The following is a 255,333-nucleotide window of genomic DNA, read 5'->3' on the forward strand; positions in this document are numbered from 1 at the left end:
ACACCTACACTGACCTACATCACACCAGTACAGACCTACATCACACCTACACAGACCTATAACACACCAGTACAGACCTACATACATTGCACCAATACAGACCTACATACATCACACCACTACAGACCTACATCACACCTACAGTGACCTACATCACACCAGTACAGACCTACATCACACCTACACAGACCTATATCACACCAGTACAGACCGACATTCACACCAATAATGACCTGTGGGCTGAATGGCCTGTTTCGGTCCTGCAAAGTCTGTGCAATTCTAGGTGAACTCCAGCAGGAATTTGGGCTCTAGGTGGGTGATCTTGATGGGATAATCTGCTGTACGTTACTTCGACTTCTTCTCACACAGTAGGAAATCTGGGCTTAAAGTCTCTTTTTTCCATACGTACCATCTGTTCCAAAATAACCCTTCAAATATTTGGATCAAATGTCCCAAATTAACTCTGAGAAACAGCGATTTAGATGCCTATATTTATCATACATTATTAGAATGTTCTTTTTATAGTATGTATTTATTTTTCTCCCTGTTAACCTCTTCTACCAACTTTGGACTCTTTACTCTGTCTCTGGTGGGGAGGACAGTTAGTTAACCTCTGGGCCTTTGCCAAGGGTTATAAGGAGACTTGAAGATAAGGTGACGTTATTCCTACTCTGAGTTTCTACCCCTTTATACAAATCTGGCATTCTATTTGAGACAGCACAGTAGGCTGCCATTCACCCATTGCTCCTGTATCATGTTTGAATGAGTTATCTGCTTATTCCGCTGTCTGTTTCCCATAGCCTGGCAAAACCTTCTCTTTTGAAGTAGAGATCCAGTTCCTTTTTCAAAGTTACGATTGAATCTGCTTCCATCGCCCTTTCAGGCAGCGAGCACCAGATCACAATAACCTGTGTAAGAAAAATCTTCACATTCCCTCATGTTCTTTTGGCAATTACCTTTAAATCAGTGTCTTTTGGTTACTGCGCAGCTCCAGCACCCCCCACTCCCTGCCACTGTAAACAGTTTCTCCGTAATTATTTTATTGAAACCTCTCCTAATTTTAAACAATTTATCAAACATTGCTGGCAGAGGCTACAGGATGAGTCATTTCCCTGAACTTTCTCGGCTGGAGAATGGTGCACGATAATGAGATGACAAATGTTTTTTTTAAATAAACCAAAATGTATGTAACAAACATATACCTTATACAATCTCTCAAACAACAAGTGATATCTGAAGGGTTATAACCTGGGGTAGGTCGATTTTGGAAATTGGATATAAGATGAAATGAAATGAAAATCGCTTATTGTCCCAAGTAGGCTTGAAATGAAGTTACTGTGAAAAGCCCCTAGTTGCCACATTCCACCGTCTGTTCGGGAAGGCTGGTACGGGAATATAGACGTTTAGAAGATATAGAAGATATAGAAGATATACGTTTTCGGGGCGGTGCAGTGATTAGCACTGCTGCCTCACAGTGCTGAGGACTCGGGTTCGATCCCGGCCCCGGGTCACTGTCCGTGTGGAGTTTGCACATTCTCCCCGTGTCTGCATGGGTCTCACCCCACAACCCAAAAATGTGCAGGGTAGGTGGATTGGCCACGCTAAATTGCCCCTTAATTTTGTTTTTAAATGATAGAAATTTTCTTTTAAGTTATTATAATCCAGATTAATCCCACCCTTACACAACCACTTTGTCAGATGACAAAATAACTTTTAATTTGAATTAACAGGCTGGATTCTTCCGCCCCGCCTGCCGCAAATCGACATGGGCAGGACGCGGACCATGTATAGGTCCATTGACTTTGGGCAGGAATTTCTAATTTCCAGCATCTGCTGTATTTTGCTTTTATTTGATGGATATAATCAGATTGAGTCCTTTTGCTGTGTTGGATGGGGCAAGGGGGGGGGGGGGGGGGTGAGAGGAAGTGGGTGAGGGGGAACAAGTCCAGTTGACCGACCTGAAGGAAGGCAGTATAATTTAGACCATGAGAAACATCTGTGAATTGAAAGAAAATAATCATCGCAATCTCAGGTAACGTAATTGTTTTTCCAAAGATTCCTACATCTCATCTTCTGTGAGAAATATAGGTATAAACAACTTTCAAAATGATTTGACACTCTGCAACTCCCAATCTTGAAATGAAATCCGATTGTGACACAAACAAATAGAATTTAAATAAATAGCTCTGATAAGAACCTGCCAATGTTTTTTTTTGGTTGGCGATATTATGAAATCTCAGGACCCATGCTTCCAGTCTGCACGTACTTTGATTTCCATGCTGGCTACCTGCCAAGGCCAATAACTCCACGTAAGAAATGGTTCAGACATGCATTTATTTCTTTTTTAAAGGTACATTGCACCCATACAGAAAGCTGAAATTGCAGAATGGCAGAGCAATTACAATGTTGGTAAATTTCCTTCTCCCTGACCATAAGTGAGTTATTTAAGGAGTCTACGGTTGAATCATTTTGGCCAAGAAGGTGACAGTTTTGTCCCTGTTCTGCATTCTGTTGTTTGTCACACTCCAGATGGCCGGGGGGGGGGGGGGGGGGGGGGGGGTGAAGGTGGGATTGAGAAATAAACCAGAGTTATTTAGCAACAATTGCAGTCACTGTACTGTGTGTTTACAGATGTGTGAGGTGGACAGGGTAGAGTTTGGCTGTATGTGTGCGTTTTGATGGATGCCCCGGATCCAAGCTTTAGTAAAAGCGAGGGGCGTCTGTCGAGTTTCTTAAAAGTCTTTTACTTCTGCAAACACCATTACCTACATAAGACCCGGTAACCCTCACCGGGACCTTTCTGGTCAGCTCCACACTGGCTGAACCTTGATATCAGTGCTCACAAACTATCCCCCATAGTGGGGGAGTTTGCAGCACCAATGAGCACAGGGAAACAATCATCCCCAGCTGGACGTGTCCCACACAAGTTATAACACAAACCCAGCATTTCTATCTTTTTTCTTCATTCTTGGGAGCATCGCTGGCTCGGCCGGCATTTATTGCCCATCCCTAATGGTCCTTGAGAAGGTACTGATGAGCCAACTTCTTGAACCGCTGCAGTCCGTGTGATGTAGGTGTAGGGAATTTGAGGATATTGACCCAGTGACAGGCAATGTATTCCCACATCAGGATGGTCAGTGGCTTGGACGGGAACTTCCAGGTGGTAGGGTTCCCATGTATTTGCTGCCCTTGTCTTTCTAGATGATAGAGGTCATGGGCTTGGGAGATGCTGTCGATGGAGGGATGAGTTGCTGCAATGTATCCTGTGTAGATGGTACACACGGCTGTCACTGTGCATCAGTGTTGGAGACTGGGAAGGTTGAAGGTAGCCGATGGGACACTGATCATGAGAGCTGCTTTGTCCTGGATGGTGTTGAGTGTCTCGCGTGTCTTTGGGAGCTGCACTCATTCAGGCAAATGGAGAGTATTCTATCTCACTCTGGACTTGTGCCTTGCGGAGATGGTGGACGTGCTCCGGTGAATCAGAAGGTGAGTTACTTACTGCGGAATTCCCAGCCTTTGACCATTCCACTTTTTCTCCCCTTTTCACTTTCTTTTCTCTTATCCATCATCGGTCCCACTCCCTTGCTATCACACCTCCCATAATTTCTCTCCTTGCAAGCAGTCTGCTCCACCCAACCTCTTCCCAACCTTAAGGCACTACTTGTCACACTCCTGTCCAATTTCTTCCAGCTAAATATTGGGCAAACCAAAGTCACCACAAACTCTGCTCCCTCGCTACTGACTCTACTGACTCTGTCCCATTCCCTGGCCGCCGTCTAAGGCTGGACCAGACTGTTTGATGTCTTGCTTTCATATTTGAGGTGGGTTTCCGACCATGTGTCACACCCCCCTCTGCCTCAGCTCCTCTACGTCCCTGTCACCTCGAGTTTTGACTGTTCCAACATACTGACCTCCCATCTTCCACCCTGAGTACATCCAAAGCACTCATCCCCCTGCACTCAGAGGCTCTCAATTAAGCAAAAACACTCAGTTGTGTTTAATTGAAAAAAAGTCAAACTATCATCTAGAAGGACATGGGAACCACCACCTGGAGGTTCCCCTCCAAGTCACTCATTATCCTGTCTTGGAAGTATATTGGCCGTTCCTTCACAGTCGCTTGGGCAAACTCCTGGAACTCCCTCCCTAAAAGCACTGTGGGTGATCCTACACCACATGGACTTCAGCGGTTTAAGAAGGAAGCTCACCACCACTTTCTCAAGAGCAATAAATGCTGGCCTAGCCAGGGACATCCACATTCTGCAAAAGAAATAACATGGCTGATTTTCACTGTGAGCCTCAGGCAGGTCGAGCTGGGGGGAGGGAGGGGGTTCGGGGAGAGTGAGGGGTTGGGTGGGGAGATTCATGAGGCTCAGTGAAGTAGCACAGGTCCATTTTGCATGGAACAGGGTTCAAAGAGATTGTAGAGTGCCAGTCAGCATGGTAAAGATCGGGCAGCTTTTAGTCCTATACTGGTTCTCTGGTCACCTCTTTCTCCTGGCTGGTGAAGATTAACTGCTCAAATTGTACATTCATGTGATTAAGCCAGATAGTCAGGACTAATTGAGTGTATTTCTGTGAAGCCTCCTTCATATTTGTGAATCGGGCATTGAGTGATTGTGCATTATGCTTGTTCTGGGTGACTATGGTCACATACGGAAGGGTTTTGGGGTTTCCAGACATTTGGGCACCAGTTTGTATGTTTAGCACAGGGCTAAATCGCTGGCTTTGAAAGCAGAACAAGGCAGGCCAGCAACACGGTTCAATTCCCGTAACAGCCTCCCCGAACAGGCACCGGAATGTGGCGACTAGGAGCTTTTCACAGTAACTTCATTTGAAGCCTACTTGTGACAATAAGTGATTTTCATTTCATTTCATTTTTGTCAGTAAACTTGGAAGCTTAAAGTCAGGGGGCAGAGGTGTTTGTAATTTCTTGTGGACTGTATTTGGCATTTAAAGTTGCATTGTCAAAGGTTAAGCTCATGTATCAAAAGGGTTTGTGTGACCTCAGAGTGTGCTGAGAAATGCCATTGAGGTTCTGGTGGATGGGGAGATTAGGGGATTCATGAAAGCAGATTTTGGGGGTCTCTTGTGAAGCACGAGGTGAGAGACACAACTCTCCTGGATTGAAATTTCATGGCCCCACCGCAGCGTCCCACCTATCGATGACATCGCCAGCTTTCCTCAGGGAGATAGTAAGAAGTCTTACAACACCAGGTTAAAGTCAGGGAGATAGGGAGGGGTGGGACTATAGCGGTATTTGAACACAACAACAAGAATTTTAAATGTGAGGAGTTACTGGATTGGAAGCCAATGAGCACAGGACTTATTGGATTAACAGTTTGTAAATGAAATGAAATGAAAATCGCTTATTGTCACGAGTAGGCTTCAAATGAAATTACTGTGAAAAGCCCCTAGTCGCCACATTCCGGTGCCTGTTCGGGGAGGCTGTTACGGGAATTGAACCGTGCTGATTGGTCTGCTTGCAAAGCCAGCGGTTAAGGCCAGTGAGCTAAACAGCCCCTGATTATATTGGTCACAGATTGAATATTGGAGTGTTACACCTATTACAACCAGTTACATGTAGACAATCAGTGAGTTTTCAAGTTTTGATTGGAAACATTTTTGAGTGTTATCTGTATTAATATGATTTATTGGTGCAGTTTCAGTGAACGGGATGCAAGTTCTTCTCATCTATGACTCCCTCCCCATCTGAATCCGCTCCCCACCTGCAGATTCTCCTTTGCCCCACCCTCTGTTTTCCCGTCTCAGGAATAGTCTATTCATCCAGTCTATACTCTTTATTGTCACAAGTAGGCTTACACTAACACTTGAATGAAGTTACTGTGAAAATCCCCTAGTTGCCACACTCTGGTGCCTGTTCAGGTCCATAGAGGGAGAATTCAGAATGTCCAATTCACCTAACAAGCACGTCTTTCGGGATGAAACCGAAGCACCCGGAGGAAACCCACGCAGACACAGGGAGAATGTGCAGACTCCGCACAGTGAGTCAAGCTGGGAATCGAACCTGGGACCTTGGCGCTGTGAAGTAACAGTGCTAACCACTATGCTACCGTGCCGGAAGGGAAAGAGTCATTACTCTTTCAGAGGGTATCCATTCGGACCACTGAGTCCGTGCTACCTCTATAGAGAAATCCAATCAGTCCCATTCCTCTGCTCTATGCCTGTAAAAACCAGCACCTACCCTGCCTAGGCAGCCTCGAACCGCCAACGTTTTAGAGTTATTTACAGCACGGAAGGAGGCCATTCGGCCCATTGTGTCTATTGTGGTGAATGTAATTCACACTCTATTGTATTGTGTCCTTATGGGCTCTGTATTCACACTGTATTGTATTGTGTACTTGTGGGCTCTGTCTGTGAGCCGTTGCGCGGCTCTGCCCACAGGGGGAGATGAGGAGCTTGTACAGGGCTCCACCCTCGGCTCCACCCATGGCCCCTCCCACTACCAGAAGTATAAAGTGCTGCAGCTGTGTGAGCCTGCCCTCAGTTCTTCTGGTCGCAGGCAGGCCTAGTTGTAAGTCTATTAAAACCACAGTTTACTTCCAAACGTGTTCCGAGTGAATTGATGGTCTCATCAATTTAATAGACTTAAGAAAACTACTATGGAATCAGCCCTCCAACCTGATCGACTAGAACTCGACCCGCAGGCTGCAGAGGCGAAGGAAATTTTTCTACACTGGCTTCGGTGTTTCAAGGCCTACCTGGCTGCATCGACCACCTCCGAGACTACAGAGGAGCAGAAACTCAGCCTACTGCATGCACGGGTGAGCCATCGCATCTCTACGCAACTCAATTGTACCGACTCCTATACTGAGGCCCTCGCTATGCTCGACCGATTGTACGTGCGGCTGGTAAATGAGGTCTACACGCGGCACATTTTCATTACCCGCCGCCAGCGCCCCGCAGAGTCGCTAGAGGACTTCCTGCGCGACTTAAAAGCCCTTGCTTGGGAATGCAACTTTCAGGCTGTAACTGCCTCCCAGCCTATGGAACTCGCTGTTCGTGATGTGTACGTTGCGGGGCTCCGGTCTAACTATGTGTGCCAGCGGCTACTCAAGAAAGGCGCCCAGAACTTGGAGAACACGGTAGAGCTAGCAACTACTATGGAGGTCGCGTTCCGCAGTCTAAACTCATTCCCCGCGGACCAAGTGACCCCATCATGGACCCCCGACCAGCGACTGCCCCAGGCCTGTGCCGCGCGGCCACCCACTCACTCTGGAGCGCCAGCGTGCTATTTTTGTGGCCAGCCCCAACACCCACGGCAGCACTGCCCGGCCCGCAATGCGACCTGCAGCAGCTGCGGTCGCAAAGGACATTATACCAGAGTATGCCTGGCGAAATCGAAACCCTCTAACTCCCCCGCAGTCCAGAGCAATCGCTCCCCCAATTCGCAGGCCCGCAGGCCCTGCAACGTTGCAGTGTGTCTGCCGACTCCGCCCGACATGTGCGACTCATGGGGGCCGCCACCTTAGCAATCCTCCCCACGCGGACGACCATGTGCGAGTCATGGGGGCCGCCATCTTGGACACCATCTTCCTCGCCGCCCGCCACATACGATCCACGGGGCAGCCATCTTGGACACCATCTTCTTCACCACCCGCCACGTGCGATCAACAGGGGCCGCCATCTTGGCCATCACCTGATGTTCACCTCGACGACTACGACCTCCGCGGACAGTCATCACGGGGCCACTCCAGCACTGCTGATCGAGCCGCCGACTACCCGCAACTCAACGCAGTCACGTTGGACCAGTCGTGTCCGAAGCATCTCCAGAGCTTGATGATGTCAGTGCAAATCAATGGATACAAGACACCTTGCCTCTTCGACTCCGGGAGCACCGAGAGCTTCGTACATCCTGACCTGGGGCACTACCACGGGGGCTTCGCTCCCATCTTGGTTGAGGACACTGGGCCCGGTTCTCCTCCGGAAGCACACCCGGACACAAAGCGGACCCACTAGTAGAGAGGGTACTACTGCTTCACTCGAACCCCCACTATGCCTTTATTGAATACCCCGACGGCCGTCAGGACACCGTTTCCCTCCGGGACCTGGCACCTGCAGGATCCACCACCACCGCCGAGGTACCCCTCACACTACACCCCACCCAACCCCTCACGCCCTGCGCCCCCACGCCTATAGTTTTCCTGCGCCCCCCTGCGCCCGTCACACCGGTCAGGAACGGAGCTCGGACCGAAACACCCCCAGAGTCCACCCCCATATCCACACCGACCGTCACCACCCAGCCACCCGAAGAGGCTGCAACCCCGGTGCTCCGCCGATCCCAAAGGACGACTCGGCCACTGGACCTGCTCAACCTGTAGACCCGTCACTTCCGCCGTACTTCATTTATTTACAGGGGGTGAATGTAATTCACACTGTATTGTATTGTGTCCTGTGGGCGTGCCCCCCCCCCCCCGGCCCCGGCCCCCCCCGGCCCCAAGGGCGCCGAAGTTCAGCTTGCCCGGGGCGCCAGCAACCCTAGGGCCGGCGCTGTGCCTCTCCTTGGAGTATTCTGGTCAGTCCCACTGCTCCACTTGATCTCCATGAACCCTGAGCATTTTGCCTTTTAAAAAACATTTCTTTTGACAACAGCAAGCCAATTCCAATTTCCAACAAGAAATCTATTTTAACACTGCACATATTCGGACATCCAGCACACAAACAGTAAACTTGACACCCGCTGGACACGTGTTTGAAACAATACTGCAGGGTTGGGAACTCCAGTCCCAGCACTGGAGCAAAGTCCACGTGCGCTGCTCACACGCGGAAGGTATGCTGTCAGGAGAATGACGTGTTACGCCGGAGTGGGCGGGGTTGAGACGTGACGCGCTCCGGGCGCCTGCGCAGAGGGCGAGCGGCTGAATGAGGGTCTCCTGTGAGTGAAGCTGTGGCTGGTGGTCCGGACCTCATAAGGTAATGAACGGGCAAAACCTGTCGCCGTCCTGATTTGAGGGATTCGCGCGTCGGCAGGTATTCTTTTTAGTCTTTCCGTCTCTCGCTGCGAGCCTGTTCGTGGGCGGCAGGAAGATCCTGGGCAAAGGTGCAATGGCAGGGGGTAAAGTACAGGATCCTGTGCAATGGCAGCAATGCAGACAGGGCTGGGGGAAAGTACAGGATCCTGTGCAATGGCAGCAATGCAGAAAGGGCTGGGGGAAAGCACAGGATCCTGTGCAATGGCAGCAATGCAGACTGGGTTGGGGGGGGGGAGGAGAATAGGATCCTGTGCAATGGCAGCAATGCAGACATGGCAGGGGGGAAAAGTACAGGATCCTGTGCAATGGCAGCAATGCAGACATGGCAGGGGGGAAAGTACAGGATCCTGTGCAATGGCAGCAATGCAGACAGGACTGGGGGAAAGTACAGGATCCTGTGCAATGGCAGCAATGCAGACTGGGTTGGGAGGGGAGGGGGGGGGGGGAGAATAGGATCCTGTGCAATGGCAGCAATGCAGACATGGCAGGGGGGAAAGTACAGGATCCTGTGCAATGGCAGCAATGCAGACATGGCAGGGGGGAAAGTACAGGATCCTGTGCAATGGCACAAATAATGCAAACATGGCAAGGAGAAAAGTACAGGATCCTGTGAAATGGCAGCAATAATGCAGACAGGGCTGCGGATGTGTGCAGGATCCTGTGCAATAGCAGCAATTCAGACGGCTGGGAGAAAGTGCAGGTCCTGTGCAATGGCAGCAATAATGCAGATAGGGCTGTGCGAAAGTGCAGAATCCTGTGCAATGGCAACAAAAATGCAGATAGGGCTGTGCGAAAGTGCAGAATCCTGTGCAATGGCAGCAATGCAGCCAGGGGGTGGGTGGGTATGTGCAGGATTCTGTGCAATTGCAGCAATAATGCAGACAGGACTGGGGGGGAAGTGCAGGATCCTCTGCAATGGATGCAATGCAAACAAGGATTGGGTGAAAGTGCAAGATCCTGTGCAATGACAGTAATGCAGACAGCTGGGGGGAAAGTTCAGGATACTTTCCAATGTCAGCAATGCAGACAGGGCTGGGGGGGGGGGGGGGGAGAGGAGTGCAGGATCCTGTGCAATGGTAGCAATGCAGACAGGGCTGGGGAGAAAATGCAGGTTCCTATGCAATGGCAACAATGCAGTCAGGGCAGGGTGGGGGAGAAGTGGAGGATCTGGTGCAATGGTAATATTATGGCAGAACTTAAGACAAAATGCAGGAACAGGTTTGCTGGGCAAAACTGGAGGCGTGCAAGGTCTGCACTCTGACCATAGTCAGATGGAGCTTGGGGAAAGTGCCTGTGTCCATGGAGATGGTGGGGAGTGAGTCATGATCTTGTTAGTTAGGTATGTTCAGAAAATCAAACCTTCCTGCAAGGGAGCGCTGGCCAGGTGGCTCTCGCTGGTTTGATAATGTCATACTCCATTGGGTTTGTATAATCAGTCCTGTGCTGGATGGCATAAGTGTCTAAGAATACATATGAACCATCTCTTGTTTATTAATACTTTTGAATGTTGCCCCTGAGGGCACAACAGAGAGAGAGCAACAACTATTTTTACTGAGTTCATTTTATTCATATTTAAATATTACTGAAAAGAGACGCGTTGTTGAAGCTTTTCATCTTGCACTCATAAGGATAAACACAAGAAATCAAATGTCAAACAATCATAACAATTTATCACAACACAAGAAAAAGGTGCAGATTGGTTTGAAATCTGGCCAAAGCAACAGCTCCTCAAGCTCCAGGATAGCTCAAAAAAAAGGGTGGCAGGCTTGAATGTGTTCATTTTGCAAAGAACAAATCCCTGTGTTTGAATGTATGCCACTTCTAGCAACCCATGTTATGAGTTCAACTTGCTATCTTAATTTGGTTGTTGGTGTAGCTATTGCCTATTGTGGCTGTTGGCTATATATTTTTTTTAAATTTGGAGTACCCAATTATTTTTTTCCAATTAAGGGGCAGTATAGTGTGGCCAATCCACCTACCCCGCACATCTTTGGGTTGTGGGGGCGAAACCCACGCAAACATGGGGAGAATGTGCAAACTGCACACAGACAGTGACCCAGAGCCGGGATCGAACCTGGGACCTCAGCGCCGTGAGGCAGCAGTGTTAGCCACTGCGCCACCGTGCTGCCCCTGTTGGCTATATATTTAAATAGTGATATGCCACTGGAAAGAAATATTTTTAAAAATCTGTCTATCTGCTGTTAATGTATAATCCCTTCAGCACAGTGAAATTAATCCAATCTAATTGCTGCTCAGAGTAAGTACAATACTTTGTTCACCTTGAATTTATCACTTGCCTGCATTGACAAACCGGCAGAGAAAAATGTAAACAGCTGATAAAGAAATTGTCAATGTCTGTGTTTATATTACAAAGAACACAGAATGTGTTGGGAATCAGCAACACACACACACTGGGTTGAGATGAAGATAAACTATCTGCTCTTTGATGTGTTACCTCCTTGCATTGCAGTAAGTCTGTCCTCTCAGTTTCTTAACCAAACAAAATATTAGTCAGTCTTCTCGCTGTTAATGTTGTGGAGCACTATGTGATAGATTCCATTGACTTCAGGTTTGTCATTCCAACAGATCCTGAGGGGTTATTGCAAAAAGTTTTCTTTTTAAAGTGTTAGGACTCACCGGCTGCATGTTTGTGTGTATTGACAATTTTACATATTTTGTTAGGACGGCACAGTGGTTAGCACTGCAGGTTAGGTGGATTGGCCGTGCTAAAATTGCCCCTTAGTGTCGAGAGATACAACCATAGAATTTTTACAGTGTAGATTGAGGCCATTCGGCCCATCGAGTCTGCACCAACCCTCTGAAAGAGCACCCTACATAAACCACTCCCTCACAATCCCATAACCCCACCTAGCCTGTACATCTTTGGACTGTGGGAGGAAACCGGAGCACCCGGAGGAAACCATGCAGACATGGGGAGAAAGTGCAAACTCCCCACAGGCAGGTACCCAAGGCCAGAATTGAACCCAGGTCCCTGGCGCTGGGAGGCAGCAGTGCCAACCGTTGTGCCACCGCGCCGCCCATGTGCAAGTTAGGTGGAGTGGGCCTAGATAGGGTGCACTTACCGACGGCCGGTGCAGACCCGATGGGCTGAATGGCCTCCTACACTAGAGAATCAGTGGATTGGATGATTGTGTTTCTTGTTCTATTTGTTCATGGAATGGGGGTGATGCTGAAATTTATTGCACATCTTGAATTGCTCTTGAGAAGTTAGTGGTGGAATTGCCTTCTTGAACTGCTGCACTTTGTGTGGTGCTTATTTTGTCATTTGGTACAACTGAATGGCTTGCGAGGCCATTTCAATGGGCAGTTAAATATCCAGTCACATTACTCAGTCTGGAGTCATATGTCAGACCGAGTAAATGCAGCAGATTTCCTCCCTTCCCTAAAGGGCATTAGTAGACTTGATAGTTTCTGTATGACAATCAAGTCGTTTATTGCCGACAAAGCAGTGTTCTAATTAAATGACAGTTGTGGCTTCTTGAGGGGTTGAATTGCCTCCACCTGGTCCTCCGTTCTATGCACAAAATGGTTTGCATTGTGATATAATAATAATCTTTATTATTGTCACAAGTAGGCTCACATTAACACTGCAATGAAGTTACTGTGAAAAGCCCCTAGTCGCCACACTCCGGCGCCTGTTTGGGTACACAGAGGGAGAATTCAGAATATCCAATCCACCTAACTTGCACATCTTTGAATTGTGGGAGGAAACTGGAGCGCCTGGAGGAAACCCACACAGACACGGGGAGAACGTGTAGACTCCGCACAGACAATGAACTAAGGCCGGAAATCGAACCTGGGACCCTGGTGCTGTGAAACAACAGTGCTACCCACTGTGCTACCATGCTGGCCTTACCTGATGGGTAATCATTTGGCAGTAACTTTGGTACTTTTAAAATTTAGAGAACCCAATTATTTTTTTTCCAATTAAGGGGCAATTGAGCATGGCCAATCCACCTACCCTGCACATCTTTGGGTTGTGGGGGTGAGACTCACGGACAGTGACCCTGGTCCGGGATCTAACCCAGATCCTTGGCACCGTGAGGCAGCAGTGCCAACCACTGCGCCACCGTGATGCCCCTCATGGTCATCATTACTCATATAAATTTTTAGTCCAGATTTATTTAACTATCTGAATTTAAATTGCCCAGCTGCTGTGACAGAATTGAACTCATGTCTCCGGATTGATGGTTTTTAAAAATGTTGTCTCTTGTGAAGCTTGCAGTGATGGGAAGAATTTGAAAGCTGCTGGCCACAATCAAATGTTTTCCTGTGAAGTAGTGGTACAGGATTCTGCTTTCAGTGTGTGGGGGAACTCCTTGATTGGTACATTCTTACCTCTGCGTTTGTTCAAGCCACATTCTGGGAGATCACATTTCCGTGTCGTACCCAGGGTGTGCTGCATTGCTGCAGGCGTTGTGCTCCAGCTGAGCTGTGAAACTGATTTTTCAACATTCCCATGACACTCCTCAGAAAGGAGAAGGAAGTTTTTCGAATCATCTCAACCAATATTGTTGTGGGTCAAAATGCTGAAACTTCCTCCCTAGCAGCACTGCGGGAGCACCCGTACACAGACTGCAGCAGTTAAAGAAAGTGTCTCATTGCCGACTTCTCAAGGGCACTTTGGGGTGCGTGATAAAAGCTGGCCTTGCCAGAAATGCCGATGTCCCTTAAATATATATATTTTAAAAAAGCAACAAAAAGTGATTCGCTTCAACTGCTGTTTTTGGGCGCACATGGGTTGCTTAGTAAATGGTGGTTGCACAGAAAAACGCACGTCATTGGCTTGTGCGATACCTTGAACATATTTTTAGCTGATGATAAAGCACAATATCAGTGCAAGTTGTTTCATTTGAGTAAGTCGACAAATGTACCACACACAACCTGTGAGACACCGTTGGAAGTGTGTGTTATGTCTGGCCCAAGACCAATGCAACCTTGCAGATCTCCTGGGCGTCATTCTGAAAAGTATTGAGATACTAAAGTTTGAAACTTTTAGTTTTGGTACAGCGCAGATTATTGAAAAATTTAAGTGATTTATTTTGTTTGATATTTTCTTTCCCCTCATAATCTTTTCTTTCAGGAGCTATGGGAATTGCAGTGTAGTGCAGTTTAGCAGTTTATGAAAGTTAGTCAAATTTAAAAAAAAATAAAAAATTTTATTCAAATTTTCCAACAACAAATTTTATCACAACAAAGAAAAACAGTAACCCCTCCCCTCCAATACAAAAGCAATAAATTAACAACAAGAAAAATAAATAAGAGTAAAACCATGAGAACAAACCCATAGCCCCCCCCCCCCCCTTTCCTGGTCCAGTCCGTCCACCGGCAGATAGGTGCAGCAGATGTGTTCCCACACTGGGAAGAGTCCAACCAGCGCCGCTATGGGCCCTTAAAAGAGCCCAAAAGACCGAAAATAGCGGGAGCCACTGAACGTGCGGCTTAGCTCCGCATCACCGCAACCGGAAGCGAAAGTTAGTCAAATTAATCAGTCAAACAAAGTTATGAAATGTCCCATCACGGTGTCCTGACCAATATTTATCCCTCAACCAACACCTATGAACAGATTATCTGGTCATTATCACCTTACTGTTTATGGGATCTTGCTGCACACAAATTTCCGACACTAGAAAAGTGACTCCACATCATTACCTATCAGATGCTTTGAGAGGGAGTGAAAGGTGCTGGTGAAATGCAAATCTGTCTTTCCCGTTACTGGTTCACTGAATCAAAATCACCCAGAGGGGATTCTCACAGTAACTTAATTGCAGTGTTACTGTAAGCCTACTTGTGACAATAATTAAGATTATTAAAATCCTGGCACTCCTTCCCTAACAGCACAGTGGGTGTACCTACACGGCAGGGCCTACAGCTGTTCAAGAAGGCAACTCACCAAGGATGAGCGTGATAGAGTTTAAGGTGGTGCACAGGGTGAATATGACCCGGGTGAGAATGAGTGGGTTCTTCCAGGGGGTAGTGTGAGAGGTGTGGGTGGGGGCCAGCGAATCACGCGCACATGTTTTGAGGTTGCGAAAAATTGGTAAGGTTTTGGGCAGGAGTGTTTGCGGTCTTAGCTAGGATAGCGGAGGAGGAGGTGGACCTGGACCCTTTGCTGGCGATATTTGCCGTTTCAGAGACGCTGAAGCTCCTGGAGAGGAGGAAGGCCAATGTCGTGGCCTTTGCCTCTGATTGCATGGTGGCTAATTTTACTGGAGTGGTGGTTTGCATCGCCGTCGGGGGTAGCGGCTTGGTTGGGTGGCCTGTACGACTTCCTGCGGTTGGAGAAGATAAAGTATGAGTTAAGGGGCTCTTGCAGAGGGGTCTGTGAAAAGGTGGGGGATGTTTGTGACCGCGTTTGAGGAGCTGTTTGTCGCGGGTGTTGGAGGAGGGGGGAGGGTGAAGAAAGGGAAAAACGTTTGTACAGACTGTATAGTTGATTGTTGGGAAGTATGTTTATGTGCTGTAACCTGTTTTGACACATGGTTGTAATAAAATATATTTTTAAAAAAAAAGGCAGCTCACTACCACCTTCTGAAAGATAATTAGGGATGGGCTGAGCACAGTGGTTAGCACAGCTGCCTCACGGCACTAAGATAGATTCCAGGTTCGATCCCGGCCCCGGGCCACTGTCCATGTGGAGTTTGCACATTCGCCTAGAGTCTGCGTCGGTCTCACCCCCACAACCCAAAGATGTGCAGGGTAGGTGGATTGGCCACGCTAAATTGCCCTTTAATTGGAAAACAAAATTGGCTATTCCAAATTTAAAAAAAAAGGGATGGGCCAAGCCCATTTTAAAATCGACACAAATTTCTACTTGGGAGAAATGCTTAAACAGCTGTTCTCAGTAAAATGGTAATTCTGGAATACAATTTAAATATGTTGTTTAATGGAAGTGAGAGGTTATTCTGAGGTTATTCATCTATATATAAATGATTTGGAGGAAAATGTAACTGGTCTGATCAGTAAGTTTGCAGACACAAAGGTAGGTGGAATTGCGGATAGCGATGAGGACTGTCAGAGGATACAGTAGGTTTTAGATCGTTTGGAGACTTGGGCGGCGAGATGGCAGATGGAGTTTAATCCGGACAAATATGAGGTAATGCATTTTGGAAGGTCTAATACAGGTAGGGAATATATAGTGAATGGTAGAACCCTCAAGAGTATTGACAGTCAGAGAGATCTTGGTGTAAAGGTCCACAGGTCACTGAAAGGGGCAACACAGGTGGAGAAGGTAGTCAAGAAGGCATACGGCATGCTTGCCTTCATTGGCCGGGGCATTGAGTGTAAAAATTGGCAAGTCATGTTGCAGCTGTATAGAACCTTGGTTAGGCCACACTTGGAGTATAGTATTCAATTCTGGTCGCCACACTACCAGAAGGATGTGGAGGCTTTAGAGAGGGTGCAGAAGAGATTTACCAAGATGTTGCCTGGTATGGAGGGCATTAGCTATGAGGAGAGGTTGAATAAACTCGGTTTGTTCTCACTGGAATGAAGGAGGTTGAGGGGCGACCTGATAGAGGTCTACAAAATTATGAGGGGCATAATCAGAGTGGATAGTCAGAGGCTTTTTCCCAGGGTAGAGGGGTCAATTACTAGGGGGCATAGGTTTAAGGTGCGAGGGGCAAGTTTTAGAGGAGATGTACGAGGTAAGGTTTTTTACACAGAGGGTAGTGGGTGCCTGGAACTCGCTGCCGGAGGAGATGGTGGAAGCAGGGACGATAGTGAATTTTAAGGGGCAGCTTGACAAATACATGAACAGGATGGGAATAGAGGGATACGGACCCCGGAAGTGTAGAAGATTTTAGTTTAGACGGGCAGCATGGTCGGTGCAGGCTTGGAGGGCGGAAGGGATTGTTCCTGTGCTGTACTGTTCTTTATTCTATTCTGTTCAGATATGTGGAGTGCTGTTGTCATATCAGCTGTTGTCATATCGGCAACGGCGGTCATTCCTTTCGAGATAGGGTTGGAAGAATGCACTGAAACCAGAGCTGGGCATGTGTGATTACACCAAAACCTTAGATCCCATAACCACAAAAGAGTAAGGGGGAAGAGGGAGGGAGAGAAGAGTCAGGCTGTGTCCAAACTTCTCCTTTCCCCCTCCCAAAAACTTGGAACGTTTACCCTTAGCTTTCAGTAAGTACACTGGTGAGATTAATTTCCTGCTTACGGCTAAACTCTCAGGGTGCAAACTTTACCAGTCCTCCAGCCCCAGTAAGTTTGGAAAGTTGAGGGTAAACACTGAAGCTATAGGCAGAGGTTCTGTAAAGCAGATTAAAGCTACTTGCAGCCAGGATTTGACTTGATGGATTGTTGGGAAGTGCGGTGTTGCAATGTTGCACACTCCTATTGCAAGCCATGTTTGGTATTTTACTGCGACCGTTCTTAATACATTTTAATGTATGAATGAACAAAGTAAATCAGCTGCATTCCTGATTCCATTAAATATTTTATATTCGGGGGTTAGCTTGGGGAAAAGAAAATAATGGAACTTCAGTACGGAGATAATTTTAGAGAATAATTAACTTAAAACTCTTCGGGATTGGAAATGGTTGTTTAAATTATAACTTTTAAATTTTTTAGATGTTTAGTGAGATACACTATTCACTATGTTAACTTTCTGGAGAATCATAGAATCCCTACAGAAGGAAGCCACTCAAGTCTGCACTGACCCTCTGTAAAGTTTAAATTCTCTTCAAATTGTGGATTAATCAGTGTAGTTTTAAAAAAAAATAATTTTTATTGGAATTTTTTACAGAAAATATAAAAATATACCCCAAAGATCGCGAGTCCCCACCCTGGCTTGACCCTGGATCCCACCACCCTTGACACCGTCCTCGCCACCCCCTTCCAGAACTCCTCCAATGCCGGGCATGCCCAGAACATATGGGCATGGTTCGCTGGACTCCCCGAGCACCTGACACACCTGTCTTCACCCCCAAAGAACCTACTCATCCTCGTCCCAGTCATGTGGGCCCTATGCAGCACCTTGAATTGAATGAGGCTAAGCCGCGCACACAAGGAGGAAGAATTTACCCTCTCCAGGGCATCAGCCCATGTTTAATCAGTGTAGTTGTGTAAGTAAGTTATGCTTTAGATCGTATTTGAGGTTTGGTGCATATTCCGTTCCTAATTGATAAATTTGGGTGCCAGTATGAAAGAGAGAGGCAGATATTTATTAGGCTTCCCTTGAGGCTAGAAGATTAAGGGGTGATTGTAATTGAAGTCTGTTCATTGAATAAGTAGAAAAGGTATTACATGGAATTCTATAGGATTTACAGCACAGAAACAAACCATTTGGCCCACCTGGTCTATTCCAGTGTTTTATGCCCCAAGCAAGTTTCTTCCCACCTTTTTCATTCCACTGTATCAGCATTCTATTCCTTTCTCCCTCATGTACTTATCTTGTTTCACCTTAAACAGGCATCTATGGTTTCACCACAGGTACTCTTTAAGTGGTAGCAGGTTCCACATTCTAACCATTCTCTGGGTTTCTCCTGAATTCCCTGTTCGATTTATTGAGGATTATTTTAGGTTGATGGTCCTGGTCATTCATAGAATTAGAATCATAGAATTTTAGCAGTGCAGAAGGAGGCCATTTATTTGGCCCATCGAGTCTGCATCGGCCCTTGGAAAGAGCACCCCACCGAAGCCCACACCTCCACCCTCTCCCAGTAACCCAACCTATCCTTTTTGGACACTGAGGGCAATTTAGCATGGCCAATCCACCTAACCTGCACATTCAGCCTGTTCTGTGCTGTACTGTTCTAAATCTAAATCTTTGAATTGTGGGAGGAAACCGGAGCACCCGGAGGAAACCCAAGCAGACACGGGGAGAAAGTGTAGACTCCGCACAAGCCAGGAATCGAAACTGGGACCCTGGAGCTGTGAAGCAATTGTGCTAACCACTGTGCTACCGAGCCGCCCATGGTTTCATGGTTTCATCCATAAGTGCAAATATCCTCGCTGTGCCTACTGTATCAAACCCCTTTATAATCTTAAAGACCTCTTAAAGGCCACTCAATCCTCACCTTTCCAGAGAAAAAAGATGCAGCCAGTTCAATCTTTCCTAACGGGTTTAACCATTTCGGATCCATTTTCGGATCATTCTAGTAAATCTATTTTACACCTTTCCATTGCCTCTATATCCTTGCTATAATATACAGAAATGTTCATAGTACTCCCAAGTGTGGCCTACGTAAGGCCCTACACAGGTTTGACTTAACTAGTGTGGCCTAAGCGATATTCTATACAAGTTGACTTAACTATTGTGGTCCAAGGTTCTGTACAAGTTTAACATAAACGTGGATGTTCCATTGCAGTTAGTTAATTGGGATGTCTTGTTAGAGGTCGCACTGACAGGATTGCACACATTCCCAAACCAAGATCAAAGATCTATATGCGTAGCAAGTTGTACGCTTACACCACTTTCTGCATAAAGAAGCTTTGTGAATTCCTCCCTGGATTTCTTAGTGACTCAGGCTCCCCGGCCAGTGGAGACATCTTCTCTGCTGGATTGGGCACATGATCTTGTGCATAAATCACATTCAATTCCTGCAAGTGTTTTGTGGTTCCAGTAACCACTGTACAAAGTTTCTCCCCAGTGAAAGCCCGGAACAAAGTGACAGAACCTCAAAATTCGAGTGGTGCTGATGCCAGGAAGCACGCCACACGCAGGACAGCGGGCACCTATATCTCCATTCAGCCGGTGAGACCGAGAGTCAGTTGAAAATGTCAAAACTGGGATTAACAGATTTAACCACTTAACAGTTGCAAAGAAAGTTCATGTTTGACTCAAAACTTAGACCAGCATTTGAGCTCCCTCACTGGCGGTTTTTTGAGCGGGGGGAAGGGGGAAACATGAATTTGGCGGAAAGGGATTGCCACTGAGTTCCTGCCCTAGCTATTCAGTGATTTGAATCTTGGATGGGGAAGGCCTTGGGATAGGAAGCTTGCTCTTGACCCAACTGGGGTCCTTAAGTGGCCACTTAAGGGCTGTCTCCTTCCCAGCTTCAATTTTGAGGCTGGCAGGAGGATTTACCTGGCAAGGGGGAATTCTGAAAAAGATTGGGCCTAGATTGGGTGGCACAGTGGTTAGCACTGCTGCCTCACAGCTGATGACACTACCGTAGTGGGTCGGTTCTCAAAACATGAGAAGACAGAGTACAGGAATGAGATAGAGAATCTGGTGAACTGGTGCAATGACAATAATCTCTCCCTCAATATCAACAAAACGAAGGAGATTGTCATCGACTCAACAAAACGAAGGAGATTGTCATCAACTTCAAGAAGCGTAGTGGAGAACATGCCCCTGTCTACATCAATGGTACCATAAGAAAGGGTCGAGAGCTTCAAGTTTTTAGGTGTCCAGATCAACAACCTGTCCTGGTCCCCCATGCCCACACTATAGTTAAGAAAGCCCACCAACGACTCTACTTTCTCAGAAGACTAAGGAAATTTGGCATGTCAGCTACGACTCTCACCAACTTTTACAGATGCACCATTGAAAGCATTCTTACTGATTGTATCACAGCTTGGTATGGAGCCTGCTCTACCCAAGACCGCAGGAAACTACAAAAGATTGTGAATTAGCTCAATCCATCACACAAACCAGCCTCCCATCCTTCGACTTTTGTCTACAATTCCCGCTGCCTCGGAAAGGCAGCCAGCATAATTGCGGACCCCACGCACCCCGGACATACTCTCTTCCAACTCCTTCCGTCAGGAGAAAAATACAAAGGTTTCAGGTCACGTACCAACCGACTCAAGAACAGCTTCTTCCCTGCTGCCATCAGACTTTTGAATGGACCTACCTCGTATTAAGTTGATCTTTTCTCTACACCTTGCTATAACTGTAACATTATATTCTGCAGTCTCTCCTTCCTTCCCTACATCTTCAAGCACGTCCTCTTCTGTCCACTGCATCACTTGTCGCCGATTGGCTGGCAGCTCTCCAAGGCGGGGCCTTGTCCTGAATGAGGGGAGGAGGTCCCCGCTCACTCTTCAGATGGCGAGAAAGGATGCCATCCAAAAAATTCAGGACATTAGCTCTGTTTCTATCTCTACAGATGTTGCCAGACCTGCTGAATGTTTTCTGTTTTTATTTACAGATTCTTGTCAGGCAAAGGGTATTGAGGGTTATGAAACTGAGGTGGGTGGATGGAGTCAGAGGTACACATCAGCCATGATCTCAGTGGATGATGGAGCAGGTTCATGGGGTTGAATGATCCCTATGTTCTATGTACATGTGAAAGTGCTGTTTGTAATAATATCTGTTTAGTGCTTTGTACAATATCTTGATGAATGGAAAGAGGATGATAAATAATCAAGTTGCCCAATGAGATGTCACTGATTTGGCAGCATTTTGCCACTTTTCCCCGTATTCTGCCTCCCTGTCCTTAATTTTAGTCATGATATGTTTACTGATGATACTAGCTTACTATTCATGACTTCTGCCACTTATGAGCCGAAGACTGGATGTTGTCCAGGTCTTGTTGCTGTGGGTGTGGGCTGCTTCATTAATTGAGGAATTGCATATAGAACTGAACACAGGCAGCACGGTGGCGTAGTGGCTAGCACTGCTGCCTCACGGCACCGAGGTCCCAGGTTCGATCCCGGCTCTGGGTCACTGTCCGTGTGGAGTTTGCACATTATCCCCGTGTTTGCGTGGGTTTTGCCTCCACAACCCAAAGATGTGCAGGGAAGGTGGAGTGGCCACGCTAAATTGCCCCTTAATTGGAAAAAATTAATTGGGTACTCTAAATTTAAATAAAAAAAGAATTGAACACTGGGAACCCTAGCAGAACGTGATAGCTTGATGTATGACCACATGGCAATACCTGCCTTTTGATTTGTATTGTATTGTATTGTATTGGATTTGTTGTCACGTGTACTGAGGTACAGTGAAAAGTATTTTTCTGTGAGCAGCTCAACAGATCATTAAGTACATGGGAAGAAAAGGGAATAAAAGAAAATACATAATAGGGCAACACAAGGTATACAATGTAACTACATAAGCACTGGCATTGGATGAAGCAAGTTAATGAGGTCAGTCCATAAGAGGGTCATTTAGGAGTCTGGTAACAGCGGGGAAGAAGCTGTTTTTGAGTCTGTTCGTGCGTGTTCTCAGACTTCTGTATCTCCTGCCCGATGGAAGAAGTTGGGAGAGTGAGTAAGCCGGGTGGGAGGGGTCTTTGATTATGCTGCCTGCTTTCCCCTGGCAGCGGGAGGTGTAAATGGAGTCAATGGGTGGGAGGCAGGTTTGTGTGATGGACTGGGCGGTGTTCACGACTCTCTGAAGTTTCTTGCGGTCCAGGGCTGAGTAGTTGCTATACCAGGCTGTGATGCAGCCAGATAGGATGCTTTCTATGGTGCATCCGTGAAAGTTGGTAAGGGTTAATGTGGACAGTAAGGGTTAATGTGTTATTGACGATAGTTTCAAATTATCAGAACCATTTTTGTTCAGATTTTAACTCTACTGTTGACTCATTTCCATCTTAGCCACTTGACCATCAAAAGTATTGTCATTAGAAATACCTAGTTTCGCGTAACAACTGTTTGGAGAATCAGGGCAGTAATTCTGTCACAAAAGTCGTTTGACACAAATCGTTAGTTAAATACCCAAGTCTTCCAATTCAGTGGCCAGTTTGTAATGTGTGGAATTAGTGTGGCAGACGACAACTATTGTGCTTCATCCCATGCTCTTGTCCAAGCAATTGTCTTCAAGGAAATAAAAAGGAGATCTCGCAATCTTTTAAAAAATATATTTTTATTCAAATTTCTGACATTTTAAACACACATCATACAGAAAAATACAACACAAACCCCCCCAAACGTAACCTCAGCCAAACATCCCACTTTGCCCCCCACCGCCTTACGGCTGATGGTAACCAGCTCAAGGCAAATTTCACCTTTTCCAGATACAAAAATTCCATTAGAACCCCTAGCCACAGTGAGGCAGAGAGTGGAGCAACTGTTCTCTACCCCAACAGGACCCGGCTGCGAGCGATCAGCGAGGCGAAGGCTAAAACATCGGCCCCTACTCCTGTTTGTAGCTGTGGCAAGTCCGACACCCGAATATGGCCCCCAGGGGACTGGGCTCCAAATCCAGTAACAATTGCCGAGTATTCTGCTTTCCTCACCCCGGCCAATATTGCCTTCCCCATAACATAATTCACCCAGCCCTTCCGAAGGCTCACCTGGTCCTTCACTCTCAGATGGGTCTCTCGCAGCCGCACCACGTCAGCTTTCAAATGCAAGGAAACTCTCATTGTTTCACCAGTCCTTCCAGCTCTTGCACTTTCCATGTTACCAAACGGACCGGGGATGTCACCCCTCCTCACTGCTCCACCTATCAGTCATAACTATTACTCCTGGCCCCACCCAGCAGTGGGAGGCAGCCTTGCCCCAGGTCACCGTCAGCCACCTACACCCCCTCCCTTTCCCAGAACCCCCCACCTCAGCCATTTCCTCTTAAAAAAAACAACTCACTGTATCGCGCCCCCCCCCCCCCCCCCCCCCCCCAAACCCACACACGCGCACGCACACACACACACCATTCGCACTTCCCTGGCCCATCGAAACCTATCCATACAGGTTTCAATGACTGTGGCCACTTGCCTCCACCTCTCCTTTGCTATCGTGGTGCCCCCGGCCAGAACCCTTCCCCCCACATGCCAATATCAAAAAGAAAACCAGCACAAAGACCCCCCCCCCCCCGGCCACACCCAGACCTTCCAAACCCCAAACACAATAATCCCTCAAACCAAGAAGAACCAAATCCCAACAAATTACCCCAAAGTCCCAACACCATCCCCCTCTCAAACACACCCTGAAAGAAGAATGAAAGATTAAAAACAAAGTCCAAATTCAATTCAGTCCCTCCAGCTCTCACAAACACCTCTGCCCCCTCCACCGTCTCAAAGTAGTGGTTTTTGGAGTTTATGTGTGACCCTAAGCATCACCGGGTAGACCTCCCCAAACCTCACGTTGCTTTTATACAATGCCGCCTTCGCCCGAACAAAGGCCACCCCCGTTCTAGCAAGCTCCACCGTGAGATCCTGGTATTTACAAATACCAACGCCTTCCCACCTCACCTCGATTCAGCTTTGCCCATCTCAACACCTTCTCCTTCATCTGGTACCTTTGGAAGCAGACTATCACAGCCCTCGGTGGCTCATTTGCCTTTGATTTCATCCGGAGCAACCAGTGAGCCCTGTCAGCTTGTAGAGGGAGGGGTACTCTTCCTCCCCCAAAAACATGGCAAACATCTTCGCATGGTACTTGGTCGGCCTTCGACCCTCTAGCCCCTCAGGGCCCCTCCAGTCCACGATCCTCAGATTCTGCCTTTGATCTCCTGGTCTTCCATTTTGGCTCTCAGCCCATTGTTACTCTTCACCACCCTCCACAGCTCCATATGCATCGAGGTGAACTGGTTGCTGTGCTACAACAGTGCCTCCTCCACCCTTCAACACCTCTCCTTGCTCCCACACCTCCATCAACATCTTGGCCTAAGCCCCCTTTATCAGGGCAAGTGTCTCATCCACCCACTCCTTGATCAAGGCCATCATCTCCTTTTGATGCCTGTCGAAGTGCTTGCAAAACAACTGCTCAAACTCCCCCACCATCACTTTGTCCACTGTTTTGGGCGCAGCCCCACCCAGCAAGCTTGCTCCTGTCATCTTTCCTCCCACTGAAGTTCCCACTGAGCTTGTCGGCGGACTATCGCTCGCACCCTTTCTTCCCACATTAATTTTCTGGCATTTTGACATCCTTTGATTGCGGCAACTTTTCTAATAACTAATCATATAAAATTCTCCTCAAAATCTGGGTGAAAAGGGCCAAAATATGAGCTCTTACAGGAGCTACCCAACATGTGATCACCACCTACATGTTGCCACTGGAAGTTGATATCTCGCAATCTTGGAAGTAGAATTATTATTGGAAGGAATTGAGAGCTTGTTATGTCTTGTTGCCACAGTGTATACTCAACAGTATTTCTTCTACAGCCCCATTAAAACACAGGCTTTAAATACTGAGCATTTTCCACATGACGTCCTGCAACAGGCCTGTAAATGTCTTCTCACCTGGCAAGCTTTTAATTCCAACTATGAGGTGTCACATTGCAAGTTTCACATCCTACACTCGGTTTGTTGAGGTACTATAGTGGTGCTGATCTTGTTAATCCATGGGCGGAATTTAATGTTCCCCCGCGGGGTCCCGCTCACTAGATGGGGAATGGGTGGGAAACCCACATTACATAGAACAGTACAGCACAGAACAGGCCCTTTGGCCCTCGATGTTGTGCCGAGCAATGATCACCCCACTCAAACCCACGTATCCACCCTATACCGTAACCCAACAGCCCCTCCCCCCCCTTAACCTTACTTTTTAGGACACTACGGGCAATTTAGCATGGCCAAACCACCTAACCCGCACATCTTTGGACTGTGGGAGGAAACCGGAGCACCCGGAGGAAACCCACGCACACACACTGGGAGGACGTGCAGACTCCGCACAGACAGTGACCCAACCGGGAATCGAACCTGGGACCCTGGAGCTGTGAAGCATTTATGCTAACCACCATGCTACCGTGCTGACCATTAAGAACAAAGAAAAGCACAGGATCAGGCCCTTCGGCCCTCCAAGCCTGTGCCGACCATACTGCCTGACTAAACTACAATCTTCGACATTTTCTGGGTCTGTATCCCCCTATTCCCATCCTATTCATATATTTGTCAAGATGCCCCTTAAATGTCACTATCGTCACCATTGTTTCTGTGGGGGATGCTTGACCAAATTTGAGTTGGGCAGCGCTGGCCCTTCCTTGGGATTTAGGACCCCAGGGTGGAAATCCTGCCTACCCGAAGCCGCTGGGCTGTCTTCACCAGGGTTCATCGGTGGATTCCTTGACTTGGGTGGGTGAGTGAGGGCTTGTGGGGGAGGGGTGAGGTCACTGCGGTCACCCACTTTCCTGATGCTGGATCCCTTTGGAAGAAGGACCCCCACCTCCCCAAAGGACACAGACAAACTCAATAGGGTTCATCTGGCAGCCCTCGGGAGGCACAGGAACTCAGTGGCACTCTTGTTTGATCCTTGAGCCACCACCAAATTCTGGTGGGCTCAGGGATAATTGGTGTCAATTGACTCCATAATGAGCCTAATTGACATCCCGTTGCCTGTTACAGCTCCTGCCTCCAACTTAATTGCAGAAGAGTTTCCTGCCATTGACAGGCTCACGTGCGGCCTCTCCCACAATTCAGTGGGCTTGCTCGCCATGTTTCCCGCTGCCTCACGCTGCATTGAATCCAGTAACGTGTGACATTCTCTTAGTGAGAGTCATATAACGTTTATGACACAGAAAGAGACCACTCGGCCCATCATGTCTGCACTGGACAAACAACAAGCCACCCAGCCTGATCCAGTGTTTGGTCTGTAGCCCTGCAGGTTACTGTACTTGAGGCGCTTATCCAGACACCTTTTAAATGAGTTAGAGTTTCTGCGTCTTTTCCCTTCGCAGACCCCCACAATTCTCTAGGTGAAAACATTTTTCCCCATCTCCCCTCTACTCTTTCTACCAATCACTTTAACTCAGTGCCCCCTCGTCACTGAACTCTCTGCTAAAGTAAATGGGCCCTTTCTACCACATCCAGGCCCCTCACAATTTTGTACATCTCAATCAAATCTCCCCTCAGCTGCCTCGGTTCCTAGGAGAATGCCCCAGCCTATTTTCCAGCCCTGGCTGCATCATCGTAAATCTCCTCTGTACCCTCTCTTTTTTTTGTTTAATAAATTTAGAGTACCCAATTCACTTTTTCCAATTAAGGGGCAATTTAGCATGGCCAATCCACCTACCCTGCACATCTTTGGATTGTGGGGGTGAAACCCACAAAAATACGGGGAGAATGTGCAAACTCCACACGGACAGTGACCCAGAGCCGGGATCGAACCTGGGACCTCGGCGCCGTGAGGCAGCAGTGCTAACCACTGCATCACTCTGTACCCTCTCTAACGCAATTACATCCTTTCTCTAATGAGGTGACCAGAACTGCACACAGTACTCGAGTTGTGGCCTAACTAGTGTTTTGCGTAGTTCCAGCATAACCTCCACGCTCTTATATTCTGTGCCTCGGCTAGTAAGTCCATATACCTTCTTGCACACCTTATCGACCTCTCCTGCTACCTTCAGTGTGGTCATTCATTCCAAGTTTCCTCACTTCCTCCACACCTCTCTGTATCTTCTCAATTTATTGTGTAATCCTTTGCCTTACTTGATCTACCCAAATGCATCACCTTGTATTTGCCACCTTTTGGCCCACCTGACCAGTCCTAGTTCTGCCCTAATGCAAGAATTATCTTCGTGTTGGAGCATTAAAATAACTTGTTAACTTTATTCTAATGAAAACATTTTAATGCTTGTATATTTTAGGTGATCTGTTTTGTCCATTGGGCATGTCAACGATGATGAAAAACCCCTACGCTGACCTGTTGGAGCCCCTTGATCCTAATTGGAAGGAAAAGAAGTTCTATAATCTGACCAAATTGGAAGATGACAGATATGGTGAGGAAAGCTCGTTGATTGTTCCGCAAAGGTGTATCGCAATTTATCCATTAGGAACATGTATTCAAGTTGACTGTTCGCTCAGTGGCTTGTACCAATCTTGGTGAATCCCGCAATTTCCAATTGGATTGTCAGTGGGTGTGCAAAAGCTGCACTTTAGGAATGAATGGTGCAAACCTCTCTCAAGGCTTCACTTCCTTAAATGTTAGTGTCTTGACATCCGAGAAATTATGATGATTCTGCTGTGAGTTTTGGCAGTCTGTCACAAGCTGTAATGAAAATGAACCGGCAGTGTTATCCTTTCAAATCGAAATGTTCTTCGATGTTGATAGTCGGGTCCTTTGGCATTTCTCCGAAGATCAAGAAGCGTAAATTACTAACGGCGGGGGTGGGGGGCAATTGTGGTTCTATTTCAGAAAAACAGGCAGTAAAAGATGGAAGTTGGAATCCAGTCCCTACACACATTATGAGCTTTTATTTACGGAGATGCATATTACGAACATGTATCTCCAAACCAGTTACAGTTTGCTTGTTTATGTAGGAGCACAAGTGAATCCATAGATTTAAAAAAATTATTTAGTGTACCCAATTCATTTTTTCCAATTTAGGGGCAATTTAGCCTAGCCAATCCACCTACCCTGCACATCGTTGGGTTGTGGGGGTGAAACCCACGCGAACACGGGGAGAATGTATAAACTCCACATGGACAGTGACCCAGAGCCGGGATCGAACCTGGGGCCTCGTGCCGTGAGGCAGCAATGCTAACCACTGCACCACCGTGCTGCCTAGTGAATCCTCAGATAATGTCCACAGCCTGAATACAATTAAATCCTCAACCACTAGACAGTTAACAATATTTTGTTATGATCAGATTTATTTTCAGTTGTACTTTGCTCTGTGCAAATGTCAGGGCTGAATTCATCAGAAATTAGATATCGATATTTGATTTTTTTTTGTTGCCATACAAAAAAATGACAGCAAAATCTAAAACTGGAAAACAAATAATGATGCATTGTGGTACAAGGTAGCAAAATTGATTTCTTAAAAAAAGCATTCATAATTTAAAATATATAACTTCAGAATCACAAGTTACATCGATGGCAAATACAGGAGGAGCTGTTGATTTGGCTGCAAAGAAATAAGCCCCCAGACTTGAGGATATAGTGAATCAGAAAAGGTATTCCTGCATCTGCTGGTTGGTAGTCTGGTGGGAAGATGACAATCTCATGGATGGAGACATATTTTTGATGAAACTCTATGCTAACATTAACTGTTAGTATATGATGAAGGAATAATACAGCACCTTGTCTTTTACCTTCAGCAAGTTTATTCTGCGTTCACCTCAGCAGAGATACAAACTCCTTATTTTCCCACCTCAACTTGTTCCGTTTATACTGTATTGGAGGTTGAGCCAATAACCATCACCTTTCTTTAATGAAGCAATTTGCTTAACGGTGTAATTGCCAAAGCATGCACTGGTTGATGCATCGACATATTGACACTCTAACCTTCCGTTCATCCCCCTTACATCTCTCACCCGTTCAATACGCCTTCAGCTGACCCGGTCCTCAGCTCTGGAATTCCCTCCCTAAAGCTTTCTGTATCCACACCCCTCTCTTTTCCTTTAAGACGCAGTGAAAACGTACCTTTTTGAGCATCCCTTTGGTTTTGGTTATGCATCCTATCTCCTCTGTTAAAGTTTGTTTCCTGGGACACGAGATGGACACAAGAACTGAAGAAGACATTTACCCCTGGAATCTTGGGATCTTTTATTAGGGTAAAGGTGCTTGATGAATGCATGCTTCTGACGGTCCACTCTCACCCATACCACTTTTTCTTGAACAATTCTGCTGCTACTTGCCGAACCCAAAATTTATTCTCCTGCTTGTGCAACTTTTAGCCTGTGATAAATTATTTGAAGATGACATTTCATCCCTCTTGCTCTCAATAGAGCGTTTGCCATTCTCCATTCGAGTACTCCTGGAAGCAGCAATCCGAAACTGCGACTGTTTCCTTGTGAAGAAAGATGACGTTGAAAATATATTGAACTGGAAGGTGACGCAGCACCAAAGTGTTGAAGTGCCCTTTAAACCTGCCCGTGTCATCTTGCAGGACTTCACGTAAGTATAGCTTCAACGTAAAACAAACCGCCGCTGAAGTATACAAATGTTGTTTTTAAAAGGTAAAACGGGTCGAGCATTAAATCCAATTAGATTTTAAATAATTTTAAATAAAGATGTTAAGTGCTGGAAAAACACAGCTGCCCTGTGGTAGTATCTGTGGAGAGAGGAACAGTTAACGTTTCGAATCAGATCTGAAGTGCACTGTAACTTTACACTGATAACCCACAGATTATATTTGAAAAGAATGATGAAAGAGAAAGTTGTTTAAATCTAGGAGTGACAGAAATCCTATTCCATGTACCTTTCCCCATATCTAATCAATCCTTTCTGCGTAACCGCTTCCTAATGTAACAAGGCCTTGCCCTAATTCTTGGTGTTGAAATTCATTGATGTATGTTATGTTTCTGTCAAGTTGGCTTGTTTATTGTGGTTTCTCGATGGTATGTGTACGCTGGACAGTGTATAGCACAAGACTAGTTTTTGTTTCCAGCATGAATTTAAATAATTCACAGTTATATTTTCTGCATCCAATACTAGAGGTTGGGGTGGGTGGGGGGAGGGAGAGGGAGGGAGAGTATTCTATACGATCAATATCTCCTAAGTGTCTACTTTCCTCTCAGATATACTGATTTGAGGTTCTACATTATGTGGGTGCGTAAGAATAGGCCATAATGAGAGCTAGTGCTAAACCCAAGTGGGAGGCCTGGTGAAATTGAATTATTTTGCCATCGATGCTCTGAATTTCAGTATCCATAGAATCCTTTCAGTGCAGAAGGAGGCCATTCAGCCTATCGAGTCTGCGCCGACCCTCTGAAAGAGCACCCTACCTCGGCCCACTTCCCCGCCCTATCCCCGTTACCCCACCTAACCTGCACATCTTTGGACTGTGGGGGGAAACCAGAGGAAACCCACTGAGAGAATGTACAAACTCTACACAGACAGTGACCCAAGCTGGGATTCAAACCCAGGTCCTCGGCACTGAGAGGCAGCAATGCTAACTACTGCGCCACAATACTGCCCTAATGAAGTCTTCAATTTGGATGCAGTCATTCAGGATGAGATTCTGGACACATAATCTGCAAGTTTGAAAGAAAGCAGACCATTTACCAGGCTAAGTGGAAGGGGGTAGGCCACTGGATACTCGTCTGGATTTCAAACCCGATGGGGGTATTTGTGACTTGGGGCTTGTCTGAGGCTGAGGGATCCATACCGACTAGGCTTGAGCACTGGAATCTGAGCTTCCAAATGCTGATGACCCGAGCCCTGTGAGATAATTGAGAGCATAACAGCTGGTATTTGCAGATAAATCATGTGCAAACTGAGATAAAGTAATTCTTTCAGCCTGGGTTAGATTTGTTCCAGAAGTTAAAATAGTTTTGTTTAATTCTTCTGTCCATCTAACATTGCAGCAATGAGGTTGTTAGCTTCTGCTAGGAAAAGACACCAGTGAGTTCTGATAATAAACAGCACTCTTGCAATTCTCTATTTCCTCTATGCCCTGTGATCTTCATGAAGATCTCTTTTGCAGAAGCTGTATCCTAAAAGCAGGCCCTGAACTCTGGGCCTTGGAGACATTCTGAATTCTTACGATTTTATTTCCCAGTTTTGAAGAGAATGGAAAGATTGGGATAGTTAAGATTGTGAGAAGTAGCAATAGATCATTCAACCGTCCAAGCCTCCTCTGCTCTTCAGTATCAGAGTTGATCATCTACCTTTCTGCACTGTCTCCATAGCTGATCTCTGACTTGAATGCATCCACAGCTCTCTGCTGTACAGAATTCCCAAGGTTCACAACCCTTTGAGCAACAAGCAAGTTCTGGGAAAATGATCTGACCCCTGTGATTATTCACTTTGTCTGCAGTGGTGTGCCGGCTGTGGTAGACTTTGCCGCGATGCGAGATGCTGTGAAAAAACTGGGGGGAGATCCGGAGAAGATCAATCCAATTTGTCCTGCAGACCTAGTTATAGATCACTCCATCCAAGTGGATTTCAATAGGGGGTAAGTTGCAATGATAAAATTCTCTTATCACCTGTTCCAGAGTGTTCCCGGTTTATAAAGGATTTTGAATTAACCTTTAAAAAGCAAGACAGGTTTTGTAATTTAATGCTGCCAAGTGGGTGAACGTGATTTTAATTGTCTAATTTTATCTGGTTTGTTACGATTTTGATTAAAAGCACCATACATTGGTGTTAATATGATTCATTTGATTACATAGAACAACATCGAACATAGAAGTACAGCACAGTAAAGGCCCTTCAGCCCACAATGTAGTGCCGACCACGTATCCTAATCTGAGATCAACCTAACCTACACCCTTTCAATTTACAGCTGTCCTATTACCATAAATATTGGCAACAAATATGAAGTGTGATTTTTTTTTTTTTCTTTTTGTCGAACTCTTTCTGATAAGGGCACATAAATGTTTTGAACTGCGCGTTGTTATGGTACCAGACCAGACCCCCATTTATATTAGGAAACCAGACGAGAAACACTAACAATTCTTCAATTTGTAAAACTGTGGGGAAAGGATACTTTGATCCGAGAGTGATTCCACTGACAAATATGGGTTTTGTTATGTTAAAAAAACTTCATTATTAACACAGGATTTAACACAGTAGCATCACACCCCCCCCCCCCCCCCCCAAATAGCACTGGACTCTCTAGAAGTTGTCTAACCCAACTTGCATTCTGGGGAAGTGAATTCAACAGACCAAGAACTCTTTGATGTTAAGATCCCGGACCAGGCCCCAACATTTGCTAAGATGCCGGACAGGAATCCCAATCACTTGTTTTTTTAATTTGGAAAACTATGAGGAATGGATATTTCACTCCAGGAGTGATTTGATGCACAAATAGGCAGATGGTATATTAAAAACAAACTTTATTATCAGCACAGAATTGAACTGCCTGAACATCATAGAAATAAAACTTACAATTACCAATTTGATGATGCTTAACAATAAAAGGGAACACTTGAACTTCTAACTGATACCGTCTCTATCTCTAATCAAGCAAAACCCATCACAGGTCAAAAAACACTTTTAAATAAAGTTAGCAAACACAGGATTACATGACGTTCTACAGATGAAAATTATTTGAACAATTACTTGAAGAGGGAGGGAGATCGTTTCAGTAACCAGCCTGCAAATCCTTGTCTGTCAGATTAATGCTGAATCTGACAGCTTTCTGCAAAAGTTGGTGTTCAGCTCACAGTTTCCAGAAACTAAACTAAAAACTGCCTGTTACAGACCTGGCTCCTTCCACTACTTGCATAATCTTTATTCCACTCAAATCCCAAGGCCTACTTAATTAGAGACAATTGTGTTTAATCGTATCTAGTCCCCAGGGAATCCCCAGAAATCATAACAAAATCCCATTAGGCCTGTCTTTGTAAACATAAGCATAGCTTGAAAGAATGATGGTATCACTTTTACAACATCTTAATGGCACCCTCTTCTGCCACAAAGCCTGTCTAATGCAGCTATATCCTTATTCATTTGTAAATTATTCTCGCAGGTTGGCTTCCCAGGGCATTTCTGACACAATGATATTTTTTCAAAACGTAGACCAGGATTTTCTGGCCCTGCCGTGAGGGTTGTGGCAGGCCAGACATTGATTTTCGGCAAGACTGGATAATCCTGGTGAACAGTTGTGGCCGGGAAATTACACCTGTAATCATTTCCAAGTGCTCTGCTATTAAATCTTTTATGACGGACTCTTAAAATTTTCCCCACTACTGACGTCAGGCTGACAAGTCTATAATTCCCTGTTTACTCTTTACCTCCCTTTTTAAAGAGTGGGGTTGCATTAGCGACCCTCCTACCCATAGGAACCATTCCATAGTCTATAGAATCTTGGAAGATGACCACCATTGCATCTACAATATCCAGAACCACTTCCTTCAGTAGTCTGGGATGTATCAGGCCCTGGAGACTTTTTGGCCTTCAATCACATTAATTTCCCCAACACCATTTCCCTACTAATACTGATTTCCTTCAGTGCCTCCCTCTCACTAAACACTGTGTTCCCCAACATTTCTAAAGCAGTGGAGAATGCCTTTTTAAAAATAAATTTAGTGTACCCAATTTATTTTTTCCAATTAAGGGGCAATTTAGCATGTTCAATCCACCTACCCTGCACATCTTGTGGGGGCGAAACTCACGCAAACACGGGGAAAATGTGCAAACTCCACACAGACAGTGACCCAGAGCCGGGATCGAACCTGGGACCTCGGCGCCGTGAGACTGCAGGGTTACCACTGCACCACTGTGCTGCCCTGAGAATGCCTTTCTAAACTGATGGTGCTGCTCACTGAAGGTGCTTTTAGGGAGTCTAACCAAGGTGATCATTCTTGGGTTTGGAAACAGTGACCAGAAAGTGAAATGTTGAGACGGGATGGGTGGATGGAATGAGAGAGAGTGTAAAATCTTATTATTTTGTATTGCATGTAACAGGGTAGAGAGCAAGGGTAAGGTTGATGAATTCCAAACTGAGGGACAAATATATTAAATTTTAATGTAAAATGAGAAACTGCCCTGAAGAAATGGCCAAAACGTACGGCAGATGAAAACCCAAAGCGATGGTTGCAGGCTCTGCAAATTTGGCAAGTGGGCCTCCCCAAGTGTGTTCACAGACTGAGTATGAGCCACGCACCAGCTCGGCTTTGTGGTTAGGCCATGACAAGTTTAAATATGAATGTGGACATTGGGAATTATATTGACAGGAAATAAGTTTTTGCGTGACAACAGGAAGCCAAGCTGTGCACAGTGTGACCAGGTTCAAGATTTTTAAATGATCTAGTCTACCTGAGGGTTTAACGGGGTAGAGACTTGGAGAGGCCTGGAGAGTCGAGAACCGGGATTCATCGTCTCGGGGTAAGGGGGTGACCATTTAGAACTGAGATTAGAAATTTCTTCACGGGGGGTTCCTAATCTATGGAATTTTCTACCCCGGGGGGATGTTCACTCGCTGAGTGTATTCAAGATAGAGATCGACAGATTCTTGGGCACTCGGGGAATCGAGAAATAATGGGATAGAACAGGAAGATGAAGTTGATGTAGAAGCACAGCCATGATATGAATGGCGGAATGGTCTTGAGGGGAAATTGCTTACACCAGCTCCTATTTCTGATGTACTGCACTAATATTACTTGAACCCATATTTATTGAAGTCATGGTGATGAGTCAACAAACAGTTAAATCTAATTCAAACAGGCAGTGTTCTGATCTTTTTGAAAATGGTTCTTGTTACCAAGGTGATACGTGGATGCTCTTGTCGAGCATGTCTCCACTCCTTTCTTCTTCCTTGATGCTGTTACAAGTTGTACTTTGCGTGTCCTGAATGCATAGAGCAGGATTCCGCTGTAGATGTGAAATGATGAAAGGCCAGTGGAAAATGATTATTTGATTCCGGTTTGAGATGAGCTTTTAAAATTTCTGAAATAGTGTTGTATTTTAAGTTATTTAATAAATGACAGCAAATATATAATGGTTTTGTAATTCAATTGTACATCGACTCAATTGCATACAAAATACCTGCTTACATTGAATTGAAATCTAGGCGTCCTGCTTAGGAATTGGCATAGGAAACAACTGTTGAATACTTTCAAGGCATGTAATGTGTTATGACATTACATCTTGCATCAATTAATCAACTTAAATTTACTGTGTGTAACATTAGTTTCTGACTGAGTGTTGCAGATTTGCATAAGAAGGTCCAGAAGCAGTGAAAATGCAATTTTCTGAGGAGCAGCTAATTATTTGCTGCACTTACAACCCATGCAAGAAATATCTTTTGATTCTTGAGGCACTTTTGCTCAAGTTGTGTGTGGATCTGACACGGTTCTGTACTGGCGGTCACCAGAGAGTTTGCGCCTGTTTCTAAAAGTAGTCCAGTGCGTTACCTCTTTATTGAAGATTAATTGAGTGCTTGTCCTCTTCTAACCGTGCTGTTTGTTTTCTTTATTTTCAAAAAAGGCCATCTGTTTTGTGTTCATGTAAATGTGGCTAGTTTCCTAAAACCATTAATCTATTTATAGTGGTTTTAGTTTGGAGTTGCGTGACTTGTTTTGCTTTTTTAAATTTGGACTTGATCTATGCACTTGCTAGCTTTTCTTTCAGATAACGGGCTCACTTCGATGTCTGGAAGTACAAATGGCTTCTTAGGGAAGTGGAAAAATAGGATAATGCATATAATTAATTACAGAATGCTACTGATAGGCTAAATTGAACACAGCTAGTCTATATTTATGATCATGTCAGAGAGCTTGTTTGAATAGATTTATGTTGCATATTTCTGAAATCAAAGTTTTCTTTCTCTGATATTTGAAATACGTTAGCGTTTGCATGTAGTGTTCAGGCGGTTTGGGGACCTATTGAAGGACCAATTCTTGTGATGTGGTAGTTATGCAGATTCTTTTGAATCCTAGATTTTGATGTGCTAATACGAACTGCTAAACACTGTTTTAAAAACCTCATAAAATGGGCTTGTGGACAAAGGTCTTTTTCTGTTTACATCCACATGCTGTGTTCTGTGAAGGATCAAAGGCCGTTGCATGCAACAAAAGAGGATGGAATTATGTTTGAAGATAAACCATCAAAGCTGGCAATAGTTTAGCTGCACCATTCCGCATCCCGACAGTACACGTGCAGCTCAGGTTTAGCGCCACAAGTCCTAGATCATCAAATAAGGTTCCCACTTATGATAGAGATTTCACAGTGAGACTGAACCAGATCAGCAGGAACCGAGAAAATATAATCTTTATTATTGTCACCAGTAGGCTTATATCAACACTGTAATGAAGTTACTGTGAAAATCCTCTAGTCGCCACATTCCAGCGTCTGTTCTGGTACACGGAGGGAGAATTCAGAATGTCCAATTCATCTAACAGCACGTCTTTCGGGACTTGTGGGAGGAAACCGGAGCACCCGGAGGAAACCCACGCAGACACGGGAAAAGTGTGCAGACTCCGCACAGACAGTGACCCAAGCCGGGAATCGAACCTGGGACCCATGCGCTGTGAAGCAACAGTGTTAACCACTGCTACAGTGCCGTCCATATCAGACGAGGGGAAATAAACTTGATTTTTATTTTAGTACTTGGTTCTTCTCACACTAAATTATACCCATAAAAACATATATCGCAGTACTTTTAGAAATGGAGATGGTCTGCAATTTAAGCAAAGTTGGTTCCGTACACTTAGTATACTTGCATCGTTGCATGAGTTAGCATTGCGTATATAAGCTAGTGGACCTACTCACTGGTTTGTTTATTCGGAGGGCTGGAGGAGGGAGCAGGTAATCTGACATCATGTTTCAAGGCTCACAAAAATCTGTTTTTCCAAAACCATTGGTTCTGTGGAGATCAAGTGATTTTGTGAATGGCATTTAATTTTGGGAGTGCTCCTTTCCAGTCATCTGCATGTTCCCTCGAGGTGCAAGTTGCAGGAGAGGCATGCAGTAACCTATGAAATTTATTTTCTGATAACCAGCACTTCTTCTAGTGAGTTGTGCACATTTCTACCGCATTACATTTCTGTAGCTTCAGTTGATCATTTAAGAACAGGAGGAGGTCATTCAACTCCTCGAGTTTGTCCTGCCAATCAGTCAGTTATGATATGGTCTCTTGGTTTAACTTCTATTTACGTTCCTTCGTCCTGAAACCCGTAGGACCCATAAGTGGCAATAATCTTACCAATCTCCGTTTTGAAATTTTCAATTGCCCTCCGGCCTCAGAAGGTTTTTGGAGGAAAAGAGTTCCAGATTTCCATGACCCTTTGTACAAGTAAGTGCTTCTCCTATTGCAAATAAATGGTCAGGCTCTGTTTTTAAGGTCATGCTCTCGTGTTCTGGACAATCCCCACCAGAGGAAATAGTGGGCTGGATTCTTAGCGGCGTGCCACTCGCTGGTGGCAGGATTCAGTTCTCCTGCCAGTTATCAATGGGATTTCCCATTGAAGTCACCCCACGCTGCCGGGATCCCGTGGGCGGGGATATGCTGCCTACGGAAAAAGTGAATCGCAACAGCTGCAGAAGTCCGGCCAATTTCTCTCTGCCCGATCGAGCCTATCAAATCCTTTAATCATAAAGCTCAATCTTCTGCATTCAAAGAATACAGGCCTAATCTAGCAATTTGTCCTGATAATTTAACCTTTTAAGCTTTTATAATTTTAATTTGTAAATGACCATAGGCTGTTTTCCCCTTTTGAGGGGGAGAGCTGACCGGTGGTGATTTAACCTGAGGGTCACCACACCTCGGGCGAGGGGCAAGTTTGAGAATCACCTCAACCGAGACAGGAATTGAACGCACGCTGCTGGCCTTTGCTTTGCATCATGAACTGGCTTTCTAGCCAACTGAGCTAAACCGGCCCCAATAAGTTTAGTACATTATGAACTGATCCACATGGTGACACAGATTTGTTAAAACCCCAGCAGATTGTTGCTGGAAGTTCATGGTGTAAAACTGCACAACAGATTGGACTTTAATAACCTGCATTGTTTGGAATGTCACAATACTGTTTACTCTCTATATGCTTCCGTTGAATAAGGAATAAAAAAATATATCGAGGCTCTCCGAATTGAGTGTTTTAGATTGTGCTGCACTTGGGCTGAGTGCTCTGGATGGAATCGATCTTTCATCTTCATTCTTGTGCTAGAAAAGCCAGATAGAAGGCAATCTTCCAGCAATGAATGGTGACCATTTCTCGCCCCCTTCAAACTATTGCAGTAAATGCTTTCCCCCCCCGCCACTTTGGCAATGTTATTGGATAGATTTGGGTGCTGTGCTCATTCTAAATTTATGTGACGAATGATTTGTTGCTGAACCTCATCTAGTTCTGATTTTGTTCCCCCCCTCCCTCCTCACCCCCCTCTCCAGGCCGGGCAGCTTGCAAAAAAACCAAGAGATTGAATTTGAAAGAAACAAAGAAAGATTTGAATTTTTGAAGGTATGATATTTTGTGTGTGGCTCCGTCAACTTCCACAATAAATTACACATTTACGGTTTGATGTGCTGGGGAAGAAGGATCCAGTGAGTTACGGTCTTGACCTTATGAACTGAAATATAAAGATTTCCCACAAAGGGGAGGGGAGAGAACTGGAATCCTGAAACTCTTCCAGTTCCACCCACGTGGGAGGGGAGGGTGAGCATAAATAACACACAATCTCATGAACTGTGCTTAAGTGTGTTTACATCAGAATGTAAAAGCTTGGGAAAAGACCACCGTAGAAATTTTTGATAATCTCCAGATTACTAGATATTAGAATTTCCTTCCTGCTTCCCAGCATTTGAGTTAGATGGTCAATACTGATATTTGATAAAGTCGTATTACAATATACTGTCATGTCCACACAGTAGCTTGACCGGCGACACGTAGTTGAACTTTACAAGCCAGGAAGTGCCCGAGTCAGTTCCTAGTCTTTTAATTTGGCTAATCTCAGCCAATTTAATATCCAAGAGGCTAAAATTGCCTTGGGCTGCCACTGTGCTGGGAGTGCGGGAGAGAAAATCTGATGCAATTCATTGAATAGAACCCCTACAGTGCAGAAGGAGGCCATTCGGCCCATCGAGTCTGCACCGATTGTTGGAAAGAACACCATACCTGGACCCACGCTCCCACACGATCCCCATAACTCCACTTAATCTTTTAGATACTAAGGGGCAATTTATCATGGCCAGTCTGCCTAACCTGCACATCTTTGGACTGTGGGAGGAAACCCACACAGACACGCGGAGAAAGTGCAAACTCCACACACAATCAGCTGTGGCCGGAATTGAACCTGGGTCCCTGGCTCTGTGAGGCAGCAGTGAGGAACTCTGTGAGGAACCACTGCTCTTTCTTGCTATCCAACAGCTTCCGTTGGGAATGCATGTATGGTTTTCACCAAGAAAGGAATTGGGTGCAGCTGTGATGCTTTTGCAGTCAAATGGCTTGCCCAAGCTGTGTCAATGCTCTTAAGGACAGGCATGTGTATCAGTGAGCCCGAGCAGGAGATGATAACTACAGAAGGGACATCACCAGTAAAACAATACTTGAGTAAATAGTGATTTGAATTTCGAACGCATACCGTACCCAACATAGAATCTACAGTGCAGAAGGAGGCCATTAGGCCCATCAAGTCTGCACCGGCCCTTGGAAAGAGAACCCCACTCAAGCACACACCTCCTTCACCCCCATCCCCTTAACCCAGTAACCCCAATTAACCTTTTTTTGGACACGAAGGGCAATTTAGCATGGCCAATCCACCTAACCCGCACATCTCTGGACCGTGGGAGGAAACCGGAGCACCCGGAGGAAACCCACGCAGGCACGGAGAGAATGCGCAGACCCTGCACAGACAGCGACCCAAGCCGGGAACAGGAGAATTTAAGAGCAGAAGTGAATTTAAAGGGATAAAGATTGTAAGCATATATTTAGCTCTTATGCATATTGCTGAGTTAAATATAAAAACTTTTTTTGCATTTTGTTCCCCTCTAAAGTGGGGCTCTAAAGCTTTTCAAAATATGAGGATTATTCCTCCTGGCTCGGGAATCATCCACCAGGTGAATTTGGAATATTTAGCACGAGTGGTGTTTGATCAGGATGGATACTACTACCCCGACAGTCTTGTGGGTACGGATTCTCACACAACAATGATCGATGGCCTTGGCGTGCTTGGCTGGGGTAAGAAACCTGCTGGACATTTGCCTCATTGAAGGATTATTATTGGGATTCAACTTTATTGTTCTTCCAGGAAAGTCTCCATGTTCGTCTAACAGCTGATCAGATTTAGTGTTGGTTAAAAAGTAAGTTTAAAATTTTCACCAAATCTAAATATTGGAGTATTTTAAACAACGTTCATCAGTCACTGTTCGAAACCATTTACATGAAATGTCTTGAAGTAGTTTTACAGAGAATAATCCCGAAGAATGTTGAGCAATCCTGTCATCTGATGGCTGGCCCAGACATGATGTGCCAAAGGGCATCTTTCTATGCTGTAAAACTCTGTGACTCGATCTTTTAGGATTTATGAATGTTCGTTCATGGGAGGATCCAGGTGTATGTAGTTACTTAAAAGTGCTACTATTAAGTTAAATATAGCTCTCGAGGGTTAAATTTACAGAATAGGAGAGCTGGAAAATTTAGATTAGGATCCAGACAATGCATTTGAGCTCGGGTTTGGTTAGATGTTGCAATGAGCATTCACGCTTGGGGGTGACCTGTTCATTGGGATGTCTTCTGACACATTCAGATTAGGGAGGTAGCCAGTTTATTGACGGCCCTACAACTTTACGTGGGAACAAAAAGAGAAGGATGAAAGGGGACATATTGGCCTGCAAGCAGCTTTGAAAGAGCTGGAGTTGGAAGCAAAGGTGCTGTTCAGTTCTTGCTGGGAGCAGTTATCCAGAAAGAGCGAGAATATAAGAACTAGGAGCAGGATTAGGCAATTCAGCCCCTTGAGCCTGCAGCACTATTCAATACGATCATGGCTGATCTCATCTCGGCCTCAACTCCACTTTCCCGCACGTTCACCATAACCCTTCAACCCATTACTAATTTAAAATCTGTCTATCTCCACCTTAAATTTATTCTGTCTCAGCATCCACCGCACTCTGGGGTAGCGAATCCACAAATTCATGACCCTTTGAGAGAAATAATTTTTCCTCCGCTCTGTTTTAAACCTGTTACCCCTTGTCCTAAAACTATGACCTCTGGTTCTAGATTGCCCCACAAGAAGAAACATCCGCTCTACGTCTACTTGGCCAATAACGTTTATCATCTTATAGATCTCAATTAGATCTCTCATTCTTCTAAACTCTAGAGAGTATAGGACTAAACTGCTCAATCTCTGTTCATATGACAAACCCCTCATCTCTGGAATCAATCTAGTGACCCTCCTCTGAACTGCCTCCAACTACATCCCTCAGATAAGGGCACCAAAACTACACCAAATAAGCAGGTGACTGAATGAGTACGCGGTTTATTAACATCTTCGCATCTATCAAGGAAATAACTGAAATTTGAGGAAAGTAAAACCAGTTTGTTTGCAGCTGTTCATGCACCTCGTGTTTGTAAACTAAAGCAACTTAAAATGTGCCACTTCACTAAGGCAAGTATGAGAAATATCACACCAATTCAGGTCACAGGTGGGGGTACTAATGTTGCATTTGTAGGTTATTCCTGATTTTCTTCAACCCATTATTGGCATCCGTGCCTTCAGTCCCTCAGCTTTGGAATTTCTTCCCTAAACTTCTCTGCATCTCTACCGCTAACTCGTGCTTTAAGATGCTCCTTAAAAACCTACCTCCTTCACCTATCCTAGCAGCTCTTCATGCGGCTCCGTCACAAATTTTGTTTGATGACACTTCTGTCAACTTGGGCGTCACTATGTTAAAGCTGCCATGTAAATGCCGATTCTTGAAAAGAATAGCATCGATGCATTGATGGGGAAGCTTGATACATGTATGTGGGAGCGAGACATAGATAAAGTGATGTTAGAAGAGGTTTGTGTGGCGCATTGACGCCAGCACTGTCTCGTTGGGCCAAATGGTCTGTTCCTGTGCTGTAAAATTTCAAGTTTAAAAAAAAAAGTTAATACTCAATCAGGTACACACCTGAATAAAAGAGGTGTAGACAGCTTATGAGGCGAGTAAACCTAAAACTTATGACAATGAAACCTCCATGTGCAAGCATACAAATGTCATGGCAAGGCAACTAGCATAATTAAGGACCCCACGCACCCCGGACATACTCTCTTCCACCTTCTTCCGTCAGGAAAAAGATACCAAAGTTTAAGGTCACGTACCAACCGACTCAAGAACAGCTTCTTCCCTATTGCCATCAGACTTTTGAATGGACCTACCTCGCATTAAGTTGATCTTTTCTCTACACCTTGCTATAACTGTAACATTATATTCTGCAGTCTCTCCTTCCTTCCCTATGTACGGTATGCATTGTTTGTACAGCATGCAAGAAACAATACTTTTCACTGTATACTAATACACATGACAATAAATCAAATCAAAAGTTTAAAAAAAAAATTTAGAGTACCCAATTCATTTTTCCAATTAAGGGGCAATTTAGTGTGGCCAATCCACCTAAACTGCACATCTTTGGGTTGTGGGGGTGAAACCCACACAACACGGAGAGAATGTGCAAAGCCCACACGGACAGTGACCCAGAGCCGGGATCGAATCTGGGATCCATGCGCCGTGAGGCAGCAGTGCTAACCACAGCGCCACCATGCTGCCCATGACAAGGTTTTTACACGAGCTTAAAGAGTATACCGTATGCTTGATTGCCAGTGTTGTATTCAGTTTCGATGTACGAGCATGTGTTATTTGATTAAAATCTCAAGTCCTGGGCAGCACGGTGGCGCAGTGCGTCAGCACTACTGCCTCACGGCGCCGAGGTCCCAGGTTCGATCCCGGCTCTGGGTCACTGTCCGTGTGGAGTTTGCACATTCTCCCTGTGTTTGCGTGGTTTCACCCCCACAACCCAAAGATGTGCAGGGTAGGTGGATTGCCCCTTAATTGGAAAAAATGAATTGGGTACTCTAAATTTATAAAACAAATCCATCTCAAGTCCTTCGGTCAGTTCCTTGGTACCAAAATGCAGCCGCCGTTGAAGAGTTGCCGATTTGTTTGTGCATAGGTTTTTGGAACTGTGCGTAACTACCAATCATCCTGTAGAATAAAGCGATGAGCCTGTACGTGGTGTTATGGACCAGGGTTTAATAAACTCCAAAGTATATTGTGGAGTTCACCTGGGCCGGGATTCTCCCCTACCTGGCGGGGCGGGGAGGTCCAGGCATGTCAGAGTGGCGTGAACCACTCTGGCGTCGGGCCGCCCCAAAAGGTGCGGAGAATTCCGCACCTTTAGGGGCCAAGCCCTCACATTGAGGGGCTAGGCCCACACCGGAGTGGTTGGCACTCCGCTTGCTGGCGTGAACGGCCTTTGGCGCCACGCCAGCCGGGGCCGAAAGGACTTCGCCGGCTGGCGTAAGTCTGCGCATGCGCCGGAGCATCAGAGACTGCTGACGTCATACCGGCGCATGCGCAGGGGAGGGGGTCTCTTCCGCCTCCGCCATGGCGGGGGGGTGGCGGAGAATTCAAGACACGGCGGGGGGGGGGGGGGGGGTCGGCGAATTCCGCCCCTGGCCTATAGCTGTTTGGTGAATTTGACTGAGATGAACACAAGAGCCTTCCTTTCAGATGTTATTCAAGGACTTCTTGGGTGTTTAAATAGAAACAAAAGCTTTATTCTAATGATTTAGTTAACATTTATATAAACACACATCAAGAACTTATATCAATTACAAACACAAAGAACCCACACACCTACAGTAATATATCTATAACCGTTAATGAATTCCCCCTTAACTGTTCCAATTCAATGACAAAATCCAAGTAAAACCAGAAACCCCTTTTCAAAGGCATGGCCCAGAGACACTGCATTCTCACTGGTATAAGACGTGTTATTGATACTCTGTTCCCGTTTTTAAACAGCAGATTTGAATTCCTTCCAGAAAGCAAATATCTCTTTTAAGTTATCATGTAGTCTGGAAACAGCTTTTAAAATGACGATAGAGAAACACTTCTTTCAACCTGTGCAGTTCAAACCAGTCCAAAAAACTCAAAAGCGAAAGTAAAATCTCCCAGAGCCACAGCCCAGCTCCACCCACACAATGACATCACTGAAGCCATGTGCTAGGACGAAACCTTTCTTAAAGGGACAGTCCCATGACAGTGGCCATGAAAAATAGTTTTCACTTACTCTGAGGGTCCTTGCCTGCTGGGGTCATATCAGGATATCGTGTGCCGTGACGCACCCTTTTCTGCGCATTCATTTTACTGGGCAGAACACCGTGGTTGCATACCAATGCCTTTCTATCATGTGCTCCTGGGGGTCTGAGTGTCTATTCTACTTCTGATTGCCCGCTTTCAAGTCTTGTCATTCTAAATCACTTTGTTTTGTTAACCGCCCTGATCTAACCTTCCTAATTTTATTGCGCACTCTGGAAATATTTCTGACGGGCACACCCCCAATCCAAGGCCAGTTAATTTGGTTGACTTGATAGCTACCGCATGGTTCAGAATAGCGGCAACGGTTCAATTCCCGTTCCGACAGAGGTAGACGTGAGGCCTGCCTCCTCGCTCTGTCCCTGAAAGTGGAAGACAATGGCAAACTACCACTGACAAAAAAAACATTGCTAAGGAAACGGCTGTTCTTAAATATCATAGAATTTACAGTGCAGAAGGAGGCCATTCGACCCATCGAGTCTGACCCACCCCTTGGAAAGAGCACCCTACTTAGCCAAGCTTCCACCCTATCCCAGTAACCCTATCTAACCTTTTGGACATTAAAGGGCAATTTAATAAAAGCAAATTACTGTGAATGCTGGAATCTGAAATTAAAGAGAAAATGCTGGAAAATCTCAGCAGTCTGGCAGCATCTGTAGGGAGAGAAAAGAGCTAACGTTTCGAGTCCAATGACTCTTTGTCAAAGCTAATGGACAGAGAAAGTGGGAAATATTTATACTGTGGAGTGAGAATGAATTATAGCCACAGAAACCCAGGGAAACTGGGTGCTAATAGCCACAGAGACCAAGGGGAAAGAGTGCTAATGGCAGTCCCCAGAGAGAACAAAAGGTGTGAGAGGCCAAACAGCAGAAAAACTAACATCAGAGGCTAAACTGTGACAGATGGAGAAGTGGGGGAGGGGAAGGGGGAAGCAAAGGGGAGGAGGGGTAAGGAAAGGTGGATAAGGTGGGACGGGAGGTTAAATATATATTAAGAAGGACAAGAAAGAAAGAAATGGTAAGAGACTGTTGAAATGAAATGGGATGAAAACAAATGGGTCAAGGTGGGGTAGAGCTGATCATCTGAAGTTGTTGAATTCGATGTTGAGACCGGAAGGCTGCAGCGTGCCGAACCGGAAGATGAGATGTTGTCCCTCCAGTTTGCGTTGAGCTTCACTGGAAAATTGCAGCAGGCCATGGACAGACATGTGGACATGGGAGCAGGGTCTTTTGTTAAAATGGCAAGCAACGGGAAGGTCAGGGTCCTGAATGCGCACAGACCGAAGATGCTCAGCAAAGCGATCACCCAGTCTGCGTTTGGTCTCTCCGATATAGAGGAGATCACATTGGGAGCAGTGAAGGCAGTAGACCAAATTGGAAGAGATGCAAGTGAAATGCTGCTTAACCTGGAATGAGTGTTTTCGGCCTCGGATGTTAAGCAATTTAACATGGCCAATCCACCTAACCTGCATATTTTTGGACTGTTGGAGGAAACGGGGGCATCCGGAAGAAACCCACGCAGACACGAGGGGGAAGTGCAAACTCCACAAAGACAGTCACCCAAGGCCAGAATTGAACCCGTGAACCTGGAACTATGAGGCAGCAGTGCTAGCCGATGTGCCACCGTGCTGCCCCGTTGTTTTGTGCATTGTTACTTTTACCCTATAATTTATGTCACTGCCTTGATTTCTGTTGTGTTGTAGTTGAGACTTAGAGGTCAAACCCAGTTGTTAAACAGTTGTTTGAGCTTTGCACCAAACATTCTGAAGACATTCTTCCTCAACTCAACCAAGTTGGGGGAGTGGTCAATGCTTGTATGTTTGGATAGTTATGCTTCTTTTAATCTTAAAGGCTTACATTGTTTAGTGGCATGAAATGAAATGAAAATGAAAATCGCTTATTGTCACAAGTAGGCTTCAAATGAAGTTACTGTGAAAAGCCCTTAGTCGCCACATTCCGGCGCCTGTTCGGGGAGGCTGGTACGGGAATGTAAATCTAGATTAAAAAAAAACAGAAAAGCTAGAGGAGTGCACAGCAGCAGCCCCATTTTCGTCTTTCTCGGGGTGGGGGAAAGAGAAAATCCCACACTATCCAACCTTTTAAGCAGGATCCTCGCTTCAAGAACAGGTTATCAACCTCAATGAATCCGAAGATGGAAATTACTTGGACAAGCCACGTGTGTTCTTCAGTGGCCCCAATGATAGTACAAGCAGCTGGAACTTTGGATTAGTGTGGGGAAACCCCACAATTTCTCAGAACGCAAGATATTCTTTTGTAGGTTTTGCTTAAGGGCTAACTATTGAGCTGGGCAAGAGGGTGATCTCCTCTGCTGCTCTTCAAAATAGGGCCACGGGGAATCTGGTGTCCCCCTGAGATGACAAATGGTGCCTCAGTTTAATGTCTTACCTGAAAGATGACAAGTCTGACAGTGCAGCACCCTGTTGGTTCTGTACTGGGAATATAAGCCTGGATTTTTGTGTTGTTTTCTGAAGTGGAGCTTGAACCCACGACCTCTGAGACATCATTGACGGTGTAAATGCTTCTTCCTTTGCAGGTGTGGGTGGCATTGAGGCTGAGGCAGTGATGTTGGGTCAGCCCATCAGCATGGTTCTTCCAGAGGTAGTCGGCTATAAGTTGGTAGGAACCCCAAACTCCTTGGTAACATCAACAGATATAGTCCTCACAATCACTAAAGTAAGTACACAGCTTCCTGTTTTGCTGAGTGTCCTCAAATTGCTGTTTTGGTATATAAAATGTTTTGAACTAATGTCAGAATTCAACTAGCTTGCATTATATTTTATAAAATCAATTGAGAGTTTTTATATATATTTTTTTAACCTCTATAAATTCTTAATCGAATTCTTCACTTCAATTTGAGAGGCATTAAGAAATTGTTAACGAAGCTTATTTAATGAAACAAGTTTTGTTTCCTTTGAAGCATCTTCGCCAGGTTGGGGTTGTGGGAAAATTTGTTGAATTCTTCGGCCCAGGCGTGGTGCAACTGTCCATCGCTGATCGCGCAACCATTTCCAACATGTGTCCTGAGTACGGGGCAACAGCAGCTTTCTTTCCTGTTGATAAGATAAGCATGAAGTACCTGGAACAAACTGGTATGAATGTGGAAACTAATTTTAAAATGCTCTGCAGTAATCTGGATATATTTCCACCCACGTACTAGCCTTACTTTAATACAGAAGGTAGCCCTGCCGTTGATGATTACCAATCCATAGAATGTGCAGAGGGAGGCCATTGAGTCCATCGTGCCTGTGCTTGCCTAATCTTTTCCAAGATGGCGCTGGAGTGAGGCGACTTCTTGCAAGCTGTGCCTAGCATACCTTCTAATTCTATCTTTTACTCTCGTTCTATGCTTCTAAAACTTCATTCTAACTGTTTTAAACTCTCTAACAATGTTAAATTTGGCATATCAGCTACGACTCTCACCAACTTTTACGGATGCACCATTGAAAGCATTCTTTCTGGTTGTATCACAGCTTGGTATGGAGCCTGCTTTGCCCAAGACCTCAGGAGGAAACTACAAAAAGTCGTGAATGTAGCCCAGTCCATCACGCAAACCAGCCCCCCATCCATTGATTCTATCTATAATTCCCGCTGCCTTGGAAAGGCAGCCAGCATAATTAAGGACCCCACGCACCTTGGACATACCCTCTTCCACCTTCCGTCAGGAAAAAGATACAAAGGTTTGAGGTCACGTACCAACTGACTCAGGAACAGCTTCTTCCCTACTGCCATCAGACTTTTGAATGGACCTACCTCGTATTAAGTTAATCTTTTCTCCACATCCCAGTTATGACTGTAACATTACATTCTGCAGTCACTCCTTCCTTCCCTATGTACAGTATGCGTTGTCTGTATAACATACAAGAAACAACACTTTTCACTGTGTACTAATACATGTGACAATAATAAATCCAGTCAAATCTTTGAAAGAACTGTCTAAATCAGGGTTGGGCAAACTTTTCCGTGCAAGGGCCACATTCAGAAATTCACAATTTTAAAGGGCCGCATAGTATATTAAGTAAAATAATTAATATTTAAAATAGCCAAAATAAAAGGTTTTTAAAGAAAAAAAAGCAATTAATTTTTATTAATTAATATTTAAAAGTAGAAACTTCACATGAAACACATGTTGTGCCGAGCAATGATAACCCTACGCAAGTCAATGTATCCACCCTATACCAGTAACCCAACAGCTCCCCCCCATTAACCTTAAAATTAAAAAAAAAATTAAAAAAAAAATTTTTTTTTTTTTTTTTAATGACTTGATCTTGGTGGGCCGCATAAAAACCTTTGGCGGGCCGCATGCGGCCCGCGGGCCGTAGTTTGCCCATCCCTGGTCTAAATAGTCCCATAGGCCCAATCCTTTCCCTACAGCGCCTGTGAATTTTCTCCTCTTCAAGCATTTATTTCATTCCCTTTTGAATGTTATCTACTGCACCTGCTTCCAACACTCTTTCCAGGCAGCACATTCCGATCATAGTGTTCTCCCGATCGCACTCATCTATTTTGGGAGGAGTTCTATTTTTCACATTAATGGAACATTTGTGCAAGCTTTGAGTCTGTAATTTGCACACTTCATGAAAATTTACCTGGAGGTAGAGGGGAGACCAGCCCATTGATAATTTCCCGGGAAATGTAACCAGTGAGGAACTAGTGGAGTAGGAAATACAAATGCCAATAGAGCGGGTTTCTGTGGCCTCATGAGCCAACTACCTGAGCCTCTACGTTCCGATGGCTCGTGGACTGTAGCTTGAGCTCTCCAGATTTATAAAGTTCTGTTCTGGAGCTCTGTTTCAAAACAAAAAGCATGGATTGTGGGAAAACAAGGGACATAAAGTTTTTATTGCACTTTTCACAATCTCTCGATGCCCTGAAGCACCTTACAGGCAAGGAAGTGCTTTGGAAGTTTGGTCACCATGGTAAATCTAAGGAAACTGGGCTACCCATTTGTGTACAGCAAGCTCCCACAAACTGCAGTGAGAGAAATGGAAAAACAATCTGTTTTCAGAACCTCGTTAGAGGGATGGATATTGCCCCAGAGCACTTTACAGATATCTCCTGTGGCGTGCTGTCGGAAATATATTTCAGATGCCCGTAATTGAAGATTAAAACACCTTGGGCTGAATTTCCTGGTCCTTCCACCAGTGGGTTCTAGCGCGGAACCCCCCCCCATGGCGGGGTTGACTGTGGAACCAACCCATGGCAGGGTTGACCGCGGTGTGGCTGGCGAAAAACGCCGCAGACTTCGGCGTGATTGGAAAACCTCACCGCCAGCCAATGGCCGGCTGCCTCTGCTGCCGGGAAGCACGGGGGTGGGTTGTCCTGCCCCTTGTCATGGTGGAGGTCTAGTGCACCATTGGTTGAGTTAGAAGATGGCAAATTTAATTTTACACAGCAGAATAATTCCATCTTTCCTTCACTTCTTGACTCCCGTTCGGGTCATTGGATGGGATCATTGTGTTCCGATGTTTGCGTCCCTTGGTAGCTTTGTCGCAGAGGCTTGGGAACAAGTTAGCTGGAAGCCCTGCAGTCACAAGAAAGGTTTGTGGCTCAGTGCAGCCTGATTGTGGGCAAGTTGCAATCTCATTTTTTTTTTTCAAGTTCAAAAATGTAGATGGCCATGGGGAAACCTTAAGTGACCATGCATTAGTGAAGGTATTTAACCACAGACATGTCAACTGCAATGGGAGTATTTGACAGTTTGTCTTTACACTTGCAGGCTATCTACATATAGATTTTGGTTGCAGAACTTGTTTGTTTACTAAAGCCACAGTCATCTTTTGTGTTTTGATACCAACATTTCTTTTAATCGATGAAAGATATTCTCTGTTTCAAGAAAACAACAGCCGTTTACCGTGCTCTTGCTGTTCCTTGTTTAAGGCCGAGAGGAAAATAAGCTGAACTACATTGAAAGATATCTCACCGCTGTTGGAATGTACAGAAATTACAGTGATCCGTCGCAGGATCCCGAGTTTACTCAGGTGAGATGATACCTGTGTGTCCAGGTAAAACCTCGGCCTGTTGGGAGACCTTGTAATGCCAAACTAAATTGTTTTTTAATAAAGTAAAGGACAGTAGGTCTAAGTATTTGAGTCTATGTTTACAACATTGCCACCTAATTCAAGTTGATGCCTGAATTGGGTGGGCGAGATGGAGTTGGAGTTGAGGTGATGCAGGCTTTGGAAATAAGCTACAGGTTTGGAAAGAAGGAACTTACTTTTATACGGTGCGTGTCATGACTTCCAATGTGCCTCAAAGTGCTTCACAGTTAGTGAAGTACTTTTGAGAATGAGGAGACTATAGGGATGAGGGTGGAGGAGAGAATGTCTTAGCTACTGGAAACAATCTGCTGCTCCTCAAAGCAGCGACACTTGCTGACGAACAGATCCATAAAAACAGAAAATCCTGGGAAAATGCAGCAGGTCTGGGCAGCATCTTTTTTACTATTCATTCAAGCGATGTGGGCTTTGCTGGCTAGGCCAGCATTCATTGCCCATCCCTAATTGACCTTGAGAAGGTGGCAGTGGTGAGCCGCCTTCTTGAACCGCTGCAGTCCATGTGGTGTAGGTACACCCACTGTGCTGTCAGGGAGGGAGTTCTGGGATATTGACCCAGCGACAGTGAAGCAACTGCGATATCCTTCAAGTCAGGATGGTGATCTGTGGAGAGAGAAACAGAGTTAACCGTTCTAGTCCGTATGACTCTTCCATGGGCAGCACTGACATAAGCAGTGCTTCTTATGTTCAAGTCCAGGCAGAATTAGCAAACTTGTCAGGGGTTGGATGCTATAGAATGTGCCTTACCTTTCACAGCCTCTTCATTCTGTCAGTAGCAGGGGCAAGGTAGAGAGTGATCAGGAGTGGGTGCCTTGGCCTCCACCTAAACTCCCAATTATAATGAGATCAACCAGAAGCATAGACTTTACTGATATCAGTTCAGTATCTTGCAATGAAATTATCCTCTTTGGGGGAAGTTCTACTTCAGGACCATGGGATGTGTTTTTAAAAAAATCTGCTTCTGTGAGAGCTTTAATGTTTGGACATAAAATAGAAAATGTTCCTTTCCACAGTAACAATGCACAAAATTCACAGTAAAGCAGCATTCTAAAAATTGACTGACAGGTTATAATTCTCTTTAGCCTTCATCTGAAATAAATGGTCTATGAAAGGATTCCTTTGCTCGGAGGCGCAGTGGGTTAGCCCTGCTGCCTCACAGCGCCGAGGTCCCAGGTTCGATCCCGGCTCTGGGTCACTGTCCGTGTGGAGTTTGCACATTCTCCCTGTGTCTGTGTGGGTTTCGCCCCCACAGCCCAAAAGATGTGCTGGCGAGGTAGATTGGCCAAGTTAAATTGCCCCTTAATTAAACAAAAAAACAGAAATATGTTGATTTCACTAAATATTTGTATATACCATCACCGATACATTGAGAAGTAAATAGATTCCTTTAGTTATGCTGCTGTGTGTACTTAAAAGAGCACAGAATATTGGTAAATGTGAAAAAGCTTTTCCAATGTTGGAATATTTAAATTTGCTTTCCACCGCCCAGCTAATATTTTAAAAGAATAAATGTTTTCAGTTCAGATATGCTTATTTTATGCAGTATATTATGTATTTGTGTTTTCTCAAAACTGAAATCTTTTGTTTGGTGTAGGTGGTGGAACTGGATCTCAGCACTGTGGTATCATGCTGCAGCGGTCCCAAGCGACCTCAGGACAAAGTGGCCGTGTCCAATATGAAGCAAGACTTTGAAAGTTGTTTGAGTACAAAGGTGAGCTTACATATCTGCTGTCTGCTACTGGGAATGCAAAAAGGCGAAAGTTTTACGTTGGCATCTTGTTTGAGGAGTTTAAAAAAAATGTATTTTATTACAAACGTGTGTAAATAAAAACAATAACATATACATGATGTGGAGATACCGGCGTTGGACTGGGGTGAGCACAGTAAGAAGTCTTACAACACCAGGTTAAAGTCCAACAGGTTTGTTTCGAATAACTAGCTTGCGGAGCACAGCACCTACCAGCTGTCCTGGCTTGAGATAATTCATACCTCTTTAACCTGTGATCATCCCTCTCTCCAGTTGCTCTGTCTGGACCTGTAAAGACGTAATTACCTGCAAAGACTCGCATTCAAAGTATCGTCTTGCATCTTTGACTATGTCTATATATGTGCTTCTGGAACCTACCTCTTCATTCACCTGAGGAAGGAGCAGTGCTCCGAAAACTAGTGATTCGAAACAAACCTGTTGGACTTTAACCTGGAATAACATATCCAACAACAACCTACAGTTTTAGTAGGGGGAGAGCAGGTAGGAGTGTAGGGGGTGGGGGGGGTGTAGGGTGTAGTAGAGGGTTTCCTACTCTCCTCGCCCTTGGATCCTGCGAACCTGCCTGGATCTCCGGTGCTGCGACTTGGTCCATAGTCTTCGGTGTCCTTCTGCATTTCTTCTGCGCACCACTGCAGCGTTGTTGTGACAGGGACTGTAGAGATCGTCTGGCAGCTCACTAAAGTGGGACTTCCTCCTGAGTGAGGGGTGGCAGGCCCACCTGCAGCCACTCTGCAGTCATCCTCGTGTGAAATGGCTGCAGGGTGCTCAAGTTGGCGGGAATCTCTTCAGACAATGAGAGGCGAGTCCGTACCATCCAAAACACTCTGGCCTCTGAATAATTGTATTTATGTGGCTAGATTTAAAAAGGAAATGGGTTGCCAATTTCAGTCAAATCTTTACATGCCGCTTAGAAAGTATTGTGAAGATTCCTAAACCCTATTTGTTAATTAAGCCCCATCCTAAAATAACCATTCTCCCTTATTTTAATATTTATGCGGGGCCCATGCTAAATTTTTTTGGTTGTGGTAGGTGCACATTAGTACCTGGATGGCAATCTATCATACTTTTAGGAGAATCAGTGGAATGCCTCCTTGTAGAATGGGAGGAACCAAAGTGAAGGATCAAAGCAGTGAGAGGAATGAAGGTTATATCCAAGAAAGATCTCCATTGGTTTCCTTGAAGCACTTTCAGACTAACGAGGACGGACACAACGAGGAGGGCTTTATATTGCAAATGCTTTCTCTATGCCTCCCAAAGTTTAACCAGTGGAATTTTAATAAATGTTAGATAATCAAAGAATGTGGATTAAATATTGAAAGCAAATTTCCAATGTCTGAAGATTTCTCTCTCTCTCTCTCTCTCTCACTTTGCCACTTTTAGCAAGGATTTAAAGGATTTCAGATTCCGTCAGTTCGTCAAGATGACAGAGTGAAGTTTAAATACAATGAGCAGGATTATGAGCTGTGCCACGGTTCAGTGGTAATTGCTGCCATCACCAGCTGTACAAACACCAGCAATCCATCTGTGATGTTAGGTGCAGGTACGTTACTGACTGTCGCACTCGGCTACCTCCCTACAAGTGCCTGAAATTTGGTTTCTCGTGTTGAGTTTTGATCGTGAAAATGTTGGTAGGATTTCCTGTGTCCTTGTTCAAAGAAACGTTGTCATTTTATAAGGACAGGTTGATTGTGCCATGGCTTGTGTGTTATTCATATGCCAAATTGTTTCAAGGTGGCAGAAAGTCTAATATGCTGTGAATAGGACAGTCTCAGGCCGATTACAGCCCAGTTTGTGCTGTTGAGAACGTTAGAGGTTGTGTGTGAATTCTTGACGTAAAGCCAGATGACATTAGTGGGGAGTGACTTCTGTGTGTATACCTCCTTCTTCAGTTCATCCAAGTCATACAACCTTGATGAATTATGGTCAGGCTTGCAAATGGAGATAACTTACTTTGCTGGTGTCTAACCACGCCTGTGTCTTTTTTAAATCTCTTGTTTGTTGGGATAAGTGGTAGAATGCAAGTTTGCACCATTGTTCTTCACAAGCCAAGTCACCAATCTTGACTACTAGGCAGTGCTAAAAAGACTGGAGACAGTTTCTCACTGAAAGGTAGAGGAAATCGGATGAGCACCCGTAGACTGGGCTGCTCAATAATAATCTTTATTATCGTCACAAGTAGGCTTACATTAACACTGCAATAAAGTTACCGTGAAAATCCCCAAGCCGCCACACGCCGGCGCCTGTTCGGGTACACTGAGGGAGAATTCAGAATGTCCAATTCGCCTAACAAGCACGTCTTTTGGGACTTGTGGGAGGAAACCGAAGCACCCGGAGGAAACCCACGCAGACACGGGGACAACGTGCAGACTCCGCACACAGTGACCCAAGCCGGGAATCGAACCTGGGACCCTGGTGCTGTGAAGCGATAGTGCTATGACTACTGTGCCGCTCAGGACCTTGGACCAGGCCACTTGCCCCACCTTCATTTAAGTGGATGCCCTGAGCTCCAAGGGTTCAATTCAAATGACCCTTTCTTCTATCCCCGTTAACTTATTTTACAGTTTCCCTGTAATATAAATCAAGCAAAATACTGCAGAGACTGGAAATCTGAAGTAAAAACAGAAAATGCTCGTCGGGTCAGGTAGCGTCTCTGGAGAGAGAGAGAGAGAGAGAGAGAGAGAGAAGAACAATAAATCTTTCCGGTCAGCACTGATAAATGTTCCAGATGCAAAATATTTTTAGTAAGTACAGAGGCTGGAAAGGAAAGATGGAGGGTCTTTGATAGCTTGGTGGTTGCAGTGGTTAAATTACAAAAGGTGGTGAGATGCAGACAAACGGGGGCGGGGGGGGGGGTAAATGATAATGGAGAAAGTAAAGGAACATTAAATGTGTTTAGAGGAGCAGAAGCATTACCAGTGCCTGTTGTACAAACTAATGGGGGCAGCGGTTATGCATTTTACATCATGCATTTTTGGTCGGAAAAATGGGATGGCAACTTATCTAAATGGGGAGTCTTTGGGATGCTCCAGTGTAGAGGGTTCTGGGGGTCCTCGTTCATGAGTCACAGAAAACTAGCATACAGGTACAGCAAAGAGAGCATTTCTAGGTAAAGGAATAGAGTAGAAAGGTAAGGAAGAGTTGCAACGATATACGGCATTGATGAGACCAGACCTGGAGTATTGTACAGTTTTGATCCCCTTATTTGAGGAAGGATGTAGTGACATTGGAGGCAGTTCAGACAAGTTCACTAGGTTGATTCCGGAGATGAGGGGTTTGTCGTATGAGGGAAATGAAGAAGTTTAGGTCAGTTTAGGAGAATGAGGGGAGATCAAATTGAGGTAAACAAGATTATAAAAGGTGTGGATAAAGTAGACATGGAGCAGATGCTTCCTCTTGTGGGCATTCTAGAACAAGAGAGAGGGGTCATAGTCTTAGGATAAGAGGTAGCAAATTTAAAATGGAATTGAGGAGAAACTACTTCTCCCAAAAGGTTGTGAATCTGTGGAATTTGTTACTCGAGAGTGCGGTGGATGCTGGGACAGTGAGTAAATTTAAGGAGGAGTTTTTAATTAAGGACAGATTTTGAATTGGTAATGGGTTAAAGGGTTATGGTGAACAGGCAGGTTAGTGGAGTTAAGGCCAGGATGAGATCAGCCATGATCGAACGGCGGAGCGGCTCCCATATCTTATGAACTTATGAAATGATTGAACTGTAATATAAATGAGCCATAAAGCATTGATATCATCTGCAGAAGCACTCTGGGCTGTATAAACCCGGGTGGACTTCTGTATCATGTACATGGCGACTTGGATACGCATACAAACGATCATTACTTCGCTGAAACATCTCCGTTCTTTCCTCCCTGCAGTAGTGTAAGATGCCAGACACGTTTGTGCTCTATATTGGTCACTTGTTAGTATTCTCAGGCATGCATGCCAGTGGAAAGACTTTGCAGTTGAGAAAACCAAAAAGCATTGAAACCCATTCTAGACCAACTATTGTTCTGGGTTTTTAAAAGAAAAAGTCACATATCGATTCGGAAATTCTAGTCATACATTGAAGATTTTCTGAGCTACAGTTTTCTGGGGTCTATTTGATACTGCCTTGCCAGAAATTTGCTGCAAAACTGTGGATATGTTGTGTTGCAGGTGTGTGTATAAGAATTATTTATGATGTGGAGATACCGTCGTTGGACTGGGGTGAGCACAGTAAGAAGTCTGACAACACCAGGTTAAAGTCCAACAGGTTTGTTTCAAATCACTAGCTTTCGGAGCACTGTTCCTCCGGTGAACCTGAGGATGGAGCAGTGCTCCGAAAGCTGGTGATTTGAAACAAACATGTTGGACTTTAACCTGGTGTTGTCAGAATAATTTATGTTAAGGAGCTGATGCATCTTTTGGATATTGTGTCTGCTACATTCATCTGAAAAGGATCCATCAAATCATCCACGAGTTGAAAGTACTTTATGATGAGACAATTGTGTTTAATCAAAATCCCAAGTTGTGCACTTTCTCTGCTTATAACCTCCTGATAAGTGTGGCGGTATTTCGCAACAAAATAAAATTGCTTTATCCAGCTGTCCTTTATAGACATATTAAAAATTGGCAAGGTAAGTGTCTTAGGCTTCCCAGGCTACTTTATTTGGCAAAGCCCATTTTCATTTATTTGCATTTGATGGTGATCAATATGATTTCAATCGGAGAGGGCAACCTTCAATTCTGTTTTATACACCTATATGAATCATGGATTCTTACAGCACAGAAGAGGCCATTCAGCCCATCCTGCTGGTGCCTGCTTTCTCAAAGAGCTGTCCATTTTAATCCTCTAGCCCACCTTTTTACCCATAACCCTGAAAATGAATCCTCCACAAATGCATGTCCTGTTGCCTTGTAAAAGTTCTCATGGAATCTGATTCCACCACATTGATGGTGTAAACATGGTGTCGCGGTTTTGGTCTGTCGAAAACCCTCAGCATTTTGGATACCTCTGGTAATAGAAGTGACAACTAGTAAAAGGAATTTTGAGAAGCCACCTATTGCTTTGTACTTGGCTAACATGGAGCTTCATTCAGGAAAAAAAAATGTAATATCTTTCTCTTCTGTACTTTGCAGGGTTGTTGGCGAAGAAAGCAGTCGAAGCCGGCCTCGATGTTAAACCCTACATCAAAACTAGTTTATCTCCAGGAAGTGGTGTAGTTACCTACTACTTAAAAGAGAGTGGAGTCATGCCCTATCTCGTCAAGCTAGGGTAAGTCCAGAACTTTTCAATAGTTTATGTTGGCAGCCTTGCTCTGTACTGGAGTTCTGTACAGAGACTTGATTTTCTCATTAGTACTGTACACAAAGTAGTCGTCTTTCCACTTTCTTTAATACTTGTTTAAAACTCTATGTCCCTGTGGAGTACAGTTATAATACAGTTCGGGGCAGCACAGTAGCACAAGAGGATAGCACTGTGGCTTCACAGCGCCAGAGTCCCAGGTTCGATTCCCCGCTAGGTCACTGTCTGTGTGGAGTCTGCACGTTCTCCCCGTGTTTGCGTGGGTTTCCTCCGGGTGCTTCGGTTTCCTCCCACAGTCCAAAGATGTGCAGGTTAGGTGGATTGATCATGTTAAAATTGCCCTTAGTGTCCAAAAAGGTTAGGTGGGGTTATTGGGTTATGGTTATAGGGTGGAAGTAATGGTTTAAGTGGGTCGGTGCAGACTCGATGGGCCGAATAGCCTCCTTCTGCAGTGTATGTTCTATGTCTATAATGTGAAAGAGTGAAATAATGCATTTCCTGGCTTCATTTGTGGTTGTCACTGTATGTAGGTAGCTTATATTTGAAACAAGAAACTGCAGTTCCAGATCTCTGCAGCTTATTTTAAACCACATGTTGGAAGGTTTGTTGTATTCTGGTTTCAATCTGTGGGAAGGAGCTAAGCCAACTTTAAACAAACACAGGCGAGGATATTTGTTCAGTTAAATGTATGTGGAATGTTTCTAATTCTGAAAAATCTAAACATAACAATAAAATGGATTTAAGTGGCTGGATATAGTGGTTGGGTTGAGTTGAAGAAGGTGGTTGATTTGTGTGGAGGATGCACAGGAATGTATAATCCAGACCATGTAACTTCCCCCAAGTCAGAAAGCTTGAGACAAATGCAAGTTCAAGTTGCCATGTTTTACTTCCATACTGGAAGATGCAGGCAGAGTAGGACTTGCACATTTCTAGTTATTGGAGATTTTAATAGTTCTGTTTCTGTCTACTGCAGGTTTGATGTTGTTGGCTATGGGTGCATGACGTGTATTGGTAACAGTGGTCCTCTCCCGGAGTCTGTGGTGGAAGCCATTACTGAGGTAAAGTGCTATTAATATCCCATTAAGTTTGAACTGTCCTTTCTTGGTGGTGTACGCATTTTATGGTGGAATTATTCAAAATGAAGAGCCGAGCTGCCCTTTGCAAAACTTTGTCTCCATTGTTGCTGCCAAAGTATTTGCGAGTGTTATGGTCCTTTTGAAGGAAGAAACCGTGATGAGTTACCATCTACAAGATACATTGCGGCAACTCACCAAGGCTCCTTAAACAGCACCTTCCAAACTCTCAATCTCTACCACCTAGAAGAACAAGGGCAGCAGGCACGTGCAAGGTGCCCTTAAGCCACACCGCACCCTGACCTGGAAATATAGCCCTGTTCCTTTACCATGACTGCGTCGATATCCTGGGATTCAATCCCTAACAGCACTGTGGCTGCACTTAGACATCTGGACTGCGGCGGTGCAAGAAGGCGACTCACCCCCACCTTCTCAAGGGCAGAGAGGGATGGGCAATAAATGCTGGTCTAGCCAGTGATGCCCACTTCCCATGAATCAATTTTTAAAAGATGTGAAGCACACACGTGATTAGGCAGCTGGTTTGAATGGTTTCCCAAGGTCTGCTATTGCAGACTGGAGGAAGATAGCGTGCAATCATTGTCAGGGAGCTGAAAATCTAACAAAACATTCTCGGTCATGATCTACGTACTTCTCCAAAGGACAAGTTGAATGAAAACAGTTTAATGCTTTCCAGCGTCACTTGTACAGGCAATTTTAAGTTATGTAATCCTTGTTTGTTCAGAGTGACCTTGTTGCTGTTGGAGTATTGTCTGGGAATAGAAACTTTGAAGGTCGTGTACATCCCAACACACGCGCTAACTACTTGGCTTCACCACCGCTGGTTATTGCATATGCCATCGCTGGGACTATCAGAATCAGCTTCGAAGTGGAACCATTGGGTAAGCAGCTTCTCCATGGCGTTTCAGCTTTGAACTGCCAACGAAGGATTTCCAGAACAAACAGTACAAGGCGACGATTTAATTTTAGTTTATTCTGAGGACTGGTTGAATATTTATGTTCTATGCGGCAATAGAGGACTGGTTTATGGCTTGAAGACTCTGGACCTTCCACTGCCATTGTTCCTTTGACCCTCACTTTGTTTTTATTGTGTTTTACAAGAGCTTCAAGTATTACAATCATTGGGGGAAGGGCGGGGGGGGGGGGGGGACTGAGAACACTACCACTGAGCCATGACTGTCACAAAAACAGCAGCACTGCAAAGGAGAAGGGCAGATACCTGCCTAGTAATTAGACACTTTTAATCATTCGTGAAAAGTATAAATCAAGTTTGCACATGAATAACCTGAATTTTATTTTATTTATTTTTTCAAATAATTTTTATTCAAAATTTTCATAAATTATCAACAAAAAGAATTTTTTTTTTTTTTGCAAAGAACAGAAAAAACAGTAACACCGCCCCCCCCCCCCGCATACATAAAGGAAGAGGTAAATGAACACCCGCCATTCGTACAAAACATGCGCCCGCCCCTTCGACAAGCCCCCCCCCCCCCCGTGTATACGTAGAGAAATAAATAAATCAACGCCCGCCCCTCCGGTCCAAAACAACCCCCCCCCCCCCCCCCCCCCCCCCCCGGGCTGCTGCTGCTGCTGCTGGTGGCCTTTTCCTATCGTTCTGCCAGGAAATCCAGGAATGGCTGCCACCTCCTGAAAAGCCCTGCACTGATCCCCTTAGGGCAAATTTCACCTTCTCTAGTTTAAGAAACCCCGCCATATCATTGACCCAGGCCTCCACGCTTGGGGGCCTCGCATCCTTCCACTGAAGAAGAATCCTCCGCCGGGCTACTCTGAATTTTATTTTTTAATAAATGTTCATTTTAAGAGCATGCTACCTGAGTATAACCAAGTTGTGATTCGTTTTTTTCCTCTCCAAAATGTTGCACCATTTCATATTCAGCTGGGCGGTACTGCTTCTTCCTTTTCAGGTGTTACTGCGGAAGGAAAGGAAATCTTTCTGAGAGACATTTGGCCGACCAGGGAAGAACTGCAAGACATCGAGAGAAAATTTGTTATTCCTGCCATGTTCAAGGAGGTTTATCAGAAGATTGAGGTAAACTAGGTGGACTTTACTTGTGGAAATTCAAAGCTTTGCTGATTTTAAACCCCGGCTAGTGAGTGGGCCATAGGAGAGTCCCTCCTTCATCTCAATGGGCCTCAAGATTGCAATCGGGCTTGTTCTCTAATCAGGACTCCCATGAATAAGATTAAATACATTTAACACACATTGGGGTAGCACGGTAGCACAAGTGGATAGCACTGTGGCTTCCCAGCGCCAGGGTCCCAGGTTCAATTCCCCGCTGGTCACTGTGTGTAGTCTGCACGTTCTCCCCGTGTCTGCGTGGGTTTCTTCTGGGTGCTCCGGTTTCCTCCCACAGTCCAAAGACGTGCAGGTTGGGTGGATTGGCCATGATAAATTGCCCAAGTGACAAAAAAAAGGTTAGGAAGGATTATTGGGTTACGGGATAGGGTCGAAGTGAGGGCTTAAGTGGGTCGGTGCAGACTCGATGGGCCGAATGGCCTGCTTCTGCACTGTATGTTCTATGGTTATTTCATAACGAGTTATAGAAAATGCTTAATCATTCATATATTAATAGAGCTGTCATCCACATAAAATGGTAAAAACAAAATAAATATTAACATTTTAGATGCAGAGGGAACGCACGGCCCTCACAGTCAGTGTTGTGAGCAATCAGTATGTACCTCACTTCACTTGCCCTCATTTTACGTGCATCTTGCTTCAGTCATACCGGTAGGAAGGACACTATGCAGATGGAAACTAGCGGAATCTGGCAAACCTGCGTGTGGGCAGCGGTCTTGCGGGCCACACTCAGAACCCTGATGGGTCACACTCAGAACCCTGATGGGCCACGTGCAGGCCGCAGGTTGCCCACTGTTTTAAACTGTTGCAACAGTGTCTGTGAGAAACTGAGTAACGGTGAATAAAAATATTTGTAACCAATATTTAACTACGGCATTTTGAGCCACTGTCAAACTTTTGGTTAAATCATGTCTGCTAAGAAGACATGTGGTCTGTTGTATATAGTATTCAATGCAAATATTCATACAATAACTGCGGTGCCCTTCAGTAGTTAGAAGTTATAGTCGAGAGGGATAGTATCATTTCTTTTTCATTTATGTTTTCTCACAGAAAGGAAATGAATGCTGGAATTCTTTGAATGCTCCTAGTGACAAACTCTACACTTGGAATCCCAAGTCAACGTATATCAAGTCTCCGCCATTTTTTGAGACCCTGGTATGTGAGCGTGGTGGCGCTTTCAATGTCTTGATCACTCTGCTATTTTCCTCATAGTGGGAGAGAATTCTAATATTTGTTGATGCAGTCTACCTCTGATGTTTAGACCAATAATCTTCAAAGTGTGGTAGAAATTGACAGGAATTCCATGTGCTCAAAACAGAGTGATAGGCACTCTGATGAAAGGAAAGTACTTGCATTTCTGTAGCTCCTTCCATGATCTTAAAATGACGAGGCACTTTGCAGCCAATGAAGAGATTTTGAAGACTAGTCACTGTTGTAGCCAATTCACACTGAATAAAGGCCCTCGAGCAGCAATGTGATAACCAGACACTGTTTTTTAGTGATGTTGGTTGAGGGATAAATATTGGCCAGAAATCCAGGGAGAGCTCCCCTGCTCTTCAAGGTTGTCCTGTGGGAGTATTTGCATGCCCCTGAGAGGACAGGCGGGGCCCTCATTTAACATCTCATCGACAAGTCTGACAGTGCGGGAGTGTCAACCTAGACATTTGGCTTCAGATCTCTGGAGTGAGGCTTCAACTCACTGCTTTCTGCCTCACAGGTGAGCGTGCGACCCATTGAGTCATGGCTGGCATTATTAATGGTTCAGTTGGCATGGCTGAGCTTTAGCATTAGCCTGCCAACTTTGAACACTTCCCTGGCCTGTGTTTGCACTTCAGATTACCAGTTATCAAGATCAGATTCTGATCAATTAAACCTATTCGTGGCTTATTTATATGCCGCAGTATTTTGTGTACTGTAATTTTCTTTTCATCCCATCCTTAAAGTTAAAAAGCCAATGTGCAGAGTGGACAGGACAAACCCGTAATCCATCTCATTGCTTGATCCAAAAAAAAAAATTCAAGTTCAAATTGAAGCTAATTCATGGTCTCCACAAGAGAGACGTACAAGATCCAAGCTGGAAGCCACTGTTACGGCAGGGCACTTAGAAAAGTTAACAGAATTTTTAGGTAGAAAGAGGGCTGAAATCTTGCATCAAAAATTCAGGGAATTAGGTAGTAGACTAAAAAGCAGGACTTCTTTGGTTGTAATCTCGGGATTAATCCCAGTTCCACGCGCTAGCGAGTACAGAAATAGGAGAAAAACGCCGGTGAAGGCGTGGCTTAAGAGTTCTTGCAGGAGAGAGGGTTTTAGATTTTAGTATTGTTTCTTGCATGGTGTACAAACAATGCATACCGTACATAGGGAAGGAAGGAGAGACTGCAGAATATATTACAGTTATAGCAAGGTGTAGAGAAAAGATCAACTTAATACGAGGTAGGTCCGTTCAAAAGTCTGATGCAAGTAGGGAAGAAGCTGCTCTTGAGTCGGTTGGTACGTGACCTCAAATTTTGGTATCTTTTTCCTGACGGAAGAAGGTGGAACAGAGTATGTCCGGGGTGCGTGGGGTCCTTACTTATGCTGGCTGCCTTTCCGAGGCAGCGTGAATTGTAGACAGAGTCGAAGGATGGGAGGTTGGTTTGTATGATAGACTGGGCTACATTCATGACCTTTTGTAATTTCCTGTGGTCTTGGGCAGAGCAGGATCCATACCAAGCTGTGATACAACCAGAAAGAATGCTTTCTATGGTGCATCTCTAGAAGTTGGTGAGAGTCGTAGGTGACATGCCCAATTTCCTTAGTCTTCTGAGAAAGTAGAGTCGTTGGTGGGCTTTCTTAACTATAGTGTCGGCATGGGGGGACCAGGACAGGTTGTTGGTGATGTGGACACCTAAAACCTGAAGCTCTCGACCCTTTCTACTGTTCCCATTGATGTAGACAGGGGCATGTTCTCCACTACGCTTCCTGAAGTCGATGACAATCTCCTTCGTATTGTTGACATTGAGGGAGAGATTATTGTCGTTGCACCAGTTCACCAGATTCTCTATCTCATTTCTCTAGGGTAAAGGTTCCCTCTAGGGTAATAGGAAGGAGTAACAAGCCCAGAGAACCATGGATGACCAGTGACATTCAGGATACAATGAGAAAGGAAAAAAGAGGCTTTTAGAAGTACAAGGGGAGCAAATCAACGGAGGCATTAGTGGAGCACAGAAAGTGCAGGATGGAGTTTATGAAAGCAATTGGGAGAGAAAAGAGTGGATATGAGAAAGCGCTGGCTGGTGAAAGTAGGGAAAATCTCAAGATATTCTTTAAGTATATTAATGAGAAGAGGATCACCAGGGAAAAAGGCCCATTAGGGACCAACAGGGAAATCTGACGGTGGAGCCAGAGGACATTGATAGGATGTTTTAGGATGTTGAACAAATACTTCGGGCGCGATTCTCCGAGCCGCGCGGCGGGCCGGAGAATTGTCGCAACCGCGCCACGCCGCCCCGATGCCGGTGCCCGATTCTCCAAGGTGCAGAGAATCGGTGCTACTTGCGCCGGTGCGTTCGGCGCAGCGCCGGTCGCTGTCCGCAGCCGGGCCGCAGATTCTCCGGCCCGGAGGCAACAGCAGAGTCCCGCCGGCGTCGTTCACCCCTGGTCGCTGCCAGCGGGAACTCTGCGCGAAGGGTCCGGGGGGGGGGGGGGGGGGGGGGGGGGTAAATGAGATCTGGCCCGTGATTGCGGCTTACCGATCGGCAGCCCCCACCGGCCTACATTGTGGTGCGGCCGGCCTCTGGACTGAAGCCATGTTGCGTAGGGGCCGGCGCGCTGAAGAAGTCCCCCGCGCATGCGCGGGTTGGTGCGGCGCTCATTTGGCGCCGGGAAGGGAGGCTGGAGCGGCGTGAACCATTCCAGCGCCGTGCTGGCCCCCTATGGGGGCCAGAATCGGTTGCCCCGCGTCCGTTTTGCGCCGTCGTGAAACGCAACGCCGTTCATGATGCCGCAAACACTTAGTCTCCATTTTGGAGAATCGCGCCCTTCATATCTGTCTTCACCCAAGAGAACGAGGAGGTAGATATAGAACTCTGGGAGAGAGACTGTGATGTTTTTGAGCAAAATCTACACAGTCACCCAAGGTCAGAATTGAACCCAGGTCCCTGGTGTTTTGAGCCAGCAGGGCTAACCACTGTGCTGCTGTGCCGCCCAAAAACAAATTAACATAATTTGTGGAAACCTAAAGAAGCCTTTGTGGAATATAAAGACTGGCATGCAAAGGTTGGGCTGTGAGGCCTGCTCCCGTGCTGTGTATCCTGTGCAAGTCATCTGACTAACCATTATCCCTGACAGTCACTTCGTGTGAAATACCTTTTTTTTTTTAAATTTAGATTAGCCAATTATTTTTTCCAATTAAGGGGCAATTTAGCGTGGCCAATCCACCTACTCTGCACATTTTTGGGTTGCGGGGGCGAAACCCACGCAGACACGGGGAGAATGTGCAAACTCCACACGGACAGTGACCCAGAGCCGGGATCGAACCTGGGACCTCAGCGCTGTGAGGGGGTTGTGCTAACCACTAGGCCAGCGTGCTGCCCTGTGAAATACCTTTTTGATACATTAAAGGATCTCTATTATTACAAGTTGGTGTAGTTACAGTTTATGAAGAGCAATCATTGGGAATGAGGCAGCAAAGCACTGCTGATCATTCAGCCCACCAAAGAATGAGTTGATCCCTTTCAGGACAGGATTGCAATGATCACAAGATCATAGCACGGTAGCACAGTGGTTAGCACGGTTACTTCACAACTCCAGGGTCCTAGGTTCGAATCCGGCTTGGGTCGCTGTCTGTGTGGAGTCTGCACGTTCTCCCTGTGCGCGTTTTCTCCGGGTGCTACGGTTTCCTTCCACAAGTCCCGAAAGATGTGCTGTTAGGTAGTTTGGACATTCAGAATTCTCCCTCTGTGTATCCGAACAGGTGCCGGAATGTGGCGACTAGGGGCATTTCATGTGTTTGTTAGGTGAATTGGACATTCGGATTTCTCCCTCTCTGTACCCGAACAGGTGTTGGGAGTGTGGCCACCAGGGGATTTTCACAGTAAGTTCATTGCAGTGTCAATGTGAGCCTACTTGTGATAATAATAAAGATTATTATAATAAGGTGACAGGACAGGACAGGTGGAGAGAGCTATTAGTGAAGAGTACAGTATCCTGGGATTTATTAAAAGAGGCATAGAGTACAAGAGCAAGGAGGTTATAGAACATAGAAAAATACAGCACAGAACAGGCCCTTCGGCCCACGATGTTCTGCTGAACTTTTGTCCTAGATTAAGAACAAATTAATCTACACCCCATCGTTCTACCGTAATCCATGTACCTATCCAATAGCCGCTTGAGGGTCCCTAATGTTTCCGACTCAACTACTTCCACAGGCAGTGCATTCCATGCCCCCACTACTCTCTGGGTAAAGAACCTACCTCTGACATCCCCCCTTATATCTTCCACCATTCACCTTTACTTTTGTCCCCTTGTAATGATTTGTTCCACCCGGGGGAAAACGTCTTTGACTGTCTACTCTATCTATTCCCCTGATCATCTTATAAACCTCTATCAAGTCGCCCCTCATCCTTCTCTGTTCTAATGACACTGAGGGAGAATTCAGAATATTTGTTGAACTTATAGTTAGATCTCAACTGGAGTATTGTGTGCTGTTCGGGGTGCTTCACTATAGGAAGGATGTGAATGCATTGGAGAGAGTGCACTAGAAGTTTGCAAGAATAGTTCCAGGGATGAGAAACTATGAGGACAGATTGGAGAGGTTTGGATTGGTCACCTTGGAGAAAATAATAATATAATAATAATAATCGCTTATTGTCACAGGTAGGCTTCAATGAAGTTACAGCGAAAAGCCCCTAGTCGCCACATTCCGGCGCCTGTTCGGGGATGCCGGTACAGGAATTGAACCCGCGCTGCTGGACTTGTTCTGCATTACAAGCCAGCTGCTTAGCGCACTGTGCTAAACCAGCCCAGAAGAAGGCTAAAAGAAGATTGGATAGAGATGTGTGAAGTTTTCACATTCTTGTCTGCATAGGTTTCCTCCGGTTGCTCCGATTTCCTCAGATAGTCCCAAGATGTGTCGGTTAGGTGGGGTTATTTTGGGTGGGGAGGTGCTTTTGGTAGGTTCGGTGTTGACTCAATGGGCCGAATGGCCCTTCTGGCTGATGGGATTCCATGAATTCTATAAAATCTAGGCTCAAAATCATGAGGGGTCTGGGCAGAGTAGATGCGGATTAACTGTTCCCTCTCGTAAAATGATTGAGAACGAGGGCACAGGTTTAAAGCGAGTTGCAAAAGAAGCAAATGTGATGCGAGAAAAAAATAATTTCACACAGTGAATGGTTTGGATCCGGAATGCACTGCCTGGAAATGTGCTGGAGGCAGGTTCAATCGAGGCATGTTCAATCGAGGCATTCAAGAAGATGTTCGATGGTTATTGTGCAGGTGTATGGGTAAAAGGAGGGGAACGGCACTAAGGCATAATGCTCGTTTGGAGAATGGGTGCAGATATGATGAGTCGAATGGCCTATTTCTGCGTCGTAACAATTCTATGATCTGTTTATGGTCACTACAGTATTCGTCAACTTGGAGGGTGATTACCACATTGTACATTAAAGTGTATACTTGATTTTAAACACTTTTTTTTGGTGCAGACTCTAGATCTTCAAGCTCCTAAATCTATCGACAATGCCTTTGTCCTTTTGAACTTGGGTGATTCGGTGACAACTGATCATATCTCTCCAGCAGGAAATATTGCAAGAAACAGCCCAGCTGCACGGTATTTAACCGATCGAGGGTGAGTACAAGCCTTCATAATTTTATTCATGTCCAAATTGACACCATGTCCTGGTGCAGACTTACTGCAAATAGTTTGTAATGGAACACTGATAACCAACTTGTCATCTCTGGAAATAACTATTGCATTTTCAGCAAGAAATAAAGCCTGTTTATCTAAAGTTTGACTTTGGCTTCCTTACCTAAGGAAGGATGTAGTTTGGAAGTGGGTGTAATGAAGGCTTACTCCTTCCTGGGATGAAAGGGTTAATCTTAAAAAGAGAGATTAGAAAGTTCAGAGACGGCTTGGCAGGGTCGGTGCTGAGAGGCTGCTTGGTCTGGCTGGAGAACCTAATTTTCGGGCAGGGGTTCCCAAACTGGGGTCTGTGAAGCTGGCGGCCTCCACATGACCGACAAAGGCCGGTACGAATGCGGCATGTTTTAAAATAGTTAGATAAATCAACTAGGCCGATCAGAGCAAGGCCTCTTGGAGCACTGAATGCTGATAGGCTGACGAGATGCTCTTGGGTAGTCCCAGCGTTTACATAGAACAGTACAGCACAGAATAGGCCCTTCGGCCCTCGATGTTGTGCTGAGCATTGTCCGAAACCAAGATCCAGCTATCTCACTCCGGGTCATTCTGGTGTGTTCCATATGCCTATCTAATAACCGCTTGAAAGTTCCTAAAGTGTCCAACTCCACTATCTGTGGCTGGAAAAGATTGGGTCACCCTGGTTTTAGGGGGTCATACTCTGAGGAAGAAATATCAGCCATTCAGGACTGATGGGCAAAAAAATATTTTCACATATAAAGCTGAGGGTCTTTGGAATTCTCCACCCCAGAGAGCTGTAGATAAGTATATTCATTTTTGAGATTTTTGGACACTGAAAAAAATCAAGGTTTATGGGGATAGACAGGAAAGTGAGTTGACGTGGATGTTCTTTTTGAAAATGAAAATCACTTATTGTCACAAGTAGGCTTCAAATGAAGCCCCTAGTCGCCACATTCTGGCGCCTGTTCGGGGAGGCTGGTATGGGAATGGAACCGTACTGCTGGCCTGTCTTGGTCTGCTTTAAAAGCCAGCTCTTTAGCCCTGTGCTAAACCAGCACCTAATATAATAATCACTTATTGTGCTAATCACTATGCTACTGTGCTGCCCACTTGTCACAAGTAGGCTTCAATGAAGTTACCGTGAAAAGCCCCTAGTTGCCACATTCTGGCACCTTTTCGGGGAACCCACGCTGCTGGCCTTGTTCTGTTTTACAAGCCAGCTGTTTAGCCCACAGTGCTGAACTAGCCCGTATGGTGAATGGTGAAGTAAGCTTACAGAGCCATTTGGCCTACCTCTGTTCCTGTTTTTTATGGTGTGGTTTTATATGGATAGATTTGAATCTGGGCGAAGATGGTGACATAGTGGTAATATCACTGGACTGGTAATCCAGAGGCCTAGCTAATGGTAGGGTTCAAATCCTACCAAAATCTGGAATTGAAAGTTAGTCCCAGTAATGGCGACCACAAAACAATTGTCAATTGTCATAAAAATGTCCATTAGGGAAGGAAATCTGTCGTCCTTACCTGGTCTGATGTCCTTGTGACTCCAGATTTATGTCAAAGTGGTTGGCTCTGAACTTTCCTCTGAAATGGCCGAGCAAAACATCCAGTTCAGGGGAAGGTGGCACCCAAAACCCATCAAAGAATATGGGTGAGATCTTCTGGCTGTTCTTGCTGGAGGGGTCTTCCAGCCGCGCCGACGGCACACACTCGCTGCCGCGGCTTTCCCCACCAGTGTGGGGTGAATTCAGTGGGAAATCCCATTGACGGCGGCGGACGGGAAGATCCTGCCGCCGGCCAACGACGGGCCACCGAGAAACACGGCATGGGAAGGCCAGAGAAGCTCGCCCTAAATTTAAAAATCAAGGGAAACATTGCACAATGAGCCAAAGAAGGGGTAATGGGAGAGGCAGTTAAAAGAGATGAAAGAGTTGGGTCTTAAAGATGGTCTTGAAGAGGAGGGAGGGGCATTCTGGTTCAGAAAGGAACTACAGGACCCTAAGGTTTGTTGGAAGAAGGGTGGTGGAGGGGTTTACAAAATGCTGAAGTCAAATTTGTGAGGAAGTATAATGCAGAAGGATTTTTGCGATATCGGGTTGTGGAAGAGTTTAAACATTAGAATGAGAATTTTACATTTCTGATGTTATGGGACCAGGAGTCTATCATCGAGGACAAAGGTGATAGTGAGCAGTACCTAATGTGGGATAGGATACAGGCAGGAGAGGTTTGCATGAGGTGAAGCACATGGAATATAAGAGCTGGGCAGAATATTGGCAGAATCATACTTGGATGGCCAGACATTGAGTGTATGGCAAGATGGCATCATTCTTTCCAGTTATTTAACTGGTTCATGAGCCACGATGAAGAGGGAGAGTTGGGTGTTATCAGCATATATGTAGAAGTCTAGAAATGATATTGGCAAGATGCAGTCTGTGATAAGGAAGCGGAAGAGACGGAGGGTAGATATATGTTGGCCTCTGAGCTTGTGCAGAATGGAGTGAGAGGCTACTGGAATGCTTCTAATAAATAACAGTGGGACTAATTTGTACGGTAGAGGAGAGAGGTATTGAAAAAGGATTATTTGGTCAGCTACATCAAAGGGTGTAAAGAGGACCAAGAGATATTATGTATCATATTGTTGTCACAAAGATTCAAATTTGTAATTAGAGCAATTTTGATCCAATGAGATGTGCAGCAAACCTGATTCGGAGGTCTCAGTGGGGAGAGAAATGTGCACAGATCTGGGAGGCAATAAAACATTCAAATAATTGACAGACATCAGGGAGTTGGAAATGGGGCAAGAGTTTGCAAGGATAGCGATGCCGTGTGTGTGTGTTTTATGGGGGTGGTGGTGGTGATGGATTTGAAAGGAAAGGGAACAGTTCCTGAGTGGAGTGAACCATTTGTAATGGCAGGTAGCACGGAGACCAGACAGGGAAGTTTAGTGAGAATTGGGTCAAGGGAGGAGAAGGTGGATCTCCGTGACAGGATTGGCTTGGAGAGAACATTGGAGGCAATAGGAAAGAAACTTCTAGAACGATGGGAGGTCAGGGCTGGGGTAAGAGGGCTTTTGGAGGAGGAATGGTTGGGTGCGAAAGGGGAAGAACCGCAGAGGCAATTACCTTGGTGAGGAGAGAAGTTTGAGTTTCTTGTACTTGGAATTGGAGATAAGGATGGAGCTGGCAGGGGAAGGGATTTAAATAGGCAGGTGTAGGAGGAGGGAAAAAATGATCATGGCCGACTTTGGCAGAGGAGAATTAGTGACAATCGGTGACTAAACCAGTTGTACCCTGCCTATATTAATTTAAAAACATTTCCTTTTTAGTTTAACTCCTCGACAATTCAACTCCTATGGATCCCGTCGGGGAAATGATGCAGTAATGGCAAGAGGGACATTTGCAAACATCCGATTGTTCAATAAATTCCTCAACAAGCAGGGACCGCAGACTACCCACTTCCCCAGTGCAGAAACAGTAAGTGAAAAATCAGATGCTGCTTTTCACCAAGCCTGACCCCCGATGAGTTGGCACACACTAGGATAAGGCATCAATCATCCTATGATCCTCTATGTGCTGAATTACTGTTTTCAACCAGGCTCTTGTGGAATGTCGAGCGTAAGTGTTCTGTTCTTTTATTAAATAAGAAAATAAACACAAAGACTGTTGCCTTGGTGGCGGTAAATGGCACTGGCTGCCATTTTCATTCATCCCATTGAACTCTCTTCTGCTTTTGCATTTGAACAGTAATAAAGTTATCTTTTGTAAGATGGCACTCTGGCCCCGTAACAATCCGAATGAAGTGGCATGTATTTGGGAGAAAAAGATAACCTCTTCCCCCTCAGTGTGTTGTTATTCTGCCACATTTGGGCAGACGTGAAAAAAGCAATTTGTTTTTATTCAGTAACCATAGAGATAGCATGAGAGCATGTTGAATTCAATGTAATTTGTTCCAGTTCCAAGTATTAGCTTTAAAAGAAATTCTAAAGTGCATTTGCGTTTCTCCATTGTTGGCAGCTTGATGTGTACGATGCCGCAGAATGCTATCAACGACAAAATCATCCCCTGATTATTCTGGCTGGTAAGGAGTATGGATCGGGCAGCTCCAGAGACTGGGCAGCCAAGGGTCCTTATTTACAGGTGAGTTGTTTGCACAGGGCAGAATATATATACAAGCCCTGATTTTCAGCCATGGCGGAAGAATAATTAATTTATGATGGCATAGAATCATGGAACGATGCAGCACATAAAGAGGCCATTCAGTCCATCCTATACAATTAGAACATAGAACAGTACAGCACAGAACAGGCCCTTCGGCCCTCAATGTTGTGCCGAGCCATGATCACCCTACTCAAACCCACGTATCCACCCTATACCCGTAACCCAACAACCCCCCCCCCTAACCTTACTTTTATTAGGACACTACGGGCAATTTAGCATGGCCAATCCACCTAACCCGCACGTCTTTTGGACTGTGGGAGGAAACCAGAGCACCCGGAGGAAACCCACGCACACAGGGGGAGGATGTGCAGACTCCACACAGACAGTGACCCAGCCGGGATTCGAACCTGGGACCCTGGAGCTGTGAAGCATTTATGCTAACCACCATGCTACCCTGCTGCCAATTAGTTACACTTGCACCTGCTCTTTCTCCATAGTCCTTAATTTTTTCTTTTCTTTTCGAGTATGTATCCAATTCCCTTTCGAAAGTTACAACCGGGTCTGCTTCCACTGCCCTTCCAGGCAACGTGTTTCAGATTAACCTCTGTCGCATGCACAATCCATTAGGATTCTTGTCATGGCAGGATCAACCTGCAGCAGATTGTGGGGTGGTAATGAGAATGCGGGAAACGCTCGTCAGTTCAGTCAGCCTCGGTGGAGAGAGAAGCAGAGTTCATGTTTTGAGCTGGTGGCCTTTACAGTGGAATCTCTAGAGGAGCACAGTGATCTTGGGAGGGCTAAGCGAGGTTATGGTGATGGGGTGGGACAAGGCCACGCAGGGATTTGAAAACCAGGATGAGAATTTAGAAACGGGGAAACAACCTGTACCGTTTGAAATTTTGAGTATTGGAGCTTGGCAGCTAAAGATCAACAGCAGCTGGAAGTCCTAACCCTCAGTGACTGGAACAGAGCTGAATACTGAGTTAACTCGTAGGTTTTCTTCAACTGAGTTCCTTTGGGAAGCTATAGGCAAACAGCAAAGGTGGACAAATGTGTGAGCAGCTGACTGCATTGTTGTTCGCTTTGGCCAGAAAGGACACAGTCAACATCTTACATGAAGGAATCAAATGACCCATTGAAGATACAGGGTCTGATGTATTTTTGACACTAACAAACTGTAATGGTACTTACAGGGTTGAAAAGGATCCAGAATGGAAGTGGTCTGAATTGGGACAACGGATTGTACATTATGTCACACCAATAAAATGATGGTTACACAAAAAAGTGACCACCACTTAAATTTCAACAAATATCTGGGGAGATCATATTTGAACGGTGCAAGAACATCATTTTAAATTAGTTGCTGATCCACCCACAAAACATTAATGCAACATAGGGGCAGCACGGTGGTTAGTACTGGTATCTCTCAGCGCCAGGATCCGGATTTGATTCCGACCTTGGGTCACTGTATGGGGTTTGCATGTTATCCCCGTGTCTGGGTGGGTTTCTTCTGGGTGCTCCAGTTTTTCCTCTCAGTCCAAAGATGTGTAGGTTAGCTGGACTCCCCTTGATAAAATTGCCCCATAATGTTCAGGGATATGGAGTGGGCCGAAGATGGGTACTTTTTAGATGGTCAATGCAGAATCCATGGCCTCCTTCTGCACAGTAGGAATTTTAATTCTATATGAAGGAGGGAGGTTAGGGGTTTAAAGCAGGTCTAGAAATTATATTTTTCTAGCAAATGACAAGAGAACACCTCATAAAAGCTGGACAGAGAGCAGCACGGTGACGTAGTGGGTTAGCACTGCTGTCTCACGGCGCTGAGGTCCCAGGTTCGATCCCGGCTCTGGGTCGCTGTCAGTGTGGAGTTTGAACATTCTCCCCGTGTCTGCGTGGGTTTCGCCCCCACAATCCAAAGATGTGTAGGGTAGGTGGATTGGCCACGCTAAATTGCCCCTTAATTGGAAAAAATGAATTGGGCACTCTAAATTTTTTTTAAAAAATAAGAAATAAAATAAAATAAAAGCTGGACAGGAAATGTAAAATATTTCCGTTATGTGCCAAATCTGCCAAAACCACATTTTATAAGAACATAGGAAATTGGCCATTTAACCCCCTTGAGTCTGCTCTGCCACTTAATAAGGTCATGGGTGATTTGATTGGACCTAACTACACGTTCCTGCATGTCCTGATCTATTAATGGTGATGCCCCAGGGCATCTGGCATAAATTGTGTTCCCACAATCTTTTTGCATTGGATTTAGAAAAATTATAACTTAAAACTGGCTCTGCATATCCACCATGATCAGAAAACCAGTCATGTACACGGATCACATTAATGAAGATGGCGTGTTTCTGGTGTTTGTGATGTTTGAGGAATATCTTCAGATTGACTTGTTTTTAAGGGGCAAATGCATTATAGAATCATAGAACCCCAACAGTGCAGAAGGAGGCCATTTGGCCCATCAAGTCTGCACTGACCCTCTGAAAGAGCACCCTATCCAAGCCCACACCCCCGGCCCTATCTGAATAACCCCTTCACCTAACCTACACATCTTTGGACACAAAGGTGCAATTTAGCATGACCAGTCCACCTAACCTGCATACTTTTGGACTGTGGGAGGAAACCGGAGCACCCAGAGGAAACCCACGCAGACACGGGGAGAACGTGCAGACTCCGCATCGTCATCCGTGGCTGGAATTGAACCCAGGATGGTGGTTCTGTGAGGCAGCAGTGCTAATCACTTTGCCACCGTGCCGCTCTTTACTAAACACCTTTTTCAAAGTTCTAAAATACTAAAAATTAAATTTACTAAGGAATTGACATCAATGTAGCTAATAAAAGATTCAGTATTGTGTCTTAAAATTTGAGTTACAATCGGGTTACTCCCAGATGGTGAGGCTAAATAGTTCTTAAAATACTTACTGTTTTCTCTAATAAATCCATTTTGATCTGCACCCATAGAAGTGTGTCCAATTTCACTGGGTCAGAAAATATTTGCAGTTTGCTAATAACCAAATATATGTGAGCAAGTATTTGAGCCATAGCTTCACTTTGAGAAAACTAGTGCAATTTGTGCCCTGATAACTGCTGGTGCCCGATGTGGAAACTCTGCCGCAATTTGCTCCTGAGTGGGTTCTAATGATCATCTTTTATTACATTCTGTGCAACCCTGCGTATGGCAACTCAGCTGACAGTGTCCTCAAGTCATGTTTTGGTTGCTTTTAAAAGAGTTAAAATCGAAGGAATTGACTAACCCAATCTTCTTACCAGGGTATCAGAGCTGTCCTTGCTGAGAGCTATGAACGCATTCACCGCAGCAATCTCGTAGGGATGGGGATAATTCCTTTGGAGTATCTGCCAGGACAGACTGCAGACAGCTTGGGACTTACAGGTCGCGAGCGCTATACCGTCTCCATTCCAGAGGTGCTGAAGCCCAGGATGGATGTGGAGATAAAGGTGAATTCTTAATTTTTATTACGATGAACACACTGTTAATTTTTTAAACTTCATTTATTAGATGTGAGTCTCGCTGGCTAGGTGATTTCCATCCCTAATTGCCCTTGAGAAGGTGGTGGTGAGCTGCCTTCTTGAACCGCTGCAGTCCCTCAGGTGTGATGTTGCAAATGTTGTGACAATTGTGTGTGCTCCAGTTAGGATTATAAATGGCTGATTCTAAATGGGAGAAGGTTAGGGCACATGTATAAAAGAGCAAGTTTCCATCTGTGTGGGGGAGAATGTGCAGAAGGGAAAATTGAGTCCACATATCAGTCCTCGTTTACAGCTCTATTCCTGTGGCTTTTCTCCTCTTCATTGGGAACTGAATGAATAATTGAAACTTACTACTGAATCTGCAACCACCATCCTTTTAGAAAATGAGTGCATCCAGATTACAACTTGCTGCGTTAAAACGTTTTCTCATAATTGCTTGTTTATGGGTGCCATGTGGCACAGTGGTTAGCACTGCTGCCTACGGCGCTGAGGACTGGGTCCGAATGGTATTTGCACATTCTCTCCGTTTCTGCATGGGTTTCACCCCCACAACCCAAAGATGTGCAGGTTTGGTGGATTAGCCAGGCTAAATTGCCCCTTAATTGGAAAATCAAAATAATTGGGTTCTCTAAATTTATTTTATTTAAATTGCATTTGTTTCATTTAATTAGCAGTCGTGCAGTTATACAGAATGGTGCGTCATCTTATCCACTTTTTAGTGATGTAATTTATAGTTTGTAAAGTCCTTGGGATTGACGGCATTCACCATACACAAAGCATTTTCATTTTCCCAGTAACGTAGAAAAATATGACTCAGACAACAAGGGGGGGGAGAGAATGTCTATTTGGGCAGCAATCAAACCATTTCCCATCTCCGTAAGTGTTTTGTGTGTGTGAATATACGTACAAATATTCAACAGAGTTTATTTTTTTTAATCTCCTAGCTCGACTCTGGCAAGTCCTTCCAAGCCACCATGAGATTCGATACAGATGTAGAACTCGCCTATTTCCATCATGGTGGTATTCTAAACTATATGATCCGAAAGATGATATCAAATTAGCTGGACGTTATTTTTAGTTTGGAGATGGTGAAGATGAGCGATCATGTCAGAAAACGCACAGATTTAAAGAAGTAATTATCAAAAGTGAATTTTGATATAATCCTGTTTTCTTCCCCGTTTAGTTGGAGCAGTGAAATGATTCTGACTGGGTTTTTATAATAGGTAAAAGATTTATCAGTGTCTTTGTAATAGCAATTTTCAAACTAATTTTTAACTTCAATTCCTTGAAATTACTTTGCAAAATGTTTGCCAGCTGAATTATCCAGCTATAATAATGAAATCTATTTTTGAAAGCTACACAACTTTGCAATACCATTAAACGTGACATATGTGAAAACCTGTCAGCATTTGCTTCTACAAAAATCATCTGGTTTAATTATTTTTCCAATTTGGTGTCTTAGCTTTGCATTTACTATAAGTTTTGAATGATATAAAATAAGAAATTCTATTAACTGACAACTTATTTTGGCAAGGAGAAAAGTTTGGAGATTGGCCGTTGAGCACTTTTTCTTAAGCTTTGTGTTGCGGTTCTGATTGTGGACTTGTGATGCCCTTTGATGCAAACTAAGATGTTGATTTGTTTTCTTTCCAAATAGGCACCTTTTAAACCCAGTTTATAATAGTCTTGTGTACAAAGTGTAGGTGTCAATATTTCCTGGGTAACGCTCTGAGTAAAGAAGTCTGCAGGTTTTGCAAGTTTGTGTGCGACAAGTATCTTAATGTTTTGTGACTGTTACCAGCAAGTTACCTGGAGCATCAAACCACTCGAAGCAGATGGTTGTGCTGGGATACGCAACAATGCCACAAGTTATCCTGTAGGTAATGGAATCCTCTGGAACCCCTTGTTTGAAAAGTGATGGCCAACTCTGGATTTGAACTTCTGATAAGGGACACAATGCCACCCTCTGGAGGTTGGAGAGTTCCATTAGAGGGTAAAGCACTGTATGAAAATTAATTGCTGCTATTCCCTTAACCGGATTGATGATTGTCGGTTTTGCATTTGCCTCTGTCGTTGGCACAAACAAGGAGGTGACAGCAACACTCCAGAAATGTGCTGACCTCAGAGTTTAATGACTGGATTGTACTGGTTCAAGGGGTACGAGATGACCATTCTCTGCAACCCTGTCAGATACAGCTATAATCCCACTCCCTATGAAAATGGTAAATATGGATTAAGCATAAGGGTAATTTCATAAATCCAGTTTTAATTATTTAATGAATGTACAGTAATCATGATTGCAAACGGTATTTAAAGCTTGAAGCACTGAACCACTCTACATAGAATACATTGCACAGAAATAGGCTCGACAGGTCCGTGTTGACATTGATGGGGCACCTCTCTCCAACACCAACTCCCTTCAAAAAAAACTTCCTCTCAAAATATCAGAATAATCATCTATTCCGTTAGTCTTCTTGTGTTTATCCAGCTTGATGGCTTCTATTTTATTTGCCATTGTGGTGGCAATTTTCCACATTCTAATCATGCTCTAGGAGAGTTATTGGATTTATTAATGACTACCGTTTGTTTTTATGACCCCAGAATTATTGAACAGTATCCTCATAACCGCACATCAATACTGCATTTTTCTGGAAAAGGAGTGATTCTGAAAGAAAAATTACTATTGGTGAAAGCATTCAACTAAAATAGAAGCAATAATGAGGGTGGGTCCTGGTTCTGATGAAGGTGCTATGTAGTTTCAGGATTTTCTGCTTCTGTTGTAGAATGTCTTTAATTAAGGAAATTGATATTAATGGGATTTTTTCCCCCACCATTATTCATTGGCAACTTCTGCACCATCAAACAATTGAATAAAAAATGGGACATTCTTCCATTTCCCCCCAGGGGTTTGAACAGATGTTGCCACATTCACAAGAATAAAGCTGTCTATTTTAATAACCGGGATATCATTAAACACCTTGTAGTTTGCAGTGATTCCCCAATCATGGTTACATTCTTTGCAATGCAATTTTTGCCTTTTTTGTATATTGTTGAAGACTATTGGCTTCTTGTGAGGTCGGGTTGAATATCGTTCCTTGAAGGAGTTGTCGATAACAGTGTGGTGACAATCCTGAAAGGTAGGTGGAGAGTTTTCAGCTAGTGGTCTACCAAATTATACCATAGTATTAAGTAACTCTGCAGTATTGATACATTCCCTGCTCATTGTAGTAAACATGGGCATCTTAGACAATATTTATCCCTCAACGAACATCAGTAAAATGGACTGTGGGAATATAACAGTGATGGCTGTTCAAAAGGTACTTGATTACCTGCCAAATACTTTGGGACATCCTGGGCGTGATTCTCCGCTCCCCACGACGGGTGGGAGAATCGCCGGAGGGCCGGGTGAATCACGACACGCCGCCCTGGCACCCCCCGTGATTTCCCCCCCCACCCACAAAATGGCGTGACGCCGCTCAGAGAATCGCCGCCCCGAATGGGCTGAGCGGCCTGACGAACCCTAACCGGTTCACGCCAGCGCCAACCACACCTGGTCGCTGCCGGCGTGAACAGCGCGCGACAGGTAAGTGTGGGGCCTGTTGGGGGGGTGGAGGGAGGATCGAGCACCACGGGCGTGCTCATGAGGTGACTGGCCCGCGATCGGTGCCCACTGATCGTCGGGCCGGTGTCTCTCAGAGACGCACTCTTTTCCCTCCGCTGCCCCGCACGATCAAGCCGCTATGTCTTTTGGGGCAACGGAGGGGAAGACGGCAACCGCGCATGCACGGCTGATGTCACTTAGGCACCGCTGGCCACGTCATTTTCGGCGCGCCGCTTTGACGCAAGCGTCAAGGCCCGGCGTCCGAGATTCGTGCACAGCCGCTCCTAGCCCCCCCCCAGGGGGTGGGGAGAAAGAATAGGGGGCGAGGAGCGGCCTCCGATGCCGGAGTGAAATACTCTGGGTTTCACTCCGGCGTCGGCTGTTTCGGAGAATCGTGCCCCCTGATTGGGAATTCAACCAGATTGGTTTGATTATCGGATATCCACACGGTTCCTCTGTGAAATGTCTTCAGATATGTCATTAGAATAAAGTTGGCAATTTCATTCAGAAATTACAAAAGAGAGGGGTGGCACGGTGGTGCAGTGGCTAGCACTGCTGTATCATTGGGGCCGAGGACCCGGATTCGATCCCGGCCTCGGGTTACTGTCCGTGTGGATTTTGCAGATTCTCCCGTGTCTGGGTTGTGGGGGTGAGACCCATGCAGAGATGTGCCGGGTAGGTGGATTGGCCACGCTAAATTGCGCCTTAATTTTGGGGGGGGGGGGGGGGGGGGGGAGAAGAGAGAGAGCATTAGTAAAAAATAAATTACAAAATAGCTGGTGTGGACAATAATGATTTGGTTAATTTGTTCTACCTGACCCCAGGGGTTTTGAACCCAGTAAATCAGGTTAAAATTCTCCTCCACAATGTTCATGGGTACTGTACTTTGCAGTCTCCCAGAAAGAGCATTCTGGTACCCACACCATGGTATTAGGGAGCAGTGTCTCTTTATGAAGCACTATATAACACATCAACTTATCTTGCCATCTATTTGCAGCTATAATATTCATTGTACATACAAACACCTGGGCTCAGTTTTCCCAATCATTGGAGATGAGATCTCTTTTTTCTTTCATTTTTCCAATTAAGGGGCAATTCAGTGTGGCCAATCCACCTACGCTGCCCATCTGTGGGTTGTAGGGGTGAGTGCTGGACTGTAGTTTGGCAAATGAGGTAAAATTGTCTCCTTATATTTTTAGATAGCACCACTGAATCCGTGCTAATACACTTGCATTTTTTGAGAATTATGACTAAGATCCAGATGATGGAGGATTGAGTATTGAATTACAGATTCTGTAAATATGCTGCACTTCATTTTTCTTCATACTAGGCTCAAATAATTATCCAACTAGATATAATGAACAATTTCAGTATGTTAATGTGGTAGATTACTGAATTTAGGACTTACCTCTATGACTCTTATGTCACCCGAGTTACAAGCATAAAGTTTGCATTTCCCACAAAGCAACTGGTAACTGACATCTGGTTTGTCAGTGCTTGAAGTCCTGACTATCCATTCCCTCATCTTCTTGTCATCAACTTGAATGGTGTTAATCTTGGAGAAGAGAATTGTGCGTTTTAAGATAAGTTGTACTTGTTGCCTTGTCGGCAACCTTCAAATACATTACTGCTGAAACACCCACATTTCAACATTTTAAAAAACAATATGGTAAACTATGTTAACTATTTGCAGCCAAATAGGAAAGTAAAAATGGGTGTGGTTGTGACATGTGCACAGAGCCAAATCGCATCTCACAATTTTCCAAAATGGTTATACAATTGGAAACTCAAAATAGAAGCCCGTGAACATGAGAAACAGGAGGTGGAACCCGGCAGCTTTCCAAGCTTGTTCAGTCACTCAATAAGATCATGGCATCAAATCCTCTTCCCCACCCTCCCTGGATTCCCACAGCGTCCAAAGAAATCTAGCTCCGTCTTTAAACTACTCAACGACTGAGCGTTCCAGCTCTGGGGTAGAGAACTACATATTGTCAACCATCTGAGTGACAAAATTTCTCCTCACCATGAGGCCTAAGTGGCCAACCCCCTTAGCCTGCGAATATCACCCCTAATTCTAGAGGCTCCGGCCCGAAAAAACCCCTTGTAGAATTATATTTGTTTCAATGCGGTCACTTCTGACTCTTCCAAAAACTGGAGAACATAGACCCATTAATTCTATTCAAACACTAGTAAAGGCACAGCCTTCTGCTCCCAAACGTGGAAAAAAAAAATTAGCTGCACTATTTTTAACTAATTCTAATATTCCATTAGGAAAATTAAACCTTGTACATAGTTGGGACTCTGCTGTAGAAAGTAATTTAACATCCCCTCTCGGCCTTTTGGCTAAGATCAATTGTGGAAAGCAATTTGCATTTTTTTAATAAGTCTTAAAACCTTGAACATAAGAACGGGAGAAGACCATTGAGTCCCTCGAGCCTGTTGTGCTGTTCAGCTAGATTCTGGCTGATCTGTGTCTTTAACTCCATCAACTCCCTTGATTCCGTAACCCGTTGTCAACCACTCTTATCAGTTAATCTTAATTTTCCATTGACCCTAGCCTCAAGTGTTTTTTAATGAAGACGACAAACAGAGTCCCAAATTTTCACTCCCCTTGTCTTAAAGCGGACACCACTCCTGATTAGAAAGTAAAAGGTGCAGGGGGACCCAGGTAGTAAAACAAATGCAGTTTGACCAAGAAATAGATTAGGAAACCGGTAAGCATATCATCCGTTTGTCCACTATCACCTTCTCAAGCAGGACTGCCTTGTCCAACTGTTGCACTCTATGAATAGCCTCGTACATCATCTTCTCTTGTAAAAAGTTGAGCTTCTCTTTCTCAACCTGCTCTTTCTTGCTGGTAATAAGGATGCACTTGCTATCTTGTGCTCTGCCACGCCCTGTAACAACAAATCAATTACACTTAACAGGAGTGAACAGAAACGCCATTTCAGAATCACCACAAAACAAACTTGGCACCTCAACGTTATTCAGGGAAGACCAAAGCCAAGTATGTGGACTGCTATTTGTGCAAAACATTTAATACACCACGTGCATACTGTGAATAGTAATATAGATATCAATAGAGGTTGGTGGGTTATCAGACCATTTTACCAGTCTTTCATATCCTATTGATAAACTACTTTTATAAAATGAAATGACATACTGCTCAACTGCATGGAAGAAATTAGCAGCATCTCTTCATTCTTTCCATAGAATGTTAAATTCCACAAGTACACTTGATCCAGTAAGTGCATCACCCAGCTCTTCATTGCCATAGATAGAATTTACCACACAGAAGAGGGCCACTGGGTCCAGCTGGTCTATATTAGTTTTTTTATGTTCTATCTGTTCATCAGCTGACACTACCAGTGTATCCTGTTCCTTTCTCCCTCATTTAGCAACACTTTACACATGCTGTGTATTGAAAGTAAAGTAAACAGAATGTGCAAACCAATGGTCAGTACTAACTGAAGTTCTTGAAGGTGGACGTTCTAGAAGGCAGCACAGTGGTTGGCACTGTCACTTCACAGCTCCAGGGTCCCAGGTTTGATTCTCGGCATGGGTCACTCTCTGTGGAGTCTGCACGTTCTCCTCGTATCTGTGGGTTTCCTCGGGGAGCTCTTGTTTTTCTTCCCACAGTCCAAAGATGTGGAGGTTAGGTGGATTGGCCAATTGCCTTAGTGTCCAATGGGGTTGTGGGGAGCTGTTTTCAAGGGCTGCTGCAGACTCATTGGGCCGAATGGCCTCCTTCTGCACTGTAAATTCTATGTCTATTTCTATCCAGCTCCCCCTTAAATCCACCCTCTGATAATGAGTTCTACATTCTCACCACTCTGGGTTTTTCTTGAATCCCTTATATTTATGGCCCCTAAAAAACAGAATTATTCGGGCGCAGGACCTAGGTACAGCTGCCCCTTACTAGTTGCAGAATCAAGTGCTCTGCATTGGCCGATGACATTGCACTCAACAGTTCCCATGCTGGAGAACAAGCTTTCTGTGACAGTATGGCACTTGTGATTAATGCATTGAAGACCAAGGGCTTCATACGTAAAGGTAAGACCTACCTGTATAACGTCATGGAAAACTGGAACCCCTATCGTGTACACACCACCTGGAGATACGGAAAAACATGGAAGGGAGAATTGACCTCTAGGCTGAGGGGCAGAGGTCATTCAGCCCATCGTGTCTGCACCAGCACCTCCAAACGGGCATCATGACTTTGTGCCATTCCCCTGCCTTTTCCCCCCGTACCCCCTGTATACTGTCTGTTCGGATAATCTAATGCCCTCTTGAATGCCTTGATTGAACCTGCCTCCACCACACATCTAGGTAGACCATTCCAGACCCCAACCATCCGTGTGAAATGTTTTCTCACAGCACATTTGATTCTTTTGCAAATCAATTTTAATCTGTGCCCTTTCATTCTTGACCATTTGGCAAGGGGGAACAGTCAATCGCTATGTGCTCTGTGCTGCTCCTCATGATTTTGAGCATCTCTATCAAATCTCTTCGCCTGCGTCCCCAAGCAGAATATCCCAACCTCTTCAATCTATCCTCAGAAGTGACATTTCTTATCCCTGGAACCATTCTTGCAAACCATTTTGCACTCAATGTGTTCACATCCTTACTATAGTGTGGCACCCAGAACTGTACACAGTTCGCCAGCTGGATTCTAAGTGTCTTGTATAAGTTCAACATCAGCTTGTTCTTGTACTTTATGCTCCATTAATAAACCTCAGCATACTATATGCTTTATTAACTGATCCCTTCATGTTTCTTGCTACCAACATTTATGATGCACATAGACATCCAGATCCTTCTGTTCCTGCACCATTTAAGAATTGTACCCCTAATTTTACATTGTCTGCCCATGTTCTTCATAGCAAAATGCATCACTTCTCACTTCTCTGCATTGAACTTCATCTGCCACCTAGCTGCCCGCTCCACCAACTTGTCTATGTCCTTTTGAAGTTCCACACTATCCTCCTCCACAGTTTACAATGCTTCCAAGTTTCATGTCGTCTGTAAACTTTGAAACTGTGCCCTGCACACCAAGATCCAGATCAATAATATATAATCAGGAAAAGCAAGACTCCCAATCCTGGGGAACTCCACTACCAACCCTCCTCCAGCCCGAAACCTAGCCATTGACCATTACTTTTGGTTTCCCATTAATTAGTCAATTTTCTATCCATGTTGTTACTGTCCCTTTTATTCCATGAGCAATACGTTTTCTCACAAGTCTGTTGTGGGGCACCGTATTGAATGCCTTTAGAAAGTTCACGTACACCACAAAGACAAAGACACCACAGCATTACCTTTATCCACACCACACCAGCTCTTCCTAATCACCCCACATTTTTCCACGTGACTATTAATTCTATCCCAAATAATTGTTTCTGGAAGCTTACCTGCCACTGACGTTAAACTGACTGGTCTGTAATTGCTGGGCTTACCCTGAAAACTTTTTTTGAACAAGGGCGTAATGAGTCTAGGGAATACGGTAAGATCGTGGCCAGTGTCCCTGGAATATCTACGCTTGCTTCCTGGGTAAAGACAGCCTGTCCTAAGAACCAATCCCAGGGCAGCGCGGTGGTTAGCACTGCTGCCTCACAGCGTCGAGGACCCAGGTTTGAATCCGGCCCTGGGTCACTGTCTGTGGCGTTTGCGCATTCTCCCTGTGTCTGCGTGGGTCTCATCCCGACAATCCAAAGATGTGCAGGGTAGGTGGATTGGCCACGCTAAATTGCCCCTTAATTGGGGATTTTAAAAAAAGAATTGGATACTCTAAATTTATTTTTAAAAATAAAAACCTTTTTTAAAAGAAGAACCAATCCCGTTGGAAGGAGATTTCATTGGAAAATCATGGTACTCCCCATGAGGAACTCTCGCCCATACATTAAACAGCATTTCCCTTTGCCCTACCAGTAATTCAACACTGATTTCATCTATGCCAGTAAGAATTATTTAAAACAAACTCAACTTGTTAGATAGGCTCGGTTTAGTGTCCGTCTGGTGCAAATGTTGTCTATCCCAGGCAGGCAACAAGATCGGCTCAAACTTGTCTGAATTTGACAACCCAGTTAAGAATCTTGTTCAGTTGAAGAGTAAGATTTATCGGTAGGGAGGGGATTAAATTTCAATCCTCACCACCACAAATGGAACAGATCACAGCCCGTCATGAGAACCAGCGCTGGGCAACACGGTGGCACAAGTGGTTAGCACGGTTGCCTCACGGCGCCACGGTCGCAGGTTCGATCCCAGCTCTGAGTCACTGGAGTTTGCACACTCTCCCCACGTTTGCTTGGGATTCGTTCCCACAACCCAGAAGATGTGCAGGATAGGTGGATTGGCCACGCTAAATTGCCCCTTAATTAGAAAAAATGATTTGGATACTCTAAATTTAAAAAAAATAAAAAATAAGAACCAGCGCCATTTTCAAAGCATTAATTTCAGTGCTATTGAAGAACCTCAAACCACTTTGCATTCAGCCACTTGTTAACCAGAGCTAATCTTGATTTGAGCGACATGTTGTTTGTTATGAAATAACAGGACACATGGAGGGGGATCGATAAGTTAATCATTTCTTACTACATCAATGACCTTACCTCTTGTTTGGATCATCTTTATAACATTACCCACATATTCATACAACAGTACAAGGTTACACTGGGCAATGTCGATTCCTTCGTCAGCAACAGACGTTGCTACAAGGATTTTGCTTCCAAATTCATCTTTAAATGAAGTCAGTACTTTTTTCTGTGAGGGCAAAGTCATTCCTGTAAAACACAATACATGCATTGCTAAAGTAATTATGTTTAATAACGCTCCATCAATACCGTTGCAATCTCCTCCAGCCCCAGATCTGCATTTCTCCAATTCCATCTTCTTGCCAGTCCCTAATTTTCACTGCTCCAGCAATGACGGTCATGCTTTCAGCTGCCCGGGCCTTAAGTTCTGAATTTCCTCTTTAAGCCTCACTGTCTCTATACTCCATCTCCTTTAAGGCGTTCCATAAAACCAACCTCATTGAACAAGCCTTTGGTCAAAGGGAATAGAATATAAAAATAGGGAGGTCTTGCTAAAACTATACAAGGCACTAGTTAGATCTCACCTGGAAGACTGAACAGTTTTGGTCCCCTTATCTAAGGAACGATATACTTCCAAAGAAGATTCACTATATTGATTCCGGGTATGGAGGGATTTTCATATGAGGAGGTGTTGAGTAGGTAGGGCCTGTACTCATTGCAGTTTAGAAGAATGAGCGGTGACATTATTGACTATCAGGTTCTCGGGTGGCTTGACAGAGTAGATTCTGAGAGGTTGTTTCCCCTTGTGGGAGAGTCTAGGCCCAGGAGCATAATCTCAGAGCGAGGGGTTGCCCATTTAAGGCAGAAATGAGGAGGAATTTCTTCTCTCAGTGAGTAGTGAATCTGTGGAATCCTTTACCTCAGAGAGCAGAAGCTGAGTTAAGTATGTTCAAGGCTGCGTTAGACCGATTTTTAAATCGGTAAGGGAATCAAGGGTTATGGGGTTAAGGCAGGACAGTGGGCATGAGGATTATATCAGATGATCTCATTGAATGGTGCAGCAGCCTTGATGGGCCGAGGAGCCTACTCCTACGGTTATGGTCTGTCCTAATCCCATGGTGTGGCTTGATGTTAAATTTTGTTTGAGAACACTCCTCATTGGACATTTCGCTATGTTATCGGCTCTACTTAAACAAGTTATTCCACACTTGCTTAGATTAAGTCAACTTTTCTAACCCACAATGGACACTTGAAATGAAAATTGCTTATTGTCACAAGTAGGCTTCAAATGATGTTACTGTGAAAAGCCCTTAGTCGCCACATTCTGGCGCCTGTTCGGGGAGGCTGGTATGGGAATTGAGCCCGCGCTTCTGACCTGCCTTGGTCTGCTTTAAAAGCCAGCGATTTAGCCCTGTGCTAAACCAGCCCCTGCATTGAATGGGAAACAAAATACGGGCTATGGTAAAAGAATTAAGCAGTGGAACGAATTGGATAGCCCGTACTGAAGAGCTGGCACAAGCTCAATGGACTGAATGGTCTCTTTCAGTGTTTCAGCATTCGGTGATAAATGTTCCCCTTGAATCAGTACATTAGGCAGGTGAGAAGAATGACAGGCTGCATCCCTCTTGCTTCCAGCTCTTGCTAAACGTCCACCTGTCCGCACATGGACTATGCTGCAGAAAAAGCAAAGCAACATTCTGAAAATGCCACAACAGTAGTTGTAAATCTGTTTGGCAGCCAAGTTTATTTTTGTAAAATTGTATCTGCTGCTTTTTCAGCCCTGGTTGCAGTTCCAGTGCGATAGAGGGAAACTGACAGCATCTGAATAGTGAGGTTCCACATTTCATAGAAAATAGGAGCAAAAGGAGGCCATTGACCTACAAGTCTGCTCTGCCATTCAATATGATTGTGGCTGATCCTCTATCTCAACGCCACGCTCTCCCCATACCCGTTTAGAGTCTAGAAACCTATCTGTTTCCTTCTTAACTATATTCAGTGATTTGGCCTCCACAGGTTCACCACCCTCAGTGAAAAAACTTCTAATCTAAATGGCGCATCCAGTATCCTGAGACTGTGACCCCTTGGTCTAGACCCTCCAGCCAGAGGATACAACATCCCTGCATCCAGTGTTGCCGGTCCTGTCAGAATTTTTAACGTTTTAGTTAAATCACCTATCATTCTTCTAAATTCCAGTGAATACAGACCCAGTCAACACAATCTCTCCTCATACGATGACCCTGCCATCCCAGGAATCAGTCTGGTGAACATTCGCTGCGCTCCCTATATGGCAAGTATATCCTTTCCCAGGTAAAAAATATGCCAAGGAAATATTACATTTGATTCCCTCATCCAAATCATCGATGTACATTGTGAATAGCTAGGCCCATGGGCGGCACGGTGGATAGCACTGCTGTCTCGCAGTGCCGAAGTCCCAGGTTTGATCCCGGCTCTGGGGGTCACTGTCCGTGTGGAGTTTGCACATTCTCCCCATCTTTGCGTGAGTTTCGCCCCCACAACCCAAAGATGTACAGGGTAGGTGGATTGGCCACGCTAAATTAGCTCTTAATTGGAAAAAATTAATTGGGTACTCTAAATTTATAAAAAAAAGTGAATACCTGGGCCCAAGTACTGACCCCCGAGGGTCCCCACTAGTCACCATCGGCCACTTCGAAAAAGATCCATTTATTCTTATGCTCTATTTCCTGTCTGCTAACTAGTTCTCAATCCATGCCAATATATTAACCTCAATCCCATGAAAAATGAAATGAAACGTGCTTTAATTATACACAACCTATATTGTGGGGCTTTATCAAAAGCATTCTGAAATTCCAAATACACCACATCCACTGGCATTTATTCGCCTAGTTATGCCCTCAAAACTCCAGTAAGTTGGTTAAACATAGCGGCACGGTGGCGCGGTGGTTAGCACTGCTGCCTCACGGCGCCAAGGACCTGTGTTATATCCCAGCCTTGGGTCACTGTCGGGTTTACACATTCTTCCCGTGTCTGCATGGATCTCACCCCCACAACTCAAAGATGTGCAGTTAGGTGGATTGGCCACACTAAAAATTGCCCCTTAATTAGCAAAAAATAATTGGGCACTCTAAATTTATATTAAACAAAGTTTGTTAAAAATGATTTCCCTTCCATGTTGACGTTTTCTAATCCTGTTGATATATTTTTTTCTAAACTTAAGAGTATCCAATTCATTTTTTCCAATTAAGGGGAAATTTAGCGTGGCCAGTCACATCTTCACATCTTCACAGCCTTCACATCTTTTGGGTTGTAGGGGCGAAACCCACCAGATTTGGGGAGAATGTGCAAACCCCACAAACTATGACCCAGGGCCGGGATCGAACCCGGGTCCTCGGCGCCGTGAGGTAGCAGTGCCTGTTGAAATTTTCTAAGTGTCCACTTAACATCTTCCCTTCTACTGATGTTGGGCTAACTGATCTGTCATTCCCTGCTGCCTCCCTCCTTTTTTAAATAGCGGGGTTACATTTGCCACTCCAATCTGCCGAGAGTGTTCCGGGATCTACAGAATTTTGGAAGGTGACAACCAACTTGTCAACTATTTCTATGGCCCGATTCCTTCAGTAGCCCGGGTTGTAGATTATCAGGCCCTGAGGATTTATTGGCTTCCAGTCCCATTCGGTTCTCCAGCGCTATTTTTTTCAGTGATACCAATTTCCTTTAATGCCTCTTTCTCACTAGACCCGTGATTCCCTAGTATTTCTAGGAAGTTACAAAGAACAAAGAAAAGTACAGCACAGGAACAGGCCCTTCGGCCCTCCAAGCCCATGCTGCCTGACTAAACTACAATCTTCTACACTTCCTGGTATCCCTCTATTCCCATCCTATTTGTCAAGATGCCCCTTAAATGTCACTATTGTCCCTGCTTCCGGCAGCGAGTTCCAGGCACCCTCTACCCTGTGTAAAAAAAACTTGCTTCGTACATCTACTCTAAACTTTGCCCCTTGCACCTTAAACCTATGCCCCCTAGTAATTGACCCCTCTACCCTGAGAAAAAGCCTCTGACTATCCACTCTGTCTATGCCCCTCATAATTTTGTAGACCTCTATCACGTCACCCCTCAACCTCCATCTTTCCAGTGAGAACAAACTGAGTTGATTCAACCACTCCTCATAGCTAATGCCCTCCATACCAGGCAACATCCTGGTAAATCTCTTCTGCACCCTCTCTAAAGCCTCCACATCCTTCTGGTAGTGTGGTGACCAGAATTGAACACTATACTCCAAGTATGGCCTAACTAAGGTTCTATACAGCTGCAACATGACTTGCCAATTCTTATACTCAATGCCCCGGCCAATGAAGACAAGCATGCCATATGCCTTCTTGACTACCTTCTCCACCTGTGTTGCCCCTTTCAGTGACCTGTGGACCTGTACACCTAGATCTCTCTGACTTTCAATACTCTTGAGGGTTGTACTATTCACTGTCTATTTCCTACCTGCATTAGACCTTCCAAAATGCATTACCTCATTTATTTGTGTCTTCCTCTATGAAGACAGAACTAAAGTAGTTGTTAAATTGCTCCACCATGCCATTGTTCTCTATTATAAATTCTCCTGTTTTGGACTGTGAGGGCCCTACATTTGTCTTCACAAATCTTTTTTTTTAATAGACCTATAGAGGCTTTTACTGTCTGCTTTTCTGTCACTTGCAAGTTTGGTCTCATACTTTAATCTTCCCCTCTTAATCGATCTCTTAATCTTCCTTTGCTGAATAAATTGGCAGCCATATTTCTTGCATCACAGCAGCGAGTTCACTTAAAAATACTTCATTGACTGTAAAGCACTTTGGGATACAGGGACGCTGTGAAAAGTGTGATTATAAATGAAAGTCTTTCTGTCACCAAATGACAGAACATGCTCCTGGCGTGTGAATTGCCTACCCCTGTCCCTATATCCAAAACGGGCGTGAAGTAAAATACCAAGAGGTATTTTGGCCCTTGACCCTTGCGTTATTTACCATCTTTAAACTGCTGGGTGAAGATTCAAAATGTTTCTTTTGTGCAGCAACCAAATGTGTTTCATTTCAACAAACATAGTGGCGAGTACTCAGTGACCATACACTAGACAGCAGGCATAGAGGCCATTTAGTCCATCTTGTCTGAGCCAGCACTATCCAATTACTCTCCACTTCCCTGTCCTTTCCCAATCGCCCTATACATTTCTCCTGAACAAATATTTATCCTATTCTATTTTGGAAGGAACTGCTCAATCTGCATCCACCCGCCTTTCTGTCAGCATATTCCAGTTCACATCCACTCGTTGTAAACAAAATTCTCCTCTGGTTCTTTTCCTAAACTATCCTAAATCTGTGTCCGCTGGATCATGGCTTCCTGCCAGTGGAAAGCATTTTTACTTATTTATTCTTGTCAAAATCCGTTCTTAATTTTTTTACTCATTAAGTCTAGTAGCATCTGTGGAGAGAGAAACACACAGAGTTGTTTTTTTATATATAAATTTAGAGTACTCAATTCATTTTTTCCAATTAAAGGGCAATTTAGCGTGGCCAATCCACCTATCCTGCACATCTTTGGGTTGTGGGGGTGAAACCCACGCAAACACGGGGAGAATGTGTAAACTCCACATGGACAGTGACCCAGAGCCGGGATCGAACCTGAAACCTTGGCGCCGTGAGGCATCAGGGCTAACCTACTGCTCCACCGTGCTGCCCATCCTTTCTTAATTTTAACATCTCATATTTAAAAAAAAACATCTTTGTCTGGAGTATCGTTTTATCATGTTCAAGGCTATAATAGTCACACTTATGATATTACCAGTGTTCTTTGATCTTCCCAACAGCATTTCAGGTTGTAAGAATGTCAACGCCTGACAATCGTGTAGCCACTTCCTCAAAGCCTGTATATATTTAAAAATAGGAAAATAATGTAAACTATTAAATTCATATAAATTTGCCTCACAAGACTATCTTACCCTAATATCAGATCCAAATTTTGATAAGACTTCACATTTTGTTGTACCTGATTTCAAGTAAGATTTTTTAAAAATTCAGACATTTAAGAAAACACAGGAAGACCGGAGGAGATCATTCAGATCACTGAGCCTTTCCCACTATTTAATTTTAATTAAAAAAAATTAAATTTAGAGTACCCAATTCATTTTTTCCTATTACGGGGCGATTTAGCGTGGCCAATCCACCTACCCTGCACATCTTTGGGTTGTGGGGGTGAGACCCACGCAGACACGGGGAGAATGTGCAAACTCCACACGGTCAGTGACCCAGGGCCGGGATCGAACCTGGGACCTCGGCGCCGTGAGGCAGCAGTGCTAACCATTGCGCCACCCTGCTGTCCTTTCCCACTATTTAATTAAAGCGTGGCTGATCTGTAGGTTAACTCCCATTTATCCACCTTGGTGTCATTACTTTGCCTAACTAAAATAATATTTTTTTTTATTATCCGTTCATGGGATGTGGGTGTCGCTGGCTGGACCAGCATTTATTGTCCATCCCGGAGGAAATTTCAGATTCAACCACATTGCTGTGTGTCTGAAAGCACAATGTAGGCCAGACCAGGTAAGGATGGCAGATTTCCTTCCCTTAAGGGCATTTGTGAACCAGATGGGTTTTAACGACAGACAATGGTTTCATGGTCACCATTAGGATTTATAAAATTACAGCTGCGGGATTCTCTGTCGGCAGGGTCCTCCACTTCGCCACAGCGCACCCACACCCGCGGGTTTCCCGACGGCGTGGGGTGGCCACAATGGAAAACCCCATTGGCCGGCTGCAGCAACAGAGAATCCCAATCCAGATTTTTATTAAATTCAAAGTTCATCAACTGATATGGTGGGATTCGAACCGGGTTTCTAGATTACTAGTATACAACCACCATCCCACATGAGGAGGGGGTTTGTCCCTTTAGTTCCCCCTTTGTTGTTACTTCACCAACAGCCCCCTTTCAATTCCTCTGCCACCTTTGACAACATCAGGGTGGGGGGGGGGGGGTTATAATGTGCCAAGAGACCACTCTCACCATCATGAAACATTCAAATCAAGGGAAACTGTTTATGAGGGCTGATGGTTCGCTAACCAGAGAGCATGGATTAATGGTAAAATAATCAAAGGTTCTTTTAATGCAAATGAGCGGTTGGGATCTGGCCTACACTGCCCGATAGGGTGGGTGAAACAGATTCAGTAGTAACTTACAAAAGGGTATTGGGCAAATATTTGAAGGAGGACGACTTGCAATGATATGGGGCAAAAGCCAGGGAGTGGGTTGCTTTCAAAAGAGACGACACAGACCCGATGGGTGGAATGGCCTCTGATTCCATTCCCTATTGCCCGGAATGCTGAGAGGGAGGAAAGACGTTTGTGTTAGCCAGGAGCCTTTGCAAGATCAATATATTCCTTGTAAGAAACAGTGTGAGCAGAGATAAGGAAGCAAGCTCTACAAACTGGTCAGATTCTTTAAGATTTGATAATTAAACAGGTATTGGGAAGGAAACCACAGCTTATTCGACACGGGTTTTCAGGAGAACCACAACTGTGGAACTTGTTCTGGACAAACTAGTTCTTTGTGTTGAATAATAAATGCTGCACACAGTAACAGCACGTTGTAGAAGTCAACTGTTTCCTAACACACCTAATAGGTAAAAGATAGCTAGTATAAATATTAAGCTCCAGTTTGACCCATTTTAAATTAAGGATTTCAACACTCTCAACACCTCAGATCATCTCAAAACACAACAGCTTACAAAACAGCACAATTCACTTTACTACACTAAAGAACCTGATACATGCAAAGACAGTAGAGATTTAAAAAAAATTAACTGAACTAACAAATACATTTTTCAAGACAGTGTCCAAGGACAGGGCAGGCTGTATAGCAACAGCATAGCAACGATAGTAACATGAAGGCTCTATTGTTATAACAGCTAAGTCAGCAAAAGATCAGTTCAAACTGGCCTTGATAACAGCACAATATCGCATTCTTTAACATACACAAGTATGCAGATATGAAACAATTAGAACTAATGTTGCATATTAAATATGGACAGCTTGCCATCAAATCAGATGTGTTTGAGTCTAATCCAAACCAATGAAGATTATATTGGGGTGAAGACAGATATGAAACAGTATAGCTGTAAAGTTTCGTTCGGCCATTTTTAGCTGGAGCTGGGCTGGATCATTAGCTGGATTTTTCTCTCTTTTTCATGAATCATCTATACTTTGATTTGAACTATTCACTGTCTCCCGGTATTCATATTTCATACTTTGACTTTTAAAGTTATTGCAAGCTGTTCGTTTAAGCAAGAAGATCATTTCTGTGATTCTTTAAAAGCTTCAAATTGTCTACGATTTGTCTTTTAAATGACTTTCAAATTGTAATCAATAGAACACAAATAAAACAATTCCTATTTACACCGGAGAAGTGTTAACTTAAATTTCTACTGAGTTCCAGTAATCGCAAAGTGCTGCTGAAACCGAATGGTAGATCTATCACACGTGTCCCAACCAGAATGCATATAGCCGATGGGACAAATTGTAAGTGATTGGGGTTGCATTCCCTCACATACCGTGCACTGTGTAACTATCCTCCACTAAGTGCATTGCTGATGGAGAAATAATCCTGCTTGTATCAGGAGACTTTCCTGTACTTTTGGTCATGAGCTTTGTTTGCTGTGGTGTCAACAGGCTTATTTAAGTAGACTCTGTTGCTGCTAACACTCGCTCCGTCAATGAATGCATCCTTATTAACGTGACTAAACAGGCAGCTTACATCTGCAAGTGCCCTAGTTTGGACAAACAGGATAGTTTTGGTCTTTGGGTTGTTCTCGTACTCTTCTTTCAGAATGCTCTTCACTTCAGAAAGCTTGGGATTTTCATTTGCCGGATCAGCATCGATTTGCTCCAGTTGCTCCTCCTTATCTAATGGAACCAAACGCAAAAAGTGGGATTCAGCGGATGTAGCAAAAAAATAAATAAATCTGGACGACAGGCAGTGCACATTTATCAAGCATAAATAAAATTTCTTCAGCAATGCGCATTTACAAAACACCTTTAACATGGTAGGAGCTTCACAGGAGTGCTATCAAACACACGTTGACATTGAGACATTTTAAGAGGAGTGTTATGGGCCAGGGTTTAGAGAACCCCAAAGTGTATCATGGAGGTCACCTGACCCACAACTTTTACTAGATTGTGGTATGGGGAGCACACAGCCCACTCTACAGGTACAGCAGAAATGGAAAAGTATTTTTTAAAGCAAAACAATGTTTATTCTATGAACTCAAGTTAACCTTTTTAAAAATTACAGTGAACATCTTAGCAACCATTAATTCAAATACAACCCCCAAAGACTACAACACTAAGTAAACCGTTAAGCTTTCCTTTTTAACATCCATACGACTGAAAAACAAAATCTTTATCAGAAGCACATCAGGTTAAAGTCACTGCTGGAAACATTTATAATTCTAAATTCACCAAATGATCAAGAGATGGTCTTTTGATGGCAGAGAGAACAGCAGCACACCTGCTTGGTCTGGCTTCAGCTCCAACACTGAAAACAAAACTAAACCACACCCTGCAGCCTGGTCAAAAACAAATGTAAAAAGCTGACAGACAGCCCAGCTCCACCCACTCTCTGACATCACTGCAGTAGTAAACACCTATTTCTTAAAGGTACTCTCACTACAGATATGTATATACACACCCATTTATAAACACCCATTTCTTAAAGGTACTCTCACATGACAGGAGACATTCGGACAAATGACCAAACATTTTATCGAACAGTTATGTTTTAAGGGGTATTTTAAAAGAAGTGAGGTTTGGGGAGGGAACCGCAGGGCTTCGGCTCAGCCGCCAGTGATCACAGAATCCCTACTGTACAGGAGGCTATTCGGCCCATCGAGTCTGCACCAACTCTCTGAAAGCGAACCCCACCCAAGACACTTCCCCTACCCTATTCCCATAACCGCACCCAACCTACACATCATTGGACTCTAGGAGCAATTTAGCACAGCCAATCCCCCTAACCTGCACATCGTTGGACTGTGGGAGGAAACCCACGCAGACATGGGGAGAATGTGCAACCTCCACATAGAAAGTGACCCAAGGTGCTTTGATCCTGGGTCCAGGGCGCTGTGATGAAAATCAGGGATCATTAAGACACCATGATTGGAGCAGTGCAGGGATCTTGGAGGGATGGTGGAAGTTGCAGGGATACGTAGAGGAAAGGCCTTGGATAGATTTGAAAACGGAGATAAGAATCTGAAAACGGAGAATGGTTTTAGGTTAATACCATCATAATCAGGGCGGCACGGTGACGCAGTGGTTAGCACTACTGTCTAGGTCGCTGAGGACCCGGGTTCGCTCCCAGCCCCGGGTCACTATCTGTTTGGAATTTTCACATTCTCCCCGTATTTTTTAAAAAAATAAACTGGCTTTGTAAACAGTTACAGACATCAACAGAAAGAAAGCAAAAAAGGCAAAAATGTGCAAACATCCACGTACATTTAATACTTCAATCGTAACATACTGCACAAGCCCGCTCCTCTCCCACCGGTACTACCTGCCATTTTATCCCTCCTACTCTACTCTACCCCCCCCCCCCCCCCCCCCCGCTGACGCTCACTCTCCCGCAAAGAAGTCAATAAATGGTTGCCACCTCCGGGTGAACCCCTGTACAGATCCCCTCAAGGCAAACTTAATTTTATCCATACGCAGGAAACTCGACATGGCCGCAAGCCACAATTCAGTCTTCGGGGGCTTTGAGTCCCTTCACGCCAATAGTATTCGTCACCGGGCTATCGGGGAAGCAAAGGCCAACACATCGGCCTCTTTCTCCCCCTGGACTCCCGGGTCTTCCGAAACCCCAAAAATTGCCACCCCTGGACCCATCACCACCCTTGTTTTTAGCACCCGGGACATGATGTCCGCAAATCCCTCCCAGTACCCCCTAAGCTTAGGGCATGCCCAAAACATGTGAACGTGGTTCGCTGGTCCTCCCGCGCACCTAGCGTATTTGTCCTCTATCCCAAAGAATTTGCTCATTCGAGCCACCATCATGTGGGCCCGGTGAACGACCTTAAATTGAATCAGCCCGAGCCTGGCACATGTCGCGGTTGAATTTACCCTACTCAGGGCCTCTGCCCACAGCCCGTCCTCCATTTCCCCGCCTAGCTCCTCCTCCCATTTAATTTTCAGTTCCTCTGTCTGGGACCCTTCCTCCCTCATGAGCACCTTATAAATACCCGAGACTCTACCCTCCCCTTCTTCCCCCTAGAGACTATTCTGTCTAGGATCCCCATTGGCGGGAGGCGCGGGAAAGGTGGGACCTGTCTACGAACAAAGTCCCGCAACTGTAGGTACCTAAAATAATTTCCCCTCATCAGCCCAAATTTCTCCTCCAAGCTCCTCAAACACGCAAAGCTCCCTTTCCAGGAACATATCGCCCACCCTTCCCACCCCCCGCCATGCTCGAAACCCCCCCATCCATACTCCCGGGGGCAAACCGATGGTTGTCGCAGATTGGCGCCCAAACCGACGCCCCCGCCTCCCCTACATGCCTCCTCCACTGGCCCCATATCCGCAGGGTCGCCACCACTACCGGGCTGGTGGAGTACCTGGCCGGCGGCAGCGGTCGAGGAGCCGTGACCAGGGCTGCCAGGCTGGAGCCCCTGCACAAAGCCGCCTCCACCCGCTCCCAGATAAACCCCGTACCCACCATCCACTTCCTTATCATAGCGATGTTGGCCGCCCAGTAATAATTAATCAGACTCGGCAAAGCCAGCCCTCCCTCGCTGCGGTTCCTCTCCAGCATCGCCTTCTTCACCCGCGGGGATTTTCCCGCCCAGACAAAGCTCATGATCGTCCTGTTAACTCTTTTGAAGAAGGACTGTGGGACAAAGATCGGGAGGCACCGAAAAACAAACAGAAATCTAGGGAGGATTGTCATCTTTACAGTCTGCACCCTCCCTGCCAGCGACAGCGGGAGTGCATCCCATCTCCGAAACTCTCCCTTCATTTGCTCCACCACCCTGGCTAAATTTAACTTGTGCAGCCTGCCCCTGTCTCGTGCCACCTGGATTCCCAAATACTGGAAATTTTCCTCAACCAGCCTAAACGGTAGCCCTCTCAATCTGTTCTCCTGGCCCCTTGCCTGTACCACAAACATTTCACTCTTGGCCGTATTTAATTTGTATCCTGAAAACTGGCCGAACTTCCTCAACATTCCCAGTATATTTCCCATCCCGGCAACTGGGTCCGACACGTACAGGAGCAGGTCGTCTGCGTAAAGAGAGACCCTATGTTCTACCATGTCCTTCACCATCCCCTTCCAACCCTCTGCGGCTCTCAGCGCAATCGCCAGCGGCTCTATGGCCAGCGCAAACAGCAGCGGGGAGAGCGGGCAGCCCTGTCTGGTCCCTCGGTACATCCTAAAGTACTCCGACACTTCTCTGTTAGTCCTGACGCTGGCCTTCGGGGCCTGATATAATCATTTGATCCATTCCACCAGTCTGTCCCCGAACCCAAACCGTCCGAGCACCTCCCATAGATAGTCCCAACCCACCCGGTCAAAGACCTTCTCGGCGTCCATCGCCACCACTACCTCCACCTCCCTGCCCTACGGGGGCATCATTATCACATTAAGTAATCTTCTCAGGTTGGCCGCCAGCTGCCTACCTTTCACGAACCCAGTTTGGTCCTCCCCACTCAAGTCCGGTACGCAGTCCTCCATTCTAACCACCAGTACCTTTGCCAGGAGCTTGGCGTCAACATTAATCAGGGAGATTGGCCTGTAGGACCCGCACGCCTCCAGGTCTTTACCCCGCTTCAATATCAGTGATATAGTGGCTTGTGACATTGTCGGCGGCAGGGTCCCTCTGTCCCTTGCCTCATTGAAAACCCTCGCCAAGACCGGGCCCACCAGCTCAGAAAACTTCCTATTGAACTCTACTGGGTATCCATCCGGCCCCGGGGACTTCCCCGACTGCATGGCCTTTAGGCCCCCCAATACCTCCTCCACTCTAATCGAGGCCCACAGCTCATCCACTCGCCTCCCACCTACTGTTGGGAATGTTAACCCGTCCAGAAACCTTTTCATCTCCTCCGGTTCTTCCGGCGGCTCTGAAGTATACAGCTTGTGATAGAAGTCCCGGAATACCTTATTCAATCCTGCCGGGTCCTCCACTTTGTGCCCCTCCCCATCCATCACTCTACCTATTTCCCTGGTCGCCTCCCTCCTCCTGAGTTGCTGCGCTAACAGTCTGCTAGCCTTTTCCCCATGCTCGTACACCACTCCCCTCACCTTCCTAAGCTGTTCCACGGCCCTGCTCGTGGATAGCGCCCCCAGTTCTGCCTGTAGTCTCTGCCTCTCCCTGAGTAAAACCTCCCCCGGGTACTCCGCTCTCCATCTATCCGACCCATTTCCGTGACCAATCTATCCATCTCTGCCCTGTCTGCCTTGGCTCTGTGGGCCCCAATTGAAATCAGCTCCCCCCGCACTACTGCCTTTAGCGCCTCCCACAGGGTCGCCGCTGAGATCTCCTCCGTGTCATTCACCTGTAGGTAATATTGCATACACCTCCGAAGCCTCTCACAGATCCCCTCCTCCGACAGCAGTCCCACGTCTAGCCTCCATTGCGGGCGTTGGTAGCTCGCACCCCCGGTCTGCAGGTCTACCCAGTGCGGGGCATGGTCTGAGATAGTAATTGCCGAATATTCCGTGTTCTTTACCTCCCCTATACAATCCCTGCTTAGTACGAAGATACTTTATGGACGTGCGAGTAAAACGAGTAGCCCCTTCCTGTCAGCTGTCTGGCTCTCCAGGGGTCCACTGCCCCCATTTGCTCCATAAACCCTTTCAGCTCCCTTGCCATTGCTGGGAGTCTACCCGTTCTGGGACACGACCAATCCAAAGCCGGGTCAAGGACCATGTTAAAGTCCCCCCCTCATTATTAGCCTGCGAGAGTCCAGGTCCGGGATCTTCCCCAGCACTCTTTTAATGAAGTCCACGTCATCCCAGTTCGGGGCATATATATTCATCCACTCCCCGGCGCCCCATCCCCCTCTCCAACCCACTGGAGCAAACTCACTGGCACAGGAAGGCATGGACATCAACAAAACAAAAAAAAAACCCCAACCCACGTCCTTGGCCCCCCCTTGCTGACCGGCCCCCCTTCGTTACCGTGCCGGCTCCAGTGTCCTCCACAAGCTGCACAAAAAGTACAAATCCGCCCAAAAAGGAAAAAACAGAAAAAAGAGGAAATAACAAAAACATAAGAGAAAAAAAAGACAAAAAAAAAACCCCAAACTAATGTCCATGAACAAAGGAAAGAGCCCCAAATGTTCCGCTTGGCACCTTTGACCCAGCAAACCGTTGAACAGTAATTCAGGCTCATTCGGCGTACCTTCCTACGGTAGTCCTTGGGCCCTAATTCGCGTCCGTGGGGCCTCTTTTCGGGACCAGCCCCTGATCTCTCGCAAAGTCCATCGCTTCTTCAGGCTCGGAGAAGTAGTGGTGTTGACCCTAGTGCGTGACCCATAAACGAGCCGGGAACAGCAGACCAAACTTCACGTGCTTCTTGAACAGCACCTCCTTGACATTCTTAAAGGCTGCTCGCCGCCTCCTGGCTTAGGCCCTGGTAAATGCGGAGAACACTTGTTCCACGTGCTGCTCCTGGCGCTCTTTGCCCACTGCAGCACCCGCTCCTTGTCCACGAACCTGTGGAACCTAATCACCAATGGGCGGGGGGGGGGCCACCCGGCCGCCCCTGCCTCGCCTGCACTCTGTGTGCCCCCTCCAGCTCCGCCGGTCGCGGAAAGGCTTCGGCCCCCATCAGCTGCATCAATAGGTCTGCTACAAACGCTGCAGCATCAGCTCCCTCAGCCCCCTCCGGGAGGCCAACCATCCTCAGATTGTTCCTGCGGACTCTATTCTCCAGCTCCTCCACTCTGTCCAGCAGTCTTCTCTGCCGCTCCTTCAGCCCATCAACTTCTAGTGCCGCAACCGTCTGCGCATCCGCCTGCTCCTCCACCGCCTCTCCCAGCTCCTTAACTTTAACATCTTGCGCATCCAGCCTCTGGTTCAGCTGATCCACCGCTTTCTGGATTGGGTCCAAGCTGTCCTTCTTCAGCGCTTCAAAACTGGACTTCATTACCTGGAGCATGTTATCCAGCACCTGCTGGATTGCTGAGGCCAGGGTCCATGTGTCCGCCATCTTAGGTTCCAGGTACGTTTCTTCAGGTCCTTGTCTCTGTCCCTTTTTCTTTCTTTTCTTCTGCCTCCTGGACTCCCGCTGTTCCATGTGCTGCAGCCCGCTCCTCAGCACCTTCGCTGCCGCCTTCCTTCAGGTCCGTGGTCCCGCTATCGCGGGGAATCAGCCACTAAACGCCCGCCGGAGTGAGAGCCCGCCGAATGTGCGGCTCACTCGGACATCGCTGCCACTGGAAGTCCCATTCTCCCTGTGTTTACGTGGGTTTTGCCCCCACAACCCAAAGATGTGCAGGGTAGGTGGATTGGCCACGCTAAATTGCCCCTTAATTGAAAAAAAAATTATTGGGTACTCTCAATGTATATTTTTTTTAAATAATCAGAAAGCCCACCTTCCAGAGCCAGAACATAAAAAGATAACATTTCTCTTAAAGTATTATGAACATGAGTAATAAAAAGCTTGATTAAAACTCAAGCATAACAAGACTAACTTAATCATTGTAAGAAACAATGTGAACGATTACAGAGACAAGAAATAAGCTTCAGAAACTGGCAAGAGCTTCTTACCTTTAAATAACGCAGCAAGCATTTGTTCCGTCTTATCATATCCACCTCTCTTCACATTATCAAAAAATTCTTTCAGATAATCTACTGCATCTTTGGTGCGGGCGTCAGCATTGATAATCAGAGCATCGTTGAATTTCTAAGGATAAAGAGAAGTTACAATTAAACCGATAGAGAAACAATAGTTAATAACATACAATAAAATTACAAAAAAGTTAATTGGGTGACCATCAAGATTAAGCCAGGGCAGTGTTTCTGAAATTGTCCAACAAAGAATAGATTCTAAGATATAAACAATAACAAACTGCATTTCTGCAGTGCTTGTAATGTAATAAAACACCTCATGGTGTTTCATAGGAGCAGTTTGGCAAAACCTGACGCTTGAGATTATTGAGAGATGACAAAAAGTTGCAGTTCCGAAAAAGTCCCTAAGACACAGGAGCAGACTTGGGCCATTCGGTCCATCGAGTCTGCTACGCCATTCAATCATGGCTGTTATGACATATCGGACTTGAAACAAAAGAACAAAGAAAATTACAGCACAGGAACAGGCCCTAAAACATTAACCCTCTGTTTCTCTCTCTCCACATACTAGCAGACCTACTGAGTATTTCCAGCATCTTCTGTTGTTATTTTGGATGTCCAGCACCTGCAGTATCTTTCTTTTTCGACATGATCAAAAGCTTGTTTAAAAGAGGTCGTTTTTTTAAGGAGTGGCTCATAGCAGGAGAGGGAGGGGGTGAGTTACAGGGAGGGTATTCCAGAGCACAGGGCATCAACAGCTGACAGCAGAGGACGGAACAGTCAGTAGTGGAATGTAAAATAATCAGGGCTGATACAATGAACAGACGTGAACCATACATCCAAACATTTCAGTGCGTTTTAGATGTTTAGCTAAAACTTTTAATTCAGAAGAAAGTATTGTACTGTACAGTAAAGCATTTTGGCCTTGAGTTAAAGATCGGTGAATAGTTTGAGTTTAAAATGAAACTAACTGAAAACTAATCATGTGGACACACCCTGAACCCTATTGATGGCCAGGCCTGTGACAGCAGTATAAACAAGCTCCCCTCACCCGCAAGTACTCAGTGTAAGTGAAAAGTGCCCGGCAGACCATCCTCTCTTGTTCCACGTCAGGCATCTGGAGAACTTTGCACTTTTTCTGCACTTCAATAATCCACTGCTCGTACCTTTGCGTTCCATAACTTCCGTTCAGGTTTTCTGAAAGAACATCTGCAGGGACGAAATAAACACTGAGAGACTCCATCGACTGTGAGCAATGACCCAAGCACATTTACAATTGCACTACAATTAATAAGGAAAATGGAAATCTTTAATCCCGAACACCAACGACTCGGTGCTAATCGGCCAGATCAACTACTCTTTTGGAAATATAAAAATATCTGTTGTCATTTACCAATATTGTAAATGCTCTTGGCCTTTGCCTCTACTTCAGCCATCATTGCAGAGATAATGTCCCCAAATGGATCCTTTGTACGTTTCCCCGTTTCTCGAATATCTGTCAAGAAATAACATGAAAAAAAGAGCTCAGCAATACATCTCAGGGTGATAACAGTTGAGATCAAACTTCAGTGACTTCCGGTGGCAGTCCTGGAGTGAGCGGTCGCACATTCGGTGGCTCCTGCTCAAGGCGGACTTTTTTGGGTCTTTTCCCCGCCCAAATTATTTGAGAGCAAGAGGCGCAGGAGTGCCTGGGGAAGGTTATGCTCCTCTAGTGTGGCTGGTGGATGGATCCACGGATTAGGAGTGCTGCAAGAAGGAAAGAGCTGCTGTGGGCCTGGAGTCACGTGTAGGCCAGACCGGGTAAGGACGGCAGATTTCCTTCCCTAAAGGACATTAGTGAACCAGATGGGTCTTTACAACAATGGACAATGGCTTTCATGGTCATCGTTAGGCCTTTAATTCCTGATTTATATTTAATTCAAATTTCACCGGATCGTGGTGGCATTTGAACCCGGGTCTTGAACTCCAAATTGGATTTATTAGTGACCAACAATTAGGGACGTGCTGCTGGGGGACAAACAGGCTGTAAAAACAGTCCCTTTAAGATGTGTGCACGCACAGCCACTTCTTAAATCTGAAAGGACAGCAAAGAGCATCAAACAAATTGCTGAGAGAGAAAGCAAATTAGAGGGAATGTTGTTCATTGTTATCCTATATCCATGGCTCCTAGTCATGGACCCCTCACAAATAGAAACAACATCTTCACATTTATATTATTAAGCCCTTTTAATACCGTTGAAGAACTTTCCATAATCTTAAAAACCTAATGGGCGAATGGTAAGAACCAATCCATTTCCAGCAGTTATACGATCACTGGGCAGAAACTCCCAATGCTACCCTTTCAAGCTGCTAAGATATTGATGCAGTTTGAAGTCTTACGTTTTGCTGAAACAAAGACATATTTTTCCAGTTCCTCCGCATACTTTTGCACCGTTGATATGGCTTCGGCATTAAGATTGGCGCAAATTTGGACAATATAATTCATTGCTTCATTGACCGAGCAGGCATCGCCAACTCCAAGCGACGCTGTCAACCCAACAATCTATTGGGAAACAAAAAGAAAAGGGAAATCTTTCATTTTGCAGAGAGGTGCGCGCAGAAGCAAATCTCATATCTCCTTTCCTTCACCTTCAAAACATTTTGCGCTTGATTTTTTCTCTCCTTCCGCGCGAGCCATTCCCGGTTATCAGGCTCAGAGTTACTGCGAGGAGGTGATTCAGTACGTTAGGGATTCGGTATAATGGACAGAAAGCATTCTGATATGAACTGGCTGATGGTCTTGGGTCTGCTGTGGGTTTTCTAGCAGCTACCTCGGAGATAGCGTTGTGTGCAAGCACTGAGCACATCAAATCTTTTCACTCAACACCAGCTTCCCAAGATAACAGACGCCACCAGGCTCAATGTAGTCTGACACTCAACATCAGTGAGGAATCTCTGGCAAGTGGAGAAAGGGAGATATTGAACTCAGCTGTGTGTTAATTGAATGGGCCGAATGGTCTACTTCTGCTCCTACATCTTATAGGTCTTGTGGTACAATCAAATCATGCACTAAAAATTATATATCACTGAAGGTCTCCTAGCCCATCTCACTGATGGTTAAACAAGCTCTTCACGCCTTTGTTCTTTTCCCCCATTGCCCTACCAATGTTCCTCCCCTCTCGCTATCCAACTCCCCTTTGACAATTCCTATTGAATCTCCTTCCATGCTCTCTCAGCGAACACCAGATTACAACAACCCGCTACACTTTCTTTCCATTCATGTCGCCTCCGATTCTTTTGCCAACTTCTCCTTGTTTGATCGATTCATCCTTCAAGACTTTGAGCACCTAAATCAAATTTCCCTTAACCGTCTCTGCTCTAAGGAAATACGCCGTAGCTTCTCTCTCATGAAGGTTCTGCCATTCTCGTGAAGATTCTCTGCACCTTTGGTGGCCTTTCTAAAGTGCGGTGCTCAGAATTGGACACCATACCCCAGACGAGGCCTAACCAGCATTTTATTCCAGGTTCTGTTTAACTTCCTCACTTCTGTATTCTACGCCTCTATCAATAAAGCCAAGGTCCCCTGACAGAAATCAGAAGTAAAAACAAAATTGCCAGAAGTTTAACCTGAGGTAAAATGTTTGTCCTTGTGCCCAGTTTGATGTCCAAGTACTTCTTCATTAAAACATTGTACGGATGATTCTTAGTCGTCTTGTGGCATTCATCAAAAATCAGCAGGGTAAAGAGAGAGAAGGATACAATCCGTCCATCTTTGAGGCAGTTCAGCAGAATCTGTGGTGTCAGGACGATGATATCATTTGCCTCGACCAACATCTCCACTGGAGAACTGTCCACTTGATCACCACAAAAACCACACACCTTGAAGCTGGAAGGTGAAAAGGCAGATGGGAAATTAATTTGGCACCAGAATTAATCTGTGTCAGCCCCTCTCAGCTATAAACGTGGACATTTATATAACGTCACCCAAGTAAAATAAGGCTCGCATGTATACAGCACCCTTCAGAACCTCAACGTTCGAGAAGATTTTACAGCCAATTAAGTTCTTTTTGAAGTATAGTCACTGTTGTAATGTCATAAATGCGGCAGCCAATTTGCTCACAGCAAGCTCCCAATCTGTTTTTACTAATGTTGGTTTAGGGATAAATGTCAGCCAGAACATAAAAGAGAACTCCTTTGAAACAGTGCGATCCGTGGGATCTTTCATCTGCCTGACGGGCAGATAGGGTCTTCGCTTAAAGTCTAATTCGAAAGGCGGCACCACTGACAGTGCAGCACAACCTCAGTACTGCACTGGGAGCATTAGCCTGGGATATTTGTGCTCAAGTCTCTGGAATGGAGGGGCAGCACGGTGGCGCAGTGGTTAGCACTGCTGCCTCATGCGGCCGAGGTGCCAGCTTCAATCCCAGCTCTGGGTCACTGTCCGTGTGGGGTTTGCACATTCTCCCCGCGTCTGCGTGGGTTTTGCCCCCACGACCCAAAGATGGGCAAGGTGGGTGGATTGGCCATGCTAAATTGCCCCTTAATTGGAAAAATTGAATTGGGTACGCTAAATTTTTTTTAAAAGGGCTCTGGAATGGGACTTGAACCTTCTGAGTTGGGCTCAGCAGGAGTTGATTACCTACCCACTGAGCAAATCCTTATTCATTTCTCTGCAATCTAGATTTTAATTCCTGATTCCTTCGGAGTGAGCATGATCTCACTCCGCAGGCACGCTGAATGATTCAAATATGATGCTTGTGGGAGCCTGACCAACCAAAACCCTGTGATTCTCAGCAAACAGAGTCAGGGAGAAGTTAGCAAGGAAAATAAAACTGGAAGAAAATATTAACGGTCTAAAGTTAGATCCAAATTCAGTTAAAAGAATAAATTTTAAGAAAAAATATTGGGTGTAGTGAAGTTATTTTAAACTTGTATCAGGCCTGGTTAGGCCATACAGAGTAGTGTGTGCAGTTATAGTCTTTGTGCGACAGAAATGACACAGAAGCATTTAGATGAGCACTTGAAAGGCCATAGCGGACAAGGCGAGAGACCAAATGCTGGAAAACGGGATTGGGATAGGTGCTTGTTGGCTGGCGCAGACACGATGGGCCAAAGGGCCTCTGGCTGTGCTGTAAAACCCATGACTCAAATGCAAAGAATATTCACAAGACGGTGCCAGAACTGAGAGATTGCAGTCATCGAAAAGGATTGAAGAGTTTGGGACTTAGTCTGGTAGAAAAGGAATGGTTCAAAGAGATGACTCAATTCGAAACCTGAACAAAGAAACTCGGTTTCTTTCTCCGCAAATATTGCCAGACTTGCTGAGTTTCTGTTTTTATTTGAGATCTCCAGCTCCGGAGTATTTTTGATGGTTTATAGGTGGCCTGTTTGAGGTTTATAAAATTATGAACGGGTTATCCTGAAGGTTTTGGGCTGATCAGAGAGACAGCGCGGATTTGTGCAAGGGGAGGTCACCATCTGATGAACCCGATTGAACATTAAGAAGAGGTGACTCACCCAGTGGAGAGGGGAATGTCTATGGAAGCCATTCCAGAGGTACTTGAGAACGTCCCTCAGAAGGGATTGTTTGCTAAAGCTGAACACCAAGGACTTGGTTTGGAAACCGCTGGACGGCAGGTGACAGAGTGTAAGGATAATGGGGACGCACTCTAATCGGCAAGATGTGACTAATGGTGTATCACAAAGATCAGTGTTAGGGCCTCAGCTAGTCACAGTTTCTGAACAACTTAAAAGTTGGGGTAGAAAGCCAAATATTCAAACTTGCAAACAATGAAGATGGGCAGTAATTGTAGATGAAAGCATAAAGTTACAGGGATATTAGTAGATCAGGTAAACGGACAAAACTGAGGCAAATGGATTTCACTGTGGATAAATCCTCAGAGGGACAGAGCAGGGTATTTTCAGAAGAATAAAAGACAAAATACCGTGGATGCTGGAAATCTGAAATAAAAACAGAAAATGCTGGAAAACGCAGCAAGTTTGGCAGCGTCTGTGGAGAGAGAAACAGAGTTAACGTTTTGACTCCAATATGACTTCTTCAGGGCTCTCAAAACAGACTTGAAACGCTATCCCAGTACCTCTCTCCCACAGATGCTGGCAGATCTGCTGAGTTCGTGCCAGCATTTCTTTGTTTTCCCTTTCAGCAGGAATCAGGAATTAACATTCTAGATGGCCCGAGAAATGAATAAAGGATTTGTTCAGGAGTTTGGTAATGGACTGTTGAGCCTGACTTAAGGGTTCGTGGATTCACGGCCCACTCTAGAGACTTGAGCAGAATGGTGAAAAGCTGGACGTAGTGGAGATCCGAAGAGATTCAGGGAACCCTATGCATAATGTCATGTGAGGGTACCTTTAAGAAATTAGTGTTTATAAATGGATGTGTATATAAATATCTGTAGCGAGAGTACCTTTAAGAAATGGGTGTTTCAGAAATGTACCTTTGAGAAATGGGTGTTTATCAGTGATGTCAGAGTGTGGATTGAGCTGGGCTGTCTGGTCAGCTTCTTACTTTCGTTTTAGGCTGTTTGCTGCAGGGTGTGTTTTAGTTTCATTTTTAGAGTTGGATAGCTGCAGTCACAGCCAGAAGGTGTACAAGTCCCTCTCTCTGTAATCTAAAAACTGTAAATCGATCCTTTGGTGATTTAAAACTAATAACTGCTCTCAGTAGTGACTTTAACCTGATGTGCTTCTGTCCAAAGGTTTTTAAAAAGTCTTCTGGATGTTAAAAGGACAGCTTAAGGATTACGTAGTGTTGTATTCTTTGGGGGTTGTATTTGAATTAATGGTTGCTAAGATGTTCACTGTTTTAAAAAGGTTAACTTGAGTTAATAGAATAAACATTGTTTTGCTTGAAAAAATACTTCTCAATTTCTGCTGTACCACACCTGTAGAGTGGGCCGTATGCTCCCCATACCACAATCTATTAAAAGTTGTGGGTCAGATGAACTCCATGATATACTTTGGGGTTCTCTAAACCCTGGCCCATAACAAATAATCATTAAAATATAACAAACTGACAAAGAAAATAATCAAAGAAGCTAATGGCCTTTATACCTAGAGTACTGGAATACAAAGGGATTGGAAGCTCCAGCTACTATAGTCCCCACTATAGAAGGCCCTGGTTAGGCCACACCTGGAGTTACTGGGAGTAGTTCTGGGCACCACAATTCAAGAAAGATCTATTGGCCTTGGAGGGAGCATGGTGTAGATTTACTAGAATGATCTAAGGACTCCCAGAGTTAAGCTAGGGGAAGAGATGACACAAACTAGGATTGTGCTTCCTGCAACTTAAAAGATTAAGGAGTAAAGCAGGGGCAGCACGGTAGCATAGTGGTTAGCATCAATGCTTCACAGCTCCAGGGTCCCAGGTTCGGTTCCCGGCTGGGTCACTGTCTGTGTGGAGTCTGCACGTCCTCCCCGTGTGTGCGTGGGTTTCCTCCGGGTGCTCCGGTTTCCTCCCACAGTCCAAAGATGTGCGGGTTAGGTGGATTGGCCATGCTAAATTGCCCGTAGTGTTCTAATAAGTAAGGTTAAGGGGGAGTTGTTGGGTTACGGGTATAGGGTGGATACGTGAGATTGAGAAGGGTGATCATTGCTCGGCACAACATCGAGGGCCGAAGGGCCTGTTCTGTGCTGTACTGTTCTAATTCTAATTCTAAAGCGATGGCATTTTACAAGTTATTTTTAAAGGGGAATGGATTGGATGAGGTAACACGGTATAAAAATTCGAGGCAAACCTTTCAGGAATGAAATTAGGAAACACTTCTACATGCACTTCGACACATACGCGAGTGTTGATAATGAACAAAGACGGGGAGAATTCTTTACTCTGAGAACGGCGAGGATGCGGGACCTGATACCACAGGAAGTGGTTGAGGTTAAACGACCGGGATACTTTCAAAACGAAACCGGATGAGCAGGAGAGAAAATGGAATGGAAAGAGACGCTGAAGGGCTGAGCTGAGGTAGCTGTAAGGAGAAGAGACCCGTGTGGAATATAAACATCGGCACAGGCTTCCCTGAAGCAACCGCTTTCTCTCCCTGGCCCGCTGACTATTTCCAGCATTTTCCGAATTCACTTCAGCTTCACGGCATTTTGTATCACAGACTGACTGGGCTGAGTGGCCTGTTTCTGCATTGTACACTCTGCGCAATTCATCGTCAATGTGAGACCGACCACTTTGGAACACATTTCTCAAGTAAAAAAAAACTATAGGAATGATCAATGTAACTGGAGGATGAACCACTGCCAAAATAAATAAAGCTGAAACAATGAGATCCTGCAGCTCACGGTGTTCCTATAAAGGACTGAGGTGTCGCTATTTCTGAGTGCACCTGGTTTTCTTGAAGTGTTTCACGAACAAGTCGTATTGCTGTTCGTAGACAGGAACTGTGGTGGCCATGAAGACAACTTTCCGTTTCTCCCCCTCGGGGGCTTCCTTAAGGTGACTCTCGGTGATGTGGAGGGCGACGATGGTTTTTCCGCATCCTAAGTTTGACATTTTGGGACAGAATTGGGAAAAGACGCTCATTGAACATTCTTGTCAGCGTGGCCCAGCCCAACCTCATTGCATTAATCTTTTATTTGTTTTTACAGCTTACCCTGTAGGTCATGGTTGGTTGTCATTGGTATAGTGTGCTGCCGTTCTAATGACAAATTAGATCACTGGGACAATGCCAGTGATTCTGTCATGACCAATAAGCTACGAGAAGGCAGGAGAATGGGGATGAGAAAAATATCAGCCATGATTGAACGGCAGGACGGACTTGGATGGGCCGAGTGGCCTAATTCTGCTCCTAGGTCTTGTGGTCCTCGAGGCAGGTCATTCCTCACAATAACTGGCAAAGCAGGAAAGCAATGCCACATGAATCTAGCGGTGCAATGCTTAAGCTATTTCACTGGTAACCTGGGGGCATGGAGCAACATTTTTCTGAGAATTTAAGTTCAAATCCCACCATGACAGTTTGAGAATTTGAGATAAACATCTGGAAATGAGAAGGTGTAGTGGCGTGATCCAGGACTGCCTTAAACAATCCAACTGGTTCACAAGCAATCCCATTGCTGTTTGAGCGAGTATGGTGATTGTCCCTTTAAGGGCAACATAGCAAAGTGTCACCTGGTCTGGGGGGCCAATTAGGAGTCAGTGAATCAGCCTAGGGGGTGGAGCTCTCTCAGGCAGGTGACATATTGGGAGCCAGCTGCTGCCATGTGATTGCTGCGCAACTCTTCTGATGAATAAATCCTTTGATGTCCTTATCCATTTTGGTCAAGACTTGAATCGAGTACCACATCAACGTGGCTGATTCTGAAAAGGCCAAACAAGTCACTCAGTTACACCGCCACTAGGCAATTAGAGATGGGCAATAAATTCCAATGATGCCAACTTCCCCAGGATTTTCTAAACAAACTTATGGATTGGGAACGATTGGCAAGGGTTTCGGAATGGTTCATCAGCCTATCCCGTGGTCACGAATGCCTCGTCACAACACAGAGAAAATAATCCATTTTGAGAACCGTACAACCTTTCTTTACAGACACGAAGCTGAGTGCAAGCGTGTTTTCAACATACACGACCACCATCAGCTTTGCATAAAATAACCTCCATCTTTCGAAAGGGAGAAGATTGTGGAGAAGGATGGGGTGTCCATGGAGGGGGTCTAAGGCGAAGTGGGAGGAAGAGTTGGGGGCGGGGCCAGAGGGGGGATTGTGGCACGAGGCGCTGCGGAGGGTAAACGCCTCAACCTCGTGCGCGAGGCTGGGGCTTATACAGCTGAAGGTGGTGTACAGGGCGCACCTGACAAAGTCCAGGATGAGCCGGCTGTTCGAGGGGGTGGGGGGTGTCGGTGAGCAATGAGGGAGGGGCCCCGCGAACCATATACATGTGTTTTGGTCCTGCCCGAAGCTGGAAAAGTTTTGGAGGACGGTGTTCAGCACCATCTCGGAGGTTCCACATGTGAATGTGACGCCTAGTCCCTTAGAAGGGGTGTCGTACCAGCCAGAGCTGCAGGCGGGTGTGGGGCAGATGTTTCAGCCTTCGCCTCACTGATTGCTTGTAGGCGGGTCTTGTTGGGATGGAGGTCAGCGTCTCCACCCAATGCCTCGGGTGTGGGGGTGCGGGGGGGACCTAATGGTGTTCTTAGTCCTGGAAAAAGTGAAATTCGTTCCAAGGGGGGCGATCGTTGGGTTCTACAATAGCTGGGGTTTGTTCATTTTGCAATTTGGGGAATTGGTTACCGTTGACTGCTGAGGGAAGAGTTGTGGGGGGGGGGGGGGGGGGGGGGGGGGGGGTAATGGTTTGGAGAGTTTGTGGGTTTGCTGCAAATTGTGAAAACTTTGAAAATTTGTGGAATAAAAATACTTCTTCAAAAATGCTTTAAAAAGGGAGTTAAAAAACATGCAGCAAGGTAGCACAAGTGGATAGCACTGTGGCTTCACAGTGCCAGGGTCCCAGGTTTGATTCCCCGCTGGGTCACTGTCTGTGTGGAGCCTGCACGTTCTCCCCGTGTCTGCGTGGGTTTCCTCCGGGTGCTCCGGTTTCCTCCCACAGTCCACAGACGTGCAGGTTAGGTGGGTTGGCCATGCTAAATTGCCCGTAGTGTCCAAAAAGGTTAGAGGGGTTATTGGGTTACGGGGATAGAGTGGAAGTGAGGGCTTAAGTGGGTCAGTGCAGACTCGATGGGCTGAATGGCCTTCTTCTGCACTGTATGTTCTATGTTCTGATGGGTGATTGGCTTGAAATATCAACCCTGTTTCTCTCAGATGCTGCCCGATCTGCTGTGTTTTTCCAGCATTTTCTGTTTTCATTTCAGATTTCCAACATCTGAAAAAGTTTGTTTTCATAAGGTTCCAAATTGTTGCAAAACATTTCAAAAAAACGGCCGGCGATGGCAAAAATGTCACCCTGCTTTTACATATCCTCTTGTAATGTGGTGAAACAGCCCAAGATGGGGGGTGGCGATCCTGGTGGGGAAGAGGGTGTCATTTGAGGCGTCGAGTGTGGTGGCAGACCGCGGCGGGAGGTACGTGATGGTGAGCGGCTAGCTGCAAGGGGAGCGGGTGGTGCTGGTCAATGTATATGCCCCGAATTGGGATGATGCGGGTTTCATGCGGTGCATGTTGGGCCGGATTCCAGATTCAGAGATGAGGGGCCTGATAATGGGGGGGAGATTTCAACACGGTGCTGGATCCGCCACTGGATCAATCCAGTTCCAGGACAGGTAGGAGGCCTGCGGCGGCTAAGGTGCTGAGGGGGTTTATGGACCAGATGGGAGGGGTGGATCCTTGGAGGTTCGCGAGGCCGAGGGCCAGGGAATTTTCATACTTCTCCCATGTGCATAAGGCCTACTCCCGGATCGATTTTTTCGTTTTGAGTAGGGCGCTGATTGCGGGGGTAGTAGACGCTGAGTACTCGGCGATAGCCATTTCTGACCATGCCCCGCATTAGGTGGACCTCGAGCTGGGGGAGGAGAGGGACCAGCGCCCGTTGTTTCGCTTGGAGGTGCGGCTGCTGGCGGACGAGGATGTGAGGGGGCGGGTTCGAGGATGCATCGAGAGGTATCTGGAGGCCAACGATAATGGGGAGGTCTGAGTGGGGACGGTCTGGGAGGCGCTGAAGGCGGTGGTTCGGGGGGAGTTGATCTCCATTCGGGCCCACAGGGAGAGAGGGGAGCAGAGAGACAGGGAGAGATTGGTGGGGGAAGATGGTGAGGGTGGACAGGAAGTAGCGGAGGCCCCGGAGGAGGGATTGCTGAGGGAGCGGCGCAGCCTTCAGGCTGAGTTTGACTTGTTGACCACCAGAAAAGCAGAGGCTCAATGGAGAAAGGCTCAGGATGCGGTGTACGAATATGGGGAGAGGCGAACAGGATGCTGGCACACCAGCTCCGTAAGCGTGATGCGGCTAGGGAGATTGGTGGAGTTAAGGACCGGGGAGGAAATGTGGTGCGGAGGGGGGTAGACATTAATGGGGTCTTCAGGGACTTTTATGAGAGACTATATCGGTCCAAACCTCCAGCGGAGGAGGGGGGGGGAATGGGGCGCTTTTTGCACCGGCTGAGATTCCCAAGGGTGGAGGAGGGACGGGTGGAGGGTCTGGGGGCACCAGTTGAGCTTGAGTAGCTGGTTAAAGGGATAGGGAACATGCAGTCGGGGAATGCGCCGGGGCCGGATGGGTTCCCGGTTGAATTTTACAAGGCGTATGCAGAACTGCTGGGCTCCCTGTTGGTTAGGACCTTCAACGAGGCGAGGGAGGGGGGGCTTTGCCCCTGACGATGTCTCGGGCGCTGATCTCCTTGATCCTTAAGCGAGACAAGGATCCCCTGCAGTGTGGGTCATACAGGCCGATCTCACTCCTGAATGTGGATGCCAAGTTGTTGGCAAAGATCTTAGCCATGAGGATGGAAGATTGTGTGCCGCAGGTTATCGACGAGGATCAAACGGGGTTTGTGAAGGGGAGGCAGCTGAACACTAATATACGGAGGCTCTTGAGCGTTATTATGATGCCGGCGGTGGAAGGGGAGGCGGAGATAGTGGTGGCGCTAGATAAGGAGAAGGCCTTTGATAGGGTTGAGTGGGGGTACTTGTGGGAGGTGCTGGAAAGGTTTGGGTTTGGGGAGGGGTTTGTCAGTTGGGCGAGGCTGTTGTATGAGGCCCCGATGGCGTGTGGCCACGAATAAGAGGAGGTCGGAGTATTTTCGACTATGCCGAGGGACGAGGCAAGGGTGTCCCCTGTCCCCCCTACTTTTTGTGCTGGCAATTGAACCCCTGGCTATGGCGCTGAGGGAGTCGGGGGATTGGAGGGGGCTGGTCCGGGGTGGGAAGGAGCACCGAGTGTCGCTCTATGCAGACGACCTATTGTTGTATGTGGCGGACCCGGTGGGGGGAATACCGGTGGTGATGGGGATTCTCCGGGAATTTGGGGATTTCTCAGGGTATAAGCTTAACTTTGGGAAAAACGAGCTGTTTGTGGTACACCCGGGGGACCAGGAGGGGGGGATTGGGAGGATCCCACTGAAAAGGGCAGAGAGGAGCTTCAGGTACTTGGGGGTTCAGGTGGCCAGGAGTTGGGGGGCCTTGCATAAGCTAAACCTCACAAGGCTGGTGGAGCAAATGGAGGAGGAGTTTAAGAGGTGGGACATGCTGCTGCTGTCTTTGGCGGGTAGGGTGCAGTCAGACAAGATGACGGTGCTTCCGAGGTTTCTGTTCCTGTTCCAGTGCCTCCCCATCCTTATCCCGAAGGCATTTTTCAGGCGGGTTAACAGGAGCATTATGGAGTTTGTGTGGGCACACGGGGACTCCAAGGGTGAGACGGGTGTTCTTGGAACGGGGCAGGGATTGGGGGGGGGGGGGGGGGGGGGGGCTGGCGTTGCCCAACCTCTGTGGGTATTATTGGGCTGCCAACGCAGCAATGGTGCATAAATGGGTAATGACGGGGAGGGGCCAGCATGGAAGAGGATGGAGATGGCATCCTGTGTGGGCACGAGCCAGGAAGCGCTGGTAACGGCGCCGCTACCGTTCCCTCCAACGAGGTATACCACAAGCCCGGTGGTGGCAGCTACCCTCAAGATTTGGGGGCAATGGAGGCGGCACAGGGGGGAGGTGGGGGCCTCAATGGGGTCCCCGATACGGGGGAACCACCGGTTTGTTCCGGGGAGAATTGATGGCGGGTTCCTGAGTTGACACAGGGCAGGTGTTAGGAGGTTGAGGGACCTGTTTGTAGATGGGAAGTTTGCGAGCCTGGGTGAGCTGGAGGGGAAGTTTGGGCTCCCCCCGGGAGCACCTTTAGGTACATGCAAGTAAGGGCGTTTGTCAAGCGGCAGGTGGCGGGGTTCCCTCTGCTGCCGCTGCGTGGGGTTCAGGACAGGGTGCTCTCGGGGGTGTGGGTTGGAGAGGGGAGGATCTCGGAAGTGAACCAGGTGATGCAGGAGGTAGAAGAGGCCTCAGTGGAGGAGCTGAAATGTAAATGGCAGGAGGAGCTGGGTGAGGAGATTGAGGAGGGGACGTGGGCGGATGCCCTGGAAAGGGTGAACTCCTCTTAGTGTGTGAGGCTTAGCCTCATACAGTTTAAGGTGCTGCATAGGGCTCATATGCCGGGACAAGGATGAGCCGGTTTTTTGGGACCGAGGACAGGTGTATTAGGTGCTCAGGGAGCCCAGCAAACCATGTCCACATGTTCTGGGCATGCCCAGCGCTGGGGGAGTTTTGGAAGGGTGTAGCAAGGACGGTATCGAGGGTGGTAGGATCCAGGGTCAATCCAGGCTGGGGACTCGCAATATTTGGGGTTGCAGTGAAGCCGGGAGTGCAGGAGGCGAAAGAGGCCAGTGTTCTGGCCTTTGCGTCCCTAGTAGCCCGGCGGAGGATTCTTCTTCAGTGGAAGGATGCGAGGCCCCCAAACGTGGAGGCCTGGGTCAACGATATGGCGGGGTTTAGTAAATTGGAGAGGGTGACATTTGCCCTAAGGGAGTCAGTGCAGGGGTTTTTCGGGAGATGGTAACCATTCCTAGATCTCCTGGCAGAACTGTAAAAATAAAAGGTCAGCAGCAGCAGCAGCAACCGGGGGAGGGGGGTGTCTCTTTGTTTTTGTTTCGGGTTGAATATCTTTTTTTGCCAAACGACGGGCGTTAATTAATTGTTTCTCTTTTGTATTGGGGGGGGGGGGGGGGATTCTGTTCTTTTTGTTCTTAGAATTTTCTGTTATTGTTTTCTTTTTTGTGAAAATTTGAATAAAAATTATTTTAAAAAAAGAAACAGCCCAAGATGCTTCACCAAAGGAAACCCGACACTAAGCTCCATCAGGTGGGAATGGGACAGGGGGCCAAAATTATGGTCAAGGAGGTGGATTTTAACAAGTGTCTTAAAGGAAGAGAGAGGTGTGGGGAAGGAATTCCTGAGTTTAGTGCTGAAGGCACGGCCCCCAGTGTTGCAGCCAAGAAAATACTGGAAGCACAAGATACCAGACAAACAGAAAATGGTCACTCGTTTCTTAGCCGTACCTGTCGGAGCGCAAATGAGCGTGTTGTCACCTGCGAGAACAGGTTCTGCCAGCTCAATCTGATAGTTCCTCAATTGAAGATTCTCGACAGCATCTGAGTTTTGTTGGAACTTCTCTATGAAAATGAAACATAAAAAGCAGTCATTGATCTGAATCAATAGTTTTGGAGATCGTCATTTACTAAACTGCGCTGTTTCATTTGAGAATATTGCTCAAATCTCCAACGAAGACATCAATCAGGCTATTGATACTAGATCCATAATCCAATTACAGGTAACATTAATCAGGATCAGAGCTGCCTCCTGGGTGAGCTAAAGAGCCAACGAAGACTAATTTACCACATTATTTTCTCCTAATTATTCTGGATTTTTAAAATCTGGTCTCTTATGGCTATCTTGGAAGATCTCAGAATGGTGACAGCACAGAAGGGGGCCATTCTGCCCATCGGCCAAAATGATCTGGCCCCTCCCGCCAGCAGGATTGCCCAGTCCCGAATGGCTTGCTGCATCCGCTGTGGGGGAATCCACCACGGCGGGGTGGGAACGTTCCAGCTGTTGTGTTTCTTCCAGCTCTCTACTTGAGCAACGCGGCTAGTCCACCTCCCCCACCCTTTCCCTGTGGCCCTGTAGATTATCTCGCTTCAGATAGATTAACGCAATTCCCTTCCGCAAATGGTGATTATACTAAACAGGCTTGTATTGCCTGGAATTTAGAAGGTTTAAGGCGCAATTTGATCACAGTCTTCAAGTTAGTAAGGGGACTAGGTAGAGAGTTTCTACTAGTTGGGGTGTGCAGGGCAAAGCAACTGGACTAAGAATTAGAGCCGGACCTTTCAGCAGTGAAATTAGGAAACACATCTACACAGAAAAGGGTGGCAGAAATTTGTAACTCTCTTCCGCAAATGGCAATTAGTGCTAAATTCATTGTTAACTTTAAAACTGAGATGGATAGATTTTTGTTAGCCAAAGTTTTTAAATGGACACGGGGGGGGGGAAAGGTGGGAAATACATGAAGTTAGGTCACAGGTCAGCCACGATCTCACTGTGTGATGAAACAGACAGGAGGGGCTGAATGGTCTCCTCCTGTTCCTATCTATGTTCTTAAGCAGCATTACACAGATGATACAGTGAGGTTAATCGCATATAGCCAAATAGTTAGCTACCACCTCATTACAGGTTTGTCGCTAAATCAATCATTGAGAAAGTAAAACCAGTGAAAGCAAAGTAAGTCACAGCCATGTGTCTGTGATACTATAAAGTGTACAATTTACTTCATTTACCAAACAGTCTCCGGAATTGACTTTTGTTGGGAGAAACAGGAAAAAGCCATTTCATTAAACAAATCTGCATCTTTCTGACTGAATTCAACCGCATATTCCTGTCCTTATCAATAATCTTTACCACTTGCCAAGCATGTCGGACTGATAAATTAACAATGACATTGATACAATGATATTGCTCAATGCATGTGGGATCCTTCATATCGCTTCAATTGTCTAGAGGCCCAGGGAGCTCAGTCATAAAGCTGAGAAGGACATTCATCCCATCCTGCCAGTACTAGCTCTTTGAAAAATCTGTCCAATTTAGTCCCCCTCCTTCCTGCTCTTTCCCCAGTGCCTTGCAAATGCTTTACCCAGCAAGTATTTATTCAATTCCCTTTTGAAAGCTGTGATTGAATCTGCTTCCACCGCCCGTTCAGGCAACTCTACCCGGATCAGTACAACTCATCATGTAAGAAAAAACTCTCTACTCGCCACTGGTTATTTTGCCAGTTACCAGAAAAGCTCAAGTCCTGTTTGCAATAATAAACAGGAGGCTCCAGTAGGCCCAGAATAGACCAACACAGGGCAGCACGGTGGCCTAGTGGTTAGCACAACTGCCTCACGGCCCTGAGGTCCCAGGTTCGATCCCGGCTCTGGGTCACTGTCCGTGGGGAGTTTGCACATTCTCCCCGTGTCTGCGTGGGTTTCGCCCCCACAACCCAAAAATGTGCAGAGTAGGTGGATTGGCCACACTAAATTGCCCCCTTAATTGGAAAAAATAATTGGGTAATCTAAATTTAAAAAATTAAATTAAATTAAAAAAAGAATAGACCAAAACATCTTTTCATTATACTGGCTAAAAATCCCTTATCTGAAATGCTTGGGGCTGAACATGTATCGGATTTTGGAATTTATCGGATTTTGGGATATACTGCACACGTTGGGAATTGTGCATGTGCGGAATGTTGGGAAATGCACATATGCAAAACATTGGGAAATGCGCATGTGCGGCATGCTCGAGAAAAAGTGCGGATTTTGGAATTTTTTTGGTTTTCGGAATTTCGGATTCTCAACCTGGATCCCCAATTGTTTTTTTTCCTGATGTTAGATTGAATTTTTGTGGAAAAGCCCATTCTCTTCTCGCAGTGGTGGTCAGCTGGAACTATAAGAGGGCGTGCTTTCTGTGCTTGTGGGAGTGGGGAGAGGGAGTGGTGGCATTGAGCAAACTTTACTGGAAAGTGCTTGACAGCAACTAAAGTGTCAGTGTAGCCACCGCAGTTGGAGTTAATACTTACTTGTATTGTCGACTGCTGCACTACAAGTATCCATTCTTTCCGGCTCCTCGGAATAATGCATTTCCACACCCTGGCTCATTGAGCTGCTGCTGTTCTCCCAATTTGTCTCAACATCACCTACGGAAAAAATGTACGACGCACAATTGTATTACAGTTACAGTGCAATTCAACACCTAGTTCCTGAGCAAAGCTCCCCATCTGGATATACACATTAGGCACAGTGGTGATTATATGGCCCATGTTAGCATTTACACCTGGTCATTCCTCGTACACATCTGGTACTTTCTCCTCTTTAGGTATCTCGGGCGCGATTTAACCAAAACATTTCTAAGTGGCATTTTGGACAGGTTTGGCAGGGTGTTTCTTGCTGGCTTTTTGGGGTGAGATCCACACTGGTATTTACTCACACTATTGGACCTTGGGGAGTTTCTCCCCGGTCTAGCCCACTCTTCGAATTATTTTCACTACTGGGGAGCTGAACTCACCAGTGAGACTGGCTCCTCCGAGATCTGTCCGACATTTTGAAAAGGTCTAACCCCAGTCCCTCAAGTCCAAGAGGTACAGAATTGAACGCATATACTGCATAACCAATTTAACCATTTGACAACAGATCTTGATGAACACATCGGGTGTTGATGGGCCTCACACTCTCTGCCAAAGCTTCCATCACTCCAACATCATTGAGAACCATGGTAACCCTGGCTTCTTTTCCTCCATACCAACCTCGCCCTTCTCCTTAAAACTCATCTCTTCAACCAATTTGTTGCCAAACTATCTTAATACCTCTCCCTTCAGCTCAGTGCTAATGCTTTCTTTGTGCCTTTTATGAAGGGGTATTCCTTTCTACAGGAAAGGAGAAATGAGATTAACATGGACAAATTAATTTGCATTCATAGGATGTGGGCGTCGCTGGCTAGGCCAGCATGTTGTTGCCCATCCCTAATTTTCCTGGAGAGGGTGGTGGAGATATTGGATATATTGGAGTGGTTTGCTAAATAATTTCAGAAGGCAGTTAAGAGTGAACCATGTTGCTGAGTCACATAGGTAGGCCAGACTGGGTAAGGGTGGCAGATTTCCTTCCCTAAAGGACATGAGTGAACCAGTTGGGTTTTTACAAGAATTCAGTCGTCGCTTTATAATTCTAGGTTTAAAAAAAATATATTAATTGAATTTAAATTCCCTGACTGCTAGGGAAATATACTATTTAAGGTAACCCCCTCCCTACTTCTTCTTTTCCCTCCAGGTTTGTTCATGCTGTGTTATTGGCCGAGCTGGGCAGTGAATTTTGAAATTGTCAGTAGCTTTACTTGCAATGCTACGCCCATATTAACACTCAGACGAATTCTCACTGGCGATCCCACCCTGCTTACTACCAGCGTGGGAATCCGTTCCAAAGAATTTATGGATAAGTTGGGAAATGCAGTTTGTGTATGGAAGTGCTGTCTGTAAATTACTCTGAATACGTTTTGAACCGAATGAGGCAGATGGGGACAGGAGTCAGCCATTCTGTTTCATCATTCCAGAATATCACAACTTAACGCGCATCTTAACTCTGTCGACCCACCTTGGTTGTCTGGGGGCATTGCTCATCGAGGCTCAGGCCATGATTTCACGATAGGGCAAGTTGAGGAGGAAGGCCTAAAGAGCGGGCAAGGGGATTGAACCCCAGCTGTCGGGTGTTATTCCGCGGCACAGAAAAAGTGATCCGGATTTCCTTCCGGAAATAAGTTCTCCCTGGCAACATCCCTGAAAGGCCTGGCTCTAATGTTAAGGTTCTGTCCCCTTGTTCTGGACCAGAGAAAATAGTTTCACTCTATCTCCCCAATCAACTTATTTTAACCATCTTCAGCATCTCAGTTAGGCCACCACATAATCTAATGTGCTTGAAGAAATTTGTATTCGAACGTTTACATTCCACGATTGTACACTATTTGTATGAGAATGATTTATAACGTGTCAGCTACCTTTGCTCTCACCGGAGTCCGAAGTTAACAGGCTGGTCACTGCGTTGCAGTTGCATTCCTCCAAAGCCAGTTTAAATTCCTTGAAAAAGTTTTCTTTGTCTGAGCTCTGTAAACATTCGAGTAGCTTCATTGCTCCAGCTGTGGAACCTTTGTGTTCTGTAACCTGTGCAAACGTTTGAGAAAGCGAGTATTTACCCTTTCTGTCTGGTCGCTTGGATTAGATGTAGGGTACGAGGGAGATGGTTGAGGGAGGCGGGGAGGCGAGCGAGGCCATTTGCTTTTTAAAAAAATGACCTTCTTTATTGTTGCTGCCACCACTTTTTAAAAAAAAACTTGTTTTTATTCAAAATTTTTACAAATCTACTACTAAAAGAAGGCAACAAACACAAAAAACAAATTAACAACTTAACAAAACAAGGTGGGATAACTACAAGGTGGGATAACTATCATTTACAAGAAAAATCTATCCACAACCCATACAGTTCCCACCCCCCCCGGTTTGCTGCTGCTGCTGACCTCCTCACTTAACGTTCCGCGGGAAAGTCAAGGAGCGGTTGCCACCGCCTGGAGAACCCCAGCAAGGACCCTCTCAAGGCAAACTTTATCCTCTCCAAACTTAGAAACCCAGCCATGTCACTGACCCAAGTCTCCACACTTGGGGGTTTCGCATCCCTCCACATTAACAAGATCCGTCTCCGGGCTACAAAGGGTGCAATGGCCAGGACCCCGGCCTCTTTCGGCTCCTGCACTCCCGGATCTTCTGACACCCCAAATATCGCTATCCCCAGACTCGGCTTTACCCGAGTGTCCAAGACCTTTGGACATAGCCTTTGCAAAGCCTCGCCAGAATTCTTTAAGCGCCGGACATGCCCAAAACATATGGACATGGTTGGCTGGGCTCCCTGAACACCTCAAACACCTGTCCTCCACCCCAAAGAACTTGCTCATTCTTGCCACGGTTATGTGCGCCCAGTGTACCACCTTAAACTGAATCAAGCTAAGCCTGGCGCAAGGTGAGGAGGAATTGACCCTGCCCAGGGCGTCCGCCCACAGGCCCTCATCCAGCTCCTCACCCAGCTCCTCCTCCCACTTGCCTTTCAGCTCTGCCTACGAGGCCTCCTCCACCTCCTGCAGCTCCTGGTATATGTCTGATACCTTTCCGTCTCCTACCCACATGCCGAGACCACCCTGTCCTGTATACTGCGGGTAGGCAGCAGCGGAAATTCCACCATCTGCTTCTTCAAGAAAGCGCGGACTTGCAGGTACCTAAAGGTATTCCCCTGGGGGGCAACCTGAATTTCTCCTCCAGCGCCTTCAGGCTGGCAAAAGTCCCATCTATAAACAAGTCCCCCATCCCTTTGATACCCGCTCTGTGCCAGCTTAGGAACCCTCAGTCTATTCTACCAGGGACTAACCTGTGGTTGTTTTGTATCGGGGTCCAGACTGAGGCCCCTACCTCCCCCCTGTGCCTTCTCCATTGACCTCAGATCCTCAATGCCACCATCACCACCGGGCTCGTGGTGTACCGTGCCGGCGGGTGTGGCAGCGGTGTCGTTATCAGTGAAGACGCCGCCTCTAGCCGTTTCCATGCCGCCCCTCCTTCCTCTACTACCCATTTCCGAATCATGGATATGTTCGCTGTCCAATAACAGCTACAGACGTTCGGTAGCCCCCCCCCCCGACTGCGCTCTAAGAACAGTCTATTTCAGGGGTGGGCAAACTACGGCCCGACAAAGGTTTTTATGCGGCCCGCCAATGAGGTGCCCGGAATCATAACCGGCATTTTTGAAAAGCCGCCGGGGAAAAGCCGCTGAAGTAAATGCGCTTATTCAATAAGCGCATTTACTTCAGCGGCTTTCCCCCGTCGGCTTTTCAAAAATGCCGGTTATGATTCCGGGCACCTCATTGGCGGGCCGCATAAAAACGCGCGTAGTGGGGTGGATGAGTGGGGCTGTCTCATTGGTCGGTTTAGTTGGGTGTGCGACCAATAGGAGTCCAGGTTACAAACAATAAGCCTCCACCGGATCTGAAAAATACAGGAGCAGGTCATCCGTGTACAGTGAAACACGATGCTCCTCCCCTCCCCGAACCAGCCCCCTGCAGTTTCTAGACATCCTCAGCGCCATGGCCAACGGTTCGATTGCCGGGGCAAACACCAGGGGGGACAGGGGGCACCCCTGCCTCGTTCTTCGATGCAGCCTAAAGTACTCCGACCGCAGTCGGTTCGTGGACACACTCGCTATGGGGGCCTGATACAGTAATTTGACCCACCCTATGAATTCCTTGCCAAATCCAAATCTGCCTCACACTTCCCACAGGTACTCCCACTGTTTCCGCATCCATTGCCGCCACCACTTCTGCATCCGCTCCTTTCGAAGGCATCATGATCACGTTCAGGAGCCTCCACACAATCGTGTTCAGCTGCCTGCCCTTGACGAGCCCCGTCTGGTCTTCATTAATCAGCCCCGGGACACAGTCCTCAATTCTGGTGGCCAGGATCTTGGCCAACAGTTTGGCATCTATATTAAGGAGCAATATCGGCCTGTAGGAGCCACATTGCAATGGGTCCTTATCTCGTTTAAGGATGAGCGAAATCAAGGCCCGCGACATCGTTGGGGGAAGGGTTCCCCTTTCCTTAGCCTCGTTGAAGGTTCTCAACAATAGTGGGCTCGACAGCTCTGAGAATTTCCTATAGAATTCTACGGGATATCCGTCCAGTCCCGGGGCCTTGCCCGACTGCATACCCTCCAAACCTTTAACCAATTCCTCCAACTAAATCGGGGCCTCAATCGCTCTACCAGCTCCTCCTCCACCTTCGGAAACCTCAGTTGGTCCAAGAATTGCTTCATCCCTTCCCTCCCCTCCGGGGGTTCTGACTCATACAATTTACCATAAAAATCCTTGAAGACCTCGTTGATCCTTTCCGAGCTCAGGACCGTGTTACCCCCACTGTCCCCAAATTTCCCTGGCCGCCTCTCTCTTCTGTAGTTGGTGTGCCAGCATCTACTTGCCTTCTCCCCGTACTCGTACACCGCTCCTTGTAACTTCCTCAACTGAGCCTCTGCCTTCCCTGTGGTAAGCAAGTCAGACTCCGCCTGCAGGCTCCGGCGCTCCTTTCGCAGCCCCTCTTCGGGGGACTCCGCATACCTCCTGTCCACCCCAAGTATCTCCCCCATCAGCCTCTTCCTCTCCATCCTGTCCCTCTTCTCTCTGTGGGCTGCCACCACTTTTAATGACTTCTAAATCTGAACAGCCATGTCCCTCTGTTTCATTTAAAGTTGATTTCCTTCAGACATTAAGATTTTAGTTTAGACGGGCAGCATGGTCGGCACAGGCTTGGAGGGCCGAAGGGCCTATTCCTGTGCTGTACCTTTCTTGTTCTTCTATTACTATTGACTGTGGGCCACATAAGGAGGTATTAGGGCAAGTGGCCAAAGAATTGGATATTGAGGAGAATTCTGAAGGAGAGTCAGTGATGTTGAGGGAGTTCATCCCAGGGATTAGGCCTAGACAGCGCAAGGCGGGACTAGCATCAGAATCGTACGTGCTCATAAGATATAAAAGAAAATGTGAACTTTTTTTTTAATACCCCTCTGATTTTCCACTCTTATATTGCCCACTGCAATCTCCAGGAGATTGTCATTAATTGCTGGAGGCTCCAGCTCAATCCTACTTGCTTCCCCACGTCTCTCAATCCTTAAGAAGTACCTGTCTAATCTCTTCACGTTGCCTATCCAGGAGACACGTTGGCATATGTATCATAACTTCACAGGGATTGATGTTGGAAACAATTGTCGGTGAAATGCGGTCCAGGAGCGTTTTAAACTTTGTCAGTTTCTCAATGTAGGTGAAGTCGGCAGTTTCGATGGCCGTCTTCAGGCCGGTGTAACCTGCAAACAGAACAGGCAGCACATTCACAGGAAACAGTTTACACAGCATATAACCAATGAGTTGCCAACTCTGGTTGGCTGTATAGCTGGAGGTTTCACCCCATGACCCCCCCCCCTCCCTCCAACTGCCTCCTCCAGTCAAATAGCATCCCACACCCATTAACTCACCCACCTTCACCAATATTTTACTATGTTAAAAGATGCAATGTGAATGCAAGTTGACTAGGTGCTCCACTCTTATCCTCTGGAAATGCTGTCATAACCCATAAGGATGTTCCTGCGAAAGTGTGTGGTCCATTTCGTCAATATTTTTTCTTGCCTCTGGATACCTTCCCTGAATGCTCAATTATCTCAGGGATTAAGCTTGCGATCTACATAAGGAATTTGAAATCAGCGGAGGTCCTCAAGCCTGTTTTGCCATCCAATAAGATCATGGCTGATTTTCTACCTCAAACCAACTATTCCCCCCCCCCCCCCCCCCCCCCCCAACCCATATCCCTCCATTCCCTCAGACTCCAAAAGTCTCATCAGTCTGGGTCTCGAAACATACTCTTTTTAAAAAATATATATTTATTCAAGTTTTCAGTCGATTTTCAACAAACCCCCCCCTACAGAAAAAGGAAACAAGAAGCACGGTAGCATAGTGGTTAGCATAAATGCTTCACAGCTTCAGGGTCCCAGGTTCGATTCCCGGCTGGGTCACTGTCTGTGCGGAGTCTCCCCACGTCCTCCCCGTGTGTGCGTGGGTTTCCTCCGGGTGCTCCGGTTTCCTCCCACAGTCCAAAGATGTGCAGGTTAGGTGGATTGGCCATGCTAAATTGCCCGTAGTGTCCTAAAAAGTAAGGTTAAGGGGGGGTTTCGGTTACGGGTATAGAGTGGATACGTGGGTTTGAGTAGGGTGATCATTGCTCGGCACAACATCGAGGGCCGAAGGGCCTGTTCTGTGCTGTACTGTTCTATGTCTATGTCTAACACAAAGCGCAAGAATTATACATAGGGATTTCCCCAAAATACAATAGCCCCTCATATAACAATAAGAACACAGATCGGGAAACATCGCAGCCTAACCCCAACGCCACCCCAAGAGGAAACCCCCCCCGGGTTGCTGCTAACCTCCTCCTAACGCTCTGCGAGAAAGTCTAGGAACGGTTGCCACTGCCTGAAGAACCCCTGCACAGACCCTCGCAAGGCAATCTTTATCCTCTCCAACTTGATGAACCCAGATATGTCATTAATCCAAGCTTCCACTCTAGGGGGCTTCGCATCCTTCCACAGCAGCAAAATCCTCCGTCGGGCTACCAGGGACGCAAAGGCCAGAATACCGGCCTTTTTCGCCTCCTGCACTCCAGACTCGTCCGATACCCCAAAGAATGCTACCCCCCCCCCCAAAGCTCGGCTTGACCCGGGTGTTCACCACCTTGGACATAGTCCTCGCAAAGCCCCTCCAGAACCTCTCCAGCACCGGGCCGTCCAGAACATATGGACATGATTTGCTGGACTCCCAGAGCACCTCACACACCTGTCCTCCATCCCAAAAAACCTACTCATCCTCGCCCCTGTCATATGCGCCCTATGAACAACTTTAAACTGTATCAGGCTGAGCCTGGCGCAAGAGGAGGAAGAACTAACCCTGCTCAGGGCATCAGCCCACAACCCCTCATCGATCTCCTCCCCGAGCTCCTCCCCCCACTTGCCCTTCAGCTCCTCCATCGAAGCCTCCTCCTCCTCTTGCAGCTCCTGGTAAATCGCCGAGACCTTACCCTCTCCAACCCATACCCCCGAGATCACCCTGTCCTGAATCCTGCGTGCTGGAATCAGCGGGAATTCACTCACCTGTCGTTTCACAAACGCCCTCACCTGCATATACCTGAAAGCGTTCCCCGGGGGTAGCCCAAATTTCTCCTTCAACGCCCCTAGGCTCGCAAACGGCCCATCAATGAACAGGTCCCCCATTCTTTTGATCCCTGCCCGATGCCAGCTGAGAAACCCCCCATCCATCCTTCCCGGAGCAAACCGATGGTTCTCTCGAATCGAGGACCAAATCGAGGCTCCCATCTCGCCCATGTGTCGCCCCCACTGCCCCCAGATCTTCAGAGTTGCTGCTACCACCGGACTCGTGGTGTACCTTGTCAGCGGGAGTGGCAGCGGTGCCGTCACCAATGCCCTCAGACCCATGCCCACACAGGACGCCATCTCTAGCCTCTTCCACGCTGCCCCCTCTCCCGCCATTACCCACTTACGAATCATCGCCACATTGGCTGCCCATAGGTTCTGCAATGCCAGCCCGCCTCTGTTCCTACTACGCTCCAAAACACCCTCTTCACCCTCAGGGTCTTATTCGCCAGTATGAATCCCATGATGCTCCTGCTTACCCGTTCGAAAAAGGCCTTAGGGATCAAAATGGGAAAGCACTGGAACACAAAGAGAAACCTCGGAAGGACCGTCATTTTAATCGACTGCACCCTACCCGCTAGTGAGAGTGGCAACATATCCCATCTTTTAAAATCCTCCTCCATCTGCTCCACTAGCCGCGTCAAATTGAGCTTATGCAGGGCCCCCCAACTCCTAGCTACCTGGATCCCCAGATACCGAAAGCTCCTTTCCGCCATCTTCAGCGGACGCTTATCTATCCCCCTTTCGTGGTCCCCTGGATGCACCACAAAGAGCTCACTCTTCCCCACGTTGAGTTTATACCCCGAAAAGTCCCCAAACTCCCCAAGGATCCGCATGACATCCGCCATAAACCTCCGCCATCCCCTCCACTGGGTCTACAACATATAACAACAGGTCATCTGCATTCAACGACACCCAGTGTTCTCTCCCCCCCCCCCCCCCCCCTCCCACCCACCCCACCAATCCCCTCCAGTTCCTGGACTCCCTCAGTGTCATGGCTAATGGCTCGATTGCCAGTGCAAACAAGGGGGATAAGGGACACCCTTGCCTCGTCCCCCGGTACAACCTAAAGTACTCCAACCTCCGCCGGTTCGTAGCCACACGCACCACAGGGGCTTTGTATAGTAGCCTGACCCAACTTATGAACCCTTCCCTGAATCCAAACCTCTGCAGCACTTCCCAGAGATACTCCCACTCCACACGATCGAAGGCCTTCTCCGCGTCCATGGCCGCCACTACCTCTGCTTCCCCCTCCACCGAGGGCATCATAATCACATTGAGGAGCCTCCGCACATTGGTATTCAGTTGCCTACCCTTCACAAATCCCGTCTGGTCCTCATGAATCACCCCCGGGACACAGCCCTCAATTCTCATGGCCAAAACCTTCACCAGCAACTTAGCATTAACATTGAGGAGCGAGATCGGTCTATATGACCCACATTGCAATGGGTTCTTGTCCCGCTTCAAAATCAAAGAAATCAGCGCCCGGGACATTGTCGGGGGCAGGATCCCCTCCTCTCTCACCTCATTAAAAGTTCTCACCAGCAAAGGGTTCAGCAGGTCCACGTACTTCCTGTAAAATTCAACCGGGAACCCATCCGGCCCCGGGGCCTTCACCGCTTGCATGCTCCCCAATCCTTTAACCAGCTTCTCCAGGCCAATCGGTGCCCCAGCCCAACCACCTTCTCCTCCTCCACCCTCGGGACCCTCAGCTGATCTAGGAATCATTGCCTCCCCTCTCCCCTCTGGGGGCTCGGACCTATACAGATCCCCATAGAATTCCCTAAATACTTTGTTTATTTCCACCGCACTCCGCACAGTGTTCCCCCTTTATCCCTAACTCCATCAACCTCCCTCGGTGCCTCCCTCTTACGAAGCTGATGTGCCAGCATCCGACTCGCCTTCTCCCCATACTCATATGCCGCCCCTTGTGCTTTTCTCCACTGCGCTTCTGCTTTCCCCGTAGTCAGTAAGTCGAATTCCGTTTGGAGGTTCCGTCGCTCCCTAAGCAGCCCCTCCTCGGGGGCCTCTGCATAGCTCCTGTCCCCCCCCTAATATCTCCCCCATCAGTCTCTCCTCTCTCTTCTCCCTATGGGCCCTAATGGAAATAGCTCTCCCCTAACCACCGCCTTCAACGCCTCCCAGACTACCCCCACCTGCACCTCCCCATTGTCATTGGCCTCTTAAGTATCTTTCGATACACCCCCGAACCCGCCCACACATCTCCTCATCCGCCAACAGTCCCATATCAAGGCGCCACAACGGGCACTGGTCCCTCTCCTTCCGCAGCTCCAGCTCCAGCCAATGCGGGGCATGGTCCAAGAGGCTATGGCCGAATATTCCGTTCCCTCCACTTTCGGGATTAGCATCCTACTCATGATGGAAAAATCTATCCGGCAGTAGGCTTTATGAACGTGGGAAAAAAAGGAAAATTCTCTGGCCACCGGCCTAGCAAACCTCCATGGATCCACTCCCCCCATCTGGTCCATAAACCCCCTAAGCACCTTGGCCGCAGCCGGCCTCCTACCCGTCCTGGACCTAGAATGGTCCAGTGCTGGGTCCAGCACCGTATTGAAATCCCTCTCCATTATCAAGCTTCCTAGCTCCAGATCCGGAATCCGACCCAACATGCGTTTCATAAATCCGGCATCATCCCAGTTCGGGGCATATTTGTTCACCAGCACCACCCGCATCCCCTGCAACATACCCTCACCATCACATACCCACCTCCATTATCTGCCACGATGTTCAGCGCCTCAAACGACACTCACTTCCCCACCAGAATCGCCACCCCTCTATTCTTAGCATCTAACCCCAAGTGAAAGACCTTCCCAACCCACCCCCTTCTCAGCCTAACCTGATCTGCCACCTTCAGATGCGTCTCCTGGAGCATAACCACGTCTGCCTTCAGTCCCTTTAAGTGCGCGAACACCCGGGCCCTCTTGACCGGCCCGTTCAGGACCCCCCCCCCCCGCCGGCCGACATGCAGGTTAGGTGGATTGGCCATGATAAATTGCCCTTAGTGTCCAAAAAGATTAGGAGAGATTATTGGGATACGGGGATAGGGTGGAAGTGAGGGTTTAAGTAGGTCAGTGCAGACTCGATGGGCTGAATGGCCTCCTTCTGCACCATATGTTCTATCTTCATTTACATTCTTTATTAATTGCTTCCAACCAGATTTTTGTCTCTGCCCATCCCACCACTCTCTATTGGAACCGTAAACTGCAAAGGTCCAAATAATGTCCGTCTCCCTAGCTAACAAAATGTCCTTGTCCATTAAATGCTGAGAACTCTTGGTTCTTTGATTAGCAACTTAGTACACCTATTCTGAGGCACTGCCCACCTAATAAGCAGTAAAGTTAATGGCAAATTTACCAAGAATCTTACTCAACTAAATGGTGAGGATGCACCACAGAAATGAATTTGCATGAGACCAAAACCTATGAAGTATAGAATTGTGGCTTCCTTGCAACATCCGCTCACTCACCTCTTGCTCCTAGTTCATCTAAAAATGCTTGATACCATCCTTCTTCATCCAATGTCAGCAAAATATCAAGAAAGTGCTCAGCAGACTTTATGACTGATTTGCTTTCCAACGATTCAATCTGCTGAATATCAACTGGGGAGAAAGATTATAGCAAGTCTTAAACAAAATGAAGTAAATAAATTTGCAACGCGAGTACCACATAGGATGAAAAGTACAGATCAGGAAGAAAAATGCTAATTTAGATGGATTGCCATCTTTGGTTGGACATGCTTCTAGAGATTCCGGCGTCACACTGGTTAGCACTGCTGCCTCACAGCGCCAGCTGCCCCCCCCCCCCCCCCCCACCCCCAAGAGTTCAATTCCGGCTTCAGGTGACTGTGTGGAGTTTGCACTACGCGCCTCCGTGGGTTTCCTCCGGATGCTCTGGTATCCTCTCTCAGTCCAAAGAAGTGCAGATTAGGTGGTTTGGCCAAGCTAAATTGCCCCTTGGTGTCCAAAGGTTTAGCACACTGGGCTAAATTGCTGGCTTTTAAAGCAGACCAAGGCAGGCCAGCAGCACAGTTCAATTCCTGTACCAGCCTCCCCGAACAGGCGCCTGAATGTGGTGACTAGGGGCTTTTCACAGTAACTTCATTGAAGCCTACTCGTGACAATAAGCGATTTTCATTTCTTTTTTTTCAAAGATGTGCAGGTTAGGTAAGGTTGAGGGCAGTGGGCTGGATAGGGTACTCTTTCATGAGGGTCGATGCGACTCAATGGGCCAAATGGCCTCCTTCTGCACTGTAGGTATTGCGGTTCTAATTCTACACAGCCTCACACCTTTTCCATTGGTTTCCTGCCTCCCGACACAACTGGTCACCCGACATGTCAATCTCCATGACTGAAAATGAGTGTAGACTCCATTACCTTGGCTGTCAGTCAAACAATATTTCATTCCTGTCGAGTGTCCAGTATTTTTATAATTTGTAAAAGTGTTCAAAGAAATTCTATTAAAAACATTTTAAAAAAAAAGTTTAGAGCACCTAATTATTTTTTTTTCCAATTCAGGGGCAAATTTAGCATGGCCAATCCACCTACCTGCAGTTAAAAAACTTATTTTAATGCCCTTATTATTTTTCTCCTCGGTTGCTTGCATCAGTGTCCGAGAGAGATGTCATTAACGCCTGGAGTGTGTGTGACAAGAGGTGAGTGCACAAGAGAAAGGTGAGAGGGCAAGAGAGAGGCGAGAGTGTATGTTGAGGGACATCTTTTTAGGACCGGAACTCTTGTGCTTTTTCTCTCTATTATTCTTTTGTTTTTGTTGCGGTGGGGTATAAAGAATCAGTCATTGGTTCCTGCCGGGGTACTGGCGGGTCTGGTATCCATGGGGAGGCGGTTAGAGGTGCTTTATTGGTGCTGCTGAGGTTGAGGAAGATGTGTACTGGTGTATGGCCAAACATAGCACAAAAGATATATCCTGAACTCTTGTGGTTGTTGCAAGGAAGCTGCATGGGAAGGTGCACCATTTGACCATGTTTTCATGACCTAATCTCATTTCTCCCTTCTTCTCTGGTGGTGCGCTTAAGAGCACCAAGTTAGTCTAATGAATGTATTGAACCAGTTCTCTTGCTGTTCTCCCGTCCCCCTCTGTACTCATGTACATCAACACGGTTTCTTCTTGATGAGCTGTACCATTGCTGGTTTTGTTAGTTATTTGTAAAAATGTAAAACTTCATATAGTTTTCAAAAATGACAAAAAGGTAAGACTCAAGTACTATTTATGCAAGAAAAACTTTTTAATTAGGATAAATGTCCATACATAAGGCAAAATAAGTCTATAAATTGGGTTTTTGTGGTTTGTGGAGGAGAAGGTGATAGTGAAGGTGATAAATCGGAAGTGGGGATTGAGCTTCGGGGGCCTGGACTGAAATAATGCACCGGATCAATTCAATCTCATTCTGTGCTAGGATGAGGCTGATAAAGTTCAAGGTGGCGCATAGAGCTCATATGCCTCGGGCCCGTAGGACTGGGTTTTTCACGGAGGTGGGGAATGTATGCGAGAGATGTGGGAGGGGGCCCGTGAACCACGCTCAGATACTCTGGGGGTGCATAAAGTTGGGGGGTTTCAGGGCAGTGGTTTTTGAGACCCTGTCAGAGAGTGTGGGAGCGAGGGTATCGACGTGCCCTTTGGTGATGATTTTGGAGGTTTCGGATTTGCCAGAGCTGCTGGAGGAGAAGGGGGCCGATGTCGTGGCCTGCGCTTCTCTGAATTGCCCAGCGGCGTATCTGGGTGAACTGGAGGTCGGCAGCACTGCCGGGGTCTCGGCGTAGTTGTGGGGGGGGGGGGGGGGGGGGGTTTGTATGAATTTTTCAGACTGGAAAAGATCAAGTTCGCTCTCAGGGGGTCAGAAGAGGGTGTCCGGTGGAGGATCTTTCTGTCCTTATTTGTCGGCAGCGGGAAGGGGGGGGGGGGGGGGTTGGGATAATTTAGGGGAGAAAAAGGGGGAAATTGATAAACTGTTTGAATCAGCTTTTTTTGGTTGTTGTATGTTACTGATTGTGTTTGCAATAAAATATATATTTTTTAAATTGGATTTTTGTATGTTCGAACTATTGCACAAAAACAGTAACATTTGTGCTTTAGCTCTTCAACACAATAAGCATGTTTGTCAGGAGGTTCCCTCGGTTCTGTTGGGAGGTCAAAGGAGTTCCATGGGCCTGAAATGTTTGGGAAACCCTGGGAGAGAAAGAGAGTTCCAGACTGGAAAGAATAAAAAGTATATATTTTTATTCGAGGCATTTTGATATATACAAACAACCAAAGAATTCAATAAACAGCCACCATTCCTCCCCTGATGCCAGCCCCTCCTCACATCCCACCTTCCCCATTTTAACCTCCCCTCCTCTTGCTGATCTCTCAATCCTCCTGAAAGAAATTAATAAACGGCTTCCACCTCCTGGTGACCCCATCCGCCGACCCCCTCAAGACGAACCCCTCTCCAGTCTCAGGAATTCCGCCAGGTCGCTCACCCACACCCCCGCTTTCGGGGGCTCCGAATACTGCCACCCGAGCAAAATCCATCCCCGGCTACCAGGGAGGCAAAGGCCAAGACATCAGCCTCTGTCACGCCCTGGGCTCCTGGGTCTTCCGACACCCCGAATATCGCCACCTCTGGACACAGGGATCACCTACCAGGGCCCCCTACCATTCCATCAACTCCTTATAGACATCTGACACCTCCCCCTCCCCTATTTCGTCCCTCGACAGCACCTTGTCCCCAGGGAAGGCAGCCCAGGAAAGGACAGCACCTCTCTCCTTACAAAGTCCCGGGCCTGCAGGTACCTAAAGCCATTCCCCCCTGGGCAACTCGCACTCTTCCTCCATGTCCTCCTCCTCCATGTCCTCCAACTTCGCAAATTTTCCCCCTATAAACAGATCGCCAAAGCACTCAATCCATGCCTGACGCCACCCCCGAAACCTCAGGTCCAGCCCTGCTGGTGCAAACCTATGGATAATAATTTATTAATAATAATAATAATAATAATAATAATAATCACTTATTGTCACGAGTAGGCTTCAATGAAGTTACTGAAAATGAAATGAAAATGAAAATCGCTTATTGTCACGAGTAGGCTTCAATGAAGTTACTGTGAAAAGCCCCTAGTCGCCACATTCCGGCATCTGTTCGTGGAGGCTGGTAGAGGAATTGAACCCGTGCTGCTGCCTTGTTCTGCTTTACAAGCCAGCTATAACAGATCGTTGCCCACACCGAGGCACCCTCCAGCCCCTGATGCTGCCGCCACTGCCCCCACACCCTTCGGGCTGACACCATCACTGGACTCATGGAGTACCTGGCCGGAGAAAACGGTAAAGGTGCCAACAACAAACCCTTTAAACGCATACCCTCACAAGATGCCACCTCCATCCATCCCCATGCCGACCACTCCCCCACGGCCCACTTCCTAACCATAGCAATATTCGCCGACCAGGAGCAATTCATCATATTCGGCAACACGATCCCCCTTCGCCCCAAGAAAGCCCTCCTAACCCGAGGGGTCTTCCCTGCTCACACAAATCCAGAGATCAGCCCATTAACCCTCCTAAAAAACGACTTGGGGACGAAGTTTGGGAGGTTCGGAAACACAAACAGAAACCTTGGCAGCTCCGGCATTTTAATATCTGCTCCCGCCCTGCCAGCAACAGAGGCGGCACATCCCATCTCTTAAATTCCGCCCTCACCTGCGCTACCAAACGAGTCAGATTCAGTTTGTGCAACTGCGCCCAACCCCGAGTCACCTGGATGCCCAAATATCTAAAACTCGCCCCCACCACCCTAAACGGCAAATTCCTCTAGTCCCCTTTCCTGCTCTCTAGCCTCAATCGGGAACACCTCGTTTTTTCCAATATTCAATTTGTATTGTATCTCGAGAACTGGCCAAACCCCCCCAGGATCCCCATGATGCCTCCGATGCTACCCATCGGGTCCAAAATATACAGTAGCAGGTCGTCCACATACATGGAGACCCTGTGCTCAACGCACCCCCCCCCCATTCCCCGCTCAATCCCACAACGCCCTAAGTGCCACTGCCAGCGGCTCTATCGCCAAGGCGAAGAGCAATGGGGAGAGCGGGAACCCCACGATGCAGCCCGAAGTACCCCGAACTCACTCAGTTCGTCTGCAAACTCGCAACCGGTGCCTTTTTACAGCAGCTGGACCCAATTTACAAACCCACTTCCGAAACCCACCCCTCCCTCCAAGCACCTCCAACAGATACGCCCACTCCACCCGGTCAATCGCCTTCTCCACATCCATTGCCACCACTACTTCCATCTCCTGCCCCTCCGAAGGCATCATGATGACATTGAGTGGCTTTTCACAACTGCCTCCCCTTCACAAAACCCGTTTGATCTTCGCCTATCACCCCCGGGACACAGTCCTCAATTCGCGATGCCAGCACCTTCGCCAACAACTTGGCGTCCACATTCAATACTGATATCAGGCGGTATGAGCACACTAAACTCTTCAAAGTTCAATGTCCTCACACTCCTCCCAGTCCATTGGCCTCATAAATTCGACTGATTCATCTGGCATGTCGAAATAAAACTCTTGCTTCTGGAAAGTGACCAATAGGTGGGCCGGGTACAATACCCCTTTATCCGGCTGAACCTGGCACCCTCTTCGCCAACTCTGCTGCCAGGTCCTGGAACACCCTCAGCTCGTTCCCTCCCAGGTACATTTCTTGGTCTGCCTCACCCTCCAAAGGATCTTCTCCTCGTCCATGAAGCGGTGCAGTCGTACCACCATCGCCCTTGGCGTCTCACACGCTTGCCTTAGTGCCCTGTGCGCTCGGTCGCCCTCCAGGGGCCAAAGGCCCCCTCCCCCATCAATTTCTCCAGCATCCTTGCCACACACACCGCGGCCTCCGCACCTTCAGGCACCCTGACAATCCTGAGGGTTTGCCATCTGGAGCAATTCTCCAGATCCTCCACCTTCTCCCTCAGCCTCTTCTGACTTTCCCGCATCATTCTCATCTCAGCCACCAACGAGGCCAACTGCTCCTCGTGCTCCCCACCACCTCCTCCGCTGTCTGGATCGCCAGGCCCTGGGACTCCAGCCTCTGCTCCACTCGCTCGATCCCAGATCTCAGCGGTTCCACCGCCGTGGCTAGATCTTCCAGGGCCTCTTCCCTCTGCTGTTGAAACTTATTGTTCAAGAACTCCCCGAGCTGCTCTATCAACCACTGGGCAGGCAGCACAGGTCCCTTGCCCTCCGCCATCTTTTCCTATGGTGCACCACGGAGACTCTCCTGCTCCAGTAGCTCTTTCTTCCTAGCACCACTCCTTGTCTGTAGATCCAGCCACTCCAGAGGAATAGAACCTTCCCCAGGCACTCCTGTACATTTTGTGCTCAAATACTTTGCCCTCCCGGCGGGGAAAAGACCAAAAAAAATCTGCCTTGAGCGGGAGCCACCAAATGCGTGACCGCTCACTCCATGGCCGCCATCGGAAGTCCCAGACTGGAAAGAAATTGAACATGTTTTTATTTCTTGAGGCATTTTTTATTTCAATTCAATCCAAACAACTACTATTTTGCACTTCTTAAAAAATATACTTTTTTATTCTCCTTTTTCACATTTCTCCCAAATTTACACCCACCAATAAACAATAAGCAGTAACGAATACAATGTCAATCCCCATATCAACAACAACAATCCCATCAAACCCCCAAACAGCAGCCCGCATGAAATTGAACATGTTTCAAGCAAGTACAGAGACAGGGAAAAGATTGGGGAGGAAAGAACAAAGGACATTTCTGTGATATGGTAGAAAGCAGGAGTGGTTAAATGCCCAAAACAGATTATACTGCAAAGCAAAAGGAGCTGGTCATGGGCTGAGTAAAAAAAACCAAAGAGATTCTAGAAGAGGTTGAAATGGGAATAGCAGGATCATCACCAGAAGTTGAAAAAATGGCTGCTGTTTGCTGCCAACACCATGCAGGCATCTTTTTATGCTGATGGTAGGCCCAGATGGCTGCCATCTTTATTGGGGGCAATGTGCAGCAGGGTGAAAGTGTGGCTGCCATCTTTATTGGGGGCAATGTGCAGCAGGGTGAAAGTGTGGCTGCCATCTTTATTGGGGGCAATGTGCAGCAGGATGCAAGCACAGCTGCCATCTTTATTCGGGGCAACGTGCAGCAGGACTCACAGACTGGACCTGGCAGTAGGATGAATGTTGTGAATTTCTATCCTGGAATGACAGCGATGGATTTTGGAAGCGCCTTTAATAGGGGTTTGGAAGGAAAGGATTTGCAGTCGGGAAAGTAAAATCTTTTCCTTGTGGGATATTTTACTTCCGTCATATTGATCAGTGTTTCTAAACTCTGCCTCATCATCCCAGGAATGTCGGTGGATTGTAGGTTTCTGTGAGTGTTAGGCTATATTGCTTCTCCACATTCCTCCCCCTACTGCCACTCAGTGCCAGGCTGCAGGCTCCAGCAGTGACATTGTTTGATTTCTGCGCAGGAAGGGACCAGTGCACATGGACAGATGAGTATCGATGGCCAAACTGTGCGGCCATACTGTGTCGGCAGGAGACACGGGGTGGAAGACGCATGGGAGAAGTGGTTACGATCTAAAATTGTCAAATTCAATGTTGAGGCTGGATGGCTGTAAAATGAAAAGATGAGGTGCTGTGCCTTGAGCTGCATTGGGGCAGTACAGGAGGCAGAGGACAGAAAGGCCAGGGTGAGAGTGGGACGGAGAATTAAAATGGCAAGGACCGGGCAGTTCAGGGTCATGCTTGTGGATTGAATGGATGTGTTCAGTCAAAGAATCCCTACAGCGCAGAAGGAGGCCATTCGGCCCATTGAGTCTGCACCGGCCCACTGACTGAGCACCCTGAACCAGGGGCGGGTTTTACATAATTGAGCGGGGCCGGGATGTTCTGGCCTAGCTACTGACAACACGGTTTCCTGTTGTACGCACCCCCCCACCAGGAAACCCGCGGTGGAGATTCGCCATCGGCGGGACAGGAAGATCCCAAGGAACAAATCAAAAACCTTTCCAGTTTAATGAGGGACAATTTTTTTTTATACAAGTTTAGAGTACCCAATTTTTTTTTCCAATTAAGGGGCAATTTAGGGTGGCCAATCCACCTAACCTGCACATCTTTGGGTTGTGGGGGTAAAACCCACGCAGACATGGGGAGATGTGAAAACTCCACACAGACAGTGACCCAGGGCCAGGATGGAACCCGGGTCCTCAGCACCCTAGGCTGCAGTGCTAACCACTGGCCCAAATGCTGCCTAATGAGGGCCAATTTGATAATTGATCAAAGAACACTTGGCAGGTAAAGACATGTTTTTCTTTAAATGGAGCCTCTTGGGAGTCTCTGCAAAAGAGCAATTCAGTTGTCGAGATGAAAGCAAAATACTGCAGATGCTGAAAATCTGAATTACAAACTGAAAATGCTGGAAAAAAACTCAGCAGGTGTGGCAGCGTCTGTGGAGAGAAAAACAGAGTTAGCGTTTCCAGCCCGTGTGGCCCAACAACATTTCTACTTCCTACAGAAGCTAAAGAAATTTGACTTCTACAGATGTGCGATAGAGAGCATCGTATCCAGCTGCATCACAGTCTGGTATGGCAACTGCTCAGCCCAAGATCGCAAGAAACTGCAGTGTGTGGTGAACTCAGCCCAACGCATCACACAAGCTTGCCACTCCCAGATTGATTCTGTTTACGCCTCTCGCTGCCTCAGGAAGGCAGACAGCATTATCAGAGACCCCGACCACCCAGGCATTGCCTTCTTCCAGACCCTTCCATCAGGCAGAAGGTACAGAAGTCTCGCACATCCAGACATAGGAACAGCTTCTTCCCCACAGCTACTAGACTCCTCAACGACTCCCCCCTCAGACTGATCTGTTCCCTGTAAGAACACTATTCACGACGACCTATGCTGCTCTTGCTCATGTATTTGCTTTGTCTGGCCCCTTGTTCCGCACTTTTGTCGATGTACCATTTGTCAATTTTCTCTGCTGATTATTCTTTTTGCCTATTGTGTACGTAACCTTGGCCGCAGAACAATACTTTTCACTGTATTTCGGTACATGTGACAATAAATCAAATCAAAATCTTCTTCAGAACTGAATAGTTGCCTAAAGAGCCTTCTGCCCGAATCTCCTGCAGGTAATCTCCACAAGTGGCAAAATTCAGCCCAATGTGTTTTTATTTGGACAACGAGAGGCTCAGAGTTCAGGAATCTCACCCAAAGCAGACTCTGTGCAGCCTGAATCTAGCTCCTGTAGCAGATATACAAATGAAATAAAATATACTTTATTGACTGAAATCCAGCGTCCATGACCTTTGGCAGTTTCTGAGATTCAGCCCTGGCTGCACCTCATTCCAGCACAGTCTAGCTGGATCGTAGGAGCGATGCGAGCCGAGCAGCGCGCCCAGTTTGCGGGTTAAAATCGCGCCCAGCGGAGGAGGGGAAACCAGAAGGCGGCAGCCGAGAAAAGAAACGCAACGGACTGTACCTGGCGTCAAGAAGCTCGCGAGGAATCCATGGATGTAGGTTGGGCGGAGGATGTGGGTTATGTATAGTTTATACGCTCTCAGGTTGTGCTTGTCCGCCTCGCTCATTTTGAGCCGTGTTTGGGTTGGCAAGCGGCGCCGCCAGCTGACTGCGATGTTGCAGAATCTCCTCCTCCTCCAGCTCAATAAATAGCAGCCCGGGGACTCCGCCCATCACAGAGCAATTTCCAGGAAGTCATGTGGCCCAGCCTGGCGATCAGCTCCCTGAAACAGAAAGTTAACATTTATTACACACCGCTACCCATTTCAGTTGCAAATAAACTTTGACAAACTGCCGCAGTAACTTTCTATGCCTGTGTAATTCACCAGCCTGTCATCGCCAGCACAACTTCGTTCAGCTTATTCCCTCCGCAATAAGTATCGGTTTCGATTTCTTCCCTAATGAAATGCTGATGTCACGAGCCTGTCTCTGAAACCTGACAACATTTGCCACCTCCCAACACCGTGGTTAGCACTGTTGCCTCACAGCACCAGGGTCCCGGGTTCGATTCCCGGCTTGGGTCACTGGCTGTGCCGCGTCTGCACGTTCTCCTCGTGTCCGCGTGGGTTTCCTCCGACAAGTCCCGAAAGACGTTAGGTGAACTGGACATTCTGAATTCTCCCTCAGTGTACCCAAACAGGCGCTGGAATGTGGTGACTAGGGGCTTTTCACAGTAACTTCATTGTAGTGCTAATGTGAGCCTACCTGTGACACTAATAAAGATGATTATAACTCTGCTCTTGAGCTCAATGACATTGCAAAGCGAAGTCTGCCCGCTGACCCACCAACTCAGTGCATGCTCTGTCTAATTCCTTCCCTGTCCCCCGCTTTTGATGCTCAAATCTTGATCCTTGCCATTCGCTCATCATCCTGTGTCCACTGACCAACACTGATTCCCTGTCCGGCCTCAGCCTCCATGTTTAAAAAACACTCACCCACATTTTCAAATCTTTCCTTGGCCCCGCCACTCCCTTCCTCGCTGTAGTCCCACAATCCTCTGATATCTACACCTCTAATTCTGATCTCTACAGTATCCTTGATTTTAATGGCTCCACCACTGGTGGCTGTGCCTTCAGCTACCTGGGTTACAAACTCTGGAATTCCCTCCTTAAACATCTCCCTCTCTACCTCACTTTCCTCTTTGATCGAGCTTCAGCATCACAGTGAAGCAGTCTGGGAATGGTGTCCTCGCAGTCAGCGTCACAGTGAAGCAGTCTGGGAATGGTGTCCTCGCAGTCAGCGTCACAGTGAAGCAGTCTGGGAACAGTGTCCTCGTAGTCAGTGTCACAGTGAAGCAGTCTGGGAACAGTGTCCTCGTAGTCAGTGTCACAGTGAAGCAGTCTGGGAACAGTGTGCTCGCAGTCAGCGTCACAGTGAAGCAGTCTGGGAACGGTGTCCTCGCAGTCAGCGTCACAGTGAAGCAGTCTGGGAACGGTGTCCTCGCAGTCAGCGTCACAGTGAAGCAGTCTGGGAATGGTGTCCTCACAGTCAGTGTCACAGTGAAGCAGTCTGGGAATGGTGTCCTCGCAGTCAGTGTCACAGTGAAGCAGTCTGGGAATGGTGTCCTCGCAGTCAGCGTCACAGTGAAGCAGTCTGGGAACGGTGTCCTCGCAGTCAGTGTCACAGTGAAGCAGTCTGGGAATGGTGTCCTCGCAGTCAGCGTCACAGTGAAGCAGTCTGGGAATGGTGTCCTCGCAGTCAGCGTCACAGTGAAGCAGTCTGGGAATGGTGTCCTCGCAGTCAGTGTCACAGTGAAGCAGTCTGGGAATTGTGTCCTCACAGTCAGCGTCACAGTGAAGCAGTCTGGGGAGTGTCCTGCAGTCAGTTCTAATTGAAAAAATTAACTGAGCAACACTCGGGATGAGTAAACCCCAGAGCCAGCATAATAAAGTGGTGGTAAGTAATTATAATAAGTAATACAAGGATAAGTAGGCTGAAGTAGAATTAGATAAGGAGACTAAGTTAAGGTAAGAGGAGTGCATTTAAGTTCAAGACGTGGCAGGTGAGATCAGCACAGTTGAATGTGTGACCGGTCAGATGTGGAAAGGAATGGACTTTACTGGCATCCTAGATGACCACATGTGCAGAAAATGCTCCCAACTGTAGAAACTTCTACTCCGGGTTTCAGAGCTCGAGTGGCAGCTGGAAACACCGTGGCGCATCCACTAGGCTGAGAATTAGGTGGACAGCACATTTAGCGAGGTGGTCACACTGCAGCTCATGGCACTGGTGAAAAGGAGAGTGACCATCAGGCAGTCTAAGAGAAAGCAGTAGGTCGTGCAGGAGTCCCCTGGGGTCCTGTTCTCAAGTCCATTTTGGAAGCTGATGAGGGCACTGGTTTGTCAAGGGAATGTAGTCAGAGCCAAGCTTCTGGCTTCACAAGCGGCCTGACTACAGGAGGGGAGGAAGGAAGAGCAATAGCGATAGAGGATTTATTCGTTAAGGGAACAGACAGGCGTTTCTGCAGCCGCAGACGTGACTCCAGGATGGGGCCAGGGTCAGGGATGTCTCTGAACGGTTGCAGGGCATTCTAAAGGGGGAGGGTGATAAGTCAGAGGTCGTGGTACATGTTGGTACCAACGATATGGGTAGAATGAAGGATGAGACCCTGCCTCAATAATTAAGGGAGCGAGGCAGCAGATTAAAAATAGGACTTCAAAGGTTGTAATCTCTGGATTACTCCTGCTGCCACGTGCTGGCAAGTACAGAAATGAGAGAATAAGGCAGATGATTGTGTAGCTCAAGAGTTGGTGCAGGAGGGAGAGTTTTAGATTCTTGGATCACTGGGATTGTTTCTAGGGAAGGTGGGACATGTAGAAACGGGACGGTCTGCACCTGAACCGGAGATGGACCAACATCCTTGTGGGTGGGTTTGCTGGTGCTGTTGGGAGGAGTTTAAACTAGTTTAGCAGGGAGAGGGGACAGAGCATTAGTACAATAGGGACACAGCATACTATAGTCAAGGGAACCAAGACAGAGGGAGTTTAGCCATGTTGAGTTACAAGGGAGTAAGGCGAGGCTGGATGGACCCTACTTTAGGAGTATTTTGTCTTATCCTTAATGCTAGGAGGAGCAAAGGGTTTAGAGGGGGCGGATTTAGAATCATAGAATCCCTACAGTGCAGAAGGAGGCCATTCAGCCCATTGATTCTGTACTGACCCTCTGAAAGAGCACCCTAACTAGGCCTAAAGCCCACACTATCCTCATAACCCTAACCTAGGGCCAATTTAGCATAGCCAATCCACCTAACCTGCACATCTTTGGACTGTGGGAGGAAACCAGAGCACCCGGAGGAAACCCATGCAGACACGGGGAGAAAGCGCAAACTCCACCCAGACAGTCACACAATGTCACGATCCTGGCGCTGTGAGGCAGCAGTGTGACCACTGAATACTTAAAGTATTCAGGTGAACCTTTTATGTCAATATGTAGAAGGTCCGAAAAGGGACGGCGATGTGCTCGATCTAATTCTGGGGAACAAAACCAGACAGGTATTCAAGGTGGCAGTGGGGAGCATTTTAGTGATAGCGACCACAACACAGTACAATTTAATTTTGATATGGAAAAGAAAAAAGGTGGTCTTCAAAAAACAGTTTTGGATTGGGGTAAGGCAGATTTTATTAGAATAAGACAAGATCTGGCCAGAGTAGACTGGGAACAGCTTCTAGTGGGAAAATCTACAGAAGAGCAATGTGGGTGGTGGGGGGGCTTTCAAAAGAGGATAGTACAGGCCCAACATGTGCCTTTTAGGGTGATATGGAGGAGCAACAAGCCCAGAGAACCTGGGTGCTTGGGAATAATCAGGATTGGATAAGAAGGAAAGGCAGGGACAAAGGGAGCAAATCAGCAGAGGTCTTAGTGGGGTATAGAAATTGCAAGGGGGGGGGGACCCTAAAGCAATTAGGAGAGTAGAGAGCGGGTATGAAAAAGCACTGGCAGGTATAATTAGGGAGAATCCCAAGATATTCTATAAGTATATTAAGAGAAAGAGGGTAACCAGGGAATGTGTAGGGCCCATTAGGGACCAAGGGGGGAAATCAGTGCAGGGAGCCAGAGGATATTAATAGGGTGTTAAACCAGTCTTCACTTGGGAGCAGGAAGCTGTAGGTACAGAATTCGGAGAGACAGACTGTGAGGTTCTTGAACACTTTGACATGGGAGCGAAGAGGTATTGGAGTATTTGGTGGGATTAAAAGTGGGAAAATCACCGGGTCTGGATGAATTTTATCCCAGGCTGCTGTGTGAGGCAAGAGAGGAAATTACAGGGGCTATAATACTAATTTTTAATTCCTCCGTGGCCTCAGATGAGGTGCCAGAGGATTGTAGGACGACTAATGAGGTTCCAATTTTCAAATGGATGGTAGAGATAAGCCAGGGAATTACAGATCAGTGAGTCTCACATCAGTGGTAGGGAAACAATTGGGAGAAAGTTCTGAAGGAGAAAATTGATCTCCATTTGGAAAGACAAGGTTTGATCAGGGATAGTAAACATGGCTTTGTCAGAGGGAAGTCATTCATGCATCATGAATTTGATTGAATTTTTCAAGGTGATCAGGCATGTAGATGAGGGTAGTGCAGTTGATGGAGTTCATATGGATTTCAAAAAAGACTTTGACTAATTCCCACATGGGCGGGCGGTACGGCGGCGCAGTGGTTAGCACTGCTGCCTCACGGCGTTGAGGGTCCGGGTTCGATCCTGGCCCTCGGTCACTGTCCGTGTGAAGTTTGCACATTTTCCCCCGTGTCTGCGTGGGTCTCACCCCTCAACCCAAAGATGTGCAGGGTAGGTGAATTGGCCATGTTAAATTGCCCCTTAATTAAAAAAAAAGGTCCCAAATGGGAGACTGATATAGAAGGTAAAAGCACATGGGGTCCAGAGTAACTTGGCAAGCTGGATCCAAAACTGGCTTCATGGTCGATGGTAGAAGGCTGCTTCTGGAGGCCGCTGTTCAGTGGCGCACCACAGCGATCAGTGCTAGGTCCCTTATTTTCAATTAGAGATATAAGTGATAGAGGGAGAATGGGGGGGGGGGGGGGGGATGTAAATGATAAGTTAATTTGTGGTTGATATGAAGATTAGCAGTGGTTAAGTGAAGAAGATGGTCTTAGATTTCAGGAATATATAGACGGGTTGGTCAGATGAGCAGATTGTGACAGGCCATTAATAGGCTAGTTAAGAAGGCATATGAAACACTTGCCTTTATCAGTCGTGGCGTAGATCATAAGAGCAGGGAAGTTATGTTGGAGCTGTACAGGACTTTGGTTAGGCCACAGCTGGAGTGCTGTCCGCAGTTCTGGTTGTCTTACTTTGGAAGGGTGCGATTGCATTAGAAAGGGTGAAAAAGAGATTCACCAGGATGCTGCCAGCGATGGGCCATTTGAGCTATGAAGAGAGGCTGAATAGGCTCAGGTTGTTTTTCTTCAGAGCATAGAAGGCTGAAGGGGGACCTGATAGACGCGTACAACATTACTCCGCCTTCTCAACCTTGCCCCTCACCTGAGGTGCGGTGATCCTCAGGTTCACTCACCACCAGTCAGCTCTCAAGATTTTAACAAGGAAAGACAAACTATTGTCTTTCAAACTAGATTTTCAACCTAGGGGTCATAGTCTAAACATTAGGGCTTAACCATTCAGGAGAGATGTTAGGAAGAATGTCTTCACCCAAAGGTGGTAAAGGTTTGAAACTCTCTCCCACAAACAGCAGTTGGAGCTAACTCAGTTGTTATTTGTTTTCATTTTTCCAATTAAGGGACAATTTAGCGTGGCCAATCCACCTACCCTGCGCATCTTTTGGGTTGTTGGGGGTGAGACTCAGGCAGACACAGGGAGAAAGTGCAAACTCCACACGGACAGTGTCCCAGGGCTGGGACTGAACCCGGGTCCTTGGCGCCGTGAGGCAGCAGCGCTAACCACTGCGTCACGGTGCATCCCGCAGTTGTTAATTTTAAACCTCAGATAGATAGATTTTTGTTAAGCAAAGATTTTAAGGGATCTGGGCCAAAGGTATGTGTATGAAGTCAGGTCACAGATCAGCCACCATCTCATTAAATGGTGGGACAGGCACAAGGGACTGAATGGCCTTCACCTGTTCCCATGTTTCTCCCCCTCAAAGGGGATGGCAAAGGGCAGGAATTAGGAGGATGGGGGATCTATTTTTAGACGGGAGCTTCCCCAGCTTGAAAGCCTTGGAGGATCAATTTTAATTGGCAGCAGGGCATGGGTTTAGGTATCTGCAGGTACGAGACTTTTTGAGAAGGCAGGTTCCGGCCTTCCCGCTGCTGCTGCCACGGGGGATACAGGACAGAGTAGTCTCCAGTACCTGGGTGGGAGAGGGAAAGGTATCGGATATTTACCAGGAGCTTTCGGAGGCGGAGGAAACTCCGGTGGAGGAGCTTAAGGGCAAGAGGGCGGACGAGTTAGGAGGAGAGAGAGAGGCGGGTCTGTGGGCGGATGCCCTAAGCAGGGTTAATACCTCATCATGTGCCAGGCTTAGCCTGATACAATTCAAGGTAGTCCACCGGGCACACATGATGGTAGCCCGAATTAGCAAGTTTTTTGGGGTAGAGGACAGGTGTGCGAGGTGCACGAGAAGCCCAGCAAATCATGTCCACATGTTTTGGGCTTGCCTGAAGCTTAGAGGGTTTTGGCAGCGTTTCGCTGAGGCAATGTCCACGGTGCTAAAAACACGGGTGGTGCCGAGTCTGGAGGTGGCAATCTTTGGAGTGTCGTAAGAGCCGGGAGTTCAGGGGGCGAAAGAGTCTGACGTCTCGGCCTTTGCTTCCCTGGTAGCCCGGAGACGGATCTTATTAATGTGGAGGGACTCAAAGCCCCCAGAGTGTAAAGATTTGGGTTAATGACATGGCTGGGTTTCTCAGTCTCGAGAAAATAATAAGAAGTCTCACAACACCAGGTTAAAGTCCAACAGGTTTGTTTCAAACACGAGCTTTCGGAGCACAGCTCCTTCCTCAGGTGAATGGCAGTGCTCTGAAAGCGAATGATTGAAACAAACCTGTTGGACTTTAACCTGGTGTTGTAAGGCTTCTTACTGTGCTCACCCCAGTCCAACGCCAGCATCTCCACATCATGGCTACCATCGAGAAAATAAAGTTTGCCTTAAGAGGGTCAATGGTTGGGTTCATGGCAGCCGTTCATCGACTTTCTCGGGGAAAATTCAATTGTCAGCAGATGCAGAATTCCGGGGGGGGGGGGGGGGGGGGGGGGGGGCGAGAGAGGGACGGATTGTTGTTTTATGTTTGGGATGTGAGAAGATTGTGATGGGGGTGGAAATGTTTGTTGTACCATGTTTATATGTGTGCGTGGGTTTCCTCCGGGTGCTCCGGTTTCCTCCCACAGTCCAAAGATGTGCGGGTTAGGTGGATTGGCCATGCTAAATTGCCCGTAGTGTCCTAACAAGTAAGGTTAAGGTGGGGTTGTTGGGTTACGGGTATAGGGTGGATACGTGGGTTTGAGTAGGGTGATCATTGCTCGGCATAACATCGAGGGCCGAAGGGCCTGTTCTGTGCTGTACTGTTCTATGTTCTATGTTGCTGTATTGTTATTATAAAAACTTGCAAATACTTTAATAAAAATGCCTCTACTTAATAGAGGCATACAACTTAATAGAGGCATACAAAATGATCAGAGGGTTAGATAGGGTGGACAGCGAGAGCCTTCTCCCGCGGATGGAGGTGGCTAGCACGAGGGGACATAGCCTTAAATTGAGGGGTAATAGATATAGGACAGAGGTCAGAGGTGGGTTTTTTACGCAAAGAGTGGTGAGACCGTGGAATGCCCTACCTGCAACAGTAGTGAACTCGCCAACATTGAGGGCATTTAAAAATTTATTGGATAAGCATATGGATGATAAGGGCATAGTGTAGGTTAGATGGCCTTTAGTTTTTTTTTCCATGTCGGTGCAACATCGAGGGCCGAAGGGCCTGTACTGCGCTGTATCGTTCTATGTTCTAATGCAAGATGTTCCTTGGTTTGATGCCCATCGGTTCCTCAGTTCTACTTTGCTGACCCAACTGCCTGTTCCCCACATCCGAATACCTCCCAGCTCACCTGTTCATTGTTACCCAGCTCATTCGGGGATTTATTCAGGGATCCTGTGCTCCAGGTCCTGCAGCTTTCTTGGCCTCTGCTTTGGGGCTGATCTGTCAAGAGTTCAAATGGACCTGCTGAGGAATGAGAGCAAGAGCTCGACCTGTTTCTGATTGGGGGTGGACAGCACTATGTACAAGAGGCAGGTACTGTATAAAACAAATGAGGGCCAGAGCGGCCTAACATGGGCTCATTGAATCCTGCAGTACAGAAGGAGACCATTCGGGCCATCATGTCTGTGCTGGCTCTTAGAAAGAACTATTCAGTTCACCTCGCTCCTTCTGCTCTACGATAACCATGCCTCTTTCTCCCTTTCTTCTTACTCATTTCTCTGCTGAATGGTAATATTTGCTTCCACTGACCTTTTAGGCAATGCATTCTAGATCAACAACCACGACTTCTATTCATGTAGTACATTTATGATTACAAATTGTAATAAAAAGGGCTGTGGGGCTGGAGGAGATGACAGAGATTTGGACGAGCTAGGCCATGGAGAGATCTTAAAACAAGGATGAGAATTTTAAAATCAAGGCATTGCTTGACCTAGAGCCAGTGTGGGTCAATGGACACAGAGGGTGAAATGTGACGGATTTTATACTGTTTAATAGGGGGTGGAGTAGGTGGGGCAAAGTAGAAGGTCAGGGGTAGGTGGGAGCAGGGGAAATTGAGCAAATATGTTTTAGGAACAAGATGGTACTTTTAAGGACCGACAGTGGTGCTGATAGGGACGAGTTTTGGTAAATATCTTGTCAAACACCAGGGGGCAAATGAAAAGCAATGAAGATTAACATGGCAAAATAGACAAATGGAAATCCTGTCAGAGAGAAGTACTTCTTCAAGGTAGGCTTTCCTGGGTGGGAAGAGAAGTGGCAGTGAATTAAACATGCAAACAAAAGCACAATACTGCGGGTGCTGGAGTCTCGTTCAACCTCAGGTAGTTGCCCAGGAGAGGAACGGAGTCAGCAGCCAGGGATCAGAATTGTGCAGCAGATTGAAGACAACGGCTTCAGTCTTCTCATACGTTTATCATAGAATTTACAGTGCAGAAGGTGGTTATTTGGCCCATCGAGTCTACGCCGGCCCTTGAAAGAGCACCCGACTTAAGCCCACGCCTCCACCCTATCCCCGTAACCCCATCTAACCTTTGGACACTAAGGGTCAATTTAGTTTAGCCAGTCCACCTACCCTGCATTTCTTTGGGTTGTGGGGGTGAAACTCACACAGACGCGGGAAGAATGTACAAACTCCACACAGACAGTGACCCGAGGCCGGTACTGAACCCGGGTCCCTGGAGGGCTGTGAGGCAGCAGTGCTAAACCACTGTGCCGCTCATAAGTTTAGGTGGAGAAAAGTTCCTGCATCAGTCAAACAAGCTGCATGTTAATTTAGAACAAATGGAGGAGACAGAGGTAGGAGTCGGTTGCTGTCAGCGTACACATGAAGAGCGAATGGTGCCAAAAGGCAACGTGTAAACGCAAAATAGGAGTTTGTGTCGTCATATACAGTTTCTTACGTAAAGTGATTATTGCATAATGACCCAAGCTGTTCTAATTTGTACTATTGCTACCTGAGTGTATTTCCAAATCATTCTGCATCTCTGAATGCTCAGCATCAGTCATGAAAAACCTCTGCAATACTCTATTTGTTGCCCGCTGTTATGCAATCAATGTAAATAGGTTATTAGTCACAATGTGTATATAGGGACAACTTCAGCATTTGTTACTGATCTGCAATAAAACTGGAAATAATTTCCCTTCTCCCACTTGATTAAATATCTCCATTTAATCTTGAAATATTTTGGGTAAATTTTCAGGCTTCATACACTTTTCACCTCGTGTTCTGGGACTCAGGAGAAACCTTTTATACTCTGCCCCATCAAGATGTTTAATCCCAGATTCTATCACACCATGATTTATTTTCTGTTTCCCACAGGTTACCCGTGGGGATTTGAATTCATAGAAACACAGATGTTTTCAGCCCAAAAGGAGGTCATTTGGCCCATCACTTCCACGCTGAAAACCAATGCAAAAGTCACCCATTGCTCTTTACTGGAATCTTCCGCTGCTTCAAATATTTATCCAGCTTCCCCTCAGAGAAGTCAATGGATCTACTCCAACCTGTGGCAAAGCATTGACGTCTCATCAGAAATAGGAACAGAGATAGGCCGTAAGATCCCTCAAGTCTGCCATTCAATAAGACCATGGCTGATCCTTGACCTCATTAACACTTTCCAACCTTCATCCCTACATCCTAATTTCCTTGGAGTTCAATAATCTACCTACCTATCTATCTCAGCCTTGAATATAATTGAACACATGATATTTAATCTTCCTCCATTCCATAGCTGAATCAAAATTTAAAGTGGTCATATGCATTATGTGCAGGTAAACCCTCGATTAGTGTTTCTAACCACGGAAGTTATTTTTGAAATCGTCATTTGGTGGTGCAAAACTTGAATATTGCTGAAAAAAAGAGATATGCTGTTGATGCTTTTTGTGTTGCACTCATCAGGGTAGAATTGCAAGAATACCAAATTTCAAAGGGAACAACAAATTTTGAACACCTGAGAAAAGAAGGCTGCCGATTGGTTGGGAAGTGACGTCTTGATTGATTGATTGATCTGGTTGCAAAGTGAACAAAGTGGTTGCAGACTCTGTCCTAATGAGGGAAAGTTGAAGAGCTTCCATTGCATGTCTCTTTTTCCCTGCAATGCTCAGGGATTTTTTTCTTTATAGGAATGTGGGTGCCCGCATTTGTTGTTCATCCCTAATTGCCTTTGCGGTGATCTGATTGAAGGGCATAACTGACTCAAGGGTTGAATGGTCCCTTGCTCCTCTATTTCTCTTCCAAACTTCACCCAATAATTGGGAATTTTGACTCCTTGAACAAGCTCCAAAATATCTTTCCATTGTTTGCGTATGGTTGTTCAGCCAATTGTAGTCTTTGATTAAATGGCAGAACAGGATTGGGGGGGGGGGGGGGGCTTCCTGGACTATTAAAATCAACTATACATTGAAAGAAAAAACACACACGATATCCTAAGGCATCTACAGCCCAACTATTATTGTTATTGCTAAGACATGATATGGCAGCAGACAACGCAGTTAGTCACATTGCAGTGAAGAGAAGTCTTGATGGCTGAGCTGAATCTAGTTGGCACACATATGAAAAGCTTGTTCATGGGTGCCATGGAAAGGTTCTAAAGGCAATTTAGTGTGCAAAAGATCCGCAGGGGACTTTATTAGTGGCTGGGGGCGCTGTGGGCAGAGGGGTTGACCAGGGCGCTGCTCCGGGGCGCGCCAGCCAGTCAAAGGTGGGGGGGGTATTATTTTACGGGCCGGGTCCGTGAGCTGCCAGCTCCATGTAGCAAGGTGCGGCCGCTGCAGGCTGCCACCGTGTGCATGCACAGACACGGACCCGGCAATTCTCCTGGCCGTATCGGCAGCTAGAGCCGGGTGCTCTACGCTGCTGGCATGCTAGCCCCATCAAAACGGGGAATCAGTGGCCGATTTGCGCCATTTTTTCTGGCGTAAAAGTGGCACTCGCAATGGCGAGTAAAAAAAATGGCTATTCAACGCTACTCGTGTTCAATAAGGGGCCTGAATGGAGAACACACAGCCGAGGCCACACATAGCCCTGTTTTTTACAACAGGGAGCTCTGCTCGCTGGAACTCCCCATTGTAGCCCGAGATCGGGACGCCATTTCCAAGGCCCACAAATAAAATCACATCCCCCAGCCCGAACGCAACATGGGAGGGTCCCCCAGCCCACTCCAACACCCACGGTAGGCAACCCAATCACGCATGCGCAGAAAATGCCGGCTCAGCAGTACCCCTGCCAGTGCCACCAGGGATGGCAGCCAGGTTGGAGGCCCCCTTGAGTACTGGCCCGTCTGCTCCCCGTTTGTGGGGACCAGTACCAAACGGCGCTCACCCAAGTTCTCCGAAGCGAAGGGATTGAATTCCAAATCCTCGGGAATCTGCACATCAGAATAAGGCTTACTGCCTCGCGCTAATATGCAGATTTGCCAAAGAGTGATCCCGCCCACTGTGGGCAGGATTCTCCTTACAACGTCTCGCGAGATTGCGTTGAATCTCGAGAGGCGTTGCGAGCTGGGGAGTCCCAGCATTCACCAGCCATGCTACACCACTTCTGGCACAGCATGGCCGCAAGACCGCGCCCAGTATTTCAAATCCCACTTAACGTCAAGCTTGATCATTCTGCAATCATGATCTCCTACAACTGGCCAACTTCCTTAACACAGCCTGTGAAACAGTGGTGATTTGTTAGCATGGCTGGGTACCTGTTGATTGTGTGGAAGCTTGAATACACATGGCGATCCAGGGCAGAGAAACACTGAAAGGACAGGTTCCATCCTGGAATCTGACTGGTCTAGTGGCAATATCAACTCGGATCATAACAGGTTGGCAAGTTCAAGTCCCACTCAAGGAATTCATAGAACGGTTACAACACAGGAGGCCATTCGGCCAGTTGTGCTTGTGCTGGTTCTCCTCAAGAGCAACTCAGCTAATCCTATTCTCCCACCCTTTTCCCAATTGCCCCGCAAGTTTTCCTCTTCAGATAATTATCGAATCCCCTATTGAAAGCCGCAAATGACTCTTCCTCTAACACACTGGAGGGGGATGTGATAGCATGATGGCAATGTCACTGGACGAGAAATCTAGAGGTCCAGGCGGAAGCCCTCGGGGGGGAGGGGTATAGCTTAAAATTCAACCACAGTAGCTCATGGAATTTGAACTCAGTTAATAAAACTTGGAATGTAAAAACAAGAACATAAGAACTAGGAGCAGGAGTAGGCCATCTGGCCCCTCGAGCCTGCTCCGCCATCCAATGAGATCATGGCTGATCTTTTGTGGACTCAGCTCCACTTTCTGGCCTGAACACCATAACCCTTAATCCCTTTATTCTTCAAATAGCTAGTCTATTGGTCGGAAAAATTAATCTGGTTCACGTCTGTCTTTTTGGGAAGGAAATTTGCCGTCCTTACCTGGCCAGGCCTACATGTGACTCCAGATCCGAGCAATGTGGTTGACTCTCAACTGCACTCTGAAATGGCCAAGCAACATGGGCAAATAGGGATGGACAATAAATGCTGGCCTTACCCCAAAGCCTATGAAAGAATAAAGCAATAAACTCTCAGGCTGTTGCAAAGAAACAAAGAGATTGTAATATTTTTCTGTTGATATCATTGTCATATTTCTCGAACTGTTGAAGGTTTGACAATATGGTAATTGGAGTAAGTCAGGGTGACTGATCATCGAAACGAACAATAAATGGTTGCTATGGCAATGAACCTAGAGGGCCTTATCATAGATAGAATTTACAGAGAAGGAGGCCATTCGGCCCATCGAGTCTGCACTGGCTCTTGGAAAGAGCACCCTACCCAAGGTCAACACCTCCACCCTATCCCAACAACCCAGTAACCCCACCCAACACGAAGGGCAATTTTGGACACTAAGGGCAATTTATCATGGCCAATCCACCTAACCTGCACATCTTTGGACTGTGGGAGGAAACCGGAGCACCCGGAGGAAACCCACGCACACACGGGGAGGATGTGCAGACTCCACACAGACAGTGACCCAAGCAGGAATCGAACCTGGGACCCTGGAGCTGTGAAGCCATTGTGCTATCCACAATGCTACCGTGCTGAAGAGAACAGATTTTTACATAATGCAGTAACAGTAGTAGATTTGAATAGATTGTTTAGGTTCAATGGAGTATACAGGTTATTTAAAAAGGTTTAAAGAAATAATGCAAGGCTAGCACAAGTCACTTTTCTTTTAAATCCCAAGACCTAGGTTTGATCCCGGCTCTGGGTCACTGTCCGTGTGGAGTTTGCACATTCTCCCCGTGTCTGTGTGGGTCTCACCTCCACAACCCAAAAGATGTGCAGGGTCGGTGAATTGGCCACGCTAAATTGCCCCTTAAATTTGAAAAATTAATTGGTACTCTAAATTTAAAAACATTCTAAAAGCTGAAGGAATCAACTCTGGGAGAAAGCATTCCTAGAACTGGGTCAGACAATGGAGACATCAACAGGAATTAATGTATTTAAAGAGACACTGAAGCCCAAGAGGGGTTGGGGGCTAGCTGTTTAGATCTTACAGCAGAAACAGCTGGTCAGAACACCCAGAAAGCAGCGTGAGCCAAGCCAGATCTTGTTTTTTAAAAAAACTTGTTTTTATTCAAAATTTGACAGAATTTTTACAAAACCACCACTAAAAGAAGGAAAAAAAAAAGAATTAACTTAACAAAACAAGGTGGGATAACTACCATTTACAAGAAAAATCTATCCACAACCCATACAGTTCCCACCCCCCCAGTTTGCTGCTGCTGCTGACCTCCTCACTTAACGTTCCGCGTGAAAGTCAAGGAGTGGTTGCCACCGCCTGGAGAACCCCAGCAAGGACCCTCTCAAGGCAAACTTTATCCTCTCCAAACTTAGAAACCCAGCCATGTCACTGACCCAAGTCTCCACACTTGGGGGTTTCGCATCCCTCCACATTAACAAGATCCGTCTCCGGGCTACCAAGGAGGCAAAGGCCAGGACCCCGGCCTCTTTCGGCTCCTGCACTCCCGGATCTTCTGACACCCCAAATATCGCTATCCCCAGCTCGGCTTTACCCGAGTGTCCAAGACCTTGGACATAGCCTATGCAAAGCCTCGCCAGAATTCTTTAAGCGCCGGACATGCCCAAAACATATGGACATGGTTGGCTGGGCTCCCTGAACACCTCACACACCTGTCCTCCACCCGAAAGAACTTGCTCATTCTTGCCACGGTTATGTGCACCCAGTGTACCACCTTAAACTGAATCAGGCTAAGCCTGGCGCAAGACGAGGAGGAATTGACCCTGCCCAGGGCGTCCGCCCACAAGCCCTCACCCAGCTCCTCCTCCCACTTGCCCTTCAGCACCTCCGCCGAGGCCTCCCCCGCCTCCTGCAGCTCCTGGTATATGTCTGATACCTTTCCGTCTCCTACCCACATGCCGAGACCACCCTGTCCTGTATCCTGCGGGTAAGCAGCAGCGGAAATTCCACCACCTGCTTCTTCAAGAAAGCGCGGACTTGCAGGTACCTAAAGGTATTCCCTGGGGGCAACCTGAATTTCTCCTCCAGCGCCTTCAGGCTGGCAAAAGTCTCATCTATAAACAAGTATATACATATATTTTGATACCCGCTATGTGCCAGCTTAGAAACACTCCATCTATTCTGCCCGGGATGAACCTGTGGTTGTTTCGTATCGGGGTCCAGACTAAGGCCCCTACCTCCCCCCTGTGCCTTCTCCACTGACCCCAGATCCTCAGTGCTGCCATCACCACCGGGCTCGTGGTGTACTGTGCCGGCAGGAGCGGCGCCGTTATCAGTGCCCCCAAGCTAGTATCCCTGCAAGACGCCGCCTCCAGCCGTTTCCACCCCTCCCTCTACTACCCATTTCCGAATCATGGCTATGTTTGCTGCCCCCCGGACTGCGCTCTAAGAACAGTCTCTTAACTCGGGGGGTCTTGTTTGCCCACACAAATCCCGTGATAATCCTGTTCACCCGCTTGAAGGAGGACTTGGGGATGAGGATGGGAAGGCACTGGAAGACAAACAAGAACCTGGGGAGGACTGTCATCTTCATGGACTGCACCCTGCCCGCCAGGGAAAACGGCAGCATGTCCCACCTCTTAAAGTCCCCCTCCATCTGATCCACAAGCCGCGTTAGGTTGAGCTTGTGCAGGGCATCCCAAATCTTAGCCACCTATATGCCCAAGTAGCGAAAGCTCCTCTCCACCTTCTTGAGCGGGAGCTTTTCCTGGCCCCTCGCATGGATCACAAAAAGCTTGCTTTTCCCGACATTCAACTTATACCCCTATAAATCCCCAAAATCTTTTAGGATCTGCATGACCTCCCCCATCCCCTCCACCGGATCTGAAATATACAGGAGCAGGTCATCCGCGTACAGTGAAACACGATGCTCCTCCCCTCCCCAAACCAGTTTCTAGACATCCTCAGCACCATGGCCAACGGTTCGATTGCCAGGGCAAACAGCAGGTGGCACCCTGCCTCGTTCTTCGATGCAGCCTAAAGTACTCCGACCGCAGTCGGTTCGTGCACACACTCGCTACGGGGGCCTGATACAGTAATTTGACCCACCCTATGAATTCCTCGCCAAATCCAAATCTGCCCAACACTTCCCATAGGTACTCCCACTCCACCCGATTGAAGGCTTTTTCCGCATCCATTGCAGCCACCACTTCTGCATCCCCTCCTTTCGAAGGCATCATGATCATGTTCAGGAGCCTCCGCACAATCGTGTTCAGCTGCCTGCCCTTGACAAGCCCCGTCTGGTCCTCATTAATCAGCCCTGGGACACAGTCCTCAATTCTGGTGGCCAGGATCTTAGCCAACAGTTTGGCGTCTACATGAAGGAACGATATCGGCCTGTTGGAGCCACATTGAAACGGGTCCTTATCTTGTTTAAGGATGAGCGAAATCAAGGCCCACGACATCATCGGGGGAAGGGTTCCCCTTTACTTAGCCTCGTTGAAGGTTCTCAACAATAGTGGGCTCAACAGCTCTGAGAATTTCCTATAGAATTCTACAGGATATCCGTCTGGTCCCGGGGCCTTGCCCGACTGCATACCCTCCAAACCTTTAACCAATTCCTCCAACTCAATCGGGGCCCCTAATCGCTCTACTAGCTCCTCCTCCACCTTCGGAAACTTCAGTTGGTCCAAGAATTGCTTCATCCCTTCCCTCCCCTCCGGGGGTTCTGACTCATACAATTTACCATAAAATCCTTGAAGACCTCGTTGATCCTTTCCGAGCTCAGGACCGTGTTACCCCCACTGTCCCTAATTCCCCCAATTTCCCTGGCCGCCTCTCTCTTCCGTAGTTGGTGCACCAGCATCCTGCTTGCCTTCTCCCCGTACTCGTGCACCGGTCCTTGTAACTTTCTCAACTGAGCCTCTGCCTTCCTGTGGTAAGCAAGTCAAATTCTGCCTGCAGGCTCCGGCGCTCCTTTAGCAGCCTCTCCTCGGGGGCTCCGCATACCTCCTGTCCACCCTGATTATCTCCCCCACCAACCTCTCCATCCTGTCCCTCTTCTCTCTGTGGGCCCTGATAGAAATTAGCTCCCCCCTGATAACTGCCTTCAGCGCCTCCAGACCACTCACTGAAACCTCCCCTGTATCATTGGTCTCCACATAGTTTTGGATATTCCTCCCAATCCGCCCACAGACCTCCCCATCTGCCAATAGTCCTACGTCCAGTCTCCATCGAAGGCGTGGCTGCTCTCCATCCCCAGCCTCAATTCCATCCAGTGCGGACCATGGTCCGAGACCGCAATGGCTGAATACTCTACCCCCTCCACTCTCGGGATTAGCGCCCTGCTCACCACGAAAAAAATTGATCCACGAGCACACTTTGTGGACATGGGAGAAGAAAGAAAACTCCTTCGCCCTTGGCCGAGCGAATCTCCACAGCACCCCCCCCCCCCCCCCCCCCAAAAATCTGGTGCATGAACTCCCTCAGGACCTTGGCCGCTGCTGGCCTCTTACCCGATCTAGACCTAGACCGGTCCAGGACCGTGTTAAATTCTCCCCCCCATTACCAGACTGCATGACTCCAGGTCTGGAATTTTACTCAACATTCGCTTCATAAAATCCGCATCGTCCCAATTTGGGGCATACACGCTCACTAGCACCACCCGGGCCCCCTGCAGCCTGCCACTCACCGTAATATATCTACCCCCTTAATCCGCCACAATACTCCCCACTTCAAATGCCACCCGTTTGCTCACCAAGACCCCCATGGTCTTCGCATCCAGCCCCGAGTGAAAGATCTGCCCCACCCATCCCTGCCTCAGCCTAGTTTGATCAGCGAGCTTCAGATGCGTTTCTTGTAGCATGGCTACGTCTGCCTTTAGCCCCTTTAAGTGCGAGAACACACCTCTTGCCCGGCCCATTCAGACCCCTCACGATCCACGTGATCAGCCTGACTAACCATCCCCTTTTTTAGGCCAGCCACGTGTCCGCGCCTCCCGCACACTCCAGCTCCCCAGCCGGAGGCTCCCTGTCCCGATTCCCCCTTTGACTCTGAAAGTTGCTTCCCTTACAGCCAGCAAAGCAGCACCCTAGCCCCCGGGGGGGGGGGCCCGATCCCTCTCTCCCAAGTCAAGCATCCGCTTAACCTCACTTTCCCCCCCCCCCATTGCTCTCCCGTACGTCAGCTGACTCATGCTGACCCCGGCCTCTCCCACCTCTACCTCCCACTGTTGACTCCCTCTACGGGTCTCCAACACCCCCCCCCCCCCCCCCAGCCAAGTGAGGGAGAGAGCCCCCCCCCCCCCCCCCCTTATCCCCGTGTGTCAAGAAAGAAAAGCTCAAATAAACAAACAAACTTCGGGTGCTATCCCCAACGATGAGCAGCTCCCTCCCCCCCCCACGAACTTCTCTCGCTGTCCGGCCCGCCCCCACTGCCTGTGACACGGCTCTATACAAACAGCAAACAGACACAGAACCTCGAGGGCCCAAAACAAAGGGGCAAAAAAAAACGCGGGGGAAAACCAACATAACACCACCCCCTCCAGCCCACCGGTTGCCCCAACAACATACAGCAGTCCATTAATTCAAGTCCAGCTTCTCGTTCTTAATAAAAGTCCACGCCTCACCCGGTGTATTGAAATATTGGTGCCGGTCTTGGTACGTGACCCACAGCTTCGCCGGTTGTAGCAGCCCGAACTTCACTCCGTGGCTGTGGAGGACCGCCTTGGCCTGGTTGAATCACGCCCGCCTCTTAGCCAGCTCTGCACCCCAGTCCTGGTAGATACGGATCTCACAGTTCTCCCACTTACTGTTTCGCTCCTTTTTTGCCCATCGCAGGACACATTCCTTGTTGGTGAAGCGGTGGAACCTTACCACCATAGCTCTCGGCAGCTCGTTCGCCTTAGGCTTCCTTGCCACGACTCTGTGCCCCTGCCCAGCTCCAGGGGCCACGGGAAGGCCCCCGCGCCCATCAGCGTTCCCAGCATCGTGGTCACAAACGCACTCACATCCGACCCCTCCGTGCCTTCAGGGAGAACCAGAATTTGCAGGTTCTGTCTCCTCAACCTCTTTTCAAGGTCTTCCAGCTTCTCCTGCCATCTTTTGTGCAGGGCCTCGTGCACCTCCACTCTAACCGCCAGGCCCAAAATCTCGTCCTCGTTGTCAGAGGCCTTTTGCTGCACCTCCTTAATCGCCGTCCCCTGCATCTTCTGGGTCTCCACCAACCTTTCAATAGAAGCTTTCATAGGGGCCAGTATCTCCGCATTTAACTCAGTGAAGCAGCTTCTAAGAAAGTCCTGCTGCTCCCCTGACCACTGGGCCCACGCTGCCTGATCCGCGCCGGCCGCCGTCTTGCCTTTTCGTGCCCGTTCTCCTCTCTTCTCCAAAGCAGCTTTTTTGATCGTCCCACTCCTAGTCCACTCCATACAGCGCTGGGGGATCTTTACTGTTTCCTTCCCACACCGGGAATAGTCGTTCAAGTGCCGCTGGAGTTCCGTACAAGGGCCCGAAAGTCCATTGTCGGCGGGAGCTGCCGACCGTGCAACCTACCCAGGCATAGCCGCAACCGGAAGTGAACCAAGCCAGACCTGAAGAACCAAAAGCTGTCAACCTCAGAGGTCACCCCAAAGGAGATAAAGGTACTGCGTGGTGAAAATTACTAGGATCCCTAACTGCTGAACAGAAAAGGGGAAGGATTGCTCTGAAGATAAAGTTAAGATATTTTAGAACTGTGTTGAAGTACTGTTATCGTGAAGCCATTTCTGTGTTTGTGTATTTTTTTTTCTTAAAGAAACATTTACTGTAAAATCATTACAAATCATCGGGGATACAATTCCTGGATTTCAGAATCTCTCCTCACACTGTACAAATTGCAAAAAAACTGTTTAGGCAGCTGTTTTACGTTTCCTCTGGGATTTGGGGCAGCTCAGTATTTTGCCAGTCGAGCCATAACATTAGTGCATCCCAGATATCAACATTTGCCGCGCAAAGAAAGTATTTCCTCATGCTGCCTTTGGCTACGTGTCCTGCTGTGCAACTAGCTGCCTAACATAGCAGAGCATCACCAACACAAAATAATATTGTCATCAGGTTAGATTTCACACAAACCGAAGTTTCAAACTGGAATTTTAAAAAATGACACAAGGGAAAAGGAAGTGGTTCGTATTGGCTCAAGTTTAAAAAATAAATCTCTGCATTTGGATTTGATATGAATGTTACTTTCCTTCATCTTCTGGACAATGTTTAACTTTCAGGCATTGTCTGACGAGTCCACGATCCTCAGAGAATTGTAAAGGATCTTGTCCAAACCAGTAAATCTTGTTTATGGTTCTAGACTTCGCCACGTGTTTCGGTTAAGTGCTTGGAGTTGCACAAAAACCTGCAATTTCTTTGGAAGCACCACTGGCCATTTTCCAGCACGGGGGACGATTCTAACCAAGCTGGATTATCCTGAATCATCCAAGGTGGTGTTCTTCAGATGACATGTTAAACCGGGAGCCCAAGTGCTCTCTGAAGTTGACAGAAGCTATTCCACGGCACTATTTGAAGAGCAGGTGAGGAGTTCTCCTGCTCAACATTGATCCTGCAACCATTACCAGCAAAAGAAAAGACTAACTGGTTGGTCACTGTTTTAGTGGTTTGTGAGATATTGCTGTGCACAAACTGACTGCCATGTTTATTGAAAAAGATTGATTACACTTCAAAAGCAATTTATTGGCTGTAATGTGCATCAAGGACATGAAAGTTATTTTTTTTAGTTGCGTTTGGTATTTTTATATATTTGATTATAGCTTTGCTGCTTCCCACATCCCTGTTCCTCCGATTATCTAGTTTTCTCCAATTTACCCCTCCACACTTTGATGAGTCTTGTCAGGGATCCAATTACAGTTTAGCCCGAGATGTTTACTTCATTAACTGCACTTCATCAGGTGAACATTGTGCACTTCCGGTGGCGGCTATGAGGGAGTAGGTCACACATTTGGTGGCTCCCATTTCGGACGGACTTTTGGACCTTTTCCCCTGACTTTTTTGCGCTTTTGAGCGTGGAGCTGGAAAGCAATAGTACTCAGGCACAGGACCCATACAGAATTGTATGGACCTAAGAAGCTGGAGGGACCGTAAACAGCAGAAGAAGTGGTCGAGTAAGGGCACAGTGGAGGCTGTGAGAGAGACCAGCATGGCTGGTGTTCAGAGCAAGGAGCCGACAGCCCAGCCCACAATGCAGCAGCTGCTGCAGACTATGCAGGAGGGCTTTTTGGCTTTGACGGGTGACAACTTGGAGCTGCTTCAGAAGTCGATTGATCGGATGGGAAAAAGGCTGGATGATCATGTTGAGAAGCTCCAGCAGTTGGAGAAGTCAGTGGAGGAGCAGGCTGACTTTCAAACGGTGGCGGATGTGGAAATTCAGAGGCTGAGGGACCAGCAAAAAAAGTGCTTCTGGAAAGGCTGGAGGACCTGGACAACAGATCTCGCCGGTAGAACGTGAGAATCGTGGGCCTCCCGGAGGGGGCAGAGGGGCTAGATGCTGCCGCATATGTAGAGGGTATATTTCAGAAGTTGCTGGGGAACGAGGTGTTCCCGCGCCCACCGGTGGTGGACGGGGCACATAGAGTGCACGCGAGGCAGCCGCGACAAGGGGGTCCCCCACGAGCAATGGTGGTACGCTTTCACAGGTACCTGGACAAGGTACGGGTGCTACAATGGGCAAAGAGCACACAAAGCTGTATTTGGGACAATACCACCCTTCGTGTGTACCAGGATTTGAGCGCTGAGGTGGCCAGGAGGAGGGGAGGCTACAGACAGGTGAAGGAGATACTGTATAAAAACAAGCTGAAATTCGGGCTGCTTTTTCCGGCGCGACTGTGGGTTACGTATAAGGGTCAGCACTACTATTTTGAGGAACACGAAGAGGCAATGGACTTCGTTAAGAAGCAACGGCTGGCCCTGAGCTGAGGACGTTTGGACTCATGTTAGAGCTTTTAAGTATATGTGGTGTCTCTCCCATTTTGGGATTTTTTTTTTGTGGTTTTTTGCGTGCTTGTTCTGTGGTTTACCTGAATGTTTCCTGTTTGGGCTCTTTGCTTAGTTGGGGTTTGGCTGGGAGGGAATTAATAAAGAAAACAGTTAAAAGGGTTGGGTTAAAATGGATGCTTCAGGGGAACTTTGTGCAATTTTTTTTCTGTGTCTGTATGGGAAGGACTGAAGAGTGCCTGTTATTTCTTATCTTTTTTTTCTTGTTTAACTTGAATTGTGCTATTGTGGGGGTTGTTTATGACTTGTATAGAGTGTTTGCTTAAGTAGGGCTGAACTGGGGAAGTGGGGGGGACAAGACAGGGCTGCCCTCTCTCCTCACTGCTGTTTGAGCTGGCCATAGAGCCGCTGGCAATTGCACTGAGAGCTTCTAGGGGCTGGAAAGGGCTGGTCCGGGTTTGGGAGGGGGGGGAAGAGAGAGAGTGGAACATAGAGTCTCGTTATACACGGACGATCTGCTGTTATATGCATCGGACCCAATGGTGGGGATGGACGGTATTATGGCAACCCTGAGAGAATTTGGCCGGTTCTCCGGATATAAACTGAACATGGCTAAGAGCGAGTTGTTTGTAATTCAGGCGAGGGGGCAGAAGAGTAGGCTGAAGGGGTTGCCGTGGTGGAACGAGTGAGGGAGGAGGTCTGGAGGTGGGATGCGCTGCCGCTGTCATTGGCGTGGAGGGTGCAGACTGTTAAGATGACGATTCTTGTTTGTTTTTCAGTGTCACCCCATCTTTGCCCCTCGGTCCTTCTTTAAGAGGCTGAATAAAATTATTCTGGGATTTGTATGGGCAAAGTCCCTGCGGCTGATGCTTGAAAGGAGCAGAGAAGGGGGGCTGCGGTTGCCGAACTTCAGCAACTGGGCGGCCAACATAGCGATGATAAGGAAATGGATGGTGAGTACGGGGTCGGTTTGGGAGCGGATGGAGGCTGCTTCGTGCAGGGGCACTAGCTTAGCAGCCCTGGTCACGGTGCCTTGGCGCTTTCGCCGGCACGGTACTCCACCAGCCCGATAGTGGTGGCAGCTCTTCGGATCTGGGGCCAGTGGAGGAGGCATGTAGGGGAGGTAAGAGCATTGGTGTGGACCCCAATCTGCGGCAACCACCAATTTGCCCTGGGGAACATGGACGGGGGGGTATCGACTGTGGAGGAGGGCGGGGATTGTGAGGATGGGGATCTGTTCCTGGATGGAAGCTTTCCGAGCATGAGGGTGCTGGAGGAGAAGTTTGGGCTGGCGAGAGGGAACGACTTTAGATACTTGCAGGTGAGGGATTTTGTACGCAGACTGGTGCCGTCCTTCCCATGTCTCCCGCCGAAGGGGAGGCAGGACAGGGTAGTTTCTAGGGGAGAGGTGGGAGAGGGTAGAGTTTCAGAATTTATACAAGGAACTAATGGGAGCTGAGGGTACGCAGACCGAGGACCTGAAGCTTAAGTGGGAGGAGCAGCTTGGGGCGGGAAGCTGGAAGATGGTATTTGTGCAGAAGCCCTGAGCAGAGAAAACACGACCGCAACATACGCCAGACTCCGCCTGATCCAGTTTAAGGTCGTGCACCGGGCCCACATGACGGTGGTCCGGATGAGTAAATTCTTCGGGCTAGAGGACAAGTGTGCTAGATGCACCGGAGGGCAGGCTAACCATGTACACATGTTCTGGTCGTGCCCTAAACTCAAGGGGTATTGGCAGGGATTCGCAGATGTCATGACCCGGGTGTTGAAAACTGGGGTGGTAATGAGCCCAGAGGTGGCAATCTTTGGGGTTTCGAGGCCAATGTTCTGTCCTTTGTTTCCCTGGTAGCCCGGCGATGAATACTGTTAGCATGGAGGGACTCAAAGCCCGAGGGCTGAGGTATGGCTTCACCGGACATGGCGAGCTTTCTTGGCCTAGAGAAAGTCAAGTTCGCCTTGAGAGGTTCGCCCGAAGGTAGCAGCCATTTATTGACTTTGTCGCAGAGGAGTAAGCGTCAGCACGGGGGGGGGGGGGGGGGGGGGGGGGGTAGGGTAGAGTAGGAGGATATTGAGGCAGGTCTGTGCGTGAACAGAGCCGGGGTTTACATCATGTTTAATGTGGAATTTGTGTCTTGACTTTTTTTGTTTGTACTGTACAATGTAATTTTTTCTATATGCCTAAAATACCTCAATAAAATTGTTTGTAAAAAAAAAAAACATTGTTCAGTGCAAGTTAACCCTCTCCAGTTCCATCACTTCTGGTTTTGAAATGACTTTGCCCTTTGTGTTATTTTTACATTAGATTTTCAGCCATTGGTAAACATCCTCAATTTTGTTTTTGGTGGGGGGCGGGGAAAAGAGAGGACAGAATGGTGGTGCAGTGGGTTAGCACAGCTGCCTCCTGGCGCCGAGGTTCCAGGTTCGAATCCGGCTCTGGGTCACTGTCCATGTGGAGTTGGCACATTCTCCTCGTGTCTGCGTGGGTTTCGCCCTCACAACCCAAAGATGTGCAGGGTAGGTGGATTGGCCACGCTAAATTGCCCCTTAATTGGAAAAAAATAATTGGGTACTCTCAATTTATAAAAAAATTAGGGGGGGGGGGGGCGGAAATTTCCTTTCTATTTATAAGGATGACACAAAAACTGGGAGGTTGTAATTATCAGGAAAGATCGAACCGGCTGAAAAACCTTTTTCACTTAGAAAGGCTGAGCGTAACTTGACAAAGGTTTTTTAAATTATGAAGGGTTGATAGGGTGACTTAGAGAAGAAGTTTCCACCTGGGTGGAGTTTAAATCTAAGGGCCCATCAATCTAACATAGTAAATGAATGTGATAAAGATTCAGGAGAAACTTTAGTTCGAGTGGTGAGAATGTGGAATGCACTACCACATGAAGTGATTGAATTGAATAGGGTAATTGCATTTAAAGGTAGGTTTAGGTTATGATGGGGTGAATTGAATTAGAGCAATAGGGTTATGTGGAGCCAAATCATCAAATTACATGTTTCTGTGTGGTAGATTCTATTCAATCCCAAGATAGAAGGCATACCAGAGAACATTACTTTGCATCCACTATCTTTGCGTTTTGAAGCAAACCTAGACATGATTTATCCAGAAGTCACATGGCCCTGTGTGGAGAGGCCATTATTGTCCTTTGTTTCCCTTTTAACCTTTCCTGCATGTGCCACTGCTCACAACCAACTGTCCTGCAGATGCTGCCTGCCTGTCGTGTCTATCCACCTTTCTGAGCAAGCAGTCTCACACAACTGTGCCTGTTAGTCTGCACCTTTGTTTCAACTATCTTCTATTCCCCACTCTGACAGAAACTTACATCAAACTTTACAGCAGGGAAATGAACCCTTTGGCTCAACCGGGTCACGCCAGTGTTTATACTCCACACACACTTCCTCCCACCCTGCTCATCCTTCGATTCCTTTCTCAATCATACGCTTACGCCCTTCCCCTTAAAGAACTCCTTGCTATTTGCCGCAAACACTCCAAGTAGTAGTTTTAGGCAGCATTATTGGAGTTTTGATATTTGTTCTGGTTATTTCCAGTGGTAGTTTTACAGACTATCCTACTTTGCTCAGTACTTATTCGGGCCATAGTCCACCCAATGATGTCCCTATTCTCCTCGGTTTCTTCAGCAGCCGTATCCTTGGCTACACCCTCTGTATCAGGTTTTCACTGATTTTCAACTAGCATGCTCAAAGATTGATTCAAGTCTAGTGCTGGTCTGTCCCTTTCAAAGTAATTTGATTTGTGACCAGTCTAAGTCTAGTGAAATGATGCACTTTTTATGGGGTGTATCTTAAACTACGTGTCAATCATTATATGTATTAGTCTCACGACTTGCAGTCAGTCTATGGGCAACAGTGGAAGAAGTTACTGCTTAGCTCCCACTGTACATTATATGCAAATAGTCTTATCTTCAAATAGAGTCCACATTATTATTTCATAAATCCTGTGCATGTTTACATTAAAAAGAACACTATCCACTATTCCATGATGATCCTCAGAATATTCCCAAGGCGCCACAGTGGTTAGCACTGTTGCCTCACAGCGTCAGAGACCCGGGTTTGATTCCGAACACAAGTGACTGTCTTTATGGAGGTTGCACATTCTCCCTGTGTCTGCGTGGGTTTCCTCCGGGTGCTTTGGCTCTTTCCCACAGTCCAAACATGTGCAGATTACTAATAATAATAATCCTTATTATCACAAGTAGTCTTACATTAACATTGCAATGAAGTTACTGTCAAAAGCCTCTAGTCGCCACACCCCGGCCTCCGTTCGGGTACACAGAGGGAGAATTCAGAATATCCAATTCACCTAACAGCACGGCTTTTGGGACTTGTGGGAGGAAACCGGAACGCTCGGAGGAAACCCACGCAGACACTGGGAGAACATGCAGACTCCACATATACAATGACCCAAGCCAGGAATCGAACCTGGGACCCTGGAGCTATGAAGCAGCAGGCTAGGCAGATTGACCTTGCTAAATTGGCCCTAGGTGGGGTTACAGGGATTGGGTGGGGGTTTGGGCCCAGGGAGGGTGCTCTTTCAGAGACTCGATGGTTTGAAGGGCCTCCTTCTGCACTGTAGGGATTTTATGATCATTTGCCCTAAAAGCCGTATCACTTTAATTCTGCTTATGGAACAATAACTTTCATCACTCTGCCACCTCCATTATATTTCCCACAGCAAGCAAACCTCATAGACCCCAACCTAAATGACATTTATCCTGGATGGGGTGGGTGTCCATTTTATTTGTCTCAAAATGGGGAAGTTTGGCAAAGCAGAATGCAGAGTGAGTAAATATTAATGTGGACGCTTTCACTTATCATCTATTAGGAATATTAGGGCCAATTCACATAGGAATGAAACCAGGAGAAACTTCTATCGCACTGGACGCCCCAAAGCCCTTCAACAGCCAAAGTACTTTGATGCAGCGCAGGAGGCCACACTTGTTGGTGCTTGTCCTTTGCAAGAGCAATTCACCCAATGTAGTCACGTTTGAAGATTAGTTGTTATAATGTAGGGAGACATGCAGACAATCACTTAAAAGTAGGGTGTGTCATTCGATACGGACAAACTGAATTTTTAACTACACTGCCGGCAGGTTTACCTAATGGCCCATTCACAGCATTTCAACAACACTCCCTCACAAATCTGTGAAATGCAAAGATACATTTCCTGCAAATTACAGGACACTGCACACTACAGTATATATGCTTTAGAACCTATTCTACCAGATTGGGTTATCAGAAATATTGATCCAGACCCAGAAAATCAGAGAATCACTTTAACCCAAACGGCCCTCCTTCTATCATACAGGAAAACTTCCTAGTTTGCTGGAAGTTTCAATCAGGCCGACAAAGTCAACAGAAATCAATACCCTGTTTAAAATCAGGCAGAAACCAGCTTCACGGGGCAAGCAGTGAAACACATTCTCCAGTCAATCAAAAGGTTTTTCATTCAGTACTGTCATCAAAGGAGTCTGAAAATATTGCACTTCCTGTGTAAGCAGCTCTCACTGACACGCACACGAGCTTTAGTTTTATCAAAACTATTCTCATAAAATGATTTTAAAAACATTTTATTGCCAAGCCAATTGCCAGTTTTGATTGTTCTATATATTTGACAACTATTTTAGAACATTCAAGTCCAATTATTTACAGTCTATGCATTACGTGATTATCGACAGTCTGGAGCAGTTAAATTGCAAGGTTGTGTGATGTACTTTTGGCAATAATACAGATGAAAAGAAACCTGTAACTTGTTTAAATAGATAAATCCACACAACTTTTAAGTCCCACCTTAATACACCATATTTATAAAATTTTCAATGGATAAGATTTGGCATAAGAATCTACACCTTCTTCGTCACTGTCGAGCAGCATCTGCACACGATTGATCTGTACAGTGCTACCAGTCTTGCCACAAGAACTTGTACATAAGATGCCAGCTTGATGACCACATACTTCGAATCCTCCTTGGTGCCACAGTATGAATCTAATATAATTCCCTGGGTGGGTAGGAAACTGGAGGGGGTGGGTGGAGGGTTGGGGGAAATGGCTGGGGGAGGGGGCCAGAGCAATTTCCAATTTCAAGCCAACATTGTCTTGCAAAATATTTTTCATGCATTTTCCGTTGGGCGGCTAAATAAGTTGGCTCCATTAATGAACCTCTTTGGGATTTTCAATATCAAAGGTGGCCTGTCTGAAGAGCTTTTAGGAAGAGTATTACTTGGCGAAGAGCAGTGTTGTCCATGGTCTCTCTCTTCCCCTATGAAACTCCGGGGATAGTCAACATTGGTCACTGGACTGACATCTTCTTGGTCAAGGCGAGTCTGTTCGTTTGGATTTGGAGGACTAGGATCAGAATCTGCGGACAATCCACACACGTCCAAAGACTCAGTGCTCGTGTGCCTGATGAAAATATTCGGTGTTGTATCAGAAAGTTCCTGAGGTTCCAGGGTTTCAAGAACACACTTCTCAACAAGTTCAAAATGATCATTAAGGAGGTTAGTGGTTGTGTCCACAGTGCTGTTACCATCTTCCATACTTGTAACAATTACATCGCTATCACTCTCAATGGTTATGACAAGGGGTGAATGACATTCACTATCAGCCTGTTCACTGCTCTTTTCCCTTTTCTGTTTCTTTTTGTGTTTCCTCTTCCTTTTATGGTGCCGACTTGCCTCGGTTACCTTCCCCTCGTACACTATCTCCACGCTTACACTTCTTTTCTTCTCCTTGTGCTTTTTCACCTTTGGCTCATTGCCCAGTGTACTCTCAAGTAACACAGAGCCACTTTTCGAGTTACTGCTGCACTGTGAAAGAGGGCCAGGAGAACTACCCTCCTGTCGGGGCAACATGTGAATTTCTGATGATAAATGAGCAAGCTGCAAACTTGCACTTTTGCTCTCTTTATTGGAGGAACTTTCCAAATAATGAGTTTTGTATTTACGTTTGCCCCCGGGTTTCTCTGGTCTCATTTTATCAGACCTACCGGAGGTTGCTCTAGATCTGGTACTGGACGGGCTTCTTGATCGATAACTTCTGTACTGGTAATAAACATCATCCCTGTGGCTACTTGGGCTTCTGAAGCTCGTACTTTCAGAACTAGATCGAATTCTATAATCCGAACACGGTGATCCTCTCCTGTGGTGAGTTCTGTTTCGATTTACAGAATCATGGCCATCGCTCGTTCTATTATGGTAAGTATATCTTTCCCACTGATAAGAGAAACCCCTGTTTCTTTCCTGGTATTCCCTCATGTAGCTGTATGCCCTCTCCCGACTTCTGGACCTCCTTCTGTCTCTAAGAGTAGCATAGCCTCTGCTCCAAGAACGCGACCTAGCTCTATGCCTGTAAACAACAGTGTCACTATTCTGTGACCTTGTCCGACTTCTGGTGATTGGTGCTCGCTCTCGGTTCCTTGATCGCCTCCTGTCTTGAGTTTGATGAGCATGAATTTCCCTGCTGCCTGACCTGGCCCTCTCTCTTGATGAAGATCTGTCTTGGCCTGCTCTTCTGCTTCGGTTTTTAGCTTGATGCTCACCTCTGCTGCAAGAGTAAGCCACCATGGCTCTGTCCCTGGTGCTTGATCTCTCGGTCCTTCTAAGATCATGCTTGTCTCTACTATGTGATCGGACTCTTGATCGATCCTTCGAACTGCCTCGACCTCTGCTTGACATCCTCTCCCTGTGTCTGCTTGAACACGATACACTGCCCCTAGAATGGGAGTTCTTATGACTGTGGCGCTTATCTCTTTTTGATTTGTTACTCTTTTTCTGTTTCAACGGCTTTCTTTTCAATCGCTCCCTGGACACGGACGATCTAGCTGACGATGATCTAGTTGACGAGGACAAACTGCTGGTGCTGTGGAATCGTAAATGTGTGGGCTGCTGGACAACCTCGGTGCTGGTAGCCTGTACGGAAACTTCAGAGTCGGAGCTCAGCTCAATAAGTTCAGGAGTCCTTTCAGCTAAAGGCTTCATGTAACCGACTATTAAGCAGTCGTCGACTGAGCGAGCTGGGTTCTCTTCCTTTGTGCCTGGATCAGACTTTATTGACACCGCAAGTAAAGAGGATGCAACCTGTGGTGGCGTCTCCTCAGAAACAGCAGAGGTTTCACCAGGTGAGGAGTTAACAGATTCCATGGTTTCTGCCACTGAGTAAGAAGGACCAGGCGTTTCATCATCCCATGTTGTCTGACTTAGGCCAAGAGGTAACTCTGCGGGATTGGGAATGGGTCTATCTTCTCCTCGAATGTTAGCGGTATCAGGGGATATTGTGATTACAGATAAATCAGAGTCACTTTCTTCCTCGTAGGATGGAGCCGGGCAGTCATAGTTGGCCCTCTGGTCATACGATTCCATGTTGAATGGTGCCCGTGCAAAACTTGTAAACTCGTGCAAGAAATGTTCTGTGCGGCTGAGTAAGAAGGGCCTGAGTTCACCCTGAAAGGCCTGGCCATCCATGTCATATCGGACAATGTTTGACATGATGATATGTTGCACAATGTTGACCACAGAGCCATGGGAGCCAAATAAGACGCAGAGTTCCCGTTTCAACCACGGCATTAGCCGGTGAAGACAGGCGGCGTTGCGGCGGAAGAATTCAGCAGAAATGTCTCGATACCGACCCCCATCCTGGATATTCCTGACTCGCAAACCCGACCGGTACAATTCCCGTCTAAAGTTGATCATCTCTTGTTCTTGGACCTGGCGCGTGGATCTGCCTTCAGATTGTGCTCTCCTCCGGGCGCCCAGTCGTAGCATCATCCGATGCAAATTGGGCCGCTGATGTGCCCGGGGCTGCCGCCCAAGTGTTTCGAACACCACTCCATTGTCCGGCACTACGGGGAAAACCGGGGACCGCCGAAGCTGACGGCTCGAGCGGCGCTCCCGGGTTAGCGTTGTTCGGTACCTAAACCTCTGCCCACCTGGACTGGCAAAGGAGCCATTCTCTGTTGCCTTCAATACATACTCCTGAAAGTCATTCTCGGTTCGCACACTGTGGAATATGGAGTTGAATGGTTGCTTGCATAGGGGACATTCAGCTTTGTTTCGAGACCATTCCTGAATGCAGCGAAAGCAGAATTTGTGAAAACAGCGATCGATGTAAGACATGTTGTCAAATCTGTCAAGGCAGATGGGGCATTTTGCATCCGGGGATGCATCAGCCCGGACCCCATGTGGAATCTTGCTGGTTTCAGGCTCTGGTGAACACTGGTTCTCTGTGCTTAAATCCTCTGTTGCAGACGCCATAATCTGTAAACCAAAAGTAAAAGATCCAAATGAAGTACTTCTGAATCCATACAGAAACAAAACGATGAGAAAAGATGTCATTTCCCCCTGTAAAATCCAATTAAGTTAGCCATGTATTGTACTGTACAGGCAGGCTGGAAGTCAGGTTCCAGACCTCTGCCACTCATAGCCAGGAGGTTCATGGAGAGGGGGGGGGGGGGGGGGGGGGGGAGAGAGGAGATCTGGTGTACCCTCCAGCGGAGAGCTGCAAATATCTGAACCCAATGTACAGTTGAGATTGACCAGCTCAGATTTTTAGGAACTATGACGAAAACATAAGCACAACCAGTCTGTGCCACCTCTTTTAAATATAACAAAACAAGGATTTGGCTTAAAACATACAGGCAGGATACAAAATGTACTTTATAGGAGGCATCTTGATGTACCATGCCTTGCCTTTGAACAGCGATTTCAGAGCACCACCTGGCAGGTTGCATTTCTCAAATGTACTATTTAAGACACCACTATCTTCAGCATAAATTGGTTGTGGATTATTTATATACATGTTATAAAAAGGCACAAAGGAGGTTTACAAGGATGAAGCCAGACTGAGGGGCTATACACATCAGCAAAGATTGAACAGGTTGGTGTTGTTTTCTCTGGAAGGGATTCTCCGACAATCAGCAGTTGAAGCTAGAACTGATGTTAATTTTAAATTGGTGACAGATAGATTTTTGTTCAGCACAGCAAAGGTAGGTCTATAGAGTTAGGTCACAGATCAGCCATGATCTCATTAAATGGCGGGACAGGCTCGAGGGGTTGAATGGCCTACACCTGTTCCTATGATAATGGAAATGCAGAGATGATGTTTCCATCTGTGGGAGAGTTTTAACGTGACTCTCAAGAGTTTCAATGGTTTATTATTGATTGATACGGAATTCAGGAGAAACGTCTTGAGCCACAGGATGGTGATGATGTGAAACTTGCCACCGGGAGTGGTTGAGGTGACTTGCAGAGACACATTTAAGGGAAAAAAACAGATAAACACATTGGAGGAAGAATTGGAAGGAAACAACGAGAGGGTGAGATAAAGGTGGGAAAGACTTGCATGTTAAAGGAGCTGCAATAATCTGGGATTAGAAAGTTTGATCAAAAAGCATGAGCCCTGGAAATGAGAAAAGATCAGTTTTCTTTTTAGAGAAATTTTTTTTGCTGTTAATTAATTGCTCATCTTTTTACATGGTGTATATTCTGAATCAGTCTAGGTAACCTGTACACTCTGCAGCCCTCCAGGTTAAATAATTACCCAGACAAGCCTATTTCACAGACAGATGAGCTTTTCTATCTAGTTGATTCTGCATCGCACAGTCCCCTATTTCCAACAACTGCATGACTTACAGCTGAGTCGGAGATTAGGTTTGCAGCTATGCTGCTTGACAGCACCTCCCAAACCTGTGGCCTTCAAATTACATACCATCCAAAATTGAAAATTTTGCTGCTCTTTCAGTGTTATTTGCTCAAAATTCTTGAAGTCCCCCAAAGCACAGTGGGAGTACCTGCACCATATGGACCGCAGGGGTCAAGAAGGTGGCCCATCACCAACTTTATGGGCAATAACTGCTGGACTTGCTAGTGATGCCCAAGATATTAGTACAAGAAATTGTACTAGTACACATAGGTGTTTAGATTTTCACGAAGGATTGATATGATAGCGATTTCAGTTGCATGCATCAAGTAAAACTGCAATGTGAACTTTCCATTCAAGGCCATTCCCACTTAGAATACGCAATAAATACCCGTCACTGTAAAACTTTACACAAAACATATTAGCACTTTGGAAAATGTCCAAATTGGAATACATTCTAAATCTGCTTTTCTCAATCAGGAGGACCACTGTGCGCACACAACCACTGAACCGGAGTGATTGAGCTGCCAGCCTTCTCTTTCCCCATTAGTACTATCTCTGAACCAATTAACAATAGAATTAACATGGCGCTGAGGACCCGGGTTCGATCCCGGCCCTGGGTCACTGTCCATGTGGAGTTTGCACGTGTCAGCGTGGGTTTCACTCCCACAACCCAAAGATGTGCAGGGTAGGTGGATCGGCCACACTAAATTGCCCTTTAATTGGGAAAAAAAAATAATTGGGTACTCTAAATTTATTTTTTAAAAGTCTCAACGGAAACTGTCTTGCGGCTGTAACCATTTACTTGGGAGAGTGGTAAGATTGTGTAACTTGATACTGCAGGGAGTGGTGAGGCAAAAATTAGATATATTTAAGAGGAAGTTAGCTAAACATGAGACAGAAAGGAATAGAAGGATATGCTGATAGGATGAGATCCAAGTAGAGTGGGAGATTTGTGTGGAGCATAAACACCAGCACAGACCAGTGGGGCCGAATGGCCCTGCTCATCCTCACCAACATCTCATAGCTGATAGGCTAAATTGCTGGTTGCCATGTTACTTGTCTTTTCAAATCACTATTACAAGCGAGTCTCAGTATTTCACTGTGCTGACAACAGCACAGGAGAGAATCAGCTAAAATGGATGGACAAGGAATACCGATCAACAGAAAGGATGCAAAGACGGGCAAGGCGATCGCAAAATGTTTTATTGAAACTGAAAGCCAGAAAAGTGGTTAAGAATACTTCCATTACAAAGCACCAGTTTTCAATGCAGTATTATTACTCTGCTGGAGATTTGCTACAGGGCAACTGCTGACTGTAGATGGACTCATCTGGAATGCAGACATGCTACACTATGGGGTTGTGCAGCAGCTTTGAACTGATACTTTAGAGCAAAGTACTATAGCTACTGCCTTTGCAAGAACTCGACGACAGAAACATTTCATCGTGATCAAACCTTTGAACCACAGCAGACCTTCAGGTCAGAAGCTTCAATCCCAGCAGTTGACTAATAAATAAATAGGAGTGTATTTTCTCGCAATGAGATTGTCAATTTGGAGGATGAGGGTTCACTAGATATTTAGGTCGAGATTTGCCCCAACACATTTTTCATGCAAATTTTGCTACGTAGCAGAGAGAATAGTTTCATCGCCCCAGTCTGCAATGCAAAATGTCCAAACTGAAAGAACTGTTTATTTGCTCACTGCATCAGACCATTTTTAATACTTTACTGTGATATCAAGGTCCGTTACCTTCATGTGTCCCTAAAAATGGTTTTCCTGCTGAAACACTGATAAGAACTGGTATTTTAACACTTTCACGGACTTGCAAATGGGAATATTTTTCGTGTTGCTGTAATTCTGACATTAAGAAAGCCAAGGAAAAAAACGTGTTAAGAAGTCTTATTAAGGAGGTTTATTGAAAGCTAAGGTTCCCTTCAAATACATTGTGGAGAGTACAGCACCAAAATCTAATCTTACTTTTGTGCGATGCTTCCTCACCCTAAACACATAATTCTGCCCAACCACCTGCATTCACGGATATGTAACTCTGAACTTACGAGGTTGACAAAAATTGCTTTAACGTTAAAAAGATCAGGAACGGCAAAATGATATTTGTGCATCACCCAACTAAGATTGTACTGCCTAGTTTCCTTTCCTTTAAACAAGTTTGGAATTTGGTAACATTTGCCAGTAAGCACCTTAACATGAATTTGAAGTGTAAAATAATCTAATAATAGCCAGTAAAATCTTTTGGTTATGAGCCAAAGATTAGGGATGAGTAATAAACACTGGCTCGCCAGTGATTCCCACATCCTCTGAACATATCAAAAGAAACATTTTCATTTATCTATTTGGATTGGAAAATTAATACAACTTTGCCCTAGTTTTTTTTAAAAAAATCACTTTTATTAGCATGTGCACAGATTTTTGATTCATCAGAAACTGTGTTTAGTTGCATGCGGAATATTTAAACAGCCTAAATCAGACCTTCTTTCAAATGCTTCCCAAAAAAAAAAAGAGTAAAATTAGAACTTGTGTGATGACAGGAACTGCACCTTCACACAAAGAGTAGTGGAAATCTGGAAAACTTTCTCCTCCAAAAAGCTGTTGAGGCTGGCAGTCAATTTAACACCGAGAAACTGCTTGATAAGATTTTTGTTGGCAAGGATATTAAGAGTTATGGAACCCAATCGGGCAGACACAGTTAAGGTACAGAGCAAATTGAATGTTGGGACAGGTTCGAGGGACTGAATGAATGGCCTCTTCCTTTTTCAACTTTTTATGTTCAATTCCCAGGGGCAATTTAGCGTGGCCAATCCACCTACCCTGCACATCTTTGGGTTGTGGGGCGAGACCCATGGAACACGGGGAGAATGTGCAAACTCTACACAGACAGTGACCTGGGGTTAGGATCTAACCTGGGTACAGTGAGGCATCAGTGCTTACCACTGCACCGCTCCTGAATGGCCTCTTCTAACATTGCATATGTCTATCATTGGTGATTGCTGAACAGTGAAAAGATCAGAGCTAGTGAAGCTACCTGAGCTATTGAAATATTTTCAGACAGGAATTTCTCAAGCGCGAAGTGTTGTAAATGGATATGTGCAACTGAAGGCTGGGCTACCAATGGAGAGATGGACAAAGCCAGGGATGTTTGAAAGAGGTCAGAGTTGAGATGACAGTGATGGAGTCATAGTTTTACAGCACAGAAGAGTCAGACCATTGTCTTTGTTGGTTATTAAGCACCTATATATTCTCGTCCTATTTTCCAGCACTTGTTCTGCAGTCTTGTATGCTATGGCGTTTCACATGCACCAGGAGTAATCCAGGATTTACAGGCGGGTGAAGCGAGATATTACTGTGGGAGGTTGTAGGGACAGGTCGTGACTGTGGATGGAATTGAACCCAAAGACAAGCACGTTTCTGTACAGTTTGAGCACACAATCTTGAAGTAAATCACACGGTCTGATCCCACATTAATAAGCATGCATACAAAAAATTACTAAAATCACTTTATATATTGTTTAAAAAGTACACAAGCAACACTTCTCTTCAAAAGAATCCAACTTAGTACATAAATAACATGAAGGTCCTTTATCAATAGGAAGGTTCATGCATGGGTGGGGTCAAGGAAGAAAAGGATCTTTTTTCCCCATTTTCTTTAAATTTAGATAACCCAATTCTTTTTTTCCCCCAATTAAGGGACAATTTAGCATGACCAATTCATCTACCCTGCACATGTTTTTGGGGTGTGGGGATGAGACCCACGCAGACACAGGGAGAATGTTCAAACTGACCCGAGCCGGGATGAAACCTGGGTCCTCGGCTCCGTGAAGCAACGGTGCTAACCACTGTGACGCCGTGCCGCCCTGCAGAAAAGGATCTCGAGTACAAGTACATTAAAGAGTTGTGCCACAGGTTAGATAGTCCATTAAAAAAAAAAGCAAACCAAGAACAAGGGATTATTTCTAGAGGGGTAGAATTAAAAAGTAGCCACTAGCTACGTGAAGCAAATAGGGAGTCCAGATGGTATTCTTTTTGATACATCAAAATGATTAATCAACACCATGTTGGGCAAGTGATCTCAGTGCTTCAGTTTACACGACATATGCTGCATATTTCACCCCGAGTGTTTGTTGGTAAAATGCCTAGAGTGTATATTGGTCAAGAATGCTTTACTTTCTTGGTTATTCAGCGGTGGGAAATCTTTGTTAAGTAAGTACAACCCTGAAGTGCATTTACCAGTATTTTGTGAGCATGTGCAAGAAGCTTTCCAATGAAACTGGTGCCTGTGGCTAAAATGGTTTTATGGCAGCCATATCTAGTAAATAATTTCTAACGGACCACATAGCCACGGTGGATTATTAATGTGCATTCTCGATGGATTTAATTATCTTTCTGTAAGGGGAAAGGGCAACATAACACAAAACGCTCTAACTGTGGCCTAACCACAGATGCATAGGGATTTATCAGTCTTGTAATCTATGGCTTGATTTATAAAGCTCTAACTCGTTTCAGGGTTCTATTTAGCCGCACAAGGACTTTCCAGGAAATTGTGTACTTGAAGCTCTGGAATTTGTTAATTCACACCATAAATATGTGTCATTAGCAAATTTTAATATTGTGTTCAAATCATCAATTGAGAACAAAATTGGACAAAGTACTCCAATCCTCTTCCCAGTGATTCACACAAGTCTTTGATTTGCCTAACCACCTACCATATGCAATATACGCATGAACTCTGTAAATTGTGATATATATGCATTCAATCATGGAATCAGAGTGCAGAAAGCAAATTGGCCCATAGCACACGTTGTCAGTTCTTTAACAGAACTATCCAATTAGTTGTGCTCCTAAAGTCCTAGATTTTCTCCTGTCAAAGATTGATCAATTTCCTTTTGAAAATTACAATTGAATCTGCTTCCACCGCTCTCTCAGACAACGCCTTCCAGATCACAACAAACCACTGCTTAAAAATTTCTCACCTCACACTGGGCTCTTTTGCCAGTTACCTTAAACTTGTGTCCTCTGGTTACCAACCCTGCCATTCTATTTACTCATAGTAAACTCATAATATTTATAAACCATGATTGAATCTTTTCTCAACCATCTCTGCTCCAAGGAGAACAATATCTGCATCTCTAATCTCTTCATGTAACTGAAATCTCTCATCATCTGTCCTGTTGTTTATTGGAGCTTTGGCTTTTAATAATAGACAAACAATCTTTGAGCACTGAAACAGAGTTTGAGCAGCGACAGATTCAGCTGGTAAATATTTCAACTTGCCATTTAATTTTGTAAAATAAATTTAGAGTACCCAATTCTTTTTTCAATTAAGGGGCAATTTACCATGGCCAATTCACCTACCCTGCACATCTTTTTGGGTTGGAGGGTGTAAGACCCACGCAGACATGGGGAGAATGTGCAAACTCCACACAGACAGTGACCTGTGAGGCAGAAGTGATAACCACTGCACCACCTTGCAGCCCCAACTTGCCATTTCAAATCGCAACGCAAAAGTTTAAGAGTAGACCTGATACAGGTACTCAGAAATGAAGGGGTATGGATTGAACAAGTAGGGAGAAAACCTTTTCACCTGGTAAATTGATCAGTATTCGCAGAACATAAATTCAAAGTAGTTAGTAAAAAGTGGGAGCTGGGGGGGGTGCAGGGGAATGAGAAATTTCTTCTGAAGATTGTTGCAATCAGGAATGTATTGCCTGAAATGGTGGAATTGGATTCCGGCACTTTTTAAAAGGCAATTGAACAATCATTTGAGGAACAATTTGCAGGGTTATGGGGTAGTGTGGGTGCAAGGTGTAATGGACTAGCTTTTTCATGGAATTGGCAGTACAGTGGATTGAATGGTCTCCTTCTGTGCTCCTTCTGTTCCCGTAGCAGCCTCCCCGAACAGGCGCCGGAATGTGGCGACTAGGGGCTTTTCGCAGTAACTTCATTTGAAGCCTACTCGTGACAATAAACGATTTTCATTTCAAGATTCCAGTTCTGGTGTCATTCTGCTAAATCTCCGCACCCTCTTCAAGGCTTTTGATACCTTTCCTAAAGTTTGGTATTCAGACTTGAACACAATACTGCAACTGATTAAGTAGCATTAAATGTTTAACATAGCTTTCTTACTTTTCTATTCTATGCCTTATTTGTAAAATCCAGGGTCATATATGCAGTCTTTTCTTTAGAAGCCATGTCATCTTGCCCTGACACCTTCAAATGTACACATCGATCAACTCGTTTAATTGAGCAATGATCGTTGCATTCAGACTTCAGCTGACAATACAGGAACAGGAGGCAGCCATTCAGCCCTCTGTTCTGCTCAATCAGATCACTGCTGACCGAACACCATCCAGCCACCATATCTTCTCCAGCAAAGTAACGTATCATTCTCCTCATTTACAATAAATTAATTGAATCCCATGTACAGCGGTTCATGAGAGAGGGTTACACACTTCTAACACCCTTTTTGTGAAGAATTGTTTCCTCACTTTTTACATAGAATTTACAGTGCAGAAGGCGGCCATTCGGCCCATCGAGTCTGCACCGGCTCTTGGAAAGAGCACCCTACCCCTTACCCAAGATCAACACCTCCACCCTATCCCCATAACTCAGTAACCCCACCCAACACTAAGGGCAATTTTGGACACTAAGGACAATTTATCGTGGCCAATCCACCTAACCTGCACATCTTTGGACTGTGGGAGGAAACCGGAGCACCCGGAGGAAACCAACGCACACACGCAGAGGATGTGCAGACTCCGCACAAACAGTGACCCAAGCTGGAATCAAACCTGGGACCCTGGACCTGGGAGCACTGGTTCTGATTTTAAAGTTAATTTGGACCTTCTCACAGACAAAGGAGAAATAGAAACTAAACCAACTAATACCATTGATTAATAGCTGGGATCAAGGAGATTATTTTATGAATTATCTTATGAAGGTTGGGCGCATAAGCCATGGGGAGTTTAGAAGAATGGAGAGGTGATCTTATTGAAACATTTAAGACCCTGAGGAGATTTGACAGGGTGGGCACTGAGGGGATGCATCCCGTTGCAGAACTAGGGAACGCCGTTTGAAAATTAGAGACACCACCAATTTAAGATGGAGCTGAAGGGGAATTTATTGTTGTTCTCTCAGGTAATTTTCTTCCATAGTGAGCAGGGGAGGCTGGGTCCCTGAATATATTCAAGGCAGAGGAAGGCGGGTCCTTGACCAAGGGAGTCGAGGGAGGGAGGTGGAAGCAGGGGGGGTTGGAAAGCCAAAGTAAAAAATGGAAATTTCTGGAAAAGGTTCAAGCCGGCCTGGCAGCCAAAGACTGAAACAGAGTTGGACCGTCGAGCCCAACTTGGCTCTTCGTCGGGAAGGTTGGGAAAAAGGGGGAGTCGAGGTTACAAGAAGACCAGGCCATCATCTAACAACAAAATTATTTTGTTATAATCAATGATTACAATTACCCTAAATTTTGTGTTTAATGGGTGGTGGGGTTGGATTTGGAAACCTGGCCTTTTGCTTTTGCTGTCTGGTCACCTCAGCTCTGCAAGTGGTTGCAGGCAGTGGTCACTCTGAGTGACCGGCCTGCCAGCCCGCCCTGGGCCTGCTGTTGGCCTGGGCCTCCAATCCCCTCTCCCTCCCTCAGTCCCTGGGTCTCTTACCTGCAGCAGCCACTCACTCCCCCAGCCGTCCTCACACTTCACTCCGATTATAAATTATTTTAACCGTGTTTCAGTTCTTTTTTTAAATAATGCTTTAGTACCCCGGCTTCTTGATCCGGCCGCGAACATTTGCTCCCGTTATTCCCACTCAGGGTCGCCCTCAGCCCGGGACAAGCCGCTGCCTGTGAGGGGGTGACACCATCACACAAGCGCGATGAGTGACGGCGTCGCGCTGGCCGCCGGGATGCCGGCGGACCGACGCCGGAGGACCAGCGCCGCGCCGCGCCCCGCTGGCCGCCGGGACACCGGAGGACCAACGCCGACCTCCCACTTTCTCTCTCATCGCCTCGGATGTCGGAGGACCAACGAAACCTCACGCCCGCTGGCTGCCGGGACGTTGGAGGACCAAAGCTCCCCGATATGTCTCTGTGCTTTCTCTAATTTCGACGGAGAAACAAGCTGGCGCTGGAGGGCCCAGAGAGCGATTTGCGCCACTTGAGATGCACAGCACCAACCGTTAGGGTTAGAGGGGGACATTTTAGATCTCCTCGGGCCTTTTTGTTTGTTTGCTTCCCACTGGTGGCTGGTTGCCATAGTGAAGGGATCCCGCGGCCGCCATGATCCGCGTGAGTCACCGAGCGCTGGACAGGATTTGTTCCATTGTGAGTATCGGCTGTGAACAGCAGGGGGAGCAGTGTTGCCAACTTTGGTTGGTGCTGGAGAATCCCTTGTATTTATGGAGACTCCAGGGCAGTCCTGGAGAGTTGGCAACTCTACATTTGCCCTAAAGTTACATTAGCAGCAATAGTGACTGAAATATGCTGTGCCTTTTGCATCTCTTACTTGTCTTACTCTGCACAACCTGTGTCAAATACAATTTTAACATACCTCCATTCACCTGAGGAAGGAGCTGTGCTCCGAAAGCTCGTGTTTGAAACAAACGTGTTGGACTTTAACCTGGTGTTGTAAGACTTCTTACTGTGCTCACCCCAGTCCAACGCCGGCATCGCCACATCAAATATAATTTTGGCATCGTTTGCCCTCTGTCTAGCTCACTATAATATCTGAACTGTATCCCATAGTTTGGTTTATTCAGCTAAACATTCACATTTGGTCTCTGAGGCCAGGCTTTTAATATCCATTTAGGAACAGTAGTTAACACACCACGAATTGTTGGGGGCTCTCATCCAAATCTAACCTCTTTCTCTTTTTATTAATTTATGGCATAAATAGTTCAGTTGTATGGAGAATTATTAAGTTAAAGGAGAAGGTATAAGTGCAGGTTAATGACATAGAACATAGAATTGACAGTGCAGAAGGAGGTCATTCGGCACATCGAGCCTGCACCGGCCTTGAAAAGAGCACCCCATTTAAGTCCAGAACTCCGCCCCATACCCATAACCCAGCAACCCCACCCCTTTGGACATGAAGGGCAATTTAGCATGGCCAATCCACCTAACCTGCACGTCTTTGGACTGTGGGAGGAAACCCACGCAGACACAGGGAGAATGTGCAGACTCCGCACAGACAGTGACCCAAGCCGGGAATCGAACCTGGGACCCTGGAGCTGTGAAGCGACAATGCTAACCACTGTGGTACAGTGCCGCCCAGAGAGCGAGGATGTTAAACTAGGTAAAGCAGCCGAGGGTTCAAGAGAGGTTAGTAAAGTTTCCAGACTATGTAATAGAGCAGAGAGTATAGAAAGCGGCAGGAATCTAACTTCTGGCAGAGTAAAAAAGGTGATAAATATGAGGATGGGGGTGGTCAATGCAGGACTGAGTGTTGTACCTAAATGCACACCGTATACGGAACAAGGTAAATGAGTTTGTTGCGCACATTGAAATTGGCTGGTACAATGTTGTGGGCATCACAGAGACGTGGCTGCAAGGGGATCAGGGCTGGGATCTAAATATCCAAGGATATAATAATAATCTTTATTGTCACAAATAGGCTTAGATTAACATTGCAATGAAGTTACTGTGCAAAGCCCCAAGTTGCCACATTCCGGCACCTGTTCGGGTATACAGAATTCAGAATTACCTAACAGCATGTCTTTTGGGACTTGTGGGAAGAAACCGGAGAACCCAGAGGAAACCCAAGCAGACACAGGGAGAACGTGCAGACTCCACACAGACAGTGACCCAAGCCGGGAATCGAACCTGGGACCCTGGCATTGTGAAGCGACGGTGCTAACCACTGTGCTACCGTGCTGCCTAATGTGTCCTATCGAAAGGACAGGCAGATGGGCAGAGGGGGTGGGGTTGCATTGTTAGTAAGGAATGAAGTTAAATCGATAGCAAGGAGCAATACAGGATCAGAAGGCATAGAATCGCAAAGGTAAAAAGACCCTGATGAGAGTCATGTACAGGCCCCCTAGATAGAATTTACCCAGCAGTTTGAGAGGGAGAAGCTGGAATCAGGTGTAACAGTATTACAATTAAATAAAGGTAACTACAAAGACAAGAGGGAGGAGATGGCCAGAGTTGATTGGAAGGGGAGCCTAGCAGAAAAGACACTGCAACAGCAATGGCAGGGGTTTTGGGGGGTTATTTGAGAGGCACACAGAAATTCATCCCAAGGAAGAGGAAACATGCTAAGGGGAGGACGAGGCATCGTGGCTGATGAGAGAAGTCAAGGGCAGCATAAAAGCAAAAGAAAAAGTATACAATGTGGTGAGGATTAGTGGGAAGCCAGAGGATTTAAAGGCAGGCAGAGGACAATTAAAGAAGCAATAGGGGAAGAAGATGATATATGTGTAAAGTAGCTAGTAATATAAAAGAAGATAGGAAGAGTTTTTCTCAATATATAAAAGATAAGAGAGAGGCAGGAATAGACGTTGGACCACTGGAAAATGAGGCTGGAGAACTAGTAATAGGAAACCAAGAAATGGCAGAGGAACTGAATAGTTACTTTGCATCAGTTTTTTGGTGGAAGACACCAGTGGGATGCCAGAGCTCCAGAAGAATCCGTGGGCAGAGGTGAGTGCAGTGGCCTTCACTAAGGACAAGGTTGTGGAGAAACTGAAAGGTCTGAAGGATAAATCACCTGGTGTGGATGGACTACACCCCAGGGTTCTAAAGGAGATCATTGAGGAGATTGTGGAGGTATTGGTGATGACCTTTCAGGAATCACTGCAGGCAGGTAGGGTCCCAGGGGACTGGAAAATGGCAAATGTAACAACACTGTTTAAGAATGGAGGCAGAAGGTGGGAAATTATAGGCCGGTTAGCCTGACTTCGCTCAGTGGTAAGATTTTAGAGTCCATAATTAAAGATGAAATCATGGAGTACATGGAAGAGCATGATAAAATAGGACTGAGTCAGCACATCTTCGTCAAGGGGAGGTCACGTCTGACAAATCGGTAAAAATTGTTTGAGGAGTTAATAAGGAAGTTAGACAAAGGAGAACCAGTGAACGTGATCTATTTAGATATCCAGAAGGCCTTTGACAAGGTGGCGTATGGCTGTTAAATAAGTTAAGAGCCCATGGTGTGAAGGGTTAAGATACTGGAATGGCTAGAGGATTGACTGACTGGGAGAAGGCAGCCTGTGACTCCTGGTGTGCCTTGGGGGTCGGTGTTGGGACCACAACCTTTCACATTTTACATTAATGATCTGGAAGAAGGAACTGAGTACACTGTTGCTAAGTTTGTAGATGATACAAAGGGGATTTTCACAGTAACTTCATTGCAGTGTTAATATAAGCCTACTTGTGACACAAATAAAGATTATTATTGTGCAGAGGGATGGGTAGTATTGAGGAAGCGGGGTGCTGCAGAAGGATTTGGACAGGCTAGGAGAGTGGGTAAAGAATTGCCAGATAGAATACAATGTGGATAAGTGTGAGGTTATGCACTTTGAAAGGAAGAATGGAGATATAGACTATTTTCTAAATGGGAAAATGCTTAGGAAATCAGAAGCACAAAGGTCCTTGGGTGTCCTAATTCAAGATTCTCTTAAGGTTAATGTGCAGGTTCATTCGGCAGTTAGGAACGCAAATGTAATGTTCGCATTCATGTCGAGAGGGCGAGAATACAAGAGCAAGGATGTACTTCAGTGGCTGTATAAGGCTCTGGTCAGACCCCATTTGGAGTATTGTGAGCAATTTTGGGCCCCGTATCTAAGGAAGGATGTGCTGGTCTCGGAAAGGGTCCAGAGGAGATTCACGAGAATGATCCCTGGAATGAAGATCTTGTCGTATGAGGAACGGTTGAGCACTCTGGGTCTGTACTCGTTGGGAGTTTAGAAGGATGATGGGGGGATCTTATTGAAACTTACAGGATACTGCGAGGCCTGGATAGAGTGGGCGTGGAGAGGATGTTTCCACTAGTAGGAAAAAATTAAACCAAAGGGCACAATCGCAGACTAAACGAACGATCCTTTAAATCAGAGATGAAGAGGAATTTCTTCAGCCAAAGTGCAGTGAATCTGTGGAACTCTTTGCCGCAGAAGGCTGTGGAGGCCAAATCACTGAGTGTCTTTAAGACAGAGATAGATAGGTTCTTGATTAATAAGGGGATCAGGGGTTATGGGGAGAAGGCAGAATGGGGATGAGAAAATGTCAGCCATGATTGAATGGCGGAGCAGACTCGATGGGCCGAGTGGCCTAATTCTGCTCCTATATATTATGGGATGTGGGCTTCGCTGGCTAGGCCCATATTGCCCATTCCCAATTGCGTTCCTTGAGAAAGTGGTGGTGAGCTGCCTTCTTGAACCAGTGTAGCCCATGTGTTGTAGGAACTCCCACAGTACCGTTAGGGAGGGAGTTAGACGTTTTGACCCAGTAACAGTGAAGTGATATAATTCCAAATCAGGATAACCAGTGACTTGGAGGGGATCTTCCAGGTCATCGGGTTCCTCTATGTCTGCTGCCTTTGTCCTTCGAATTGGCAGTGGTCATGGGCTTGGAAGGTGCTGCCTAAAGGCGCCTTGGTGAGTTCCTGCAGTGCATCTTGTAGATGGTACACACGGCTGTTACTGTAGGTCAGTGGTGGAGGGAGTGAACGTTGGTGGAAGGAGTGGCAATCAAGTCCACAGCTGTCCTGGATGGTGTCGAGCTTCTGGAGTGTTGTTGGAGCTGCACTCATCCAAGTGGAGAGTATTCCATTGCACTCCTGACTTACGCCTTGTAGATGGATGGTGGACAGACTTTCGGCAGTCAGGTGTTATTCACTGCAGGATTCCTAACCTCTCACCTGCATTTGTAGCCATGGTATTTATGTGGCAAATCCAATTCAGTTTGTGGTAAATGGTAAGCTCCAGGATGTTGGGAATGCAGGATTCAGCGATGGTAATGCCACTGCAGTGAAGTCCTGGAAGTGAGATAGTTGACCTCCAACAATCACAACCGTCTTTCTGTGTACCAGGTATGACTCCAACCAGTAGAGTGTTTTCCCCGATTCCCATTGACTCCAGTTTTGCCAGGGCCTCTTGATGCCTCACTTGGCCAAAAAGCTGGCTTGATATTAAGGGCAGTCACTCTCACCTCTAGAGTTCAGCTTTTTTGTCCATGTTTAAACCAACAGAAGTATTTTCTACCCTTCCTAATCATGTACCCTGCAGCCACACAGCTTTGAACTCAATGAATAGCCTTTTGGAAGGAACGTTGTTAAGTTGGACAATGATGGTAAATCAGAGCTTGTATATATTGAAACAAAATGCAGTAAAGTTTTGTTATAATATACAGGAGTGTAACGGGCACAAACATCAGAAGAATTGCTTGTGATCCCTTAGCTTTTACCAGAGTTTGTTTAATGTAATAAAAAACTCAGCAGATGAGGCATCAATGGAGAGGTAAAGAGTTAATGTTTCAGCTCGATGACCTTTTGTTCGGACTGTGACCTGACCTGCTATTTCACTTTTTAAAAAATTCCAACATAGCCGTTACTTTGCTTTTTGTTTTAACGTGATGTCTATCTCTTATCTTGTGCAGCTACTCCTGTTCATCGTCTTACTTTCCTGGGGATTTGTAATTTATGCAGCCAGGATTACGGCTATCGAGCAGCTGAAGAGTAAATTTGCAAAGTTACCCGCACAGTTCGGCGCTCCTCACCGTACTACCAGTGGACAGGCACCTGCATCACCAACAGATGCAGCAGGCCACAGATGATGGGGAAAAATCTTGGCACCAACCTCCTGCACTGTGTGAGATTGCACCCGTCAATGGTACACACAAGTACAGATATTTTGTGAGAGGTGGAAACTCAACTAGAAACGTGTGCAAAGAATGACAGATTGCAAATGACTTTTTAAATTACTTCTCATTGTAAAAACGTCAAGTTAAAATTCTGATGTTTATATTTTAACAATTAAGCTTTAGCACCAAAGCATTGTCGCTCGTTATCTTTTGGATTTTTCTTTCCATTTCTAAGCACCATTGAAGTTTAAAATTGCTTAGTTTGTTGTTGCATGAATTTGGGTGAAATAATTCACTTAGCAGTGGTGTAAACGTGGAGCTCACTAACAGAGGGATCGTCTGAAATGATGTCAAAGCTGCTTCACAGAGCAATCATCAGACAAAACTTGACATGGAGTCACCGATGGAGAGATTCGGACAAGTGACCAGAATCTTGGTCATAAGAGGTCAGATTTAAGGATACTCTTGGAGGAGAAGGCGAGGCAAATAGGTTTAGGAAGGGAACTCCAGAGATTAGGCTCCAGGCAGCAGAGGAAAAGTCCGCCAATGGCGGAGCAATCAAAATTGGGACTGTAATAGAGGCCAGAATCAGAGGTATGCAGAGATCTGGGAGGGTGGTAGGGTTGAAGGAAGTACGAGATAGGGAGGGCAAAGTGTGGCATTTTTGAAGGATAGACTTGCAGGCAGCACGGTAGCATTGTGGATAGCACAATCGCTTCACCGCTCCAGGGTCCCAGGTTCGATTCCGGCTTGGGTCACTGTCTGTGTGGAGTCTGCACGTCCTCCCCGTGTGTGCGTGGGTTTCCTCCGGGTGCTCCGGTTTCCTCCCACAGTCCAAAGATGTGCGGGTTAGGTGGATTGGCCATGATAAATTGTCCCTTAGTGTCCAAAATTGCCCTTAGTGTTGGGTGGGGTTACTGGGTAATGGGGATAGGGTGGAGGTGTTGACCTTGGATAGGGGGTAGGGTGCTCTTTCCAAGAGCCGGTGCAGACTCGATGGGCCGAATGGCCTTCTGCACTGTAAATTCTATGTAATCTATGAAGGCTGTTAGGATAGACTGCCTGTTTGTCCACACAAACGGACGAAGAGCTCATCAACAGGTCACGTGACCTTCTTCCAACTAAAAACATAGAACCCCTATCGTGCAGAAGATGGCCATTTGGCCCATCAAGTCTGCACAGACCCTCTGAATATCTAGGCCCACCCCCCCACACTATCCCCATTACCCCACCTAACCTGTGCATCTTTCAACTGGGAGGAAACCCACACAGACACAGGGAGAAAATGCAAACTCCACATAGACAGTCACCCGAGGTTGGAATCAAACCTAGGCCCTGGCGCTGTGAGGCAGCAGTGCTAATGACTGTGCCGATGTGCTATCCACTACACAACAGAAAGGTCATGAACAGATTTGAAAACACAGATAAGAATTTTAAAAATCGAGGCATTGCTGGACTGGTCAAGTAAGCTTGGAGGTAATGGGTGAATGGAACTTGGTGAAAATTAGGACATGGGCAACCGGGTTTTATAAAGTGCCATATGAATAAGCAGCCTTCTGGATCTTGGTAAATTAGCCACTTTATTGGAAGGTAAATGTTTAGCCTTTGATACAAGAATCCATAATCTCCTCTGTTTAGTGATGCCCAGTCTGCTCATCCTCTTCCATTGGCTGAATAACTTCTCCCGTCTCCAACACAGTGTCACCCTGAAGGAACAAATCAGCAGAAGTCAGACGTGTGATTAGCGCAACAGATTCTCTCAATTTGAAAGCCCAGAGCTTCTTTATGATAAAATCCCTCATTTTTGTCCATAGAATCACTGCAGTGCAGAAGGGGGCCATTTGGCCCATCGAGTCTGCACCGACCCTCTACCCGTGCCCACTCCCTGTAATCTTGTGCATTGATTCAAGTCAATCCACCTAACCTGCGCATCTTTGGACTGGGGGAAGCTGGAGCACCCGGAGGAAACCCACACAGATACGGGGAGAAGATGCAAACTCCAAACTGTTGGAATCAAACCCAGGTCTCTGGCGCTGAGAGGTGCCACGGTGTCGCCCAGCACAGTGTCTTATCCAGCCAGTTCATTTCACCATTAAATGTTATGAGTCCTGAGGTTTTGTGACAATTGCTTATTTCCTATTTCCAGATCGTGTAATCCTTCCACCTTCTCGCGATCTAATTTAGCCACAGAAACACTACACAGGGAACATTGCAGCAAAAATGATCCTCCGACAGTTACTTTAATAATTCCTCATTCACACTGCTATATACACCCCTAAAATGTACCAGATTAACTTTTAAAAAGGTAAAGGTCAAAGCCAATATATTTTTATGGAGTAACAGCACCAGAAGCTTTTTCCAACATTCTCTTCAATCTTCTGTTACGACGTATGGTTGTGGAATGCCTGGGGAAATTTTAACTTCACGTGTTTATTACCCTCACATTTACGTGGTGCACAGCACGGTGTCTTCTGGGCTTGGAAACAAGCCGCCTCCCGAATACTTCATGCCTTCTGCTTGACCATTGATTCCCTACGCTCGAGGGCTCCCGTGCTCACACCAGTGCATACACATACATACACCACCTCAACAAGGTAGCTCCTGGGGTTCACCGAGCAGGCCTCTAATGCATTTGCAACGATCCAGGATCCCGCATCGTATACAAACGCAGTACAATCATCCGTTAGGATTTCCCTCACCACTTCCTGGGATGTCCCATTGAGTTTCCTTTGTGTTAGTTTTGACATGTGTGGATTGAAGATGTGACATTTATGGATTGAAGATGTGACATCAAGGTGCAGCCTGTGCTAGATTGCAAGTGGGAATGTTCAGGTGCTGCAAGCTATTTCTCAAAAGTTGCATCTATATGTGGTGTAGTTAAACCCTGACTGCAGAGCAATTTTCTCTTGTGAACCATTGTTTTTGCCTCCCCAGGAAAATTACATGTAGGCTGCAGGATTGGAGGGGGATCACACACTTGGGCTTCTGTTCGATGAATACTCATTATGGGACTGTGTGGAGGTTTGATGCAACAAGCACCAGACTTTCCTGGTTTCGGATTTCCATCATTCTCAGTTTTTCTTTGTTTTATAAATCTCTTCTCGCCACCTTGTTACATTGAAGATATATATTTGGTTAGCATTGTTGCTTCACAGCGCCAGAGTCCCAGGTTCGATTCCTGGCTTGGGTCACTGTCTGTGCAGAGTCTGCACGTTCTCCCCGTGTCTGCGTGGGTTGCCTCCGGGTGCTCCAGTTTCCTCCCACAAGTCCCGAAAGATGTGCTTGTTAGGTGAAATGAAATGAAAATCGCTTATTGTCACGAGTAGGCTTCAAATTAAGTTACTGTGAAAAGCCCCTAGTCGCCACATTCCGGCGCCTGTTCGGGGAGGCTGTTACGGGAATCGAACCTTGCTGCTGGCCTGCTTGGTCTGCTTTCAAAGCCAGCGATTTAGCCCTGTGCTAAACTGAACATTCTGAATTCTCTCTCCGTGTACCCGAACAGGCGCCGGAATGTGGCGACTCGGGGATTTTCACAGCAACGTCATTGCAGTGTTAATGTAAGCCTACTTGTGACAATAAAGATTATTTATAATTTTACATGATTGCGTACGCTGCAAGGCCCACCATGTAACTCACCGGGAAGATTTTCGGCTTCACACTCACTATACCGTATGGTTTTGTCTGTGGAACAGCACAAATTAAAGAATTAAAAGCATGTCTGAAATTAACTGGATTAACAATTAACAAAAACCTGCAATTATATGGTGCTTTTAAGGTAGTCAAACACCCCAAAGTGCTCAACAAGAATGATGATCCTCCAAAATTTGACATAGGCACAATCATAGCAAATGTGATGTGAGAAAATACTTTTTCACACAGCGATTGGTTGGGCTCTGGAATGCGCTGCCTGGAAGTGTGGTGTAGACAGGTTCAATCGAGGCATTCAAGAGGGACTTTAGATGATGTCTTGAATAGAAATAATGTGCAGATGTATAGGGGAAGGGCACTAAGTTATAATGCTCATTTGGTGAGCCAGTGCAGACACGATGGATAAGATATTAGGAGAGGAAGTCTAACGCTTGATCCGATATATAGGTTTTAGGAAATGCCTTCAAAATTGAGAGAAAAACAGGTAAAGGGAGAGAATTCTAGAGCTTAGGGCAGTGTTTTAAAATTTTTTCCCCCCGGGACTTGCTTTTGCCAACTCTCCGACCATTGGGGACCCACGCCACGTTTGCTTATCCAGTCTATCCTGGGTCATGGAAGTGTTTGGAACACCAATGTTTCTTTGTCCCAGTCAAGGGAGGGAAAGAAAATCATCTAGTTTTCCTCTTATTAATCACTATCCAGTAGCTCCTGGTGCATGGAATTTATGTCCGCATTGAGTGAGGACAGGATTGGAGATGCCTGTGATGTCCTATATAAACGATCACAGTCCAGGGTTACACATGAAGAATAGTTGCTCATGAGAGATACTGGAGGGCCACTGGCAATTGTGAGCCTGTATTCATTGTGGGACACTGCCTCGAGGAAAAAAACAAGGCAAAGGAAGACAGGAGAGAACAAAGGACCGATATCACTGGGAGAGAGACATGTGGTTCTTGTAAATAAAAGTCGTACATCTGAAACATGGAAAATAGGGCCAGGAGTAGGCCATTCGGCCCTTTGAGCCTGCAGCACTATTCAATCTCACTATGGCTGATCATGGAAATTCAGTATCCCACTTCCACTTTCTCTCCATACTCCTTGATCCCTTTAGCCGCAAGGGCCACGTCCATCTCCCTCTTGAATATACCCAATGAACTGGCCCCAACAGCTTTGTGTGGTAGCGAATTCCACAAGTTCACAACTCTCTGAGAGAAGAAGTTCTTCCTCATCACAGTCCTGAATGGCTTACCCCTTATTCTTAGGTTGTGATCCCTAGTTCTGGACGTCCCCAACATCGGGAACATCCTTTCCGCATCAAACCCTGTCCAGTCCCATCAGGATTTTATGTTTCTATGAGAACACCTCTCATTTTTCTGAACTCCAGTGAGTACAAGGCCAGTCGACCCAGTCTTCATATGTCAGTCCTGCCTCCCAGGAATTAAAACTCAAATCCTCTCGCTATGAAGACCAGCATGCCATTAGCTTTCCTCACTGCCTGCTGTACCTGCATGCCAACCCTCAGCGACTGTTCCACCATGACACCCAGCTCTCGTTGCACTTCCACTTTTCCTAAACTGCCACCACTCAGATAATAACAGTCGCTGAAGGTTGGCATGCAGGTACAGCAGGCGGTGAGGAAAGCTAATGGCATGCTGGCCTGCATACCCGTCCACTCTACCCGTCACATCCTCAAACAAATTCCAGATTTGTCAAGCGTGATTTCTCTTTAGTGAATCCATGCTGACTTCAACCGACACTGTCCCCACTTTCCAAATGTTCAGTTATTTAATCCTTAATAATTGGCTCCAGCATTTTTCCCACCACCGATGTCAGACTAATCCGTCTATAATTCTGTTTTCTCTCCCTCCTTTTTTAAAAAGTGGGGTTACGTTAGCTACCCTCCAATTGACTCTTCCAGAGTGTATAAAATGCTGGAAAATTATAATAATAATAATCGCTTATTGTCAAGAGTAGGCTTCAATGAAGTTACTGTGAAAAGCCCCTACTTGCCACATTCCAGCGCCTGTTCGGGGAGGCCGGTACAGGAATTGAACCCGCCTTTTCTGCAATACAAGCCAGCTGTTTAGCCCACTGTGCTAAACCAGCCCCCTGGACCAATGCTTCCACTACTTCGAGGGCCACTTCTTTAAGTACTCTGGGATAGAGACATTAAAATCTTAATTTATAATTGGCTTAAATGCAATTGAATTATTTTTTGCAAGTTTATTTAACTTCAAAGTATACTATTAGAAACAAGTTCATCAATACTAATGAATGCTGTCAACACTGTTGCTTCACAGCGCCAGGGACCTGGTTTCGATTCCCTGTCTATGTGGAGTCCGTTTTCCCCGTGTCTGCGTGGGTTTCCTCCGGGTGCTCCGGTTTCCTCCCACAGTCCAAAATGTGCGGGTTCGGTGGATTGGCCATGTTAAATTGCTCTGTAGTGTCCAAAATGTTTGATGGGGTTGCTGGGATAGGGTGGAGGTGTGGGCTTAAGTAGGGTGCCTTTTCAGGAGCCAGTGCAGACTCGATGGGCCGAATGGCCTCCTTCTGTACTGTGAAATTTTATTGACCGGGAAATGGATTGATTCATTCACCTTACAATTCCACGTTTTAAAAAACCCCCCAATTCTAGTCAAATTTCTCAGGTGACGTTTCCACCATCATCAAATCACTTTCTGTCGCAACCAGTGACCAAACACATGGCTAGGCCCTGCTTTTGGCCCTCCCCTAACCCCAAGTCGCCCACTGCAGGGTCGGCCATGGCACAAGCGCACCTGGGAGCCGACTGCCGCCAAAAACCTAGCAACCAATGCGTCATATCAGCTGCAAGAAGTTACCATGCAACCTGGTGCTCATATTGCCTGTGCTATCGGTTGCTTTTGTATTTACTCACTTTCTGACCAGTGATATTTATTGCTGTACACCAAAGACGACTATTTTCTCCCATGACAACACAATTTGGATAACTGCCATTTTAAAAAGAATTGTTCACATTTGAAAGGGGCCCCATGGGTGTTACATACGGAAACTGTTGCTCGGTGACCCTTCTGACACCTGCCTGTGACCCACCCGCGTGGTGCGACCCGTACTTTGACAAACCCTGGCTTAGGACTCAGGCAGCTGAGGGCACAGCCAGCAATGGTAGGGCAATAAAAATCACAGATACACAAGATGCCAGAAGGACCAGGGGGGAGTGATAGAGAAAGTCTGGGCCCTGGAGGGATTTGAAAACAATACAGCCTTTGATTCTGGAACATTTTTTTCCTTTATTCATTCACAGAATGTGAGAGTCGCTGGCAGGGTCAGCATTTGTTACCCATCCCTGATTGCCCTTGGACTGAGTGGCTTGTGAGACCATTTCAGAGGGCAGTTGAGTCAACCACACTGCTATAGGCCAGACCGGGTAAGGACGGCAGATTTCCTTCCCTAAAGGACATAAGGGAACCAGCTGGGTTTTACGTCAATTGGATGATAATTCCATGGTAGTTTTCGATTCCAGATTTATTAATTGAATTTAAATTCCACCAGCTGCTATGGTGGGATTTGAACCTGTAGACCTCTGGATTACTAACCCAGTGACATTATCACTATGCCAGTCTCTGGCCCTGAACATAGTCTATTGGTGCTCATGATATGCATGCCTCCACATTTAACAGTGCCATGTCTCTCCTTCCCATTGTATATTTACCAGTGTTCGTCCAATCCCCAAGGTAGGGGTGGGTAGTTCTGGCTAAGCTAATTACTGCCACCCTACTGCCTGCAAGCCCTGACCCTAAATCAGCAATTACAGAACCACAGAATTGGTTACAGCACAGGACAAGGCCATTTGGCCCATCTGTCCATGCTGGATCTTTGCAAGAGCAATTCAGCTTGTCCCACTCACTCGTCCTTTACCCGTTGCCGTGCAAACGTTGGATGGTTTGAGGAGCACAGCCTTTGACTGAGTAAGAGTAAATAAAAGACCTCCAGCACTATTTTGATGATGAGGAGGGGAGTTTTCCCCATTGTGCTGACCAATATTTACACCTCAACCAGCGGTTAGAACAGAGTCGTTATCACAGCTGTTGAAAAAAGGGTTCTGTGTTCCCTACATTGCACCAGTGACTACGCTTCGAAGGTACTTCATTGGCTGTAGAGGGTTTTGGGATAATCTGAAAGGCACTACAGACAAAATGCAGTTTATTTCTTTCGCTCTTTATCTAGATTGTGAAACAATCGCCAGTACTTACTTCAACATGGTACTTCACGTAGTAATGGACAAGCCAGGCAGGAACCAGCAACCGTGTCAAAGTCCACCAGCCTGCATTGCAAGTCTTATAGGTCTGAAAATAGAAGAATTATAAAATGACAGCATCAACGTGAGGATTTGAAGAATGTAAAGATTGCATTTGAAACAGTTTAGCAAGATGTGGCACCCAGGAAGCCAAGATTAGACCATTCAAAATATTGGTTTAGAAATAACTTGAATCTAATTAACTTCACTGTCAAAACTATTTTGTTTTGTTTTTTGGCTCAAATCAATTGTATAATGTGGGTGAATGATCCTGACGGGGTACGCAGAAGGAGTAGAGGGCACCTACTCTGACAAACTATGCTGGAAATTTAGAGATGGCGCTAGCAGGCAAGTAAATATTGTACAGTCATTCCACCAGAAAAGGAAGCCGTTCAGCCCATCAAGTCCATGCTGGCTCTCTGCAGAGCAATCCCGTCAGTCCCACTCACTCTTCTTTGTCCCTGCAAGTTTATTTCCCTCAAGTGCCAATCCAATTTCCTTTTGAAATCATTCACTTCCACCATCCTCGTTGGCAACAAGTCCCAGGTCATTAATCACTTGCTTAAAAATGTTCTTCCTCATATTCCCCCTGCACTTTCTTGCCTGAAATCTGTATGCCTTTGCCCTTGTGCCATTAGCTAATTGGAGCAGCTTTTCCTTGCCAACATTATCTAAACTGGTCCTAATCGCCTACTCCTCTATCAAATCTCCCCTCAATCGCCTTTGCGCCAAGGATAACAATCCCAGCTTTTCCAACCAAACCTGGAAATAAAATCCCTCCTCCCTGGAACCATTCTGGTGAATCACTCTCTGCGCCCTCTCAAGGACCCTCACATTCTTCGTATACTAGTGTTTTATCCTGGTAATTCAGCCATTAATCCTATATGCAGGGTTTATGGAGATCTAGAATTGCGTAACCAATCTATCTTAGCCAACGGTCCAGCGGAAGCAGTCTCAACAGCTCCCTTCAAAAGGACACTGCCTGTAAACCTGAAAGATAAAAGCCAGCAGGGCTGTGGAGAATGGGTTAATTGGATGGCTCTTTCAGAGAGCTAGTATAGGCACAATGGGTTGAATGGCCACATTCTATGTTGTACGATCCTACGTTTCCATCACTTCCATTGACACCTGTCACCTTCTACACTCTTTTAGAGGAATGCTGGGGAGACATTGGCACAGAGGTAATGTCACTGGACGATGAATCCAGAGACCCAGGATAAGGCTCTGGGGACGTGGGTTCAAATCCCACCAAGGCAGCTGGTGGAATTTAAATTCAATTAATAAATCTGGAATTGAAAACTTGTCTCAGTAACGGTGACCGTGAAACTATCAGTCGGTGCAACAATCCATCTAGTTCACGGATGTTCTTTAGGGAAGGAAATCTGCCATCCTTCCCCGGTCTGGCCTACAAGTGACCCCAGACCCATCATAATGTTGGTGAAATGGCCAAGCAAGGTAGTCAGTTCTAGGGCCATTAGGGATGGACAACAAATGCTGGCCTTGCCAGCAACGCTCACATCCCATGTAGAATAAAAACTCTTACCCTTATTGTCTGCAGGTAACTGCAGATAATGTTTAATGAATATTTCCAGTAACTTAGATACATTTCAGGCTGCTAATTCTCACAGATCGTGTTCAAATTTATGAGATCAGTGTTAAGAACAGCTGTTTGAAAAACATCCAGTCCCTGAATTTCAAACAGGACAAACTGGCGTACAAAATCCTCAGATTGCTGGGCTTGCTAACATAAAGCATGATTGCAGTTAAAATAGAGGCATCAAAAACCAGGGGCATGGTAGAAGGATCAGAGGGGAGATGAGGAAACTTTTTTTCCACCAGAAAATGATGTCGGGATCAGGAAGCCACTGCCTGGATATGTGGCAGAGATTCTCCATGTTGTGTCGGTTGAAGAGCTGTGACCTACAGAGCCAAGGACCAAAGAATAGGAAGGTGGAATTAGCAAATTTCTTATGATTCGATGTGTGAGAAATCATTCCATAGGATTAAACAGGACAGATGGGGGCCATTCAGCCCAAACAGTCCATACTGAGGTCTATGCTCCAATTGAGACTCCAACGTTCTTTACTCATCCAAACCTATCAGCACAACCCTCTTCCCAACCCCCTCACTTGCTTGCTTAGCTTACTTTATTAAAAAAAATTAGAGTATCCAATTGATTTTTCCCAATTAAGGGGCAATTTAGCGTGGCCAATCCACCTAATTTTTGGGTTATGGGGGGCGAAACCCACGCAAACACGGGGAGAATGTGCAAACTCCACACGGACAATGACCCAGAGCCGGGATCGAACCTGGGACCTCGGCGCCGTGAGGCAACAGGGGTAACCCACTGTGCCAGTCTAGCTTACTTTAACGTATCTATATTACTCACTTTAACAACTCCCTGTAGAGCCAGTTCCCATATTTTCGCCACTCTTTGGCAGGTTGATTGTGAATTACAGATAATGAGCTCACATTGATAGATTCTAGTTGTGCTCTTTCCTACGGGAAGAAACATTCTCGCTGCATCTACCCTTTCAAAACCTTTCATCATTTAAAAATAGCTCTATTGGGTCAAAATTACAGCAATATTAGGAGGGCCATTCGAAGATGTGGTGCAGACCACCTTTGAACAATTAGTCACCCACCTGGGCCAAGGGCAGCAGTAAACGCACTAAATCTTAAACGCGAGGTCACGATCCACACAAAATCACAAAGTGACAGCTCCTTGACTGCCTACTTCCCTCTACAGCTCAGCCCCAATCCCTACCCCTGCCCAGTTTCACCCCCTCCTCCCAGATGCCTCTCCTCCCAAAGTCCCTTCCCGCCCAGTCCCCCATCCGGATCCCTTCTCCACAGTCGCCCCCCCACCTCCTTCCCCCTCCTCACTCTCCCCTCTTCTCCCCCTCCTCCCCCCCCATCACTCTCCTGTCCCTCACTCCCTTCTCCTCACTCTGCCCTTCCCTCCCTTTCCCATCACTCTCCCTTCTACTCTCCTCCCCTCCTTCACACTCCCCTCTCCTCCTCATCCCCCTCCTCCTCACTCCCCTCAATCCCCTGCCTCTCCCCTCCCTCTCTTCTCCCTCCCTCCCCCCTCTCTCCCTCCCCCTCGCTCCCTCCCTCCCCCTCGCTCCCTCCCTCCCCCTCGCTCCCTCTCCTCTCCTCACTCCCCTCTTCTCCCCCTCCCCTCACTCTCCCCTCTTCGCCCCCTCCCCTCTCCTGTCCCTCCCTCCCTTCTCCTCACTCTGCCCTTCCCTCTCCTCCCCCTCACTCTCCTCCCCTCTCTTCCCCCTCACTCTCCCTTCTACTCTCCTCCCCCTCGCCTCCCGTCTCCCCTCCTTCACACTCCCCTCTCCTCCTCACTCCCCTGCCTCTCCTCTCCCCCTCCCCTGCCTCTCCTCTCCCCCTCCCCTGCCTCTTCTCCCTCCCTCCCCTGCCTCTTCTCCCTCCCCTGCCTCTTCTCCCTCCCTCCCCTGCCTCTTCTCCCTCCCTCCCCTCCCCTCTCTTCTCCCTCCCCCCCCCTCCTCTCCCCCCTCCCCCTCTCTTCTCCCTCCCCCCCCCCCCCTCCCCCCCCTCCTCTCCCCCCCCTCCTCTCTCCTCTCCCCCCTCCTCTCCCCCCTCTCTCCCCCTCTCTCCCCCCTCCCTCCCCCCTCCCTCCCCCTCCCCCCCTCCTCCTCCCCCCCCTCCTCCTCCCCCCCCTCCTCTCCCCCCTCCCTCCTCTGCCTCTTCTCCCTCCCTCCCCTCCCCTCTCTTCTCCCTCCCTCCCCTCCCCTCTCTTCTCCCTCCCCCCCCTCCCCCTCCTCTCCCTCCCCTCCCTCCCCCTCCTCTCCCCTCCTCTCCCTCCCTCCTCTCCCCCCCTCCTCTCCCTCCCTCTCTCCTCCCTCCCCTCTCTCCTCCCTCCCCTCCCCTCCCTCCCCTCTCTCCTCCCTCCCTCCCCTCTCTCCTCCCTCCCCTCCCCTCCCTCCCCTCTCTCCTCCCTCCCTCCCCTCTCTCCTCCCTCCCTCCCCTCTCTCCTCCCTCCCTCCCCTCTCTCCTCCCTCCCCTCTCTCCTCCCTCCCCTCTCTCCTCCCTCCCTCCCTGCCCCCTCTCTCCTCCCTCCCTCCCTCCCCTCTCTCCTCCCTCCCTCTCTTCTCCTCTCCCGCCTCTCCTCTCCCGCCTCTCCCTCTCCCCACTCACCCACCTCTCCCTCTCCCCACTCACCCACACCCTCCACAGGCTCCTCGGCTGCAGGAATCCCTCCCAGAAGCGGCTGACGGCCCCTTTGCTGTCGGCCGGCAGGAGGGGTTCGCGCGGGCTCAGCTCCTGGTCCTTCAGCCACTGGCGGCGCAGGTTCACCAGCTGCTGGACCCGGGCCTTCTCATCCGGCGTGTAGCCCAGCGGCATCGCGGCAACCCTGACTCCGCCGGTCAGCGGGACCTCAGCGCGACACCGACTGCCCGGGTCACAGGGCGGCGCACTCTGATGGCGTCACAGCCACTGCTGCTGCTGCCCTCTGCCGGCCTGGAGGAGGTCACTGCAGCGCTCCCCCTGCTGGCCGGGAGGAGGACACTGCAGCACTCGCCCTACCAGCCGGGAGGAGGACACTGCAGCACTCCCCCTACCGCCCGGGAGGAGGACCATGCAGCGCTCCCCCTGCTGGCCGGGAGGAGGACACTGCAGCACTCCCCCTACCAGCCGGGAGGAGGACCATGCAGCGCTCCCCCTGCTGGCCGGGAGGAGGACACTGCAGCACTCCCCCTACCAGCCGGGAGGAGGACACTGCAGCGCTCCCCCTGCTGGCCGGGAGGAGGACACTGCAGCACTCCCCCTGCTGGTCTGGAGGAGGACACTGCAGCGCTCCCCCTGCTGGCCGGGAGGAGGACACTGCAGCGCTCCCCCTGCTGGCCGGGAGGAACCGAGTGCAGCTTCCCCTCCACCCACCCACTGCTCCTCCTCACTCCACATATCTCAATTGATAACTATCAGCAATATCCAATATCCAGACCTGGGCTGACAAGTGCCAATTTACATTTGCACCGCACAAGTGTCAAGTGACTATCTCTAACAAGAGGGAAACTAACCAGCATCCCCTGACATTCATAGAATTAACAGTGCAGAAGGAGGCCATTCGGCCCATCGAGCTTCAATGGCATTACCATCGCTGAAGCCCCCCCCCACTATCAACACCCTGGGCATTACTATTGACCAGAAACTGCAGCCAGAAGAGCAGGTCAGTGGCGATGAATCCTGCAGCAAGTAACTCACCTCCTGACTCCCCAAAGCCTCTCCACCATCTACAAGGCACAAGTCATTTGCCTGGAAGAATCCAGCTCCGGCAACACTCAAGAACATAGACCATACAGCGCAGAAGGAGGCCATTCAGCCCATCGAGTGTGCACTGGCCCACTTAAGCCCTCACTTCCACTCTATCCCCGCAATCCAATAACCCCTCCTAACCTTTCTTTTTAGTCATTAAGGGTAATTTATCATGGCCAATCCACCTAACCTGCACATCTTTGGACTGTGGGAGGAAACAGGAGCACCCGGAGGAAACCCACGCACACACGGGGAGAACGTGCAGACTCCACACAGACAGTGACCCAAGCCGGGAATCGAACCTGGGACCCTGGAACTGTGAAGCAACTGTGCTAACCAGTGTGCTACTGTGCTGCCCTCATGGACTGCAATGGTTGAAGATGGCAGCTCACCACCACCTTCTCAAGTTCAGTTACAGATGGGCACTAAACGTTGGCCTAGCCACAGGTGGTCACGTCCAAGAATCCTGTAGGGATTCTATGATTCTAAGTAAATTGCACATTGCGAATCCAGGCAAACCCTGACATTGACCGCCTCAAGGCGAACTTGATTTTCTCCAAACAGAGAAAGCTAGCCATGTCCGATAGCCAGGTCTCCGACTTCGGGGGCGTTGAGTCCCTCCAAGCTAATAGTATCCGTCTCCAGGCTACCAGAGAAGCAAAGGCCAGAACGTCTGCCTTTCTCCTCCTGGATTCCCGGGTCTTCCGACACCCTGAAAATCGTCACCTCTGGACTCAGGCCACCCTCTTTTTTAACACCGTGGACATGACATCCACAAACCCCTGCCAAAATCCCCTAAGCTTCGGACATGTCCAGAACATGTGGACATGGTTCGCTGGTCCTCCCGCACACATTGTACACCTGTCTTCCATCCAAAGAACCTGCTCATCCGGGCCACTGTCATGTGAGCCTCGTGAACGACCTTGAATTGTATCAGGCTGAGCCTGGCACATGTGGATGCGTTGACTCTACTCTACGCGTCTGCCCATAGACCATCCTCTATCTCTCCTCCCAACTCCTCCTCCCACTTGCGCTTCAGCTCCCCAGTCTGCGTCTCCTCCGACCCCATAAGTTCCTTGTAAATGTCAGAGACTCTCCCTTCTCCCACCCTCTGGAAACTACCCTGTCCTGTATCTTCCTTGGTGGTAGGATTGGGAAGGTTGAAACCTGCCTGCGGAGGAAGTCCCGCAACCTGCAGGTACCTGAATTTGTTTCCCCTCGCCAGCCCAAACTTTTCCTCCAACGCCCTCAAATTCGGAAAGCTCCCCTCTATAAACATATCCCCCATCCTCTCAATCCCTGCTCTCTGCCATATCCGGAACCCCCCATCCATCCTTCCCGGGGCAAACTGGTGATTATTACAGATTGGGGACCAGACCGATGCTCCCTCTGCTCCCACATGTCTCCTCCATTGCCCCCAGACACTCAGGGCCGCCACCACCACGGGGCTGGTGGAGTACCGTGCCGGCGGGAACGGCAGAGGCGCAGTTACCAACGCCCCCAAACTAGTGCCCTTGCACAAAGCCGCTTCCATACGTTCCCATGCAGACCCCTCCCCCACCACCCACTTCCTGATCATGGCTATATTCGCCGCTCAGTAATAGTTACTAAAAGTTGGCAGCGCCAGCCCGCCCTCTCCCCGACTCTGCTCAAGCATTACCTTCCTTATCTGCGGGGTCTTGCCCGCCCAAACAAAGCCAGAGATCACTTTGGGAATAAAGATGGGGAAACATTGAAACACGAACAGGAATCTCGGGAGGACCGTCATCTTCACCGGCTCCACCCTCCCAGCTAATGACAACGGGACCGCGTCCGATCTCCGAAAATCGTCCTTCATTTGGTCTACTAGCCGGGGCAGATTTAGTTTATGCAGCCGGTCCTATTCCCGCGCCACTTGTATGCCTCGGTACCTAAAGCTTCCCCCTACTAATCTAATCGGCAGCTCCCCCAATCGCCTCTCCTGTCCCCTCGCCTGGATCGCAAACATCTCACTTTCTCCCATTTAGCTTATACCCCAAAAACCGGCCAAATTCCCCTGGAATCCTCATGATTTCTGCCGTCCCCTCTAATGGGTCCGATACATACAGAAGCAGGTCAGCTGCATAGAGTGAGACTCTGTGCTCCACCCCCACCCCGGACCTGCCCCTTCCAGCCCCTTGAAGCTCTCAGAGCAATTGCCAGCGGCTCTATAGCTAGCGCGAACAACAGTGGGGAGAGGGGGCATCCCTGTCTCGTCCCCCCTGCAGTCTAAAATAGTCCGATGTTGACCTATTCGTCCGTACACTTGCCACAGGAGCCTGATACAGCAACCTGACCCAGTCAATAAAGCCCCGCCCAAATCTGAACCGCCCCAGTACCTCCCACAGATAATCTCATTCTACCCGATCAAAAGCCTTTTCTAGTCCATTGCGATCGCTACCTCCACCTCCCTACCTTCCGGGGGCATCATGATCACGTTTAACAACCTTCTTACATTGGCCACCGACTACCTACCCTTAACAAACCCCATCTGGTCCTCCCCAATAACATCCGGAATACAATCCTCAATCCTGGAGGACAAAATTTTGGCCAGCAGTTTGGTGTCCACATTCAACAGGGATATCGGCCTGTGGGACCCACACGGCTCCGGGTTCTTGTCCCTCTTCCGAATCAGCGAAACCGTGGCCTGTGACATTGTTGGGGGCAGCACCCCTCTTTCCCTTGCTTCATTGAACATCCTCATCAACACCGGCCCCTATATCCCAGAGAACCTTTTATGAAACTCCACTGGGTACCTGTCCGGACCCAGGGCCTTACCCACCTGCATGGCCTTCAGACCCTCCACTATCTCTTCCAACCTGATCGGGGCCCCCAGCCCTTCTACCAGCTCCCCGTCCACCTTTGGGAAATTCAGCCCCCACGAAGTGCCTCATCCCCTCCGGCCCCGTAGGGGGCTCCGACCTATACAGCCTACTGTAGAAATCCCTAAACGCCTTATTCACCCCTGCTGAATCTCCAACCAGGTTCCCATCTCCCTCATTTACTTTCCCTATCTCCCTGGCTGCCTCACTCTTTCTAAGCTGCTGTGCAAACATTCTGCTGGCCTTCTCTCCATACTCATAGATCGCCCCCCTCGCCTTTCCCAGCTGCTCCACCGCCCTCCCTGTGGTTAACAAGCCGAACTCCGCCTGTAGCCTCTGCTGTTCCCTTAAAAGCCCTGCCTCTGGGGTCTCCGCATACCTCCTATCGATCTGTAATATCTCCTTTACCAGTCAGTCTTTCTCTGCCCTGTTCACCTTCTCCCTCTGGGCCCGTATCGAGATCAGCTCCCCTCTGACCACCACCTTCAGTGCTTCCCAGACAATCGCTGCTGAAATTTCCCCCGTGTCGTTGACCTGCAGGTAGTTCTGAATACATTTCCTCAGCCGCTCGCACACCCCTTCGTCAGCCAAAAGTCCCACATCAAACCTCCAGTGCAGGTGCTGGTTACTGTCTTTACTAACCTGCAGGTCAACCCAGTGCAGAGCAGGGTCTGAGACTGTGATCGCCGAGTACCCCGTGTCCACCACCCCTGCCAGTAAGGCCCTGCTCAGAATAAATCAATCAATCTGGGAGTACACTTTATGCACGTGTGAGTAGAAGGAGAACTCCTTCACCCTCGGCTGCCCAAATCTCCATGGATCCCCCCCCCCCCATCTGCTCCATGAACCCTTTTAGCTCCTTTGCCATTGCCGGCACCCTGCCCGTTTTCGAGCTTGACCGGTCCAAGCCAGAGTCAATAACTGTGTTGAAGTCCCCTCCCATGACCAACCTGTGTGAGTCCAGGTCCGGTATCTTTCCCAGCATCCTCTTTATAAACTCCACGTCATCCCAATTTGGCACATACACATTGACTAATACCACCTGCACCCTCTCCAGTTTCCCACTGACCATAATGTACCGGCCTCCACATCCAAAACTATTCTACCCGCCTCAAACACCACCCGCTTATTGATCAGGATCGCGATCCCACTAGTCTTTGAGTCTAGTCCCGAGTGAAAGACCTGACTGACCCAGCCTTTCCTCAGTCTAACCTGGTCAGTTACTCTAAGGTGCGTCTCCTGCAACATTACCATGTCCGCCTTCAGTCCCCTAAGATGCGCGAACACACGTGCCCTCGTAAACGGCCCATTTAACCCTCGAACATTCCAGGTGATCAGCCTAGTCGGGGGGCTAATTGGCCACCCCCCCTCTTCACTGATCAGACATCCCCCTTTTTGGGCCCACCTCCAGACCATGCCCTGCGCCTCCACCGGTCTGCCCCCAGGCAGCCTCCGCCCCCAACCTCCTCTCTGTCCTTTGGCCCAAGTCCCTCCCTCGTCAGAGAGCATTTTCCCGCCCTCCCCCCTAGTAACAACACTCTGTAGCCCGACCCCTTTAATAAATCGAACATATGCACCCCCCCCCCCCCCCCATTCAATTGACTCTTTAATCGGGTCCAAGCAGTCCCGTTTCTGCTTAGCGAAGCCTTCCTGAATAACTTGCATCAGCTGCTCCGTTGGCCGCTGGGTCGACAAGCCAGAGGTACAGTCCTCCGCCATTCTGTCTCCTACTGCAGCTTCAGCCCAAGCCTTCTCTGTCTTTCTGTTTCTGCCTTTACGCGCACTTCCAGTCCTTCTCTCCATGCACCGATGTGGGAATTCAGGACACAATTGCCTCTGTCATCAGTTTTACAATTCAAGTCCGGGAGAAAATCGGGGGAAAAGGTCCAAAAGTCCGAGCCGAGCGGGAGCCACCAAATGTGCGCCTTACTCCTTCATAGCTGCCACCGTCAGTCTGTGTTTCTATTGTTGACTTATATCTTTATCAATACCACAAGATGCCAGTACGTTCCGCGTATTGGACAAATGACCACACAACCAGTTTGTTAGTTCAGTTATAATTTATTATTAAACACAGGCCTGGTTCTATACTTAATAACTTACACGCGGCTACACATTAAACTATTCCTAACCGCTTAAATGACCTTTACTTAACTTTCAAGTGACCGGCTCTGTGCAGGTTGGACAAGGCCTTTGTCTGATTCCCCACGTGTGGTGGTGGAAGTTGTCAGGTACGTCTGGGCTGCGGCTCGTCCTTCAGGTGGCGATCGTGGGTCCTTGAACTTGGCTGGTCGATGTGCTGCAGTTGGTGGGACAGAGGCCGGTCCCAAATGAGACAGAATGTTGGTCGCACAGTTCCTCTTATCCTCCGATCCTTCGCGCTCTTTTGGGCAGTCCCAACCCGGGATCCAATCGACCAATAGGATTTCGATCACCCTAATCGATTCTGGCCAATTAGGGGCAGGTACCTTGATAGCTGGGTGGGTCCTCGTTGTTATTGTCCAAGGCATGTATGCACTCCCAAATAAGGTAAATAGGCGCCCCCGAGTCTGTTACTGCTGTTGTGTTTCAATCTGAGTCCCATTGTCCTGGGGAGATAGGTGATTGACCTCTAGCAGGTACAAGTTTCGGTATAGGTCTGGTTTGCTTTTGCCAATCCACACAAGCTGTGTCTTGTCTGTGTCCCAGCCTGACCACAATTCCCATTATCCTTTGCGGACGGCCATTTTAGATGGCCACACTATGAAGGTGCACAGTTGGGTCAGAACCACTGTTGACTGCATCCTGAGTAGTTGTCCTGACAGTCACATCTACCAAACACTTAGGCACAATTTTAAAGGAGGTGCAGACCAGAGGGAATTGGAGGTACACATAACAGGACAAGTCATAGAATCATAGAGTCATAGAATTTACAATGCACTCGGCCCATCGAGTCTGCACCGGCACTTGGAAAGTCGATAGGGCTTTGACAAAAATGAGGAGCCTTGACTTTTATCATAGAGAAGCAGTTCACAAAAGCACATTAGGCTGAACTTTAATAAGTCACTGGTTAGGGCTTAGTTGGAATCTCAGACGGACACTCACAGAGGTACAAATAAATTTGTAACAGCATGAAAGTCTCTGGCCCTAGAAATCAGCTTTACAAGTGTGGAATCTCATTTATTTAGAATTTAATTCTTGTTGGAGATTTAAAATAATTTCTCCTTTGTCTCTTAATTATGTCATTCTTCAGTATGGTGTGAGAACCATGTTTAATTTAGTAAATAGGTAACAGAAATATTGTTGCACTTAATCTTTCTTATCTATCAGCAAATACTATCTATTCTCTATCTAACTATCTAACTATATGGAGAAAGTAAGTTAATACCTGGAGGACGAAGAAGCAGTAAGATATATTGCCAGAGTGAGATTAAGTAGGGTGGACGGAGTATTATGGCATTTTCTGGGCACCACACTTGAGGAAGGGTGTCAAGATTTTGGAGAAGATTGAGAGGAAATTTAATAGTTCCATAGAATTCCTACAGTGCAGAGGGAGACCATTCAGCCCATTGTCTGCACGGACCAGTTGAAAGCAAAATCTACCAAGGCCTACTCCCCCACCCTATCCTGGTAACCCCACCTAACCTTTTGGACACTAAAGGACAATTTATCATGGCCAATCCACCTAACCTGCACGTCTTTGGACTGTGGGAGGAAACCGGAGCACCCGGAGGAAACCCACGCAGACGTGGGGAGAATGTGCAAATTCCACAATCACCCACGGTCAGAATTGAACCCGAGTCCCTGGCGCTGTGAGGCAGCAGTGCTAACCCCACAGTGTAACATACCAGCGAGAAGAGACTCCACACATTTGGAAGGTCTGGAGATAAAGGGATTCTCCTGCCCAGGAACAGTGTGGTGAAGGAGAACTTTAATGGAGGTGTTCAAAATCATAAAGGCCAACGATGGAGTAAATAAGGAGAAACTGTTTTTTTTACAGTCAAGAGCGCTGGTCACCAGACGACACAGATCAAAGATGATTGGTGAATCCCCCCCCCTGTCCAAACCCGACATCTATCCTCATACTGAACTGGGATTACCTGATGGTGACATTGGGCTTAAGTTCTATTCCTCTGCGCCACCATCTCTCACTTCATATAATGCAAAACTCTGAAAAAATAAGAAACGCAACAGGATGCTCCAAACCTAAATTCACAAGGAAATTGTAAGGAAATACTTCTTTTTACAGCGAACAGAAGATGATGTACACTGGCCACTAGATGGCAGTGCAAGTATATTCCTACAACAGTCACGCAACATGACCACAACGTGATGACATACAATCACATTGAATTTTACAGTGTAGATCAGTGTTTCTCAAATTGTGACCCTCTTTGCGAACTGGCTGACGTTTGGGACCCTCGCCAGCTGACTTTCGCGGCCCATGCCACGTTTGCTTATCTTTAATGCGACACGATGGACTTCCTACAGAAACTCAGCACTCATGGACCAGTTGAACCAGGAACATTCCTCGTCACAATGGATGTCTCGGCACTCTACACCAGCATCCCCCATGACGACGGCATTGCTGCAACAGCCTCAGTACTCAACACCGACAACTGCCAATCTCCAGACGCAATTCTGCAACTCATCCACTTCATTCTAGATCACAACGTCTTCACCTTTGACAACAAATTCTTCATCCAGACGCATGGAACAGCCATGGGGACCAAATTCGCACCTCAATATGCCAACATCTTCATGCACAAGTTTGAACAAGACTTCCTCACTGCACAGGACCTTCAACCGACGTTATACACCAGATACATCGATGACATTTTTTTCCTTTGGACCCACAGCGAAGAATCACTGGAACGACTACACGATGAGATCAATAAATTCCATCCCACCATCAGACTCATCATGGACTATTCGCCAAATTCTGTTGCATTCTTGGACACACTCATCTCCATCAAGGACGGTCACCTCAGCACCTCGCTTTACCGCAAGCCCACAGACAACCTAACGATGCTCCACTTCTCCAGCTTTCACCCAAAACACATTAAAGAAGCCATCCCCTATGGACAAGCCCTCCGTATACACAGGATCTGCTCAGACGAGGAAGAGCGTAACAGACACCTACAGATGCTGAAAGATGCCCACGTACGAACGGGATATGGCGCTCGACTCATTGATCGACAGTTCCACCGCGCCACAGCAAAAAACCGCACCGACCTCCTCAGAAGACAAACACGGGACACCACTGACAGAGTACCCTTCGTCGTCCAGTACTTTCCTGTGGCGGAGAAACTACGGCACCTTCTTCGCAGCCTTCAACACATCATCAATGAAGATGAACATCTTGCCAAGGTCATCCCCACACCCCCACTACTGGCCTTCAAACAACCGCGCAACCTCAAACAAACCATTGTTTGCAGCAAATTACCCAGCCTTCAGAACAGCGACCACAACACCACACGACCCTGCCAGGGCAATCTCTGCAAGACATGCCAGATCATCGACTCGGATACCACCGTTACACGTGGAAACACCACCCACCAGGTACGCGGTACATACTCGTGCGACTCGACCAATGTAGTCTACCTCATACGCTGCAGGAAAGGATGTCCCGAAGCGTGGTGCATTGGCGAGAACATGCAGACACTGCGACAACAAATGAACGGGCATCGTGCGACAATCACCAGGCAGGAATGTTCCCTTCCAGTCGGGGAACACTTCAGCAGTCAAGGGCATTCAGCCTCTGATCTCCGGGTAAGCGTTCTCCAAGGCGGCCTTCAGGACACGCGACAACGCAGAATTGCTGAGTAAAAACCTATAGCTAAGTTCCGCACACATGAGTGCGGCCTCAACCGGGATCTTGGATTCATGTCGCATTACATCCACCCCCCACCATCTGGCCTGGACTTGCAAAATTCCACCAACTGACCTGGCTTGAGACAATTCACACCTCTTTAACCTGGGGTTGCCCCTCTGGATCTGTAATGATTTGATTACCTGCAAATGCTCGCATTCCAAGCATTGTCCAGCATCTCTGACTTTGTCTATATAAATGTTTTTGGAACATACCTCGCCATTCACCTGAGGAAGGAGCAGTGCTCCAAAAGCTAGTGTTTGAAACAAGCCTGTTGGACTTTAACCTGGTGTTGTAAGACTTCTTACTGTGCTCACCCCAGTCCAACGTCGGCATCTCCACATCATATCTTTAATGTGAAAGGGGAACCTGCTTCGTCCTTGTCACTTGAATCAGGTTCAAAGGAGGAGAGTGCAGGGTGCATGCCCTGCTCTCTGCTGCATCATCTGGCTCTTTAATTCCATTTGCAAGGCAGCAGCGGCCCCCATTCTCAATGTAAAGTCTGGAGGCAGCTGTTGGGCACATCTCCTGCGATCGGGACCACCGCAGGAACGGTGTGACCAATCGTTCCATCACCCTCCCAACACCCGGTCGTGACCCACCTGCGGGTCGCGATCCACACTTTGAAAACCGGCACAGATGCAAGCCATTCGGACCAATATTATCAGTGTTTATGCCCCACATAAACCTACTCCCACCCGACATAATCCAATCATATCAATATATCCTTCTACTTCAGTTATAAATCTAGTTTCTCTTTTTAGATAGGAATCATCTAAAAGATAAGTAAGATTAAGAATAACATAGAACATACAGTGCAGAAAGAGGCCATTCGACCCATCGAGTCTGCACTGACCCACTTAAGCCCTCACTTCCACCCTCTCCCCATAATCCAATAACCCCTCCTAACCTTTTTTGGACGCAAAGGGCAATTTTAGCATGGCCAATCCACCTAATCTGCACGTCTTTGGACTGTGGCAGGAAACCTGAGCACCCGGAGGAAACCTGTGGTGTCCATGTCTGATCCTTCCTTTGTCAAGTGCACCATAAGGAAGCCGCTACACCTAAGCATAACAAGACATAACCCACGCAGACACGGAGAGAATGTGCAGACTCCACACAGTCAGTGACTCAGCGGGGAATCGAACCTGGGACCCTGGAGCTGTGAAGTCACAGTGCTAGCCAAGTGTGCTACCGTGCTGCCCTAAACAATGTTAGTGTAACCTATTTACTAAATTAACATGTTTTTTTTACACTAGACTAAAGAATGACAAATAAAAGAGAAATAAATAATTTTAAATCTCCAACAATAATTAAATGCTGAAGGAACGAGACACCAAAATAGTAAAGCGGAGTTTTCAGGGCCAGGGAATTAAGACTTCAAATTCATTTGCTCCTCAATGAATCTACGTTTTTTTCCAGTGTACTTAGTGGGTATGTAGTGGATAAGTACAGCAGATTTCAAAACCAAGTCCGTTAGCAAGATTCTATTATGCTGTATGATGGAACCATCAATTCAGCGAACACGTGTAGTTGGATCTGAACAGAGGCTTTAATACACTTACAACAGAGCCAGCCTATTTGTCGTTGAACTTCAGATGAACTGGCAGGCTGGCTCTAAGGCACTGATCTTTATACATCGGTCCCAGGGGGAGGAGTCCTGGGCGGAGCCAAGGGAGGAACCCAGTACAAACTCTCGCGTACTCCCAGAGCGACTCCCCCTGGTGGTCGCATAGTGCAACTGCACGTACAATGGTGGATAGTGAACATATATACACGGAGTTATATTGGCAACTATATATAGTGTGAATCACATTCACCACACTGTATCCTGTGCAGGAGCATGGCAACATTAAGCAGAATTTATAGACTTCTACTTTTAACTGTCTATATGTGGGATCTGGAGATTTCTGTCCTACTTACCCCTCAGTAACTGTTGAAAGCTTCACCATTTTTCTGACTGCACAATCTGGGCCATTATTAAGCGATAAATATTGACCCCAGCGGGAAACCCTCGCACCTCTCTGAAAAAAGGTCTTGGGACCTTTGGCATCCACCGAAGAGGCCAGAGGGGTCGTCGGTTTATATTGCTTCTTCTGTCAGTGCAGCACTCCCTCACAGGCGGGCTGGAGTCTCACTATAGGTTTAGTGCTCAAGCCTTTGAAGTGGGAGCACTGAGTCCTGATTAACCCCCTCGGCAAACAGAGTCAGGGTGGTGTAAACATGGCCGAGGTGGCCCGGTGAGAGGTGGTACATTACAACAACAATAATCTGCATTCATCTAGCTCCGTTTTCATCATAAAACATTCCAAGACGCTTCACAGGAGCGATGATCAGACAGAATATTACACCATAACGGCACAAGAAGACATTCAGGTAGAAAACAAAAAACTTGGTCAAAAAGTGTCAATAAGTGACATTTTAGGTGAGTTTGGCGGTGTGTTTGTCACCGGCGTTTTGGGTGAGATCCACATCGCTATTAAACCACATTTACTGATTTTTTTCTCTTTGGGCCTTGGGGAGTTTTTCCTCTGTCAAGCCCACGCTGCGAAATCTTTTCAACAGTGGGGAGATGAACTCGCCGGCAAGACCAGCTTCTCAGAGATTGGGCCGCCATTTTGAAAGGGTGCCCCAATCTCTGAGCTTGAGGGCCCCGCCCCCCCCACACTCCCCTCCCTTGGACAATGTCAGCCTCTGAACACATGGACATTACCCCCTCCCTCCCCAAGTCAGGACACCCTGCTATGGGATCGCTGAGGGGGCCCCCTTTTTTAGGCCCACCCCCTTTTAGGACCCCTACCCTTCACAGCCCCCCCCCCCCCCCCCCCAAGTCCCCTTCACACTCACCCTTCATCATCCTCCACCCATCATACCCCCCTCATCCCCCCTTTCAGGGGCTTGGCTCCCATCAGGCCCTGACCCTTGGCAGTGGCACCCAGGCACCCAGGCACCCTGGCAGTGCCAGCATTTATTGTCCATCTCTAACTGCCCTCGAGAAGGTGGTTGTGGGCTGCGTTCTTGATCGCTTCAGTCCCTGTGGTGTAAGTACCCCCACTGTGCTGTTAGGGAGGGAGTTCCAGGATTTTGACCCAGGGACAGGCAGGGAAAGGCGATATATTTCCAAGTCAGCATGGCCAGTGGCTTGGAGGGGAACCTCCAGGTGGTGGGGTTCCCATGTGACTTGTCCCTGGTCCTTATCGATGTTAATGGTCATGGCTTGGGAAGCCAGTGGTGGATAATTAAAATTGAAGACAACAGAAGAAGTCAGAACTGGAGATCTAGGAGGGGTTGAAGGAGTCTTCAGAATAGGGAGGGGATGAGGCCTCTAGTTATTGACCTACTTACCAGAGGAAACATTATTTTCTCTTTCGCTACCATATACAAACCTCTCATCATCTTAAAAAACAGTTATTCTTATTTCTATATTGCTTTCAATTCCCCTTGTCATTTATGTTTCGGTCTGGATTTTCTGAAATGAAGATATTCATGCTTGTGATCAGATATGGTAATCATATGAGTGGCTGTGGAAGGCAACAATACCTTGAGTTTTGCTTGTGCATAACATTTGCATGAGAAAATGCGCTGGTAGATAAACATAGTCAAAACCTGCAGATCAGCCAACATTCACCCAGATCCCTCCTGTTTTATTTGCAATACTTATACCGACTGCCGATAGTTTTTTTTTGAAAGCGTTGAATTAGCTACTGAAACAGGATTTTAAAACTCAACATGGGGGCCTTAGGCACAGGAGGAGACCATTCGCCCCTTCAAACTCGTTCTATCATTCAGCTAAATCATGGCTGATCTATGCTTTGGTTCTGGAACCCGTCACACACTTTCCTCACAGGATTTGCTTCACACTTTCTACAATGCTGCTAAGTTTTGAAGTTAGAGGCAGCACGGTGGCGCAGTGGGTTAGCACTGCTGCCTCACGGCGCCGAGGTCCCAGGTTCGATCCCGGCTCTGGGTCACTGTCCGTGTGGAGTTTGCACATTCTCCCCGTGTCTGCGTGGGTTTCGCCCCCATAGCCCAAAGATGTGCAGGGTAGGTGGATTGAACACGCTAAATTGCCCCTTAATTGGAAAAAAATTAATTGGGTACTCTAAATTTATTTTAAAAAAAGTTATGAAGTTACGAGGATTTCTCAAATGCGTTCGGCAGTACTTTCAAACCCGGGGACCATTCCCACACTGCGACACACGCACACACAACTGTATGATGAGACCAGAATTAGAGGAGTGGGGATATATGGGAATTGGGGGAGGTTACAGTTAAAGGGGGAGGACATGGAGGGATTTGAAAATGAGGATGGGTATATCAAAATGGAGATGTTACTGAACCCAGGCCAAGGTAGTTCATCGCGCTCAGTGGGATGATGGCCATAGATCATAGAGCAGAATCATAGAATCCCAACAGTGCAGAAGGAGGCCATTCAGCCCATCGAGTCTGCACCGACCCGCTGAAAAAGCACTCTACATCGGCCCACTTCCCTGCCCTAGGCCCGTAACCCCACCTAATCTGCATTTCCCGGGACACTAAGGGGTAATTTAGCGAGGCCAATCCACCTAACCTGCACACCTTTGGGCTGTGGGAGGAAACTGGAGCACCCGGAGGAAACCCACGCAGACACTGGGAAAATGTGCAGACTCCGCACAGACAGCGACCCAAGGTCAGAATTGAACCTGGGACCCTGGTGCTGTGAGACAGCAGTGCTAACCACTGTGCCACCATGCCACCTTTACTGGACTTGGGTGAGTTCGTATACGGGCAGTAGAGTTTTGGATTAGCTCAAGTTCAGAGAGGGTGAGCAAAGTAATGGGGGAAAAGATCAAACTGAATCATGGGAATAAATGACATTTTAACTTAGAGTCAGGGGATTTGGGGATAGGGGATGGTGACTGGGTGGGCAAGTGGAGTTGGGGAAGAAGGTCAAACACAATGTTATTGAATGACTGAAGGGGCCGAATGGTCCACTTCCGACCCTGTTTCAGACGAAAAAGTAAAAGTTGCAGGACTCTGGTGAAAGAGCGAAGGGAGTGGGATTAATCCGGTCTCTCTTTGAAAGACCAGAACAGGGCAATGGGCCGAATGGCCTACCTCTGTGCTGTAACAGCCTCATGCACTACAGAAGAGATTTGAACTACAAAGTCTTCCTATTTACATTTCACATAATGCATCCTGTGTTGTATTTCCTTACATTCTGATTAAAGACTGGTGAGATTGCCCTTGCTAAGCACAGTAAGTGAAGTATCAGCTGCCAACAGCCTCTATTTAATGGATCTAATGCTGAGCCAGGTGAGTTGCCACCTGTGTGCATTCAGGTACAATCTAACCTTTGGATCCCATCTTGATTTCTTTTGTTCCTGCTTCCTTAGTACTGACCCCACTCCCCCACCCCCAGCGCCTGTTATTTGTGTTGAAGGGCTGATACTCGCAGCATGCTCATGACCTTATGCACACGCGTTTCTTTTATCTCAATCCAAACACAGGAGGCCATTTCCTGTTGCGTTGGGGACACAGGTGGTTGGCGATGATAGAAAGTGCAAGGCATGGCGCAGGAAACCAGCAGGTTTGAGAAAAGTTCAGGAGAGAAAAGTCTTGCATTTGTCTAGCGCCTTTCACAGTCTCAGGCATCTCAAAGCACTTTAAAGCACAATGAAGCTTGTTTGAAGTGTACCGAGGGAGGGTTGCACTGCTGGAGGTACTGTCTTTTGGACGAGACCCCGTCTGCTCTCTCGGGTGCCGGGTCGGAGAATCCCTGGGGGGGGGGCGTATTCTTCAGTGCCGGTTTTCGGGCGGGGGCGGGGCTTATGCCACGCCTGTCGGGGGCCGTTGGCAGCGGCCCCATCGGCAATTCTCCGGGCCCCAGTGGGCCGTGCGGCCATCAGTTCCTGGCCAATCCCACTGGCGTGAAATAGACATGGTCCCACACGGCGGGACCTGGCTGGTAGGCTGTCTAGTGGAGTCCTCGGGGGGGGGGGGAAGTGCGGAGGATTCCTCAACTTCCGGTCGGCCCGACGCCGGAGTGGTTCGCGCCGTTCTAGGCGCCGATGTCGGGCCATCCCGCCAATTGCGAGAGAATCCCGCCCAATAGATCCCATGGCACCATTTTGAATAGATCCCATGGCACCAGTTCTCTCCTGTGTCAGGCACCAATATTTAACCCCTCAATCGGCGTTGGCAATGTACATTCATCAGGTGGCCTTTTGTGGGAGTTTCCTCTGCTCCCAACATTATGACAATGACTACACCTCAATAGTATTTCATTGGCAGCAAAGCATGTTAGGATGCCCTGAGGTTACGGAAGATGTTATATTAACGGTAAACTCAGTGTGTGCAATGTCCCTGCTCCATGGTTTGCACCTTAAAGACAGCTTCACTCGTCCAGCCTGTTAAAAGCTCGCTTCCCCCAATATTCATTTGAAAACTCTACCTCTGAAATTTCTCGCTCTCAAGGTGCCAAGGTTTCTTCTGGTCTCCTGGTTTCATTGCAGAGAAAGGGCAGAGAAATGAACTTGTGTTTATTTTCACCCGGATTGTAACCCCACCCAAAGAAACCCCACGGTGAGTAGCTGAGTTAGGTCACAGAAACCTTGAACTCGTTGAATGGTACAGCTGCCACGACGGGCTGGATGACCTCCGCCTGTTCCTGCGAAGTTGCTAGGATACCCGGGCTGACTGACACTATAGTTTTCTGCTCTTTGAGGTTGCACCTTTCTTTTATTTTAAGAGATATTTTTCTTCTGCCAACCTCTATTGTCCTACCGCAGTGGATAGTCCAAACTTTATCCATATAGGTTCCATGTGCATCTGTATATGATCATGCACAGACCCTGCCAATTTCTGCCCTTCAATTGCCTTGGATACCCCTTGCCGTTGGCCAAGGCCCCAATCTGTGAGACCGTGTGGTGTTCGAGGTACGGCGGACGCCCCACAGTACAAAAGATCACACACAGGCATCTTCAACTCGTTAAAATGTAACTCGGGAACAGGAATGTGGTGATAGACCTGTAAGCAATATCATAGATGCCTGGTGGTGCGACCTCCAACCAGCAGGTGGTGGTACAGACACACCATGCGGTCTTAAGACAGTGGTCATGTGACAAGGCACTCCAGTATAAGTGGGGGCACAGCCGGCCGTAATCAGATGGTTCTAAGACATACAAGTGAATAGACATGCCTCAGATAGTTTCAGAGGAGTACAAAGAATCTCCATGATAACTTGCTCTGTAACAGATCGTTATCTTAACGCGTTTCATCATAGAATTTACAGAATTTACAGGGCAGAAGGAGGCCATTCAGCCCATTAAGTCTGCATCGGCTCTTGGAAAGAGCACCCTACCCAAGGTCAACACCTCCACCCTATCCCCATAACCCAGTAACCCCACCCAACACTAAGGGCAATTTTGGACACTAAGGGCAATTTATCATAGCCAATCCACCTAACCTGCACATCTTTGGACTGTGGGAGGAAACCGGAGCACCCGGAGGAAACCCACGCACACACGGGGAGGATGTGCAGACTCCGCACAGACAGTGACCCAAGCCGGAATCGAACCTGGGACCCTGGAGCTATGAAGCGATTGTGCTATCCACAATGCTACCGTGCTGATTCAATAAAGATTCTGGTTTGGACAAGTCAAGTCATTGGTAGATTCCTTGCTCAACATTGAACACCAAACACAACATAGGGCATCAGGACTCACATGGACAACTTGAGCGCCGCATCGACATCATAGCCCGCGAATTCAGCCGCTTCGACAATGCCGCTCTAAGCGAGAGACTTCATCGAGGATGTGTAGAGGTGGGGCAGAGGTGACGTTGAGGCATTGGAGAGAGCAAACCCCCAAATAACCCCTCTACCGAACCCTAAAAACACCACCTTCTCCAGACGTGGCAGATTCTGCAAATTGCGCATTGGACTAATCAACCATCTCAAAACCCATCGACCCGGAATGGAAACAAACCATCCTCGATTCCGCAGATTGGATTGGATTGGATTTGTTTATTGTCACGTGTACCGAGGTACAGTGAAAAGTATTTTTCTGCGAGCAGCTCAACAGATCATTAAATACATGGGAAGAAAAGGGAAGGAAAGAAAATACATAATAGGGCAACACAAGATATATAATGTAACTACATAAGCACTGGCATCGGATGAAGCATACAGGGGTGTAGTGTTAATGTGCTGTGCACATGTCGGCTGCCGTGCTTCATTGGCCATAAAGCATTTTTAAAAGGTTCGGTGGTTGTGAAAGGCGCTATATGAATGCAAGTCTCCTTTCCTTTCTTTCCCAGAGACGAAGAGGTGTTTAGGGAGTGAATTACAGGCTTTGGGCCCAGGCTAGGGTACGGCAACTGGTGGTCGAGCGATTAAAATGGAGGCTGGACAAGAGGCCAGAATTGGAGTAACACAGAGACCTCAGAGGGTTATATGGCTGAAGATCATAGAGACAGGAAAAGGGTGAGGCTGTCACAATATTTGGATACAAGGATGAGAATTTAAAATTTGAGTAAATCAAATGGGAATGTCCCATGTATCCGAGGTAGGTTTTAAGGATGCCTTGAATGAGGAGGAAGAGAGACTAAAAGGTTTGGCAGGCGGTGGGGGTGGGGGATTATTCAGAGGTGGGCCGAGGCAGGTAATCACTGATACAAAGGACGTCGATATGATAATCATGGAAAGCAAATACGAATCTCTTTTCACAAGAATAATTTGGGATTTAGCCTGTGAAAGGCCCAATCATCCACCTCAATCATAGAACATAGAACATAGAACAGTACAGCACAGAACAGGCCCTTCGGCCCTCAATGTTGTGCCGAGCCATGATCACCCTACTCAAGCCCACGTATCCACCCTATACCCGTAACCCAACAACCCCCCCCTTAACCTTACTTTTATTAGGACACTAAGGGCAATTTAGCACGGCCAATCCACCTAACCCGCACATCTTTGGACTGTGGGAGGAAACCGGAGCACCCGGAGGAAACCCACGCACACAGGGGGAGGACGTGCAGACTCCACACAGACAGTGACCCAGCCGGGAATCGAACCTGGGACCCTGGAGCTGTGAAGCATTTATGCTAACCACCATGCTACCCTGCTGCCCCAACCTCATGGATTATTGTTTAGCAAATCAAGCCACAAATTAAATGCACGGCGGTTAGCACTGCTGCCTCACGGCGCCGAGGTCCCAGGTTCGATCCCGGCTCCGGGTCACTGTCCGTGTGGAGTTTGCACATTCTCCCAGTGTTTGCGTGGGTTTCACCCCCACAACACAATGATGTGAAGGCTAGGTGGATTGGCCACGCTAAATTGCCCCTTCATTGGAAATAATGAATTGGGTACTCTAAATGTATTTTTAAAATTTAGAAAAATGTAACAATTCACCACATTCCCAATGTACATCCTGAAGGATAGAGATTAAGAGCAGGGGGGTTGTGCTGGAAGTGTATAAAACATTGGTTAGGCCACAGCTGGAGTATTGTGGTAGTTCTGGAATCCACATTATAGGAGGGATGTGATAGCCACTGGAAAGGGAGCAGAGGGGATTTACCAGGATGTTGCCTGGGCTGGAGAGCTTTAGTTATGAAGAGAAATTGGATAGACTGGGGTTGTTTTCCTTGGAGTAGAGGAGACTGAGGGGGGACATGATTGAGATGTATAAAATTATGGGGCACAGATAGAGTAGACAGGAAGAAACTTTTCCCCTTGGTGGAGGGATCAATGACCGGGGGCAGAGATTTAAGGTGAGGGGCAGGAGGTTTAGAGGGGATGGGAGGTAAGGGGCAGGAGGTTTAGAGGGGATGGGAGGTAAGGGGCAGGGGGTTTAGAGGGGATGGGAGGTAAGGGACAGGGGGTTTAGAGGGGATGGGAGGTAAGGGGCAGGAGGTTTAGAGGGGATGGGAGGTAAGGGGCAGGAGGTTTAGAGGGGATGGGAGGTAAGGGGCAGGAGGTTTAGAGGGGATGGGAGGTAAGGGACAGGAGGTTTAGAGGGGATGGGAGGTAAGGGGCAGGAGGTTTAGAGGGGATGGGAGGTAAGGGGCAGGAGGTTTCGAGGGGATTTAAGGTGAGGGGCAGGAGGTTTAGAGGGGATGGGAGGAAAAACCTTTCACCCAGAGGGTGGTGGGAATCTGGAACTCACTGCCTGAAAGGGTGGTGGAGGCAGAGACCCTCATAACATTTAAGAAGTATTTAGATGTACACTTGCAATGTCGGGGCAGACACGGCTATGGGTCAAGTGCTGGAAAATGGGATTAAAATAGTTAGGTGGTTGTTCTTGACTGGAGCAGACCCGATGGGCCGAAGGGCCTTTTCGGTGTTGTAGATCTCTCTGACTCCATGACCCGATATAGGTCGTAAATTTTACACTGAATCACTGCATCGGCAGCAACAAGAAAAATCCCTATTTGTTATGCTGGGGGGGGAAGGGATGGTAATTACTGAGGCTCTGACTCATCTCCTTCCTTGCCATTGAGTGTGTACTATCCATGACAAAAAGCCTCATCTGTAACTAAAGCTTCTGTCAATAGCACTCCATTGTAGTGACTTGGAATTGAAATTAAATAATCCTTTCATATGCCTACCAGATTTATAATTAACTGGGAGCCCTGGGGACAGGTGCACGATGATTCAAATTTTGATGTAAAGTATCTTTTCTTATTGGCCCAACAGTTTAATTACGCTGGAAATTATTCATCACTTTTGGCAGGACCTTCTCATTTATGCTCCTCAGGAGTGCCATATAATAACCATCCTTTCCTGTTTTCTCATCAGCATAAACCGCTCAGAGACATGACAAACACAAGGTCTCATAGTTTAAGGGAATAGCTCTTCAGAATCAAGCGGTTTGGTGTAAAAATGCTGCTTACCTATTTTTCAAACGTCAATCAATCAAGGCCCACAGATAGGTTTATAAGCCTCTGTTATGGGCCAGGGTTTAGAGAACCCCAAAGTGTCTCATGGAGTTCACCTGACCCACAACTTTTAACAGATTGTGGTATGGGGAGCACACGGCCCACTCTACAGGTGTGGTACAGCAGAAATGGAAAAGTATTTTTTAAAGCAAAACAATGTTTATTCTATGAACTCAAGTTAACATTTTTAAAACATACAGTGAACATTTTCGCAACCATTAATTCAAATACAATCCCCAAAGAATACAACACTAAGTAATCCTTTAAGCTTTCCTTTTAACATCCATAAGACTTAAAACACCTTTTACCAGAAGCACATTAGGTTAAAGTTACTACTGTTATTAGTTTTAAATCACCAGGATCGATTTACAGTCTTTAGATTACAGAGAGAGAGACTCTAATACACCTTCTGGCTGTGAGTGCAGCTATCCAGCTCTGAAAGTGAAATTAAAACACACCCTGCAGCAAACATCCTAAAACGAAAGTAAGAAGCTGACAGACAGCCCAGCTCCACCCACTCTCTGACATCACTGCAATAAACACCCATTTCTGAAAGGTACTCTCACATGACACCGCCTTAATGGTTTATTTATTTTCTAACAGGTCTGAGCTGTTTGCAAAAACAGTAGCACTACATTTGAAACTGCTTTCGAAAAACGTCTTGTAAAATCCAACCTGTTATGCAGCAGATGAAAATGAAATGAAAATCGCTTATTGTCACGAGTAGGCTTCAATGAAGTTACTGTGAAAAGCCCCTCGTCGCCACATTCCGGCGCCTGTCCGGGGAGGCTGGTACGGGAATCGAACCGTGCTGCTGGCCTGCTTGGTCTGCTTTAAAAGCCAGCGATTTAGCCTTGTGAGCTAAACCAGCCCCTGGATCCTGCTAATCCAATTTGATCGAACCTCTACCGTCGCCACAGCTCTCCCATCTTTCTCATGTGTATAAAGTCACACAGGAGCCAACTCCTTTCTCTCCCCAGTCACCGTTGATACAAATGTGAGTGTTTGCTTTGCACAAACATTGCTGGACTTCGGCGAAGGAGCAACGCCCACAATGCCTCTTTGAAGCTTCCCACCCGCCAGCGTGATGCCACGTGGGCACGGATCACTATAACCTTTTGAAAACGAGAATCAGGCGCCATGATCTCTGAGAGGGAGGAGGGAGGTGAGAACCACTGTCTCCAACTTGTACCAGTCGAATGCCAAGGGGAGCAGGGGGCACTTTCCAATGCTGATCGTAGGGCATTAGCCATCCTTTTCCTGCATTGAACCCGCTCCCCGTCCTCTTGGTCACGTGGCTGACATTGACCAGCGCTGCCACCTTGTCCCAGGAGGGATTGGTGTCCTTGCTGGGGGGGGGGGGGCTCCTGCCAACATGTGGGTAGATTGTGGCCCCCACCTCTCCACCATGGCAACTGAGTGAAGTTCCCCTCCGAGAATCCGGGAGCTAGTCTTCAAGCTGCCATCTTCCTGGTTAGAATGAGAGTGAGGTGCTGTGGAGCCATTTAAATGCAACACCCCCTTGATGGAGGTTCTGCGATCATCCCTGGGGCAGGTGAATCAGACACTCTGAGCCTCAGGTGGTGTTTGTCACGTGGCGGAATTTTCTTTCTGCAGTGTCTAAAAATTGTGTTCCAGATTGCGCTGCTGGAGCCGGTAGGAATCGCACTGATTTTCCAGCTGGAAATGACACTTTGTTTGGGCCCGTTATGACAGAGGGTAGGGAGAATGAAGGGGCGGGGTGGGGGGTGGGTGGGGGGCGTGCTGGGACCGTCAGTTTTTTTGGTCCAAGTTGATGGCCCTCTGCCTCTTGTAAGTTATCATGGCCTATGAACCATGGTGTAAATATTCTTCAAAGTTATACAGGCTGCTTGCTAATCAACTTCACTTGAAATATCAGTCAACTCTGCTCATGTACTGTTTAGGAGATTCGGGGCTTTTTCAGGCTACAAGTTAACTTTGGGGAAAAGTGAGTGTTTTGTGGCGTCTTGTTGAGGAGAGGCGGTGGGGAGGGAGGAGGGCGCAGTTTGCAGCAACTCACTCTCGGTATCTGGGAGTGCAGGTGACTTGGGTTTGGACTCAGCTGCGTAAATTGAACATCACGATTCTGATTGGCAGGGTCATGGCGGATTTATTGAGGTGGGATAGCCTTCCCCTATCACTGGTGGGCCAGGTGCGGGCGGTTACGATGAATATCTTGCCGCGGATTTCATTTTTATTTCAGTGCCAACCGATCATTTTGCAGAAAACGGTTTTTATGGGGGTGGATCGCTTGGTCTCGTCGTTTGTGTGGGTAGTGAAGGGGGCGAGGATTAGGCGGACGGTGTTTCAGAGAGGGTGACAGTCGTGGGGCCTGGCCCTGCCAAACCTGATGTGTTATTATTGGTGAACGTGGAGAAGGTGCGGGGCTGGAGTAGGGAGTCGGAGGCTTTGTGGGTGAGGATGGAGGCAGGCTCTGGTAAGGGGTCGCTGGCAACGGCGCCGCTCCCCTTTGCCCCCAGGGAAGTATTGGGGGAATCCGGTGGTGGTGGCCACATTGAAAATATGGAGGCAATTTCGGCAGCACTTTAGGGTGGGGGCGGGGTCAAAGTTGATGCTGATCCGAGGGAACCATGGGTTTGATCCAGAGAGGCTGGATGCTAGGTTTCTGGGATGGGAAGAGTGATGGGTGATGGAAATTAGGGATTTATTTCTAGAAGGGCGGTTTGCGAGTTTGAAGGAGTTGGGGGAGTAGTTTGGAATCCCGGGGGGGGGGTAAATGCAGGTGCGGGATTTCGGAAAAAAGGTTCCCCCAACTTTTCTGGTGCCACCATCCTCCTCATTGTCAGAGAGGGTGCTGTCGGTGCTGCGTGTGTGGTGTTGCTTCCCGCAATGTTCAAGCACAGTGTCCAGGCATCATGGTGTGATTGGGATGCTGGGCAATGACTCCCACATGGCACATGGCCCGCCTACCCACGGGAATCCATTTGGCATGTGGCAAGTGCTCACTTAATCACGGTTGTCAATTCCCTATCAGCAATAGCCTTCAGCCGCATGGCCAGAGGCCTCGGCAGTCATGGGGGTCATGGATGGTCGGTGAGACAGGCAGACAAGGACAGGTGTTGCCCCAGGAACGGGTACACATGATCCAGGGGTTGACATGATGGCGCCATGAGCAGTTGCCCCCCCCCGCCCACCCCGCGCACCCCTCCAACCTCCCATGGCGGCCGATCCCTGAGGAGGGTCCCCCGTCCCCAGCCAAGGGGTCCCCACCCCCCACCGAGCACTGGGCCGGCAATCCCAGCGCCCCGGGCTCTTTGCCAGTGAGCAAAGATGGCTGCTCACCTCCTCGGCTTCCCACAGAAGCCCTTCCATCAGGTTCACGTTTTTCGAAAGGAGTACTGATCAGCGGAGGCGTGGCCACTTGCTGGGGAGGCCGCTGAATGACAGGAGGCCGTTGGGTATGGCGTGGCTCTTGCTTAATTGTATGGAAATGGGAATTCATTGCTGATATTTGGTTACTATGGCGAGATCCCGATTACGCCTCTGGGAGTGGGTCGGTTGCATCGCAGACTGTTTGGCGCCAGGTGTGGTTCCCATTTTTGGACTCTCCCGCCATTCACCGGCCTGGTTGAGCGGAGCGTAAAGAAGCGGGAGAATTGCACACATTGTTTCATTAGCGTTTTTCACAGCCAGTATTCAAACATGTGTTAAGATGTTTCAGAAGTGTATTTGCTGGCGTGACCCAATCCTGTGCAATGTGATGCTACATTCCAAACATCATCAACTATTACCGTCATATCCATTATTGCTGATTGGTCTGATTTAATATTACACTCGTCAGTTTGTCATAATCGCGGCTATTTCTAGAACCAATAGGTATTACCTTACACTCTCAATATTAAATATCATTCGTGATTCATCCAAACAGTTGCGAATGCTGCTGTTACACTGCGGATATCATCCCTGAATTAATACCTGTGGGGTGCGATGTCGAAATGGAAGATCCAGCCATGCCTGTACAGAAAAGAATGAGGAAAATCTCACTGCAATTCTGCTCCAGAATAGTTCATTTTGATCCTACCCCTCTGAAAGCATCATCATTGCAAAGAATATACTGTGCAGAAACAGAGAAACCAGCTCAACTGGTCTGAGCAAGTGTTTATAACCCACCCAACGGTTCCTTCCACCTAACTTCACTGCATCTTATCAGCCTCGCCTTTCATATTCTGTTCTCCTCATGTACCTTTCCGTAAATGTGTCGACCTGATTTGCCTCAGCCCCTCACAAACTCACAAACTCTCTGATGGAACCATCAATTCACCAGACACGTACTTTCCGATATGAACAGTGGTTTTAATCTACTTACTACAGAGCCAGCCTGTTACCCGTTGATGAACTCTCGGTGAACTGCTGGCTGACTCTGGACAAGGGTATTTATACAGCAGCACAAGGGGGAGGAGTCATGGGCGGAGCCAAGGGTGGAGCCCCGTACAAACTCCTGAGCATTCCCAGAGCTACTCCCCCTAGTGGTCGGATAGCGCTACTGCGCTTACAAAGATACAGCGTGAATTACCAAGTTACATTCACCACACTCTCCTTCCCTTGTTCCCCCCTCACAGATTCCCCCACCCGTCACAGTCTCCCCTCCTCACGATCTTACAACCCTCACCCGCCTGGGGTCTTCAAGGCAGCCTCCTGCTGTCCCCTCATTCTCCTCATGCTGGTCTGGCGTGATTCAGCAGGTAGCCTCGCTGTTGCTGGCTGGCCTGCCCTCCCCAGCCTCGGCTGGGTCGAGTCACCCCATCGCCCGCTCCCCTCGCTGCTCAATAGCTGCTGACCGGCCTGCTCACCTTGGCTGGTGGCTTTCGCCTGGTGCCTCGTACCTCGCCTCGCTGTTGCCGGCTGGCCGGCCCTCGGGCCTGGGTCGAGAAACCAGCTGGATGCACCTTTCTTTGCCAAAGTAAAATACAGGATCTTCGGCCTCTGCCTCTCTCCCTCCTCGTCTCGTCGCCTCTCGTTCCCCGCGCCTCAACGTTTGAACCAGTCTGCGTTCCTGCTCTAAAGGAACTCGACCAATCAGAGTCAGATGTCGCTCTGGGTTGTCTGCAACAAATTTGTTCTCAACAAATACCAAACAAGTCTATCTTGAAACTTTGGCCGTGATTCAGCGGACGGTGCGTTTAGTGGTAGCATCCAATGGCACTTTGCCTATTTCTTTGGCCTTGGGGAGATTCTCCCCAGCGAGGCTTCACTTAGAGGAATTTCCTGCTGCCGAGCTTCAGCTCCTCGCAGGTTGGGGCACCGTTTTGTCTGCTAGTCCCGATTTCCCCCTCCCTTTCAGGCGCCCCTGCATTTTTGACACCCCCATCCGGTAAACTTGGGGAGACCCCCGAGAACGACCCCCTCACCCCCTTCTACCTGCCAAGGCCCCCCGAGGCCCAGCCCTAGGCAGTGCCAACTTGGCTCTCTGGCACTTCCCAGCACCCTGAAAGTTCCAGGCAGACAGTGCCAAGGTGCCCATGCGCCAGGGGATTTGCCAAGTGCCACTCTGCCCCGTCTCCAGCCACCATGAGGTCTCCAGAGGCCTGGGAGATGCAGTTGGCGGAATTCTCTGAACATGGAGCTAGACGGGCACGAATCACTCTGGACTTACCTGGAGAAAGTCCAGAGTGATTCTCTGTTTTGAAGGGGGCTAGCAGGGCATCGGAGTGGTCCTCACAGCTCCGGCTGCCGATACGGGTCCTGCAATAGCGGCCGCGGGTCCGCGCGACATGGCGGACCCACACAGCAAGTCGGCCCCAACTATATAGGCCCCCCCAGATCGCGCTCGCCCACCGATCGGTGATCTCTGATCACAAGCCTGGCCGGGTCCGCAGCCGCCACTCCGAGTGCCCGCTGGGTGGAACCATGAGTGAACCGCGCCGGTAGAAACTCGGCCAGCTCGACCGCGCGCACGGCTGGCGGGGGAAGGCGTCGGACCCGATCGCGGGTCTGACGCCCCATTCTCCGCCCCCAGCGCCGAGCCGAATTCGGCACGGAAGCCCGGAAAATCCCGCTCCCCAGGTGCCGTACGACTGGTTCACGTTTGTGTGAACCAGCACCAATTGGCCTCGTGGTGAGATCCGCCAGGCCCGGCCGTTGACCGTTGAGTCCCGGGCGCTGGGTATTTAAATGAGCTATTTAAATATTCAAATCTGGGTCTCGCCCATTAAGGGCAAGATCCAGATCACACTGGGTGGAGCGTGTCGAGTGACCCCCTCGGTGCTGAGTCCGAGTTGAGGCTCACGGCCGATTCACTCACCGTGCCCGGATCCACACCAGGCGCAGTGAAGTCGCTGAATCCCGTCTGTTAACTCTGTCTCTCTCTGCACTCGTACCACCGCACTGATTATTGACAATAGTTTCAAGAAATGCATTGATTGAGATGAAGCCAGGGCAGAATCAGGATACTTGGCTTATCTGCTCTTTGCTGGTGTTTACGGCTGGGTCAGTGGGTCGTACTCTCACCTCTGAGCTCAAACATTGCGGTTACAATTCATCCTACAAGACTTGAGCACCAAAATCTAGGCCGATCCTCCAGTGCAGTACTGGGGCTAGAACATAGCACACACAGTGCAGAAGGAGGCCATTCGGCCATCGAGTCTACACCGACCCACTTAAGCCCTCACTTCCACCCTAAACCCTCCTAACCTTTTTGGACACTAAGGGCAATATTGTTTTAAATTAAACATTGTATTGAGGTACTTTTTGGTGTTATAACAACACAATAAGCAATGTACATGAAACTATAAACACAGAGCAAAAGCCGTCCCCCTCCCTTACAGGTCCCACCTTTATTAACCCTCGACTCTAAGCTAAACTTACGCAACCACCCCCCCCCTTCTGCTGACGATTAATTTTCCGCGAAGAAGTCGACAAACTGTTGCCCCCTCCCGGCAAACCCTAACAGTGACCCTCTCAAAGCGAACTTGATTTTCTCCAAACAGAGAAAGCTAGCCATGTCAGATAGCCAGGTCTCCGACTTCAGGGGCTTTGAGTCCCTCCAAGCTAATAGTATCCGTCTCCGGGCTACCAGGGAAGCAAAGGTCAGAACGTCTGCCTCTTTGCCCTCCTGGATTCCCGGGTCTTCCGACACCCTGAAAATTGCCACCTCCGGACTTGGTGCCACTCTTGTTTTTAACACCGTGGATATGACATCCACAAACCCCTGCCAGAATCCCCGAAGCTTCGGACATGCCCAGAACATGTGGACATGGTTCGCTGGTCCTCCTGCACACATTGCGCACCTGTCTTCTATCCCAAAGAATCTGCTCATCCGGGCCACTGTCATGTTAGCCCGGTGAACGACCTTGAATTGTATCAGGCTGAGCCTGGCGCATGTTGTGGACGAGTTGACTCTACACAACGCGTCCACCCATAGATCATCCTCTATCTCACCTCCCAGCTCCTCCTCCCACTTGCACTTCAGCTCCTCGGTCTGTGACTCCTCTGACCCCACAAGTTCCTTGTAAATGTCCCACCATCTGGAAACTACCCTGTCCTGAATCCCCCTTTGCGGTAGGAGCAGGAAGGTAGACACCTGTTTACGTAAGAAGTCCCGCAACTGCAGATACCTGAATTTGTTTCCCCTCGCCAACCCAAACGTCTCCTCCGGCACCCTCATACTCGGAAAGCTGCCCTCTATAATCATATCCCCCATCCTCTCAATCCCTGCTCTCCATCATATCCGGAACCCCCTATCCATACTTCTCGGGGCAAACCGGTGATTATTACAGATTGGGGACCAGACCGATGCTCCCTTTGCTCCCACATGTCTCCTCCATTGCCCCCAGACTCCCAGGGCCGCCACAACCACGGGGCTGGTGGAGTACCGTGCCGGCGGGAACGGCAGAGGAGCAGTTACCAACGCCCCCTAACTGGTACCCTTGCATGAAGCCGCCTCCATACGCTCCCATGCCGTCCCCTCCCCCACCAACAAAGGTTGCATAAACATATTGTGAACTGCAGTGATCCATGACCCCTTCCCAGCAGGAAATGAGAGTAAAGATCAAGGAATCCACTTCCGGTTGTTTTGGTGGTCAAGTATCTCAACTTCATTGGGACGTACCGCTGGATGGCTCAAATTCTCATCAACCGAAACGATCATGCAGGAACATGGGTGACAAACCATCCACATGACGTACAGAGAGAGAATGCTCATAGTCACTCTGATATGCCATTGTCTTGTTTCAGGGTCAACTAACTAGAAATGCAAACTCCATTCTCCTTATCACATCATGAAAAGAAAGTTGTGCACTTCTTTAGTGCCTTTCATTCTTTAGTGGTGTTTTGTTTTGACTGGGGAATGAAAATTGGGAAGGTCACGGAAGAGTCCTTGTTCATCTTTGACCTCTTTTATTAGAGCGCGGACTCTGTTCAGCACCTCATCCAAAAGGCAGTGTCTCTGGCAACACAGCAATCCCCCCCACCCCCACTCCACCCCCCCCCCCCCCCTCACCCCCACTCCCCCCCACCCTGCAGTACTGCCCTGCAAACAAGGGCCTTCGTTTTTGTACTCAACTCACTGGAGTAGGCCTGAACCTTCTGATTCAGAGGCAAGCGTGCTAACCCACTTGTGAATGGGGCGGAATCAAGCTGATCTGATCGTTAAGGCTGGATGACCAGTCTTCCCTCAGTGTTTCTTTCCCTCTTTCCTTGCACTTAACTTCATTAAGTCTAGCCCTCTCAGCATAGGGGCAGGAGCAGTTCAAGGTCTACACCCCATCAGTTATTGCTTTCCACTGACTTCAATGGGGAATAAAATGGGGAATGGGGGGGGGGGGGGGTAGCATGAGCATTCTGCCCAATGCTTTGCCATCCAGATAGATTGGATGGATTAGGTTCTGTTCTCCCACCTTAGTCTAATTATTTTCCGATCTGCTCTTTGACCTTCTTACTTCCGACATTTTCAATGCTGGTCATCAGTGAGACTCCAGAGTGGATGGGATGAGAAAGGCCCAAATCCGTGACCCTAGCATTAAATCATAGAATCATAGAATTTACCCTGCAGAAGGAGGCCATTCGGCCCATCGAGTCTACCCCGGCTCTTGGAAAGAGCACCCTATCCAAGGTCAACACCTCCACCCTATCCCCATAACCCAGTCACCCCACCCACCCTTTTTGGACACTAAGGGCAATTTAGCACGGCCAATCCACCTAACCTGCACATCTTTGGACTGTGGGAGGAAACCGGAGCACCCGAAGGAAACCCACGCACACACGGGGAGAACGTGCAGACTCCGCACAGACAGTGACCCAGTGGGGAATCGAACCTGGGACCCTGGAGCTGTGAAGCAACTGTGCTAACCATCATGCTACATACAATGCAGCTCATTGAGATGCCCACTGGAGCCCTGAAGCAAAATCAGGCTTTGCTGTGATACGTGTAATTGGAAACAGCCTCACCTTTTCAAACAAAGCTATTTTTACACCCTTCTCATATTCTAAACAACTGATGATATTTCTTTATCTCGTTGCTGGATACTTGTGACATTGACGCAATAAATGCATTTTTCTAAATATAACGTGACAGCAAGCATCATTCAATACAGCCTTGGCTTCTGGTGGTCACTTTGCACTTCGCTTGGCAAAACCCTGAGCTGTGATTCTCAGGGGGGTCTGAATACCTTCCCTGGTCCGAAAGTCATTGCAATGACATGTCCAAAAAAACCTGCTGGATTTTAGGATTTCCGCTGTCAGGGAATGCATGTTCTTATAAGTTGATAAGCAATTCCTTAAGGGAATAGGCCTCTGTAGGATTTCAGCTATTATTGCAAACCATTACACATATACGAGGATAATACCAACATTGTTTATTCATAAAGTGTTTGACTAAGACTGAAAAAGAGACATGTTGCGAAGCTTTCCAGCTTGTACTCATCAGGGCAAACACAAGAATACCAAATTTCAAATGATCACCACAATTTATGCTACAGGACAAAAGGGTGCTTGTTGATTGGTTGGCAAATCAATTCTTTTTCTTTGTTTTTGTTTATAAATTTCCAATTAAGGAGCAATTTAGCGTGGTCAATCCACCTACCCTGCACATCTTTGGGTTGTGGGGGTGAAAACCACGCAGACACGGGGAGAACGTGCAAACTCCACACAGATAGTGACCAGGGGCTGGGATTCGAATCCGGGTCCTCAGCGCCGTAGTCCCAGTGCTAACCACGACGCCACGTGCCATCCTGGCAAACCAATTCTGATTGGCCAAGGCTTTGCCATGGCAAAAGCAACAGGAAAAAAATTATTGGCTCCTCAAGCTCCCGGGTAATTCAGAAAAGCTTGAGCATATTCCTTTTGTTTGCAGAGAACGGGTCCCTGTGTGTGAATGGATGTCACTTCTGGCAAGTGTTTATGTAATGCGCAACAAAATATCCCAAGGCACTTCACTGGAACGTTAGAAAACAAAACTGGATACTGAGCCACAGGAGGAGATATTAGAGCAGGTGACCAAAAGTGTGGTCAAAGATTCAAGGAGCATCTCAAAAGGAGAAAGGGAAGTAGCGAGGCTGAGAGATTTAGGCATGGGATTTCAGAGTTTGGAGCCTCGCCTGCCGTTGGACAGTTACCAACGATGGAATGATCAAACTCTGTGACACGGAAGAGATCAGAATTGGAGGAGCGCGGAGATAGGAAGGGTTGTAGAGACTGGGAGGAGATTACAGAGATAGGGAGAGGGAGGCATGGAGGGATGCTTGACCAGGAACCAATGTGATCACAGTGCCCACATAGGCGAACATGATTTGGCATGAGTTACGACACAGGCAACAGGTTCTTGAATGTCCTCAAGTTAATGGAGGGTCGAATGTGGAGGGCTGCCCAGCCTTAGGGTAGTTGAGCCTAGAGGTAACAATAAAGCCATGAGGTTTCAACAGTGGATAAGCTAAGATGGGGTGGACGGAGCTAGAATAGGCGGACTTAATGATGGCACAGATATGTGATCAGAGGCTCAAAATATTAATTGTTAATAGCTATAGATAACCATTATTATTAATAATTGCACATGTTCTTAGGGTGGCAGTGATGGTACAAGTTAATCACGTTGAGCTGGAAGTGATGGTTCACAAAACCTCTGACTGTTCTAACACTCCTCTTCATTTTCCTGTCGCTTTAGTTTTACTGAGAAGGTGACCTTGGAAATGATGGGCTGAATGGCCTCCTTCTGCCTCATAATGGATCCAAGATTCCGTGCCTCAAGCCCTCCCATGAGCCTTATTAAGATGGAATTATCCAACGGTAGGATGCTCTGGTTCGCCAGCAGCGCACCCACAGGTTCCCGATGGCATGAGGTGGCCACAATAGGAAACCCCATTGGTCCGCTGTGGGAACGGAGAATCCTGCAGCTGGCAGGGGCGTGCCGTGCCGGAAAACACGGCTGGCGGACCGGGATTCGTCAATCAGATGATCCAAACTGGAAACAGTTACAGGGACTCGGCGCTTCACTTATCACTGGACAATATTGCTCAGCAGTGTTCGTGGCGGAGTTGGCTCAGACACACAGCACCGTTAACAACGACCTGCGTGGCTTACCCAGACAGATGCAGCCACTTTGCTTTTTGCCTCTGCTGCACTCTCCCCATCTAAAACTCCTCTCACTGCACTGAAAACAAAACTAATATTTCCAGCTTTCTAACACAAATTCACTAAGCAGGCACCAGCCAGAAACTAATGGAAAATAAATCAATATTAACCCATTTCTTATTGGGTCCAGCAATATAAATTCTATCCATTCGGGCAGCACAAGTGATTAGCACTGTTACTTCACAGCGCCAGGGTCCCACGTTCGATTCCCGGCTTGGGTCACTGTCTGTGCGGAGTCTGCACCTTCTCCCCGTGTGTGCGTGGGTTTCCTCCGGGTGCTCCGGTTTCCTCCCATAGTCCAAAGACGTGCAGGTTAGGTGGATAGGCCATGCTAAAAAAGGTTAGATGGGTTTATTGGGTTACGGGGATAGGGTGGATGTGAGGGTTTAAGTGGGTTGGTGCAGACTCGATGGGCCGAATGGCCTCCTGCACTGTATGTTCTCTGTACTATATGTACTGTGACATTCGCAGCCAGGAGCTGGTGTCTGCGTCACTGTGTCAAGGGGTCAAATTATATCCGACGGACTAAGTGACGATGAATAAGCGCCATGAGAGAGGGCCCATTGTGTGACAAAATGGTGCTTGACACATGTGGAACTCTTCAGTAATGAACTCAATATCAAGTGAGGTAGAAGAAAAGCAAGTTAATCATCGGAAAACATAGAAGCATAAAAGGAATTACGGCACAGAACGGAGCCATTCAGACCATCATATCCATGCTGGTCAGAAAAGAGTTATCTCGCCTAATCCCACATTCCAGGTCTTGTAGTTATTGTCAGGTTTGGTAAAGGCTAAGGTGCAACTTTGCTATGATAGACCTCAAAGGAAATGAAATGAAATGAAAATCGCACCAACACTCAGGCATTTTGTAAACAATGCCTTCTGGGAGTGTCTTTAGGTTTTGCAAAACCTAACATACGAACATACGCATGTACAAAATAGGAGCAGAATTAGGCCATTCGGCCCATCAAGTCTGCTCCGCCATTCAGTCATGGGTGATATGTTTCTCATCCTCATCCTCCTGCCTTCTCCCCATAACCCCTGATCCCCTTATTAATCAAGAACCTATCTATCTCTGTCTTAAAGACACTCAGTGATTTGGCCTCCACAGCCTTCTGCGGCAACGAGTTCCACAGATTCACCACCCTCTGGCTGAAGAAATTCCTCCTCATCTCTGTTTTAAAGGATCGTCCCTTCAGTCTGAGGCTGTGCCCTCCGGTTCTAGTTTCTCCGACAAGTGGAAACATCCTCTCCACGTTCACTCTATCCAGGCCTCTCAGTATCCTGTAAGTTTCAATGAGATCCTCCCCTGATCCTTCTAAACTCCATCGAGTACAGACCCAGAGTCTTCACCAAGTCCTTCATTCCGTGAATCATTCTTGTGAACCTCCTCTGGACCCTTTCCAAGGCCAGCACATCTTTCCTTAGATACGGGGCCCAAAACTGCTCACAATACTCCAAATGGGGTCTGACCAGAGCCTTATACAGCCTCAACAGTACATCCCAGATCTTATATTCTAGCCCTCTCGACATGAATAGTAACATTGCATTTGTCTTCCTAAATGCCAACTGAACCTGCACGTTAACCTTAAGAGAATCCTGAACTAGGGCTCCTAAGATCCTTCTGATTTCCAAAGCCTTTTCCCATTTAGGAAATTGTGTATGCCTCTATTCTTCCTAGCAAAGTGCATAACCTCACACTTTTCTACATTGTATTCCATCTGCCACCTCTTTGCCCACTCTCTTAGCCTGTCCACGTCCTTCTGCTGCCTCTCTGCTTCCTCAACGCAACCTGTCCCACTACAGATCTTTGTACCATCTGCAAACTTAGCAACAGTGCCCTTAGTTCCTTCTTCCAGATCATTAATGTATGAATAGCTGTGGTCTCAACACTGACCCCTGAGGCACACCACTAGTCACCGGCTGCCATCCTGAAAAGGAGCCCTTTATCCCCACTCTTTGCCTTCTTCCAATCAGCCAATTCCTCTATCCATGCCAGGATCTTACCCTTAACACCATGGGCTTTTAACTTTATTTAACAGCCTCTTGTACGGCACCTGTCAAAGGCCTTCTGGAAATCCAAATAGATTACGTCCACTGCGTCCACTGGCTCTCCTTTGTCTAACTTCTTCGATACCTCCTCAAAGAATTCTAACAGATTTGTCTGGCATCACCTCCCCTTGACGGATCCGTGCTGACTCAGCCCTATTTTACCATGCACTTCTCAATACTCTGCAATCCCATTCTTAATAATGGACTCTAAAATCTTGCCAACAACGGAAGTCAGACTAATCGGTCCATAATTTCCTGTCTTCTGCCTCCCTCCCTTCTTAGGGGCGTTACATTCACCATTTCCCAATCCTCTGGGACACTCCCTGCCTTCAGTAATACCTTTCCGTTAGTTATTAGAACATAGAACAGTACAGCACAGAACAGGCCCTTCGGCCCTCAATGTTGTACCTGAAAGATCATCACAAATGCCTCCACAGTCTCCTCAGCTATATCCTTCAGGGCCTTCAGACCTTTCAGTTTCCCCAGTGATGGCTACTTCACTCCCCTCTGCCCCCTGACTCTGGAAGTTCTGGTGTCTTCCACTGTCAAGACTGATGCAAAATACCTATTCAGTTCCTCCCCCATTTCTTCGTTTCCTATAACTATATCTCCAGGTTCATTTTCCAGTCATCCAATGTCCATTCTTGCCTCTCTCTTACCTTATAGATAGCAAAAAAAACTCTGGCAATCTTCTTTTATATTGCTAGCTAGCTTATACTCATATTTCATCTTCTCTCCCCATTCATGGGATTTGAGCACATTAGGATTAGGGAAGCATGGCAGCGCAGTGGTTAGCACAGTTGCTTCAAAGCTCCAGGGTCCCAGGTTCGATTCCCGGCTTGCGTACAGCTCCAGGGTCCCAGGTTCGATTCCCGGCTTGGGTCACTGTCTGTGTGGAGTCTGCACATTCTCCCCGTGTCTGCGTGGGTTTCCTCCGGGTGCTCCGGTTTCCTCCCACAATCCAAAGATGTGTGGGTTAGATGGATTGGTCATGCTAAATTGCCCTTAGTGTCCAAAAAATGTTAAGTGGGGGTTACTGGGTTACGGAAATAGGGTAGATACGTGAGCTTCAGCAGGGTGCTCTTTGTAAGGGCTGGTGCAGATTGAATGGTCTCCTTCTGCACTGTAAATTCTCTGATTCTATGGAATCTATGACACTCCAGTGCAGTACTGAGGGTGTGCTGCAGTGTTTTAGGTGCCCTTTGTTGGACGAGATGCTAAATCAAAGCCCATTTGCCCTTTCAGGTGGATGCCACGAGCACTCTTCCAGAGAAGAGCATGGAAGTTCCCCTCAATGTTCCGACCAACACTTATCCCTCAACCAACATCACTAAAACAAATGATCTGGGCACTATCACATTGCTGTGTGTGGGAGCTCGCTGTATGACGGTACTTTGAATGTAGCAGCAAAAAGTATTGGGGAAATCTGAAGCTGTGCAAGGAGCTATAGGTTATTTCTTTACTCTTTCAGGGGATGTGGGCGTCGCTGGCTGGACCAGCATTTGTTGCCCATCCCTAATTGCCCTTGAACTGAGTGGTTGCTTGGCCATTTCAGAGGGCAGTTCAGAGTCAACCACATGTAGACCAGACTGGGTAAGGACAGGAGATTTTGTCTCCTGGAAGAAGCAACTTTTATATGGATCAGTTATTCCCATCAATGTTTTGTTTATCTGCTACATCAGCACTTGACTGTATATGCAACTTGACCCTTTAAGCTAAAAGTGCCTTTTAATATTGTTCCTACTAGATTTCTGTCACCAGCACTGATGATTAACACAATGTACAATTTTAACCATCTTACCATTTTAATATTTTGTTTCTGTGTAATGTGAGAAAAGTGTAATAAAAACAGTAAGTTCAAGAGAACATAATAGAGGGTTCGTAACACAATTGGCGGAATTCTCCCATGCCCCTACCTTCGGGTTGAATGGCAGCTGGGCTAAGAAGAATTTGGTGATAATTCAGAAATTGGTTTTACACCATTGTGAATTTCCCGTGGGATCTTCCACTGGTGCCCGCCATGGTAGATCGAGAAACACGCTGGAGACTGCTATGAAAACTATTTGAATCCCGTTAATAGAATGCAGATGAAGGCCCAATTGATATCTTCCCTCACACTCCTGATTCTCTGCAATGTCGGCAGGACAATGTGCTGCTCAGGAACACGTCTGGAACATGCAGAAGTCAGGACTCAACGTTGCCTGGGGCTGCCTCCAGAGTCCAGGGCAGGGGCCACCAGCAACCCTGGACTTAGAAGACCATAGAAGTGGGTGGGTAGGGGGGGGAGGGGGAAGTATAATTCAGGCAGGTCTTCGAGCTTCAATATCCATCTTGCAGCCTCAGCGCGTTGCCGGAGATCCATCTTCTTTTTCAGAAAATCCACCGTCTTTCTTCAAAGGTGGGTCTGTGACGTGGGATACCTTTTCAATATGGCACCCAGATATGATGGCGAGACTTTCATAGATTTCATTTAATATAATTTACAGTGTAAAAGGAGGCCATTTGGCCTATCGAATCTGCACTGGCCCTTGAAAAGAGCACGCTACCCAAACCCACACCTCCCGTAATCCAGTAACCCACCGAACCTTTTTGGACACTAAGGACAAATCAGCATGGCCAATCTACCTAACCTGCACATCTTTGGACTGTGGGAGGAAACCGGAGCACCCAGAGGAAACCCACGCAGACACAAGGAGAACGTGCAGACGCCACACAGACAGTGATCCAAGGCGGGAATCGAACCTGGGACCCTGGCGCTGTGAAGCAACAGTGCTAACCACTGTGCTACCATGCTGACTTGCGCCATCTCTGCAAAGAGAATATGTTCAAGCCATGCAGCTTTCTAAAATTACCCGGGAGTTTGGGGAGCCTATTGTTTCCTGTTGCTCTCTCCATGGCAACTCCTCAGCCAATCAGAGTCAACTTGCCAATCAATCAGCATCCGTTTCTCATGCGGTACAAATTGTTGTGATTGTTTGAAACTTGGCATTCTTGAGTTTGTCCTAATGAGTTTAAGATGAAAAGCTTTGTCATCATGTCTCTCTTTTCAGCAACATTCAAGTTTATAGTAATGTTAAAAATATGGTGCTGGATTCTCCATTTCAACGGCTAAGTGCCGGCGCCAGCAGAGCATGTGCGGTCTTTTACGATCGAAAAATCTAGGTGAATTGGACATTCAGAATTCTCCCTCAGTGTACCTGAACAGGCGCCGGAGTGTGGCGACTAGGGGCTTTTCACAGCAACTTCATTGCAGTGTTCATGTAAGCCTACTTGTGACACTAATAAAGATTATTATTATTACAGATTATTAATGTGTATTGTGAATAGCTGTGGTCCCAACACTGATCCTGTGGAACACCACTAGGCGCTGGCTGCCATCCTGAAAATGACCCCTTTATCCCTACTCTTAGCCTGTCAGCCAATTCTCAATCCATGCCAATGCCTTGCCCTTAACACCATGAGCTCTTATCTTATTTAGCAGCCTCCTGCACCGCACCTTGTCAAAGGCCTTCTGGAAATCCAAATAGATCACATCCACTGATCAGGATTCGAGCATCGAAAGCGGGAGACAGGGAAGCAATTAGACAGGGCATGGATTGGGTTGGTGGGTCAGCTTTCCAGCTTCATTGAGCTCAAGAGCAGAATTATAATAATCTTTATCAGTGTCAGAACTAGGCTTTATTAACACTGCAATGAAGTTACTGTGAAAAGCCCCTGGTCGCCACATTCCGGCACCTGTTCGGGTACACGGAGGAACTATTCAGAATGTCCAATTCACCTAACAAGCCCGTCTTCCAGGACTTGTGGAAGGAAACCGGAGCACCCGGAGGAAATCCATGCAGAGATGGGGAAAACCTGAAGACTCCGCACAGACAGTGACCCAAGTCTTGAATCGAACCCGGGTCCCTGGCGCAACAGTGCTAACCACTGGGAGACTGTGCCGCCCTGCAGTACATCTTAAGCTACAATGGTCTCATTAACACAAAATATCCCTTTTAAGCACACAAGATGACTGAGGTCAAATACACATTCTGCTCTGAACCCAAGTAGGGGCTTTTCACAGTTACTTCACTGAAGCCTACTTGCGACAATAAGCAATTGTTATTATTATTAAGTTAGCATCTATGGCTTCCTCCTCAGAATCCCCGCCGAAGGTTGCCACGTGAGGGTTGGCAAACTCCAGTCCCAAAAACACGCTTTACAATTTTCTTGCATGATAATACTTTCCCTGAGTGGTTTGCATTCCGAAATTCAATCCAGGTTTGACAAATGACACTTTTAAACAAAGCTTCCGCTCCACTTTTAAGAGCGAATCCAGTCCAGGATCTCACACCAACCCTTTAGGGTTTCTTTGCCTTGACTGCTGTGCAAACTGCCCGCAATTGCTTTAACTCTCGATTCCCAGGCTGCATTCAAATGGCAGATGTTTCTTTTACCTTTGAAGGCTGCTGTCCCACTTTAAATCTAGTTACTGCAATTGTCTCTTTAACTCAAGAACACTTTGTTTACTCTAGAATTCTTCTGAACAAGACCTTGACCCCTGTTCTTTTAACTGAAGTCATCTTAAACATTGGGTGGGATTCTCCGGTCACCGATGCCAAAATCGCTGCGCCCTCTCAAAAATGGCGTTCTCTAAGATGGGCCGAGTTTCCGACGGCGTGGGTCACTCATGCGATTTTTTTCATGAACCCGGCGTGGTGGCTGCAGATTGAGTCCAGACACAGTCGGGGGCCGGGGCGGGGGGGGGTAGGGGGGGGGGAGTCGTTCCTTGGGCATGGGGGGGGGCTTTGGCAGGGGCTGGGGGCATTGGTGGGGGGTGGTCCGGGGGTAGCGAGGGGGGGTTACTGGGGGACAGTATGTGGCTGGCCAAGCTTGCATACGGCCGGCACCATGTTGCACGCCGTGCGCATGCACGGCCACAGACCCGGCAATTCTCTGACCGTATCCGCAGGTAAAGCCGGGGGCTTTACGCTGCGTGCCTGCTAGCCCCCCCCCCCCCCCCCCCCCCACCAGAAAAACAATCGGTGCAGCTTTTGCGCCGTTTTTTCTGGCTTAAAACGCCACTGTTCCCATGCTGGCGTCAGCACTTAGTCTTCAAATTGGAGAATCCGGCACCCTCTTTCTGTCCGAACTCTCTGGTTATCTCGAATCTGTCTTTTACTTTAGGAAGCCTACCTCTTTGCAGCTTCCGTCCTGTCCAGTCTCTCTTCCGGCAGAGTTGAGAAATATTCATCCCCCGAGATCCTGTCTCCAACCTCCCCCAAATTCAGCTAAAACTAAAATTTAAAAGCTTCTCTACTTTACAAGGCTCCAGTTGCTAAGCAACACCACATGTCCCTGCTGGTCTATTTATGTGTTCTTCATGCTCTAACCCTCTCTAAGCAGAATAGAAATACTATTCGAACATAACCAACCTCCACACATGCAACCACCTTGTCCAGCATGAATCCAATTATAGGATTTACCTTTCCAGGCACGAAACAAACTTAAAACTATACCCAATGTTTACCAATACAAATATAATGGACTGAACTGACCTATCCATACATGTTCTCTACTGAGCAGTACTACACTCCGTATGCTTCACCTGATGTCTGTGTCTATGTATTTACATTGTGTATTTATTGTATGTCTATGGTTATGTCTTTGTCTATATTTATTCTATGTTTTTTTTGATATATGGAATGATTTGTCTGGACTGAACGCAGAACAATACTTTTCACTGTACCTTGGAATCCAATCCAATCCAATCTCTAATAATTTGAGCCAGACCTTTCAGGGATGAAATTAGAAAACACTTTTACACATAAAGAGGGGGAGATGTTTGGGAGAACTCTCTTCTACAAATGGCAATTGATGCTTGAGCAATCATTAACTGCGACTAAATAGTTGGCTTGTAATGCAGAACAAGGCAGCAGCGCGGGTTCAATTCCCGTACCAGCCTCCCGAACAGGTGCCGGAATGTGGCGACTAGGGGCTTTTCACAGGAACTTAATTGAAGCCTACTTGTGACACATTCACAAGCTGCCACATTCCGGCACCTGTTCGGGGAGGCTGGTACGGGAATTGAACCCGTGCTGCTGCCTTGTTCTGCATTACAAGCCAACTATTTAGCCCACTGTGCTAAACCAGCTCCTAGGTAGGTCATAGATCAGCCATAAACCCATTGAACGGAGGGATAAACAGGCTCAAGATGCTAAATTACCGTCTCCTTTATGTATATAACTGACAACTTACTTCATAGAAGTGAGCAACAGACAAAATCTGCCATTGAGGCTCGTAAAGATTTAATAGGACAGATGGCCAAAGACTTGGTAAGTGACGGGGCAGCACGGTAGCACAAGTGGATAGCACTGTGGCTTCACAGTGCCAGGATCCCAGGTTCGATTCCCGGCTTGGGTCACTGTCTGTCACGTTCTCCCCGTGTCTGCGTGGGTTTCCTCCGGGTGCTCCGGATTCCTCCCACAGTCCAAAGATGTGCAGGTTAGGTGGATTGGCCGTGATAAATTGCCCTTAGTGTCCAAAAAGTTAGATGGGGTTATGAAAATGAAAATGAAAAAATGAAAATCGCTTATTGTCACGAGTAGGCTTCAAATGAAGTTACTGTGAAAAGCCCCTAGTAGCCACACTCCGGCGCCTGTCCAGGGAGGCTGTTACGGGAATTGAACCGTGCTGTTGGCCTGCAGCCGTGAGCTAAACCAGCCCCTATATTGGTTATTGGGATAGGGTGGAAGTGAGGGCTTCAGTGGGTCGGTGCAGACTCGATGGGCCGAATGGCCTCCTTCTGCACTGTATGTTCTATGTTCTATGTAATCTAAATTAGGTGGAAAGCTTTATGGAAAGAATTCCAGACCTTTGGGCCTAGATAGCTGAAAGCACAGACGCCAATGGTGGAAACAGGGAGATATACCGCCAGTAAGCTTGGGAATAATGCTATATTTCTCCCTCACTCCTGTTTCGCAAGCACTTCAAACAAGACTTGCCCTGGAACCGAGAATTGTCTTTGGCGAGCACAGCAGAAATACTGGAATAGTTTTCATGCTCCGACAAACTTTCCTTCAATATGAAATCCCAACATTTCTCATCAATAATTTCTGACGTCAATGTAATCCCCCCCCCCCCCCCCCCCCCCCACCCCACCAACCCCCAGCTCTTGGCACCCTCCCCCTCACCTACCCTTCCACTAGAAACTGAATGGCCTTGAAGGCTCCACGCAGAGTAAAAGATAAACAGAAAGATAAATGTAGGAACCCTCTGATCTGTACGACGACGGGAGGCTTTCACAGCTAAGCATTGGCACCTGTGGCTGGATTTATAATTTATAGCTGGTATGCTGTATAACATGATCCTTTCAGGAAGTATCAACACAACACTTAGAAAGCATGATTCTAATTAACAAAACAGGACAACTGGAGACCCTCCATGTTATTTTTTTTCAAGTCGTTCTTTTAAAAATAGCCCCGCTTCAAGTAAGCATAAATATTAAATATTTTCCTTAAAGGGACATTGTTGACCCTCAACTAAATATATATTTTTCACTTTTTATTTGTTTAAGGTTCACTAATTTGAAAAATTTGATTCCTTTGGTGACGCTTATCCATTTCGCTATGGCTTCAAAGATTACGCAGCAAAATGCTAGTTCAGTCGAGCGCATTTCCACAAAATTAGGAGGGTTTTCTTCATATTTTGCGTGCAGCCATCAATGTGTGGGGAGTGCTGCATTGTTGAAGGTGCTGTCTTAGGGGTGGGGCATTAAACCCTCTCAGGCAGATGTAAAAGACCTCATGGCGCTATTGCTAAGAAGGTAAGGGGACTTCTTCCCAGCAACCTGGCTATTATTCATCTCTCAACTAACGTCGCTAAAATAACAGATCACCGGGGCATTATTGCATCGCTGTCTGTCGGAGTTAGCTGCATGCAAATTGGCTCCTGTGCTACCTACAGTACAACAATGACCACAGTTATACAAAAGTATTCCGTCAGCTGTATAGTGCTTTGGGATGTCCGGAGGTTGTGAAATGCATTTTATCAATTAATTTGTCCTCTTTCCTTCCTTTCTCAACATGCCAGCCTCGCTCAGGAACACATGCGTGGTTTGGGAATGACAGACATCCATATTTCTTCTGCCGACAGGGATGAGGATTGGAATGTGTGATGCTTTGTATCTGAAGTCTATATTTATCTGAATGGCCATGCCTGTGGACTGATATCAATAGATGAAGCATTGTTCACGGTGCAGTGACATTGTAATCATATTCTTTCTCAAATTCATTGAGAAGGTCATTGAGGAATGAGGTCACAAACGTTCCTCCCTGAGTATAGCACTGAAACTCAGCAAAAAGGATGGATTCTTCCACAAATATGGAAACTGAGGAATCACAGAAATGGACTTGGCCTTTATGCTGATGGTTCAGTGGATCAATGGGCCTCTAAAATGAGCCATTTTTAGACAAGGAGGGAGGAGATCTTGTGCTGCTGTGGTTAGTGGCAGTGTGTTCAGGTCTCACTCCAAGGAGGGTGTGTTCATAATGTGACTGAGCAGGCTGACAATCAACCCATAAACCCTTCAAACACACACCAATGGCAGGCGGTAAGAGTGATAGGGATTCCTGGTCAGCCAAGTGATGGAAAGAAAGCGGAGCCTCCACTATCAATATCCATAGCTGCAGATTGCAACATGCATGTAGAAGTGTATGTTGCCACAGCAACTTGGACTCCTTGCGGGGGTGGGGTGGGGGGTGGGTGGCTGCTGTGGATCCAACATCAGGGGGTTTATTTCCTGTCCTGGCTGGGGTGGATTCAGGTACCTATCTCCTTGCCTTACCCAAGGTGGAGGTCATGGCTGTGTATTGGTCCTCCTTCAGGCAAAGAACTCATGAAATAAGGTCCCACATCAATCCTTGATCAGCTTAGCTGGTCTGCTTAGAATGCGCTAATGCGATTCATTCGTTCCTCCTTGCTCTGTCTCTCGGCAAAACTGAAAATCTTCAATTTGTCTCCAAATTCCTCTATTATCTCCCCAACTCTGCAAACCCTCGTGGCCATACGCCACGCTGCAGTCCTTTGGTTCTCCCCAGCATCCTGTGCATCACCACCATTTTTGGTGACAAAACCTTTGGTTGTTTTGGCCCTCTTCTCCAACTCATTCTGCCACTTCTCTGCTCTCTCCTCAAACCATTCTTCAAACCTTCGTCGTTGTAGACTCCATCATCTCTCCCAAACCTATTTCATCACTCAGCGCCCACTATTTCTCTTGCCAAGCTCTCCGGTACCTCTGTGCATGCCAACCGTAGCTCAGCTGGCCACACTCTTGCCTCTGAGTCAGAAGGCCATGGTTTCAAGTCCCTCACTGGAGTACCATATCTAGACTGATGCTCCACTGCATGAAGTGCTGCACTGTTGGAGGTGCTTTCTTTGAAGAAGAGCAGGGAGGGTTCTCTTTGGTGTCTTCCTCAATACTCAACCCTCAGTATGACAAAATCAGATTATTATCACATGGTGGTTGGTGGGAGCTTACTGTGCACCAATTGGCTGCTGCATTCCCTACATTATAACAGTGACCACACTTCAAAAAGTACTTCAATGGTCATATAGCACTTTGGTATGCCATGAAATGTGCTATATGAATGCTGGGCTTTCTACAACCACTAGTCGGAAGTGTCTCTTCCTGGATTTGGATTGGACTAAGATTAGGAATGGTTGTGTAAAATACCTGCTGAACAGATGCATGCCTGAGCTGTAACTTATATTGGCTTGGAGGTTGGCGGAGACCTAGGAACTAATGTCCAGGATGAGCCGACACTTTCAGGAGAGTAACAGAGAAAGAGCGGGTGGAGAGCAATGGTGACGGCAATGGAAGTCTACTCAACGTGTGCCATCTTGTGTTTCCTCTGGGGTGAAAAATGAAATAAGTCAGAGTTCATCGTGGAACGTTCGGCTGACAAGGGTTCTTCCGATCGAGAGACAGGTGCACAGAAGTTGTCATTGGCTGTGAGCTGACAGAGATCCACGTTGATAGATTAAGACATTGTGTTCTCGTTTGAAATGAAATACTGACTGAAGCGGCAATAGATACTGTTGTGAAATCCAATACAAACTTTTGGTCTAAATTGTCTGACTTATATAAATTTACATGAATGCAGCACTTTGTGTGACCTCAGTACAACCCAAAGTGAATCACAACCAATTCGTTGTAACATAGAAAACACAAAGTTACGAACAGCAAGGCCCCACACAGTGATAATTAGAAAAAGAATTAGAGTATCCAATTTATTTTTTCCAATTAATGGACAATTTAGCATGGCCAATCCAGCACATCTTTGGGTTGTGGGGGTGAGACCAATGCAGACACGGGGAGAATGTGCAAACTCCACACGGACAGTGACCCAGAGCTGGGATCGAACCTGGGACCTCGGCGCCGTGAGGCAGCAGTGCTAACCACTGCGCCACCATGCTGCCCTCTCGCACAGTGATAATGACCATATACCATTTTAATGATGTTATCTGAGGGATGACGTTTAGCCAGGATTATTCTCATCTTCAAAAACAGCGCTGTCAGATATTTTACATCAACCTACGAGGAAGGCTGGGACCCGACCGGTTTAATGTTTCATCCGAAAGACAGGGCAGCACTCCCTCAGTGCTGCACTGGGAAAGTCGTTCCGGATGAATGCGTAGTGGCCGTCGGGAAGTCTGGCGGAGGCCTCTCCTGGGATATACTGGCCCTGTACGGTCCCCACTCTGGTGGGACACGGCCGCTAAATCACGCATGTCTGCAGATCATTGGCTCAGTCCTTCCGATAGCTAGTCCGGTAACGGAACCAGCCATCACTGGAAAATGTCAGTGTGTGGCCAGTTTTTTCAATGCTCAGTACCAATAGTTTTTTTTTTGTGTGTGGCGGTGTGGGTGTGCAGTTTAGCGGGAGCACTGGACGTACCGTTACGCCACCTGTGCCGGCTCTTTGGAAATCTCTTTCGTTCGGTATCTCTGAAGTACCACAAACATTGGAGGAAGGTCTGCAACAGCAGAAATGTGGACATGTTAACTACGCAAAGCAAATGCGAATCTTTTGACAGCCTCTCTTTCCACATCCCAAATCCAACACGCTAGGGAATTATACTTACTTATGGAAACAACTGACTGTAAGTTTGTAATCTGAAAACACCCGTGTACTTCAAGATCAGACGTCTTAGGCCTCTGAGGGAAAGCAGGGGGAGATTTACCAGGATGGTACCAGGGATGAGGGAGATCAGCATGGAGAGACTGGAGAAGCTGAAGTTGTTCTCCTGAGGGCAGGGAAAGTTCAGGGGAGATTTAACAGAGGAATTTAAAACCAAGAAGGGGGTTTGATGGAGTGGATGGGGGATGGTTCCTCTTGGCAGGAAGTGCAGTAACTATAGGACACTGATTTCAGAAAATTAGCAAAAAAAAGCCAGGAGATGGATGAGGAGATTTATTTTTATTCAGTGAAATGCGATGCGGGAAAGGGGATGGAAGCAGATTCATGAGTAATTTTTAAAAGGGAATTGGATACACTCTTAAAAAATAAAAATTTGCTGACGACGGGGCAACAGCAGAGAAGCGGGACTAGTTAGATAGCTCTTTTGGAGGGCTGGCACAGAGATGATGGGCAGAATGGCCTCTGCCTCCGATGCAAGATTCTAAAATTTGAAGCACTGATATGGTCATTCATCTCATTAACATCGGGGGGATGACACAGTGTGAAAATCCTCCTGCAAAATGACCATGGGCTGGATTGCCCCGCCCACCGCAAGGTCGGCACGGGCGAGATGCGGACAATGGAAATATCCATTGACCTCGGGCGGGATTCTCCGGTCGCCGGGCGGACACGGCCAGAGAATCCAGCCCTATGTTTCAAAAGTGAATCATTGGCTGTGAAGCACTGTGGGGCGTCCTGAGATTGTGGACGGAGCTACACCATTGGTAGCCGTCCCTGCAGGTGTCAAGGCCTTAATGTCTGGAATTCCCTTCCTTGACCTCTCTACGTCTCGCTCGTTCCTCCTTTATAATGATCTCCGGCCTGCCCAGCCGCGTGTTTCTAGGCGGCGTGCCGTTCTGTGGGAATTCCCATTGGAGTCACTCCACGCTGCCGGGAAACCTGTGGCGGGAATGCGCTGCCGGTGGAACCAGAGATTCCCGCCGGTGTGAACAGCTAGAGAATTCCAGCCTTACTGGCTACCTCTTTGACGGGGCTATTGGTCACTTGCACCTGTTGGTGCAGACACGATGGGCGACAGTGCCACAGTGGATAGCACTACTGCCTCACAGCGCCAGGGACCCGGGTTCAATTTCGGCCTTGGGTCACTGTCTGTGTGTTGTCTGCACGTTCTTCCCGTGTCGGCGTGGGTTTCCTCCGGGTGCTTCAGTTCGCTCCCACAGTCCAAAGATGTGCAGGTTAGATGATTGGCCAGGCTAAATTGCCCCTATGTGGGGTTACGGGGATCGGGTGGGGGATTGTGTCGAGTTACGGTGCTCTTTCAGAGGGCCTGTGCAGACTCGATGGGCTGAATGACCTCCTTCTGCACTGTAGGGATTCTGCGATTCAATGATATCTCCGTATGTTAACTCTTCCATTGCGCCTTGTGACATTCTACAACATCAACGGCGCCATGTAAATGCCAGCTGCTGTTGTTGGCGGTGACTATTTAAGGGGAAATAGGATTGATTACGCAACTACCAGTGCTAATTATGTAACTGGATCAGTCTCAATGATTTTGATGCCACTCCCTCGTACATCCTCAACCTGATGCGCGTTTAGCCCCAGCTTGAAAAGTTAGATGGGAGAAGGAAGACAGACTAATGAGTTAGAAACTTGGTGGGGTGGGGTTGGGGGGTGGGGGGTGCGGCGGATGTCCAGCCAATGATTAATATTAGGCAATGCATAGAACTCGGTGATCCTTTTTTTGTCCTGCTTTTATTGGGCATGTGCCACTTTGTGGACGAGCCCTGGCATGAGGAATACCCTCTCACTCATCCGATTTCAGGAACTGGACCGGTGGTGAAGGAACCCTAGACACGTTCCTTCATTTCTCAGGGGCTCGCATGTGTTGCTAAAACAGGTGCTGCTGGAGGGGAACTCAGTTTACAGCTCCTATAGCAGCTGTCAGATAACTCAACACCGAAAACTACTCTGCTCTTTTCATCTCTCAACCCGTCGGACTTAACTGATCTTAACACATGCCAGTGGAAATTACAGGGGATCCCAAACATAGGAAGTGAGATATAGCTTTGGCACCAGAGAGTTTGCCCAAAGGACTGTTCAGCTCAAAGGCTGCCACTTACTTTGCGCCCACCAATCAATGGGATGTCTGGCCACATCAACTGACGCGTGATTTTTATTTTTATTTGTAAATCTTCCGTTAATAAAATATCTATCTGCCATTTTAAACTGAAGATAATAACTCAATGGGGGAGATGATGGCTTAGTGGTAATGGCACTGGACCTGTAATGATTCCCGGCTTGGGTCACTGTCTGTGCGGAGTCTGCACGTTCTCCCTGTGTCTGTGTGGGTTTCCTCCGGGCGCTCCGGTTTCCTCACACAAGTCCCGAAAGACATGCTGTTAGGTGGATTCGACATTCTGAATTCTCCCTCTGTGTATCCGAACAGGTGCCGGAATGTGGCGACTGGGCAATTTTCACAGTAACTTCATTGCAGTGTTAATGTAAGCCTACTTGTGATGATAATAAAGATTATTATTATCATACAGTCCGGCTAAGGCTCAGGGGACAGTGGTTCAAATCCCCCCACTGCAGCTACTGGAATATTAAATTCAATTCATATAGCCACATTACCAGAAGGATGTGGATGCTTTAGAGAGGGTGCAGATGAGGTTCACCAGGATGTTGCCTGGTATGGAGGGTGCTAGCTATGAAGAAAGGTTGAGTAGATTAGGATTGTTTTCGTTGGAAAGACGGAGGTTGAGGGGGGACCTGATTGAGGTCTACAAAAATATGAGAGGTATGGACAGGGTGGATAGCAACAAGCTTTTTCCAAGAGTGGGGATGTCAATTACAAGGGGTCACGATTTCAAGGTGAGAGGGGGAAAGTTTAAGGGAGATGTGCGTGGAAAGTTTTTTACGCAGAGGGTGGTGGGTGACTGGAACGCTTTACCAGCGGAGGTGGTAGAGGCGGGCACGATAGCATCATTTAAGAGGCATCTAGACAGGTATATGAATGGGCGGGGACAGAGGGAAGTAGACCTTGGAAAATAGGGGAAAGGTTTAGATAAAGGATCTGGATCGGTGCAGGCTGGGAGGGCCGAAGGGCCTGTTCCTGTGCTGTAATTTTCTTTGTTCTTTGTATATCCGGAATGTCTCAGTAATGCTGACCACGAAACTACCATCGACTGTTGTGAAAACCCACCTGTTTCACCGAGGTCCTTTTGGGAAGGAAATCTGACGCCTTTACCCGGTCTGGCCTACATGTGACTCCAGACCCACAGCAACATGACTCTAAGGGCAGCACGGTATCATTGTGGATAGCATAATTGCGTCACAGCTCCAGGGTCCCAGGTTCGATTCCGGCTTGGGTCACTGTCTTGTGCAGAGTCTGCACATCCTCCCCGTGTGTACGTGGGTTTCCTCCGGGTGCTCCGGTTTCCTCCCACAGTCCAAAGATGTGCAGGTTAGGTGGATTGGCCATGATAAATTGCCCTTAGTGTCCAAAAATTACCCTTAGTGTTAGGTGGGGTTACTGGGTTATGGGGACAGGGTGGAGGTATTGACCTTGGGTAGGGTGCTCTTTCCAGGAGCCGGTGCAGACTTGATGGGCCGAATGGCCTCCTTCTGCACTGTAAATTCTATGAAATGGACAAACAAGGATTCAGGCACTTAATCAGCTTAATGCGTAAGAGTCTTGACCTGGGTTTCATCAACCCAAGAACAGATTTCAGAAGATTATTCCAAAGAATAGTCATATTGCATTCAAAATGTTAGCTCTGTTTTTCTCTCTCCACAGATACTGCCAGGCCTTCTGCGTATTTCCAGCATTTTCTGATTCTTATATCAGATTTCCAGCATCCGCAGATTTTCCTTTTATTTGCTTCAGCTAAAAAGATTACCTGATCCTTGCACTTTTCCAATCAACTTTCAATTTAATTTATGAGGAAAAGATGCAGCAAAGTGGGCAGGCCATCATTTAATCACCAAAGGCGCCTCTTGATGATGTCATTGGGCACGCCATTATAACTAAATCCTACGATGTGTAAATGTGTTTTGGAAGGCTGTCGGCAGACGGTTTCTCTGTACCCAGGAGGCCCACCTGGTTCAGTTCCTCTTGGCCCCACAAGCATACCGTGGCCCTTCACATCCCAGCCCATCACATCCCCCACCCCTGACTCCAATCTTGACTTATCTTGCCATGGATGGTTTCTGTGCAATCTCCCTCAACACCCCCCCCCCCCCCCACGCTTCCCTGTCAGTGTCATTCCCAGGGTCTCAGTGGCCCAAGACCTAAAATCTCCTCGACCGCATGTCCTAACGGTGAGGGGGTGGTGGGTGCGGACAATGGAGGGATGGGTCAATGCTGTCTGCTTCGAGCCAAACCCTATTTCTTGCACCCTGATTCCCATCCTGAGTTACAATTCAAACTGGCGAGAGGAAATTGGGACTCTGTCCCCCAAAAAGCTGTGAGAACATAAGGAGGCCATTCAGCCCATCGAGTCTACACCGACCCACTTATGCCCTCACTTCCACCCCATCCCCTTAACCCAATAACCCCATCTAACCATTTTGGACACTAAGGCGCAATTTAGCATGGCCAATCCACCTAACCCGCACGTCTTTGGACTGTGGGAGGAAACCAGAGCACCCGGAGGAAACCTACGTAGACACGGGGAGAATGTGCAGACTCCGCAAAGACAGTGACCCAGTGGGGAATCGAACCTGGGACCCTGGCGCTGTGAAGCCACAGTGCTATCCACTTGTGCTACCGTGAGGCTGGGGACCGATTGAGGATGTCAAAGCTGAGGTCGATGTATATTCAGCAAAGTGCATCGAAGATTATAGAACCATGGTTGATAGGTGAAGTTAAAATACCGATAAACAATGATATAAGTGAATGAATGAACAAGCACGAGGCACTGAATGGTCCTCTCCAGAAGTGGATGAAAGAGTTTTGCGAATGAAACATAAAAACTTTCTATTAAATATCAAAAAAGCATGAAAATGACTTGTAGTTGCAGAAAGTTGCAGAAAATTGCATAAAATGTTGTTGATTTCCTGACAAAGATTTTCTGATTATTATATTAGTCACTTATGGAAAAGTTCTCAACTGTATAAAGACTGATTACACTGGTTATAGCGACAAGGGAGCTAAAGGGTTAAGTATAAAAATGCACATTTTCCATGGGGAGTAACATAAGAATTGAGGATTATAATGACAGGAGTGAGCCAATTCAATACAATCATGGCTGATCTGATCGCGGGCTCAGCTCCACATTCCTTCTTCACCCCCCCCCCCCCCCCCCCCCCCCCGCCCCCTTAACCCATTACTCCCTTTTCGATCAAATATCTGCCTAACCCAACCTTGAATATATTCAGTGACCCTCTGGGAGACGAAATTCCTCCTCAATTCCCTCTTAAATAGGAGAAAACCTTATGATGAAACTAGTGTCCCGAGTTCTAGGTTTCTCTCCGGAGGGGAAATATCTGTATCTACCCTGTCAAGCTCTCTCAGAATTCCATATGTTTCAAAGATGTGCGGGTTAGGTGGATTGGCCAGGCTAAATTGCCCGTAGTGTCCTAAAAAGTAAGGTTGGGGGGGGGGTTGTTGTGTTACGGGTATAGGGTGGATATGTGGGTTTGAGTAGGGTGATCATTGCTCGGCACAACATAGAGGGCCGAAGGGCCTGTTCTGTGCTGTACTGTTCTATGTTCTATGTTTCACTCAGATCACCTCCCTTTCTTAGAAACTCCACTGAGTATAGGCCCTACCTGCTCAGCCTATTCTCTTTTTTCTATTTTTTGTTTTTGTTTTTCCAATTCAGGGGCAATTTAGCGTGGCCATCTTTGGGTTGTGGGGGGGGGGGGGGGGGGGGGTGAGACCCACGTTGACACGGGGAGACTGTGTAAACTCCACGCGGACAGTGACTCGGGGCCGGGGTAGAACCCGGGTCTTTGCCGCCATGAGGCCGTGGTGCTAACCACTGTGCCGCCCGGCTCCGGCTATTCTCGTAAGACAACTCCCACATCGCCAATAATCAACCCAGTAAACCGTCTCTGAACTGCCTCCGGCGCAAGTTAATCATGGAGACCAAAACTGTGTGGGGTACTCCAGCAGGAGCAGGGCTCCCTTCTGACCCACACCAGGCCTCTTCCAGAAGTCTGTTATTGCCCACCAATCACAACTTCCCGGACCTCCCTCTAATCCATCCTAATAAGCTGTGATTGGCGACCCTCCCTCTCTACCCCCACCTCCCCCCCGTCCATGCCAGTGGGACAGGCCCAAGGTTCCTTGGCTGTGCTGTCTTGCTGCTGGTCCATTGAACTAACCTGCTAGCCAGGAAAGGGGTGGCCAAAAATTATTATCAGGTCCTGCCATCAAATATGCAAAGATCTTCCGTGTCCTGTAGCCACCCCCCCCCCCCCCCCCCCCCCCCAACCCCACCCCCGTCAGTGCCCCCATCCAGGAACATAGAATCTCTCCAGAAACTCTTGCAAAAAACAACAGCCGAGCCGTCGCTCTGACGTTTGGGCGGGAAGTCAGCAGATTCTGAGGAATGACGTGGGATGTTGAGAGAATGTGGCCTCCAGTTTGTACCTGTTTTATAAAAATGCATATGAACTGCTTTCCCCCGGAAGATAGAACATAAGAAAGGCGTTCATTTATATAGTGGCTTTCGCAACCCCAAGGAAGTTCCGAAGCGCTTTATCGCCGAGGAAGTGCTTTTGATACTTGGCCACTCTCGGAACGTAGAAGGTGCTGCAGGTCAATTTGCACAGCAAGCTTCCACAAGGATCATATAACCAATATTACTGTGGAGAAGGGAATTCATTTCCACAGGTGGGTTTTTCTGCCCCCCCCCCCCCCCCCCCCCCCCCAAATCCCCCTCCCAACGGTGTGCTTTCCAGTGGTGGAGGCGGCTCGCCATTGGCTGTTGCCGGGATCTTCCAGCTGCGTCGTAGTCGACAGCGTTCTGTGTGGCTCACCCATACCACTGCCAGGGAACCCGCCACGGTGTTGGGGGGAGGGTAACCTTCAATGGAATAGGAAGATCCCAGTGGCAGGAATGGCCAGAAAAAGCCACCGCACGTTCAGGGTGCGATGGCTTTAAATACATTTCCTTTCTAATTAATTGCAGTTTTGCTTTAATATGAACCAAGCTGAACCAGATCCAAATCCCTGGTCTATTGTATCTACTGAATTACAGCTGTCAAAGGAAGCTGTTGTCATTGTACAGCTACGGCAAGCATGCGCTGCCAATTAGAACCTTTCCCAACGACGCTGCCTCAACCTTCCAAGTAATTATCACAAGCTTGTTCAGGTCAGTGCTATGGCTGCCCGGTCCCAATGAACAGACTAATTAGCAACTCAATTCAAAGCGAGTAATCATCTATTATCCTCAGTATCAGCTGTGCAGACAGTCTGATAATGGGCACGCCGGCAGTGGCAGGGCAGTAAGTGGTCACCCATCAGAAACTACAATGCAGGCCGGCACTTCTAACATGCCTGCGGTTGTCAGCAATTATTCACAGCCAATCAAAGCGCAATCGGACGAGAACTGCGTTGGAGCCCCGCCTGTTCAATGGTGTAAAAATAGGCCCAGCCTGCCACATTGGGTGCCATACCTCAGGGAGGATGTGGAGGCACTGGAGAGGATCAAGAAAAGGTTTACAAGAAAGTTTCCAGAGATGATAAACTGCCCTCACGGGGATAGAGTGAAGAGACTGGGGCGGCCCTTCTTGGTAAAGAGAATGTTGAGAGGAGATCTGATAGACATGTTCAGGAGGGACCTGGGCAGAGAGAAACTGCTCCCAGAAGGACCCAGAGGACACCGATTGAAGAGGATTGACCAAAGAACCAAAGGCGACATGAGGAGAAACCTGTACACCCAACAAGTGGTTAGGTTCTGGAATTCATTGTCTGTGAGGATGGGGCGGGCAGTTTCAATTCTGGCGTTCAAAAGGGCATCTGAGGGGAAACCATTTACAGTGCTACTGGGAAAAAGGGCCAGTGAGTGAAACTGGCAGAGTTGCAGAGAGCTGGCATGATCATTGAAATAATATGTGGACAGACATGTAACTAAAGGGTTAATCACAACACTTAGCTGTAACACTACCACTAGAGGGCATGACTAGATCCACTATATAACTGAGTTCCCAGAAGCTCTAGCTCTCTTTCCATTCAGGAGTTACCAGAGACCAGCAGTGTAGCAGAGGGGATCTCAGCCTAGGCACCACATGTAACTTAGATACAATTTGTACAGTTCGTTATCCTTACTTTATTGCTAGAGTTAGTTCAGTGGAGTGTCAAACTCATTTATTAGTTTTATCGTTACTTAATAAATTCTTTCAGTTTACTTCGAAGACTCGAGTGTTCTTCAACATCATCTACCATTAGTAACGACATATATTACTTAAATCCAGTAATATAACATGGTACCAGGAGTACCGATATCATATAACAATCATGACAGGCTGAATGGTCCCCTTCTGTGCTGTAACCATTCTGTGATTCCGTGTTTCTATAAAGTGACCAACCTCATTACTTAGAACTCTCTAACTCAGCCTTGAACATATTCCATGAACCAGCCTCCACTGCTCACCAGGGTGGAAAATTCCACAAATTAATGGCCCTCTGAGAGAATAAATTCTTCCACATCTCCGTCGCAAATGGATGACTTCTTATTCGGAAACTGTGCCCCCAGTTCTAGATTTCCACAAAAGGGGAAACACCCTTTCGGTATCTACGCTGTCAACTCGCGTCGGAGTCTCACGCATTTCAGTAAGTTCACCCCTCATGCTTCTAAACTCCAACCTGCCCAATCCTTCCTGTTCACCCCAGAAATCAACCCAGTGAACCTTCTTTGAACTGCCTCCAATGCAGGTATATGTTTCCTTAAATAAGGAGACCAACTGTCATGTCCCTGTATGGTTTGAACTTCACCATAATTTTTATATTTTAAATCAACTACAAACAGTTGCAAAAAGGTTGCTCCCCGAGGATCACTAGGCTTCTGATGTGGATTTAAGCACTTCCCTGTCTTAAGAGGGCAAAAGGAACAGTCCAGACTGATAGTGGCTCGCTGCCTTTTCCTGAAACGAATTCAAAAGGTTAATTTTAAATTAAATGAGTTATTCAGATACAAAGATACTGGATGTCTCAAACCCTTAAGGTGTGCGAGCCACCATACAGCATGCATAACTGACGTAACCATCCATCTTATTTGGAAAAAGACTTTGAAATTCTGTAAGTCACATGTTGAGGAAGCCATACTCTCTGTTGGCTTTTAAAATCAGAGCAAGGAACTATTCTGCAGAGAGTGTCCGGTCAGAAAGCCATTGAACCAGCTGCAAGTCACACAGACGGCCAAGGTAATAAACAACAATATCTCAAAAGTAGAAAAGGACATCCCCAGCCTATTCAACTAACAACCAACCTGCTGGAAATTCGACTACAAGGAACCTTGCAACCTACTAAGAATCCTTGTGCTTTCCAAGACTTTCACTTCAACTAAAACATCAACTTATCTGAGAAACTACAGGCCTGCCATGAAAGAGACTGAAACAATCATGAATTGTAATTGTGATGTTTTACCTTCATCTTTATTTCATCTTTGCATGTGGGATAATGTGAGTGAGTCAAGTGAATAGGATGTTGTGTTTTAAATTTCAGGAATGTGTGAGATAATAAATAACCTCTTCTATTTTTAAACTGACAAATTACTGCTGGAAATTATTTAATTGTGCCAACCACTTTGACGGAAGAAAACACACACCCCTTACATACTGCCCCTGGGCAGTGTGGTAGCATTGCGGTTAGCACAATTGCTTCACAGCTCCAGGGTCCCAGGTTCGATTTCCGGCTTGGGTCACTGTCTGTGCGGAGTCTGCACATCCTCCCCGTGTGCGCGTGGGTTTCCTCCGGGTGCTCCGGTTTCCTCCCACAGTCCAAAGATGTGCAGGTTAGGTGGATTGACCATGATAAATTACCCTTAGTGTCCAAAAGTGCCCTTAGTGTTGGGTGGGGTTACTGGGTTATGGGGATAGGGTGGAAGTGTTGACCTTGGGTAGGGTGCTCTTTCCAAGAGCCGGTGAAGACTCGATGGGCCGAATGGCCTCCTTCTGCACTGTAAATTCTATAATGATACAACCATTTTGATCACAGGCAGTAAAAAGAAACATTCTGTCCATGACGAAAACATGCGAAAGCCCTGCACAGTTGTAGCAAGACCTCCTTACCTATGTACTCCAGCCCCTTGCAATGAAGGCCAATATTCCATTTCCCTTCCTAATTACTTACTGTACCCGCATGCTAACCTTTTGCGACTTACAGAATCATAGAAAAGTTACAGCACAGAAGGCCATTCAGCCCCTCTCGTCCATGCCAGCCGAGGGCACCTAGGTACCCTTTCTAATCCCACCTTCCTGCACCTGCGCCATAGCCCTGTAGCTTAGAGCCCTTAATGTGCAGATCCAGGTACTTTTTAAAAGAGTTTACGGTTTATGTACCAGGAGACACAGGTCCCTCTTTACCACAACTTTCTGGAGACTCTCTATACTTAAATAATATAGTAGATGTGATCGACAATAGTTACAAGACCATCTCACAACCCAGAGATGTTTCAGAACCACCTCAAACCCACGATACTCCATTGACATTCAAGTTAATTCATCTACTCCCAGTCACTGGGGAAATACCGAGAAGAGGGAGTATATTTTCCAGAAGGTTCACGCTATACTCTGCTGCCACATGGAAGCAGCTGAGTGCAAAACAGTTCAGCATGTAAATAGATCATTTACATAGAAAAAGATTCAGCATATTTTATTTAAACTTTATCTGTAATTTTTATTTGTGATTTTGCAAAGAAACCCCTTGCATTTATTAAAGCACTTTTCACTCAGATCGTGCCAAACTGCTTTGTAGCCAACTTTAGTATAATTGAAGTGTTTTCATTGCTGTAATGTAGGACATGCTGGCAACCCATGTGCGCACAGCAAGATCCCACATAAAAGTAGAATTTTCATAACCAGCCAATCTGTTGAGGGATAAATATTCGGCAGGACACTGGGGAGAGGTTTCCTGCTCTTCCTAAAAGTAGTGGGCTGTGCGATCTTTTACTCCCACCTGCCTGTGCAGATAGGAAGGCCTCGGTTTAACATTGCTTCCAAGACAACCACACCTCCAACAATGCAGCACTCTGTAAGGGTCCTTCCTGTTATTTCCTTTGCTCTCAATTCTTTTATTTTATTATTTATGTTCCATGGACCCATAATTGGGATGCCCCTGTAAGCAGAGGACTCAAGCTGAAGCAACCTGCTTACCAGGACAGTGTGTTCCAGGTTTTGTATTTTGGAGAGGAGAAATAGACTCATCGGCAGCGTGTGAATCTATAAACCAGTGCTGGAGGAAGTTGGTTCAATTGGTTGGCTGGGGAACCTGTGGGTTGGCCAGAGACAGTGTTCTGTCTGCCAACAGTCAGTGATTGGTTCCTGCATGGTGCTCTTGAGAGAGCTGGGCAGAAGTGATTAGACATTGAAAGGAGAAAGGACAATATCTCTCTCTCTCTCTCGCTGCTGAACTAAAGAACTGCTTTATTGTTCTAAAACCAGTGAGTGCTTGACACATCCTTACTATAAACTTGAAATGATCCTCAATCTACAGGGAAAGTAGGCAACGTTGCCAGAGAAAACCATTTCAAGCATAGAAGGAAGAAGTACTGAAATTAAAGCTTGAACTCTAGAAAGACACTAACTGGCAGCCATCCTAGTGTATCAAAGATCCTTTATCCTTTTATTTTTATTGACATTTTCTTGACCTCTCAACCACCCTTTTCCCTTTGAGTTGTTTGTTTTGGGTCTGTGTGTGTAGAGAGTGAGGATAGTTAGATAGGGTGGGGGTTTGGGAAAGGGGTATTAGGTAGTCAGGTACATTTTTGTCAGTTTAATTGTAGAACTGTTAAATAATAAAAGGTTAATTGTGTTGAAGTTTTACAAACTCGGTGACTGTTCAGCAAAGGTCCTCAGGTATATTAAAATAACA

General features: G+C 47.1%; 4 protein-coding genes and 1 long non-coding RNA gene across 9 annotated transcripts; 2 read left to right on the forward strand and 3 right to left on the reverse strand.

Moving 5' to 3' along the window:
• The first annotated feature begins 8,825 nt into the window (after positions 1-8,825).
• Positions 8,826-76,712, forward strand: aco1 (aconitase 1, soluble). Of its 2 annotated transcripts, none has more exons than XM_038804124.1 (21): positions 8,826-8,934; positions 27,439-27,570; positions 29,522-29,690; positions 31,555-31,692; positions 38,569-38,638; positions 40,171-40,354; positions 47,026-47,165; positions 47,410-47,581; positions 50,370-50,470; positions 52,140-52,256; positions 53,694-53,853; positions 57,426-57,561; positions 58,565-58,649; positions 59,407-59,563; positions 60,608-60,732; positions 61,831-61,935; positions 67,467-67,609; positions 70,965-71,112; positions 71,653-71,775; positions 75,070-75,255; positions 76,233-76,712. In XM_038804124.1, the coding sequence occupies exons 2-21, from the start codon at positions 27,462-27,464 to the stop codon at positions 76,347-76,349; spliced, it is 2,685 nt and encodes an 894-aa protein (XP_038660052.1). In that variant the 5' UTR covers positions 8,826-8,934; positions 27,439-27,461; the 3' UTR covers positions 76,350-76,712. The 2 variants fall into 2 exon arrangements, with proteins under 2 accessions (XP_038660052.1, XP_038660053.1); XM_038804125.1 differs by lacking the exon at positions 8,826-8,934 and adding an exon at positions 8,961-8,991.
• An 822-nt stretch (positions 76,713-77,534) lies between these two features.
• ddx58 (DEAD (Asp-Glu-Ala-Asp) box polypeptide 58) lies at positions 77,535-179,655 on the reverse strand. Of its 3 annotated transcripts, none has more exons than XM_038804122.1 (19): positions 179,497-179,655; positions 139,006-139,267; positions 129,992-130,123; positions 124,430-124,611; positions 120,734-120,884; positions 118,758-118,874; positions 116,203-116,316; positions 109,549-109,702; positions 104,822-105,080; positions 103,595-103,757; positions 102,609-102,710; positions 102,267-102,424; positions 101,195-101,330; positions 94,190-94,338; positions 91,226-91,307; positions 85,498-85,668; positions 81,635-81,786; positions 80,298-80,444; positions 77,535-78,418 (listed from the first exon to the last, which is right to left on the reverse strand). In XM_038804122.1, exons 2-19 carry the CDS (start codon positions 139,109-139,111, stop codon positions 78,122-78,124), a joined length of 2,772 nt encoding a protein of 923 aa, XP_038660050.1. In that variant the 5' UTR covers positions 139,112-139,267; positions 179,497-179,655; the 3' UTR covers positions 77,535-78,121. The 3 variants fall into 3 exon arrangements, with proteins under 3 accessions (XP_038660050.1, XP_038660048.1, XP_038660049.1); XM_038804120.1 differs by having other exon boundaries at positions 120,722-120,884; XM_038804121.1 differs by lacking the exon at positions 179,497-179,655 and adding an exon at positions 152,156-152,213 and having other exon boundaries at positions 120,722-120,884.
• LOC119970100 (E3 ubiquitin-protein ligase Topors-like) lies at positions 166,752-179,720 on the reverse strand. The gene is made up of 2 exons (XM_038804119.1): positions 179,598-179,720; positions 166,752-170,448 (listed from the first exon to the last, which is right to left on the reverse strand). Exon 2 carries the CDS (start codon positions 170,443-170,445, stop codon positions 167,308-167,310), a length of 3,138 nt encoding a protein of 1,045 aa, XP_038660047.1. The 5' UTR covers positions 170,446-170,448; positions 179,598-179,720; the 3' UTR covers positions 166,752-167,307.
• A 94-nt stretch (positions 179,721-179,814) lies between these two features.
• Positions 179,815-193,601, forward strand: LOC119970105. Of its 2 annotated transcripts, none has more exons than XR_005461540.1 (3): positions 179,815-180,158; positions 185,427-186,076; positions 193,485-193,601. It is a non-coding gene; the product is annotated as an uncharacterized LOC119970105 (long non-coding RNA). The 2 variants fall into 2 exon arrangements; XR_005461541.1 differs by lacking the exon at positions 193,485-193,601 and adding an exon at positions 187,445-187,742.
• Positions 187,192-198,017, reverse strand: ndufb6 (NADH:ubiquinone oxidoreductase subunit B). The gene is made up of 4 exons (XM_038804126.1): positions 197,752-198,017; positions 193,511-193,603; positions 189,267-189,311; positions 187,192-187,336 (listed from the first exon to the last, which is right to left on the reverse strand). The coding sequence occupies exons 1-4, from the start codon at positions 197,932-197,934 to the stop codon at positions 187,265-187,267; spliced, it is 393 nt and encodes a 130-aa protein (XP_038660054.1). The 5' UTR covers positions 197,935-198,017; the 3' UTR covers positions 187,192-187,264.
• Positions 198,018-255,333: the final 57,316 nt, after the last annotated feature.

This window comes from Scyliorhinus canicula, chromosome 8 (genome assembly GCF_902713615.1).
Source record: "Scyliorhinus canicula chromosome 8, sScyCan1.1, whole genome shotgun sequence".
Classification (NCBI taxonomy): domain Eukaryota; kingdom Metazoa; phylum Chordata; class Chondrichthyes; order Carcharhiniformes; family Scyliorhinidae; genus Scyliorhinus; species Scyliorhinus canicula.

Bases quoted from the DNA above. Each gene is read 5' to 3' on its own strand.
- LOC119970100 (XM_038804119.1), bottom strand. From the start codon at position 170,445: ATGGCGTCTGCAACAGAGGATTTAAGCACAGAGAACCAGTGTTCACCA.
- aco1 (XM_038804124.1), top strand. From the start codon at position 27,462: ATGTCAACGATGATGAAAAACCCCTACGCTGACCTGTTGGAGCCCCTT. The intron at 50,471-52,139 runs GTGAGATGATAC...TGTTTGGTGTAG, and splicing joins AGGATCCCGAGTTTACTCAG to GTGGTGGAACTGGATCTCAG. The intron at 57,562-58,564 runs GTAAGTCCAGAA...TGTCTACTGCAG, and splicing joins CCCTATCTCGTCAAGCTAGG to GTTTGATGTTGTTGGCTATG.
- ndufb6 (XM_038804126.1), bottom strand. From the start codon at position 197,934: ATGCCGCTGGGCTACACGCCGGATGAGAAGGCCCGGGTCCAGCAGCTG. The intron at 193,604-197,751 runs GTGAGTGGGGAG...TTCTATTTTCAG, and splicing joins GGAGCCTGTGGAGGGTGTGG to ACCTATAAGACTTGCAATGC. The intron at 187,337-189,266 runs GTGAGTTACATG...TTGTTCCTTCAG, and splicing joins TGAAGCCGAAAATCTTCCCG to GGTGACACTGTGTTGGAGAC.
- ddx58 (XM_038804120.1), bottom strand. From the start codon at position 139,111: ATGAGCGAGGCGGACAAGCACAACCTGAGAGCGTATAAACTATACATA. The intron at 120,885-124,429 runs GTACTTCTTAAG...ACGTTTGCACAG, and splicing joins AACGTGAAGAGATTAGACAG to GTTACAGAACACAAAGGTTC. The intron at 102,425-102,608 runs GTAAATGACAAC...TCGTCCCTGCAG, and splicing joins CAAGAGCATTTACAATATTG to ATGTTCTTTCAGAAAACCTG.